The sequence below is a fragment of the Trachypithecus francoisi genome, unplaced genomic scaffold (assembly GCF_009764315.1).
Source record: "Trachypithecus francoisi isolate TF-2019V2 unplaced genomic scaffold, Tfra_2.0 Lachesis_group2, whole genome shotgun sequence".
Lineage (NCBI taxonomy): Eukaryota > Metazoa > Chordata > Mammalia > Primates > Cercopithecidae > Trachypithecus > Trachypithecus francoisi.
In genome coordinates, this window is record NW_022681465.1 from 42550930 (window position 1) to 42839287 (window position 288358).

Sequence of the window (288358 nt, forward strand, 5' to 3'; positions counted from 1 at the left end):
TTTGCCCAAATACTAAGATAAATACATGCTACTAGACAAACTCAGCCATGCCCTAAACTAAACTAGCAACACGACCCTCCCACGAAAACGGGGAACAACTCACGTTAGCTAACGCAGTTTGGCATCTGAAGTGTGCAGCGTAGCAAAGACCTGTTGAATAATAGTGACTTGAAGACTCGAATATTCTAGACTAGGATCCATCTCTCACTATCTAAACCTGCAACTGAAATATCTACCTAATGTTTGCATATCTTTGGCCAGTACCCTTTTGGGGAGCTTCCATGAGCTGAGTTTCCCTCCATCTTTGGATAAATTCGTTCTAGCCTTCCGGAGTTCAGGAGCAAGCAAAGGGAATCAGGTGCAGAGAAAGACATGAGGTTTTCCTCTGTCAGGGCTAGGGGAGTTGTGGAGATTTGGGGTGGAATGGACAGCCCTTATTGAACTCCTGAGTGCCTAAGGTTTACTCTCTCAGTCTGGGTTTTGGGAATCGCTTTCTTTCACGAGGGATTTCCTTTATGACTTGGAGGAAAGGAGTAGTTACGACCTGCATTTCATTAATCAAGAATGTCTTACGTTTTTTAAAGAAAGTATACTCCTAATCCAGTTTCAGAATGACTTTTCTGGATTATTGTAAGTACGTCAGGAACTCCCAGACTTGAGTAGAAATTTCAGAACCACTTTTGCCAGAGAAAAATGTGAAGAAAAGAAGCATGGGAAACTCATTTTCTTTATAATAAATCAGAACATTGAGGATACTGATCAGGTCCCCCTGAGAGGAGCATCTTCAGTGATGTTTGCTCGCCATCTGTGTGTGTTCAGTGAAACTTTAAACCATTTTACAGCATAGATGACTATTTTTTTCCTTATTATCCAAGCGTTTGTTTTAATTCCAACCCTTCTATTCCATAGGATTGCTGCTGTTAAATCCATTTTTTTCCCTCTTCAAAGTCTTTTAAAATAAGTTTCCTTATCTCTTGCCCATTTGTCAATGTCAAATATACACTGCCTATTTAGTTAAAGAAAATTGTGTATTTCATATGTTATAAAAGAACAGCTTCTTTATTTGGTTTCTTGGAAATCAATAATCTCTTAAACGTTTGCCAAGACCCCTTGGGGAAGGAGAGATGTAAACAATAACTACCAAACTTCAACATGACAATATCGGTTAAAATCTGCAGGATGATCATTCGAATGCAGAGAGGTAAAGGGGGATGACTTCAAACTCCCGCGATTAAGGAAGAAGGGACCCCAGGTGTCTGATGCCTGGCTCCATCCTCTGCAACTTGCAAGGGAGTTACCTTGGAAAGTGGGGAGTTAATTCTAAACTTGTTTACCAGGCATTTTAGTAGCCACGCTGGTCTTCAAATAATTTAATTGGGAGGTGGCTGGATGACCACAGAGAGGTTGCAAAAGATAGTTACCCCCATTAAAAGAAATACCATGATTTCAGTCTTTCCTGACATAATTAAAGGCTTTGGTAACACTCCTTTATTTTGCCTCATGCTGTGAAAAAAATCACTTACTTCTCCAGCAAGTGAAACTTTAAAATAAATCCTGCAGTTTAATTTTTGTTTTTAAAAGTTAGTAGGTATACGAGGAAACAGAGAAAGCATTAGAACAACTGAGTTACACTTCAGCTATTTAGCAGTGTAACATTAGAGGGAAGAATACAGCCAGTTTCCAACCTAGCCAACTTTTAAAACTACATGTGTTCCTGGAAAATAATACCCGACTAGAGTCAATTCGCATGAGATTCCAAGCTAGGATCTCAAGAAGGTAATAAAATACATGAAATTTATTGAATAAATGGTTGGGGAGGATTTGTAAGCGTTTGATGATCTAGTGATCTATTAGAAGCATAATGCACTCAAATTTGAATTTTCATGATCAACTTTCAACCTGAAAAAATGAGAGCCATTTGCTTAACTTAATCTGGAACATATGTTTGCACCAGTAGCAGGTTTTTTTGGTGTATGGCTGGGGCTGATCAAGTTGTAAATTTTCTGCTTTAGGTTTTCAGCGCCTGCTAGTTTCAGCCTAACACCTAGAGAGAGACTTTGCGGGGTTCTTCACCAAAGCAGCCAAGGTTTGACAAAAGGTTTCCAAACCACCCAGCTCTGTGTGTTGTTAATTTCCCCCAAAGGTAGAACATTTCTTACAATTAGTTTCCAAATCCTAAAAGCAAGTAACAAGTTAAACTCTCCCATGTCCAAGTGTTTAAAGTTATAAAGAGATATTTTTCTTTAATGTGCAACCATTGCCTTCCTCACCTGCAATCCTTTCTTTAAAAAACAGACAATGGTATGAGAGCAATGGGTGCTGTGAAAATGACATCTTCATTCGACAAAACAATATTCAAGTCTTTTTGGCTTATCTTAATTTTTTCCACCAGAAACTTAGAACTACTGATTTTCTATCTTCATGCTTCAACACAAAGGAATCCCCCCAAAAGTGTTTTGAATATCTGAGAAGAATCATTTAGTGATTGAAATAAATATACATTAGAATCCACAAGTCATGCTTCTTGTGAAACAAGCTGTGTAGTGACTTTCATTACTAATATTAACATATATCTCTTTGTAGACATAAATTTTTAGTACTTGGGCTATAAAAAATCATAATACTTTTTCAATCAATTAATGCTATCTCATAATGACAAATGAAAGTAATAAGTTCCCCAAATCAGCCTGATTCATCTTTGAGTGAGAATGGGGAGTAGTGGTGGGAGAGGGTGGTGCACTCTAGTGGGAAACTTTAAAGATTGTAAATCACCATCTGGACCTGCTGAGTTGTCCTCTTGAAAACCTCAATCAGACTCTTGGAGGAAAGTTACTAAGGTGCCTTTTTAAGTGTACCAGAACAGGTAATTAAACCACAAATGTGCCCTAAATTTAGGTGCAGAGTTTCCCTGAATTTCATTATTATATAGATTAAGACTGGCAGCTCCCACCTGGACAATACCTTAATCAAAAAGAGAACAAGTGTGAAGAAAACAAGGGCAATAATAACATTACCAGCACTGTACTAATCAAATGCCCACAAATAGCTCAGAACAACGGTGCTAAAAAGCCGCTTTAATTCTGAAACAGAAAGTCCTGAGACACCGAGCGCCATCTAGCAAGCAAAGTTAGAATCAAAGTACGCCTGAGTCAAGCACAGAGCACAGAGGGAGAGGGGATGGCGAGGTAAAGGGGGACTTCGAGATCACTTGCTGTGATTTAACCGTCTGCCAAGTCTCACCTGGGCCCAGAGCTACCTGCAAGTTTCTGCTCTTCGCCTCACCGACCAGCTCAAATAAACTTAACGACTGAGGTGAGACAGACCATTCTGCCTCCAGCCAAGGCTAAAGGACAGCTCCTCGCAGGATTGCTTATTGTCTTTAATTAGAACAGGCCGCCTCTCCAAACCCTCCTACCACCTCCTCAAAGCCAGCCCAGTGTCTAACTAGTTTTGCACCTTCTTATCCAAATGGGGACAAAGAGCAGTGCCTGAAAGGCTCACCTTGAGCTGAAATGATTCCCAGGGCTTCAGCGCAGAGGAAAGCGCATCGCTGGGAAAACATAGCACGATTTGAGAAGTCATTCTGAGTTTACAAGGCTGCCCAGATGCCTCCTGACAGGCGATCTGAGCTCTCTCCGAGTGGCATAAGACACAGATTTACTTAACAAGCCACTGATGGTCATGGAAATGGAATGCTGCCTCCTAAATATATAATGCTATAACTTTAGTCTTCTCCAGGCAACTGGGTCTTTGATATTTCCTTTGGCTGAAGAAAAGTCAAAGGTAGCTAGAAAGCTGCCAATACCCCTGTTAGTGTGTAGCCTGAAGGGGGTGGGGTTAAAGCACTTTTAAAAAATAATTTTAAAGTTTGAATAATATTACTTAATTATATGAAAATTCTTTGGAACTGGGCTAACAATGTAACTACCAAATAAAGCTTCTGGGATTTCAATGTGAAGAAAGTAAAGAATAATCTGCTGATTTCTGTAGAGGCAGGAACCCCATATTTTTCTTTTAAACCAGCCGGTCTGAATTGATAAGACTGGGAGAGTTCATCTCAATAATATGTCTGCTTTCTAAAGAGTCTTTCTGGAATTTCATTTTAAGGCTGGAAAAGAATCCGCGTATATACATGCTAGTCTTAAACTTCTCTTAATTTCCTGCTATTGAATATTGCCTCTATAATAGCTCATTGATTCACATTGTTCTTAGAATACAGAGCCAGAGCTAGGCTTTTCTATTGTTCTTTCCTCATCTCCACCACCCCACACACAATTTTCTCCCAATGAAGTGAAGCTTTGTAAAATAACGACAAAAACAAAAACAAAAAAATTAGAAAATGAAATATTAAAATATTCCTGTTGAATATCAAATGCTACTCCAATCTCAGGTTTGCTGAGATTATGTTCATTGCTCCTCAATGAACATAAGCACAATAGATATGAAGTAACAGTCCTCTTGATTTTTCTACTGTGCTATTTGCTGTGCAAAACAACCACGTTAAGAATAAAGGAAGCATGAGATAAGAATATGCTCAACACGCTCACAGGTCATAGTACTTACAGGAAAAAAAACTCAGAAAAATCACTATCCACCCAACAAACCTAAGCCAATAAAGAGAGACTTCATAGTTTAACCAACAATTTAGAACACATCTAAAACATTTCTACTAAACCTCCTTGTCTCCTTATGCCTGAAAATATGTGTAAAGATCTGAGGATGGACAGTAGACCCAATTCATGCTCTCTCTTATTTCCTTCTCCCTCTCCGAAGTTCAGAGGAAAAGTTCCCAGGGCAGTCTTGCCTCTGGATGTCAATAAAAATTTAACTTTGTGTGTGTGTGTGTGTGTGTGTGTGTGTTGTTAAATAGTACATTTCTCCCATCAAGGTCTTCTTAAACACGGAACCTTCTCCTAGACAGGGTACCCAGCTGTTTAATTTAACATTGATTTATTGCTTTTAAAAGTAAATTTACACACATGCCAGCAGCGCTTCGTTTTGTTTCCCCAGACTCTGAGATTTATTTTCTACTTAGCGCTTGTCTGACAAAACAATGTCCTTTAACTTTGTTACACATCGATGAGGAAATCTGTCTTATTTTTGTTCAGATTTATTGCTGTGTTACTTGTGGGGACTTTTGTGATCCAGAAAGGCTCAGGTCCGAAAATAAATAGAAAATTAAAGACTTGATCACAAAATAATGATCAAAACCTTAGAATATGGTCCAGCCTATACCAGCCTGCTGGGGGGGGGGCGGGGGTGAGGTGGGGTGGGATACAGGATGAGACTCCCCTAGTGAGCACAGTTTCTCTGGAAGAAAACAAAATGTCTTTAATGGGTAGGTAGCCTTTGAAGGTGGAGTAGCCAAATCTGGGTTCTGTAATATCTCCAAGTTATTGGTTGAAATGTATTTGGAATTACAGGGCAGGGAGGTACATCTGCGAGACTCCCCACCCCATGGCGGCCTTACCTCCGTGCAGAACTCCCAATTATCACACGTTCGTGATGACTGAGCCCAAGGGATTTAAGATGGACTTTGAAGCAGCTTTTACGGTACACTTCATCTACATTTGGGTTTTCTTTAGTTCTCATTAAAAGGGCCACTTTCTTCTTTTCATTGATATATGTCTTTGTGTCCTTCATTTCACACTCTTAAAAAAGTTCTCTCATCAGATCAAGTGTAAAAAGGAGGGGACGACATAATAACCATCATAATCATGATAACAACAACAACAAACAACTGGTACTGTGGGTTTAAATCTTTTTTAAAAGAAGGTTTTCTCCTGTATAAGACATGGCCCTCCAATTAAAAAAAAAAAAAAAAACTGGGGTTGAGAATGAGGATAATAAAAGTGTTTCTAAGGTTAAATTACATGAAGGCAGGCTTAAAAATAATCTCTGTATGTGATGAGCTTTCCTCTTCCATCCTGATTTCTCACAGAGACATTCAGTAATCACTTCAGAGCTGTTCACATGAGGAAATGAGGACGCTATCTTTTCTAGTAAGAAGTGAAGATGTGACAGGTTTTGTTATTGGAATGGGGGAGAACTTCGTAAGATATTCTCCTTTTTTCGCCCCTACAAACACAGCATCTCAAAAATCCCCTGTCTGAAAGCGTGACTCGTCTGTTGCCTTTACACTCTGGTCAGTGAGTCCTCGAAAACACTGTAACATGTTTCAACAATTCTGACCAACCCAAGAAGATTTTTCAAAGTTAATGGATCATTCTTTCTCCTGAAAACACATAAAAACACTTTTGTGCACGCAATTCCAATCTAATGAGAGGAAGGAAGGAAGGAAGGAAGGAAGGAAGGAAGGAAGGAAGGAAGGAAGGAAGGAAGGAAGGAAGGAGGGAAGGGAGGGAGGGAAGGGAGGGAGGGAAGGGAGGGAGAGAAGGAAGGAAAGAAAGGAAGGGAGTGTAAGGACAGAAAGGAAAGAAAGAAAAATAGGAAAAGGGGAAAGGAAAAAATATCCCTCTTTAAACGGGGGGAGGGGGAGTAACTGCGAAACATTGAAAATTCTCCTATTCATATTAGGAACTACTTCTTCTTATTCTGTTTTTTTTTTTTTTTTTCTGTTTGCCCTTTGAAAAGGGGTCCTGTCACTCAGAAAGGGGCTGTTTCTTCAACCTCCTCCCCATCCACCCACCAGCCGGCCCCCCTCAGCCTCGCAGCCTGGCCCCGGCCCACCCCGCGGCCCTCCCAGCGCACACACAGTTTCTTCCAAGTGCCTTTTCAAGTAAGAGCCGGAGAGATGAGAGGTGCGGCTTCTCCAGCGCGGAGCCAGACAAGTACTTCTCATCCCTGCGGAGCGCGGCCCGGCGCGGCCCGGCGCGGCCAGCCGGAGGCCCGGACGTTGTTTTTATGTCAAGAAGCCCCACGGCTCCTCGGGCTGGCCGCCCCTCCCCGCTGCGGGACCAAAACGCCGTGCTCAGACCCGTCACGTGGCCGCGCCCCCGAGCCCCCGCGGAGCCCTTTGTTAAGCCCCTGGGTCCCCACGCGCGGCCGCCGCGGCTGGGGAGGTGCCGCAGGGTATGCGCCCGGAAGACGATCGCAGTACCCTGGCTTTGCCTGGGCTCACCACACAGCCCCCAAACACCTTGGGCGGAGGCCCCAAGCACTTGGCAAATCAAGATTCTCAGTCCTCTGGGGAAAACGGCCCTGGGCCACCTCCTGTGTTTCAAACCAAAGGCACAAAGTGGGGCGAGGGGGCCAGTGGAGGGCGCGCCTCTGCACAGGGGTGTAACCACTGGGCTGACTTCCCTCCTGCTTTGCATTCCGCCTCACCAGTTCCTCGCCTTTTTTTTTTTTTTTTCCCTCTTCTCTTATCCTCTGCCACGCTCAGAGGCTCAGTGGGTGGGAGTGTGTGTGTAAATGTGTGTGTGGTGTGTGTGTGCGTGCATGTGCAGTTAGGTGGAAATTTCATAAGAATATGTCCTAGGCTTATCAACTTGCTAGGGTGAGGGAGGATGTTCTCCAGTAAATGGACTGGTGGGAGAGTTTAAGCGACTTATTTGGGAGGAAATAGGGGATCAGATTTGGTCTAAGTGGAACATCTGCAAAACATTCAAGCAGCTTATTCAACAAAGAATCTAGCCATTTATTGTAGAAATAATAAAAAGCCACTAATGATTATGGTTCCCACCCCTTCCCCCAAAAGGCCAAATCCTAATGAAATAATTCAAAGGTAGGCCTCATTTCCTAATAGTGGAATTAAACAACAACAAAAAAGAGCCCAACTAAACTTTCCAGCTCGGCCTTCTTAAGGGCCTGGGAACCTTGCTGAGAAATTAGGTAAATAAAAGGCGAGTTGGAATTTCTGTTGAGCTGAAGCTGCAGTGCCCTGACTTGCACATAGTTCTGCCTTGATACGCAATTAAATTACAGTAAATTCCTCTTTAAATAATAAAATTTGGAAGACTCCTCAGGATTCGAAGATGTCTGGGGTTAAGTAGCTTTTAAAACGTCAGTTTTTAAATGGCTTGTGCAATGAATAGCTACCTTTAAATTCTAAAACCATTATAAATATGCTATACATCTGGGTGCCAGTTTATCTCTCCATATTTCTTTTTAAAATGAGGAAAGCATTCATAAAAAGCTACTTGGCACACTTTATTTTAGGAAAGCAGATGTTAATTTTTTCACGTATCATTTTATGACCAAGTACATGTGTAACGTTGGAAAGCATCCAGAACGCCTCTATTATTTGCTAAATGACTGTTAGTTGAGGCATATTATTCTCAGCCTAACCACGGTATAGGTTATACCAATAAAGTAAACATCTGTGATTTTTTTTTTTTTTTTTTTTTTTTTTTAACCAGGGGAGGCGGGTAGAAAGAGTTACTAGAAGCGAGGCACCCGGAGGGCGGGGAGGGAGGGAGTTTGGGTAGGAAGAGCACACCTGCGTTGTAGCAAATAGGATATTTATATTGTTTGGTGCAAAAACAAAGTCCCTCAGTCAGGCACTCGGGGATATTTACATGGCGGGAGATAAAGTTGAAAGCCTTTTCCGGCGTGCCAAATGGGATTCTCCCAGTGGCCTTCTGCGTAGCAAGATAACAGGTACCGAGTGCTCCTGGCAGCGTCGGGCCTTCTACCGCCGGCTCCCCTTCCCTGCACGCCAGCCCCAGGCCCAGCCCGGGTTGAATCAGGCGCTCAGGCTCTAGGAATTCCCAGGCACCGCGGAAATTTCAGCGGGGTTCCCAGCCTAGAAATATGCTCAGGAAGCGTCCTCATTTGCCCTGCGTCGCTCGAGGACGCCGGCGCCCAGGAAAAGCCAGTGGGGTGATAATTAATGGAATACAATATTTATGGTCCGATGTATTGACTCTGAGGCAAGCGCGCCGTGTAGAGTCCGTGGGGGTCTGACAAACAGGGGTGAGTGAACAAACATAATGACCGGAGTACTTATGCCTATCCGGTTTACTCACTTAAACCCGAGGTATGTAACATCACGATAAATATTAATATCCACCTCGACAGACCCACAGCACCGCTGTCCTCCTAAGCTCTCCCTTCCTGAGCGCTGCCCTTTACAAAAAGGCCAGAGAGGAGGTTTTTAACATAAAATGCTGCAAATATGAAAAATAGGTCACCAATAAAATTGGTCTCAGCATGGAGCGTAATTGCAACAAAGTGCCGCCGAGTAAAATCGAGGAGTGAGCTGGCTGAGGCGGCACAGTCGCGAACCATCTGGTGTGTATTAAGAGTGGTGCTGTAAATATTGCTGAGAGCTAATGCATTATCGGCTTCTATAAGTGCACAGGGCCTGTAAGCTTTCCATATGTTAGAATATGTAGATCGGGTGAGAGCAGGGAAAGGTGTCTTATCAATCACAGGCTTCTAAAGCATTGTTTTGCCCATGCTTTGTGCATGTTTGGCCCCCCAAAAGTGTAGGATATTCATTCTCATTCTCTCCCCCCACCACCTTTCTCCTCTTCTCTCAATTCCTCTTTCTCTTTTTCTCTTGCTCTTTCTCCCAGCTCCTTCCTTCCATCCCCTCCTCCTCTCTTCCTTCTCTCCAAGGGGATAGGGCAGGCATTGCTGACGTCACTTCACATCAGTAAAAGAGAGTAACTGTTTCAGAGAGGAAGAAAAAATCATCTGTTTTTCATCAGTACTAAAGTTTTGCCTCTTTAATAGAAATAGGCTGCCCAGCCTAAGTACTCCTTGTGTTTTGAAGCTTATAACTACTACTGCCCCTTTAGGGGGTGGCCCAAGAGGTGGGGAGGTGTTCTTGATCCTGTGAGCTGATTCATTTTATAAGTGGTTCTAATGCCAGAATCAGCTCAAATAGATGAAACTAATTAAAATAAGGTGCAAAGATAATGTCTTCTAGAGAATATTTCACATCTACACCTCCTAGGCAACTTTTGTCAAGGAGTGTGGAGGGCTCCTGGTTCCATGACACTTCTGCTTTGAGTCCTGGAACTTCTTCCTTTCTCTGAAGCATCCCTCCATAATTCCACCCCCCACATACCTAACCGCCACACACAGCACAGCTAATAAATTTCCTGCTGTCACATTACTTTTCTGGGGAAAACAGAGTCCTCCTTTTCCTGATGATACCCTACATCTAAGAGTTTACTGTAATTACCCCCATCTCCTCTGAACCCCCCTCCACATATTCCTCAGCTACGAGTTTTTAGTCAAATCCAGTGCCAGGAAGTTTATTTACATTGTCCCACAGAGATCATTTTCTCTCTCTCAAAATTGGCCTGTTCTCTTATTCTTACTACTTTCCTTCTCCTTCCTTTTCTCCCCACCTCTCCCTCCTGTGCACATATAGTACAAACCTCCAGCACTTCTAATGTGGATAAACCTGCTGGTCGTGACAACCCAAGTTCAATCAGCAAATAAATAAAACTCTTACTTTTCTTTTTTGGCTGCCGGCTGCATTTCCCCTCTGGTCGTTGCCTCCTTTAATTATAGGAGCTATATTTCTTCCCTGGGAGACATTCGAGGGGATTTTTAGTTGGAAACTCGTTTCTGCTGAGTTATTTTGGAGCCAGGACCAGTGAGTGAGTGGCCCATACCCAGAGGCTTTGAGTGAAGTGCAGATTGAGACATATCGAGTTCCCTTTAAAAGGATCATTTCATGTGGGAGGTTGGACACAAAGTTTGCACTCGTGACTGGCATTCCAGTGAGAGACATGCATATTTTAAAACAACAAAGCAAGCTGGAAAGAAAGCTTAGGGGAGGGGGAAAAACTTGGAAAGAAGTTACTAAGTGACAAACATCTGTCAACATGGGATAATTTGTACACTCCAATGTAAAACTATCTGACTAGTTTGATGGAGTTCAAGGAACAGAATCTGGGAGAGCAAAGTGGATACATATTTATTCCTGTGAGATATGGCTAAAAGACACTTTTCCCCCAAATAGGTGTAAAGTTATTAAAACTGCATGTTTGAGAATAATTTTTAAATGCTTCTTACAATAATAGAAGTTTCTAAAATTGCATTTTTCTGATAGTTAATACAAAATTAGATCTATGTAATTTTAAGATGTATTTCATTTAAAAAACAATGGAGAGCAATAAAATAATAAGCAAGATCCTTATTACAGAAAACAAAATGAATTTTATCTCATAACAAAACATGACCAAGAGAAAGAAGGGGGGGGAGCTCAAACAACCTCTGATTGCTAGGTTCTAGAAAGCTTTAACTGAAAGTACCAGCTTTACATGTGTATGTGAATCAAATATGTAAACATCCACCTCTCTTCGTGTCAACAAGGAAAAATGGCAAAATATTCTCAGAGAATTTTTCTCTCCCATTTAAGCTTGAAGTTTCAACAAGTATATTATACTTTGACAGAGAAAAGCAAAAAAGTTCCCTCTTTAAGAGGAAAGTTTTTAAAAGCAGTGAAAGATCAGGCAAGATCCTGGTATGTCTTTTTTTAGGCACTGAATCTCCAAAAACCACATGGAAGTTCAGGCTCCAGCTTCCACCGAGAAATCTTTTTCTCCTCCAGATCTGAAGACAAAAGGAGAGGAGGCCTGGTGGTGAGCGGGATATCTCTGTTAGTTGTCAGCGCAGGTCCATGGGTTAGGAATGCTAATGAGCCTCTTGGCCAGCTGAAGACTTGGTTCTCTCTCTCGCACACCCTGACGCTCACACACACTCGGGCTCCTGCATGCCGACTGACAAGCACACAGACAGAGCCTCGTGCACGACCCTGTCTCTCTCCTCTTTCCTCTGAGCCCAGAGATCGATCGCTGACCCCACTGTTGGGCCAACGCTTTATTTATCTGTCTGCGCAATGATATTATCAGCCTTAAACGTTATATACAGCAAATGTCTTCCTAAATCAACACAATAGGATAGCTTGCAGAGACCAGCCTGGTCTTTCTTAAAGAAATCCCTCGCTATCTCTTTCTCTTTCTCCTCTCCCCTGCAGGCACCCCTTCTTCCTTCCTTCTTTTCAGCTGGAGGTATTTTATATGCTGAACTTGGGGATTTGATCCTTTGCTTTCAGCTTGGTTAGAGGAGGCCTTCGCAGACCAGGAGATGGAGAGACACCATTATCCAGCCATCACTGAGATCCCCATCAGGGGTTCCCTTGTCAGCCGGATCCAACTGCCTAAAGCCACTCTATTCACATGATCCGAATTTCTCAAAATTGGGGTAGAAGAGAAGGCGAGGGGTGGGGAATGGAGTGTGCAACCTTCCACTGTGTTAATTGTTTTCTTTCCTCTCAATTACATTCATAAACCTATTTTCTGCATTGCATGTTATTTCTTTGTGCTTCAAAATTGAAACCACGTGCAACTTTCTCCCCTCCGCATACACAATAAATGCGCTGCCCCCTCCCCCCAGACCATCACGCAACTGTGTACATCTTGGTTTACTCACTCCGCGCTCCGGCCCCCGGAGAAGATATTGGCCCCATGGGACTTGGTGAGGCTTTGTGAAAGCATCTCTCAAATCCGTATCTCGGGACCCCATTCTCGGAGAAAGGCTCCTGGATTCGCCTCCCGGGCCTCCCCACCACCCCCTCCTCGTACAGGTGGTTGAGGCTTACACAGGGAGAGATAGTAGAGAGGACATCCAGTGAGAAAGGTAGCTCCGCAGTGTCTAGCCAGGACCACTCACCACCCACCCCACACCCTGGCTCGCCTGCCAGCCGGGGTCAGCTGTGACCACGGGCGTGCCTCTGCCAGTCCCTGGTCCCCACATCCTGGGCATAGCAGATCCCGCGCAGGGAGAGGCTACTCCCTGGGGAGCATTCCTACCCCAGGTCCTCCCAGGCAAAGAAGTCCCACTATAAATAAATAAATAAATAAACTGCAAAGTGGGGGAGGGGGAGCTGGAAAATGGATTCGCTGACAAGGAGAGATAATAAATGAGAGGCGCTTTCAGATAGATATCTCAGACGTGAAATTGCGCCCAGCTGGTTGTGTAAGCAAACAAATAGTTTCATGTTAGGAACTCTCAACTTGTGGCTTGATGAATAGGACACGACAGAGGTAAATGGGTCTTTAACTCATTTAGGAATACAACTCTTTGGCTTCCCAAGTAAAAGGCCCAGTGATGCCAGGGACCCTGAGCAGGCCCTTTAACAAGAGTTTTATTAGTTCCCACTTGTGTCCCCCTCCACTACTCCTCACACTCCTCATGATCTGCTATTTGCAGAGACATTCAGGTGATTTGTTCTGAGGAATTGCGGAGCTCACAGGAGGAGTTATAAGGAGTGCCTAGGAGTGAAAGAAGAGGAGAAAGATTTTTAAAAATAAAATCTCCCCAACCCCCTACATGCTTCAAGCAGACAAGCTCAGGTGGGCTCAGATAGAGGGGACTCCAGATCCCCATCACCCCTGAATGCAAAGCTGGGTGGTTGGACCTCTTGGGAGCCAACCAAGACCCTGTGTGGCTGCCAGAGGCCAAGAGCCTGGACCAACTGGAAGGGTGGAGTCCCCAAAGCTCATGGTTCTCCTGGTGGGCAGGAGGGACCCACATTCCCACCATAGGCTTCCATTCAGCCTGGTCCCAGGTTGGGATGTGCGTGTGAAGACAAATGTCATACTTTTCCTCCCTAGCAACAGGCCTTGTCCCCGGGCTGCGGATAAGGTGCAGACTCCTTCCCTATCGATTCCCAGAGAAGAGCACGTCCTGAGATGGCCTGATGTTTTCCACAAAGCTTGTGGCTAAGGTAGTTTAAACAGATTTCAAAGCTCCTAAAGTTCTCAGTTGTCCAGCAAGCCTTTAGATTAGAATAGCGAACGTGTGACTCTCCTAAGTCACTGGTGATTTCGAGAGGGAAGTCACCTTATGTGGGCTGCCCTCCAACTGTTAAGAAAAATTTCCTCTTGCCCTGGGGAAGGAGTCGGCTCTACCCTGCCCAGTTAGCCCAGTCCTACTCCCCTGACTCTTTAGGGCCGCCACCGCCCCTGCAGGCGAGGTGTGGCTGAGAGCCCAGAGCGACTGCCCGGCCTACACCTGCTGGGAGCCCTGGTTCCACGGCTCCCCCTGGCGTCCCGCATGAAGGTGGGCTCACTGCTCAGGAACCTTCTGGAGGCCACCCAGGCAGAGGAGGCTCTCAACTACTCCACCTCGCCTCCTGCCCAGGTCCTGGGCCATAGCGGCAACCGGAGACTGGGGAGACACAGGACGCTGAACCCTCCTGGGGCCTGTCCCTCCGCACTGAGAGGAAACTTCGGACCGCTCCGAGCGCCCTCAGCCCGCAGGACCCGCCACTGTCAGCCCAGTCCGCGTGGGGTGGGGGAGCCTTCACATCGCCGGAACTGAGAGCAGAGGGTACTTTCCAATTATCAGAAGGCTCAACTCGTTGCACAGATAGCCGCGTCTCAGCTCCCAAACTTCCCTTAGCGCGTGCAGATTCCTGTCTGCTCTCTCTGTGAAGGAAAGTCAAGGGCTCCTGCAACCTGTTCGGCCGGCGGGGACGGCCACATGACCCCTGATTTCAGGGAGGCTCTGTCTCTCTCTGGATGAGATACACAGAGACCTCCGGTCCTGGGAAGACGACTGACTCTCTGTGGGTAATGCAGACAGGCGCCACCCCAGTCACAGAAGAGACAGAGGAGAAACCCACTGCGGGGAGATGGGGTGGGCAGGAAGGTCCTGCGGAGCACTGGAGAACCCCCGCCTCTCCCTTCCCTTCAGCCCTGGGGCCTCCTGCTCCTAGAGGAGTCCGGGAGGGAGGCTGGGTGGCCATAGGAGGGCCTGCACTTCTTTCTAGGCTGTGAAGATTAGCCCCAGGCTTGAGACCAGCCTTAGAAAGGTCGCTGGGATTCCCCAGGTCATGGGCAACGTTCCAGGCCTGCGGAGCAAGAGCCAAGTTAACCACTGTCACCTCTGGGCACTGAAGCAAGCGCGGGTACATCTCGGGCTACTGCAGCTGGCGGGCCAGTCTACACTGGGCGCCTTGCGCTTGGGCCTCCATATTGAGATTAATTGAAAAATACGTTTCCGACCTACGAAAATGTTTATCTGTTTTCATCAGAGGGATCACACTGTAATGAATATATTTACATCTCATTTCAGGAAAGGCAGGAAAGATCGCTGAGCTCCCCGAGGCAGCTCGTCTCCCCTCCCCCTCAGAGTCCTGGTTGCAGCCCACCCCGCCCCAATCCGGAACCCGCAGCCAGTGGCGCTCGCTGATACTTCTTGGGAAGCGGTCGGGGATTAACTGTGGGCTCTCCTCAACCCCTCCTGCCTTAGGTGTCCAACCTACAGGGAAGTCAACACAGGCCCAAAGACGTTGTTCCTGGGCGTGGTGCAGAGGATGCAGCCCGGGGAGGGATAAAACGGGCCCTAGTGGCTCCATATCCTACCTGCCTGGCCGCCCTAGCTCAGGCCGGTCCCCAGGCGGGCCAGGCTGCGGATCGTGGGCCTGCAGTGGCTTCTCCACAGAGAGTGCGGCACTGCCCATGCTGCGCTGCACCCAGAATATTAAAAACCACAAGCAGGTTGGAGTGTAGGAGCTTGTTAATGCATTTGGTGGCGGGGGGTACTGGGGGGACGTGGAGACTTCCAGATAGCACACTGAAAGCAAAACATTGCCAGTGACTTCTGAAAGTGAAGCTCTTCCCTCATCCGGGCCTGTCTGGGGCTGAGGGAAGGGGGAGGGGTGAGAGGTGTTATTTTAAAAGATCTGGCTTTATTAATACGTTAAGAAAGAGCTCCCTTGGCAGTATGTGTTCTCGCAGCGCCGGCTCTGATCCTATAAAACATTCATGCTTCGAAAGCTGTTACAGAGAGCTGCCCCCCAAGCATACCCACCGATAGGCCTCAGCGGGAGGCTTCTGCCCTCAGAGGGCCACTAGGGCCCAAATACCTCTTCTGTGAAGAACCCGCTCCAGCCCTCTGACTCCTAGGTTCCGGGTCCACGCCCCTAAGTGCCAGGAGCGGTGCGGGGCAGGGGTTCCCTTCACCCATCCGAGTTCCAGGACCCTTCTGGGAACCCATGTCACAGGGTTGGAGTGAAGGGCAAACCACAGCCACCTCTTCAGCGGACCATAACGGGAGCAAAGCCAGGACTCGCAGGGCTGAGGCCCCAACTCTCTCCCAGAGCTGGAAAGAGGCGGGATCTACTAGCGCCGGGCTCAGTGGCGTCTGAATGGCCCACTCCCGCCACCCGCAAGTCCCGCTCTCCATGCCCCTCTGTAGCTTCTCCAGCTCAGCAAGTTCCCACCTGCAGTAAAGCCCCGGTTGCCGCCGCCAGAAACTGAAGCAGGCTGCGCCCCCGGTGCTTGGTGCCTGGAGACTCAACCGGCGCGCGACCCTGCCTGCCCCACTCCCTGGCCCAGCTGAGCACGGGACCGCCCGCAGTCCACAAGGTCTCAACCACTGAAGTCAGCGACCAAGGCGCCCTGCCTCTCCGAGGACCCCAGCCCATGTAGAGCCTGGCCCTCTGCATTTACAAAACCAAAGTAGCAGCTTGGTTTTAGGAAATGAATCTAACCAACTTTGTAGTAGACTTTAAAAGTCTCCCCTTTCACACACCAAAACCTTCAATTCTAATAATAGTTGAGGTGGAAATTAACAAGGAGTTCTCTTGCACGGATAACATCCACCAAGTAACCAGACACATGAGTTTTGCTAAATTCTTTTATTTTTGTTTAAATTTTCACTTCAATTTTAATTCTTGAAGAACAGCCTCGACAACATATATCGCACTCATTATAAGAAGCAAAGGGTTATATCAAAAATTATTAGTATAGAATCACAGGAAATCTGGTTTGGAACCAGAAAAAAATACAAAACAGATATAGATACATAGACACAGGACAATTTTTTATAATTATTTGGAAAATGTTATTTTCCCCTAATTCTTGTTTCCTTTTTCTTTATGCGCATACGATGTTTAAATTTTACAAAAAATGAAAATAAAGACTAATATTTTACAAAATGAATAACAATGTTCAGTGTGTGTGTGTTTCTACATAGGTTTCAGTCCACTTCCATATGTGTTGTTTCTGTACAGAATATATCCACATCCGTCCACAATAAATCCTGGAAGGTCCATTAGTTTCCTTCTGTTTTATTAAAATTCTCATGGTCCTCTCTTCCAGATTTTTTTCTTTTTTTCACCAGACAGACACAAGGTTCTTTTTTTTTCTTTTTCTTTTTTCTTTTTTTTTTTTCCTCGCCAACGTGCTCACAGATCTGATCCTAAAAGAGTCTCTTTTTCCCATGCTTTGTAGCTCGGGTTGTATTTCTGCTGGGTGGGCTGCTCTTGTCTCGGCCCTCCTCCCTCCCGCCCGGCCAGCCTGGCCCGCTGCACCTCCCGGTGTCCCCGCGGCTTTGGAGTCCTTGGCCCAGGTGGGTCCACTGAGTCTCTAGGGGGACGGGGGGCAGGTGGGAAGCGCCCAAGGCCTAGGAACACTGGATGGACATGTAAGGCCAGTTGAAGCTGCTCCCAGACAGTAACATATCGCGGATGAGAGTTTCTATGGGGGTTTTACCTACCAAACGGACGAAGAAGAGCTGCTCGATGACAGAGGAGGACACGGTGCGCAGGGAGGGCAGTCGCAGCAGCAGTTTGCCGAAGCGGCTGGGCTGGTTGGGGTACTGGCTCCTCACATACTCCTCCAGTGCGCACTGCGACTTCTCCTGCAGGCTCTCGATGTGGGCCGCATCCGACAGGCCACAGGCGTCTGCCCGAGCAGCCACAGGAGGGAGAGACAGGGAAAGGTAGCACACGGTTAGGCTGACAAATAGCAAAGGCACAAATAAGTCATTATTTTTCTTTAAGGAGAAAACGGAAAATAAAAAAGAAGTAAAAGAGAAAAGAAAAATTCACCCTCCCATACCTCTCCATCCCCTTCTTCATTCCCTTCTCCCCAGCCCCCAATACAATCCAAATAAAAATAAATCAAACCCCCACCAAGCCTATGGGAGCTGGAGAGACAGGCACACACATGCAGAGGCAGGAACCTCTCTAGTCCCTTTGTTTTTCCTCTTTCACCTTTGGATTAAATAATGTACAATGCTGGAACCATGTTTGCTGTGTTTAACAACCTGTCCTCGGCCTGCAAGGGAGCATCTTTCTGGCCGTGCTCATTAACTTTCACCCCTTTTGCCTGTAATTTGGGGGAGTTCAGTACCCCTTAGGAAATATACAGCCTGAAGGGAGTTCTTAAAGGATTCCTGGGGTCCCCTCTCAAACCCAAAAACCCCAACCAGAAACCTCAAGGAGAACCTAAATTGTGTAGTGAACAAACACATGGGAGGGGGTAAGGAATCATGGGCTGGCAGTGCCTGGAATCAGATGAAGCCCATGCTTTAGCAATATAGAATTTGAGATCCACTATCTATGCAAGAAAGGACTCTGCAGCAAATCCTTGGTGAGGATGTACACTTCTATCTATATTTTAGATCAAGTAATTGAAAATTGGCCACATCTCTGTAAGCTGTATAATAATCAGGAAGAATATGACTCAGTTACTCCAGGCTGCAGAAAGGCGACATCTTCAGCGATCAGCCACAAAGCTAGGCTACAGGCAGCAGCTGCTGCTGCTTCAGAACTGGGGGGTGGCGGGGGGGACATGGGTGGTGGGGAATTGAGGGGGCACTTGGGGGAGATAAGCTTTTGATGGCAGGACCAAGGGAGAAAAAGGCACCTCCACACAATGATAGCACCTCAAAATCTGTGTGCTTAGTTCATGTCAACCAAGCTCTTGGTCCTCTAAAGTATTTCAGGGCAGCAGATTATACTATATCCACTAACTACAGGCAAGCATAGGGAGGGGAAGATGGAATAAGAGAAATGGAGTAAAGGCATCCTCTCCTAGTTCAAATACCCACTTGTTTCTTATATTAATAATAAATATTTTAAAATCTGGGAAGATCACAGAGGAGTCCTTAGCCAGTCAGGAGGTTGACTAGAGATCAAAGGCAGAGTTTGCTAATATATAGATCTGGGAAGAAATTCATGCATGGCAATGCCCCCAAAATGACATTGTATAATTGTGAATGGGCAAGTGTGACCCTAAGAAGACACAACAAATGATTCAAAGTGAAACCTGTGTCTGCTGAGTTTCTGAGCTTTATGTGCTTATATTTCAAGAACTGGGACTTACAAAGCCATTCTAACACCTTCATCTACAAGGCTATGGCCTCGAGCAAAAATACAAACAAAACCAGTGATAATTCAAGAACTTCTGAAGCAAGTCTCCTTTGACCTCAGATACAGACTAGGTTCCTCTCAGATGTCTAATTACTCCAGCTAGCCAGTTGGGTATATCCACACTGGTCTGATTTGGGAAGCCAAATGAGACTTTATGGCTATCAGGGCCAGGGCAGCAAGAGCTCTGTGGGGCTTTGCTGCTTAGGGAAGGGACCCTGAGTTTGGCCCTGCTTGCTAGCCTGGCCCTGTTGAATGACCCTCACTCAGACCCAGACCCATGTTTACATAGAGCTTGCTTTACATGCATTATCTGCCCTTATGCTATGGATCATTCTCAGCCCTAGACAATGCAATGTGAAAAGGACCCCTTGGTACCCCAGCAGATTTTTTTTTTTAAGATCCATATGGCATTCCCTCAGCTCAGTAAAATATCTATCTGACATTTACGATTAGGGCCCTTGGAGCACAAGGTCACTTCCCGACTCCCAAACAGGCCGCTCCAAGAAAGACAAGCCCAGGAAAGGCCTGCCTGGGTCCTGTGCTGGTTGCTTCCATTTCTTCCCTCCTTTGGAGGCGAATGCCTGTAGCTGGGCCTGCCTACCAGGTACCAGCCAGCTAGCTCTGTGGCTTCCCTCCGGCAGGAACCCTGGTTCTGGTATGGCTTCCCAGTCTGGAAACTCATTCAACCCTTTGCAACAGGATTCCCCCAACTGTGGACAGAAGGTATGAGCTCCCAGATCAATTAGGGGGTTGTGGTGACAAAGCTAAGTGACCAGGGGGTATAATGTAGTATATATTTATGCTCCATGAGTTATACCCCAAATAAGAAAATGAGGCATAATGTACAAAATCCATGTCACACTTTTTATACGGTAGTGTCAATGTGGGAACTCTCAATATTTCTTCTACAGTGTATGGAAAAGAAATTATGTAAATAAATAACCATTACTGCTCAGGCCCTCCTGGCTTAGCCTTTGTAGTACAGAGAATGTATTTCATGTTGTGCATTCAGAAGAGTTTAGTGTTCAGGAAATATAGATGTAATCAGCTGCCATAACTAGAAATCAAAGTTATTATTGTGCTGAAAATGGATTTATTGTATTTATGTTAACTAGATGGTTCCTTTCAGAGAAAGTCTCACTTATTTGAAGGAATATTTAGGTGTATGAATTAATGAATTTTTAAAAAAGTAAGTTCAGGTCATGACCTAGTCCTTGGATGCAGTCCAGAATATTAAGGATTAAACATACCATCCGGAGGCCAAATGTGAAAACCACCACGGGGGACCCCCATGCCAGCTTCAAATACTTAGCCAAAGCAAAGCACATTGGACAATATGTCTAAAACTGTCTTTTCCATCATTCAAAGTTTGCTTAAAAGTTGGATGACTTTGAGAAGGCTTCCCATGAATTCCCTTCTGGCTAGCAATCAAAACAAGTTTAGTCAAAAGTGGAAATGTGTTGCATGTGGGGGGGGGGGGGGCAGTGAATTACTACTGACAGCTCTATTTCCATTTTCAGATATTCTACCTGCAATTTTCCAACAAAATAATGTTATTGTTCATTTCTAGGCACTCCTTGCACCTTGAAGACTTGATTCAAGAAACTTCTTTGGAAAACTTTTTAAATGAACACGTTTCACAGGAATGTTTTAGTATAGAAAGTTAAAAGAAAAGCATGAATAATTCCACAATGCTTGCCCGAAGCCTGCACAGTCTTCACCTCTCTCTGGGAAAGGGCATGAGATTAGCAAAGTCAAGGGGGTTCAAAGAACCTTAGGGGGTGTAAGGAAAAGAGAGGAGAGATCTTTCCTGAGAAGACGTCTGTCCAGTTCCAAGTCGCATTTCTGCTTCAAGACACCTCGCTGGATGAGATTTTCAAACCCCAGCTTCCCTGACACTGGCTTGCTTCCTGATGAATTTGGCTAAAGAGCCCAGTAGTAGACAGCCAGCCAGGCCCCAGGCCTGCCAGAGCTGAGGCAGCCTGGTTGCTGCTTCCCAGGCTCTTTGTCACTTTTGAAAAACACGTTTCCATCAAGAAGACTTATTAAGATAAAATGCATTCAAACACAGAGGAGGCTATTCCATAAATCTTCCATTTGTTTTAAGGTTTGCACTTTATGCTCTTGCAAAGAATAACTCCCTCTCTCACTTGCAGACCTGCATTTGCACTGAAAGTAAAAGGGGGGCAGTCCAAGTCCATGGCTCTGGCCACCCTGCATACAAATGAGATGCTCTTGTCTAAATAAATTATCTGCTGTTCAGATCGATATTAATACTACATTTGCTACATTACAATATTGTGCAAATTTAAGAGTCATTTTAATACAATGTAAATACGATTCTTCACGTATGAAAGCCAAGAAATATTGATAGATTATACCATTGCTTACTGTTCAACAAGGCCTTAGGAAAGGGATTTTGGTATCTCTGTTCAAGAATGGTTTTAATTTGGCCATTGGAAAGCCTGGCTCTAGGATAGATTTATTGGGATGGTTTATTTGTTCTCCGAATGGAGGAATTAAAAACAATACTGCCATTAATGGTGGTAAAACTGCAGCTAACCTTACTCACAGTGGTCAGGGCCCAAGATCCAGTGTAAGCAGCACTACTTCCCACCAGCGTCCTCTCTGGCTTTGTTTCTATTTCTCCCCATTACCTGCTGTCCTGGGTGTTTATATGTTTCCCTCTTGCATGTTACAATAATAAAAAGCTGGCAATGTTCTCAGAGGCTCAGACCAGAGCCCTTCAAAGGAAACGTTAATGCACTTTCCTGGAAGTTAATTTGAACCATCTATCATAAGAGAAATTGTTAACATACATGTTACCACTGCCTACACATAATTTAATATTTTTAAAGGCACTCTGTTAAATTTCCAACGTTCATGTGTTTTGCATAGCTTTGGAATTCATCTCCAGGCGGGGAATCCTCCCATACTTGCGGGTTCTACAGTACTGCTTTTGTTTTTTATCTTTCGTGTTTAGATCGAATCCGTTTTTTACGACCCTCAATAACCTCAGCAACTGCAAACATGAATGGTTTCCGATAAGGGAAAATCAGGCAGCGATAAAGCGGGATTATTTATGATTTATTTGTGCGTATTCTTCTCTTTTCACCTCTCTCTGTGTCTCTCTGTGTCGGGAAACTCATCCAAGGAGCGTGCCACAAAGGGTAAGAAGCCACATTCCCACGTTCTCTTCCTTCCCTCGCCTCCCCCAGAAACGCTGAGCTCTGGCTCACACATAACACGCACCACACACACACACACACACACACACACGCAGCCAGACAGATCCACAGCACCGCCCCCCCGGCCCCCCCCCCCCCACCCCCCCCCCCCCCCCGCCTCAGACACACACCCGCGGCAGCCGCGGCCCCACGTAGGGGTCCGCGCGACCAGGCCCGGCCGCCCGCCGGCCGCACCCGCGCCGCCTCGGTTCCCGCACCGCCGCGCTCCCAAGATGGCAGCGGCGCGGCCGGCCGGTCCCCGCGCGGGGGTCACAGATCCCGGCCAGGCTCAGTGCCCAGCGAGGGCCCGGCCCGACACGCACCGGCTGCGCAGGAGGCTCCGAAGGCCAGGCCCGGGCGACGCTGGGCCTGCGCTCGCCGCCGGCGTGGCCTGCCCTCCCCGCGACCGCAGCCTCACCTGACGTGAACAGCACGATGGCTTTGAGGCAGCTGTACTCGGCCGAGTCGACGTGCAGCGCCTTGAGCTTCTCCACCTGCTCCTGGAAGATGCGGATGTGGTCCATGAAGGCCACGACGCGGTCGGCGGACATGGGCGAGGCGTGCAGGCCGGCGGCGGCCAGCAGCGGCGCCACGTGCAGCGGCATAGAGCACTGGGCCGCGTTGAGCACGAACAGCTCGCTCCAGGTGAGGCGTAGCAGGGACACCTGGTCGGTGATCTGCAGATCCGGGAAGAAGGGGATGTTGCGGGCCCACTCGACGGCGCTGAAGAGCAGGCGCGCCGCCAGCTCGCAGATGTTCTCGATGCCCATAATGTTATTGGGCTGCATGCACTGGCTGCCGTAGCGCGACGTGGGGTAGGGCTCGGCGCGCAGCAGCAGCGAGATGTAGCCGGACAGGTAGCAGTGGCCGTTGAGGGGGTCCCCGTTGGTGAGTGCGTACTGGCCTGGATTGGGCTGGGTTGGAGGCATTCTTCCTCGCTGAACCGCTGACAAAAAGAAAGAGAGAAAAGAGGCAATGTGCATCCAGGGGGCTTGCGAACATTGCCGCGCCGCAGCGTACCCAACACAATGCAGAAGCTCTTCCCGCAGCCACACGCACCCCGCGCATCTTCTCCGGCTCGCTCTCACAGTCCACACCGCTAGGAGATCTGGGGTGAGGCCCTCCAGCTCCACAGCTCGATGTGTCCAGCCATCGCCTGAGCCCTTGGCCACCTCAGCCCCGCCGGAGCTAGGCCTGACTACAGGGTCCCCACCCTGGCAAGGTCAAGAAAGTGTCACCCAACCCCTAAGCCACCAAGGGGGAACATACAGATAAATGAAACCCCACTCAACCCTCCAGAATGGGGGGAAAAAAAATCAAGGTTAAAAAAAGGCGAAACCGGAGAAAGGTTGTGGTTCTAGGCAAATACCTAGCGGCCTCCTCATTTGCAAGCAAGCAGCGTTTTGCTGATAAAATGTTTCCACATTCTCTTAAAATGCTATAGAATAATTCTTAAAATAGACACAAGTTACATATCCTACTAACCGCTTACAACTTTTGAGTAGAGAACAAGTATCCTGCGCCCCTCCCTTCTCCTCTCCTCCCCGTCGCCCCATACAAAGTTCTCACTATTAAAAGCAACAGAAAATTGAAAAATTTCAAGAAAAAAAGTTGAACTTACAGTAGCCAAACATTATTGAAAAAAGTAGGAAATATAATTAATGTCTGTCCTGCGCGGTGCCACTGCAACCTGCAGCCAGCTTTTGCCCAGTGAATGCACGAGCTTTCAACTGCAAAAACACTGGATTCATTAACCATCTGAATGCAAAACGTAAGCATGCTTTGAGTTCTTAAAGCTGACCAAAGTTTTTTTTTTTTTTTTTTTTTTTTTTTTTAATGTGTATGTTTTACTTCAACAGTGCCAGCGTTTTAAATTGCCATGTAAACAAAGACAACTTTAGGAAAAGTTAGGGCTACTGAACTTTTCCCCCCAACAAATTAATATAGATATGTTCATGTACATGTAGCTGTCTTATTTCAGGTTTTGCTCTATTTTCTGAAGTTTGCTTTGATTCTAATTTTAATGCAAGTTCCAGTGCAATTTAAGCTCTTGAAACATAATGGCTAGAATACTTTTTTCTAATTATAGTTTTGAACTTGGCAGTTATTTTTCAATTAAGTGAGAGTACAATTCAAAGTTGTTTTTTTTTTTTTTTTTTTTTTTTTTTTTTTTTCAGATGCCTGCAAAATCTCCCTGGAGCTAGAAATGAAGTAGTCATATTTGTCTGCTCCTTAAGATCTGAAGGAATTCAATTTCTTTTCTTGTGGCATATAAAACACAATTTTAAAGTCAATTACAAGAAGGAGTAATCTGCATTCTGCAAAATTGACTGGTTCGCTAATTTGACTATAAGACATCTTTAATGATTGTCAAGAGATAAACTTTAACTGTAAACGGCTAAATATATTTATAAGAAAAGTACTGCATCTCTTGCCACATGAACATGAAGCATATCCAAATACAACATCAAAAGTTGTGTTTTTTAAAAAAACAAAGCCATACAACACAGGGATTAAATGATGTGGAAGCTCATGCCAGCTGCAGTCTATGCATTATGGCCAAATCAGAAGGATCGGTAAATGCCGTTGTAAATTGTAATTTGTATGCAGTATTTAAGCAGAGGGTGGAGTTTGATGAAGAAATAAAACGAGTATCATGCTTTAAAAAAATGACACAACTATGAAAGCACGGTTCAGTCACAAACTTTCCTTTCAAAGTAGAGGGGTGAAAACAAGGCCACAGCTCTGGAGGAGGCGGCCCCAGCTCCGTGAAGAAGAGAGGGAACCAGTGAACGGGCCAGAAGCCCCCCTTCTCCCCTAATTAGACCTACAAGTGCAATAAATCTCACTCCTCTTTTTCCAAGCTAAGCTTCCAAAAGGATGATGGCAGCAATGAATCTATGGTTCAGGGTACTCCAGCCCCCAGCCCTCCCCCATTTTAAATAAAGGGTATGAAGAGGTGGAGGGAAAAGTGTAATGAAAAAAACACAGAAACAGAGTTTTCTGGGGGAAATAAGCACCCCTCCCCAAGTTCATGCCAGCACAGCCCCAAGCAGCCTCACGCACACGCGGGAAAGGGACACACCGAGCACATCCAAGACAGAGGGAAGAAGGGGATTTTAAGCCACAGCTCACGATCTCAGGGACACAATCCTGAGCAGGCAGCGGGCGGGGTGGGGGAGCCGGGGAGAGGAGCGCAGGCCGGGAGGGGGAGGCAGCGGCAGTGAGCTGGGGAGGGCGGGGGGAGACGCCGGGGGAGGAAGGCAGCGGGGAGAAGGGAAGCTGGGACAGGCCGGGACCACAGGAGCCCCAGCCCCACACAGCAACCATCCGGGCGAGAAAGAAAGAAAGGGCCAGGGAGACGGGCAAAGCGCGGGGAGAGAAGCAGAGAAGAAATATTCACCTTCCCGCCTCATGCCCACTTTGAGGCACTTCTTGAGGCGGCAGTATTGGCACTGGTTGCGGTGGTGCTGGTCGATGGGACAGTTCCTGTTGGCACGGCATGTGTAAGTTAAGTTCCTGCGGACGCTCCTCTTGAAGAAACTTTTGCAGCCCTCGCAGGTGAATTGGCCGTAGTGCTTGCCGCTCGACTTGTCCCCGCACACCACGCACTCGATGTGCTGCTGGCTCTGGCCCGAACCGGGCGGGCCCTGGCCCTTGTCCCCCGCCGTGCCGGGGGTGGCGGGCGCTCCGGGCTGGCCCGGGGTCTGCGGCGTGTGCGGCGCGCCCGAGCCCGCCTGCTGCTGCTGCTCGCCGGCGCCGCCGCCGCCGCCGCGGGCCGCCTGCGCTGCGGGGTTGGGGCCGCCGGGGTTGCCCCCGGCCACGTCGTCCTGCGGATCTCGCCAGCTGCTAACTACCATTGCCATATCTTTGGGCCCGGGGAGCGCTGGGGGGAGCCGAGCTGCTCGCCGAGGGCCGCGGGGCGCGCCGGCGCGCTGGGAGGGGAAGGGGAAGGGGAAGGGGGGAGGGGGAGGGGGCGGGGGGCCCGCCGGGCGCCCCGGGGTCGCAGGAGCCGAGCCCGAGCCGGGCACCGGCCGCTGCCTCCGCCGCCGCCGCCGCTGCCGCCGCTACTGCCTCGGCCGCCCCGCTGCTGCTGCGCGCCCGCCCGCCCTGCTGGCGTTTTGTTGTGGTTCCTGCTGTTTTCTTTCTCTCTTTTTGCAGCCCCCCCAGGCTCTCAGGCTCCCCCCCCAACACCCCTGCTCCCCTCGCCCGCTCCCCCCGCGCTCCGTTCCTGGGGGGGCCGCGCTCTCCTTCCCCCCTCCCCACCCCCCGGCGAGCAAGCTCCCTTCTCTCGCTTTTTTCTTCTTCCCCAAGTTGCAAAATCAGAAATGGCACAGGCGGCAGCCGGGAGCGGCGCGGGGCGCAGCGCCGGGGGCGGCGGGCATGGGCCACGGCGCGCGCACACACTCGCCCTCCGCCTCGCCCGCACCCCCGCGCACACACACACTCGCACACACACTCGCTCACCCGCGCCGGGCGCCCGCCCGCCCGCCCGCCGGCCGCTCGGGCTACGCGCAGCGCGCGGGCTGAGCCGACATAGAGGAAGCCGGCGAGGGCGGAGGCGGCGGCGGCGGCGGCGGAGGAGGTCGCGGCTGCAGGCGCCGCTGGAGCTGCCGCCGGAGCTGCTGCGGCGAGCGCCGCTGGAGGAGCCCAGGCCCGGGCCGGAGTCCGAGCAGGAGTCGGGGCCGCAGCCGGAGCGCGAGCGGAGGCCGGGGCCGCCCGCGCCGCCGCCGCTGTCCCGGCGGGAGCCCTCGCCGGGCTCGGGAGTGCGGGGAGCGCGGTGAGCCGAGCAGGGCGCTGGGCGAGGCTGCCGGCGGCGATCAGGGCGCGCGGGTGTCGGGGGGCCAGGTCCAGGGCCGGACGCAGCCAGCCATTCAGGAAGGCAGCGCTGGAGAGCGGGAGGCAGCCGGCGAGGAAGATCACACACTTTGCTCTTTTTGTTGTGCCGGTGGCGCCGGGCTCTAGCTGCCTTCTTCTTTCGGGAGGTGACGGAAGGGGGAAAAAAATACGGGATAATTCACGCCGGCGACGAATTCACAGCGAAATAGAAAAAATAAAAATCAGAAGAAAATAATTGCCAAAAAAAGGAAAAAGGAAAAGCGAGAGAGACATCCAAAGTAGGTCGAATAAATAATCCTCTTCTTTTCCTCTTTCTTGCTCCTTCTTCTGCTTCTTCTGCTATAACACACAGAGCTAGTTAAAAAAACCCTGGAGATCGCCCAAAAATGTTCTTTTTTTAGTATTTTAAATAAGTGCTCTTCAGCCGGGAACCAACACCCTCCCTCCAAAAAAAATCATATATGTATAAAATAACGATAAGAAGAATACGAAGGGGGTGCCTCCTCCTCCTCCTCCTCCTTTTTTTTTTCTTTAAGTTTAGCCCTCTCTCTTCTGCAGGAATGGAGTAAAAGAGACGAGGAGGGAGAAAAAGGAGAGAAAGAAGGAGAAGAAGGGGAAAACAACTAGTAGAATATGTAAGAAAAGAGAAAGGAGAGAGAAGAGAGGTTCAGAGAAGAGAGGAGAGAGAAGAGAGGAGGGAGAGAGGGGGGAGAAAGAGAGGAGAGAGAGAGAGAGACAGAGAGAGAGAGAGAAGAGAAGAGAGAGAGAGAGAGACCCAAAAATTGAATGCGTTTAAACGGGAGGACTTGCAGAGCAATGTTTCCGAAAGGGGGATCTGCGCGAATGTCTGTATATAGTGAACTTTGACACTACTATTGAAACTGACACGTTTCTATGGAGATCGCTGCCTTATATGGAACTCGTGTCAAGGAGCCAAGAGAAGGGCTGCTGGCAACTGATAATCAAAGGCGACTGACTGGTCAGAGCCCTGAATCGGGGGGAGAGAAAATGGGAGGCTAAGGTTAGCCAAGCCTCCTGCACGCCATTGGTTGGAGAGCCCCTCCCCCCTCCTCCTCTGCTTTCTTTCTTTTTTTCCCCCCTCCCTCTTAGCTACCTACAGACTGGGATGGTGCGGGGAGGAGGAGAGAAAGTGAGGGAGGGGGGTGTGTTTCTGACAAGCGCAATTTACATTGAGATCGCCCTGCGCTGCTATTTACTCTGAGACCTGATTAGTATGGGTCGTCTATGGTCACACACACACACACACACACACTTACGCACACACCCCAGAGGGGGAAGGGATGACGAGGGGGGAGAACGCCTAACGATGGGCAAAAGGAGAATTAGAAGGAAATTATTTTGATTTCTTCTGAAAAGTTTTTAAAATTAGATTTTATGAGCGTGAAGAAAGTGTCATTTAAAATGTTTAGAAAAAATTTTAACGGGAATGAAACCCCCACCATTTTAATGATTCGTGAAATATACTGGATTTGGATTGTTTTCTTCTCTCACATATAAGCACAATCCAAGTCTGGATTCTGCTCATTTTATATACTTGTTATAAACAAGGTAGGATCTCCCTATTTTTTGATCCAAAGTATACCTTGGTTTAAAAGGTTTAATGACAACAAAGCACACTCCTGGAATTTGCAGCTATTGCTACAAATTCGATCGGAATCAAGGGTTCCTATTTATCCCAAAGATGATTTTAAAAATAAACTTTCCAATCAATCCAGTTTTTCCTTCTTCTTCTTCTTTTTTTTTTAAATCACCTGGCTGTTCCAAACTCCAACAATGCTTCAATAACTATTAATAAAACAGTAGTAAGTCCCCATATTGTTGCGGGGTGGGGGGAGATTAGTGTGGCCAAATCAGTCCCGGGAAAAGAGCAAACAAACGAGAAGATGGGGGGGAGGCGGAGAGGGAGAGAGAAAAGGGGGAGGGGGAGGGAGAGAGAGGAGATGAAAGGAGAGGGAGAGGAGAGAGCGCGAGACATTGAGAGAGGAGAGAGAGAGGAGAGAGGAGAGGGGAGAGAGAGGAGAGAGAGAATGAGAGGAGAGAAGGAGAAACGGGGGGCAGAGGGGGAGAGGGGGAGAGGGGGAGAGAGGGAGAGAGAGGAGAGAGAGGAGAGAGAGGAGAGAGAGAGAAAGAGAGACCGAGACCCCGATTCCCGAAGGTGATTGGTCGCGGGAGGAGGGGCAGGCGGGAGGAGCGGGTCCCGCGGCGGGGCTTGCAAGAATCGCTGGCTCCGGCTGCCACCTAGCGGACGGGAGCCGCTCCCGGGCGGCACACAGCCGAGTCCCCCCTCCCCTCCCCGCAGGCAGCCTGTGCCTTTTCTCCAAACGAAGACAGCACTTTGAAAATTCTTTCAATGGATTTTTTTTTTCCTTGAAAGATCGTACTGGGGGAAAATGATACTTCTATTAGTTACATATTCTCCAATCGCATACTCGCACCCCCCTCGTTTTGAGATCGCTCCCCTAGGCAGGCTCAGGCGGGCGCGGAGCCGCGCGGAGTGACAAAGCCGCCGCTGCCGCCGCCGGGGGTGGGAGCAGCGCTCGCCCGCCCGCCCCTCGATTCGCGAGGGCGTAAAAGTTTGTCTCAGCTCGAGCATTCCTAGCGCCAACATGCCCTCAGGTAAAGGTGGAAGTAAATGGCCACGCTGTATTGACAGAGGTAGGGTTTGTTTTTTAATACTCGTTCTCACTTTAAGTCTCACCAGGGAGGGGTTTGGGAAGCACTGCGTGTTTGGGGGACGTTTTGCGCTTCCCGGTCTCTCCAGCCTACAAGTCGGGAGTCGGCGACCGCTTAGTGACGAGCGATGATTTTAAAGAGCAGAATAAAAGGCTTTCCCGTGTCTGACCCACAGCCCCTCCAGCTCGAATAATGGAGAACTGTCAATGCACTCCGCGAGCGGTGGCCCATTGTACGCAGCTGATGGCGAGGAGGCGACTGGGGGTGGCAGGGGCTCCTTGCCCTCGCCCCTATGTCCAAATAAACGCGCAAACGCGCTTCCGTCTTCTGGTCAGTTAAAAGGTGAAACGAACACGATTAAAGTAGACCAAAAGCAAAGAAAGAAAAGAAAATCTTTCTACGTACAGATTCTAAATCGTACTCCCCATACAGTCAGAGGCAGGGAGTCGAGGGCAGAGGCAGCAGGCGGAGAGAGGGAGATAGGGCGAGGGAAGGAGAACGCGGAGAGAGACGGAGGGAGTGGGAGACGAGCAACAGCGAGCGCCAGGGCACCGCAGGCACACTGGGTGCCAGGTCCGCCGGCCCAGCCGCGCTCGGACCCTGGACCGTGCGTCGTGGGCACCAGAAACGAGACTCGGCCAAATCCTGCCTCACCAGGCAAGTAACGCAATGGTTATCGTTTCTCTTGAACTTGGGGTTGGTAACGGGCAGGGCCGGAAGGCAGTCTTGGCTCGCACGGCCTCCGCAGGCCGAGAGCAGAGTCTAGGCAGCCAGGGCGGGACAAGGAGAACTTTCCGCGGAGCCTGCTCGGGAGTTGCCCTCGCTCGGCCTCTGCCTCGCCATGGCGCGAAGGCGAGGATCGCGGCCGCCGCGCCTCCTTGGAGGGGAGGATCGTGCCAGGCGAGCAGCAATCCACATTCAAAACAAGCTGCCCCCACCCCCACCCGCTATTCCCTCTCTCCCACGGCGGGAAACGCATGCCTGGGCGGGGGACGGGGACCCGCACGTTTAACACCGGCCGGGCTGTTCCTACTGGTGCCGAGCGCGACCCGCGGTGGAGCCGGCTGCGGAGTCCGGCCCGGCTGGCCCTTGTGCCCGCGCGTTGCCTGGTTGCGACCAGAACCTGGCGAGCTTGCCTGCAGCCGTCCACCTGCGGGCGCCGTTTGTAACGCCATCCCCTAATGTAACGCGATCGATGGCTGCCTGTCTGATGTGGGCGATAGTGTCAGCGGATTAAAAGGGACATCAAGCTGCTCTCCCGAGCAGACAACCTGAGGCGGCGGCGAGAGAGCACCGGGATTCGCAGCCTAGCAGCAGAGCCAGACTCCCTGCGCTGCTACCAGCGGACTGGGGGCGGGGAGGGGGTCGCCTCCCAGGGGTGGGGACAGAGCGGGTGTGTTGAAAGGAAGAAGCTCAATTAAAACCAACAAGAGCGCTTTCCTCAGTGCCGGGCAGGGGCGTGCGTTTGCGTCAGAGTGCGCGCGGGGGGCGGGAGCAGCCGACGCTAGGGACCGCACCAGGGGGCTGGGGGGGCTCGGAAGCGAGGCGGTCTTGCCTAGCTGTGCTGTCCAGGGGTCAGGCCCTGTAGGCGAGGGCCAAGGCGAGACAAGATGACAGCTGAGCCTGCCTGGGAGCAGCGGCGCCCACCCATCCTTACTGTGGGCTCTCAGTGCCCCCACTGAGCTTTCAAACTTGAAAGAGGCCCCTGGGACCCAGCGTGACCCTGGGGGTGGGGAGAAGTTGGGCCCGCGAGGCCTCAGGCGAAGCCGCAGGCTCCTCCGGAAGGAAGGGGGAGGGCGCAGTCCCCTGTCCTAGTCCCAGGGGTGGGAGTGGGAAGCTGTTGGTGGTGATGCCCGGAGCAGCGGAAGCCCGCGGCTTTTCGGAGGAGGGGAGCGACTCGCACTCCTACGGGGCATCCGTGCCAACTTTCTGTCACAAGAGGGGGCGGGGAGAAACCAAGTCTTTTCGAGGAGGGCGCTGTCCCCCTCTGGAACTCGTCCGGCCTGAGCGGCACTTAGAGCTGTTTCTCTTCGGAAGCCTGTGCTCCCCTGCCGCGGTGGCACACCCACAGGGCGCCCCACTTGTGCTCGTAGCCCTGCCTCCAGCAAAAATGTCTTCCCGAGAGGCACTGAGAGGTCAGCTCAGTTCCTGGGAAGCCCTTTCTTTCTATCTTCAAGGCTCTCGTTTGATACTGGTCCCACTTGACACACTTGTCCTGGGCCTAATGCAACCCATACTCAACCAGGAAATAATGGTATCTTTTGTTGTGGGATAGGGTACCTAACAGAAAACTGATCACAGTTTTCGAGAGTACTTAGATCCCCCAATTGGGAAATCCTACATACTTGTCCAGGCACTCTCAGCTGCAGGAGCAGAAAACGCAGTTGCAGTGCTCACTTTTCTTTCACCCACCCACTCTTCTTCAGATCTCCCTCCCTTCTAGGCCCGGCCCTTCACCTCGGAACCTTAAACTGAGTCTGGACGTGGTTCTTGGACTTAGACCGCTGTGGCTTTTGCCTCAGCATCCTACCTGAGGCCTGCAGCCAGGCCCACCCGGGCTCAGCCCTCTCCAGGGTCTCTCGGTTTGGCGGGTCTGGGAACTCTAAGGGCCTCGCCAGGGCCTGGGCTCCCGGGAGCCTCTCTTCCTTCCTCTGTCTTCCTGTACCCCACAGACCTGTTCAGTGCACACTAGATCTTTAGTGTAGTTCCCCCAAAAGGCGACGAGAAGGTACCGCTCCGCTTGGGGAAAGGAATTAGGCTGTAAGCCTGTAGTACCCCTTGCGGGCTGCTAGCATCAAGCTCAGCGTTAATCACGTTTTAAAAGACATACCAGACAAAGGTTGATCTCTCCCAGCTCGCCACCCAGTAAATTGTTGTGATCTGGTGAGAGAGGAAGAGAAGCACAGATCGGTTTGGCTGCACATTCAGGGATGACTTGCGTTCCAGGCCCCAGAGTCCGGATCTAAGCGGACTGTCTAGCCTATTAAGGTACTCCCTCCCTCCATATCTTTCTTACCACGAGGCTGAACCGTTCTTCGCTAATTCTATAGGGTTTTTTGATATTGATATCTTGGTCTCCCGAAAGTCATTCTTTTTGGCTTTTTGGTAAGTCACACTGAACAAAAGTGACCTTGTAAAAACATTTCCCAAATGTAGTTCAAGAGCCATGGGACCCTACAAATGATCAGATATGTGTAGGAAATTCTCTTTTTTACCTCTTCCCTACCTCAAATCGTTAAAAATGGTATTATTCTGTTTAGCAAGACCACAGAACAGAACTAAGCCCGTTTTATCGAGCCCATCTGGAGAGATGAACATGCCTGCAATCATTGAGAAAAAGGTCAGTGCCTCTGATCTTGCTGCAGACCTTTCCCAAAGAGCTTATTTGAAAGGTGCCGAATCAATTAGTCTCCCCTGGCATGAGATTAAAGCCAGGAAGGACATAGTTGAAGATGTATTTAAAATGGTCTCGCACAGATCTTTTGGAAGAAAGGGTGGAGAGAGGCGCAGGAATGCCCATCTAATGTTTTGTGATTACTAAAACACAAAACCAAAACAAACAAACTAAACCCCAGCCTATCTCAGAAATCTTTACCCCCAAGACCGAACCCAGCCTATATTGTGGCTGCCCAGTTGTAAAAAGTTCTGCCTTTATCAACAAAAAACCAAGCGGACAGGCCAAGTTAGGAGTCAGGCTTCTGCTGGACTGCCTCCCCTTAGCGTGTACATGTAGTCAAACCGTGAACCCAACAGACTCCAGTGTTTACTATCGCTCTGGTAGCCCAGGCATTTCTTCTTTGTCACCTTTGGGTTGAAATGCTCAGAGTTAAGTGCTATACCTTAGTTTAGTTTTCTATCTCAAACCGGTCATTTAAAGCACGTGTTTTGAAAAAGACAGATAAGGGAAGCACTTCCCCTTTTGGCCTAGGCCCCCAGTTAGAGGGCCCAGGAGAAGCAGCAGGATGAAGGATGGCAGGAGAGCAAGCACTGACCTTTGGATGCAAATCAAGCCTTTTTAGAGGAGGAAAAATGACAATCATTCTCAGCACACCAGTGAAACCAGAGCCAAATATTTACTTTTTATAAAAATCAAGTCTTAGTTATCGAAATGCATTTATGCAAAAAGAAAGAAAGGAAATAACTGGAGACTTTTATGTTACAAAATGTATTTGTTTTAAATACCGAGCTTGAGTGAAGAATAAAACTGCATGGCTATTCTTCCCTATGGGTTAGGTCTGGATGAACGTTGAAGTTTTGAAATGAGTTTGAAGGTTGTTGGAGTACCTTGACAATAAAATCAACTGCTCTATATAATCATTTCCCTTAATAGTTACCTGTCAGAGCACCTATTTCTTTTACTACAGGATTAGCCCATCAGGAGTAGATCTGAGTTGGATATTTCACTGACTAAAGACTGCTCTAATATGTTTAAGTCTTTAATGTCACTTTCTTTACTGCCTATGAGATAAACTAGTGGAAAAGTATTGGCTCAAAAAGCCAGCAGATCTGCTGGTGTTACCAGTCATGCTGCAATGGTATATACCTATCAGAAGGTTGATCTAAATAATAAACCTAACATTTCCTTCTAAACTGTCAGTGGAAAGATATGTTTATTACAATGTCCTCCATCATTGAGAGAGGGGTTTAGATAAAGTTTAAATGAAAAAAAAAAAAAACCAACAAAAGAAACCCCACAAGCATAGTACACCACTGATATAAGCAATAGAAGAGTAAACAATTATGCTATGTATATTTTATTTACCCATTTCAAAGGTGGAACATAAACCTAGCCCATCTTTGGGGGGAGTTAATAAAGTATTCCAAATGCATGATCCAACAAAACTCGGGGATCATTCTATGTTTTATTGTTACCCCCCTGCATAAAATCTTCTGAAGCTGAAAAGAGAAAGGAAAGGGCTTTTGTGTTAGTTGATCCTTGGCTATTCTAGAGCTCAGGTTGGTGTGAAAGGGACGAGGAGGTCACTTGAAATCTCCTTTTATCTACTCTTATTTTCTCTCTGGATCAGCAACTTTGAATAGACATCATCTAATCGCTCTTAATGGAAAGAAACTATGGGAGCAACAAAAATGCCTTTACTCCAGGAGTGAATACATGCATGCGGACAGCTAGCTGAGCTTTCATAGAACTGAATCTCTGCACACATGTACTTAAAGATTTTTCAGTTCATGGATATATACATAAATATTTCCCATACATGGGATTAGGTGATTAGGTGGGTTATTTTGCCCTTACGCATAAGTATGCACACATGTCTACCTTATAATTCTCTAACAAGCAAGTCTAGGTGATACTTTCAGCTGACTCTTCATTCAGCTTTTTCATGCACTCACTCTCTGGGCATATTTAAGTACTGAAAAAAAAAATAATTAAGAACACAATGGACAGCTTTTTCCAGAAGTCATCTTACTTCCTTTCTGTTTTCAACTGGAAGTCACAGTGACAGGAGGATTTCTCTTCGGGGGAGGAGATTGTGTGACAGGTGGGAGATAATGGGGCAAGACAAGACCTTTACTTTCAATTTCTCCCCACAATTTTTTTCTTTTTGTTTGGAGTTAAATTGGTTAAAATACAATACATAGTGGAAAATAAGAGCCTGACATTAGGCAGTTTAAAAGTTTTACATGCTGTAGACACATGTCCCCAAATTCTTGGAGCTGAGGAATTAATCATAATTTTTTGAAATAGGAATTAGTAAGTCTCATATGCTGGTTAAAATGTCCAAGTTGTCTTCCTTAGGCATTGTTATAGTATTTACTTCAAAAAGAAAAACATCTCCCAGGACATTTAATATGAATGATAATCCAGAAAAGGACATTGGATTTCTAGGACTGAAAGCACTGGGCTTTACCTCCTAAGAGGTGGACGCTTCCCCTACCCCATGTTCTTCTAAGTAAAATTCTCATCGCTCCCAGAGCTTGGGACACTTTAATGTAAAATTCCATCAGGGGAATACACGGTTACCAGGGCTACAAGTTCCCATCTCAACCTGCCAACCTCTCTTCCTCTGGCTCCAGATCGCAGAGACCCTGGGCTGTCAGGGCTGGACTTGGGGGACACCCACCCCCCCAGGCTGCAGGCGATTGCAGTTCTAAAGTTTGAAGTTGGGTGGGGGAGGATTAATCCCTCTTTAACTCCTCTCCTTCCCACCCTCAATTCTGAACCCCAACGGATACGTTTCCCCGGGTTTCCTAGTGAATAGGAGCATAGGAGCCGCCCTGTCCAATAAAGATTAAATTAAGTAGAAGAATCCCAGCCGCTGGATATTTGGAAGCTCCGGTGGGGCGTCAAACCGACGTTTAACACATTTTTTCCACTCACTGTGCACAAATCCTGGACCTGTTGGGCTTAACTTTTAGAAAGAAAGGAAGAAAAAATATAAGAAAGGAAGGGGAAAAAATCAAAGAAAGTCACAGAGAAACCCCACTTTCAAGGGGGAAGTGGTTTTAAACTCAGAGAGGCTGAGGCAGAGGTTGGGCTTCCTGACCTTTCCTGTCTTTTCTTTCCACGAATCACTCCCAGAGTTGGAGCCTGTCCCCCACTCCCTCAGGGCTCAGAACTTTTCTGTTTTGGTGGTCTGACTCTATGTTTATTCCTTAGGGATGGTGTGGTGGCCCAGGGTCATGACTGGATGTGTGGGCAAGGGGCGAACTGAGAACACAGTGGCTTTCTCTGTGGTGACAATTTCTATTTTTTTTAAATAAAGGTTTTGGTAGCATGAACTGAGCAGTTTTCTCCGGTTACTGTCTAGCAGAAGAAACAATGGTTTTCTCTGTAGGCTTTCAGCCACTGGACAACTAACCTTGAAGCTGAGGCCCAGTCGGGTGCCTCCTCCCCCGCGGGCCATCCTGGCCCCCAAATATTGGCTGCTCACTCCCACCTGCTCTTCTAGCCCCTGGGCGCAGTCCAGAGGGGCAAAAGGCAAGTCCCTTCATGGCAAAGGCTTGTCCATGCAAACACAACTTTGAATAAATTAACCTCAAACCAGCTAGTTGGGGTGTAGTAGTTTAGCGGGACTAATTGCAGACAATGGAGCTGAAATGACTTTTCCAATTAGCTGCTGGTTGGAGTTTAGTTGGAGGAACTGTCAGCTCCAACGATGGGTAATTGCTTTATTGCTCACAAAACTATCATCTATTTAGAACATATGTGCTAATTACTCTGGATGGGCATCGAAAAGGAGACCATAAATCTAATAGCACTTAAAAAAGTCTATGGTGCTTGTAAGCCGCCCCAGCCCCTTGCACATTCTCTCCTGCCCAGGTTGGCGTGATAGATGGCTATCTTTCAGGAAGGGAAGGTTTGGACAGGAGGCGATGACGGGATGCTCTGGTCAAATCACGTGGAGAGAGACCATCCCGTGCGTGCTGTGCTGAGGCGATAAATCACTGTCATCAAAACAGGTCCCCTCTTTAGTCGCGCACTTTTCATTTTCTCAAAAGATTACTTTAGAAATCTTTTAATTGGATTATGCTGGGAAATTAATCTCCTTTAGCCTTGGCTAAATTTATTGTGGCCACTGACTGAAGGAAAACCCTGTCACTGCAGTGAGGGCCATCTCCCCTTGTTCGTTTTTCCGCCGTCTTCCAGGATCTCCCAGTTGCGTGTGACAGTCGTGCCCCAAGTCCTCGGGAGTGACTGGAGTGAGAAAGGGTGGAAAGACACATCTGGGCAAAGGCCGCGGAAGTCCCCAGTGAATCCCCTTTGTCCTAAATGCTACGTTTCTGTCCCGGATTCAGTAATTCCATATCCTGCATCCCCACACGACCTTGCCTTTACCAACAAGGGGTTCTGGAAGCCTGCTGCCGGAAGGAGTCTGGAGTGGCAGGAAGAGAAAGTGAGGTGTGTCGGGGGAGCACTGCCAGCCAAACTCACTAGTTTGCCCTCTCCCCCTCACTCCCTTTCTGGGCCTTCGGCAGGAAGCTGCGGTCTTGCGAAGACTACTTCTCTGCGCAAAAACGCACAGCTCGTTCTTGGTGTTCTTCCTGGCACAACTCCGGAGACACTTCCCCTTGAAGTGCATGGCGCTTGAGGCCACGGGTCTAGGGCTCTTCTCACTCCTTCTGGCTCCTCTGGCACCCGCTCATTGTCGGGCGGCGACCTCCCTTCCAGCCTCGCCGCCCTGCGCGGTCAGCCTAGTCCAGCGCGACTCCGGCAGTCGCGGGAAGCGGAGGATCCGGCCCCGCCGGCCGCGCCTCTCAGCGGGAGATAACAACATCTGCCTGAAACGGGATACCTACTTTTGCAGCTCATTTGAGCTCTTAATAGCAGCCCTCTGAGGTGTGGTTAATTGATGGGGATAAAGGCGTAATGACTTAACGGGGAGACGCCAATGATCCTTTAATATACTTTTAAAAGAACAACAACCACCCCCAAACACCAGCCTGTCTTTGCTCGGTGGGGGGAAAAGGCAGGGATCTGGAGGCTGGAATAAGGATCTGGCGCTGGTGGTGACTGTACCTGGAAGCGTCAGTGTGGGGTGAGCCCTGGCTCGCAGGGCTGGGGCACCAGAAAGCGGCCAAGGCGCCCAGCTCGGGCTGACAGCGCGTTGTTGCGTGGCTGCGGGGAGCGAGGAGGGACTGCGAGGCAGCTGAGAGACCACCAACTGACAGGTGACCCGGCCTATAGCCGGGGAGGAGCACGGAGCCGGGGTCATGTCGCTTCTCCCTGGGCTCTGCCCCTCTGTAAGCCCTTCCCCTACGTGGGGCTGGATACCCACAAGCCGGGTGCCTCTGTCTGCCCGCCCTCCTTGACTAGAGAGACCCCGTATCCAGTATGAGCGACATCGTCAAGTGGCCAGCAGGAACATGGGGATTCCGCTGTCTGGATAACCTCAGACCCCAGCTCCAGGACAGAGGCACGCGCCCGTGTGTGTGTGCACGTGCGCGTGCGCGCAAACCGCCCCCGAAACGCACAGCTGGAGCGCAGCAGCCCTGAGCACGTGGCCATATTTAGACCAAGTCTGTCCAGAACCCCAGTGCCAGGCATATTGGGATTTACCTGCGCGGCAGCTGGGTCCCGCCGCGGGGTCAGAGGAGTCCCCGCGCACTATCCCATCCAGACCTCCGCTTACCGTTTTCTCCTCCGTACCTTCCTTTTCGTTTGCCTGATTTCCCTTTGCTCAGTCAGTTCTAGCTGAGTCTCTAGAGGGTCAAATAGGTGTTTTACTCTTCGCAGGTACCGAACGTAGGTTCAAACACTAAAATGGAAAAAAAAAAAAAATCAGATTGCCTTTTCTGTTTGCAAAGGGGAACCCCCTCTAGATGTGGGCTGTGGTGTCCCTAGCAGGTTTTGCAAATCTCTTGTTTTACCTTTGGAAAAAGATAACCTTGATGCTTCAGGTTTGAGCTCCCTCTGGAAGCAAAAAGAGAAACGATTCCAATCACCGTCTGTATTTTATTGCATTGAGAGATAGCAGGTGTTTAGGCTGCAGCTATTGTCTGCCTTCCTCCCTGAGCTCACATAACAAGGATGAAAGAGTCTAAGGAACTTAGTTTCCCCAAACGCTCTTGCATAGGAGGGCGGGGAAACTTCGGAATCAAGGATTCGAAGAAATGCAATTGAGTCCCAACTCGCAAAGTGTGTCAGTCTCCGTGTGGTTCCGTCCTTCCGCCGTCACTGTCTAATCTCATCTAGTGTCGTGCTTCTGCCTCCTGTAGATCTCTAGGAAGTCAGAATTCTCTGTCGCTTGGCCGTCGAGCTCCCGACCCCTCCGCATCCCTAGCTGAGAAGGACTGCGAGTTGGGCTCCAAGGTCGTGGTCTGGTCCTCAGGGACAAGGTCCCGCGTCCAGACTCTTTCCTTGGCCAGCAACCCCTGCTGGCAAGGTCTCGCCCCGATTGGAATCGTGACCTGGCGCTAGGTCCCCCGCTGGGAGTGCCCGAGGCTTTCCAGAAGGCCCTATGCCTTCGGGCCGCCAGAGTCCTAAGGTGCCTGTGGCGGCCCCCTCGTCCGCCTGAGCCCTGAGATCCTCTCGGCCATCGGTGCTGCAGGGCCCCAGGGCGGCAGGGAACACCTGCCTCAAGTCCAGGCCCGGTCCCACCGCAGTCCAGGACCCTAATTCTCGAGTGTCTCTTCACGACCCTAACCCCGCAAGGGCGCTCCCTTGCGAACGAATTTTTCACTCTGCGGACTAGGATCCCTTGTAGTGACCCCTCCCACCCTGTTCCCCAGGCCTGGCGAACTCCAACCCTAAGAGCGGCTCAGCCGGGAGCGGCTCCCGGAAGCTAGGCCCATATCCGGCCGCGAAGCCTCCCGCGCCGGGTTGGCTGCCCGGCGCTCGACGCAAGTGCGGTGCCCGGCGCGGCGGAGGGACCCGGGCCGTGTTATCTGCGCACTGAGACGTCGGCGGAAGGCTAGAGACCGTGCTGTCGCCCGCGGAGAAGGCCAGCACTCCTCGAGCAGGCCGGAGGGACAAAGCCCCTGGCCTGTGCCTGGGGCATTCAAGAAGGAAGCCAGGCCTGACCGGGGGGTGGCGCACGCTTCCCGAACCCCAGGCTCAACGCCCCGGTTCCGCGCGGGCAGTTGGCGCCCCCTCGGGTCGCCGCCCCCTCGGGTCGGCGCAGCAAGCCTCTTAGGAATGGGCCCCAGGGAGTGTGACCGGGTCCCTGACAATCTTTTAAAGTTCAGAGATCCACCGTCGAACGAAGCCGCTTTTTGCAACTTCCCCATTTCGCCTCTTTCCTTAACCCCCGCTGGCTAAAGCGCTGAGCCTTGCCATCCTCCTGGAGTGCCTAACGATTTGCCCTGCCTTGGACAGCCAGTCCTCTTCAGGTGGTGGGCTGCTGGTAGGGGTAGAAGGCAAGGCCTGGGGCACCGTTGGGGACCCTCACACTTGATTTTCTATTTTAAGGAGCAACTGGGTTTCACGAAGTTGGAGGGTCAGTGGGAGTTTTGTGGCCCTTGGCACTTTTTAAAACACCCATCTGCAAGGCGGGAACAGCGGAGAAAGTGCTATGTAGTTCATAAAAAAAATATTGGCAGACTGTATCTTACGAGTTTTTCCAGAGATAGTTTGGTAATCTCTCAATTTAGAGAGTTGATATGTCCCGCACCATCAGGCCGCTGAATGGGATCTTCCTTCCGACAGGGACTGAGAAACGGAAATACCACCCTCCAGGCAGTCTGTTGGGAGGACTGCTTGCAGGGGACTCGAGCCCCAGATGTTGCACTAGAGGCGCTGCAAGTGTGAGCAGGTAATGTGGAGAAGAGTGACATTGTTAACAGAAAGCATCTAATTAAAAATGACTTCATTTGATTGGAAGAATGAAAAAACCTTTTTAAATAAATCCAGATTCACTGGCCTAAGCTCAGTCAATTTATGAATGTGGAGCCCGACTGGGGTCTGCTTTCTTTCAAAGATGTCATCTTAGAGGTAATAGCATAGGTGAAGTCATTTGGTTACACTGTGGAAACTTTTATAGTGCCTTCCTTGGGAATTTAATTCAGTGGTTCTTCATTTTATTAGGAACAGACTGACTCCATCAACTGTGCTCTCTCCATGTTTAGAGGCAGGACTGCTTGAAGCAATTAGGTTCACCAATTAGCATAGTTTTACTGACCTCTGCAGCAGCACCACCAGCGCTCCATTTCTTCAAAGTCAGGGAAACGCTGAAGCACAGCATGCTTCCCAGGTGTCCAGGTTGGGGAGATAAGCCCAGGAGCAGGGTTGTGCAGCAGTGCAAAAGCTTTCTAATAGTCCCCAAGTGTTTGTTTCAGCAACTTTTGTGGATTTTTTTAACCCCCTTTCTGATTCTGGATCTTGTAATACCTCCTTACTTTGACATAGCCCTTCAAGCCTCTCTTGTCCGAATTGCTTTTAAGAAAGTTGATTTTCTATTTTCTCCCTTCTCTTCTGTCTTCCTGTGTACTAATGATGCTGTAGGAAATTTTAGGGTCCAGAGAGAGGAAATCATTGACAGGCTCGTTGAAACCTTGTTAGGTGACAAGGTAAGGGTTGAGTGTGTGGGTGTGTGTGTACCTCAAACCTATGAGGAGAAGCCAGAGTGGATACCGGGAGACAGTCATTGCTTTTCCTACTTTTTAAGGTGTACCTGCAAAGCTGTCCTGCAACCTTTTCACCATAAGCTCAATCAGCTGGTACATCTTTAATCAAAGAAAATGTTTGGAGCCCAAAGGAGTCTAGAAAAGAAGGGTTTTGCTCTTGTCACTGTCAAGAGTAGTAAGGAATTAAATTTATTTACATGGCTGTTGTTCCTCTCTTGTTCTCCCCTAAAATAAACATTTCTCTGTAAGATTTCACTAGATTAAATTGCTGACAGTTCATCAGTAGCAGCAACAATGTAATTCTTCTAACCTTATTAAATCAATAAATACTAGATCCAAGCATTGAATTAAAAATGCGTCAGCATGGCCAGGAATTGCGATCATACGACCACGGACCTCAGAATCGAACATGCCACTCAAAAATTGACTAGTTAGCATTTTTTAAATCTTCTTTTTCTGTTTTGAATCTGTGACTAGGTATTCTGGAGTTTTAACATTTCAGGGACTGTTGTGTCAAGTTTTCTTTGGTTTATAATCTTGAAAATTCTTTTCTTTTACTAACTTCTCACATTTAACCATGAATATGATGCATGCATTTACAGTAGTAATGCACTGTGACTTTGTAATTCTTGCCATTAGTTTTCATCACGGATATATACTTCTACTTAGAATACATTACTCTAGTAAGACATAGGTAAAAGTGCATAACTTTCTACAAAAGCACAAATAAATTTAAATATATAGGCTTTTGTATAAGTATAAATAAATATACTCAGTTTGAATATACTGCTGTACATGTATATGTTTATTTGTAAAAGAAAACCACATTTATCTTCCAACACTGTCAACTACATTATGAACAAAATAATTACTTATCATTTTAAAATAAGTCATTTATTTATAATCTGACTTGCTTGCTGGAATTTACACAAGAGCTTGAATTAAAAATTTTAAGTCTTTAAACTTAACACAGCATTAGGAAGTAACATATATCTTAAATGGTTACATTTTATGTGTGAAGAAGTACCTCAAATATGGTTTACCAGGAATTCGTTAAGTTGTAGATTAGTAGGTAAATTTACACTTAGTTTCTGGTGAAAACAAGGACCGTGTATAACACTTGGTAGTTGGATGGACAAAGTAATATTTATTTTACCCATATATTTGAGCATACTGATTAACGATGCTAATTATTTAAAAACATTCATCTCCTATTGATGTCAGCCAGCATAGATGGTACAGAATTCTGAAGATACAGTCATTGGCCCTTGGGTTCACCACACTGTGGAAGAAAAATCTTTATTTGACGAAATAGGCAATCAACTGAAATCTATCCTCTTTAAATAAACTGATTCCTCAGTATTTTCCCAGTGTTGGTGTAAGTTGTTGCCTGTGATATCCCCCAGGGCTCTTTTCTTCTGCTCTCTGATTTGGTATATAAAAGCAGCTCTGAATGATGGATTACTGTGTCATTGCAGCCTGCAAAGGATTAATTTGTTTCATTGATTTCTCTTTAGGCAGATTGCCAGAATTTGCTGCTTCCCACCTTTGCTCAAGACTTCTAGAAGTAATAGACAGTAATAGCATAAGACAAATCAGCTTCTTCTTGTAAAAATAAAATCAGGAAACTAAGAGTCTTAGGAAAGCTATGGCAAACTTTTTTACTGGCATACGGAAACAGCAATTAATAGGCTACTTCATTTGCTTTAGAAATATTTTTAATTGAAAGTTTCCTTGAATTTGCAACATACTACATGTTAGTAGATCTTAAGGAAGCATTTGTAATGTTTGTTCCATAAAAATTTTCCCTAATTTGTAAGAATTCTGTTTAACTCAGAAAAAAACAAGGTGTTGTCTATGTGATTGACAAATACTTCTTTTTCTGTGCCAGATTTCAGGATCAAGTAACATAACATGTCAACATAACTTTAAGTCAATTTACCTGTAAATATTTATAGGACTCTTTTGCCCAAAGAATTTTAGAAACTTTGGACTGAGAATATCAGATCACAGAAATAGAACTGTTTAAAGAAAAAATAACTTTTTCTGACAAAAGTAGTAGTATATGCCCATAAGACAGAATTTATAAAAATTAGAAATGCCATTTTGTATGTCTTCTCTAAACTTTATCTCTCTAAGCATTTAATGTAATACGATTAAAATTATTAAAGTCGTTTATATTGACTCTATAATGTTTTAATTGTTTAAATTAATTACTTTAATTGTTGCTCTATTAGACAACTCAGTTTTTAATGTTCCATTAGTATAAAGTAAGTTGTAATGAATAGCATTTTAAATAAATCTTTAGCCATCCCTAAGGTTATTTCCTTACAATATGTTATTAAAAGAGAAATTACTTAGACTGAGAATATAGACTGTTTTTTAAGGTTCTTGATATTGATTGCCCAGTTGTTTTCCAGAAAGGTTCTACCCATTTATACTGGTACTTAAAAAACATTCCTCTGTAGTGGCAGCATTCTAATTCATGTTACATGAGCAAAGAAAACAGAACAACACTCTTTTCCTTGTGTTCTAAAAGCAGTGGTAACGTTTTGCATATATTTAATCTGTCAGAAGTATTTTCCCAACTGCAGATGTGAAATAGGCTGCTTATACAAATCTATTTGTTTCTCTTCTGTAGTGCTGCAAATTATATTGATTCAGTGATCTCAAGTTATACTTTTTATGCAATTAGTTGTGTAGTAAAAACTAATATTGTCATGTGCTAATGTCTTTTTTTCCTCTATTGTGCTATGGTAGTAGTCTATGCAATATCAGCAAGTTTATGCTTTTCCTTTGCTTTGCTGAAAGCAAAAAGGAACATCTGTTTCCGTTATATATCTGCATCATAATGATAACAATTAAATAGCTATTATGGTAGTATACAGTAAATATATTTTGCTGAATGACCTGTACTTTCTTGTTGGAAAATTTCAGATATTTTGGAGGCATGGTTCTATATAGATATTTAGATAGACCTTTGCTTACTTTAGGTAAATTTTTGCAGTTCTTATTTGTTTCAATAAAAACAGCTAGCCAATCTGACGATGAAACACTAGGCTAGTAGATGTGACTCTTGAGTATGTTTAAAGTACAAATTGTTAAGTATGTCTCTCAATATACTTAAATGGGTTTATCATGCTATTAGTAATAAAATTTATTTTGTATTTTGTGCTATTTGTGTAGTACTTTTTTATTTTCCTAAGTTAGATTAGAAACAGTTGTATATGTATTTTTAGCACAGTACACGTTTTTTTCTTCTATTGGGGGACATAGTGATATTTACCTTTTAAACTCAGCAGAACATTTGAAACCATACACAACTATTTTCATTGACCTTTAAAGTTCCAGAGAAGTGTTTTCATTTATTTTAGCTTTTGATTAAAGATGTTTTGGTGGTTACATAAAAAAAGATTAGAAAGTATTTCATACAAAATGCTATATGAAGAAAAATAAGCATCCATGTACACCAAACCCAGTTCGAGAGATAAAATATTACCAGTACAATTGAAGCCTTCCAGAATCTATTTCTTTATGGCTTCTTGAAGAGATAATTACCCTAAATTTGGCAGTTATCCTTTTTGCTACTTAGTTACTTCTTTTACATGTTCTAAAAATTTGACATAAATAACTTGTCTTTTTAAATAAGTAATTTTTAAAATGTTGGAGCTGTGACTGTTGTTAGAACTGTTTTAATCTAATCACCTATGGCTGGGCATGTTTCTCTGTTTCAGTGTCCTCACCTGTGAAGTTGGGGGTAGGTCTCTATGGTCTCTGCTCTCTTTCTCGGTGTAATTAAAACATTTTTTTCAGTGCTGCTTGTGTTCCATATGAAACAAAATGAAACAAAAGACAGAGGCCAAGAAAGGCTAAGTAACTTGCCTAAGACTGTGTAGTAAGTCACAGGTGGGGAATAAAACTCAGTTTTCCTGACTTCCGTTCAGGTAGTCTTTTCCTCACTCTGCATTGCCTGTCATTTTTTTCTGATTATTCTTAAGGAGTGGGGAGAGAGAATAGAGAAACAGAGATTTTTTTTCCTCAGACTATCTTTTCTGTAGGGAAAAACCACTGAAGCCCTATCAGCCTGGAAGCTACTTACAGGGTTAGCATACTGTGTGTCCTGCAGAGCTTGTGAATCTCTTCTGTATTTTCTGGACTTTCCTGGAAAGTCATTTAGATACAATGTAATAAATATAATAAAGGAGTTTAGATATAATGAGGTTTTCACTAGGCTTCTTACTCTACAGTTAATTTTTTGATAATACCGGGAAAATAAGATGGGCATAAACAAAAGTGTCTTTTTACATGTATATGTCTCTAAAATTCAATGTTTTAGCAAGCAGATCTTTAATAAATTACTTTTCCTTTTTTATGTAGTTTATACTATGTTCAAATGATAAATGACCTTCTATTGGAAAATGGGTGTTTCTTGTTTCTATTTAGTAACCAGTATACCAGAGTACTAAAGTGAAAATAGCACAAATAATGTGGAAGTACATTTTTAAAATCTCTTTGGAGAAAAACCCCATTCTAAAAATAGCAACTTAGAATTACATGCATGTACTTTCCCTTTCAGGTTTTTACTCTAACAAATTTAATTCATTCGTAGTTGAGATGACTAAGCTTGAGTCATAATATTCACACAGTGCCATGTCTGTCCTATGAAAAAATAGCAATGTAACTGGAGGTTGGAGTTATATATTTTATTGTAAAACCATCTTTTCCCAAATCTGTTGCTTCAAGATCAAAAGTTGGTTTAATAAACTGCTGCTTCCTTCTACAAATGCATACTTGGGAACTTATAGTAGTAACCATTCTCTTTAGGGTGGATGAGGCTGCTAATAGTAGCTTTGTTTGTGCTATAAATATTCTCAAGGTAGTTGTGTTGTTGTTTTTTTTTTTTTTTTTTGAGATGGAGTCTCGCTCTGTCGCCCAGGCTGGAGTACAGTGGGGTGATCTCCGCTCACTGCAAGCTCCGCCTCCCGAGTTCATGCCTTTCTCCTGCCTCAGCCTCCTGAGTAGCTGGGACTACAGGCGCCCGCCACTGCGCCTGGCCAGTACAGCCGGCTAATTTTTTGTATTTTTAGTGGAGACAGGGTTTCATCGTGTTAGCCAGGCTAGTCTCAAAACTCTTGACTTCGTGATCTGCCCACATCGGCCTCCCAGAATGCTGGGATTACAGGCGTGAGCCACTGCACCTGGCCTGGTAGTTGTGTTTTAAAAAGCAAACCAGGTAACACATTTATTTGTCTGTATTTTAGGTCAAATTATCTTACATGTTCAACAGCTTCTAATAGGAAAATTTCCCTAGTATATTAAGTTGGGGAAGAGAGATCTAACGTAATCGAGATACCAATATTCAGTACACCTTTTATTTAGGCATTGCTTTATTTGCTCACACTTACTAAATGTGTTTTTTTTTTTCATTTCTGTCTGGGAAAGCTTCTTTGGGGTGTGTGTGAGAATATTTCAAAAGACAACTCTTTGTCTAATAGGAATTTCTGGCAAATATCTGTAATATAAGGAATTTTCTACACTGATTAAATTTCCCTGTGTTTCTCCAACAGGTAGATGAAAGTCAAGAGAAAAGGTGTGGATAAATGAAACTAGCCCATGATGAACCTGTTTTCTCTGTGACCACAATATGAACCAGGATAATGGTGGTAAGAATATCGAGACTTAACCACTAAACCAGCAGTGCTAAAATCAGAGACCCTAGTGAAACACAAGAATATATAGTCATCGTGCAGTTCATATATGTTACCTCACTTTCTTATTTATTATAGCTCTCCACAGAGATGTGGTGTGGTGTTTACAGAAATAATACAGAATGTGGTAAATTTTCTTTCTTGGCCATATATAATCACAGGATTATAGGAGCTTAAATATATGCACCGTTTCTACTCAGTTCTTAATGACTTCACTTTAGACCAAGTTGAGATTATTTCAAAACCAGCATTGGCTATATATTTTCCATTGACACAGTCAATACATAATTTGTAGCTGTGACTTACAATTTGTGGATACAAGGGGTAGAATTTTCTCTTACCAATGTTAGATTTGCATGATGTAAAAATTTGTTCATGTCCTGTTTTGAATTCCCAGTTCTTTAGGATTTTTCCATATTTGATTCTCAGGAGAATTATGTGACCATTGTGCTTATTGTTCTTGAAGTATAGATATTCAACACATATTTATTGAGTTTTTATCATGCTTAAGGCATGTGGAGTAGATAAAGGCATACTCCCTGCCCCAATTACTATCCATAATAATTGATATGGTTTTTTGCCAATAATTTAACACATTTTATTTTCTTAATATAATGTATTCATGTGATTTTTATTAATATTACTATATCGGGACTTTAAGATAAAAATAAAATATATTTAATTTTTCCTTGCTGTTCACTTTTTGAAAAAATGCTTGGAATTGAGGCCAGGTGTGGTGGCTCACGCCTGTAATCCCAGCACTTTGGGAGGCTGAGGTGGATGGATGCTTGAGCTCAGGAGTTTGAGACCAGCCTGGACAACATGTTGAAACCCTGTCTCTACAAAAAAAAAAAAAAAAAAAAACCACACAATAATTAGCCCAGCGTGGTGGCACTGCCTGTGGACCCATCTCCTTTGGAGGTTGAGGTGGGAGGATCACTTGAGCCGGGAGGTCAAGGCTGCAGTGAGCTGAGTTTGCGCCACTGCACTCCAGCCTGGGAAGCCTGGGAGATAGGAATTGTAATTTGGGGACAGCCGAAATTATAGTATTATTTAGTATGTATCTTGAATAAATAGAATATAGCATTTGCTAACTTTATCTTATTTTTATTTTCTTTCTTTTTTTTTTTTTTGTAGAGACGGGTTTCATTATGTTGCCCAGGTTGGCCTTATACTCCTGGCCAGAAGCAGTTCTCCCACCTTGGCCTCCCAAAGTGCTAGGATTACAGGTGTGAGCTATAAAACCCAGCCATGTTTGCTAACTTTAAATCAGTACTTAAAAAAAGTCTTAGAGTTTTTCTTAATACTTCAAAATATTTTGTTTAAATTAAATGTGTCCATTTAGTTATCTTCTTGCAAATAACATTGTTTTCTGAAAAGTGACCTTTATGTTGTTTAACTGAGCAAAAAGCACATTCATATTTCGAAAACTCAGCTAACAAAGTCTGTTTTAAAGTTAGGAACTACACTAAGAATAAAGGCAAAACATGTTTTCATAAATATGTGTATATTTATATTTATATATATTTATACATATATATTTATAAATTTGTATATATGTATATCTATGCACATATATATTTATACAATTTTTTTTTTTTTTTTTTTTTTTTGAGACAGGGTCTCTGTTGCCTAGGCTGGAGTGCAGTGGTGTGAACACAGCTCACTGCAGCCTTGACCGCTTGGGCTCATGTGATCCTTCTGCCTCAGTCTCATATGGAACTGGGACCACAGGCTTACGCCATCATGCCCAGTTAATTTTTAAATTTTTTGTAGAGACGGGGTCTCACTTTATTGCCTGGACTGGTCTTGGAACTCCTGGGCTCAAGTGAACCTCCCGCTTTGGCATCCCAAAGTGCTGGGATTACAGGTGTGAGCCACTGCACATGGCCTGTTTTCATAAATATTAAAAAAAAAAACCTATGTTTGGTCTTGACCGTACATTAGCTTTGATGCTGATGCTAATATTGTTGAACTTATTATAGTATTGAACATGTTTTTATAGCTCCCTAAAATTTTTAAAAAGATGCTAAGAATAATTATCTCTCTCACAAGAAGTGGGTTGTTGATATATTTTCCAACAAGTTTGACCAGTGCAGATAGCTCTGTTTTTTTTTTTTTTTTTTTTTTTTGAGATGGAGTTTTGTTCTTGTTGCCCAGGCTGGAGTGCAATGGCACAATCTCAACTCCCCACAACCTCTGCCCCCCATGTTCGAGCCATTCTCCTGCCTCAGCCTCCCTAGTAGCTGGGATTACAGGCATGTGCCAGCACGCCCAGCTAATTTTGTATTTTTAGTAGAGACGAGGTTTCTCTATGTTGGTCAGGCTGGTCTCGAACTCCCTATCTCAGGTGAACCGCCCGCCTTGGCGTCCCAAAGTGCTGGGATTACAGGCGTGAGCCACCACGCCTGGCCATCAGATAGCTCTTTTAGACAAAGAGGTTGACAAAAATACCACTATTCTTTCCATAATAATTGGAGTCTTTCTGGACTTAATTGTGCAATTTCTTCTGCTTCTTTATATGTAGATATAGGAGCAAATTTCAGTTTACAGATACAGAAATTCATATGGGAATATAATTTGTATCTTGTGTAGATTGTTTGCATGATATAACAAGGTCCTTTTGAATTTGGTGATTTGTTAGGTTTTGCATTATTTAAATATTTCTCAAAATAAGTATGTTAATTCAAAATGTATATTTTCTTCAATTAGCTGATTTTTGAGATGTATATTTTACAAGATTTATATTTAAAAGAGATAAGCAAACACATCGCTAGTTCCTGATAGAAGGTTCAGTGGATTATACCATCCTATTTGAGTTAAATTGATATGACTCTAAATTGTAAAGGTAAGTTTTCTGGACTGGCTAAAGCTTACAGATTTGAGGGAATAAAGGAGTTGTGTTGTGGATCTTTGAAAGCTGCGTACCAACTGATGTCAATGACAAAGTCAGAAGTCACTGAGATCCTGTTTGTATTTTAGTTCCAAGATTAGGTTTTGAATGTGTTTTGAGTTTTGACAAATAGTTTTAAGATTCGGAAAGTCCTACATTTTATAGTCAGGAACTAGCGAAAGGCAATAGTGTACAGTATACGTGATCAAGACTTTTGTTCTTACATGAGCTTGCTTAATTATTTTTCCTACCAAGAGAAGTGTAAAAAAATCCTTAATTTATAAACATTCCTTTTAATAAAAATAGTAAAGCCCTATTATTATTATTAATATATGTTAAGCACATTTCATATATCATCTAATTTCTTCAGTTTTTATAAAATGTAAAACTACCATTTTATTGATGAAGAGTTTGGGGCTCAAACATGGTTAAGTAATTTGCTCAAGTCATATACAGGCATATTTTGTTTTATTGTGTTACATTTTATTGTGCTTCACAGATACTATGATTTTTACAAATTGAAGGTTTGTGGCAACCCTGTATAGAGTATGTGTTTTGGTGCCATTTTTTCAACAGTATATGTCACTTAGTGTCTCTGTGTCATAATTTGCAAATCTCACACTATTTTAAACTTTTTCATTGTTACAGTATCTGTTAGAGTGATCTGTGATCTTTGATGTTACTAATGTAATTGTTTTGAGGTGCCACAAATTAAGCCCATTGAAGACAGAAAAGCTAATTGATAAATGTGTGTATTCTGATTGCTCCACTGATCAGCCATTCCTCTTTCTCTCCTTGGGCCACCCTATTCCCTGAGACACAGCAAGATTGAAAGTGTGCCAATTAATAATGCTAAAATGGGCTTCAAGTGTTCAAGTGAAAGGAAGAGTCATACCTCCTTTACTTTAAGTCAAAAGCTTTTAGAAATGATTTAGCTTAGTGAGGAAGGCATGTCAAAAGTCAAGACAGGCGAAAAGCTGGGTGTCTTGTGTCCAACATCCAAGTTGTGGAAGCAAAAGAAGTTTTTGAAGGAAATTGAAAGTGTTATTCCAAGGAAAACACAAACAATAAAAAAGTAAAACAGTCTTATTGTAGAGAAAGTGTGAGTGGTCTGGATAGAAGATCAAACCAGCCACAGTATTAGGTGAAAGCCTAATCTAGAACAAAGCCCTAACTCTCTTCGATTATGTGAAGGCTGAGGAAGTTACAGAGAAAATGATTGAAGCTAGCAGAAGTTGGTTCATGAGGCCTAAGGAAAGAAGTAGTCTCCAGAACATAAAAGTATAAGTTGAAGCAGCAAATGTTGCTGTAGAAGCTATAGCAAGATACCCAGAAGATCTAGCTAAGATGATTGACAAAAGTGGCTACAGCAAACAATGTATGTTCAATGTAGATGAAATGGCCTTCTATTGGAAGAAGATGCTATCTAGGACTTTCATAGCTAGAGCAGAGAAGTCCAATGCCTGATTTCAAAGCCTCAAAGAATAGACTGACTCTTGTTAGACGCTAAACCAGCTGGTGACTTTAAGTTGAAGCCAATGCCCATTTGCCATTCCAAAAATCCTAGGGCTTCTAAAAATTATGCTGAATCTTCCATGCCTTTGCTTTTTAAACAGAGTAACAAAGTCAGGACGACAGCACATGTGTTTATCACACGGTTTATTGAATATTTAAAACCCACTGTTTTAGACTTGCTGCTTAGAAAAAAAAGATTCCTTTCAAACTATTACAGCTCCTTGACAATGCACCTGGCCACCCAAGAGCTCTGATGGAGATATACAAGGAGATTCATATTGTTTTCATGTCTGCTAATACAACATGTATTCTATAGCCCATAGATCAAGGAGTAATTTCAACTTTCAAGTTTTATTAATTAAGAAATACATTTTGAGTCTAGGAGCGGTGGCTCCTGCCTGTAATCCCAGCACTTTGGGAGACCAAGGCAGTTGGATCACCTGAGGTCAGGAGTTCGAGACCAGCCTGGCCCACATGGTGAAACCCTGTCTGTACTAAAAATACAAAACATTAACTGGGCGTGGTGGCACATGCCTGTAATCCTAGTTACTAGGGAGGCTGAGGCAGGAGAATTGCTTGAACCTGGGGAGTGGAGGTTGCAGTGAGCCGAGATCATGCCACTGCACTCCAACTTGGGCGACAGAGCAAGACTCCATCTCAGAAAAAAAAAAAAAAGAAATACATTTTATGAGGCTATAGCTGCCATACCTAGTGATTCCTCTGATGCATCTGGGCAAAATCAGTTGGAAGTCTTCTAGAAAAGATTAATCCTTCTAGCTGCCATTAAGAACATTTGTGATCCATGGGAGGAGCTCAGAATATCAACATGGACAAGATATTGGAAGAAGTTGATTCCAGCACTCATGGATGACTTTGAGGGGTTCAGGACTTTGGAGGAGGAAGTAACTGCAGATGTGGTAGAAATAGCGAGAACTATAATTAGACTTGGGGCCTGAAGATGTGACCGAATTGCTGCAATTACATGATTAAACTTGAACGGATGCGTTGTTTCTTATGGATGAGCAAAAAAAAAAAAAAAAAAAAAAAACTGGTTTCTTGAGATGGAATGTACTCCTGGTAAAGATGCTGTGAACACTGTTGAAGTAATAACAGATTTGGAACATTATATAAACTTAGTTGATAAAGCAACAGCAGGGTTTGAAGGGATTGACTCCAGTTTCGAAAGAAGCTGTACTGTGGGTAAAATGCTATCAAACAGCATTGCATGCCACAGAGAAATCTTTCATTAAAGGAAGATTCAATCAGTGGGGCAAACTTTATTGTTGTCTTATTTTAAGAAATTGCCACAGCTACCCAAACTTCAGCAATCACCACCTTGATCAGTCAGCAGTCATCAACTTCAAGGCAAGACCCTCCACCAGCAAAAAGATTACATCTCACTGAAGGCTCAGATGATCATTCACATTTTTTTTAGCAATGTTTTTAAATTAAGGTGTGTACATAGTTTTTTAGACATAATGTAATTACATATTTGATAGACTGCATTATAGTGTAGACATAACTTTTATGTGCACTGGGAAACAAAATTTGTGTGACTTGCTTTGTGCAATATTTGCTTTATTGCTGTGATCTGGAATTAAACTTGCAGTATCTTCAAGATATGCCTGTAACTAGTGAGTGACAGAGCAAGGATTTGAATTGAAGTATGTGTTACTTCAGAGCCCATTCTTAGTCTGTACCAAGATTATTGCTCATCAAGTAACTCATTATACTATGTTTTGGTTGTATTATGGGTCAGATCACATTTTTACAGCATGAAAATTCACAAAGCAACTCTACCCATTACCAAGAAAAATTTATATAACTTCATTTTACTCTCTTACCCTAATATCTATAGAATGATTACATTCTCTAATGTTTGATTATGTGATGCTGTCTGTGTAAATGATACTATATAGGATGAAGGATGAATCATGTTTATTCTTAGAAATTTTTGGCACTAGATTGGCTTAGCTATTAAATAGCACATTTGCTACCAGAGTGAGAAATGAATAGCAAGATATTTTTTTGATTTGTAATCTTCCAAATGTTTTTGTTTTTAGTGACTTTCAGCAAAAGAAATCATGGTTTCCCTTAGTAGTTGTGTTATTTTTCTATGGAGGCTATAGCAAAATACCACAAACTGGGTGGCTGACTCAACAGAAATCTGTTGTCTCTCAGTTCTGGAGGATAGAAGTCTGAGATCAAGGTGTTGGTTGTTTCTAAGGGGTATGAGGGAGAATCTGTTCCGTGCTTCTTTCCTAGCTGCTGGTGGTTTGCTGGCAATCTTTGACATTCCTTGGCTTATAGATCTATCACCTTGATCTCTGCCTTCACATGGAGTTCTTCCTGTGTGCATGTCTGTCTTTGTGTCCAAATGTACCTCTTTATAAGGATATCAGTCACATTGGATTAGGGCCCACCCTAATGATTTTGTCTTAACTTGATTATTTGCAAAGATCCTATCTCCAAATAACGTCACATTCACAGGAGTTGGAGGTTAAGGCTACAACATATTTTGGGAGGAAACAATTCAACCCATAACAGTAGGCAACTTTTCTGAAGATAGATTAGCCGGGCGAGGTGGCGGGCGCCTGTAGTCCCAGCTACTCGGGAGGCTGAGCCAGGAGAATGGCGTAAACCCGGGAGGCGGAGCTTGCAGTGAGCTGAGATCCGGCCACTGCACTACAGCCTGGGCGACAGAGCCAGACTCCATCTCAAAAAAAAAAAAAAAAAAGATTAAAAAAAAAAAAGAAAACTCTTTAATAGTGGTTATATACATAAGTTTGTTTATCAAAACATTGGAATAATTATATGTGCATACGTCCATAAATGAGTCATGTATGAATATTTGCTTTGGAATAGGACTGACTTGCACTAGTCTGTTCTTATATAAAAACTGTAGGAAGAACAAATAGGAGAACTACTGAAGATGGTTTTCAATAAATTGCATATGATTGGATGTGAAAATGTATGGAGCAGGTAATACATGTATGAGATCATTGTAACTGGTGGTATGATGAAGTTGAGATTTAGATGGGCATTCGAGGCCAGAGGGTGCTACAGAAGCAGAAAGAACATGGGGTAAAGTCCTGATGTAGGAATAAATATTTTAGGCATAGTGAGCTGTGGTGGTGAAGAAGGCTTTGGGCCCAATTATATTGTCAGGTGATCCTGGGTGAGGCTTTTTAGGGTTAATGCAAGTTTTAGCTATCACAGCTTCAAGAAATTGTTGTAGAATTTATTTTTAATTTTATTATGTAGAACATTTGGAATATATCAATGACAAGAAAAACATAACCTCTAATCCTACTACTCATTATTAATATTTTCACGTTGATATTCCTGTGTCGAATTCCTGCCATTTTTTTCATTGAGATTATATTACGTAAACAGTTTTCTAAAATAAATCAGTGTCTGTAGTATTGTCTAAATATGTACCTGGATTTGTGACTTAGTGGGTAACAGACCTAATGGTCATTGGTGGTGAGTTGGGTCACCATAACTCCATATACCATTAGGTCAAACCAGCTTTGTCTTGTGTGATTTAGTCCATTGCCTTCAGTCATGTTCTTCCTCTCATCTTTCATATGGCTGTCAAGATCTTTTTAATGGTCACTTCACTTTCCTGTCTTCACTCCTTTAGTCAGGATACAGGTTCAGCTTTTTAGCATATAAGTCATCTCCGTTATCTTTCTCATGCCTTTGTCTTCTTATTTGCTGCTTTCCCCAAAACAATACTTGAAATTCTCAGAATATTGTGTGCCCTTTTGTACCTCCCTAACTTTTTACCTCTTTCTCCCACTAAGAATGCTTTTTCTCTGCTTGTCTCTCTATTCAGCAGCTACTCATTCTTTAAAGCCAGTTTTTCTTTCATTTTAGTGTCTGTAGTACTTTCTATAAAACTTATTATAGAACTGGTTACAGAGTATTTTAGTAGCCGGTCTTAATCTTAATTTCTTACTAGACTGAGTTATTTGTGCTGCTAGGCATTGTAGAAATTGGAAACCAAAATGAAGAGGAACTTTAGGAGTTCGCAATCTAGTGGAAGACATCCAATTTTGGTGAGTTGGTGGGGTATGATAATGGAAAGTTGTTGAGAATATACTTGCTTCATGACCCATTAAAACAGAATTGTGACTGGAAATGTTTATATGGTATCTTAAAATTAATGAATTTTATTTGTTTGCAGGTGGCAGTGGGCCTGCATCACAGGTTGCAGCAGATGTTCTCAATATTTCTATTAAAATTTCCTTATTTCCATATGCAAGAGGAGCCCCAGAGCCGCATCCTTATGGTAGCTACCATGCCATGGTAGGTGATGCTGTACTTTTCCGCATCATCCTTCCTGTCCTAACAGAAGATCTAGGTTAGAATCTAGCTGTTGTTTTTGTAAACAACCTATGGAGAACTGAAAGAAGAATGTTTCAGTAATATCTAAATTGTGATTTCTTTGAGGTTATGTTCTATGTCTTGTTATTTTTATACTTGTTCACAGAACCTCTAAATACTGCCTTGCTCATCATAGGCACTTAGCATTGTGATTTTGTTTGACTTGTATCTAGTTTTAATGGCTTCTTATTAATTTTTAAGTTGTTAATCTAGTTTCTTATTCTTTCAAATAATAAAGAAGCATGTAACATTAATTTTACTTACAAACAATGTCTTCCAGTAATATTTTATCAGCTTCTCAATTTTATGAAGGAGATTCAACTAGAAACTGATAAAATTCCATATCAGGAGTCAGTGGAACTATTTTATTGTAAAACCTCTGTATTAACAAGAATGAACACTATAACTAGTAACTAAAGTATTTTTTCTTCATAAAAAAAGGAAGTATTTTTCAGAATTCTAGGAAATATCAAAGTAATTTTGGCTGTAGTCGTATTACATTTAATGCTATAGAGAATATTTCGAAAATTAACAAAAATATTCTGTAATTTCCTCAGTTATTGCTACTGGTGATGAGGGATGTAAAGTTGGCATGCTTTCATGTTTTGAGCATCATCGTTATGCAATTCTGATTTTGCAAGTCAGAAACAATCTTTGTTTTAGTTAAGATAGCTGAGAACATTCTTAGGGGATCAGGCTTTCATCATTTGTGTATTTATGTAAGTAATATATACAATACAACGAATTGATCAGAGTAACTACATGTATAATTTTTAATAAAAGAATCATACAGTATTTATACATTTCTGTGACTTTTAAAAAGTTTATCAGAATATGGTAGTTTGGGACCAAAAACATAGGTTTTATTTCTGTATAGATCATTTTATTTTGTTATTTTCTGTGACCACTGGTAACAATCATCTTACAGATGTAAGCTGCCATTCACCGGGAGCTTTGGCAAGAGAATTGGCTAGATCAGCAAGCCCATCTCCACTATGGAACAACAACTTGCAGCTCATCTCTATTGATGGTGAGTCAGTGTCATGTTCATACATGAAAGATCATGTTAATGTTATCTTTGCAGTGTTATCAAACAACAATTTGTCTTAAACTTTGTTTTATGAGACGTTATTGGGATCTTGAACCATGATGCTTCATTACTTGAGCCAAAAGGACAATAAAGAAATCAACACATTGGTGGAAAATAATGCAAGTTATAATTTGTTGTCTATGAATATACTTAAAATTTGTTTGATTAACTTCTATCTGTCATCTCCATTCTCACTCCTTATAACACATGCCAGCTAACTTATAATTCATGACTCTTATTTGAGTACATACACTAGAAAAGAGTCCTATTAATCACATATGTTATATACTTATTTTAAAACTGTATTACTAGGCCAGGTGCAGTAGCTTATGCCTGTAATCCCAGCACTTTGGGAGGCCAAGGCGGGAAGATCACTTGAGGCCAGGAGTTTCAAACCAGCCTGGCCAACATGTTGAAATCCTGTCTGTACTAAAAACACTTCACTTGGGAGGCTGAGGCACGAGAATCGCTTGAACCTGGGAGGCGGAGGCTGCAGTGAGGTGAGATCGCACCACTGCACTCCAGCCTGGGTGACAGAGCAAGACTGTGTCTCAAAAAAAAAAAAAAGTGTATGTTACTGATACCAGGAAATTTCAGCCAAGATTCTCTTCCATTTTCTTTTTTTCTTTTTCTTTTTTTGAGACCGAGTCTCACTCTGTCACCGAGGCTGGAGTGCAGTGGCGCAGTCTGGCTCACTGCAAGCTTCACTTCCTGGGTTCACACCATTCTCCTGCCTCAGCCTCCCGAGTAGCCGGGACTACAGGCGCCCACCACCACGCCTGGCTAATTTTTTGTACTTGTAGTAGAGACGGGGTTTCACGGTGTTAGCCAGGATGGTCTTGATCTCCTGACCTCATGATCCGCCTGCCTTGGCCTCCCAAAGTGCTGGGATTACAGGTGTGAGCCACTGCACCCGGCCTCTCTTCCATTTTCAAATAGGTTATTTAGTTGGTCAACAGGTGGCCATTTTTTTTTTTTTTTTTTTTTTTTTTGAGACGGAGTCTCACTCTGTCACCCGGGCTGGAGTGCAGTGGCGGGATCTCAGCTCACTGCAAGCTCCGCCTCCTGGGTTGACGCCATTCTCCTGCCTCAGCCTCCCGAGTAGCTGGGACTACAGGCACCCGCCACCTCGCCTGGCTAGTTTTTTGTATTTTTTAGTAGAGACGGGGTTTCACAGTGTTAGCCAGGATGGTCTTGATCTCCTGACCTCATGATCCGCCCGTCTTGGCCTCCAAAGTGCTGGGATTACAGGCTTGAGCCACCGCGCCTGGCCCAGGTGGCCATTGTTAATGCTTGTTGCAAGTTTGCTATTGCAGAGATACACTGCTTGACTTTTTTTTTTTTTTTTTTTTGAGACAGAGTCTCGCTTTGTTGCCCAGGCTGGAGTGCAGTGGCGTGATCTTGGCTCACTACAATCTTAGCCTCCTAGGTTCATGCCATTCTCCTGCCTCAGCCTCCTGAGTGGCTGGGACTACAGGCGCCCACCACCACACCTGGCTAATATTTTGTGTTTTTAGTAGAGACGGGGTTTCACTGTGTTAGCCAGGATGGGCTTGACTTCTATATATTTGATATCATTACAAGAGTCAGTAGTATATCTACATAGCTATCTGCAGTTCAGGGTCAATATCATTTAATAGTATTTAGTAATCATAACTTCATTTTACTGTACTAATTACATTTATAATTTGACCAAATCTTATATAATCATGAAGTATGTATATATATGTGTGAGTATATATAAGTAACTTGCTGCAGTCACTTATGTTGCTTTGACCCTCTTTATTCTAGTTGCTTTCACTTGAGTTATCACCATTGTCAGGTTGTCAAAGTAAATTTTCTTTACAGTCTTGCTTTGCTAGTGTCCTGCCTGTTTTTTTTTTTTTTTTTTTTTTTTGTAATTGTTATTATCTTTCAACTTTTCTTCTTTACAGTATAAACAAATCCCAAGGTCAAAAATTTGTAGCACTGATGCTCACTGAGGTCGAAACTACTTTTAGATATGAGGGAAGAGGATCCTTATCCTACAAGTACATGACCTCACATGATTGTAACTAGCCTAACCATCAATATGAATTGTTTTTGAAAGAGGCTTCTGGCAGCCTTTTCCGTTACCACCCAACATCGTATGTACTTCTTTCATGTTAAACCCCAGTTAAACTGACTAGCTTGTATTCATCCTACCATGATAAGCTATTTTGCACTTTTGTCTTCATTCATATTCTCCTTCTTACCATTATAGGCTTTCCTCTTTGCTCCCTGATAGGTACCAACTTTCATTCAAGATTGAACTTAGTGAACACTTTGAAGTCCTTCTTGACTACTGACCTCTGTCACTGAAATTTCCAAGATATAGATCTCTTCTAGAGCCTATATTTCATTGTTTTTATTTACTTATGTCTTCTTCTTACTAGACTGTAGATTTCTTAAGGGCAAGTACAAAGACTATGTTTTAAATTCATTTTCATGTCCCCAATTTCTAGCGTAATACCTGGCAAGAGTAGTTACTTAATGAGCATTTGTGGAATGAATGAATGAATAAGTTAAACAGGAAAGAAAAGGTGATTCTAGCAGTTGGTGTGATAATGGTGATAATGTGAATTCCCAAGTGGAGTGCTGCTACACTTTTCCGGGAATATTCAGTGTGGAAAACAGTATCTTTCCCAAGGTCTCACCATAATTATACTAGTTTCTTGGAGTAAATGTATTATGTGTGTCTGGAATTTTGTTATTTTGAAAAACCAAACATTTATTATTGGAAATTTACCCACAAAATTTATACAGCTGAATTTAAAAAATTAATACTAAATTTCAGTAATGAGTATAATGGAGTTTAAGAACTCTGTTACTGTCTCTATGGAGATCTTGTGTTATAATCAGTCTAAAGCTGAAAAAGGACCCTTCTGCTTGAAAATTATGAAGAGTAAATCAAAGGAGGAGCACATTTGTTACCATATTTAAAGTTCCATTTACTTTAATGCTGTGTAATTCTGTGTCGTGCAATGCTGATGAAAAAGCTTATAATGGCCAGTATTGTCAGAATGGCACATTCTTACATGGTTCAGTAGTTTACACTTCAAAAAACACTCATTTATCACATTATCCCTTTAGTAATATATCAGGCTATAAGTTGATTTTATATTTTGTCTAGTTACTGAGATTGTATTAATTAGAAGTTAAATGTTCTTTGACTATCATTATATTATAGTTTTAACTGAGGAATTACAATAAAGATATTAAAAGGAAGCTTAAGGTTTCTGATATTAACTAGGTTCTGTTAAATGATTTCACTTATTTTAGAATATATAGAAATACACCATGTTAGAATGAGTGGCATATTTACTAAGTAAGTCAAATAAAGTGGGGAGAGGGTGGAGGAGATTGGAAGGAATGAAATTTTCCTTGTTCAAACTGTAAACACTAAAACCTTTAATTTTGTAGGAAGACATTCTATACTCTGGTCATTCAACTTGTATATCCTTAGTCTATTTAGTAGTCAAAAACTTCTAAGTAAGTATGTGTGATTTAATTTGTGCTGCTGAAAAACAGTGATCAAAAATGGCAATAAAAGCCACATAATGAAATAAGAATATTAAAAAAAAAACACTAAGAATTTTACTGTGTCCCATTCTTCATTCAATTTCTGGCAGCCTTCATAATTACAAATCACTTGATTGACTAACTAGACATTCTCAAAGTGAATTATGTATCAGGTTCATTTTTCCTGGTTGATAGTTGACACATGCTGTAACTCTTTCACTTTGTGATACATCAAATTCTTGTAACAGTAATAAGAGATATAATCAGCTCTTTATTTCAGGAAAACTAAATTGCCTTTTCAAAAAATGAAATGCACTTGCTAACATTTTAACAACACAATATAATTCCTGCCTTCGGATTTCAGGGTGGAATCCACAGTGATGATGTTATTTTTCAAATTAAAAAAGTCTTTCGAATGATTTTCTGACAGGCATAAAACTGTTGATATCAGTTCTATAAGCTGCCTGGGCAGTTGCCTGAGCCTAGTTGCAAAACAGATTTTCTGTTCTTATTATTTAAAAAATGCATGATAGAGAAATTGTGCATTTAAAAAACATTTTCCTTGGAAGGAAATGTAGTTTTCCCTAAATATCCAATTTGCAATGAGGCCATTATGTTGCAAACTTAAAAATGTCGAGCATTCTAATGGTTATTAATAGGGAGGGTCTCTTTTTGAGTAGGGAAAAGGGTCCATAGTGACCTGAATCTTGAGTATTTCCATTCGTTAAACCGAATCAAGGGGGTCAACTCTGCTTTCAAATATATTCTCTTCTCTTTTGACTTAATATGAATTCTTCATGCATAACTCTACTGGCAACTGAGTGGTAGAAAATTCCCTTAGCATAACTGTATTTTCTTTAATCCCATTTATCTAAACAATTGAAAATAAAATGGGCACTCTTTTTTTTTTTATTGTACTTTAAGTTCTGGGATACATGTGCAGCACATGCAGGTTTGTTACATACGTATGCACGTGCCATGGTGGTTTGCTGCACCTGTTAACCAGTCATCTACATTAGGCATTTCTCCTCCCTAGCCCCCCACTGCTCGATAGGGCCCTGGTGTGTGATGTTCCTCTCCCTATGTCCATGTGTTCTCATTGTTCATCTCCCACTTATGAGTGAGAACATGCAGTGTTTGGTTTTCTGTTCCTGTGTTAGTTTGCTGAGAATGATGGTTTCTAGCTTCATCCATGTCCCTGCAAAGGACATGAACTCATCCTTTTTTGTGGCTGCATAGTATTCTATGGTGTATATGTGAAAATGGGCACTCTTTAATGTTATTGATATATTAAGAATTGAGAATCCTGCACAAAATTCGGTCATTCCCTTAGTAAAAGTGAAGTCACTTCACTGAGAATTCTCATGCATGGGAATGTAGGGCCTGTGTAAGTGTCATTATGAGATCCTCTTACTAATAAAAAAATTGTATATGAGAAAGTAATTCTGTGTTTCTCATGAAGGCAGACTTATCAGAAGTTAACGGAAGCTTTGTGTATATAAGGACCATAGAATTGTACTGCTGTACCTACCCCTATGTAAAAGCAGAGTAATTAATACCTCAGAGTTTCAGTGCCTTTCCCCTTACTTTCTTTGTTTTTATGAATAAAGTTTTTTCTATTAGAACTAAAAATTGTTTTCTTGCTATTTCATTGTCTTTATAAGGATATGTTTTATAAAAAAAATCCTTATTACCTTTCTGAGTAATATTACCCTTCTGAGTAATATTCTACTGAATTTATGTGAACCTATAGGGTAGCAATGTATTATTATACATAGTTGTATATACATGGCAATTTTTTTCCCTTAGTATTTTGTTCTCTTTAAAATGATCTAAAGTTCTTGAATTTATGCTTTGGCTACCTTGAAATTTAATTTTCAATCCCCTAACACTATTAATTTTGTGCTTAGTAGTTAAAATTGCTACTAAACATCTTTTATGGGATTAAAGTCTTATTCCTGATTAGGCAATGAATTATATAAATAATCAGTTATTACATTCATTTACAAATTATGACTAAAATGTTAATCCTCCAAATATGTTTTTAACAATATAGACCACCCTGGTATAATTGAATTTAAGGAATTAGAAATGGAAAGATAAAGCATCAGTTTAATTAATTAATTAATTAATTAATTTTTCTTTAGGCAGAGTCTCACTCTGTCACCCAGACTGGAGTTCAGTGGCACGGTCTTGATTCACTGCAACCTTTGCTTCCCGGGTTCAAGTGATTCTCCTACCTCAGCCTCCTGAGTAGCTGAAATTATAGGCATGTGCCACCATGCCCAACTAAGTTTTTTTCTTTCTTTTTTTCTTTTTTTGTAGTTTTAGTAGAGACAGGGTCTCACCAAGTTGGCCAAGCTGGTCTTGAACTCCTGATCTCAAGTGATCCACCCACCTTGGCCTTGCAAAGTGCTGGAATTACAGGCGTGAGCCACCATGCCTGATCCAGTTTATTAATTATAGAAAAAACTTTAAGTCTTTTTTTAACTTTAGTAGGTTTTGTGAGAAGACCATAAACTGAACTGGAGCCGTAAAATAATGCCATTCTCCAGTCTAACTTGATACATTCTGCGTTTTGACATAGCTGGACATTTGGAATCTAGAGGCATTGTTGTATTTCTTTAGACATACTGAGGTAAACCATGTATGGTAAAATGGGCTTTTGTTGCTGTGACCAGACCATAAGACGTGGGAATGAAAGAACAGCAGAGGAAGGGGGGAGACAGAAAATATTTTTTTGACCACATAAATTGATTGAATTAGTTTGATTGTTTATGTTGATTAAACAGATTGCTAGGTTGTCTCCATTTGTGATATACAACTTGATGCTTAATTGCTCCCATTGAGCAATTTAGTAATAGGACAGTCATTGAGAGAGGAAATGAAATATCTGGAGATTTCCTTCAGGAAAACTGAAGGAAAATATTTAAGAAGGAATTTCTGGTTTTTGCTTTTCTAAGTAAGTGTGTAAAGGGGTCAGGATGTCCAGTATAAATAAAATCTGCCAGCCTTAACATTCCACAATTTTTACTTTAATCCTTGACACTGATTCTCTCTCCCTTTTTCTGATTGACATGTGCAAGACAATAACATTTGCATTTTTGTAACATGGTCCAAGTGTCTCATATTACATAAATTTATATTGTATTGGTCAATATCAACATTACATTGGTATGCCTATTTTAGTTTCGTATGTTAACACTGACATTTTCTATTCTGATGATATAAGCAGATTTTAAATAGTGTCTGTATATTAATATTTATGACCCTTTTGAATATTTCTGGTTAAATCCTTCCTTGGCCTGGATTTGGTTAGTTCTTTATTTCTCTTATTTAGGCATATGCTAAAAGTTGGAACTACAGATTAACAGGTATGGAGTACAGAATTATGATATCTTTTTATTACATAAACGGTAAAATGGCATAAGTGTATTTTGTATGATTCTAGGCCTCCTTGCTGTTGATATTATAGATAATATGTAAAATAATTCTTTTAGATCCCCTTTTAATTGGATTCAATGATATTTAGTTTTGATTCTGAGAAATGTGTACATTATTTTGCAAAGAGATTCAAGGGACATGGATGTTAACGGTGATAGATGCTGGCTGGAATCAGTAATTTTGGATTGATATCAAAGAAGAACATAAAGAAGGCATTGTTTTAGTTAAAACTAATGGTCTACAGCAACATGTAATAGCATTTAGTACATTCTACTTTTGATGTCTACCTAGTACTTTAAAGCCTCAAATAATATACACTTTTGTTGGTGTATCAGTCAGTATTCTCCAGAGAAACAGAACCAATAAAATACATATATATGCATATACATATGCATATGCATATACATACACATACTCACACACACACATATATGATTTATTTTAAGAAATTGGCTCACACAGTTGTGGGGACTGGCAAGTCTGAAATCTGTAGGGCAGGCTGGCAGGCTGGAAACTCACACAGCAGGTGATGCTGCAGTCTTAAGGCAGAATTTCTTCTCATCCAGGACCCTCAGTTTTTGCTCTTAAGGCCTTCAACTCATGGGGTAAGATCCACTCACATTATTAAAAGTTAATCTCTTTTACTTAAAGTTAGCTGATTGTAGACGTTAACAACATCTACAGAACACTTCACAGTACATCTAGGTTAGTGTTTGATTAAATAAGTGGGTACTGTAACATAGCCAAATTGAGCCGTAAAACTAACCATCACAGTTGGTCATTCTCTCCCATCCCCCATTATTTATGTCACAAATCACAGAAATGCCTAATGTCAAACTATGAAACTATCATCAAAGAACATATTAGGCAACTTCCTTGAAATGAAAGCGATCAATTCCAGAGATAATAGCTGGCATCCGTTTGTTCATTAACAAATATTTATTGAATGCTCTGTATATGCCAGTACTGAAAAAGAATGACATGCAAAACTACTTATGGACCCTATTATTTTGTAGTTTGCTGATTAGAGTTGAGGCCTAGGAAAGAGGCAAAATGTGGTTGTTAACCCAATGAAAAAACCGTTTCCCTCTGACTTGCTTCATGTAAATTTTTATTACATAAATCTTATGATAATTGCAATGTATAAAATAGTCAACCTCCTCTTTAAATAATTTATATTTCTTTGATATTGGTATCTAGAGATTTTTGAGAACAGTTTTGGAAAATTTCGAGAGGTTAATTAACTTGCCCACAGTTATACAACCACTAAGTGAAAGAGCAGGAATTCAAACTCAATCTGTCTGAATCTGAAGACCATGATTTTTTCCTATCCCACTCAGATTGTCTCTATATAAAACTTCTTAGCAAGGCTCCTGGATCCCTTGGGACAGCCTCTTGTCTGTGTAAAGAGATTCCTAGACTTCTGTGGATGAAATTTCCTATGATCCCTTTTGGTAACTACAAGTGAGTTTATTTGACTGACTTTGTCTCCCTAGTAGAATGAAAATTATTATGTGAATTATGTGGGTAGAATGAAATGTTTAAAAACTGAGGTTAAGGTAAAATTAATGAAATTAACAACAAAAGAAGAGTAGGTTAAGTAGGTGCTAGGAAAGTATTATAGTATATTCAGGCTTGGGCCAAAAAATGACTAACGTTTAAAGAAGTGTACAGTAGTAAAAGTGTGAGAGAAGGAAGAGAAAAAGAGCAATCTGCATAAGAGGCAAAAGTGTGGATTAATGCCCACCTACTGCCTTTTATTCCTTAATAGAAGTTTAGCATAGAGTGAAATGAATTTGGCCTTAGAGATAGTGGATGTTTCTATTTTGTGGCTGTTCCAAAACATTAAGTCCTTTTGTAATATAGAAACACTAATAGCTGGGAATAGTTACAGAGATACTTAATGCTTGTCAAATAACAAGTACTCCTCTAATTTTCTAGCCACTTTGTAGCTGGTGATGGGGTTGTGGGGAACTGGGGGTAGGTTACCAGTACTTTATGGTGTATCCACAAAATAGCAGAACCTCTGTCAGCCTTGGTTCTTAAGTGAATATGAAGTAGAAACCCTCATTGATGAATTTTGTGCATGTAGCATAAGTGAGAAATACGTTTTTGTTGTACTAAGCCATGGAGATTATGGGATGTTTGTTATCAAACTGTGTAACCCATCTTAACTCTATAGGGACTTAAGTGTTCCTCCCTACCCCTGGCCCTGCTAAACTGTCCTCACACTGCTCATACTAAGTCTTTAATATCCAATCCATCTCTGCATACTTTTTCTTATCAAAAGCCCCCCAGTAGGTGTAAACTCTTTGTAGTCATTCTTATAATTTCTGATATCATTGATGTTATTAGATTAGATATACCTACAGAATAACTTTTTTTGTTTTTTAGACGGAATCTTGCTGTGTCGCCAGGCTGGAGTGCAGCGGTGCGATCTCAGCTCACAGCAACATCCACCTCCTGAGTTCAAGTGATTCTCCTACCTCAGCCTCCCGAGTAGCTGGGATTACAGGTGCGCCACCACGCCCAGCTAATTTTTGTATTTTTAGTAGAGATGGGGGTTGCACCATGTTGGCCAGGACGGTCTCGATCTCTTGACTTCATGATCCGCCCACCTCGGCCTCCCAAAGTGCTGGGATTACAGGCGTGAGCCACTGTGCCCCGCTGAGTAACTCATTTTTTTGCATGGCTATTACAAATTGTTAACAGTTATTCTAATTTTATATTTAAGATTGAGACTTTAAGATTAGGATTTCATATAATTTATTAGGATTATTTGGAAATTCTTCAGAGTATGCTGCCTGGGGACTCGAAAATAATAGCAGGCAATGTAAAGTCAACTATTTCGAGATGTCTGTTTCTTCTCCAAGATTAAATTATATAATGTGCCAACCCATATAATTATATATTCTACAGCATATTAGAATCCATGCTAGTTTTTATAATAATTTAGGGCTAATGAAAGTTTCTGTCTTCTAATGAATATGCAACTTTTGACAAATGACCGTAATGTACCATTTGCCTTTTTGTCTTGGCTACCTGTGAGCTCATAGTGAAAATTAGTTTTCACTTTTATTAATTTCCTGATCTATGGTTCCTCATATAATCATGTCCTATATTTGTTCATTTAATTACTGAGTTCCCACTTATCTTTAGTTTTAAATTAACTTTGTATAAAAATATTTTATTTTTTGAGCTAGAGTCTCAAGTATTTTTATTTCTTAGGTCCTGTTAAGTACTTAGTCCCTCCTTTCCCATTTCTCTTTTCTTGCTTTGCAGGAATCTAATGACCATTGAACTGTAGCCATTACTTCAATTACAAATATTTTCTTCACTAATGTCAGACTGTGGGCCTTTGTATATACACTTTTAACAAACTTTTTGGAAGTGCAATACACCTCACAATAACTTCTCAATGCCGAATCATAGTATTTGAAGACATTTTAAACAACAATTAAACTCAACTTATTTACTACCAATAATGCACATAAGTCAGCTGAAGTGAGGATAACATGAATAGCACAATACATTATGATTGCTGTCTGGTCAACAGTAATAATAAAAAACTTTCAGTTTTGAGATGTGTCTTGATTTCAGAGATGTTTAAAAAGTTTGTAAGTTACCATTGATAAAATATGAGTTTGCTTCTGCAAATATTCCTTCTTCTCTCCTTCTGGAACTCAAGAGTAAACATATATTAGATTTTCTCACCATTTTATGCATGCTGGTTCCTAGGCTACTCTCTGAGTCATTTTTTTTTTTTTTCTGATCTGCCTTTCAGTTCACTAGTTCTATCATTTTCTGGATCTGATCTGCTGCAAATGCAATACATTGAGTTTTAAATTTCAATCATTGTGTTTTCATTTCTAGAAATTTCATTTGACTCTTTTTCAAATTACTTTTCCATTTTTTTGTAGTTTCCTATCCCTGCAGATGTTTTCAATTATGCCATTTAATTTTTTAAATACAGCAAGTGTAGTTTTATAATTTGTATCTGATAATTCTAATATCTGAAGTCTTAATAGGTCTGTTTCAGTTGTCCTGTAATTATGTATATTTTTGCCCATGTTGCTTTGCTTCCTTGTATGCGTGGTTATCTTTGTTACTGCCCTTGCAAAATTATTTGGACAGTCCTGGAGGCTTAGAATGAACATACCTTTTAGGAATAATTTGCATTTGCTTTTGCCAAGGATCTTGGGATCATAACCTGGTCAGTAAATCCTAATGAGGGCCAGGCTGTGGCCAAAGATTTTTAGACAGACTTTTCCCTCCTTTGCCATTTCTCTTTTCTTTCCTCCTCTGCTCCTCTTAGTGTCCAGACAACCTTCATTGAAGTCCTTGGTGTGGGTGGGAAATGAGGACGGCAGGTTTCATTCTAGGTATAGCCCTTTGAGGTCTAACTTAATGCAGAGAGAGTTTTCTATTCTATGTGCCACCTTATGTGGGATCTTGAGCCTTGATTTCTAAATGCCTTGCCTTTGATATTTCAGAATTGAAGCTTAAATTTACCAACTGGCAAATGTCCTCAAGGCAAATTGGCTTAGGTGTTCGATATTCTTCTTACCAGAAAGGTAAACGCTGGATTTTTTTTAACTTCACCCAGAATTTGGCATGACAGTTCCCCATTGTCAGCTTAGTGCTTTGAGAGATTGCATTTAAAAAAATTCTGCATTTTCAGTTTTCAGCAGGAGGGATGGCCTCAACTAGTGGTTTTCAACTGGGGGTGATTTTTTTCCCCTAGGGAACATTTGATACTGTTTGGAGATATTTTAGTTGTTAGAACTGGGGTTGGGGGAACTACTGTCACCTGTTGGGAAGAGACCAGCAATGCTGTTGATTGTACTATAATGCACGGGCCACCCCCAACGACAAACAAATTACATAGCCCCAAATATCAATAATGCCAAGGTTCAAATAACCTAACCTTCCATTACTGAAAATAGAAGTTCAAGAAGATAGTTTATAATTTTGAAATTTTTAGGTCTTAATAAATTGTCATACTTTCACAGATTTTATTTCATACTAAGTAATTTATTTCAAATTTTACATTCCAACTAGAGAAAATTTTCTAAGCCAGTTTTTGTTCTTCATGAGTATTACTATCAAGGTCACATTTTTCATGTACTATGTTTTACCCTGGTACTTGTTGGCAGGGTCAGGACTAAGGTGAGATGAGCAAGGCATTTGCCTCACACAAAATACACAATGAATAAAATGTCAAAACTTTAAATAAAGACAGAATCACTAAAAGTACTTTGCCATATTGGAACCTGAGGCAAAAAGAAAAATAAGTAAAACTATTTAAAATTTTGATATTTTGTTCATCGTAGATTTTTACATTAATTTTGATTGTTTAAAACATTGCATTAAAATATTGTTTAATGTGTTTGCCGAGTTTTTTTTTTTTTTGACACCCCCTTAAATTCGCACCAATGTGAGTGTCTTGCTTCCTTATTTGATTCTTGCCCTGCTCGTTATTGAGTCATTCTGGTTGGGTAGCTCATACAGGATGGAAAGGCCAGGACTGACACTAGGTTTCATTTCTCAAACAGGACACGTGGAAAGGTTGCTGTTCTAATAAAGGGGTAATGGAAGGTTTGAGGGACAGTGGTGCTGATGTTCAAATTTTTTATTATATCCAGTTATACTTTGAGTAAAAACTGTTCAGGGGATCCAGGGTAAAGTTGCAAAGGCCCCATAGGTATATCAACCAAGCAGTAAGAAACTGAGTTGGTAATTCCAATTTAAGAGAACAGTCATATAGGAAGAAGTCCACTGATACATTTAGGGAGGAGGCAAAGCCACTAGGTTTAAGGCCATAGCTATCAGGATTAGGATAATGATTTCCATTAAGGAAGACTGAAAGACCATGGCTTAACATACTGTTCCTAGGAGGAAAAAATGTAATGTGAACTCATTTACTGACTGGAATACAGGAGAGGCAAAGGAAGCCTCAGAAACTTTATGGTGGGCCTGCTTATCACAGGGGAGGAGTGAGACTTGGTAGACACCATGGAAACCAATTGACTGTATTTACCATTCTTGCCTCCTTCCAATTTATCTCTCCTACCTCAATGTGGTGAATGACCAAATGGTAAGATGTACATGAAGTGTGCTTTAAAGCAGTTTAGGTATTTCTTACCTCAGTCAAAATTAACTCAGATACAATGGTAGGACAGAATCTGCAGGTGGAAGGTGGGTACATTGGTGACACTTAGAGGTGGTTGGGGAAACCTGAGGCAGGAGAAAAGAAAAAGTGAGGCTAATGTCGGAAAGTGTTTTGAAGCATTAATTTTTAAACTGCTAAAGAAAAAAGTCATTTTCTTCTATTAAACCAGTAATATGTGTGTCGTCATAAGCACGCATATACTTGCACAGTAGAACAGAGTGACTATTTTTTTGTATTGGTGTTCCCATGCTTTTTATCCCTCAGAGTCTGTCAATTTCAGTTGTACCAAAATTTTATTGTATTTTCCAGTGGCAAAGTGTACACTTGTGTGTGTGTTTTTGTGTGTGTTTAAACTGTTTTTGAAAGGAAAAATTCTTCTTTATCTTGGCATGCACATTTCTAGAATATGTTCCTGTGTTAGATTTTTAGCCCAACTCCACTAAAACCATAACAGGTCACTTTTGAGTTAAGTGTCAAAAATCATGTTAAAACTACCTCTATCTATTTGCATTATAGAGGAAACACTGAAGGCTTCAAAGCAATTGTTAGTGTTGGAATGTCAGAAAAGTAAATGGATGCTGGCAAGCAGATAAGATTCCATGAGAACAGCCCCTTGAGCCTATTTGGTAAAATACTAGAGCTGCAAAGAATGATGGACTTTGCAAGCAGAGCGAGCTACAGCCCTTGAAATACAAAGAAAGAAAAGGAAATAGAAACCAGAAACATCTTTATGGAGACTAGATCTCAGGACTACTCTGAAAGATCTTACTTTTTTCTTTTTAAACAGGTGACAGATACTCATCAGACATATTCCTTCCATTCAAAGAGAATATTCAACATTAATGATTCTCCATTTTCTTTTTCATGACACATTTATCCCCAGATACCCAAACATCATTTTTGCATATTTATAAAACCAATGACAACTGTAGTATAAAATTTTTGAAATGATGCTGGTGATGATTTTAAGACATTCAGAGTAAACTGATCACATAGAAATGTATTAAGTTAATCAATATTCCTGAGTTGTACTTATGGTCATGAGGCATATTCTAGGAGCCAAGTGATTTGCCTTTTTGATTGTGTGTAGTGGGCTTATCTTGGGCTAATTCACATAGATTGTCTTAGTATCATAAGACACTGACACTGCTTTATTTTTTATTCCTTTCTGTCTCTTATTTAGTTAAAATTTAATTGACATATGTATTTATAATATGTACATTATACAAGTATATGTATATATGTATATATGATATACTTGTATAATGATCCAATCAGGTTACTTAGTGTATCCATCATCTCATAATCATTTCTTTGTGCTGAGAACTGTCAAAAGCTCTCTTCTGGCTGTTTGTAATAGAGAATACTTTAATGTTAACCATAGTCCCCTTACTGTGTAATAGAACACAAGAACTTACTCCTCTTGTCTAATTGTAACTTTGAACCCATTGACCAACCTCTTCCCATCCTCCATTCACTCCTTCCCCAGATCCCTCTCCAGTTGCTGGTAACCACTGTTCTCTCTGCCTCTATAATTTTTTTGAAGATCCTACATATGAGTGAGATCGTGTGGTATTTGCTTTCTGTATCTGGCTTATTTCACTTAACATGTTTTCCTCCAGGTTCATCCATGTTGTCACAAATGACAGGATTTCATTTTTTTTTCAATAGATGAATGGTATTCCATTATGTATATATGCCATGTTATCTTTATCCATTCATCTGTTGTTGAATACTTAGGTTGATTCTCTATCTTGGCTATTGTAAGTAGTGCTGAAATAAACATGGGAGCAAAGGTATCTGTTTTTTTGTTTTGTTTTTGAGATGGAGTCTTGCTCTTTCACCCAGGCTGGAGTGCAGTGGCGCAATCTCAGCTCACTGCAACCTCCACCTCTCAGGTTCAAGTGATTCTCTTACCTCAGCCTCCTGAGTAGCTGGGATTACAGGCTCACACCACCACTTCTGCCTCATTTTTGTATTTTTTGTAGAGATGGGGTTTTGCCACATTGGCCTGGTTGGTCTCGAATTCCTGACCTCAAGTGATCCGCCTGCCTTGGCCTCCCAAAGTGTTGGGATTACAGGCATGAACCACTACACCTGGCCCAGATGTCTTTTTGATATACTGATTTCCTTTCCTTTGGATATACAGTAATCCTCCCTTAACATTGTCTATAAGTTCTTGAAAACTGACTTTAAGTGAAGTGATGTATAATGAAACCAATTTTTACAATGGCTAATTGATATAAACAAGGGACAGTTCCTATGGTATATTTCTGATTATAAAAACATCACTAAACTTCTAAAGACCCACAACACTTCTAATACTAAACATTGAAATAAATGTGAATTATATGTATATTTAAGAAAGATTAATAAAAACAAGACAATTACTTACTTTTTTTTGTGAATCAGTGAGTGACAGTGGTTGTAGTGGCAGTGCATTACATCAAGGAATAAATGTTTGTGAAGAAAATTTATAAGAAGCATTTTCTACAACTGCTTAGTTCAAAAACAGTTACAAATATGGTGGGCATGCTCAACACTTTCATGCAGCATTTGTTTGTTGTACATTTGTGTGATTATTGTATATTTTGTGAATATTTATTTATTTAATTTTTCAATTTTGAAACAGGGTCACACTCCCATCACCCAGGCTGGAGTGCAGTGGCGCAGTTATGACTCACTGCAGCCTCAGCTTCCTGGGTTCAGGTGATCCTCCCATCTGAGCCTCCCGAGTAGCGGGGGACTATAGGCCCATGCCACCATGCATGGCTAATTTTTTGTATTTTTAGTAGAGATGGAGTTTTACCATATTGTCTAGGCAGGTCTTGAACTCCTGAACTCAAGAGATCTGCCTGCCTCAGCCTCCTAAAGTGCTGGGATTATAGGTGTGAGCCATTGTGCCCAGCCGTGACTTTTTATTTAAAATAATTTGTATTCATTCATTCATTCATTCATTTTCCAACCCATTATGCCAGTTCAGGGTTGTATGTGGCTGGAGTCCATCCCTGCAGCTCAGGGCACAAGGAAGGAACTAGCCTTGGACAGTACACCATCCCATTGCAAGGCTCACTGACACCCACACTCACTCAGGCTGGACCATGTAGATATGCCAATTTACCTGCCATGGACATTTTTGAGATGTGTGGGGAAACTGGAATACCCAGAGAAAACCCACGCAGACATGAGGAAAATGTGCAAATTCCAGACAGACAGTGGCGTAGCTGAGAGTCCATTTTTTTTCTTATGTGCCTTTTAATGAAAGGACATTGAATGAAACAATGTTATTAGAGTACCTGCTGTATATCCATTAGTGGGATTGCTGGATCATATGGTAGTTCTATTTTAAGATTTTTAAAGAACCACCATACTGTTTTTTTATAATGACTACTAATTTACAATCCTATCAACAGTGTGTTTCTTTTTTTCCACATCCTTGCCAATACTTGTTTTCTTTTGTCTTTTTGAAAATAGTCACTCTAACTGGAGTGAGGTGGTATCTCATAGTGGTTTTGATTTGCATTTCCCTGCTGATGAGTGATGTTGAGCATGTTTTCATATACCTATTGACCATTTGTATGTTGTCTGTTGAGAAATTTCTATTAAGGTCTTTTGCCCATTTTAAAATTGAGTTTTGTTGTTGTTGTTAAGTTCCTTATATATTCTGGATATTAACCCCTTGTCAGATGTACAATATGCAAATATTTCCTCCTCTTCTGTAGGAGAATAGGAGAATATTTGTTTCTTCACTCTGTCAATTGTTTCCTTTGCTGTGTAAAAGCATCTTAGTTTGATGTAATCTCATTTGTGTATTTTTGTTTTTGTTGTCTATACGTTTAAGGTCTTATTTAAAAAATTCCTGTCTAGCCCAATGCCATACACATCTCCTCTATATTTTTTTTCTAATAATTTCATGATTTGGATTTTATAGTTAAGTCTAATCCATTTTGAGCTGATTTTTGTACATGGCGAGTGTATTTGTACATGATGAGTGTATTAGTCCATTTTCATGCTGTTGATAAAGAAATACCTGAGACTGGGCAATTTACAAAATAAAGAGGTTTATTGGACTTAGAGTTCCACATGGCTGGGGAGGCCTCACAATCATAGCAGAAGGCAAGGAGGAGCAAGACACATCTTACCTGGATGGCAGCAGGCAAAAAGAGAGCTTGTGCAGAGAAACTCCCATTTTAAAAACCATCAGATCTCATGAGACCCATTCACTATCATGAAAACAGCACAGGAAAGACCCACTCCCATGATTCAATCATCTCCCACCGGGTCCCTCCCACAACACATGGGACTTATGGGAGCTACAAGATGAGATTTGGGTGAGGACACAGAGCCAAACCATATCAATGAGAGGTAGGGATCTATTCTCATTCTTTTACATATGGATATTCAGTTTTCTCATCGTCACTTATTGAAGACATTGTCTTTTTTGTAATGTTTGTTCTTTGCACCTTTGTTGAAAATCAGTTGACTGTAGGTACATAAATTTATTTCTCGACTCTATTCTGTTCCATTGGTTTATTTGTCTGTTTTTATGCCAGTACCATGCTGTTTTGGTTATTATAGCTTTGTAGTATATTTTGAAGTCAGGTAGTGTGATGCTTCCAGCTTTGTTCTTTAAGCTTAGGATTGCTTTTGCTATTTGGCGTTTTTGGGATTCTATATTAATTTTAGGATTTTTTTCTATTTCCATGAAGAATGTCATTGGTATTTTGATAGATATTGCATTAAACCTGCAGATCACTTTGGGTAGTATGACAATTTTAACAATATTCTTCCAGTCTATGAACATGGGATATCTTTCCATTTATTTGTGCCCTCTTCAATTTCTTTCATCAGTGCTTTATAGTTTTCAGTGTAGAGATCTTTCACCTCCTTGGTTAAAGTTATTCTTAGGTATCTTACTTTTTGGTAGCTATTTGAAATGGAATTGTTTTCTATTTTTTTTTCCACATAGTTCACTATTAGCATATAGAAATTAGGCTGATTTTTGTATATGGATTTTGTATCCTGCAACTTTACTGAATTCATTTATTCTAACAGTTTTTTTTGGTGGAGTCTTTAGGGTTTTCTATATATAAGATCATGTCATATGCAAAAAGATAGTTTTACTTCCTCCTTTCTGGTTTGCATGCCTTTTATTTCTTTCTCTTGTCTAATTGCTCTACCTGGAACTTCCAGTATTATGTTGAATAGAAGTGGTGAAAGTAGGCATCCTTGTCTTCTTCCTGATATTTTGCATGATGTTAGCCATAGGTTTGTCATATGTGACCTTTATTATGTTTAAGTGTCTTGTATATTTAATTTGTTGAGAGTTTTTAATCATGGAGAGAAGTTGAATTTTGTCAAATGCCTTTCTGCATCTATTGAAAAGATTATATAGTTTTTGTCTGTCTGTTAATGTGGTATATCACATTTATTGTTTTGTATCTTTAAGATGAATCCCACCTGATCATAATGAATGATCTTTTTAATGTGCTGTTGAATTTAGTTTGCTTGTATCTTTTTGAGAATTTTTGCATCTATGCTTATGAGGGATATTGGGCTATAGTTTTCTGTTTTTATTGTGTTTTTCAGTATCTTTTTATTTCTTGCTTCTTACAGACTTATTCTGTTGTATATATCAACATGTTAACACTGTTTTAAAGTTTCATGTTGTCATGTATATGCTGATTGTTTAAAACTTTTGCCTTTATTGTAGAAGGAAATCTCTCTCTAAGGACTTCTGTTTCTATTTTAATTTTTAAATTTTTTGTATTTATTATTTTAAAAGACTTAAGTTTTTTCCTCAAATATTTATTTTCACATTGTTTTTTATTTTTTTCTTTTTACCTTCTCTAATGCATTTTTTAACTTATTATTTTATAGTGGCTATAGTTATGCCACAGACATGACCAAAGAGAGAGCTTTGTCACAGATGAGCAAAGGTACGAACTTTATTCCTTCCATTTTTGTTGTCTGAACCTCTCATTCTGTTAAATCTCTTGCTCTAGTAACACATGAGTTAACTTTCCTTAACATACTTTCTGCTTTGCAGATATCATATTTATCATATTTTGGAAAAGATATTGCTTCCTAAAATTACATACCATCCAATTCCTATAGATGCCTGTTTTAAAGTCTGTGTTTTCTGAAACATAGTTTTTGGCTTTTGGACAAGCAGTGACAATGGAGAACCAAGAGTTAGGAGCATCCCACTTTGGTAATGATCTTCCATGTGATATGCCTAGCCTAATATTGCTAATAACGTAGATGGTGGTGAACCTCTTTAAAAATGTTCACAGGAGGTGGACCAATAGAGGTTCTTAAATCAGATTTTTGGTATCGCTTTTACACCAGCTGGATCGTAATTTACTTGTTTCCTGGATGATCTACTTCTCTGCCTGGCAGGGTCATAGGATAATCCTTTGGGTATAGGCCTTCCTACATCATTTTTCTCATTATTTGAATTAAGAATGTATTTATGGATACCAAGTAAGGAAAATGAAAATCTTACTACTAGGAATCATATGATTTTAAGTATGGAAAATGGGATTTATTTTCATTAAATTGTTTCATGATAACTTGTTTAATGTTAAATTAAGGATGCCTTTATTTTGTTATTTCTTACCTAATTCTTTTTTTTTTTTTTTTTTGAGACGGAGTCTGGCTCTGTCGCCCAGGCTGGAGTGCAGTGGCGTGATCTCGGCTCACTGCAAGCTCCGCCTGCCAGGTTCATGCCATTCTCCTGCCTCAGCCTCCCGAGTACCTGGGACTACAGGCGCCCGCCACCAAGCCTGGCTAATTTTTCTATTTTTAGTAGAGACAGGGTTTCACCGTGTTAGCCAGGATGGTCTCAATCTCCTGACCTTGTGATCTGCCCGCCTCGGCCTCCCAAGGTGCTGGGATTACAGGCTTGAGCCACTGCGCCTGGCTTCTTATCTAATTCTTATTAGGAATTCTTCATTTTAATTGTTGTTGAGTGAATAATATTTCGTCTTAGAAAAGATTTGAGTGTGAAATAAAAATACTTATTATAGTAAGAAAAATACAAGGTATGGTCTTAGAACACCTGGATTGGCATCTTCACTTTATTATTTACTAGCCAAGTAACCTTGGATAAGTCAAATCTTTCTTAGCTTTACTTTCTTCATCTGTAAAATAGGAATGATAGTATTACTTCACAGGGTAATTGTGAGACTCAAATGAGATAATTTTTGTGAGGGTGCTTTATAAAGCAGTATATGATATTATAATTCTAAGTAATAACATGTTATTTTACTTGAATACTTGTATACTTTGTTTTCTAAAGGCGATGTGATTTTGTTGTTGTTGCTGCGACACTCGCTCTGTTCCCCAGGCTGGAGTTCAGTGGCGCAATGTCGGCTCATTGCAGCTCTGCCTCCTGGGTTCAAGGGATTCTCGTGCCTCAGCCTCCCAAGTAGCTGGGATTTCAGACAGTTTCACTGTGTTGACCAGGCTGGTCTTGAACTCCTGGCCTCACGTGATCTGCCTACCTTGACCTCGCAAAGTGCTGGGACTACAGGCATGAGCCACTGCGCCTGGCCTAAAGGCTATGTTTTGAGAGGCAGTAAAGTTAAACGACATTGCTTAAGGCCAAATTTTAAGCCTTCCTCTTACTAAAAGTATATCCTAACCTCTTTAAGTCTTACCCTCCTCTTCTGTAAAATGAAAATGATAGTAATATCTATCTCACAGAGTGGTTTGAAGATTAAATCAGCTAATCGATGTAAAGTGCTTACAGTAGTGCTGGGTACATCCAATAAATGTTACCTGTCATCATCATTCTTAGATTAAAAAAGAGAACTCTTTTCCTCAATTAAAATCCATTATTTACCATTTATCTACTAGCTTCCCTGCTGTGAAGTATCAAGGCAATTAATTTAATTTTCCTTAGTGGTGAATATATGTAAATACAATGATATAGTTTTCTTGACTTAAGAAAACTCATTCATGCTGTACTTATTTCAGAGAGTAGTTATTCCTGATAAATTGTGTGCATACAGCATTTTTGTAAGTTTGATTATGTTTTGAGTACAGCTAGGAAATTCAGAAAATAACTCGTGAAAATAAATCCATTGAATAATAAATGACCCTTTGAAATGTGATCACTCACTAATTTTTTCATTCTTAAAATCAATTTTCACAGTTTAAAAAAGAAATCTGGCTACATTTGTACTCATTAATAATTTGTGAGAATTAATTAATTTATTTTAAAGGAATCACCAAAATGATCAAAGCGTCAGCCTTGAGGGATTAGTTCAAACAAGCTGGAGATAACGGATTTAATCAAGTAATTTCTTCAGGTAAAAGCCTAATGTAAGGTAAAGTCTGACTAAGACAAAGACTAGAGTTTTGAAAACACATGCATAACTAAAAGATTGTGTGATTTTTGTTGTGTACTGATAAATTTAGCAAGATCTAGGACAGTGTAATGGTTGAGATTAACTTGTAATATTCAGGTTAAAAATTTATGCTTTTTCTCTTTTCTGTGGAAGCCATGAGTTATACCTTACCATTTGTGGTTCTAGTATGATTGCTTTCACATTTTGTGTATTAATAATTTGGTGACGTGTACACATAAAAGTAATTAAATAATTGATGATTGCTGCATAATCCAATACTGATTTCAGCCAAAATGTTTCAGTTTTCACTTAACCACGAGTCTGAGGCTTATGGTTTCTGTGGCAACCCGAGGTCAGGTGACCTGGATATGTCCTGCCAAACTGTTCCGGTGGAATAAGTAAGCAGTTTGTAAACAGGATGGCAAAGAATTCTCTCATAAGACTTCAAATTCGAAAAGTATATGAGGTAACAGGGCAATAGGTCACAGGTCAAAGGTAATAAGCAATTTTGGGCCTGTTCTTTTGTGAAGGCTTTGGCTGCCTTTCAGATTGAGGTCTTGGAAATAGTTCACACACAGGCCTTCTGCCAACAGACTACTGAGAGTTGGCTGAGGCAGGATTCTATTGCACAATCCCCTCCCTCTCTTTCTCTCTCTCTGTCTTGATATCTGAAAGTTACAAAAATGCAAGGAATTTTATAAAAACTAAGTGTACAAAAGATGCAATGAAATAATATATGTTTTAATAAATTTAGAACAACTTTTTTTCTGAGGGACAGTAGTCCAAAATTTGAATTTACAGTAATAAATTCTTGCAAAATTGGTTGCAAAGTATGTTTTAGAAAAGCAGTAAGTATATTAAAATAACGAAGAAGATTAAAAATATTGGCAGAAAAACTTGGGACAATTGTAGGCTTTTTGAGGAGGCGATGTATCTCTGTTCCACCTAAGCCACCAGAGGTAGTCTTTAAACAACCTAATAAGATAGTTTAATTAATGAGCTTATCTATAAGTATATGTTATGATATTTAACTATGTGTGTTGAAGAATACACACAGTTATGAAGAAAAAAGGTAGAGTTAGGCTTCTTCAAAATTTCTTGCCTTACTTTAGATTTATTGCTGCTGTTATTCTTGATTAGAGTAGGAATTCATTACAGGAGTAGAAATAAATAAAGTGAATGTTAGATTTACCTTCTCTGACATTAGAACTTGGCTTGAAGAACTTTCTTCAGTTCCTTGGTTATTATATTAGTCTGCCTTACTAGTTTGTTTTCTCTTTCCTGTTTGTATGCTACTATGGAGTTACTTCGATCTTGGTCAGTTTTGGCGTCTTTTCACTCCTGAATTGTAATACTTTGTTAATAAAGATGTGAGGCACTGGAAATTCTTAAAGTAGATGATGGAAAGTTGAGAGACAATGAAAAGATGATAAGGGAACCATTCTCAAAAACAAAGTATGAGTCATTAGCCACTTTAACTGTAAATACACTTCTTTGGGATGGTATCAATCATTTACAAAGAAATCACCCAGTTCATTGGGAAAAGAAAAACATTCCTAGTGAAAACCAAACCATGCAGTTGGGATCATAACCAGTGAGACCTTGGCTTTCGTTATTTTATCTGTACTAATGAGGATAGGCATAGGTGGGAAGGATGGGACTTTCCAATGTGTTTCATAAAGTCCGATTTCTTCCTTCCTTTTAGAATAGTCAAACTTTTTTTTCTTTCAAACAGAATTTTCTGGGAATATCTTACTTCATAGGCGGTCTTGTCTTTATCTATTTTCTTCGGTAAACTCTGAGAGAAAAAAACTTCCTGGAAGTTTGGGCAATCATTTGCCATTATTTTCCTTTCCTTGAATTTCTTGATATCATGAGTACTGCTGCAGTATGGGATATTATGTATATTGGTAAGCAGGCTTCTCTTGTATATTTGTTTTTTATTAAACAGAATGACAAGTTCCTTTTCCCTTATTTATTAACTTCCAGCCAGGATGTTGAAAAATTGAAAAATGGCAGCTCTTAAAATAATATATCTAAAAAGTTTGGGCAGATCTTCATTTATTTTCACCATGTAAAAGTTGTCAAAGACAAATTTGAAAAATATTTACTCCTTTTTAAAAAAAAAAAAAAATTAAACTTAAAAGTAACCTTAGACAAATCACTGAGCCTTTCTAAACCTGTTTTCTTATATAGTAAATGAAGGATATAACCCAGTATTTAAGGTTTCTTCCAGCTCCAAACTATCATGCGTTTGAGCAAATGTTGTTTCTAGGACTGAAGAACTCTCTGCCTTGCTATCAAATTAGGCATTTTCATCATTTTTTCTCAGTGAATGAAATATTAAAAAGCAAATCAAGACCTTGATGTATGAAATATGCCACAAATCCATTTTAAGAGGGGGCAGTTAGAATTGTATTCCCTTGTTTATCTGTTTCTCTTTGCCACTCAACTACTAGTAACGTTGTTACCATTGATCCTTCTGCTGCTGCCTCCAACGAGAGGCAAAGACTAGACTGATGAAACTGGCAAGTGAGAAATCTCTAGGGCCTAAAGGCGAGGAACCAGGTATTCCTTGGTGGAACCGGAGATTCATATTACTGGTACAGAAATCTCCACTTAAGAGCCATGACTAGTATGAATATATAAAAGCCTTCAAATCGCCTGCAATCCTAGCACTTTGGGAGGCTGAGGCGGGTGGATCACGAGGTCAGGAGATCGAGAGACTATCCTGGCTAAAATGGTGAAACCGTGTCTCTACCAAAAATACAAAAAATTAGCCAGGTGTGGTGGCACGTACCTGTAGTCCCAGCTACTGGGGAGGCTGAGGCAGGAGAATTGATTGAACCCAGGAGGTGGAGGCTGTGGTGAGCTAAGATCGCACCAGTGCACTCCAGCCTGGGCAACAGAGCGAGACTTCGTCTCAAAAAACAAAACAAAACAAAACAAAACAAAACCCCCAAAACAGAAAAAAGGCTTCAAATTGTAGGTGGGAGGCAGGCCCTTAATCTAAATTTGAAATAATGATATTAAAATCTGAGCTTGAGTCTGTCATTTATGACTTCTGTGATTTATTTTTGGACAAACCATTCAACATGTTTGAGCCATAGTTTTAATTTGTAAAATGGGATACAGAGGTGATGTAAGGGTACAATGAGTCAATTAATGTGAAAAACCTTTGTAAACTCTGAGGCTTATCACACAGGTTATCTCCTGTTTTTGCTAAGTGGAAAAAGTTGTGACTCTTGTACAAAGTAGTTACAGAAAATAACGTTTCCTTTTTTCTGCAACCTAGCAATTTATTTTATATATATATATATTTTTTTTTTTTTTGAGGCGGAGTCTCGCTCTGTCGCCTGGACTGGAGTGCAGTGGTCAGATCTCAGCTCACTGCAAGCTCCGCCTCCCGGGTTTATACCATTCTCCTGCCTCAGCCTCCCGAGTAGCTGGGACAACAGGTGTCCGCCACCTCGCCCGGCTAGTTTTTGTATTTTTAGTAGAGACGGGGTTTCACCGTGTTAGCCAGGATGGTCTTGATCTCCTGACCTCGTGATCCGCCCATCTTATTATTTATATTTTATATTAACTGACCTACATGTGTAAAAATGAGGTTAGAGTTTTGCTATAATATCGTAATGTGTTTGAATTGAGAACAAGGAAACCTGTATCCACAACATTTCCTTGATATGAATTAATTTCTTTTATTAAAAATGAGGCACCATATGATTAAATAATTCACCTATGGTCACCTTGGCCTTGACTCCCCAGGAAAAGAGATGAAGAGAGTTGCAGGTACTTTCTAGTGAATAATGTATTAATGGGGGGAGAAAAAGAGAAGATTTTTAATTTTTTGGTCAAATTTCTGCTTCAATTAAGATGATTACCAAAATTTTCACTATGTCTGTAATCCAGGTGTTACTCAGACAGTGGTGGGTCCTACTATGTTTGAAACTTGACTTCTTTATCCGTCTTCTGGCATATATGAATTGACATTTGACTCCTTTCAGTCTCAGCACAATTGCCAGTAATTTTGGTGCACCCCATACCTTTAAAACAGGGTTGTTTCAGGAAATTTATTTCCTTCTTTTCTTCTCCAAGAGTAATAACAGCAGCTTTACTAACTGTCATTTGCATTATGTGAGAAATAATCTTTAGTGTCACTAATCAAGACTTGTCAGCATAAGAAGTTTAAGAAGTCTATGCATTCTATATGCAAATATGTAATTTTCTTCTTCACTACTTAACATTCTATTTTTTAAAATTATACTTTAAGTTCCGGGATATATGTGCAGAATGTGCAGGCTTGTTACATAGGTATACATGTGCCATGGTGGTTTGCTGCAGCCATCAACCTGTCATCTACGTTAGGTATTTCTCCTAATGCTATCCCTCCCCTTGCCCCCAACCCCCAACAGACCCTGGTGTGTGATGTTCCCCTCCATGTGTCCATGTGTTCTCATTGTTCAACTCCCACTTATGAGTGAGAACATGCAGCATTTGGTTTTCTGTTCCTGTGTTAGTTTGCTGAGAATGATGGTTTCCAGCTTCACCCATGTCCCTGCAAAGGGAATGAACACATCGTTTTTTGTGGCTGCATAGTATTCCATGGTGTATATGTGCCACATTTTCTTTATCCAGTCTATCATTGATGGGCATTTGGGTTGGTTCCAAGTCTTTGCTATTGTGAATACTGCTGCAGTAAACATATGTGTGCATGTGTCTTTATAGTAGAATGATTTATAATCTTTTAGGTGTACACCCAGTAGTGGATTGCTGGGTCAAATTGTATTTCTAGTTCTAGATCCTTGAGGAATCACCACACTCTCTTCCACAATGGTTGAACTAATTTATATTCTACCAACAGTGTAATAGCATTCCTATTTTTTCACATCCTCTCCAGCATCTATTGTCTCCTGACTTTTTAATGACTGCCATCCTAACTGGCATGAGATGGTATCCCATTGTGGTTTTGATTTGCATTTTTCTTTTTTTAGTATACGTGCTGCCGGAGCACTGATTTGTACTTCTCTAATGACCAGTGATGATGAGCTTTTTTTCATAGGTTGGTTGGCTGCATAAATGTCTTCTTTTGAGAAGTGTCTGTTCATATCCTTTGCCCACTTTTTGATGGGGTTGTTTGTTTTTTTCTTGTAAATTTGTTTAAGTTCCTTGTAGATTCTGGATATTAGCCCTTTGTCAGATGGATAGATTGCAAAAATTTTCTCCCATTCTGTAGGTTGCCTGTTAACTCTGATGATAGTTTCTTTTGTTGTGCAGAAGCTCTTTAGTTTAATTAGATTCCATTTGTCAAATTTGGCTTTTGTTGCCATTGCTTTTGGTTTTAGTCATGAAGTCTTTGCCCATGCCTATGTCCTGAATGGTATTGCCTAGGTTTTATTCTAGGTTTTTTATGGTTTTAGGACTTAGGTTTAAGTCTTTAATCCATGTTGAGTTAATTTTTGTATAAGGTGTAAGGAAGGGGTCCAGTTTCAGTTTTCTGCATTTGGCTAGCCAGTTTTCCCAACACCATTTATTCAATAGGGAATCCTTTCCCCATTGCTTGTTTTTGTCAGGTTTGTCAGAGATCAGATGGTTGTAGATGTGCGGCATTATATCTGAGGCCTGTGTTTTGTTCCATTGGTCTACATATGTTTTGATACCAGTACCATGCTCTTTTGGTTACTGTAGTATAGTTTGAAGTTAGGTAGCATGATGCCTCCAGCTTTTTTCTTTGTGCTTAGAATTGTCTTGGCTATACAGGCTCTTTTTTGGTTCCATATGAAGTTTAAAGTAGCTTTTTCTAATTCTGTGAAGAAAGTCAGTGGTAGCTTGATGGAGATAGCATTGAATGTATAAATTACTTTGGGCATTATGGCCATTTTCACAACATTGATTCTTCCTATCCCTGAGCATGGAATGTTTTTCCATTTGTTTCTGTCCTCTCTTATTTCCTTGAGCAGTGGTTTGTAGTTCTCCTTGAAGAGGTTCTTCACATCTCTTGTCAGTTGTATTCCTAGGTATTTTATTCTCTTAGTAGCAATCGTGAATGGGAGTTCACTCGTGATTTGGCTGTTTGTCTGTTATTGGCGTATAGGAATGCTTGTGATTTTTGCACATTAATTTTGTATCCTGAGACTTTGCTGAAGTTGCTTATCAGCTTAAGGAGATTTTGGGCTGAGACGATGGGGTTTTCTAAATATACAATCATGTCATCTGCAAACAGAGACAATTTGACTTCCTCTCTTTCTATTTGAATACTCTTTATTTCTTTCTCTTGCCTGATTGCCCTGACCACAACTTCCAATACTATGTTGAATAGAACTGGTGAGAGAGGGCATTCTTGTCTTGTGCCAATTTTCCAAGGGAATACTTCCAGCTTTTGCCGATTCAGTATGATATTGGCTGTGGGTTTGTCATAAACAGCTCTTATTGTTTTGAGATATGTTCCATCAATACCTAGTTTATTGAGAGTTTTTAGCGTGAAGGGGTGGTAAATTTTATCGAAGGCCTTTTCGGCATCTATTGAGGTATTCATGTGTTTTTTTTTTGTCATTGGATCTGTTTGTGTGACATATTACATTTATTGATTTGCATATGTTGAACCAGCCTTGCATCCCAGGGATGAAGCCGACTTGATTGTGGTGGATGAGCTTTTTGATGTGCTGCTGGATTCGGTTTGCCAGTATTTTATTGAGGATTTTCGCATCTATGTTCATCAGGGATATTGGCCTGAAATTTTCTTTTTTGTGTTATATCTCTGCCAGGTTTTAGTATCAGGATGATTCTGGTCTCATAAAATGAGTTAGAGAGGAGTCCCTCTTTTTCTATTGTTTGGAATAGTCTCAGAAGGAATGGTACCAGCTCCTCTTTGTACCTCTGGTAGAATTCATCTGTGAATCTGTTTGGTCCTGGGCTTTTGTTGGTAGGCTGTTAATTACTGCCTCAGTTTCAGAACTTGTTATTGTTCTGTTCGGGGATTCCACTTCTTCATCTTGGGAGGGTGTGTGTGTCCCAGAATTTATCCATTTCTTCTAGATTTTCTAGTTTATTTGCATAGAGGTGTTTATAGCATTCTTTGATGGTAGTTTGTATTTCTGTGGGATCAGTGGTGATATTGCCTTTTCATTTTTTATTGTGTCTATTTGATTCTTCTCTCTTTTCTCCTTTGTTAGTCTGGCTAGCAGTCTATCTATTTTGTTGATAATCATTGCAGAAAACCAGCTTGTGGATTCATTGATTTTTTTGAAGGGCTTTGTGTGTGTGTGTGTGTGTGTGTGTGTGTGTCTCTATCTCCTTCAGTTCTGCTCTGATCTTAGTTTTCTTGTCTTCTGGTAGCTTTTGAATGTGTTTGCTCTTGCTTCTCTAGTTCTTCTAATTGTGATGTTAAGGTGTTGATTTTAGATCTTTGTTGCTTTCTCCTGTGGCCATTTAGTGCTATAAATTTCCCTCTAAATACTGCTTTAGCTGTGTCCCAGAGACTTTGGTCTGTTATCTCTTTGTTCTCATTGGATTCTAACAAATTATTTATTTCTACCTTAATTTTGTTACCTAGTAGTCATTCAGGAGCAGGTTGTTCAGTTTCCATGTAGTTGTGCAGTTTTGAGTGAGTTTCTTAATCCTGAGTTCTAATTTGATTGCACTGTAGTCTGAGAGACTGTTTGTTATGATTTCTGTTCTTTTGCATTTGTTGAGGAGTGTTGTACTTCTAATTATGCAGTCCCAATTTTAGAATAAGTGTGATGTAGTGCTGAGAAGAATGTATATTCTGTTGATTTGGGGTGGAGAGTTCTGTAGATGTCTATTAGGTCCACTTGGTCCAGAGCTGAGTTCAAGTCCTCAACATCCTTGTTAATTTTCTGTCTTGTTGATCTGTCTGATATCGATAGTGGATTGTTAAAGTCCCCCGTTATTATTGTGTGGGAGTCTATGTCTCTTTGTAGGTCTGTAAGAACTTTGTTTATGAATCTGGGTGCTCCTGTATTGGGCATATATATTTAGGATAGTTAGCTCTTCTTGTTGCAGTGATCCCTTTACCATTATGTAATGCCCTTCTTTGTCTTTTTTGATCTTTGTTGGTTTAAAGTCTGTTTTATTAGAGACTAGGTTTGCAACCCCTGCTTTTTCTTGCTTTCCATTTGCTTGGTAAATATTCCTACATCCCTTTATTTTAAGCCTGTATGTGTCTTTTCACGTGAAATGGGTCTCCTGAATATAGCACACTAATGGGTCCTGACTATCTAATTTGCCAGTTTGTGTCTTTTAATTGGGGCAATTAGCCCATTTATATTTAAGGTTAATATTGTTATTTGTGAATTTGATCCTGTCATGATGCTAGCTGGTTATTTTGCCTGTTAGTTGATGCAGTTTGTTCATAGTATCACTGGTCTTACAATTTGGTATGTTTTTGCAGTGGCTGATACCAGTTTTTCCTTTCCATGTTTAGTGCTTCCTTCAGGAGCTCTTGTCAGGCAGGCCTGGTGGTGACAAAATCTCTCAGCATTTGCTTGTCTGTAAAAGATTTTATTTCTCCTTTGCTTATGAAGCTTAATTTGGCTGGATGTGAAATTCTGGGTTGAAAATTCTTTTCTTTAAGAATGTTGAATCTTGGCCCCCACTCTCTTCTGGCTTGTAGGGTTTCTGCAGAGAGATCTGCTGTTAGTCTGATGGGTTTCCCTTTGTGGGTAACCCGACCTTTCTCTCTGGCTGCCCTTAACATTGTTTCCTTCATTTCAACTTTGGTGAATCTGAGGATTATGTGTCTTGGGGTTGCTCTTCTCAAGGAATATCTTTGTGGTGTTCTCTGTATTTCCTAAATTTGAATGTTGGCCTGTCTTGCTAGGTTGGGAAAGTTCTCCTGGATAATATCCTGAAGTGTGTTTTCTAACTTGGTTCCATTCTCCCTGTCACTTTCAGGTAAACCAATCAAACATAGGTTTGGTCTCTTCACATCGTCCCATATTTCTTGGAGGCTTTGTTCGTTCCTTTTCATTCTTTTTTCTCTAATCGTGTCTTATGCTTTCTTTCATTAAGCTGATCTTCAATCTCTGATATCCTTTCTTCTGCTTGATTGATTTGGCTATCGATACTTGTGTATGCTTCACAAAGTTCTTATGCTGTTTTTTTGATCTCCATCAGGTCATTTATGTTCTTCTCTAAACTGGTTATTCTAGTTATCGTTTCATCTAACCTTTTATCAAGGTTCTTAGCTTCCTTGCATTGGGTTAGAAGATGCTCCTTTAGCTTGGTGGAGTTTGTTATTACCCATCTTCTGAAGCCTACTTCTGTCAATTTGTCAAACTCATTCTCCGTCCCATTTTGTTCCCTTGCTGACGAGGAGTTGTGATCCTTTGGAGGAGAAGAGGCATTCTGTTTTTTGGAATTTTCAGCCTTTTGCGCTGTCTTTTCCTTATCTTCATGGATTTATCTACCTTTTATCTTGGATTTTAGTGACCTTCAGATGGGGTTTTTGTGTGGTTGTCCTTTTTGTTGATGGTCATGCTATTTCTTTCTGCTTGTTAATTTTCCTTCAACAGTCAGGCTCCTCTGCTGCAGGTTCTTCTGGAGTTTGCTGGATGTCGACACCAGATCCTGTTTGCCTGAGTGTCACCAGCGGAGTCTGCAGAACAGTAAAGATTGCTACCTGTTCTTTCCTCTGGAAGCTTCGTCCCAGAGGGGCACCTGCCAGATCCCAGCCGGAGCTCTTCTTTATGAGTTGTCTGTCCAACCCTGCTGTCCAACTGTGTCTCCCAGTCAGGAGGCATGGGGTTCAGGGACCCACTTGAGGAGGCAGTGTTTCCCTTAGCAGAGCTCTAGGGCTGTGCTCGGAGATGCGCTGCTCTCTTCAGAGCTGGCAGGCAGGAAGTCTGCTGAAGTTGCACCCACAGCTGCTGCTTCTCCCAAGTACTCTGTCCCAGGGAGATGTGAGTTTGATGTATAAGCCCCTGACTGGGGCTGCTACCTTTCTTTCAGAGATGCCCTACCCAGAGAGAAGGAATCTCAAGAGGCAATCTGGCTACAGTGGCTTTGCCACACTGCCTTGGGCTCCATCCAGTTGGAACTTCCTATAGGCTTTGTTTACACTGTGAAGGGAATACTGCCTACTCAATCCTCAGTAATGGCAGACGCCCTCCCCGCACCAAGCTCAAGCATACCAGGTCGACTTCAGACTGCTGTGTTGGCAGCGACAATTTCAAGTCAGGGGATCTTAGCTTGCTGGGCCATTGGGGTGGGATCCACTATAGATCACTTGGGCCATGACTTTAGCCCCCTTTCCAGGGGAGTGAATGGTTCTCTCTGGCTGGTGTTCCAGGCACCACTGGGGTATGAAAAAGAAAACCACTTAAGAACAGGCTATACTTCTCTTGAAAAATTTCTTGGAGTTTATAGGATGAAAATCTGGTCCTAGATTAAATACTTTGTAATTCAGATCAAGTCATTCTTCATTCAGTAGAGCCTGTATACTTCCTCTTGTTGAGTAAAAAGGACACTATTAATAAAATAAAATTATGTATTTTTTGTTTGAGCTTTTTAAAATTTCAATGATTAGTCTACTTTTAAAGGAACGTTTCTTTGAGTAATTGAGCATTGTCAATATGTGAAAATGGGACTGTGGGTTTAACAGCTTTTTCAAGTGGATTTGGTGTTCTTCAAAAAGAGCACAATGTGGAAGTGTTCATTAACAAAAAAGTGGAGAGTTACCAAAACAAAATCTATTTCCAGGCTTCAAAGATGTAAAAGTAAACAACTAATCCTGACTATTAAAAACTAAAATTGTAAACAAACTTTAGTTTTGAGCATGTGGAAACTATTATAGTAATACAAATATGTGTAGTTCAGTTTTTAAATAGGTAGATCACATTTTTCTGTTTGATTTATGTGATTTACATGGAATTTAATAGGATCTATATATTACTGAAAATAATAGTGAATGTGAATTTGTCTTTTTAAAGTTCTCTGATTTGTAACGTTGAGACCTCAGATACAGTAATGCTTAATTGTCTTTCCATAAATAGAGCGGATTTTTTAAAACCTCTGCTAGGAGAAATGTCAGTTTATACTGAGTCATCATAGATGAGTAATATTCTAGAATTTCTTTCTTTTAGTTTAGACTTCTTAAATGTTATTTTGTCTAATTTTTCAAACACAGTATATTATATTTTAAGTGTTATGTTGAAGATATATAGTAGCAGTTGTTGCAGAATTTTTTTTCTATAGAAGATCACACATTTCTTGGAATCAAGTTGGATATTTTTCTTTTTGTTAAACATTAAGAATTACTGGGCAGTAACAGCAGACATGGAGATTCTAACATGTATGTCTAAATAGAAGCATTGTTTTAGAGGTCCTTTGGAAATTTCCTTTGGAAAATTTAATATACACTTATATATACTTTCACATTCTTTGATGGAGTTATGTATAAACTGACAACTAACCAAGTTATTACCAAAACATACAATGTAGAAATAGAATTCAGGGTCCTTTCAGCATCATGCAGTGTGGGCAATTATTTGATATATATTCCCACACATGTGAATATTAGTGTGACTATATATCTTTATGTTTTCTATTTTAATGATTTACACAGTGGAGTCATATCATACATTTGCTTTACTTAAATACATATGCATATAAAGATTTGGCCAAAAAGAAAGAGAAATTAAAATATTTCGCTCAATGAATGTGTGCCGTGGAGTGAATGTGAGATGTAAATCTGCTATTCCTGTCAGTCTCAGTTCTTTTATGTGTGCTAGGCTGAGTGTGTTTCTTGGGTTTAAAGTTATGTATTTTTTTTTTTGATATACAGTATGAAATACAAGCCAACTAATTCATCTAGTACACAACCAAAGTAAAAAGATAACTGATATGAGAGAAAGTATGTCAGTCTTCAACATGCCATTGCCTTAAGGGATTTTGACCACATGCAAATTTTTCTTATGTGCTGACTTTAGATCCTGATCTCTAAGAGGCCACTTAAGTGTAGCGAGTTTTTTGGGTTTAATTAAAAATTTTTAATAGTCTGGTAGACTGTGTTAATCTACTTTAAGTCTACTTTAATAAATTTCTTCACCAGTCTGTACCATGATAATCTCTTAGATGTACATCTTAGGAAGTCTGAGGAAGCGTAATACTGTGGATGAAATTATCAGCTTTGACATCAGTTCCCTTTCAGCCCTGACCAGTTTCTTTACTGCTACCACCCTACATTATGTGGGAATTTTTTTTTTTTTTGAGGCGGAGTCTTGCTCTGTTGCCCAGGCTGGAGTGCGGTGGCGCAATCTCAGCTCACTGCAAGCTCCGCCTCCCGGGTTCACACCATTCTCCTACCTCAGCCTCCTGAGTAGCTGGGACTACAGGCACCCGCCACCACGCCTGGCTAATTTTTTTGTATTTTTAGTAGAGATGGAGTTTCACTGTGTTAGCCAGGATGGTCTTGATCTCCTGACCTCGTGATCCACCCACCTCGGCCTCCCAAAGTGCTGGGATTACAGCCATGAGTCACTGCACCTGGCCGGTTGTTTTGTTTTTATATACTTAAATACCAAAATGCTTTCAAAATGCATATTATTTAGTATTATCTGTCATAATTGTTACTCACTAAATAGTTGAGAATTAAATGAGCAATGTAATTATATCTGTGTCACATAGATATAATTGCCACCATTTTAAATATAAAGAAACTGAAGTACAGATGAAGGCAAATGTATCATCTTGGAAATAAAAAATCTGGGTTCATATTATATTTCTGAAATTGTATGATCTTTGGAAAATCCCTTAGTCTCCTTGAGCCTCTGCTTTCTCATCTGTAAAATGGGGATCTTATCTCCCTGAAAGGGTTATTGGGAGAATGGAGTGAAATCATCATTGTGGAAATATGTTGAAACTGTAAGTTTCCGTACAAAGATGAAGCCAGAATTATAGTATTCTAATACACTACCAATTGTAAGACCATCAGTCTAATAACTTTGGAAAAGAGCAATTCAGTGGTCTTTCTACTGTTTCTACACAGTCTCAGGTCTGGAGACACTAGGTCTACTTACCACTATGTCTGTATCACATTACTAACATTTATCGTAAAAGCAATTTTGAAAAACTCTTGTTCTCATGAGCCTAAATTTCAAAGATAATTTTAGACCTGTAATATATTATAGATGTCTTTTGAATAATAATTCAAAAAATCTCAGAGAGGGCGGACACAGTGGCACATGCCTCTAGTCCTAGTTACTCAAGAGGCTGAGGAGTGGGGATCGCTTAAGCCCCAAGTTCAAGAACAGCTTGGGCAACATGTCAAGACCTTGTCGCTTTGAATAAAGAAATGCAGATAACGAATTTTTTTTTCTTATTTTTCCTTCTATTTGAAACTTATTCAAGTTTGTAAACTACAAAAAGTGGTATGTAATAGGTCACCCACATAGTCTCATTCTTCCTACTTTAACCCAGTTTTCCCCAGAATATGGCATGAAAGTCCTGGTGGCCAATTTGTTTATATCATTCAACTCTTCTGATAAGAAGAATATAAATAAATGTGATTACATTTAAGTTTTATGGCATACATGTATGACTGATGATGTTACCTGATTATTATTGCTCAGTAACATTGTAAATTTGTAAGAAAAGTACCTACTTCATTCTTTTAAAATTTGCTTCCCTTTCTAATGAGATCTTTGAGGATATTCTGCAATTACATAGTTACATTTTTTGTCTTAAATATCTAATACAATGTATGTTGACATAATGGGATTACACTGAGACATACAACAAACAAAACTAACAAAAATTAAACCATCACAGGAGAAAATGTCAAAAGAAAAGTATATAATGAAGTAAAATTTTAAAAAAAGTTTTGATTAGGATTGTAAAGAACTAACAGGAGGTATCACCAGTGTGTTTCTTACTTGGTGCTTTTCTTTCAGGAAGAGTCTTATCAGCTGAAGAAAGTGGCTCTTTTATTTGAACTAAAAGCTGATTTCTCTGAAATCAGATTTTGTATTCCCAAGGCTCTACTCTACAATGCCAGCACAAACATACATCAGCAGCTGTATAATATCTTTAAAGACTTAGCAAGAAAGTATCAAATAATTACTTATTCCATTTAGAACCTGAGGATGACTACAAAAATCTTACTGGAGTTTTAGGGAGGATGATAATAAGACAAACATACTTTATGAGAAGTATATATAAAACAATAATGTGAATCGATTGATAAGATTGCATTTTATCAGTGAGAGATTCAGGAAAATATCTTCATTATATTCTTCAATAAAAAACTATATAATAGTTTGTATTAACTGTGTAATTGAGTGAATCTGCTGTTAGATTTATCTTTGAGTCTGGCTTATAGGTGCCATTCTAGTAAATTTATTGTTAACTAGTGCATTGCGTGGTGGAAGAAGAAATGTAATATTCCAAATTAAATAGTGATATTTCTTTTCTGGTAATACAAAAGACTCAGATTATTCTGTCCTAGTTTCTAAACTCACAGAAATACACTGCTAGTTTAATATTTGGTATTTCCACTATGTATTTTAAATACCTCTAACTTTACATTACTGTTTGTGGTACAATGAAAAGATGAAGAGTCAGAACATCTGGGTTATGGTCTTGGATTTTCTGCTTATTAGTTTTGTATCTCTGATAGTTCACTTAACTTCTTTGGCCCTTAGTGTTCTCGTTTGTAAAATAGGGCTAATAGTATTATACTTACTTCTATAACTCATAGGGTTGTTGTGTAGCTTAAATGAGAATTTATGTGGAAATGCCTTGTGAATTATAAAGTACTGTTTAGTATACCATCTAAAATACTTTATTTAGAATGAGAAGGGATATAAAGAAAAACAGTACAAATATAAGTTTTTTATTATTATTTCTTTTTACATTAATATGAGAGATATCAACCATACTCTTTATTAGAAAGGGTGAGAACACTCCAGAAAGGTCAACTGTTTTGTCTGTTGTCAGAGGATTAGAGAGAAGTTTAATATGGGTCATATATTTCAGGTCATGTATGTCCTTATATTTAAAATTCCCTTCAGATTATAGTCTTGTAATCTTACCTTTTGACCTTGTTTACTTCCTCTGAAAACACTGTGTGTGAGTGTGTTTGTGTGGAGTATATATAAAATGCACATATACATTTTGTCTGGATGTAGAAAAATACTGCAGTAGGCATAGCAAGAGCTAGTTCCTTTTGAGAAGACTTCATTCATTCATTTTTTGTGCAGTTATTTGTGCCAGACACAAGTTGTCTTTGCTCCAGTATTTGACCATATTAACTGAAAACTTGGCCATCAGTTTGTTGGTTGTATGGTTATTAATTTCTGTTCTTATTATGTACCTTTTCAGCAGATCCTTGAAGTCTTCATTGGATGTAGATATTGATAAGGGATGTACTCTGTTTTCAGTTTATTACCTTATGTTTAACCATAAATAAGTAAAAAAGGTATAAAAAAGAGACAAAAGTGGTATGTTTCTTGGATGTTCAGCTGCATGTGAGGAAGATCTTCTGGCATTATCTCTATTCAGTCATCTATTTAGTAAGGCCCAATTTATACTGCAGATAGGAAAGATTTTCTAAAAGTGAAGGGAAAAAATCACCATTTATTGTTAATATTATCCATCAATTAGCACATATTTATTGATCATATACTCTAAGCCAGACACTATGCTAGATGTTGAGGATAAAATGATTTCTGTCCTTGCTTACAGTCTAGTATAAGAGATAGTTGTTAATCAAATAATTTCACAATTAAGTTTAAAATTAAAACAGCCATAAACACTAAGGAGAGGTATGTGGTCTTAAGAGAACTCACAACATTTGAGAGAAATAGAAAAAGTAATGATGGTACATATTTGAATGATGAAAAGAAGTGGGGAACTACAATTAATAATCTGTAACATTATTACATGTATCTTATATATCACAGGATTCTAGTGGTAAGAGTTTTGATACAATTATGATCGGGAGTAACTATCCCACCCATAATTAGCTAGGTAAACTTAAACAATTTTGATATAATAAAGAATGATTTGAAATCAATTTAAAAAATAATGTTAAACATTAGAGAATAAAACACACAATTTTACTTCATACACTTAAAATCAGTGGAATAAGTCCATATGCTAAATTATCTCTTTACACATGTCACTTTATTATATATAGTGTTTCTTTGCCTTGAAAAGTAAGAAAATAAGACTTTGGGAACTAAGAAGCTTGCTAAATAAAATTCTTCCCCTAAGATATTAATGGAAGCATTAAAGCATTAAAAATTTATATTATTTCTTATCGATGTTTTTACTTTTGTTGAAATTTAACCTTATAGAGGGAACCCATTAATTTCACTTTAAATTTTGCTTTGTTACATGGACTATTTATACAGTATTTTTATTCTTATAAGCAGAGCTTATTCTGTTTATTCTTATAAGCAGAGCTTATAAGAAATTTAAAACATTTTTAAAAAGGATATTTTGGTTTCATGAAACAAAAGTATTTTCCTTTTCTTCATTTCTTTCTTTTTTTCTTATTTATTTATTTATTTATTTTTTATTATACTTTAAGTTCTAGGGTACATGTGCATAACGTGCAGGTTTGTTACATATGTATACTTGTGCCATGTTGGTGTGCTGCACCCATCAACTCGTCAGCACCTATCAATTCATCATTTATATCATGTATAACTCCTAATGCAATCCTCCCCCCTCCCTCCTCCCCATGATAGGCCCCAGTGTGATGTTCCCCTTCACGAGTCCAAGTGATCTCATTGTTCAGTTCCCACCTATGAGTGAGAACATGCGGTTTGGTTTTCTGTTCTTGTGATAGTTTGCTAAGAATGATGGTTTCCAGCTGCATCCATGTCCCTACAAAGGACGCAAACTCATCCTTTTTTATGGCTGTATATTATTCCATGGTGTATATGTGCCACATTTTCTTAATCCAGTCTGTCACAGATGGACATTTGGGTTGAGCAAAGCTTAAATCTCAGCTTGAAGTTCTTTAAAATTAAATGGTTAGCCTTTTTGATTATTAATTATACTGTTGTATAATATTAGATCTGTTTCCTCAAGCATTTAATTCAGTGCATCAGCAAGAATGCTCCAACTAAAATGTTTTTCTTAAGTGAAATAAAAGAGATATGTTAATAATACTTAAGTTCTTATTGATTGCTGAATAGCAAGTAATTTTTAAATAATGTCAACACTTACATACTCTCAGCCTTTCTCCTAGATTTGCAGAGGAAACTGGCCAGACTTTATGACAGCAGCTTTACTTTATCACTCATAGAGCTCCCTGAATGAATTTCATGTTTAATGGGTGCTGGAGGTAAAAATCCTTTGGCTGATTGGAAGCTGGAGGAATAAAAATGTACGACTTTGAGCTGTATGCTTTAATCATGAGGATAGTGTTTCCTTTTTATTTTGATTTAGATTTATCAAAGAGTAACAATTCATTGCATGTTTAGTATTTGGAATGGAATATGCAGCACTGGGTGTTACTAGAAATACCAGTTGAAAATATTTTTTCTCCTTTTCCTCTCAATTCTTTGACTTAAAACAAGTGTTCCTATAAGTAGTCCTGTATTTAACATCCAGCAGTGTTATGTTGACTTTGAATATATAATAGAACATGAAAGGTAAGTTGTGTTTCAAACTGCATTGTAATTATATACTGAACTACACTGTAATCCTATCTATCAAATCCTGGTTTATGGTGTTCTCATGAGGGTCAACTATTGTAACTAGAATTAATGAAACATAAAATGCTTTTTCGTTTTTGGATGGGGGGATTCTGTTCCCTTGTACTTTACAAGCTTGAATCTCCCCCTACGCTAAAAATAGTACTTATGTTTAGTAAGAAAAATATTGCCTTATTAAGGTTGGGAAGCTAATTAATTCCAGGAGACATTAAAAAATAATTTTATCTTTTATTTTAGATTCAGGGTTACATGTGCAGGTTTGTTACCTGGGTTTATTGCATGATGCTGAGGTTTGGGATATGGTTGATCCTGTCACCCAGGTAATGAGCATAGTACCCAGTAGTTAGCTTTTCAGCTTTTGTCCCCTGCTTTCCCTCTCCCCTCTGGTAGTCCTCAGTGTCTATTGTTACTATCTTTATGTCTATGAGTACCCATTGTTTAGCTCCCACTTATAAGTGAGAATATATAGTGTTTGTTTTTCTGTTCCTGCCTTAATTCACGTAGGATAATGGCCTCCTTCTTGTTACAAAGGACTTGATTTTCTTCTTTTTTATGGCTGCATAGTATTACATGGTATGTATATGCCATATTTTCTTTATCCAGATTCACTGTTGGTAGGTAACTAGGTTGATTCCATGTCTTTGATATTGTGGGTGGTGCTGCAATGAACATACAAGTGCATGTGTCTTTTTGGTAGAACAGTTTATTTTCTTTTGGATATATACCCAGTAATGGGATTGCTAGGTTCAATGGTAATTCTGTTTTAAGATCTTTGAGAAGTCTCCAAACTGCTTTCCACAGTGGCTGAAGTAATTTACATTTTCTCTAACAACGTATAAAAATACCCTTTTCTCGGCAGCCTCACCAGCATCTGTTGTTGTTTTTTTGCTCTTCAATAATTGCCATTCTGACTTGTATGAGATGGCATCTCACTGTGGTTTTGATTTGCCTTTCTCTGATGATTAGTGATGTTGAGAATTTTTCATATGTTTGTTGGCTGCTTGTATGTCTACAGGAAACATTTGTTAACTGTGTTAGGGAAAGTTCTCAAGAGAAACAGAGCCAATAGGATATACAGTCATGTGTTGCTTAATGATGGGGATACTTCCTGAAAAATGTGTCATTAGGTGACCTTGTCCTTGTGTGAACAGAATAGAATATACTTACACAAACCTACATGGTATAGCCTACTACATACCTGAGCTATACGGTTTAGCCTATTGCTCCTAGGCCACAAACCTGTACAGCATGTTAATGTACTTAGTACTGTTGACACTTGTAACACAGTGGTAATTATTTGTGTATCTAAATATAGAAAAACTACAATAAAAATACAGCATAAAAGATAAAAAATGGTACACCTATATAGGGCACTTACCGTAAGTGGAGTTTTCGGGACTGGAAGTTGCTCTGGCTGAATGAGTGGTGAGTGAATATGAAAACTTAGGACATTACTGTGTAGTACTATAGACTTTATAAGCACTGTGCACTTAGGCTATACTAAATTTATAAAGAAATATTTTTCTTCCTTCAAAAATAAATTAACCTTTTTAATAAATATTTTAAATAAAGTTGATAAATTAACTTTTTTACTTTATAAATTTTAAAAAAACTTTTTGACTCGTTTGTAATAACACTTAGCTTAAAACACATAACACTTAGCTTAAAACATAAACACATTATACAGCTGCACAAAAGTCCTTTATTTCCTTATTCTATGAGCTTTTTCCCTATTTGTAATTTTTCACTGTTAAAACTATTTTTTATTAAAAACTAAGATACAAACACACATTAGCCTAGTCCTAATCAAGGTTAGGGTCATCAATATCATTATCTTCCATCCCACATCTTGTCCCACTGGCAGGTCTTCAAGGGCAATAACATGTATGGAGCTATCATCTTCTATGATAATGCCTTCTTTTGGAATATCTCCTGAAGGACTTGCCTGAGGCTCCTGAAGGAGCTCACTGTAAAATAACAATAAAAAGTCTAGTATTAGTTGATACATAAGCCAGTAACATAGTCATTTATTATCATTATCAAGTATTATGTACTATATATCAGTGGTCCCCAACCTTTTTGGCACCAGGGACCGGTTTTGTGGAAGACAATTACTCTGTGGACCAGGGATGATGGGGCATGGTTTTGAGATAAAACTGTTCCACCTCAGATCATCAGGCATTAGATTCTCATAAGGAGTGTGCAGCCTATATCCCTTGCATGCATAGTTCACAATAGGGTTTGTGCTTCTGTAAGAATCTAATGCCACCGCTGATATGACAGGAGGTGGGGCTCAGGTGATAATGCTTGCTGACTAACCGCTAACCTCCTGCTTTGCAGCCCAGTTCCTAACAGGCCACCGACTGGTACTGCTCCATGGCTCGGGGTTTGGGGACCCCTGCTGTACATATTTGTATGTAGTACATTATGATGGCTACAGTGTCACTAGGCAATTGGGATTTTTCAGTTCCATATAATCTTTTGAGACCGCAGTCATATATGAGATCCATCATTACCTGAATATTGTTAAGTAGCACCTGACTGTAAGGGACGTTTATTCTGAGGAATTAGCAGAGAAGTCCTATGATCTACTCCTTGCAAGATGGAGACCTAGGAAAGCTGGTAGTGTAATGTGATTCTGAATCTGAAGGACTGAGAACCAGGTGAGCTGATGGTGTAAATCCCAGTCCAGCGGCAGGAGAAGACTCATATTCTAGCTCAAACAGGCAGGCAGGAAGCAAAAAGGTGTCAATTCTTCCTTCCTTCACCTTTTGTTTTATTCAGGCCTTCAATTAATTGGATGATGGCCAACCACATTGGGGAGGGCAATGTACTTTACTGAGTCTACTGATTCAAATGCTAAACTCATCCAGAAATGCCCTCACAGACACACTCAGAAACAATGTTTAATCTTAGCACCCTGTGGCCCCATTCAAATTGACACATAAAATTGAGCATCACATGAATTTAAGTTGTATGTATATTTTATGAAAGGTGATAGAGGTCAGGAGTGTCTCAATAATTTTGCCAAAAAATAAAAAGAAGAGAATTACTGCCATTTCCTGTCATTTGTACCACCATCCGAAATAATTTAACCCAAAACCTTATTATGTAATAACAGTTGTGCAGGTCAGTTAGAACAATAATAAACAATCAGACTTCTCTAATCTGGGCATTTCTGTCATGAACGGAGTGATATAACTAAGAGTTGTATGGATGAATAGCACAGAGAGACCTAATTCTTCCACATTCTTTGACTGCATGATAACTTGGAGAGAACACTGAATGAATTGATATTTCTGGCTAATATATAAGTTTTAGATTTTTGTGAATTAAAAACATTAATGTGAACAAAGCTGCAACTTATATAGAGAATCAGTTTTCTGTTCAGAGTCTTGGCATATCTAAAATAAAATAGCTGGAGGATTTTATGTGTTGATTATAAGACCCATTAAAAGTCACAACCACCTAGTAGAAAAGCTTCCATTTTTGAAAAATGAGGTTCTTTGAGAACCATGGATCATTGACTAGCTGATCATGTATTTACTTTATTCTTTCTTTTTCTGTCTTTTCTATGGGCAAGGAGGAGGAGTTAGATGACACTAAGGGAATATGGATTTCAGATGTGTAGAGTTTTGACACTTTGATACAAAGAAATGATTATTCTAAATAACTTATTACACATGCATTTGAAAGAAGAAATGAAACTTGATTAAAAGTTCTAAACTTAAAAGAATTGCAGTGAAATCAGAGACTCTTTAGTTCAGCCTGTACGAATGAGGAAACCTAGATAAACAGAACACATAAAGTTAATATAAACTGGTTCTAGAAAGTTAATAAAAACTGCCATGACCCTGGGTAATGCTATTTTCAGTATTTTATTTAATGTATTTTTAATCGTTCTAACTTACCTATAAGATAAACTCATGTTTGTCTCAATTCATTCTATTTAGAATCTAAGTAAAATAACACATTTTTGAGATATTTTGGTTAGATCTTTGAAAATTAATTGTAAAACATCTCGTAAATTAGGAACTCTACAAGCATATGGTATCTTTTTTTGCTCTAGTTTCTTATTTTCTCAATGTTTTACATATTCATCAAGACTATACATAAGATAGTTGATCCCTTGGGTTTAGCTCTACAGGTATAAAGATTTAAATACAGTTTAATTTCAAAAAGTTATTTAAAAATTTTAAAAAGGAAATACTTCAAAGAAATGAAAATGAAACGTTTAAAATAGGAAATATTAAAAATTTTAAATAGGGAAAAATTGCAAACATATTAAAAAAGCAGACTAACCAATATTAACAATATTTTAACCAGATTTAAAATGTTAAGTATTTTAACGTTTGCTTTATATTTATTTTTGTTGTAAAGAAATAAAAATTCATAAGGATTCTTGAGTTCCTTCACTTCCCATTCTGTCTCATTTTACTTCTTCAGCGATAACCACTTTCCTGAAGTTGGTATGTATTCTTCCTCCAGCTTTATTTATTTGATTGTATATATTTATATTTATGTATTCATAAATTTATATACCTGCTCTACCAGTATGGTATCTGCTAGCCACATGTGGCTAATTAAATTAATTAAAAGAAAACACATTCAGTTTCTTTGGAGTACTAGCCATATTATAAGTGTTTAATATTCTTTAATATCCACATATCGCTAGAGGCCGCTGTATTAGACAATGCAGATACTGAACATTTTCATTATTGCAGAGTGTTCTGGTGTATACTATTGTTTGCATGTTCCTAAACTTATATAAATTGTATCATAGTGTACATATTCTGGAGCTTGTTTTTTTTACTCAGCATTATGTTTTTGAGATTTATCTATAGTGATACACATAGTGTTTCATTATATAAATGTGCTGCATTTTATTTATTCACTTATTTACGGATGTTTAGTCTATTTCTAGGTATTAAATGTTAAAACAATGCTGTAAGGAACACTTTTGTGCTTGTTCTTTTGCCAGGTATGTGTAAAGGTTTCTTTAGGGTGTGTGCTTGTTGGTTGTAATCATTATCAACTTTGCATGATGTAGTCAGTCATTCCCCAAAGTAGCAATACCAATTTATGTTTCACTAGCAGTGGGTAAGATTTCCTTTTCCTCATATACTTGCTTATACTTAATATTATTAAAATATAGTGTGAAATGTTGTTTTGCTTTCATTTGCATTTCCCTAATAGTGAGGATGAGCAACCTTTCATATGTTTATTGTCCATTTACATTTCATTTCTTTTGTTTTTACCTATTTATGAACATGTGCCCTCACAGATACGTAGGCAATAGATCATAAAGATGTTGATGTGACTATAAAATTAAAAAACTGAAAGGTCAGAAGGCACATTCTAAAGAATATGAAAATATATTAATAAAGTAAAATTATCTAGAAACTACTATTTGAGGCTTTAAAAACAAACAAAAATACACATTTAAATCTTCTTATTCTAAATCAAAAATATTTTCTTACAAAGTTTAAAGGGCTTTTTTATTATTATTTAGGTCCAAAAAAGGTTTTTAAATTTCACAGCAGAAATAACAGAAAATAAAATGTTCTTCCAATTTCAATATTCTATACAGCACCTCGCTTTCTCCTAATTTTTCCTTAAACTAAAAGGAAACCAGGTAACATTAGTGTGGCAGAGAGTTCACTGTAGATTCAGTGTGATTTTCCTTATCCTGCTTTTCTTCACGTGGTGAATCTAGTTCATTTCTGCTATCTTCCTCCTCACTGGAATCACTGTCCGATCCACATTCCTCCATCCTGACAGACTGATTGTCATGAGAAGCACTTTCACAGGTTTTGTCTGTGGGAACAGCTCCTTTCCGTTGGAGCAAGATAGTAAAAAATGCTTCTTGCCAGTCTCTTGTTTCCAGGTATTCCAGAATAATCTCAAACACATGATTAACTGCCGAAACTTTTCGACTATTCATCTTCACAAAATTTCCAAGCGGGAGCTGTGCATGATTGATTCCATAATCTGATGCTTGTTTATATGTGAGTCCCTTGTGATGGTTGTGATCTTCTAATCCTCCAATCACATAAGCCTTTGATTCATCTAATTCCTTCAGTATATTAGGTGAATCTGATGTAAGATAAATCAGGTCTTCTTTATGAGTTCACTATAGTGCTCTGGTTTGATATGGATATCCTTCCAGTTGACCCATCCTTTGTCATTTTCATCCATGTTGTTTTTCAGCTAACCTCCATGGCTTGTCAAGTAAAACTGCACAGGATGCAATGCCTGTCGGTTTTCTGCGTAACATCGTTGAATCTGCTTATGAAGTTTCTTAATGTCCTTTAATACCATCAAGTCATCAAAACTACCGTCAATAATGAGGCGAAGGGTGCTATGAACAACATCTCTTCGAACACGTTTTCTGTCATTTCCGTCTGAGTTTGATTCCATTTGACATTGTCGCTCCAATTTTTTCCTCTACTGTTTTTCTTTCTGCTTTTGTTTGCAGAGTTCCTGTTGCTCTTCCCGTTGTTTCTGTTTTATTAGTTTTTTCATTTGTCTTAATTTAGATACTGGTTCACACCCTTCACCTAATCTTGGCTTCTGGCTTTCTTCTTGATGTTCATTTATGCCTTGCTTTTTGTCAACATTAGAAGTTTCAATAAATGCTGGCAACATTTCAGATGACATTATTTGGTGCCTCGAGCTGAGGAGTTGATAGGGAAGTGAAATCTCAGAAAGCAAGCCTTTCTAGGTTGGCCTGGTTACCGCTCATGCTTCCTTCCACAGAAATTTCAATTCCCAGAGGCAGGGGCAGTAGTTACACCGGCTTATCTTTTTACTTTGTGATGTATGGATGTATAGAGGTTTCAAAACTTACTGTGTAAATATTTTTGGCCTTTCCCTTTAAGGCTTCTACTTTTTTGGGTCTTAAGAAAGTTTTTCCTATTTTGATGTCATAGGGTTAATTTTCAGTTTTTCTTCTAAAAATGTTACAATTTTGCTTTCTAGCCTTAAGTTTTAAAAATCCACCTGGAGTTTATTTCGCGAGATGGTCTAAATTTTTTTCCATATGTAACTAATTTTCTCAGTATCATTATGAAAATAATTTATCATTTCCTCAATGATTTGTATTGCCAACTTTCTAGTATAGAGTACCAACAATATTCAGTACCAAATTGCCATATATATGTGGTTCTGTTTCTGGGTTCCCTATTCTGTGTGGTTGATTTGTTTATCTCTATGCCAACATTATGCTGTCTAAATTATCATAGCTTTATAATAGGATGATGGCTGTTAGGATAAATCATTCCACATTGTTCATCTTCTTCAAAAGTATCTTATTTTCAATCTTTTCTTTTACATGTGAATTATAGGGGTCATATTGTCAAGTTCTGTTAACAACCTTCATGGGATTTCTAGTGGAATTGAATTTATTGAAATAATTTAGTGAGAACAGACATTTTTATGAAACTGAATTTTTTTCATCTACCAACATGGTATATCTTCCCATTCATTTAAATTTCCATTTATGCCTGATGGTAAAGTTTTAGAATTTCCTCTGTAAAAGTTTTACTCAGATTTTGTTAGATATATTCTAGATACATTATGATTTTGTTTCTATTGGAATGAGATGTTTTATTACATTTGTGCTTGGGTATTGCCTCTGTGTAGGAATGCTATTAATTTTTTGCATGTTGATCTTATTCCCAGTAACCTTGTTGAATTGTCTCATTAGTTTTGACAGTTTGTAGATTCTCTTGGATCTTCTGTATAATCATATTATTTGTAAATAATAATTTTTATTTTTTCAATTCTTAGACTTTTAAAACTTGTTAGGGGCTGGGCATGATGTTTCATGCCTGTAATCCCAGCACTTTGGAAGGCTGAGGCAGGCGGATCACCTGAGGTTAGGAGTTTGAGACCAGCCTGGCCAACATGGTAAACCCCGTGTCTACTAAAAATACAAATTCAGCTGGACATGGTGGCAGGCACCGGTAATCCCAGCTACTTGGGAGGCTGAGGAGGGAGAGTCGCTTGAACCTGGGAGGCAGAGGTTGCAGTGAGCCGAGATTGTACCTTTGCACTCCAGCCTGGGCAACAAGAGCGAGACTTCGTCTCAAAAAAGAACCCGAAAAGTCCCAAAAAACTGGTTAGGATTTCCTGTATAGGCCTAACTTGAAGCAGTACTAACAAACATTTTTATATTGTTTCTAATTTTAAAGAGAATGCTTTAAAATTCTACTATTAAATATCAGGTTAAGAGAATTTTCTTGTATTCTTAGTTTGCTAAAAGTTTCTTAATGTAATACATAGATGTTGAATTTTTTTTCCTGTATCTTTTGAAATGATCTTACGGTTTTTCTCCTAAATGTGTTAATATGGCAGCTTACATTACTAGATTTAGCAATGTCAGTCTATCCTTGAATTCCTGGGATAAATCTTACTTGATTATGACACAGTTAAGTAGATATATGTATATAGACATAGACATTTAGATGATATAGATGGACACACTTTGCTTAACTAAATTGATTAAATTCATTAATTTATGTTGGACATTTTCATCTCTGTTAGTAAATAAGCCTGCCTATAGTGTTTTCTTATCCATTTTTGCCATTTTGGGCATTGAGATTATACTAGTTGATACGGTTTAGCTGTGTCCCCACCCAAATCTCAACATGAATTGTATTTCCCAGAATCCCTATGTGTTGTGGGAGGGACCCAGGGGGAGCTAACTGAAACATGGGGGTCGGTCCTTCCCATGCTATTATCATGATAGTGACTAAGTCTCATGAAATATGATGGGTTTATCAGGGGTTTCCATTTTTGCTTCCTCCTCATTTTGTCTTGCTACTGCCATGTAAGAAATGCCTTTCACCACCTGCTATGATTCTGAGAACTCCCCAGTCATGTGGAACTGTAAGTCCAATTAAACCTCTTTTGCTTCGCAGTCTCGGGTATGTGTTTATCAGCAGCATGAAAACAGATTAGTACAGTCAGTTTGTACCAGTAGAGTGGGGTGTTGCTGAAAAGATACCTGAAAATATGGAAGCGACTTTGGAAATGGGTAACAGGCAGAGATTGGAACAGTTTGGAGGGCTCAGAAGAAGACAGGTTTAAAATGTGGGAAAGTTTGGAACCTCCTAGAAATTTGTTGAATGGCTTTGACAAAAATGCTGATAGTGATATGAACAATAAGGTCCAAGCTGAGATGATCTCAGATGGAGATGAGGAACTTGTTGGGAACTGGAGCAAAGGTGACTCTTGTTATGTTTTAGCAAAGAGACTGGCAGCATTTCGCCCTTGCCCTAGAGATATGTGGAACTCTGAACTTGAGAGAGATGATTTGTGGTGTCTGGAAGAAGAAATTTATAAGCAGCAAAGCATTTAAAAGGTGACTTGGGTGCTGTTGAAAGGGAAACAGAGCATAAAAGTTCAGAAAATTTGTAGCCTGATGATGCAGTAGTAAAGAAAAACCCATTTTTCTGAGGAGAAATTCAAGCCAGCTGCAGAAATATGCATATTTAGCAAGGAGCCTAATGTTAATCCCCAAGACTGTGGGGAAAATGTTTCTAGACCATGTCTCCAGGCCATGTCAGAGACCTTCACAGCAGGCCCTCCCATCACAAACCGGGAGGCCTGAAAGAAAAATGTGGTTTTGGGGCCAGGCCCAGGGTCCCCATGCTATGTGCAGCCTAGGGACTTGGTGCCTTGTGTCCCAGCCACTCCAGTCAAGGCTGAAAGGGGCTGACGTAAAGCTTGGGTTGTGGCTTCAGAGGATGGAAGCCCCAACCTTGGCAGCTTCCTAGTGGTAATGAGCCCTCAAGGGCACAGAAGAATTGAGGTTTGGAAACCTCTGCCTAGATTTCAGAAGATGTATGGAAACGCCAGGATATACAGACAAAAGTTTGCTGCAGGGGCGGGGTCCTCATGGAGAACCTCTGCTAGGGCAGTGTGGAAGGGAAATGTGGAGTTGGAGTCTCCACAGAGAGTTCATACTGGGACATTTCCTAGTGGAGCTGTGAGAAGAGGGGCACCGTCTTCCAGACCCTAGAATGGTAGACCAGTGACAGCTTGCACCATGCATCTGGAAAAGCTGCAGACATGCAATGTTAGCCTGTGAAAGCAGCTGGGAGGGAGGCTGTACCCTGCAAAGCCACAGGGGTGGAGCTGCCCAAGACCATGGGAACACATCTCTTGCATCAGCATGACCTGAATGTGAGACCTGGAGTCAAAGGAGATCATTTAATTTGACTGCCCTACTGGATTTCAGACTTGCATGGACCCTGTAACTGCTTTGTTTTGGCCAGTTTCTTTCATTTGGAACAGCTGTATTTACCCAATACCTGTACCCCCATTGTATTTAGGAAGTAACTAGATTGCTCTTGATTTTACAGGCTCGTAGGCAGAAGGGACTTGCCTTGTCTCAGATGAGACTTTGGACTGTGGACTTTTAGGTTAATGCTGAAATGAGTTAAGACTTTGGGGGACTGTTGGGAAGGCATGATTGGTTTTGAGATATAAGAACATGAGATTTGGAGGAGCCAGGGGCAGAATGATATAGTTTGGCTCTGTCCCTACCGAAATATCAACTTGAATTGTATCTCCCAGAATTCCCGTGTGTTGTGGGAGAGACCCGGGGGAGGTAATTGAATCATGGGGGCTGGTCTTTCCTGTGCTATTCTCATGACAATGATTAAGTTTCACGAGATCTGATGGGTTTATCAGGAGTTTCCGCTTTTGCTTCTTCCTCATTTTCTCTTGCTGCTTCCATGTAAGAAGTGCCTTTTGCCTCCCACCATGATTCTGAGGCCTCCCTAGCCATTTGGAACTGTAAGTTCAATTAATCCTCTTCTTCTTCTCAATCTTGAGTATGCTTTTATCAGCAGCATGAAAATGGACTAATACGCTAGTCCTATAAGATAAGCTGGATAGCTTTTCCTATTTTTTATTCTTGGAATATCTTGCTTAAAATAGGGGTTACCTGTTTCTTTAAGATTTGGTGATACTTGTCTATAAACAACTTTTGACTGATGTTTTCTTGTGGACATATTTTTGACTGCTGAATTAATTTCTTTGATATCATGAATATGTTCAGGTTTTCTATATTCTTCTTTAGTCAAATTTAGTTTGTTTATACAGAGTATTCCAAAAGTCTTAGTGCAGTTTTAAGCTTAAATGACTTCAAGAGTATAAATGACATGGACTTATACAAAAATGATCTGCAATCAATTTAACTTTTTTTGAGTTTTATGGCTTCTGAATAACAAATTTTAATTTTTTGTTCCAATCAGTATTTGCCATAGAGGAACTGAAACAAAAAATTAAAATTAAAAATTTATTATTAAATTTCTTTATAAGATTTTTTCCTCCTTCTTGTCTTGTGCGATTTATTGGTTGAGGAAACCAGCTTATTAGTCTGTAAAGTTTCCCACTGTCTTAGGAATTCCTAGACAACCCCCAGATTCAGTGACTCACTAGGAGGACTCACAGGACTCAGCATATAGTCATGCTCATGGCTGTGATTTATTATAGCGAAGGATGCAAAGCAATACCAGTAAAGGGAAAAGGCAAATGGAGCAAAGTCTGGAGGAAACCAGCCATAAGCCTTGAAAAGTCCTCTGCTGATGGAGTCACAGGATGAACCTAATTCAATCCTCAGGAACAAGTTGTAACAACACATGTGAAATGTCTACCAGGGAAGCTCACTAGAGACTTTGTGCCCAGGGTGTTTATTAGAGGCTGCTTATCTAGGCATTCTCTGCATGGCATATACAAAATTCCAGACTCTCAAAAAGAGAGGAGGTGTTTAACTTAAACCACATTGTACAAACTGTTTAGGCACAGTGACCTCTCTTAGTAGTTCTGGGACTGGTGGCAACACTTCGAAATCCAAGTTCACAGGGTCAACCTTGCAAACAGTTTGTTCTAAAAAACTTTTCTATTTCAAATTTGGGATTATAGGAATTTTACTTAACATTTTGATTTTATGTTTGTGCTTTTTTCCCTCTTATGCTAAAACTGTTGGTTTCTAGTATAATAACATTAATGAAATTAATCTCTATTTTAATATCAGTATAACAATACCAATGCTATTGCTAACAATATGGTTACTGGGAAAAAGTTTACAATTTTTTTTTTATAGTTCTTTTTGTTCTTGCTGTATATCTCTTTTTTTTTTTTTTTTTTTGTATTTTTTAGTAGAGACGGGGTTTCACCGTGTTAGCCAGGATGGTCTCGATCTCCTGACCTCGTGATCCGCCCGTCTCGGCCTCCCAAAGTGCTGGGATTACAGGCTTGAGCCACCGCGTCCGGCCCTTGCTGTATATCTCACTTAGAATTTATAATCTAATTACTCTGTTTAATGTCACTTGAAATAATTGTTCTTTGTGTTTAAGCTAGCAAGTTGATACATAAGTTAGTTTATTTCATTTTACTTTCAAATTTTGGGAATAGTTTTTAACATTCTTGATTCAGCTTTGCTTTATAATTATGTTAGAAATTTATATAGTTTCAGAGCCAAAACTAGAAAATAAGGTAAATTTGGCGAAGTCTACTTTCTATCCTTCTCTCTTTGCCCTTTTCTCTGCTTTCCCATAGGTAAACAATGTAATTAGCTTTGATTTATCTTTCTTTTCTGTCTGCTTTTAAAATGGAATTAAATTTGTATTGTTTTCCTAGATAAACGCAGGCTTACTATTGACACTGTCCAGCCCCTAGTTTTGTTCATTTAATAATATTTCTTATAATACACTATAATTTCTTATAATTACACTATAACATTACATATAATTCCTTACTAGCAGCTATTTCTTATCTGTCATGGGATTACCATCATACCATGGGCCCCAAACCTATCTTTAGGTTTTGATTGGTTATAGAAAACTTTTTCCTAACCAGAGCTTTTGGCAGAGAACTGGAAAAAAAAAGAAAAAAACAAAACAAAACAAAAAAACTGCTCTCCTGGGCTAGTGAGTAAATATTTTGTTTTTGCTTTTAATATCCCTTTTAAATGGAATAAGCCATCTTTTGAATATCTGAACTTTTTATTCAGGTACCTCAGTTATTTCATTCTAACTTCACTACTTACATGGGCCCCAAACCACATATCCTGTCCTGACAGATGGACCTTAAAACCTTAGCTACTGACCCCTAGGTTTAGTTTCTACTTTGTATGTTCTTAAGTTGTTATGCTGTCTGCATATACTCTTGTAACTTTGGCTTTGGGTTACCTCTTTGTTTTTTGAACTCTGGGTATTTCTAAGCTATATACCTTTTCTGGGGTTTATATGTTTTCTAGCATTTCTGTGTGTTTGGAGAAAGATCAGTTCACTGTCATGTTGCAAGTAGATCAAATGTATTCACAGGTATACTTCAGAGATATTGCAAGTTCAGCTCCAGACCACTGTAATATTAAATAAAGTGAATATTGTAATAAAGGGAGTCTCACACATTTTTTGGTTTCCCAGTGCATATAAAAGTTTTGTTTACACTGCACTGCAGCCTATTTATATATGTGCAGTAGAATAACATTATGTCTAAAAAAAGCAGTGTACATACTTTAATTTAAAAATACATTATTCCTAAAAAATGCTAAAGATCATCTGAGCCTTCAGTGAGTTGTAGTCTTTTTGCTGGTAGAGAGTCTTGCCTCAATGTTGATGGCTGCTGACTGATCAAGGTTGTGATTGCTGAAGGTTGGGGTTACTGTGGCAATTTTGAAAAAATAAGACAACAATGAAGTTTACCCCATTGACTGACTCTCCCTTTCAAGAAAAATTTCTCTGTGGCATATGACGCTGTTTGAGAGCATTTTACCCACAAGAGAACTTCTTTCAAAATTGGAGTCAGTTCTCCCAAACCTTGCTGCTGCTTTATCAACTAAGTTTATGAAATATTTCAAATCCGTTGTTGCTCACAACAATGATGCAATGTATATATAATAGCATCTTCACCAGAAGTAGATTCTATTTCAGAAAACCACTTTTGGCAGGGTATGGTGGCTCATGCCTGTAATCTCAGCACTTTGGGAGGCAGAGTTAGGTGGATCACTTGAGGTCGGGAGTTTGAGACCAACCTGGACAACATGGTGAAACCCAGTCTCTACTAAAAATGCAAAAATTAGCTGGTCGTGGTGGTGGACACTTGTAATCCCAGCTACTCAGGAGGCTGAAGCAGGAGAATCACTTGAACCCAGGACACGGAGGTTGCAGTGAGCCCAGATTGCGCCACTGCACTCCAGCCTGGGTGACAGAGCAGGACCCTGTCTAAAAACAAAAACCAAACAACAACAACAAAAAACCTTATTTTAAAAAAACTCAGTTTCTTTGCTCATTCATGAGAAGCAGCTCCTCATTTTTTAAAGTTTTATCATAAGATTGCAGCAATTCAGTCACATCTTTTAGACTCTACTTCTAATTATAATTCTTTTGCTATTTCTGTCATACATGCAGTTATTTCTTCCACTGACGTCTTGAACCCCTCAAAGTCATACACGAGGCTTGGAATCAACTTCTTCCAAACTCCTGCTCCTGTTGATATTTTGATCTCCTTTTATGAAACATGGATGTTCTTAATAGCATCTAGAATGGGAAATCCTTTCCAGAAGGCTTTCAATTGACTTTGCCCAGATCCATCAGAGGAATTGGTATCTATGACAGGTATGGCCTTACAAAATGTATTTTTTAATTAATAAGACGAGGTAGGGTGTGGGTGGCTCACACCTGTAATCCTAGCACTTTGGGAGGCTGAGGCAGGCAGATTGCCTGAGCTTAGGAGTTCAGGACCAGCCTGACCAACATGGTGAAACCCTGTCTCTACAAACAATACAAAAATTTTCTGGGCATGGTGGCACACACCTGTAGTCCCAGCTACTCAGGAGGCTTTGAGGTCCTCGAATCTCTTGAACCTGGGAGGCAGAGGTTGCAGTGAGCCAAGATTGTGCCAGTGTACTGCAGCCTGGGCAACAGAGCAAGACTCTGTTTACAGAAAAAAAAAACATTAATAAGACTTGAAAGTCAAAATTACTCCTTGATCTATGGGCTGCAGAATGGATGTTGTATTAGCAGTCAAGAAAACAATGTGAATCTTTTTGTCATCTCCATCAGAGCTCTTGGATGATCAGGTGCATTGTTAATGAGCAGTACTATTTTGAGAGGAATCTTTTTTTTTTTTTTTTATTATACTTTAAGTTCTAGGGTACATGTGCATGACGTTTATATCATGTATAACTCCCCAATGCAATCCCTCCCTCCTCCCCCCTCCCATGATAGGCCCCAGTGTGTGATGTTCCCCTTCCCGAGTCCAAGTGATCTCATTGTTCAGTTCCCACCTATGAGTGAGAACATGCGGTGTTTGGTTTTCTCTTCTTGTGATAGTTTGCTAAGAATGATGGTTTCCAGCTGCATCCATGTCCCTACAAAGGACGCAAACTCATCCTTTTTGATGGCTGCATAGTATTCCATGGTGTATATGTGCCACATTTTCTTAATCCAGTCTGTCACAGATGGACATTTGGGTTGATTCCAAGTCTTTGCTATTGTGAATAGTGCCGCAATAAACAAACGTGTGCATGTGTCTTTGTAGTAGAGTAATTTATAATCCTTGGGTATATACCCAGTAGTGGGATGGCTGGGTCATATGGTACATCTAGTTCTAGATCCTTGAGGAATCGCCATACTGTTTTCCATAATGGTTGAACTAGTTTACAATCCCACCAACAGTGTAAAAGTGTTCCTATTTCCACATCATCTCCAACACCTGTTGTTTCCTGACTTCTTAATGATTGCCATTCTAACTGGTGTGAGATGGTATCTCATTGTGGTTTTGATTTGCATTTCTCTGATGGCCAGTGATGATGAGCATTTTTTCATGTGTCTGTTGGCTGTATGGATGTCTTCTTTTGAGAAATGTCTGTTCATATCCTTTCCCACTTTTTGATGGGGTTGTTTGCTTTTTTCTTGTATATTTGTTTGAGTTCTTGGTAGATTCTGGATATTAGCCCTTTGTCAGATGAGTAGGTTGCAAAATTTTTTCCCATTCTGTAGGTTGCCTGTTCACTCTGATGGTAGTTTTTTGGCTGTGCAAAAGCTCTTTAGTTTAATTAGATCCCATGTGTCAATTTTTGCTTTTGCTGCCGTTGCTTTTGGTGTTTTAGACATGAAGTCCTTGCCCATGCCTATGTCCTGAATGGTACTACCTAGATTTTCTTCTAGGGTTTTTATGGTATTTTTTTTTATTTTCTGAGCAATAAGTCTAATTGAAAGGCTTAAAATATTCAGTAAAACATGCAGTAAACAGATGTACTGTCATCTAAGTGTTGTTGTTCCATTTATAGAGCACAAGCACAAAAGATTTAGCATAATTCTTAAGGGCCCTAGGGTTTTGGAATAGCAAATGAGCATTGGCTCCAACATAAAGTCACCAGCTGCGTTAGCCCCTAACAAGAGTCAGTCTGTCCTTTGAAGCTTTAAAGTCAGACACTGACGTCTCCTCTCTAGCTGTGAAAGACCTAGGTGTTATCTTCTTCCAATAGAAGACTGTTTCATCTACACTGAAAATAGGTTGTTTGGTGTAGCCATCTTTGTCAGTGATCTTAGCTAGATCTTCTGGATAACTTGCTGCAGCTTCTACATCAGCACTTGCTGCTTCACCTTGTGCTTTCCTGAAACCTCATGAACCAACCTCTGCTAGCTTCCAATCTTTCTTTCACAGCTTCTTCACCTCTCTTAACCTTCATAGAATTGAAGAAAATTGGGTTCTTGCTATAGATTAGATTTTGGCTTAAGGGAATGCTGTAGCTGGTTTGATCTTCTATCCAGGCCTCTAAAGCTTTCTCTGAATCAGCAATAAGGCTGTTTTACTTTCTTATCATTCATGCGTTCACAGAAGTAGCACTTTTAATTTCCTTCAAAAACTTTTACTTTACATTTGTAACTTGGCTGTTTGGCACAAGAGGCCTAGCTTTTGGCCTGTCTTAGCTTTCGATGTATTTTCCTCACTAAGCTTAATCATTTCTTGCTTTTGATTGCAAGTGAGAGATGTGAGATTCTTCCTTTCATTGCAGTATTTAGAGGCCGTTGTAGGGTTATTCATTGGCCCAATTTCAATATGTTGTGTCTGGGAATAAGGAGGCCCAAGGAGAGAAACAAAGGAACTGCTGGTTGGTGGAGCAGTCAGAATGTGTACATTTATTAAGTTTGCCTATGGGCATGGTTCGTGATGCCTCAAAACAATGACAATAGTAACACCATAGATCGCTGATCACAGATCACCATACCAGATACAATAACAATGAAAAAGTTGGAAATATTGTGAGAATTACTAAATTGTGACCCAGAGACACAAAGTGAGCACATGCTATTCGAAAAATGGTGCTGATAGACTTGTTCGATGCAGGGTTGCCACAAATCTTCAGTTTGTAAAAGCGATATCTACGAAGCTCAGTAAAGTGAAGCACGGTAAAATGAGATATATCTATACTTCTATCACCCATGTGTCATCTGTTTTCTGTAATTGATTGGCTGAAGGAACACACACACATTCATATATTTGAAACAATTTTAAAGGATGTATCTTATAATTAAAATTATAACATTTCTTAACAAATCTTTTCCCTTTCTTTCACTTGAAAAGATGACTGATTTTCTGTAATAGTTATTTTAAGGTATATTTCAGCATATTCTCATCCTTTTTTTCTCCTCTCCGCCTTGCTTTTCCTTTTTATTTTTTCTCTAAATCAAAGAAAAATTTACGTAGAGGAACCTAGGTCAACTGATCTTAGTGCTTCTTTCATAAGGGTAATACATATAATCACAAGGCTTTTAGACAACATTATAGTGAATATAAATTCTTTTTAATAAAATAGAAAAAATTACCTAAGTACAATTTGTGGGTACTGGTACAGATTCGTGGGTCAGGGTAGTTTTTCAGCCTGTGAAGAGCCTTTTCCCAATTACATTTATTCCTATTTGATTTTGTGTGTTTCTTTTACTTGTGCTCTCTTCTAACTTGTCTCTTCCCTGTTGCTTTCCTTTATGCGCCTCCTCTATTTGCAGTGGAGATGTTTCATTGAAACTGCATCTAGTATTGGGATGCCATAGAGGAACCTTGGTATTTTGTAAATTTCAACTAGATTTTTTTCTTTGTGCTCTTCTGCGAGTTTGAATATAGAAGCAATATTGATATGAAGTAAATAGCTTGGAAGTGTATAAGTCGTAGTTTAATCTTCAGATCTCTTGAAGAGATCTGTAGTTTTCAGAAAAATTATTCTTTGAGGAGGACACATTTACTTGCAACTTTGCGCCAGAATTAAGAATTTTGTAAAAGTGTGAGAAAAATTGGCCACTTTTAAGTTTCCTTAGGTAAAACTGATAGTAATTTTATTCCTATTTGTTTTTGCTAGCTTTATCATATAAGATGTTTTAGTTAGAGGAAAAAACAAGGCAAGAAAGACTATTAAATCTTTCTTTAGACTAAGTAGTTACAAGGAAAGTTAATTTTCAGAATCTCCCAAAATATATTATTGTTGTTATTATCTTTTGGTTAAAAGAGTTATTCTGTTTTAAAATTTATTTATTTATTTTATTTATTTATTTTCCTTTCTTTTTATTTTATTTTTTATTATACTTTAAGTTCTAGGGTACATGTACACAACATGCAGGTCTGTTACATATGTATACATGTGCCATGTTGGTGTGCTGCACCCATTAACTCATCATTTACGTTAGATATATCTCCTGATGTTATCCCTCTCCCCTCCCCACACCACACAACAGGTCCCAGTGTGTGATGTTCCCTACCCTACGTCCAGGTGTTCTCATTGTTCAGTTCCCACCTATGAGTGAGAACATGTGGTGTTTGGTTTTCTGTCCTTGCAATAGTTTGCTTGGAATGATGGTTTCTAGCTTCATCCATGTCCCTACAAAGGACATGAACGCATCCTTTTTTGTGGCTGCATAATATTCCATGGTGTATATGTGCCACATTTTTTTAATCCAGTCTATCATTGATGGACATTTGGATTGGTTCCAAGTCTTTGCTATTGTGAATATTGCTGCAGTAAACATACGTATGCATGTGTCTTTATAGCAGCATGATTTATAATCCTTTGGGTATATACCCAGTAATGGGATGACTGGGTCAAATGGTATTTCTAGTTCTAGATCCTTGAGGAATCGCCACACTGTCTTCCACAATGGTTGAACTAGTTTACACCCCCACCAGCAGTGTGGGACTTATGAGACTTATTCTGTTTTAAAATTAATTAATTAATTGATTAATTTATTATTTCTTTTGTAGGGACTGAGTCTCACTGTGTTGCCCAGGCTGGTCTCAAATTCCTGGCTTCAAGTAATCCTCTTTCCTTGGCCTCTTATAATGCTGGGATTACAGGCATGAGTCATTGTGCCTGGCCATAAGACTTATTCTCTAAGAAGCTTTGAGGCATAATACTTCTTCACTTATTTTATAAAAGAGCCTGGAGAAAACCCAGTGCCAAAACAGTATATGTGCTATTTAAAGGTGTGCATTGATTGGCAAACTTGAAAATGAGATGTTTTATAATTGACCTTCGATTCAGATGATGAGTTCATGCAGTTCTAGGCATTTATGGACATGTTTAATGAAAACATGAGGAATGCATGAAAGCTAGTGAGAATCTCAACTTTTACTTCTCCTGATATTTCAGACTATGGCATTTGCCATCATTTTTCTTTATACCTTTATTATATCATTTGTGTCAAAAGTTACATCAACCTGGATTTATGCATATTTATTACATTAAGTATACTTTGAGTATAGTATATAAACTTAAACATGAATTTATAGGTAGCAACAATAAAATATACATCAACTAATAAGAAAAAACAGGGTTCAACAAGATAATTCCAGGTCCTATAGTTGTCACTGTTCCATGATGAGTTGAAATTAAGAGAGAAAGCTCAATTTTCCATCTAATTGAATTTACCAAAGCAGGACCTTTCATCCACATGTTGAAAACAGGAGCATGTCAGCCGGGCGCGGTGGCTCAAGCCTGTAATCCCAGCACTTTGGGAGGCTGAGACGGGCGGATCACGAGGTCAGGAGATCGAGACCATCCTGGCGAACACGGTGAAACCCCGTCTCTACTAAAAATACAAAAAAACTAGCCGGGCGAGGCGGCGGGCGCCTGTAGTCCCAGCTACTCGGGAGGCTGAGGCAGGAGAATGGCATAAACCCGGGAGGCGGAGCTTGCAGTGAGCTGAGATCCGGCCACTGCACTCCAGTCCGGGCGACAGAGCGAGACTCCGCCTCAAAAAAAAAAAAAAAAAAAAAAAAGAAAACAGGAGCATGTCTTTTCTCACAACCTGTAAACCAACTAATGGAAAGATTGACAGCTGGGTGAAGAGAACACAACCTTATATTTGGTTTCAGCCAGCCAGAGTTTTAATCACAGCTGTGGTGATGAGGGGAGTGGGAAGATTTGCCTTTCACACAGCAACTTAAACAAACACAGCATAATATCTCCATTGCTCTCCAAGTCATTTCCTGCTTCCGCATTCTTCATGCACGTCCTTCACGTTGCATTTATGGAAACTCAATCAGAAAGCTAGCTTTTGGGTTATTTTGTTTCTATCATAGTCTATGGGAATGACAAGATAAAGTTACTACTAATCACTGAAGCATGTGGGGAATTAACCGAAAAAAAAGGCCTCTACTGAATATATTACAAAAATTTGAGAAAGGGTTATATTTTAGAAGTCCACTCATTTGGACAGTATTTCAGTCTTTGGGTTTCTTCTCATTCAGCTTTCTCTGTATGCAGGCTGCCTTACTGAAAAACGGAACCATTGAATGCAGATGTTTTCTGTATTCACAGTAAAAAGGAGGCTAAAGCTAATAAATAGAAAGTGACCTGTGTAGCTGCATGTATTCTTTCTTTTGCTGGCAAAGATGTGACTGTCTCTTTATTATACATCCAAGAATGCTGAATCCTATAAAATGATTAGATTCAGGAGAAAAGTTGTTAGGCTTTGAGATACCAAATATGAATATCAATTAACAAGAGCAACAAGAGAAAAAAAATCACAAAAATCGTGGTATGTAAATTAAGAATGGCTGGGAGCAATTACTTTATATGGCAAAGCCAGGAAGACATTAGAAACACCTATATTTCTTTGTTTTCAACTCATGAACAAATGTAGAAAACATGTTATAATGCATAAATTAAAAAGGATACCTATTTCATAATATCCAAGGTAAGGAGACATGGTAGAGGGAGAAGGAAATGATGACAGAAGTCCTTGAATAAAAGCAATTCTGACAAAAAGAGGGTGTGTCCTTCTACAAGGGCCAAGCTATGCCATGTCTCACATGCTGATTTTTTGAGTAGACTTCTTGCAATATATATTTTCCCTGTACTCTAGAGTTTATAGGATGTGGTTCGCTAACATTAACAAAACAGCAGTTTCTTTCCCTCACAGAGAAGCCTGCTTAAGCAAAGCAAGACATAAGCAGCTAGAATACTTTGCTAATTATTTACATACAGACAAAGATAGATGAAATGTGCGTTTTGTGTTTATTTTATATTACTGTCTGATCTATGAATGAATAAAGGAATAGAAAGTTTCTTACACATTTCACTTTGATTTTATTTACTTGTAGGACATCTAACAATGATACTTGAAAAACAGACACTAAGTCTTAGTTAATTCATTTTTTCCTTCTAATATTACATCATAGTGGTATTGAGTTATCTCTTTATGTTCAAATCATAGGTATGTATGGTAATAATGCCATCTATCTTCTATAGCCCGGTCAAGGCTAAAACCTGGTTGTTTGTCTTTTGATGAAAAATCTGTAAACATTTAAGTTTCATTATGGAAACTGCACACTTTTATGGCTTGCAGCTTAATTAGAATTTTGGAGAGGTTCTCTCTCTATTTGCATTTTCTCCATGCGCTTGGTCTTATTTTCTCAGTAAAAGAATTGTAATTTAATGCTAGATTTGGACATATAGTTCGACTTTCTTTTTCTTAATGAGAAAAGACAAAAATCAAGCATCAGACAAGAGACTAAAATATAACAGAATAAAGTACTGAAAAGAACAGCCACATGTATGTAAACCCTATGGAGATTTTAGCTTAAATCCATGTAAGTATAATATCATTATTTGCAAAATGCATGATGTTTGAAAGAATCAAAGAAAACCACACCAAATTGTTTAAGTAGTTATTTATGTAATAAATGCTGATTCTATCTTGGATTTTTTGCCATGTAGAAGGAATTTTTCTTGTTTGTTATCTACTAATCTGCTGTCTATTGCTATGGATTTGCTTATTCTGGATATATCACATAAATGGAACCATACAATATGTGACCTTTGTGTCTACCTTCTTTCACTGAGCATATTTTTGACACACACACACACACACACACACACACACACCACACCCATTACCACAATTTGTTTATCTGATTATCCACTGATGGGCATTTGAGCTGTTTTCACTTTTTTTGCTGTTATCAATAATATTGCTATAAACATTCATGTGCAAGTTTTTGTGTGGACATCTTTTCATTTGTTAGTCAGATGGTAATTCTGTGTTTAACATTTTGAGGAACAGCCCAACTGTTTTCCACAGCAGCTGCACCATTTTACGTGCCTACCAGGAAGGTACCAGGTTCTTTTTTTTTTTTTAATTATACTTTAAGTTCTAGGGTACATGTGCATAACGTGCAGGTTTGTTACATATGTATACTTGTGCCATGTTGGTGTGCTGCACCCATCAACTCATCAGCACCCATCAATTCATCATTTATATCATGTATAACTCCCAATGCAATCCCTCCCCCCTCCCCCCTCCCCATGATAGGCCCCAGTGTGTGATGTTCCCCTTCCCGAGTCCAAGTGATCTCATTGTTCAGTTCCCACCTATGAGTGAGAACATGCAGTGTTTGGTTTTCTGTTCTTGTGATAGTTTGCTAAGAATGATGGTTTCCAGCTGCATCCATGTCCCTACAAAGGACACAAACTCATCCTTTTTTATGGCTGTATAGTATTCCATGGTGTATATGTGCCACATTTTCTTAATCCAGTCTGTCACAGATGGACATTTGGGTTGATTCCAAGTCTTTGCTATTGTGAATAGTGCCGCAATAAACATACATGTGCATGTGTCTTTGTAGTAGAATAATTTATAATCCTTTGGTATATACCCAGTAGTGGGATGGCTGAGTCATATGGTACATCTAGTTCTAGATCCTTGAGGAATTGCCATACTGTTTTCCATAATGGTTGAACTAGTTTACAATCCCACCAACAGTGTAAAAGTGTTCCTATTTCTCCACATCCTCTCCAACACCTGTTGTTTCCTGACTTTTTAATGATTGCCATTCTAACTGGTGTGAGATGGTATCTCATTGTGGTTTTGATTTGCATTTCTCTGATGGCGAGTGATGATGAGCATTTTTTCATGTGTCTGTTGGCTGTATGAATGTTTTCTTTTGAGAAATGTCTGTTCATATCCTTTGCCCACTTTTTGATGGGGTTGTTTTTTTCTTGTATATTTGTTTGAGTTCTTTGTAGATTCTGGATATTAGCCCTTTGTCAGATGAGTAGATTGCAAAAATTTTCTCCCATTCTGTAGGTTGCCTGTTCACTCTGGTGGTAGTTTCTTTTGCTGTGCAAAAGCTCTTTAGTTTAATGAGATCCCATTTGTCAATTTTGGCTTTTACTGCCGTTGCTTTTGGTGTTTTAGACATGAAGTCCTTGCCCATGCCTATGTTCTGAATGGTACTACCTAGATTTTCTTCTAGGGTTTTTATGGTATTAGGTCTAACATTTAAGTCTCTAATCCACCTTGAATTAATCTTCGTATAAGGAGTAAGGAAAGGATCCAGTTTCAGCTTTCTACTTATGGCTAGCCAATTTTCCCAGCACCATTTATTAAATAGGGAATCCTTTCCCCATTTCTTGTTTTTCTCAGGTTTGTCAAAGATCAGATGGCTGTAGATGTGTGGTATTATTTCTGAGGACTCTGTTCTGTTCCATTGGTCTATATCTCTGTTTTGGTACCAGTACCATGCTGTTTTGCTTACTGTGGGCTTGTAGTATAGTTTGAAGTCAGGTAGCGTGACGCCTCCAGCTTTGTCCTTTTGACTTAGGATTGTTTTGGCAATGCGGGCTCTTTTTTGGTTCCATATGAACTTTAAAGCAGTTTTTTCCAATTCTGTGAAGAAACTCATTGGTAGCTTGAAGGGGATGGCATTGAATCTATGAATAACCTTGGGCAGTATGGCCATTTTCACGATATTGATTCTTCCTATCCATGAGCATGGTACGTTCTTCCATTTGTTTGTGTCTTCTTTGATTTCACTGAGCAGTGGTTTGTAGTTCTCCTTGAAGAGGTCCTTTACATCCCTTGTAAGTTGGATTCCTAGGTATTTGATTCTCTTTGAAGCAATTGTGAATGGAAGTTCATTCATGATTTGGCTCTCTGTTTGTCTGTTACTGGTGTATAAGAATGCTTGTGATTTTTGCACATTTGATTTTGTATCCTGAGACTTTGCTGAAGTTGCTTATCAGCTTAAGGAGATTTTGGGCAGAGACAATGGGGTTTTCTAAATATACAATCATGTCATCTGCAAACAGGGACAATTTGACTTCTTCTTTTCCTACCTGGATACCCTTAATTTCTTTCTCTTGCCTGATTGCCCTAGCCAGAACTTCCAACACTATGTTGAATAGGAGTGGTGAGAGAGGGCATCCCTGTCTTGTGCCAGTTTTCAAAGGGAATTTTTCCAGTTTTTGCCCATTCAGTATGATATTAGCTGTGGGTTTGTCATAAATAGCTCTTATTATTTTGAGGTACGTTCCATCAATACCGAATTTATTGAGCGTTTTTAGCATGAAGGGCTGTTGAATTTTGTCAAAAGCCTTTTCTGCATCTATTGAGATAATCATGTGGTTCTTGTCTTTGGTTCTGTTTATATGCTGGATTACGTTTATTGATTTGCGAATGTTGAACCAGCCTTGCATCCCAGGGATGAAGCCCACTTGATCATGGTGGATAAGCTTTTTGATGTGCTGCTGAATCCGGTTTGCCAGTATTTTATTGAGGATTTTTGCATTGATGTTCATCAGGGATATTGGTCTAAAATTCTCTTTTTTTGTTGTGTCTCTGCCAGGCTTTGGTATCAGGATGATGTTGGCCTCATAAAATGAGTTAGGGAGGATTCCCTCTTTTTCTATTGATTGGAATAGTTTCAGAAGGAATGGTACCAGCTCCTCCTTGTACCTCTGGTAGAATTCAGCTGTGAATCCATCTGGTCCTGGACTTTTTTTGGTTGGTAGGCTATTAATTATTGCCTCAATTTCAGAGCCTGCTATTGGGCTATTCAGGGATTCAACTTCTTCCTGGTTTAGTCTTGGGAGAGTGTAAGTGTCCAGGAATTATCCATTTCTTCTAGATTTTCTAGTTGATTTGTGTAGAGGTGTTCATAGTATTCTCTGATGGTAGTTTGTATTTCTGTGGGGTCGGTGGTGATATCCCCTTTATCATTTTTTATTGCGTCTATTTGATTCTTCTCTCTTTTCTTCTTTATTAGTCTTGCTAGCGGTCTGTCAATTTTGTTGATCTTTTCATAAAACCAACTCCTGGATTCATTGATTTTTTGGAGGATTTTTGTGTCTCTATCTCCTTCAGTTCTGCTCTGATCTTAGTTATTTCTTGCCTTCTGCTAGCTTTTGAATGTGTTTGCTCTTGCCTCTCTAGTTCTTTTAGTTGTGATGTTAGAGTGTCAATTTTAGATCTTTCCTGCTTTCTCTTGTGGGCATTTAGTGCTATAATTTCCCTCTACACACTGCTTTAAATGTGTCCCAGAGATTCTGGTATGTTGTATCTTTGTTCTCATTGGTTTCAAAGAACATCTTTATTTCTGCTTTCATTTCGTTATGTACCCAGTAGTCATTCAGGAGCAGGTTGTTCAGTTTCCATGTAGTTGAGCGGTTTTGATTGAGTTTCTTAGTCCTGAGTTCTAGTTTGATTGCACTGTGGTCTGAGAGACAGTTTGTTATAATTTCTGTTCTTTTACATTTGCTGAGGAGTGCTTTACTTCCATTATGTGGTCAATTTTGAATAAGTGCGATGTGGTGCTGAGAAGAATGTATATTCTGTTGATTTGGGGTGGAGAGTTCTATAGATGTCTATTAGGTCTGCTTGCCGCAGAGATGAGTTCAATTCCTGGATATCCTTGTTAACTTTCTGTCTCGTCGATCTGTCTAATGTTGACAGTGGAGTGTTGAAGTCTCCCATTATTATTGTATGGGAGTCTAAGTCTCTTTGTAAGTCTCTAAGGAATTGCTTTATGAATCTGGGTGCTCCTGTATTGAGTGCATATATATTTAGGAGAGTTAGCTCTTCCTGTTGAATTGATCCCTTTACCATTATGTAATAGCTTTCTTTGTCTCTTTTGATCTTTGATGGTTTAAAGTCTGTTTTATCAGAGACTAGGATTGCAACCCCTGGTTTTTTTTGTTCTCCATTTGCTTGGTAGATCTTCCTCCATCCCTTTATTTTGAGCCTATGTATGTCTCTGCATGTGAGATGGGTCTCCTGAATACAGCAGACTGATGGGTCTTGACTCTTGATCCAGTTTGCCAGTCTGTGTCTTTTAATTGGAGCATTTAGTCCATTTACATTTAAGGTTAATATTGTTATGTGTGAACTTGATCCTGCCATTATGATATTAACTGGTTATTTTGCTCATTAGTTGATGCAGTTTCTTCCTAGCCTCGATGGTCTTTACATTTTGGCATGTTTTTGCAATGGCTGGTACCGGTTGTTCCTTTCCATGTTTAGGGCTTCCTTCAGGGTCTCTTGTAAGGCAGGCCTGGTGGTGACAAAATCTCTAAGCATTTGCTTATCTGTAAAGGATTTTATTTCTCCTTCACTTATGAAACTTAGTTTGGCTGGATATGAAATTCTGGGTTGAAAATTCTTTTCTTTAAGAACGTTGAATATTGGCCCCCACTCTCTTCTGGCTTGTAGAGTTTCTGCCAAGAGATCTGCTCTTAGTCTGATGAGTTTCCCTTTGTGGGTAACCCGACCTTTCTCTCTGGCTGCTCTTAAGGTTTTTTCCTTCATTTCAACTTTGGTGAATCTGGCAATTATGTGTCTTGGAGTTGCTCTTCTCGAGGAGTATCTTTGTGGTGTTCTCTGTATTTCCTGAATTTGAATGTTGGCCTGCCCTACTAGGTTGGGGAAGTTCTCCTGGATGATATCCTGAAGAGTGTTTTCCAACTTGGTTCCATTTTCCCCCTCACTTTCAGGCACCCCAATCAGACGTAGATTTGGTCTTTTTACATAATCCCATACTTCTTGCAGGCTTTGTTCATTTCTTTTTCTTCTTTTTTCTTTTGATTTCTCTTCTCGCTTCATTTCATTCATTTGATCCTCAATTGCTGATACTCTTTCTTCCAGTTGATCGAGTCGGTTACTGAAGCTTGTGCATTTGTCACGTATTTCTCGTGTCATGGTTTTCATCTCTGTCATTTCGTTTATGACCTTCTCTGCATTAATTAGTCTAGCTGTCAATTCTTCCACTCTTTTTTCAAGATTTTTAGTTTCTTTGCGCTGGGTACGTAATTCCTCCTTTAGCTCTGAGAAGTTTGATGGACTGAAGCCTTCTTCTCTCATCTCGTCAAAGTCATTCTCTGACCAGCTTTGATCCATTGCTGGCGATGAGCTGCGCTCCTTTGCAGGGGGAGATGCGCTCTTATTTTTTGAATTTCCAGCTTTTCTGCCTTGCTTTTTCCCCATCTTTGTGGTTTTATCTGTCTCTGGTCTTTGATGATGGTGACGTACTGATCGGGTTTTTGTATAGGTGTCCTTCCTGTTTGATAGTTTTCCTTCTGACAGTCAGGACCCTCAGCTGTAGGTCTGTTGGAGATTGCTTGAGGTCCACTCCAGACCCTGTTTGCCTGGGTATCAGCAGCAGAGGTTGCAGAAGATAGAATATTGCTGAACAGCGAGTGTACCTGTCTGATTCTTCCTTTGGAAGCTTCCTCTCAGGGGTGTACTCTACCCTGTGAGGTGTGGGGTGTCAGACTGCCCCTAGTGGGGGATGTCTCCCAGTTAGGCTACTCAGGGGTCAGGGACCCACTTGAGCAGGCAGTCTGTCCATTCTCCGGTCTCAACCTCTGTGTTGGGAGATCCACTGCTGTCTTCAAAGCTGTCAGACAGAGCTGTTTGTGTCTGCAGAGGTTCTGCTTCCTTTTTGTTGTTGTTTTTTTTTTTCAGCTGTGCCCTGTCCCCAGAGGTGGAGTCTACAGAGACAGGCAGGTTTCCTTGAGCTGCTGTGAGCTCCACCCAGTTCGAGCTTCCCAGCGGCTTTGTTTACCTACTTAAGTCTCAGCAATGGCGGGCGCCCCTCCCCCAGCCTCGCTGCTGCCTTGCGGTTAGATTGCCGCAGACTGCTGTGTTAGCAATGAGGGAGGCTCCGTGGGCGTAGGACCCTCCCGGTCAGGTGTGGGATATATTCTCCTGGTGTGCCCGTTTGCTTAAAGCGCAATATTGGGGTGGGAGTTACCCGATTTTCCAGGTGTTATGTGTCTCAGTTCCCCTGGCTAGGAAAAGGGATTCCCTTCCCCCTTGTGCTTCCCAGGTGAGGCAATGCCTCGCCCTGCTTCAGCTCTTGCTGGGCGGGCTGCAGCAGCTGACCAGCACTGATTGTCCGGCACACCCTAGTAAGATGACCCCAGTACCTCAGTTGAAAATGCAGAAATCACCGGTCTTCTGTGTCGCTGGCGCTGGGAGTTGGAGACTGGAGCTGTTCCTATTCGGCCATCTTGCTCCGCCTCCAGAGTTCTTATTTCTATACATCCTTGCCAACTTTTTCTTTTTTTGAGATGGAGTCTCGCTCTGTCGCCCAGGCTGGAGTGCAGTGGCCGGATCTCAGCTCACTGCAAGCTCCGCCTCCCGGGTTTCCGCCATTCTCCTGCCTCAGCCTCCCGAGTAGCTGGGACTACAGGCGCCCGCCACCTCGCCCGGCTAGTTTTTTTTTGTATTTTTTAGTAGAGACGGGGTTTCACCATGTTAGCCAGGATGGTCTCGATCTCCTGACCTCGTGATCCGCCCGTCTCGGCCTCCCAAAGTGCTGGGATCCTGAGTATTTTATTCTTTTGGGTGCTATTGTAAATGAAATTGTTTTAAATTTCCTTTTCAGTTTGTTAATTGCTGCTGTATAAAACACAACTGATTTTTGTATGTTGATCTTATACCCTGCAAGTTTGCTGAATTTGCTTATTAGCACTGGTAGGTTTTTTTTGTGGATTCTATGCGATTTTGTCATTTGCAAATAGAAGTAGTTTTACTTATTTGTACTTCTAAAGGTGTCGTAAATTTGGATGCCTTTTATTTCTTTTTCTTGAATCATTCCTTTGATTAGAACTTCCAGTACAGTGTCAAATAGCAGTGGTCAAAGCAGGCATCATGTTTTCTTCCTGATCTTAGGGGAAAGCTTTCATTCTTTCACCATTCGTATGATGTTAGCCATGGGTTTTTCATAAATGCCCTTTATCATATTAAAGAAATTCTTTTCTCTCCTAGTTTGTGAGTGCTTTTTGTTTTAATCATGAAAGGATATAGAATTTGGTCAAATACTCTTTCTGCATGTATTGAGATAATCATGTAATATATTACTCCATCCCCTTAATGTGGTGCATTATATTAATTGATTTTCATATGTTCAATCACACTTGCATTCCTGAGTTACACTTCATTTGGTTGTGGTGAATATGTTTTTAAAATGTGCTGTTGGATTTGGTGTGCCAGTATTTTGTTGCAGAATTTTACATCTGTATTAATAAGGGATATTAAGTTATAGTTTTCTTTTGATGTCTTTGTTTGGCTTTAGTATCAGAGTAATGCTGACCTCACAAAATGTGTTAGGAAGTGTTCCCTCTCCTGCTTTATTGGAAAAGTTTGAGAAGGAATGGTGTTAATTCTTATTTTAGTGTTTGGTAGAATTAACCAGTGAAGCCATGTAGCACAGACTTTTCTTTGTTGGGAGGTTTTTGAATACTGAGTCTGTTAAGGTTTTTTCTTTAGATCTGTTAAGATTTTTTACTTCTTAAATCAGTTTTGATAATTTATGTGTTTCTAGGAATTTGTCCATACATCTAGATTACCTAATTTGTTGCTGTACATAGTTCCAAGTAATCTCTTATAATTCTTTTAGTTTCTATAAAGGTCAATACTAATGTCTCTGCATTCTTGTCAGACTTTAGTTATTTTCATCTTTCTTTTTTTATAGTCAGTGTGGCTAAAAGTTTGTTGGTTTAGTTGATGTATTAGTCAGGGTTCTCCAGAGAAACAGAACCAATAGGATATATAGAGATGGATAAGAGGAGATTTATTATGGGAACTGGCTTATGTGATTATGGAAGCCAAGAGGTCCCATGATATACTGTCTGCATGCTGGATAACCAAGAAAGCCAATTGTATAATTCAGTCAAGAGTCTGAATGCTGGAGAACCAGGGAGCTGATGGTATAATTCCAAGTCTGAAACTGAAGTCCTAAGAACTGGGGAGGCTACTAGTGTAAGTCTCGGAGTTTGAAGGCCCCAAAACCAGGAGACTTGATGTCCAAGGGTAGGAGAAGATGAATGTCCTAGCTTGAGAAGAGAGAGGACATTTGCTCTCCCACCTTTTTCTTCAATTTGGATCTTTAGTAGAATGGAAGATACCTGCCCACATTGAGTAGGGCAGATCTTCTTTACTTTGTTACCTGATTAAAATGCTAATGTCTTCTGGATACACAAAAGTTGACATAAAAAATTAATCATTACAGTTCATTTAAAAAAAATATTTTGGTCTCTAGAACTTCGTTCTGTTATCACTTTAGCTAGGACCATGGCTATCACCACCACCACCACCACCACCACCATCACTACTAACCCCATAACCACAACCTCCATCAACACCACCATTACCAGGACAACCACCACCACTGCCACTACCACCACCAACACCACCGCTCTTATCACCACCATGACCACCACCAACACCACCACTACCACCATAAGCAAACCTCCATCAATACCACCATTACCAGGAACAACTGCCACCACTGCCACCACCACCACCACTACCATAACCACAACCACCATAACACCACCATTACTGGGACTATCACCACCACCACTGTCATCACCAGCATGACTACAACCACCATCAACGCCACCATTACCAGGAACAGCCACCACCGCCACCACCACCACCACCACCGCTATCACTACCACCACCACCATTCCCATCACCACCATGACTACAACCACTATCAATACCACCATTACCAGGAATCACCACCACCACCCCCACCACCACTATCACCACCACCACCACCACTACCACCACCACCACCACTACCACCATAACCACAACCACCACCAACACCACCATTACCAAGACAACCACCACCACTGCCACCACCACCATCCCTATCACCGCTACTACCACCACCACTCCCATCACCACCATGACCACCACCACTCTTTTCTTCTCATCCATATGGATTTCTGGCTTGTTTCTAAATGTTTTTGTGACAGTTTACACATAGTAGATAGCCCAAATATTTTTATACTGAACTTCTTGATGAAAACTGTGAATCTGTCTAATTAGGAAAAGCTCAAAAAACAAGAGAAGGAGAGATGGGGCATTTGACATTTAAAGGGAAGTAACTTATTTATACATGTACAGTTTACATTGTCTAGTTTTCTATAACCATTTGGTTCATTTTTTTTTAACAAACAAGAGTCATCTTTATGGCAGCAATTGCACAAAGTAATACATATGCTCAAATTGGATCTGAAGGGAGTGGTGGCAGGGCCAGTTCTGGGAAATCCAGTTTTCTCCATTTCATAGGTCCTCATCCAGAAGTCACATGGATTGACTGAGAGTCACCCATCCTCTTTCATTTTCCTTTTTCAGAAAAGTACAGATTATATTTGCAGGAACATGAAATCATCAGCAACTGGGAATATCTAGACCAAACATCTGACTGTCCCACCATTTTAAGAATTGTATGTTATTCTAACTGGTGTGAGATGGTATCTCATTGTGGTTTTGATTTGCATTTCTGTGATGTCAAGTGATGATGAGCATTTTTTCATGTGTCTGTTGGCTGTGTAAATGTCTTCTTTTGAGAATGTAACAAACCTGCATGTTGTGCACATGTACCCTAGAACTTAAAGTATAATAATAATAAAAAAAGAATTGTATGTTAATGAATACAAATTGGAATGCAAGAGGTGATCTCTTACTGTGGTTAAACTGCCCTTAGAGAACTTCAACACAAGCTCCAAACTTGTACTTGAGACAGGATTTGGTCTTTGTCAGAACTCACGCTAGCAAACAGATAGTTTTTCTGAGCAAAGGCATAATGCTTTTTAGAGTTTTTTTTTCTTTTTTCTTTTAATTTTATTAAATTAGGCTGTCTCACTTCTATTGTGGCTTTGTGTTTCTACGAAACTTTTCTCTAGTCAGCTCTTCAAATACAGGCTTTCCTCAGAGATACTGCAGATTCAGTACCGAACCTCCACGATAAAGAAGTCACTTAAATCTTTAGACTTCCCAGTGCATATAAAAGTTATGTTTTCACTATATTGTAGTCTATTTTGTGCAATAGCGTTATGCCAAAAAAACAGTATATATATACCTTAACTAAAAATACGTTACTCCTAAAAAATGCTAATGATCATGTGAGCCTTCAGCAAATTGTAATCTTTTTGCTGGTGGAGGGTCTTTCCTAGATTTTGATGGCTGCTGACTGATCAGGGTGATGGTGGTTGTAGGTTAAGTGTGGCTGTGGTAATTTATTTTATTTTTTATTATATTTTAAGTTCTGGGATACGTGTGCAGAACATGCAGGTTTGTTACATACACTTGCCATGGTGGTTTGCTGCACTCATTAACCCGTCATCTACATTAGGTATTTCTCCTAAAGCTATCCCTTCCCTAGTCCTCCAACCTCTGACAGGCCCCAGTGTGTGATGTTCCCCTCCCTGTGTCCATGTGTTGTCATTGTTCAACTCCCACTTATGAGTGAGAATATGTGGTGTTTGGTTTTCTGTTCCTGTGTTAGTTTGCTGAGGATGGTGGTTTCCGGCTTCATCCATGTCGCTGCAAAGGACATGAACTCATCCTTTTTTATGGCTGCAGAGTATTCCATGGTGTATATGTACCACATTTTCTTTATGCAGTCTATCATTGATGGACATTTATGTTGGTTCTAAGTCTGCTATTGTGAACAATGCTGCAGTAAACATACATATGCATGTGTCTTTGTAGTAGAATAATTTATAATCCTTTGGGTATATACCCAGTAATGGAATTGCTGGGTCAAATGATATTTCTGGTTCTAGATCCTTGAGGAACTGCCACACCGTCTTCCACAATGGTTGAACTAATTTACACTCCCACCAGCAGTGTAAAAGTGTTCCTATTTCTCCACATTCTCTCCAGCATGTTGTTTCCTGACTTTTTAATGATTATCATTCTAACTGGCATGAGATGGTATCTCATTGTGGTTTTGATTTGCATTTCTCTGATGAACAGTGATAATGAGTTTTTCTTCATGTGTTTGTTGGCTGCATAAATGTCTTCTTTTGAGAAGTGTCTGTTCATATCCTTTGCCCACTTTTTGATGGGGTTGTTTTTTTCTTGTAAAATTGTTTAAGTTCCTTGTAGATTCTGGATATTAGCCCTTTATCAGATGGATAGATTGCAAAAATTTTCTCCCATTCTATAGGTTGTCTGTTCACTCTGATGATAGTTTCTTTTGCTATGCAGAAGCTCTTTAGTTTAATTAGACTCCATTTGTCAAATTTGGCTTTTGTTGTCATTGCTTTTGGTTTTAGTAATGAAGTGTTTCCCCATGCCTATGTCCTGAATGGTATTGCCTAGGTTTTCTTCTAGGGTTTTTATGGTTTTAGGTCTTAGTTTAAGTCTTTAATCCATGTTGAGTTAATTTTTGTATAAGGTGTAAGGAAGGGGTCCAGTTTCAGTTTTCTGCATTTGGCTAGCCAGTTTTCCCAACACCATTTATTCAATAGGGAATCCTTTCCCCATTGCTTATTTTTGTCAGGCTTGTCAAAGATCAGATGGTTGTAGATGTGTGGTGTTATTTCTGAGGCCTCTGTTCTGTTCCATTGGTCTGTATATCTCTTTTGGTACCAGTACCATGCTGTTTTAGTTACTGTAGCCTTGTAGTATAGTTTGAAGTCAGGTAGCATGACGCCTCCAGCTTTTTTCTTTGTGCTTAGAATTGTTTTGGCTATACAGGCTCCTTTTTGGTTCCATATGAAGTTTGAAGTAGTTTTTTCTAGTTCTGTGAAGAAACTAGAACCTCTGCGATAAAAGAAGTCACTTAAATCTTTATAGACTACCCAGTGCATATAAAATTATGTTTTCACTATATTATAGTCTATTTTGTGCAATAGCATTATGCATAAAAAACAATATATATATATACCTTAACTAAAAATACGTTACTCCTAAAAAATGCTAATGATCATCTGAGCCTTCAGCAAATTGTAATCTTTTTGCTGGTGGAGGGTTTTTCCTAGATTTTGATGGCTGCTGACTGATCAGGGTGGTGATTGTTGAAGGTTTAGTGTGGCTGTGGTAATTTCTTTTTACCCCATCAATGGTAGCTTGATGGGGATAGCATTGAATCTATAAATTACTTTGGGCATTATGACCATTTTCATGATATTGAGTCTTCCTATCCATGAGCATGGAATGTTTTCCAATTTGTTTCTGTCCTCTCTTACTTCACTGAGCAGTGGTTTGTAGTTCTCCTTGAAGAGTTCTTTCACATCCCTTGTCAGTTGTATTCCTAGGTACTTTATTCTCTTAGTAGCAATTGTGAATGGGAGTTCACTCATGATTTGGCTGTTTGTCTATTGTTGGTGTATAGGAATGCTTGTGATTTTTGCACATTGATTTTGTATCCTGAGACTTTGCTGAAATTACTTGTCAGCTTAAGATTTTGGGCTGAGACGATGGGGTTTTCTAAATATACAATCATGTCATCTGCAAACAGAGACAATTTGACTTCCTCTCTTCCTATTTCAATACGCTTTATTTGTTTCTCTTGCCAGATTGCCCTGGCCAGAACTTCTAATACTATGTTGAATAGGAGTGGTGAGAGAGGGCATCCTTGTCTTGTGCCGATTTTCCAAGGGAATATGATATTGGCTGTGGGTTTGTCATAAATAGCTCTTATTATTTTGAGATATGTTCCATCAGTACCTAGTTTATTGAGAGTTTTTAGTGTGAAGGGGTGTTGAATTTTTTTAAATTTTTGTTATTATTATTATAATTTAAGTTCTAGGGTACATGTGCATAATGTGCAGGTTTGTTACATATGTATACTTGTGCCATATTGGTGTGCTGCACCCATCAACTCGTCAGCACCCATCAACTCGTCATTTACATCAGGTATAACTCCCAATGCAATCCCTCCCCCCTCCCCCCTCCCCATGATAGGCCCTGGTGTGTGATGTTCCCCTTCCCGAGTCCAAGTGATCTCATTGTTCAGTTCCCACCTATGAGTGAGAACATGCAGTGTTTGGTTTTCTGTTCTTGCGATAGTTTGCTGAGAATGATGGTTTCCAGCTGCATCCATGTCCCTACAAAGGGGGTGTTGAATTTTATCGAAGCCCTTTTTGGCATTTGTTGAGATAATCATGTGGTTTTTGCCATTGGTTCTGTTTACGTGATGGATTACATTTACTGATTTGCATATGTTGAATGAGTCTTGCATCCCAGGGGTGAAGCTGACTTGATTATAGTGGATAAGCTTTTTGATGTGCTGCTGGATTTGGTTTGCCAGCATTTTATTGAGGATTTTTACATGGATGTTCATCAGGGATATTGGCCTGAAAGTTTCTTTTATGTGTTGTGTCTCTGCCAGGTTTTAGTATCAGGATGATGCTGGCCTCATAAAATGAGTTAGGGAGGATACTCTCTTTTTCTATTGATTGGAATAGTTTCAGAAGGAATAGTACCAGCTCCTCTTCGTACCTCTGGTAGAATTCGGTTGTGAATCTGTTTTTGGTCCTGGGCTTATTTTTTTGGTTGGTAGGCTATTAATTATTGCTGTAATTTCAGAACTTGTTATTTGTCTGTTCGGGGATTCAACATCTTCTTGGTTTAGTCTTAGGAGGATGTATGTGTCCAGGAATTTATCCGTTTCTTCTAGATTTTCTAGTTTATTTGTGTAGAGGTGTTTATAGTATTCTCTGATGGTGGTTTGTATTTCTGTGGGACCAGTGGTGGTATCACCTTTATCTTTTTTTATTGTATCTATTTGATTCTTCTCTTTTCTTCTTTTATTAATCTGGCTAGCAGTCTATCTGTTTTGTTGTTATTAAAAAAAAAAACAGCTCCTGGATTCATTGATTTTTTGAAGGGTGTGTGTCTTATCTCCTTCACTTCTGCTCTGATCTTAGTTATTTATTGTCTTCTGCTAGCTTTTGAATGTGTTTGCTCTTGCTTCTCTAGTTCTTTGAACTGTGATGGTAAAGTGTCGATTTTAGATCTTTCCTGCTTTCTCCTGAGGGCATTAGTGCTATAAATTTCCCTCTAAACAGTGCTTTAGTTGTGTCTCAGAGATTTTGGTACGTTGTATCTTTGTTCTCATTGGTTTCAAAGAATTTAATTATTTCTGCCTTAATTTCATTATTTACCGAATAGTCATTCAGGAGCAGGTTGTTCAGTTTTCATGTAGTTGAGCGGTTTTGAGTGAGTTTCTTAATCCTGAGTTCTAATTGATTGCACTGTGGTCTGGGGGACTGTTATGATTTCTGTTTTTTTTGCATTTTGCTGTGGAGTGTTTTACTTCCAATTACGTGGTCAATTTTAGAATAAGTACAATGTGGTGTTGAGATGAATGTATATTCTGTTGATTTGGGATGAAGAGTTCTGTAGGTGTCTGTTAGCTCTGCCTGGTCCAGAGCTGAGTTCAAGTCCTGAATATGCTTGTTAATTTTCTGTCTTGTTGATCTGTCTAATATTGACAGTGGGGTGTTAAAGTCTCCCAGTATTATTGTGTGGGATTCTAAGTCTCTTTGTAGCTCTCTAAGAACTTGCTTTATGAATCTGGGTGCCTATATGTTTAAGATAGTTAGCTCTTCTTGTTGCATTGATTCCTTTACCAATATGTAATGCCCTTCTTTGTCTCTTTTGATCTTTGTTGGTTTAACGTCTGTTTTATCAGCGACTAGGATTGCAACCCCTGCTTTTTTTTTTTTTTGCTTTCTGTTTGCTTGGTAAATGTTCCTCCATCCCTTTATTTTGAACCTATGTGTGTCTTTGCTTATGAGATGGGTCTCCTGAATACAGCACACTGATGGGTCTTGACTCTTTATTCAATTTGCCAGTCTGTGTCTTTTAATAGGGGCATTTAGCCTGCTTACATTTAAGATTAATATTGTTATGTGTAAATTTGATCCTGTCATTATGATGCTAGTTGGTTATTTTGCTCGTTAGTTGATGCAATTTCTTCGTAGTGTCAATGGTCTTTACCATTTGGTAAGTTTTTATAGTGGTTGGTACCAGTTTTTCCTTTCCATGTTTAGCGCTTCCTTCAGGAGCTCTTGTAAGGCATGCCTGCTGGTAACAGAATCTCTCAGCATTTGCTTGTCTGTAAAGGAGTTTATTTCTCCTTCACTTATGAAGCCTAGTTTGACTGGATGTGAAATTCTGGGTTGAAAATTCTTTTCTTTAAGAATGTTGAATCTTGGCCCCCACTCTCTTCTGGCTTGCAGGGTTTCTGCAGAGAAATCTGCTGTTAGTCTGATGGGTTTCCCTTTGTGGGTTACCTGACCTTTCTCTCTGGCTGCCCTTAACATTGTTTCCTTCATTTCAACCTTGGTGAATCTGAGGATTATGTGTCTTGGGGTTGCTCTTCTTGAGGAGTATCTTTGTGATATTCTCTGTATTTCTTGAATTTGAATGTTGGCCTGTCTTGCTAGGTTAGGGAAGTTCTCCTGGGTAATATCCTGAAGTGTGTTTTCTAACTTGGTTCCATTTTTCTCATCACTTTCAGGTAAACCAATCAAACATAGGTTTGGTCTTTTCACATAGTCCCATATTTCTGGGGGTTTTGTTCATTTCTTTTTATTCTTTTTTCTCGAATCATGTCTTCACACTTTATTTCAATGAGTTAATCTTCAATCTCTGATATCCTTTCTTCTGCTTAATTGACTCAGCTATTGATAATTGTGTAAGCATCATGAAGTTCTTACGCTGTGTTTTTGAGCTCCATCAGGTCATTTATTTTCTTCTCTAAACTGGTTATTCTAGTTAGCAATTTGTCTAACCTGAGATGCCCTGCCCAGAGATGGGGAATCTAGCGAGGCAGTCTGGCTACAGCAGCTTTGCCAAGCTGCAGTGGGCTCTGCCCAGCTGGAACTTCCCAGAGGCTTTGTTTACACTGTGAGGGGAAAAGTACCTACTTAAGCCTCAGTAATGGTGGACACCTCTCCCTTTACCAAGCTAGAGCATCCCAGGTTGACTTCAGACTACTGTGCTTGCAGTGAGAATTTCAAGCCAGTTGATCTTAGATTGCTTGGCTCTGTGGGGGTGGGATCTGAGCTAGACCACTTGGTTTTCTGGCTTTAGCCCCCTTTACAAGGGAGCAAATGGTTCTGTCTTGCTGTAATTCCAGGCTCCTCTGGGGTATGAAAAAAAACTCTTGCAGTTAGCTCAATGTCTGCCCAAATGGCCATCCAGTTTTGTGCTTAAAATCCAGGGCCCTGGTGATGTAGGCGCTGGAGGGAATATCCTGGTCTGTGGGTTGCAAAGACCGTGGGAAAAGTGTAGTATCTGGGTTGGAGTGCACTATTCCTCATGCCACAGTCCCTCATGGCTTCCCTTGGCTAGGTGAGGGAGTTCACTGACCCCTTGTGCTTCCTGGGTGAGGTGATGCCCCACCCTGCTTCGGCTCATCCTCTGTGGGCTGCACCTACCGTCTAACCTGTCCCAGTGAGATGAGCCAGGTACCTCAGTTGAAAATGCAGAAATCACCTGCCTCCTGTGTTGATCTTGCTGGAAGCTGCAGACCAGAGCTGTTCCTATTTGGCCATCTTGACAGCCACCCCGGTAATTTCTACAGTTGATTTTTATCAACAAACCATTTTTTGTTCCTGTTGATTTTTCTCTATTGTTTTTCTCCTTTCTATTTTGTTTATCTTTTCTCTAATCTTTATTATTTCTTTGGCTTGCTTTGGGTTTAATTTGCACTTATTTTTCTAGTTTCTTAAGGTGTAAAGTTAGGTTGTTAATTTGAGATTTTTAAAAAAATGTAGATGTTTACAGCTATAAAAATTTCCCCTGAATACTACTTTTGCTGCCTCGTATACATTTTGGTATGTTGTGCTTTGATTTGCATTTTATCTGAAAGTATTTTCCTGTTTTTCTAGTGATTTCTTTCTTAACCTGTTGTTTAAGAATATGTTATGTAATTTCTGTGAACTTGAAAATTTTCTAGTTTTCCTTCTTTTATTGATTTCTAGCCTCATTTCATTGTTGTTGTAGAAGATACGTGGTGTGATTTATATATTTTAAAGTTGATTGAAAATTGTGTTATGACCTAAATTATGGTTTATTCTGGAGAATGTTTCATGTGAACTTGAGAAGAATACATATTCTTCCATTTTTGGTAGAGTGTTCTATATATGTCTGTTAGGCCTTGTTGCTTTATAGTGTTGTTCAAGTCATCTGTTTCTTTATTTATTTTCTACGTGTTCTATCCATTACTAAAAGTGGGCTATTGAAGTTTCCAACTATTATTCTAGAGTTTCCAATTATTATCCTAATTATATAATTGTCCTGTATTCTAACCTATTTTCTCTCTTCAGTTTTGTCACTGTTTGCTTTATACATTCTCAGGCGCTCTAGCTTGATGTGTATACGTTTATAATTGTTATATCATATTGATGAATGGATCCTTTTATCCTTATAAAATGTATTTCTTTGTCTTTTGCAATAGTTTTTGATGTAAAATCCTTTTTTTTCTGATATTAGTATAGCCAGCCTGGCTCTCTTTTGGTTGTTGTTTGCATGGAATAATTTTTTCTGTCCTTTCATTGTTAACCTATTGTATCTTTGGGTCTAAAATTGGTCTCTTATAAGCAGCAACTAACTGGATCATGTTTTTAAAAAATTTGCTCTACCATCTCTGTTTTTTAATTGGTTTAATTCATTTACAGTTATAGTGCCAACTGATAATGAAGAACTTATTTTTGCCATTGTGCTATTTATTTTCTATATATCATGTCTTTTTTGTTTCTCAGTTTCTCCAATATTGCCTCCTCTGTGTTTGATTGGATTTTTTAGTATAATATTTTGATATCCTCTTCATTTCCTTTTCAATATATTTTAAATTATTTTTTTAGTGGTTACCATGGGGGATTACAGTTAATATTCTAAATTTATAACAATCTAGTTCTTAACTTCAGCAGCATACTTTAATTCTGCTCCTACTCAGCTCCATTCTTCCCTTTATGTTGTTACTGTCACAAATTGTATCTTTATGCATATGTGCCCGTTAACATAGATTTATAATTGTTTTATGCATTTGTGTTTTAAATCATACAGGAAATGAAAAGAGAAATTACATGCCCAACATACATTAATACTAGGTTTTACATTTACCTAAGTAGTTACCTTATCAGTGACTTTTATTTTGTTGTGTGGCTTTAAGTTAATGTTTAGTATCATTTGATTTCAGCCTGAAGAATTCCTTTAATATTTCTTGTAGGGCAAGTCTGTCAGTGAACTTTTATCTGTCAATGTCTTAATTTCTTCTTCATTTTTGAAGTATTTTGCTGTATATAAATTCCTGGTTGGCGTTTTTTTTCCCTTTCTGTATTTTAAATATTTTATTCCACTCCCTTTTGACCTCCATAGTTTCTCATAAAAATAGGTTGTCAATCTTACTGAGGATGCCTTGTATGTGATAAATCCCTTCTCTCTTGCTGATTTCAAGATTTTTTTCTTTGTCTTTGTCTATCGGCAGTTTGATTATAATGTGTCTTTGTGTGGATCTCGTTGAGTTTGTCTTGCTTGGAGTTTGTTGAGATTCCTGGATGTGTAGCATCACATCTTTCATCAAATTTTGGAAGTTTTTGGATAATGTTTCTTCCTTTCTTTCTTTTCTGTTTCTGTAACCCATAACGTGTATGTTGGTGTACTTGATGATGTCCCATAGGTCCTGTAGACTCTGTTTATTTTGCTTCATTCATTTTTTTTTTGTCTGTTCATAAGACTGGATAAGTATAATTGTCCTGTCTTCAAGTTTGATAAATATTTCTTTTGCCTGAGCAAATTGGCTGTTGAACCCCTCTTGTGAATTTTTAATTTAATCTCTCATATTTTTCATCTCTTATTATTTCTATTGGGTTCTTTTTAAAAAATAATCTTTTTTTATTGATATTTCTTACTCTTTTATAAATAGTTTGCCTAATATCATTTAGTTACTTACTCATGGTTTCCTTTAATTCTTTAAGCATCTTTAAGCCAGTTAATTTTAAAGTCTTTGCTTAGTAAATTCAACATCTGGGCTTCCTCAGGAATGGTCTCTATCATTTTTTTCCCCACGAATGGGTCATACTTTTCTGTTTTTTGTGTGCTTCATAATTTTTTTGTTGAGAACTGGACATTTTGAATACTGTAATGTGGCAATTTTGGAAATCAAATTTTGCCTTCTACATGAATGGTTATTGTTGTTGCTTGATGAAGGCAGCAGTTGTTCATTTGTTTAGGGACTTTTCCCAATTTTTTTGAAAAAACTATATTCCTTGTTATGTGTGGTTTCTGAAGCCTATGTTTTCTTATCTTCATGGTCAGCCAACACACTGACAGAGATTTTCTTAAATGCCTGGATTTTGTAAGAGAAGAAAAGTAAAGTATATTTTTTTAACTTCCTTCAGCTGATGCCTGGGAAGTTGCTTCAGCCCATCATGGTTGAACCACCTGTGTACTGGTCCCTCAGTGAACTTCCAAACAGATCAAAATACAGAAACCCAATTTTTTTCAAGAGAAGGTTCCTGTTGTTCACTCTGGCACCAGCAAATTGCACCAGACATACAGGCCATTCTCCCCATGCTGCTTTCCATAGGGCTTAAGGATAGTAGTTGCTATACATAACACTGATATTCACCAAAATTTACTAGTTTCTTTCTTCATCAAGCACTCCTCTAGACACTGCAAATGTTCAGCTAGACTTGAGTTCTCAAGTAGTTAGTTACGACAGTTTGTGTCAACTCAAGTCGTTTTGGTAAAGGGATTGATCCTACTCCACTGTTTTCCATGACATCACTTTCCTCCATGTTTATTCTTAAAAGCTTTCCAGTTTGAATGAGTTATATAGTCACTCATTGGTAATTGAATGGGAGGAGTAAGAGAAAGAAATGAAAATAAGTTTCTATAAGAAAATATAAACCATGAAGATCATCAATAAATATTTATAAACTGTTCAAATAGTATAAATCCTCAGATGAATGCTACAGGGTTTTCCTATTTTCAATTCAGTATATAAAACTGCCCTTTGGCTGGGCGTGGTGGCTCACACCTATAATTCCAGCACTTTGGGAGGCCGAGGTGAGCAGATCACAAGGTCAGGAGTTTGAGACCAGCCTGACCAACATGGTGAAACCCTATCTCTACTAAAAATACAAGAATTAACCAGGCGTGGTGGCACACACCTGTAATCTCAGCTACTCAGGTGGCTGAAGCAGGATAATTGCTTGAACCCGGGAGGTGGAAGTTGCAGTGAGCAGAGATCACACCACCGCACTCCAGCCTAGGTGACAGAGCAAGACTCCATCTCAAAAAAACAAAAAATAAAAAACAACCAAAACAACAACAACAAAACCTGCCCTTTAGTAAGTTTTTATACAAGTGCAGCATTGGTAGAGTGGATGTCTTCCTTGGGAGGATTGACAGATCACGTTGACTGCCATCCTGAGATTAGCATTGTCATTGTAACGTGAACTGAGAGATGGAGTCTGTGGAACAGTCTTTTCTCTTATTGCTGACATATATGCCATATTGTATGTCTTTCTACTTAGTCCCCCTTCCCAAATCTGTGGGTGGGTCATGAACAATTGCTTCATGGCTGTGTGCAGTCTGCAGGCCTTATGTTGTGTAGGCCTGCTATAGACAATGCTCTTTAATTGGGCAGAAAAGTTGCTGCATTGGCTTCTTTCCCATTTAAAAAAGCTGAGTACATGCTGTTATTGCAGCATTTCCAGTCTATGCCAGCTTGAGGAGCAAGTCCCAGGATTGGAAATCAAACTAGGGGCTCCACATGGTAATACATAGCACTGCATTTTGACTGTTGAGTCTGATTATATTTATAATTATGAGAAGGCACTTTATTGAAAGTAGATTAATATGTGTTTACTCATTTAGAAATTCACTAGACTTCACATGCTTTTTGAGTTTCACTTAAGATGATTTTCGTTAAAGTTTTTGGTAACTACTCAGAAAGAATAATAGAGTACATTTGGGGAAAAATGCTTTCAATGAGAGATTGTGTTGGCTGACTGGCTAGCTGCCTCTCTTATCGCTACTCAGAATACTACAGGTGAATGCTACAAATTTCATCTTTTAAAGATGTGAGTGGATGAAAGTGGCAAAGTGGAAGAGACTTGTTTACCTTTTTTCTTGGTCTAAATTAAACATGAATTTTGGTGAAAATAAGTAAAATAATTTCCTATTGATTTAAGTTGCTACATTTCATGTTGAATTCTAAACTCTGCAGAAAGGGGGTTTTGATGGAATGCTTATCAAAATATTAGCTGTATCAGGAAAAATTGCATATAATATCTTGATAGTGTCAAAACTTTCCTTAAAAAACCCTTTTATTGTAATTAAAATGTCTAAATTATAATCATCTACTAAGAAACAAATAGTTTTAATCTTTTTCATTGTTCTCCATGTAATGTTAATGTCGTGTACATTAGTATTGATGTTTCAGTTTAATATTACTTTCTCTGGAACTGAAATTGCTAACATCATAGCTTTGGTAATGTACATTTGAATATTTAATCATGTTGCTATAAACAACTTCTCTAATGCTACATTTTCATTGTATACATGGGCCTTCTGTTAGTGCAGGCGTTTAAGCAAACTTGCTTTCTATTTCCTGTTATATATGCAATGCAGAGTATTCCCACCTGATATTTACCCGAAGTTTCACCTGGGAAACAACATGATTTGAAAAATGTTTTTGTTATATGTTGCTTAAATCAAGCTTTGGTTTGAATCAAACCAAATGATGAAAACTTAGTCCAGCCTTCTTTACAGCAGAATGCAATTACCTCTAAGGCCTATAGTAAAAAGACCAACTAATTGAGAACACTTGTCTTTGTTTTCATTTAGGAAAGATTCTTATTAAGAAATGTCCACTTTTTTTCAATTCAAAAAGGTGGTTTATAGTTAATGAACTAAGAGTTAGGAGTTCTGAAAAATCAAAGCATGTGCAGGTTATCTTCTTCCTCAAGGGGATATCTACTACTGCTGTGCTCGTGTGAAGTAATAATGAGATACCATAAGCAAACAGTAGATGATTCATGTCAGATGGTTCTCCAATAATGTTAGGAAGGAAAAGCAGCTGATGTATGGGATATTGAAGGCAGATTAAGTTGTTAATGTATATTAGTATATTCTTAATTTCCTTTTAATTGAAAAAGACATATTGACTTTAATTAGAACCATTTCACAGGAACTGTCAATTAGCACATGTCAAACTAGTTAATTCAGAACAGAATTCTTTTAATTAGGGTCTGCTTTCCTTTAACTATGGGGCCAATGAATTCAGCCTTTCCTTATCTAGATTTTAAATGTCTCTAAGACATATAATACAAATGTAGACTCTTATCTATTATTAGAAGCCCATATGGATAACATTAAAATGATGATGCTGGCATTGTTCATGCAGCACAAATCAGAGTCCCTTTATGACTGTTACAAAAAAAAAAATGGCTTTGAACAAAGGCTACTTTAAGTACCAGATTTATCCTACTTTAAAGAGACTACAAAATTTATGACATGCATGTTCACATTTAAAGTATTATTTAATATGTCTGCTCAAATAAATGGGCCTATTCAAACGTTTTGTGTGTTCTATCAGCCGAAGACACATAAAACATTGTCAAACCATACAGCAACATTTTTCCCTTAAATGAACTGTAATCAAAAAGAGAAAACAGACTGAATGATTTTTTGGCACAACATAAAAATAGCATTGTTAACTTTCATTGCATTCAAAGATTTAATACCAATAGTTGATACAGTGACTAAACTCTAGTAGTGAACTAATGTGATTTTAGTAATCAGATAGTGTAAAATCTGGAACTTGGCTGTTGCTTAATATAATGATTTGGAATTACAGCATTTTAGTTACTGGCATGAAGTACATACAGTGAACATGGGGAGTCAGGGCTGTATGGTGATCACCTACAAAACAGGTGTGCTCAATATTAAAGGAAGACAATTAAGTGATACTGAAAGGGGCAATTAATATGAAATCTAGCTTTCTTTTATCATATGAGATTTAGCAACTGTTTTACTGAGTTGTAGCAAATGATGATTACAAAAATTAATGACAGGAATATTTAATAAGCTAAACTCTAGCTTCGAAAGGAATTATCTAGTAAGATACTTATTCATCCTGCTATAGGTACATTTAACTTAATGAAAGCAGTCGTGTTCCCTTCTAGGGTGTGCTGTCCTGTGATTGTATCAGTGGCTGCATTTGTTCCACTGAAATCAAGTGAAAAATTGTGGTAATCTGCTAATTCTGGTTAATTAGGCAGAATAACAAAGGCAACAAACAAACAGGTGAAAAAAAGCAACAAAATTCCTTTGTTTTTCTTCTAGAATTGACTTTCCTTCCTCTTCTCAACTATTTCTAGAGGTGCTTTCTGCTGTGTGTTTAAAAGACATGGTCTGTGTTCAGCCATCTATATTTTGTGCAGGTCCATAGCTTTTAACTTTTTAGAGTCATATAGTCCTTTTAGTCCCTGATGACAGATATGGATCTTTGTCTCAGAAAAATCCACATAGGTATACACACACTAAAATTTTCAGGATGGGAAATTATCTTTGCTATAGACTGAATGTTTATGTTCTCCCCAAATTCATATGTTGAAACCTAATCTCCAATGTGTTGGCTTGGCCTTTAGTAGGTAATTAGGTCATGAGAGTCATGATTAGGGTAGAGAGATTAGGTCATAGGAGCTCTCATGAATGGTATTAGTGCCATTATAAAAAGATACCTCCAGAGAACTGCTTTGCCCCTTCTGCCATGTGAAGACAATGAATGACTAGACACCCATCTATGAGTTAGGAAGCAGGCTCTCACCAGCCACTGAATCTGTTAGTTCCTTGATTTTAGACTTCCCAGCCTCCAGAGCTGTAAGAAGTAAGTTTCTGTTGCTTATAGCCATCTAGACTATGGTATTCTGTTATAGCAGCCTGAATGGACTAAGACATTCTTAAAAAATAATTTTAGTACAGCCTGCTGAAAGATGTAACTTCAGTTTAATATTACTGAGTACTTGTACTGTTATAGGCAGTATACTTGGTTCTGGGAATCTAACAGTGAGTAATACAAGGATCCTGAGCAAGTAACTGTGACAAGTTATTGACATGTTGTTAGAATTACTATACAATTGTTTTTCTTAAGCATGTTTTACTTTCTAAATCAGTTAAAATTTGGTCTATCTTAACAAATCTTGTACAAGTGATACATGTGATAAGATTGACAATTTTATATACAAATTGCCTGAAAAATATAATTATTGAAACATTAGAGGAGATAAATTTTGTATTATAAGTTTAACTCAGCTGATTTAGTTAACCCTTCCCACTTTATTTATAATTATGTTCTGGTTAATATATCAAGTAATATTAATATTATAGTTTTAATTTATCTTTTAGCTCTGTTTATTAATCTAAATTCTATAATTTATAATTATTTACAAAGAAGACATAAAGGACACTGATATTTTCATAAGCTAGTTTCATTTGAACTCAAAGCTAATTATATAAATGATCTTGGAGAGTTGCTAATTAATTTCTCAAGTATCCATGAGTAGGTAATCTATGCTGTGCCAGGGTTTAAATTTGAATGGTGGCTAAGCAAGGTCTACTTGCCAGAATATCAACCAGAGTCTGTTGTTCTATGGGATAGTCTCAATTCCTTTGTATCTTAAAAAGGGATTTGAGTGTGTGTGTGTGTGTGTGTGTGTGTGTGTGTGTGTTTGGTCTTTAAGAATATACTATAGCATTCTTCAATATATATATAGAAGCTTATATATATATATATATATATATTTAAGGGTTTATTAAAACCTCAAATAAGCCTGGCAGATGGGAAAGGGGATACCAACTTCAGTTAACTTGATTGTTAATAATAATTGAAATCTTGGAGTAGGAAAAAGTGTGTGGGGAATGTAACTAATTATATACTTGTGATGCAATGGGAGGCTTCCAAAGAAACCTCTGTATATTTAATATTTTCCCTTGGGCTGACAATACTGATTAAATAGGTAAGAATGAACTGTAAGTATTTTTAGGTAAAATATTTTAGAATTAATTTATTCTATCTGCTAAAGATCAACAGAACATATTGGCAGAAAAGAATAATTCATTTCTTTATTTCTCAGAAAGAAACTGGTTTACTTTATATATGGCAAATTTTAGAACATTTATCTGACGGTATCCATATCTGTTCATTTTTATTGGTGCATCAGTAATGTATTGTTTTTATTCCCAATTTGTTCCTTGATTGTCTGTAGCAATTTAAAGTTTAAACTAAGTAATAGCAAGGAAAAGCCACCCTTGGTGCATTTGGCAGCAATAAAAATATTTGAACTTTGGAAATTTACGTGACACATAGCCTTAACTTGGTTTAATCATCTTAATGGTATAGGTGGTGTATGTTTTATATATATATTGGTAAAAATAGGCAAAAATTGTTCAGGTCATGTTTGAATCAAAGCTATAGGCATTTAATTTTGACTTAGCAGCATTTTAACAGGGTATTTAAATGATTAGGAGCTATTATTTCAAATATCCAAAATAGGAAATTTTTAGAAATTACTGGAATGCTTTGTTTAAAGGGAAGGTAATGTTCAGATTAAAAATTTTAATTATTAGATTTTCAGAGTTAAAATGGAAACATTCTTAATTATTTTATCCATTCTAGATTTTTATTCAGTTTACTGTTGGTTTGCTTAGATACTAAATACACCACTCTGTGTGTGTGATTTCTGTTTTTTTTTTGTATATATGTGAATATCTTCCTGCTCCCCAAAACAAACCACAGATTTTTCTATCTAATGATCAGTTATCTGAAATGTCAATTAAATATTTTACATATATGTATAATCATTTAGCAAATTTAATTTTTTATATCTAGAGTGAGTATATTCATGTAGCTTATGGAGAGTAGCTAAGAGATATTTACTTATTTGTTTCTATTTTTATTTTAGTTAGTATCAAGTTAATTTGGTTCAATAACACAAGTATTTATTGCACACCTACTATGTCCTGGCACAAGATATTAGGCATTGTCTTGTTGAACATTAGTTAAAACATTTGTCTTTCTTTTAACTTAATTATGTGGACTCTGTCAAAAACTATTAATGATCAGCAAATGCATGATTGTCTTTCTCAAAATTCTCTGGTGCTTTACAGTTGAAATATTTTCAAGTCCATTATCTTATGCAAGCCAAACAATCTCATCATTACAGTGTAATTTCCTTCATTGATATCATTAAGGATTCTGCATATGAAAAGGCTGGGTTCAAATTACAGCAACCCTATTTACCAGCTTTGTGAACTTAGATAAGTTATCTAACCTCTCTGAGCTTCAGTTCCTTCCTCTGAAAATGGGTAATAGTACATACTGTATAGTATTGTAAGGATTAAATGAAATAAATAAAGGGTTTAGATGGTACTTGTTACATACTCAATGAATGAATATTGGTTCTATACCTTTTTCTTTTTTTTTTCTTTTTTCTTTTTATTATACTTTTAAGTTCTAGGGTACATATGCACAACGTGCAGGTTTGTTACATATGTATACATGTGCCATGTTGGTGTGCTGCACTCACTAACTCGTCATTTACATTAGGTATATCTCCTAATGCTATCCCTCCCCCTACCCCCTCCCCACAGTAGAACCTGGTGTGTGATGTTCCCCTTCCTGTGTCCAAGTGATCTCACTGTTCAATTCCCACCTATGAGTGAGAACTTGCAGTATTTAATTTTCTGTTCTTGCGATAGTTTGCTGAGAATGATGGTTTCCAGCTGCATCCATGTCCCTACAAAGGACACGAACTCATCTTTTTATTGCCACATAGTATTTCATGGTGTATATGTGCCACATTTTCTTAATCCAGTCTGTCACTGATGGACATTTGGGTTGATTCCAAGTCTTTGCTATTGTGAATAGTGCCGCAATAAACATACGTGTGCTTGTGTCTTTATAGCAGCATGATTTATAATCCTTTGGGTATATACCAAGTAATGGGATGGCTGGGTCAAATGGTATTTCTAGTTCTAGATCCTTGAGGAATCACCACACTGTTTTCCACAATGGTTGAACTAATTTACAATCCCACCAACAGTGTAAAAGTGTTCCTGTTTCTCCACATCCTCTCCAGCACCTGTTGTTTCCTGATTTTTTAATGATCACCATTCTGACTGGTGGGAGATGGTTTCTCATTGTGGTTTTGATTTGCATTTCTCTGATGGCCAGTGATGATGAGCATTTTTTCATGTGTCTGTTGGCTATATGAATGTCTTCTTTTGAGAAATGTCTATTCATATCCTTTGCCCACTTTTTGATGGGGTTGTTTGTTTTTTTCTTGTAAATTTGTTTGAGTTCTTTATAGGTTCTGGATATTAGCTCTTTGTCAGATGAGTAGATTGCAAAAATTTTCTCCCATTCTGTAGGTTGCCTGTTCACTCTGATGGTAGTTTCTTTTGCTGTGCAGAAGCTCTTTAGTTTAATGAGATCCCATTTGTCAGTTTTGGCTTTTGTTGCCATTGCTTTTGGTGTTTTAGACATGAAGTCCTTGCCCATGCCTATGTCCTGAATGGTATTACCTAGGTTTTCTTCTAGGATTTTTATGGTTTTAGGTCTAACATTTAAGTCTCTAATCCATCTTGAATTAATTTTCGTATGAGTAAGGAAAGGATCCAGTTTCAACTTTCTACTTATGGCTAGCCAGTTTTCCCAGCACCATTTATTAAATAGGGAATCCTTTCCCCATTTCTTGTTTTTCTCAGGTTTGTCAAAGATCAGATGGCTGTAGATGTGTGGTATTATTTCTGAGGGCTCTGTTCTGTTCTAGTGGTCTATATCTCTGTTTTGGTACCAGTACCACGCTGTTTTGGTTACTGTAGCCTTGTAGTATAGTTTGAAGTCAGGTAGCGTGATGCCTCCATCTTTGTTCTTTTGGCTTAGGATTGTTTTGGCAATGTGGGGTCTTTTTTGGTTCCATATGAACTTTGAAGTAGTTTTTGCCAATTCTGTGAAGAAAGTCATTGGTAGCTTAATGGGGATGGCATTGAATCTATAAATTACCTTGGGCAATATGGCCATTTTCACAATATTGATTCTTCCTGTCCATGAGCATGGTATATTCTTCCATTTGTTTGTGTTCTCTTTTATTTCACTGAGCAGTGGTTTGTAGTTCTCCTTGAAGAGGTCCTTTACATCCCTTGTAAGTTGGATTCCTAGGTATTTTATTCTCTTTGAAGCTGTTGTGAATGGGAGTTCATTCATGATTTGGCTCTCTGTTTGTCTGTTACTGGTGTATAAGAATGCTTGTGATTTTTGCACATTGATTTTGTATCCTGAGACTTTGCTGAAGTTGCTTATCAGCTTAAGGAGATTTTGGGCAGAGACAATGGGGTTTTCTAAATATACAATCATGTCATCTGCAAACAGGGACAATTTGACTTCTTCTTTTCCTAACTGAATACCCTTGATTTCTTTCTCTTGCCTGATTGCCCTAGCCAGAACTTCCAACACTGTGTTGAATAGGAGTGGTGAGAGAGAGCATCCCTGACTTGTGCCAGTTTTCAAAGGGAATACTTCCAGTTTTTGACCATTCAGTATGATATTGGCTGTGGGTTTGTCATAAAGAGCTCTTATGATTTTGAGATACGTTCCATCATACCTAGTTTATTGAGAGTTTTTAGCATGAAGGGCTGTTGAATTTTGTCAAAGGCTTTTTCTGCATCTATTGAGATAATCATGTGATTTTTGTCTTTGGTTCTGTTTATATGCTGGATTATGTTTGTTGATTTGCGTATGTTGCACCAGCCTTGCATCCCAGGGATGAAGCCCATTTGATCATGGTGGATAAGGTTTTTGATGTGCTGCTGGATTTGGCTTGCCGGTATTTTATTGAGGATTTTTGCATTGATGTTCATCAGGGATATTGGTATAAAATTCTCTTTTTTTATTGTATCTCTGTCAGGCTTTGGTATCAGGATGATGTTGGCCTCATAATATGAGTTAGGGAGGATTCCCTCTTTTTTATTGATTGGAATAGTTTCAGAAGGAATAGTACCAACTCCTCCTTGTACCTCTCGTAGAATTCAGCTGTGAATCTGTCTGGTCCTGGAATATTTTTGGTTGGTAGGCTATTAATTATTGCCTCAATTTCAGAGTCTGCTATTGATCTATTCAGGGATTCAGCTTCTTCCTGGTTTAGTCTTGGGAGAGTGTAAGTGTCCAGGACATTATCCATTTCCTCTGGGTTTTCTAGTTTATTATTGTAGAGGTGTTTGTAGTATTCTCTGATGGTAGTTTGTGTTTCTTTGGGGTTGGTGGTGATATCCCCTTCATCATTTTTTATTGCATCTATTTGATTCTTCTCTCTTTTCTTCTTTATTACTCTTGCTAGCAGTCTATCAATTTTGTTGATCTTTCAAAAAACCAGCTCCTTGATTCATTGATTTTTTGGAGGGTTTTTTGTGTCTCTATCTCCTTCAGTTCTGCTCTGATCTTAGTTATTTCTTGCCTTCTGCTAGCTTTTGAATGTGTTTGCTCTTGCTTCTCTAGTTCTTTTAATTGTGACGTTAGGGTGTCGATTTTAGATCTTTCCTGCTTTCTCTTGTGGGCATTTAGTGCTATAAATTTCCCTCTACACACTGCTTTAAATATGTCCCAGAGATTCTGGTATGTTGTATCTTTGTTCTCATTGGTTTCAAAGAACATCTTTATTTCTGCCTTCATTTCGTTATGTACCCAGTAGTCATTCAGGAGCAGGTTGTTCAGTTTCCATGTAGTTGAGCGGTTTTGATTGAGTTTCTTAGTCCTGAGTTCTAGTTTGATTGCACTGTGGTCTGAGAGACAGTTTGTTATAATTTCTGTTCTTTTACATTTGCTGAGGAGTGCGTTACTTCCAACTATGTGGTCAATTTTGGAATAAGTGTGATGTGGTGCTGAGAAGAATGTATATTCTGTTGATTTGGGGTGGAGAGTTCTGTAGATGTCTATTAGGTCCGCTTGGTGCAGAGTTGAGTTCAATTCCTGGATATCCTTGTTAACTTTCTGTCTCATCGATCTGTCTACTGTTGACAGTGAGGTGTTAAAGTCTCCCATTATTATTGTATGGTAGTCTAGGTCTGTTTGTAAGTCTCTAAGGAGTTGCTTTGTGAAATTGGGTGCTCCTGTATTGGGTGCATATATATTTAGGATTGTTAGCTCTTCCTGATGAATTGATCCCTTTACCATTATGTAATGGCCTTCTTTGTCTCTTTTGATCTTTGATGGTTTAAAGTCTATTTTATCAGAGACTAGAATTGCATCCCCTGCTTTTTTTTGTTTTCCATTTACTTCGTATATCTTCCTCCATCCCTTTATTTTGAGCTTATGTGTGTCTCTGCATGTGAGATGGGTCTCCTGAATATGGCAGGCTGGTGGGTCTTCACTCTTTATCCAATTTGCCAGTCTGTATCTTTTAGTTGGACCATTTAGTCCATTTACATTTAAGGTTAATATGTTTTTTTTTTTTTTTTTTTTTTTTTGAGACGGAGTCTCGCTCTGTCGCCCAGGCTGGAGTGCAGTGGCTGGATCTCAGCTCACTGCAAGCTCCGCCTCCCGGGTTTACGCCATTCTCCTGCCTCAGCCTCCCGAGTAGCTGGGACTACAGGCGCCCGCCACCTAGCCCGGCTAGTTTTTTGTATTTTTTTTAGTAGAGACGGGGTTTCACCGTGTTCGCCAGGATGGTCTCGATCTCCTGACCTTGTGATCTGCCCGTCTCGGCCTCCCAAAGTGCTGGGATTACAGGCTTGAGCCACCGCGCCCGGCCAAGGTTAATATTGTTATGTGTGAACTTGATCCTGTCATTATGATATTAACTGGTTATTTTGCTCGTTAGTTGATGCATTTTCTTCCTAGCATTGATGGACTTTACATTTTGACATGTTTTTGCAATGGCTGGTGCCTGTTGTTCCTTTCCATGTTTAGTGCTTCCTTCAGGATCTCTTGTAGGGCAGGCCTGGTAGTGACAAAATCTCTCAGCATTTGCTTGTCTGTAAAGGATTTTATTTCTCCTTCACTGATGAAACTTAGTTTGGCTGGATATGAAATTCTGGGTTGAATATTCTTTTCTTTAAGAATGTTGAATACTGGCCCCCACTTTCTTCTGGCTGGAGAGTTTCTGCCAAGAGATCTGTTAGTCTGATGGGCTTCCCTTTGTGTGTAACCCGACTTTTCTCTCTGGCTGCCCTTAACATTTTTTCCTTCATTTCAACTTTGGTGAATCTGACAATTACGTGTCTTGGAGTTGCTCTTCTCGAGGAGTATCTTTGTGGCATTCTCTGTATTTCCTGAATTTGAATGTTGGCCTACCTTACTAGGTTGGGGAAGTTCCCCTGGATGATATCCTGCAGAGTGTTTTGCAACTTGGTTCCATTTTCCCCATCACTTTCAGGCACCCCAGTCAGGTATAGATTTAGTCTTTTCACATAGTCCCATATTTCTTGGAGGTTTTGTTCATTTCTTTTTACTCTTTTTTGTCTACACTTCTCTTCTTGCTTCATTTCATTCATTTGATCTTCAGTTGCTGATACTCTTTCTTCCAGTTGATCGAGTCGGTTACTGAAGCTTGTGTATTTGTCACGTAGTTCTCAGGTTATGGTTTTCATCTCTATCAGTTCTTTTAAGGTCTTCTGCATTGATTATTCTAGTTATCCATTCATCCATTCTTTTTTCAAGGTTTTTAGTTTCTTTGTGCTGGTTACGTAGTTCCTCCTTTAGCTCTGAGAAGTTTGATCGACTGAAGCCTTCTTCTCTCAACTCATCAAAGTCATTCTCCATCCAGCTTTGTTCCGTTGCTGGCGATGAGCTGCGTTACTTTGGAGGGGAAGATGCGCTCTGATTTTTTGAATTTCCAACTTTTCTGCACTGCTTTTTCCCCATCTTTGTGGTTTTATCTGCCTTTGGTCTTTGATGATGGTGACGTACTGATGGAGTTTTGGTGTGGGTGGCCTTTCTGTTTGTTAGTTTTCCTTCTAACAGTCAGGACCCGCAGCTGTAGGTCTGTTGGAGTTTGCTCGAGGTCCACTCCAGACCTTGTTTGCCTGGGTATCAGCAGCAGAGGCTGCAGAAGATAGAATATTGCTGAACAGCGAGTGTTGCTGTCTGATTCTTGCTCTGGAATCTTCGTCTCAGGGGTGTACCCCACCGTGTGAGGTGTGAGGTTCAGGCTGCACTTAGTGAGGGATGTCTCCCAGTTAGGCTACTCAGGGGTCAGGGACCCACTTGAGCAGGCAGTCTGTCTGTTCTCAGATCTCAGCCTCCGTGTTGGGAGATCCACTGCTCTCTTCAAAGCTGTCAGACAGGGCCATTTACCTCTGCCAATGTTTCTGCTGCTTTTTGTTTAGTTATGTCCTGTCCCCAGAGGAGGAGTCTACAGAGGCAGACCGGCCTCCTTGAGCTGTGGTGGGCTCCATCCAATTCGAGCTTCCCCGTGGCTTTGTTAACGTACTTAAGCCTCAGCAATGGCGGGTGCCCCTCCCCCAGCCTGGCTGCTGCCTCGCAGTTAGATCTCAGATTGCTGTGCTAGGAATGAGGGAGGCTCTGTGGGTGTGGGACCCTTTGGGCCAGGTGTGGGATATAATCTTTTGGTGTGCCATTTGCTAAGACCCTTGGTAAAGCACAGTATTAGGGTGGGAGTTACTGATTTTCCAGGTGTTGTGTGTCTCATTTTCCTTTGGCTAGGAAAAGGAATTCCCTTCCCCCATGCATTTCCCAGGTGAGGTGATGCCTCGCCCTGCTTCAGCTCTTGCTGGTTGGGCTGCACCCGCGGACTAGCGCCAACTGTCCGACATGTCCCAGTGAGATGAACCTGGTACCTCAGTTGAAAATGCAGAAATCACCCGTCTTCTATGTCGTTCACGCTAGGAGCTGGAGGCTGGAGCTGTTCCTATTCGGCCATCTTGGGCGCGCGCCTCTCTGGTTCTATACCTTTTTCAACAGTTTTATTGTATTAACTGTCCCTAGTGAGATACGCAGCTATTTGTTAAATAAATTCACCTTTGATGGAAATATAAATTTTCAACATAAATGCTCTACTAATTTGATTATTGATAGTTATTAACATGGGAACCATTACCGTTGTCCATGGTGCTTCAGAAGGAGCCAGCTGATTACAGTCATCAACTTATGACCAACAGTTCTTTCTTCACTGTGCATGTGAAATATAATATGACTATCACTCATTAAAATGGCTTCTAACAAGCAATCTTTGTTTATAGTAGTTCAGTGTAAAAAATTCAATTATTCTTGAATAGCAGTCTTATAAACTTCTAAAAATATGAAAAATATAACTATCACCTGTAACCAAAGGTGTAATTATTATAGACATTTTTGGTATATTTTATATACATTTTCTGAAAATTTTATTAGGTTATTATATTCATAGTGTGATTTAAATAACTGCATTGCATTCATTTTTTTAAAAATTAAGCTGTTTTTGATGTTTAGATTTTTTCCTTCTCCAGTAAACAATGTTGGAATGCACATTTTTATACATAAAACTTTATTGCATTTCTAAATATTTCCTTAGGATAATTCTTAGGAGTAGAATTACTGGTCAAAGAAAATGAGCATTAACACAGCATATCTTACCAAACTGCTTTCCAGAAAAGTGCCAATGTGTACTTCCACCCACCCCAAATGAGACTTTTGGACAGAAGAGTGGATGGCTTTTTGAATATACAGTTTGGCTAGTTGTTAAGTCGGTTTATCAGTATATAGGTTTTTGCTAATTGATTTTTGTCTGATTGATTCATTTTGGCACTAATTTAGAAAGAGGCCAGATAACATTCTAATGACTATGTGATCTAGCCTTGGATTTTCAAAAACATATCTTTAACTTTTAAAGTAATGTTTAAAAGTAAAATTTGGTGTAAATGGAAACTAGTATACCAGTTTGACATAGTCATATCTTGATTTTTGTGTATGTTATGAGTTCTCTTCAGGGCTAATTTCTATGGCAATTTTTAGAGTAAAATGAGATTTTTCTAATGTGCAATTAAAGTATTTTGTATTATTGGCAATATACATTACAGAAAAACTTAAGGGTAAAAGTAAACTCATTTTATTTTGTAGTAAAATCAGAAATAGGAAAAATATGCTCACATGATAATATCTAAGAAGGGAAATGTTCCATGCAGATGTCTGTTTTTCTATTAATCCCTAAAATGACTGTGTGCTTTCATCTGTATGAGTAGTATCAGACACAGACATATTAGTAGGAGTGATATATCCACTTACAGGAAAAGTAAACATGATAGGAAATTAGAATTTTCATAAATACTGTTTTAAAGGTGATTCAAATCTTTAGATAATATAAGATTTGAGATTTCAACAAAGATGTAATATATATGTATGCTACTTCTGAGAGTTGTTTAGATATTTTTCTCTTGGTTAGCTGCATTTAGCACAGCTTCCAACATAGAGAAATGAGAACTGGGTCCTGTGCAATGGGTCTTTTATTGGTCACAGAGAAATATAATTTTGTTTAGTTATTTTTAATGCTTCCATCTAGGCAATTCCAACACTAGCAACCAATTTGTTATTATAGTATGTAGATAACAAGGTCATATGCTCTCAAACTAACACAAAGCCATGTGAAAGGAAAAGTAAAAACATGATTTTTGTTTTTGCTGTCATTATTTGGGATTTCCATAATTTCTAAATATATTAGGCACCCTTTCATGTTTATGCTGATAGCAATGCCATATTTCATTAACGTCAAGTTGGTAAAAATAAACAGCAGAAAAATTTTCTGCTATTACTATTGTTCTAGATTTCTGTCCTGTAAATATTTACCTTTTGTGGCTATGAGTTATTTTCAGAATGTGAATGGAACAAATTGTATCTTCTTTTAAGTCAGATTAGACTGCTAACCAAAATTTGGACTGATTCCTTTACTTTTGATAAATATGTTGTGGTACTAATACAACTATAAACAGTTGTTATATTTTGCACTTGTCACATTTTCTATTAAATATATATCAGTGAAGGCATAGCTTTAATGAGGGTTAAGGAGAGTCAAATATCTATAGTCACCCTTTTGCACTGATATTAACAGCCTTCGGTCTTGGAACTGCTACTGTGCTAACTATATCCAGAATAACAGACAGGGAGTGTGGATGTAGGGAACAGGGAAAAGTCTAGAGATTTATGCATCAGATAGAGGTTCAAGTATCTATTGATTCAACATGTATTTCTTGAGTATTTACTGTGTGCAAGGAAGGCATGGTGCAAGCTGTTGTGGAAGATAAATAATCTGGTTTCTAGCCTAAGAAAACTTACAAACTAGATAAACTTCAAGGCCTTTTCCTACACAGAGGTTCTGTTAATACTGTGATTGTTTACTGAGCTTTAGTTGGTTTTTTCCTATGACCAAATTCTCTGTATACACAGCATATAATTTGCTTTTGTGAAGTAAGGTCATGCATGATGTTTCAGTCAATGATGGACCACATAGAGGATGGTGGTCCCATAAGATTATAATACTTTAGTTTTAATGAACCTTTTCTATGTTTAGATATATTTAGATACACAGATATCACTGTGTTACAATTTCTTACAGTATTAAGTACAGTTACATGTTCTATGGGTTTGTAGCCTAGGAGCAGTAGGCCATACCATATAGGTTTGTAGTAGGCTGTACCCTCTAGGTTCATGTAAGTACAGTCCATGATGGTCACACAATGACAAAATCACCTAATGATGCATTTCACAACACATATCCCCATCATTAAGCAACCCATGGCTGTAATTCAGAGAGTACCAAAAATAACCTTTTCCACAAATATCTTTACCAATGAGCCAAAATAGCCCTGTTAATCATTCCTTTGGGTTAAAGAATTATCTGTTGGTGATATAAACACCAGTGGAACAGAACAAAGGCCTCAGAAATAACACCGTACATCTACAATCATCTGATCTTTGACAAACCTGACAAAAACAAGCAATGGGAAAAGGATTCCCTATTTAATAGATGGTGCTGGGAAAACTGACTAGCCGTATGTAGAAAGCTGAAACTGGATCCTTTCTTTACACCTTATACAAAAATTAACTCAAGATGGATTAAAGACTTAACTGTAAGACCTAACACCATAAAAACCCTAGAAGAAAACCTAGGCAATAACCATTCAGGCCATAGGCATGGGCAAAGACTTCCTGACTAAAACACCAAAAGCAATTGCAACAAAAGCCAGAATAGACAAATGGGATCTGATTAAACTAAGGAGCTTCTGCACAGCAAAAGAAACTACCATCAGAGTGAACAGACAACCTACAGAATGGGAGAAAATTTTTGCAATCTACTCATCTGACAAAGGGCTAATATCCAGAATCTACAAAGAACTTAAACAACTTTACAAGAAAAAAAAAAAAAAAACCCTTCAAAAAGTGGGCAAAGGATATGAACAGACATTTCTCAAAAGAAGACATTTATGCAGCCAACAGATACATGAAAAAATGCTCCTCATCACTGGTCATCAGAGAAATGCAAATCAAAACCACAATGAGATACCATCTCACGTCAGTTAGAATGACGATCATTAAAAAGTCAGGAAACAAGAGATGCTGGAGAGGATGTGGAGAAATAGGGGTGGTTTTACACTGTTGGTGGGAGTGCAAATTAGTTCAGCCGTTGTGGAAGACAGTGTAGTGATTCCTCAGGGATCTAGAACTAGAAATACCATTTGACCCAGCCATCCCATTACTTGGTATATACCCAAAGGATTATAAATCATGCTGCTATAAAGACACATGCACACAAATGTTTATTATGGCACTATTCACAATAGCCAAGACTTGGAACCAACCCACATGTCCATCAATGATAGACTGGATTAAGAAAATGTAACACATATACACCATGGAATACTATGCAGCCATAAAAAAGGATGAGTTCATGTCCTTTGCAGGGACATGGATGCAGCTGGATACATCATTCTCAGCAAACTACCGCAAGGACAGAAAACCGAACACTGCATGTTCTCACTCATAGGTGGGAACTGAACAATGAGAACACATGGACACAGGATGGGGAACATCACATGCCAGGGCCTGTCGGGGTCTGGGGGTCTGGGTGAGGGATAGCATTAGGAGAAATACCTAATGTAAATGACGAGTTGATGGGTGCAGCAGACCAACATGGCACATGTATACCTATGTAACAAACCACGTTGTGCACATGTACCCTAGAACTTAAAAGTATAATAATAAAAAAGAATTAGCTGTTGGCTGATCCTTAAATTGTTATCTAACAAAGGATTCTAAGAATATTGAATTTGTTTAGCAGAATAGTTATTTGAGATGAGGAAACTGAAATAGTAGAACACAAAACAGATAACATTTTGATAGCAGTAGTTGGGACTTAAGAGTCAAATCAACTGAATGGAGCACTTGCCTGATGAGGGCAAGGCTTAGAGAGACAAATTTAGGTGTGGGGTGGTTCCTGGGAAGCTAAGAAGTATGAGGGCCTTAGAAAAGGGTGCTAAAAATGAAGAGCGGATGGCATAGTTCAATGATGCAAGTCTTCTCTGGGATGAACTTGGCCATAAAAAACCGCAAGGGGTGATGGGGAAAACCCCTGTGTTATATGAGCTGAATGATCCACATGAGGGACCCCATTTGATTATCTGCCCTAGACTTTTTTTTTTTTTTTTTTTTTTTGAGGCGGAGTCTCGCTCTGTCGCCCGGACTGGAGTGCATTGGCCGGATCTCAGCTCACTGCAAGCTCCACCTCCTGGGTTTACGCCATTCTCCTGCCTCAGCCTCCCGAGTAGCTGGGACTACAGGCGCCCGCCACCTCGCCCGGCTAGTTTTTGTATTTTTAGTAGAGACGGGGTTTCACCGTGTTAGCCAGGATGGTCTCGATCTCCTGACCTCGTGATCCGCCCGTCTCGGCCTCCCAAAGTGCTGGGATTACAGGCTTGAGCCACCGCGCCCGGCCTGCCCTAGACTTTTGATTGTTAATTTGCAGTGTTAATTTCTGGTCTTCTTTTAAGGCTTGAATTTATGATTGTAATTGGAATTAATTTAAGTGTAGTTACCAAAATAATTGAATAAATTTAATAAATAATGGAATAAATTATTTAAGAATATTTAAACTGGCTTATAAGTCATACAGTTTAATAAGTATTAATACATTGTCACTTGTAAATATGCCCTATATTTTTAAAAAACCCTATTTCTTCTTGCTTTAATTTTTCTTTGCTCTCTAGGACTAATGGACAAAACCGTGAACTTTACTATGAATTTCTACTAACATCTTGTACTATAGTTTACTTTCCCAGAACTCATTTTGAATTAAAGAGATCATATTCTACCTGTAACCTCATATGGAGTGCTTTAAAAATGAATAATTTGACTTTCTGGGTTGTGGGATTTTGAGAAGTACTTGACTGAAATTAACAGTCATTATGTTGGCTACAGCTAATATATTACAAATTATTCTTGAAAGAACCCAGTTGAATGCCCAGCCCAGTGTCATTTGATGAGAGGTGGAGAGAGGAATATATATGTAAACAATAATTTATAAACCTGATGGGATTGCTTGCCAGTTTTCATTTATTTTAAATTGAGTAAGCACTGGGATCAACTTACTAAAAAAAAAAAGGTAATATCAGGCTTAGGATTTTAGCAAATAGACTTTTGTAGATGTGTTAATTTTTTTAGTATATAGAAAGATGTTTAATGTCACTAAAAATTATGCAAATGCAAATTAAAACTATAATATGCCACTTTCATCCACTACAGTGACAAAGATTGTTAGTATGCTTTTGTTAGGAAGTGGAAAAAAAAACCCTTTCATAAACTTTTATTTATTTATTTATTTGTTTTTTTTAAGTTCCAGGATACATGTGCAGGATGTTCAGGTTTGTTACAGAGGTAAATGTGTGCCATGGTGGTTTGCTGCACCTATCAACCCATCACCTAGGTATTAAGCCTAGCATGCATTAGCTATTTTTCCTAATGCTCTCCCTCCCCTGAAGTCACCCTTCAGGGTGTTGTTCCCTCCCTGTGTCCATGTGTTCTCATTGTTCAGCTACCACTTAAAAGTGAGAACATGTGGTGTTTGGTTTTCTGTTCCTGCATTAATTTGCTGAGGATAATGGCTTCCAGCTCCATCCATGTACCTGCAAATGACATGATCTCATTCATTTTTATGGCTGCATAGTAATCCATGGCATATATGTACCACATTTTCTTTATCTCATCTATCATTGATGGGCATTTGGGTTGATTCCAAGTCTTTGCTATTGTGAATAGTGCTGCAGTGGACATACACATGCATGTATCTTTGTAATAGAATGATTTATATTCCCTTGGGTTTATTTTCACTAATGGAATTCCTGGGTTACATGGTATTTCTGGTTCTAGATCTTTTAGGAATCACCACACTGTCTTCCATAATGATTGAACAAATTTATGCTCCCACCAACAGTGTAAAAGCGCTCCTGTTTCTGTGCAACCATGCCAGCATCTGTTGTTTCTAGAATTTTTAACAATCACCATTCTGACTGGCATGAGATGATATTTCATTGTGGTTTTGATTTGCATTTCTCTAATGATCAGTGATATTGAGCTTTTTTCATATGTTTGTTGGTCATATGAATGTCTTCTTTTGAGAAGTGTCTGCTCATGTCCTTTGCCCACTTTTTAATGGGATTTTTTTTTCCTGTAAATTTGTTAAGTTCCTTGTAGATTCTGGATATTAGACCTTTGTCAGATGAATAGATTGCAAACATTTTCTCCCACTCTGTAGGTTGCCTTGTTTGCTCTAATGATAGCTTTTTTTTTTTTTTGTGCAGAAACTCTTCAGTTTAATTAGATCCCATTTGTCAATTTTTGCTTTGGTTGCAATTTCTTTTGACAATTTCGTCATGAAATCTGCCCTTGCATATGTCCTGAATGGTATTGCCTAGATTTTCTTCTAGGGTTTTTGTAGTTTGGGGTTTTACATTTTAGTCATTAATCTATCTTAAGTTAATTTTTGTATAAGGTATAAGGAAGGGGTCCAGTTTCAATTTTCTGCATATGGCTAAACAGTTCTCCCAGAACCACTTATTAAATAGGGAATCATTTCCCCATTGCTTGTTTTTGTCAGGTTTGTTGAAGATTAGATGATTGTAGAGGTGTGGTCTTATTTCTGAGTTCCCTATTCTGTTCCACTGGTGTATGTGTCTGCTTTTTACCAGTACCATGCTGTTTTGGTTACTGTAGCCTTGTAGTATAATTTGAAGTTAGGTAACGTGATGCCTCCAACTTTGTTCTTTTTGTTTAGGATTGTCTTTGGTATATGGGCTCTCTTTTGGTTCCATAGGAATTTTAAAATAGTTTTTTCTAATTCTGTGAAGAATGTCATTGGTAGTTTCATGGGAATAACATTGAATTTATAAATTACTTTGGGCAATATGGACATTTTCATGATATTGATATATTCTGGAGCACTTTGGGAGGCCAAGGTAGGTGGATCACTTGAGGTCAGGAGTTTGAGACCAGCCTGGCCAACGTGGTGAAACCCCATCTCTACTAAAACTACAGAAAATTATCCAGGTGTGGTGGCAGGTGCCTGTAATCCCAGCTGCTTGGAAGACTGAGGCAGGAGAATCTCTTGAACCTGTAAGGTGGAGTTTGCAGAGAGCTGAGATTGTGCCACTACACTCTGGCCTGGGCGCCAGAGTGAGACTCCATCCCCCACTCCCCCCCAAAAAAGATATATTCTGGAGAAGGAAGAGAAGAAACTTTAATCAGATGAAGCCCCAAAGCATTCAGTATTCCTGATGTAGGAGGTGAAAGGGAATGGCTTTATGATTGTTTGTTTCATTCTGTTGCCTTCATGGTGAGTACTTGATACTGTGGATGATGCCAGTGTTCTTTTTGACATATAAAGGAATGTCAGATCTACTCTTAACAGTTTCTTAATAGAGAATTTGTCTTTTACTGAGGCTACTGATTAATAGCAAAAGAATTCTAGGTTGGGTGTGGTGAGTCACACCTGTAATCCCAGCACTTTGGGAGGCTGAGGTGGGCAGGTCACTTCAGGTCAGGAGTTTGGGACCAGCCTGACCAACATGGTGAAACCCTGTCTCTACTAAAAATATTAAAAACTAGCAAGGCGTGGTGGTAGGTGCCTGTAATCCCAGTGATGTGGAAGGCTGAGGCAGGACAATCGCTTGAATCCAGGAGGTGGAGGTTGCAGTGAGACGAGATTGAGTGTGCCACTGCACTCCAGTGCCTGGGAAACAGAGTGAGACCCTGTCTGAAGAAAAAGAAAAGAAGAATTCTTTGAGGACAGTATGCAAGTAAAAAAATGATGACAGTGGAAGCAAAAAGGAGGAGGAAAAGAGATGGCAAAAATGGGTGGATATTATTGGAGGAGACCTGAGAGGAAGGAAGATGAGAAAAAAGAATGGGTGGAATGAAAAAAGATTGGTCTTCATTCTGTTACAAAGGCCTCAACCATCTGAGGGTTGACCTCTCTTTTGCTTCCATCCATCCTAGCTTCCGCCAACTAGTTAAAATCTTTTTTTTTTTTTTTTAATTATACTTTTAAGTTCTAGGGTACATGTGAACAACGTGCAGGTTTGTTACATAGGTATACATGTGCCATATTGGTTTGCTGCACCCATCAACTCATCATTCACATTAGGTATTTCTCCTAATGCTATCCCTCACCCAACCCCCACCCCGCAACAGTCCCCAGTGTGTGATGTTCGCCACCCTGTGTCCAAGTGTTCTCATTGTTCAGTTCCTACCTATGAGTGAGAACATGCAGTGTTTGGTTTTCTGTCCTTGTGGTAGTTTGCTGAGAATAAATGGTTTCCAGCTTCATCCATGTCCCTACAAAGAACATGAACTCACCCTTTTTTATGGCTGCATAGTATTCTGTGGTGTATACGTATTACATTTTCTTAATCCAGTCTATCATTGATGGACATGTGGGTTGGTTCCAAGTCTTGGCTATTGTGAATAGTGCCATAATAAACATTTGTGTGCATGTGTCTTTATAGCAGCATGATTTATAATCCTTTGGGTATATACCAAGTAATGGGATGGCTGGGTCAAATGGTATTTCTAGTTCTAGATCCTTGAGGAATCGCTACACTGTCTTCCACAACGGCTGAACTAATTTGCACTCCCACCAACAGTGTAAAAGCACCCCTATTTCTCCACATCCTCTCCAGCATCTGTTGTTTCCTGACTTTTTAATGATCGCCATTCTAATTGGCGTGAGGTGGCATCTCATTGTGGTTTTGATTTGCATTTCTCTGATGGCCAGTGGTGATGAGCATTTTTTCATGTGTCTGTTGGCTGCATAAATGTCTTCTTTTGAGAAGTGTCTGTTCATATCCTTTGCCCACTTTTCGATGGGGTTGTTTGTTTTTTTTTCTTGTAAAGTTGTTTAAGTTCTTTGTAGATTCTGGATATTAGCCCTTTGTCAGATTGTAGATTGTAAAAATTTTCTCCCATTCTGTAGGTTGTCTGTTCACTCTGATGATAATTTATTTTGCTGTGCAGAAATTCTTTAGTTTAATTATATCCCATTTGTCTTATTTTTGCTTTTGCAGCAAAGCTGCAAGGTATCAGGAGAATTCTTAGGCACTTATGCAGTTGCATTTATCAGTATAAATACCACAATAGGAATGGGAGATGGTTGTTCAGAAACAGCTTACACTGGATGATACTACTGAAGGTCTGTTTTACCTTTGGAAGAGTACTGCAGAACCATGATGGAATAGGTGACTCTTTTCCTAGCAATTTCTTATTGATTTGTTCTTTCAGAGGCCAACATCAGTGATGTTGAGTGGAAAGTAAATGGTGGCCAATTCAGTAAATATTGTTTTGTGGGCTTATGTATCAGATTATGCTAGATGCTTTTCAAACGTTAGGCTGCATGAATATTTGCTTCCATTTTCAGCAGAAAAAACCTGAAGCTCAGAGGCTCTGTTGGGCTACAGCTACTTCAAGTATTTGGCTATTTAATTATTCATACTAAAATGGTTCTTTGCCTGAATTCTTAGGTAATTGCACCATTGTAGATATGGTTCTTAATCATATTTAATCAGGCCATGTGCTGTTAAATTTCTAAGACTATATTAGAAGGGTAATTAAAAAACATCTATTTTAAAACACATTTTCTAATTTTCTAGTAAATGGCTTTGTGGTTTTATTAGTCCATTTTCATGCTGCCGGTAAAGACATACACAAGACTGGGCAATTTAGAAAAGAAAGACATTTGATGGACTCACAGTTAATCATGGCCGAAGGTAAAAGGCACATCTTACATGGCAGCAGACAAGAGAAGAGAGCTTGTGCAGGGAAACTCCCCTTTTTAGAACCATCAGATCTCTTGAGACTTATTCACTACCATGAGAACAGCATGGGAAAGACCTGCCCCCATGATTCAATCACCCGCTACCAGGTTCCTCTCACAACATGTCGGAATTGTGGGAGTTACAATTCAAGATGAGATATGGTTGGGGACACAGTCAAACCATATCATTCCACCTCTGGCCCCTCTGAGATCTCTTGTCTTCACTTTTCAAAACCAATCATGCCTTCCCAACATTCACCCAAAGTCTTAACTCATTTCAATACTAACTCAGAAGTCCACCATTCAAAGTCTCATCTGAGACAAGGCAAGTCCCTTCTGTCTATGAGCCTGTAAAATCAAAAGCAAGTTAGTTACTCCCTAGATACAATGGAGATACCAGCACTGGGAAAATAGACCCATTCCGAATGGGAGAAATTGGCCAAAACAAAGGGGCTACAGGCCACATGCAAGTCTGAAATCCAGCAGGGCAGTCAAATCTTAAAGCTCCAAAATTATCTCCTTTGACTCCATGTCTTGCATTCAGGTAACGCTGATGGCAAGAGGTGTGTTCCCATGGTCTTGGGTAGTTCCACCCCTGTGGCTTTGCAGGGTACAGGCCCCCTCCTGGCTGCTTTGATGGGCTGGCATTCAGTGTCTGTGGCTTTTCCAGACACATGGTGCAAGCTGTTGGTGGATATACCACTCTGGAGCCTGGAGGATGATGGCCTCTTCTCACAGCTCCTCTAGGCAGTGCCCCAGTGGGGACTCTCTGTGGGTGCTTCAACCCCATATTTCCCTTCCATACTGGACTAGCAGAGGTTCTCCATGAGGGCCGCACCTCACAGCAAACTTCTGCCTGGACATCCAGGCATTTCCATACATCCTCTGAAATCTAGGTGAAGGTTTCCAAACCTCAATTCTGTATACCCACAGGTTAAACATCATGTGGAAGTTGCCAAGGCTTGGGGCTTTCACCCTCTGAAGCCATGGCCTGAGCTATACCATGGCCCCTTTTAACCATCGCTAGAGTGGCTGAGACACGGCACCAATTCCCTAGGTGGCATACAGTAGGGGGCCCCTGTGCATGGCCCAGGAAAACACTTTTTCCTCCCAGGTCTCTGGGTCTGTGATGGGTGGGGCTGCCACAAAGGTCTCTGACATGGCCTGGAGACATTTTCCCCATTGTCCTGGCAATTAACATTTGGCTCCTCATTATTTATTCTAATTTCTGCAGGTGGCTTGAATTTCTCCTCAGAAAATGGGGTTTCCTTTTCTATTGCATCATCAGGTTGCAAATTTTCTGAACTTTTATGCTGTTTCCCTTTTAAAACTGAATGCTTTTAACAGCACCGAAGTCACCTTTTGAATGCTTTGCTGCTTAGAAATTTCTTCTGCCAGATACCCTAAATCATCCCCCTCAAGTTCAAAGTTCTACACATCTCTGGGACAGGGACTAAATGCCACCCATCTCTTTGTAAAATATAGCAAGAGTCACCTTTACTCCAGTTGCCAACAAGTTCCTCATCTCCATCTGTGACCATGTCTGGATTTCATTGTCCATATCATTATCAGCATTTTTTGTCAAAGCCATTCAACAAATCTCTAGGAAGTTTCAAACTTTTCCACATTTTTTTGTCTTCTCTTGAACCCTCCAAAGTATCTCAACCTCTGCCTATTACCCAGTTCCAAAGTTGCCTTCACATTTTAGGGTATCTTTACAGCAGCACGCCACTCTACTGGTACCAGTTTACTGTATTATTCTATTTTCATGCTGATGATAAAGACATAGATAAGACTGCATGATTTATAAAGAAAAACAGGTTTAATGGACTCACCATTCCACGTGGCTGTGGAGGCCTCACAATCATGGTGGAAGGTAAAAGGCACATCTCACATGGTGGTGGACAAGAGAAGAGATCTTGTGCAGGGAAACTCTCCTTTTTAAAAACCATCAGATCTCATGAGACTTACTATCACAAGAACAGCTTGGGAAAGACCTGCCCCCATAACTTAGTCACTTCCCACCAGGTTTGGAAATTGTGGGAGTTACAATTCAAGATGAGATTTGGGCAGGGACACAGCCAGACCATATCACTGGTCATTTTAGAAAAATTAGAAAATGTAATTTTTCACATATACATATACATACATATTTCATGCTAATCTCTTTGCTTTCTCTATTAATGCCTCAGACCAACACTTTCCCCAATGCAAACCAGTGGATTTTGTTGGTATTGTTATTGAACTTGTTTAAATAGTTGCAGAATGAGTAAGTTTTACTCATTTTGGCCAGTGTTGCCAATCATCTAGACTTGTCATAGATAATTTATTACCTGCAGATGTGTTTGGGAAACTGAAAAACTGTGTTTAATAACTCAGCTTGTCTAGTAAAATTATTATAGATGTCATCAGAAGAACCTACTTGTATAGTCCATATAGTAGTAATTATTCAAAGTATTGTACTTTGATGGCCCATCTGTAGGGCATATTTAAAAATCCAGTATTTATTTGGCACAATTGATCTAAAAAATAAATAAAATAAAATGCTTCCACATTCCTTTGAAAACCTCTTTGCTTTGAGGGTAATACTGCAGTCTGTAGAACTACATCTCAGTGTACAACGTCCAATGTTCAATGATTATACTTTTTCTTATTTTTTTTGTAACTCAGTCTCTATTTTGAGCCCCTATTCTGCCCAGGTGACTTAAGTTTTTTATATTTCCCACTTTTGTTTTAAGTTCAGGGGTATATGTGCAAAATATGTAGGTTTGTTACATGGGTAAACATGTGCTATGTTGGTTTGCTGCACAGATCATCCCATCATCTAGGTATTAAGCCCAGTATCCATTAGCTGTTCTTCCTGATGCTCTCCCTCCTCCCATATCCCACCCTCTGACAATCTCCAGTGTGTGTTGTTCTCGTCAATGTGTCCACGTGTTCTCATCATTCAGCTCCCACTTATAAGTGAAAACATGTGGTATTTGTATTTGGGTTCCTGTGTTAGTTTGTGGAGGATTATGGCTTCCATCTCCATCCGTGTCCTGCAAAGGTCATGATCTCGTTCCTTTTTATGGCTACATAGTATTCCATGGTGTATATGTACCACATTTTGTTTATCCAGTCTATCATTGATGGGCATTTCGGTTGATTCCATTTCTTTGCTGTTGTGAATAGTGCTGTAATGAACATATGCATACATGAATCTTTATAATAGAGTGAGTTATATTCTTTTGGGTATATACCCAGTAATGGGACTGCTGGGTCAAATGGTAGTTCTGCCTCTGGGTCTTTGAGGAATTGCCACACTGTCTTCCACAGTGGTCAAACTAATTTACACTCCTACCAATAGTGTAAAAGTGTTCCTTTTCCTCCACAACCTTGCCAGCATCTGTTGTTTTCGACTTTTTAATAATAGTTATTCTGACTGGTGTGAGATGGTATCTCACTGTGGTTTTGATTTGCATTTCTCTAATGATCAGTGATGTTGAACATTTTTTTCCATATGTTTGTTGGCTGCATGTATGTCTCCTGAGAAGTGTCTGTTCATGTCCTTTGGGTAGCTGAAGTTTTAATGTCAATTAGGTGCCCCACTTTCCTGGTGCTCTGATAATTCTTGGGTGAGGGTAGTGGGTTATACTAGTTGTCTTCAACTTTTCATAGTGGTGAGTGGTGGCGTCTGTAGAAATGTTTGTCCTTCATTGTATTTCTGTAGTTAGTTGATCATCACAGGTTGCCGCTGACTCATCATTCTCATTCACAAGTTTATCTGGTACAAGTTTATCTGGTATCTCATTTATCTGGTAAAGCAACTCTTTCTGTAACGTTCACGCTATTAATTGCATTATATTCTTTCTGTGGTCCCCAGACTACTCTAAAATGTAGAGAACTCCCTGAGACTGCCATTTGTTTAAGCCTTTCTGGTACTGTGTGGGGTCTGGGAAACTCTATAAGGCTAATGCTTTGCTCCATATATTATCCATCCATTTCTTCTGTGGTGTCTTTCTGCCTTCCTGAGTCTATACGTAAGAAATGGGACACAGATTGCTCTGTTCTCTTGCAAGAATAATGTCTATATCTGTTGTTTCTTTGCATCTTCTTATCCTCATTCCAGGGTATTTTCATCAAGTCTGGGGTGAGAAATTTTTTTAAAAAGATATTTGCCAAAATCTGTCTTCCATGCCAGATATTGTAAATCGATGGACTGAATTTGACCCACAGAAGTGATTTTCTTTGGACAGTATTTTAAAATTTGGGAAAATTCACATAGAAATTTGAATTTTCAGGATACTTTTTGGGTGAAAAACAATCTTGCAGCATTTCCATATGGTGGAATCAGCTGGAGCTTCATAGTGGCTCCTCATAGGGTTTGCTCACTCTAGTTCCCACATTCCCTTTTCACCTGCCTGGCTGTTATAAGTGTAGTTCTGAGTCCTTTCCACTCAGAAAATAGGCCCAGGATTTTGAAATTCATAGGTCAAGAAAAAGACTCCTTACTTCTGCTTTCTGCTGTCACTCCTTTTCTGAGACAGTGTGAGCCTATCTGCTGGTGGAATGGATGATGAATCTAAGGACAATTAGGGGAAAAGATTGGCTAGTATTTAAAAAATGTTAAACTATTACAAGGTATTATCAGGATTTTATTTTAGTAATTTAGAAATGTTTTGTCAAGTCGACTTCTAAAACTCAGCTTTACCGAGGTATAAATTACATAAAATAAAGTTCATCAATTTTAAATAAACAATTCAAACTATTTTCTAAGTGATTGTATATGCCACATTTCTACCAGCGATGTATGAAAGTTCAGTTGCCCCAAAGTCTTATCATTTGGTATTGTTAATGTTTTAATTGTAGTCTCTTTAGTGGATATATTATAACTAGTTATATCTCATTGTCGTTTTAATGGACATTTTTCTAATGAATGATGATATTGAGCTTGTTTTCATGTGCTTGTTTTCTTGTATATCTCTTTTTTGAAGAAATATCTGTTTAAAGCTTGTCTATTTTAAAAACTGAGTTATTGTCTTATTTTTGAGTTGTAAGCACTCATATATTATGGATACAAGTCCCAAGTCGTTTATCAGATACATCTTTTGCAAATATTTTCTCCCACTCTGTGATGTGCCTTTTTGTTTTCTTTTTTTTTTCTTTTTTGAGATGAAGTCTCACTCTGTCGATCAGGCTGGAGTGCAATGGCATGATCTCGACTCACTGCAACCTTTGCTTCCTGGATTCAAGCGATTCTCCTGTCTCAGCCTCCCAAGTAGCTGGGATTACAGGCATGCGCCACCATGCCCAGTTAATTTTTTTGTATTTTTAGTAGAGATGGGGTTTCACTCTGTTGGCCAGGCTGGTCTCGAACTCCTGACCTCAAATGATCCACTTGCCTTGGCTTCCCAAAATGTTGGGATTAAAGGCATGAGCCACCGCACCCGGCCTGCCCCTTTGTTTTCATAACAGTTTTTTGAAAAGCAAAAGTTTTTACTTTAGTGGAAGGCAGTTTTCTTATTTTTGGTTCTTTGTTTTATAGCTTTTGTGTCTTATCATTAGAATTTAACTCTAGGTCACAAATATTTTCTCATATATTTTTTTCTGGGAGTTTTATACTTTCTACTCTTATATTTAAATCTATGATACATATTGAGTGAATTTTTATATATAATTTCATTATACGCTTATCTTACACTATAAAAGGTGGATATCTAGTTCTTCTTGTTCTCTTTGTTAAAGACACCACTCTTTCCCTACTAAATTCATTTGTGCATTTGTACATTTGTTGAAAATCAGTTGATCATAAGTGTATTTTCAATTCTATTCTGTATCATTAATTTAGGTATTTCCTTAAGCCAGTATCACACCATATTGGTTATGATAGTTTAAGTACTGAAATCAGATAGCTTAAGCCCTCCAATTTTTTTCTCAAAATTTATTTTGAAATTTTGAAAATTCCTTTAAAAATTAAAAATGTAAAAATTATTTGAGTTGTACTAGTTATTTTGAATTTCCATATAAATTTTAGAATAAGCATGCCAGTTTCTATAAAAAGACTTACTAGGATTTTTACTGGAATGGTATCACATCTATAGATTAACTTGAGGATAATTAACATCTTTAAGAAGTATCGGATCTTCTGATCCATAAACATGGTACATCTCTTCATGTATGTAGGATATCTTTAATGTTTATCAGCAGTGTTTTATAGTTTTCATTGTACAGATCTTGCACATAGTTTGCTAAATTTATTCCCAATTATTTCCAGTCTTTTTGTTGCTATTGTAAATTGCATTGAGTTTTGAATTACAATTTCCAACTATTTGTTTTTAGAACATACAAATACAATTGATTTTTGTAAATTGACTTTGAATCATATGACCTTGCCAAACTCATTTATTAGTTTGGTAGGTGGTGGTTGTTTTCTCTTTTACTTTTTTGTGTATTCCTTACGTTGAAATAATTATAATCGTGCCAGCTATCAAAAAGACAGTTTTATTATTTCCTTTCCAATCTGTGTGCCTGCTATTATTTTTTTCTCTAGGATTTCCAGTGCAATGTTGAATAGAAGTAGTTAGAGGATATGTCCTTGCTTTGTTCCTAGTCTTAGGGCAATAGCATGCAGTCTTTTTTCCATATGTAGGACATCTGCTCCTCAATATTAGTTTGAGGAAGTTCCTTTATATTCCTAGTTTGTTGAGGGTTTATTATGAATAGGTGTTGGATTTTGTCAAATGCTTTCTCTGCATCTTTTCAGGTGTGTGTGTGTGTCTGTGTGTGTGTATAGTTAACATGGTAAATTACATTGATATTTTTTCAAAAGTTAAACTACATTTCTGGAAAAAATGCTTTTTCTATGTCTTTTGGGATGATCCTTTGTGTTTGTGTATGTGTATGTTACTTAATATGATCCCTAGTACTATTCTTTGATCTGAAGTCTACCTCACCTGATATTAATATATTCTCTCCAACTTTCTTCTAATTTGTGTTTATATGGTGTATCTATTTGCACTTTTTACTTTTAACCTATTTGTGTCTCTGTGTTTAAAGTAAGTTTCTCCATTCCCTTTTGTTTTTCCTTCATTTTAAATCCAATCTGTCAGTCTCTAATGTTGTTATTGATATGGTTGAGTTTAAATTTATTATCTTGCTTTGTTTTCCTATTTGTCCCATCTTCTCTTCTGTTGACTTATTAACCATATACCTCTTTGTTTTAATTTACTAGTGATTGTTCGGGGGATTAAAACACACGTCTTTAACTTATCACAGTCTATCTTTACATAATATCATACAACTGTACATATGGGGAAGAACCTTACAATAGTGCTAGTATCATACATTTTACTTCTTCATATTTTGTGAACCTGTAAAAGAAAAAGATAAACTTTTTTTTCTCCTCTCATATATTTAACAGAATACTGGATACTTCACTTGTGGTCATCAAACTGTGTGTGGGGATTGTCACAGGTTAAGGGTTCAGAGCCACAAGACCTCACTTCACTTCAGATGCCAGCCCCAAGTCCAGGTTGTTACTTACACTTTTGACTAACAAGCTGTAAATCAGTGGTTCTCATGACCCCATCCTTGGGTTCATTAATTTGTTGAAGTGCCTTACAAAACTCAGGGAAACACTGTACTTTAGTAAATGGGCACATTTGTTATAGAGAATAATACAAAGGATATAGATAAACAGCCAGTTGGAAGAGATGTGTAGGACAAGGTGTGTGGGAAGAGGCATAGAGCTTCCATGGCCTCTCAGGGTGCACCACCCTCCAGGCACTTCCGTGTTCAGCAGTGCAGAAGCTCTCTGAACCCTGTAGTTGAGGGATTGTTATGGAGGTTTCATAATGTAGGCATGATTGATTAAGTCACTGGCCACTGGTGATCAACTCAACTTTTAACCCCTTTCCCCATCCCCGGAGGTCTGAGGGTAGGGCTAAAAGTTCCAACCTTCTACTCACATGGTTGGCTCCCCCTGGCAACCAGTCCCTGAATAGTTCTGAGGCTATTCAGGAGTCCACCAAGAGTTACCTCGTTAGAGCAAAAGATACTACTAACACTTAGGAAATTACAAAGGTTTTAGGAGGTCTATGGCAGAAACTGGGGTAAAAGACCAAATATTAGAACAAAAGATTCTTCTAGTACTCCTAACTACAAAGGTTTTAGGAGTTCTGTCTCAGAAACTGAGGGCAGAGACTAAATGTATTTTTATTATATCACAAAAGCTTACTAAATATATTTTCATTAAATCGCAAAAGCTTACAATACATTGTAATTGCTTTTGCCTTGGGTAATCTCCTTTATCTTTTTCTTTTATCTTCTTTTTATGAGACAGGGTTTGCCTCTGTTGCCAGGCTGGAGTGGAGTGGAGTGCAGTGGTGCAGTCATGTCTCACTACAACCTCTACCTCCTGGGTTTAAGGGATCCTCCTGCCTCAGGCTCCTGAGTAGCTGGAACTACAGTCACGTGCCACAATGCCTAGCTAATTTTTTAAATATTGATTTTCAGTAGGGATGAGGTCTTGTCATATTGCCCAGGCTTGTCTCAAACTCCTGGGCTCAAGCAATCCTGCCTCGACCTCTCAAAGTGCTGAGATTACAGGTATAAGCCACTGCACCCAGCTCCTTTATCTTTTAAAAAGATTAAAATATGAGGAAAACATTTATTATTTTTACTCACATATTTACCATTTATGGTACTTTTTTCTTTTTTGTGTAGAGTTATATTTCTTTCTGGTTTAATTTTTACCCTTTCTGATGAAGAACTTTAACATTTCTTGTAGTGCCAGTCTGATAGCATCAATTTCTCTCAGTATTTGTCTGTCTGGAGAAGGTCTGTATTTTGCCCTCATTTTTAAAAATATATATATTTTTCCAGTATAGAACGTGTGTTTTTTTCATTTGATTTTTGTTTCAGTACTTTAAAGATGTCACTCCATTGTCTTTTGACTTACCTAGTTTTTGATGAGAATTTTTCTATCATTCTTGATTTTATTCTTCTGCACAAAATGTATCTTTTTTTCCTGCTGTCTGGCTGCTTTTAAGATATTCTCTTTATTTCTCATTTCCAGCAGTTTGATTATGTTGTGGTTTGGTATGATGTTATGATATTATTATTATGTTATGATGTTATTATGTGTGGATTTTTTTCAGGTTTATTCTGCTCAGAATTTCTTGAGCTGATTTGCATCTGTTATTTATTTTTACAGAATTCAGAAAATCCATGGTAATTTTTTTCAAATTTTTTTCTTTGTCCTTTTCTTTCTGGGACTCCAGTTACATATATATTAGTCTGCATGATATGGTCGTACAGGTACCCGAAACTCAATTTTGGGGGGTCTTTTTCTACTTGTGTTTTGTTCTGGGTAGCTTCTTTTGTGATGTATTCCAAGTTCACTGATCTTGTCTTCTACCACTTTTATTCTGTTGTTTATATGATGCAATGTAATTTTCATTTTATATTCTGTAATTCAGACTTCTAGTGGATCTTTTAAAATATCTTCATTATTTCTTCAACATGTTCATGTTTTCTACTGCATTCTTGAACATATTTATGATAGTTGTTTTAGTGTCCTTTTCTGCCAATTCTACTTCTCCTGTCGTTCTATTTATTTCTTTTTCTCCAGGTTTCTATTGATTGTGTTTTCTTTGGATTATGGGTAACCTTTCTTGCTTTGTAATTTTTTTTTGAACAGATGCTGGATATTATGAATTTTATGTTGTTGGGTACTGGGTTTTGTTTTATTCCTTTAAGGTGGTTGGACTTTGTTTTGGCATGCATTTAAATTACTTGGGATCAGTTTTTTCCTTTCATTGTTTGCCTTGTTAAAGGGTTCCAGAAGAGCCTTTAGCCTGTGGCTAAGTTAGCTTTACTGCTAACTCTACAAATACCTCCTGTACTATATGGCCTCTCCACTCTGGCAAATGAGAATTAATTCTTAGCTCTGCATGAACTGTGGAAATTATTTAGTATACTGCTTCCTGATGTTTCTTTCCTCAGCCTTGAGGAGTTTCACTTCATGCATATGCAGATGAATAGTCAGCCATAGATTACAGAAGACCTTCTGTAAGATCTTTAGAGTTCTCTTTCCATTTAGCTACCTCCTGTCTGATAATCTCCACAAATTCTAGTTGTATCAACTTATCCAGATCCCTGTCTCTGTCTCCTGAGCTCACTGTGACTGCTGGGCTCTGTGTGGATTCTGCTCTACAGCCTGGAAAATGCTTCTGGGTGATAAGCTGGGGCAATCAGAGGGCTCAGCTAGTTTGTTTTCCTTCTGTTATCCAGTGTCTGAAAACTCTTGTTTCATATATATTATTCAGTTTTCTGGTATTTATGATTGGAAGGCAGTTCTCATAGTTAATCCTTTACAGGTGAAAATGAAAGTTCTTGTCAAATTGTTTAAGATTTTTTTATTAATGTTCCATAAGAGTAACAGCATTATTATGTATTTTTGTACTTCTGCTAAAAATATGAATTTTAAGACCAGGTGCGGTGGCTCACGCCTGTAATCCCAGCACTTTGGGAGGCCGGGGTGGGTGGATCACCTGAGGTCAGGAGTTCGAGACCAGCCTCAATGTGGAGAAACACCGTCTCTACTAAAAATACAAAATTAGCCAGGCGTGGTGCTGCATGCCTGTAATCCCAGCTACTTGGGAGGCTGAGGCAGGAGAATTGCTTGAACCTGGGAGGCAGAGGTTGTGGTGAGCCGTGATCACGCCATTGCACCCCAGCCTAGGCAACAAGAGCGAAACTCTGTCTCAAAAAAAAAAAAAAAATATATATATATATATATATATATATGAATTTTAACAAAATTATAGTATTTCACATTATAGTATAATTTATTGTTTTGAAACATAGTATATTTCTTAATAGAGACTGTTCTCAGTTATCTTTATAATTGAAGGCAGGAAATAGTATGCATTGTATGAAACATTAGATAATTCTAAATTAATTTCCAGTGGTCTTTGGAATGTATTGTGTGACTTTACAATAGTAGAATGACCTTATAATTATGTAGATGTGTGGTATTATTTCTGAGGGCTCTGTTCTGTTCCATTGGTCTATATCTCTGTTTTGGTACCAGTACCGTGCTGTTTTGGTTACTGTAGCCTTGTAGTATAGTTTGAAGTCGGGTAGCATGATGCATCCAGCTTTGTTCTTTTGGCTTAGGATTGTCTTGGCAATGAGGGCTCTTTTTTGGTTCCATATGAACTTTAAAGTAGTTTTTGCCAATTCTGTGAAGAAAGTCATTGGTAGCTTGATGGGGATGGTATTGAATCTATAAATTACCTTGGGCAGTATGGCCATTTTCATGATATTGATTCTTCCCAACTATGAGCATGGAATGTTCTTCCATTTGTTTGTGTCCTCTTTTATTTTACTGAGTAGTGGTTTGTAGTCAAACCTTAAAGAGGTCCTTCACATCCCTTATAAGCTGGATTCCTAGGTATTTTATTCTCTTTGAAGCAATTGTGAATGGGAGTTCACTCATGATTTGGCTCTCTGTTTCTCTGTTATTGGTGTATAGGAATGCTTGTGATTTTTGCACATTGATTTTGTACCCTGAGACTTTGCTGAAGTTGCTTATCAGCCTCAGGAGATTTTGGGCTGAAACGATGGGGTTTTCTAAATATACAAGCTTGTCATCTGCAAACAGGGACGATTTGTTTTCCTCTTTTCCTAATCGAATACCCTTTATTTCTTTCTCTTCCCTGATTGCCCTGGCTAGAACTTCCAACACTATGTTGAATAGGAGTGGTGAGAGAGGGCATCCCTGTCTTGTGCCAGTTTTCCAAGGGAATGCTTCCAGCTTTTGCCTATTCAGTTTGATACTGGCTGTGGGTTTGTCATAAATAGCTCTTACTATTTTGATGTATGTCCCATCAATACCTAGTTTATTGAGAGTTTTTAGCATGAAGGGCTGTTGAATTTTGTGAAAGGCCTTTTCTGCATCTACTGAGATAATCATGTGGTTTTCGTCTTTGGTTCCATTTATATGATAGATGACATTTATTGATTTGCATATGTTGAACCAGCCTTGCATCCCAGGGATGAAGCGAACTTGATTGTGGTGGATAAGCTTTTTAATGTGCTGCTGGATTTGGTTTGCCAGTATTTTATTGAGGATTTTTGCATCGATGTTCATCAGGGATACTGGTCTAAAATTTTCTTTTTTGTGTGTGTCTCTGCCAGGCTTTGGTATCAGAATGATGCTGGCCTCATAAAATGAGTTAGGGAGGATTCCCTCTTTTTCTATTGATTGGAATAGTTTCAGAAGAAATGGTACCAGCTCCTCTTTGTACCTCTGGTAGAATTTGACTGCGAATCTGTCTGGTCCTGGACTCCTTTTGGTTGGTAGGCTATTAATTATTGCCTCAATTTCAGAGCCTGTTATAGGTCTGAATAGACATTCAACTTTTTCCTGGTTTAGTCTTGGGAGGGTGTATGTGTCCAGGAATTTATCCATTTCTTCTAGATTTTCTAGTTTATTTGCATAGAGGTGTTTATAGTATTCTCTGATGGTAGTTTGTATTTCTGTGGGATCAGTGGTGATATCCCCTTTATCATCTTTATTGCATTTGTTTGATTCTTCTCTCTTTTCTTCCTTATTAGTCTTGCTAGCGGTCTATCAATTTTGTTGATCTTTTCAAAAAATCAGCTCCTGGATTCATTGATTTTTTGAAGGTTTTTTTGTGTCTTTATCTCCTTCAGTTCTGCTCTGATCTTAGTTATTTCTTACCTTCTGCTAGCTTTTGAATGCATTTACTCTTGCTTCTCTAGTTCTTTTAATTGTAATGTTAGGGTGTCGATTTTAGATCGTTTCTGCTTTCTCTTGTGAGCATTTAGTGCTATAAATTTCCCTCTACACACTGCTTTAAATGTGTCCCAGAGATTCTGGTATGTTGTGTCTTTGTTCTCATTGGTTTCAAAGAACATCTTTATTTCTGCCTTCATTTCGTTAAGTACCCAGTAGTCATTCAGGAGCAGATTGTTCACTTTCCAGTAGTTGAGCAGTTTTGAGTGAGTTTCTTAATCTGGAGTTCTAGTTTGATTGCACTGTGGTCTGAGAGACAATTTGTTATAATTTCTGTTCTTGTACATTTGCTGAGGAGTGCTTCACTTCCAACTATGTGGCCGATTTTGGAATAAGTGTGATGTGGTGCTGGGAAGGATGTATATTCTGTTGATCTGGGGTGGGGAGTTCTGTAGATGTCTATTAGGTCCACTTGGTGCAAAGCTGAGTTCAATTCCTGGATATCCTTGTTAACTTTCTGTCTCATTGATCTGTCTAATGTTGACAGTGGGGTGTTAAAGTCTCCCATTATTAATGTCTGGGAGTCTAAGTCTCTTTCTAGGTTTCTAAGGACTTGCTTTGTGAATCTGAGTTTTCCTGTATTAGGTGCATATATATTTAGGGTAGTTAGCACTTCTTGTTGAATTGATCCCTTTACCATTATGTAATGGCCTTGTTTGTCACTTTTGATCTTTGTTGGTTTAAAGTCTGTTTTATCAGAGACTAGGATTGCACCCCCTGCTTTTTTTGTTTTCCATTTACTTGGTAGATCTTCTTCCATCCCTTTATTTTGGGCCTATGTGTGTTTCTGCACATGAGATGGGTCTCCTAAGTACAGGACACTGATGGGTCTTGACTCTTTATCCAATTTGCCAGTCTGTGTCTTTTAATTGGAGAATTTAGTCCATTTACATTTAGGTTAATATTGTTATGTGTGAATTTGATCCTCTCATTATGATGTTAGCTGGTTATTTTGCTCGCTAGTTGATGCAGTTTCTTCCTAGCATCGATGGTCTTTACAATTTGGCATGTTTTTGCAGTGGCTGCTTCCGGTTGTTCCTTTCCGTGTTAAACAGTGCTTCCTTCAGGAGGTCTTGTAAAGCAGGCCTGGTGGTGACATAATCTCTCAGCATTTGCTTGTCTGTAAATGATTTTATTTCCCTTTCACTTATGAAACTTAGTTTGGCTGATATGAAATTCTGGGTTGAAAATTCTTTTCTTTAAGAATGTTGAATATTGGTCCCCATTCTTTTCTGGCTTGTAGAGTTTCTGCTGAGAGATCTGCTGTTAGTCTGATGGGCTTCCCTTTGTGTGTAACCCGACCTTTTTCTCTGGCTGCCCTTAATATTTTTTCCTTCATTTCAACTTTGGTGAATCTGACAATTATGTGTCTTGGAGTTGCTCTTATCGAGGAGTATCTTTGTGGTGCTCTCTGTATTTCCTGAATTTGAATGTTGGCCTGTCTTGCTAGGTTGGGGAAGTTCTCCTGGATAATATCCTGAAGAATGTTTTCCAACTTGGTTCCATTCTCCCCGTCACTTTCAGGTATACCAGTTGGACGTAGATTTGGTCTCTTCACTTAGTCCCATATTTCTTGGAGGCTTTGTTCATTTATTTTTACTCTTTTTCCTCTAAACTTCTCTTCTTGCTTCATTTCATTCATTTGATCTTCAATCACTGATACTTTTTCTTCCACTTGATCAAATCGGCTACTGAAGCTTGTGCATTTGTCACATAGTTCTCATGCCATGGTTTTCAGCTCCATCAGGTCATTTATGGTCTTCTCTACACTGTTTATAGCCATCTGTCTAATCTTTTCTCAAGGTTTTTTGCTTCTTTGCAATGGGTTCGAACATCCTACTTTAACTTGGAGAAGTTTGTTATTACCGATCTTCTGAAGCCTTCTTCTCACAACTTGTCAAAGTCATTCTCCATCCAGCTTTGTTCTGTTGCTAACGAGGAGCTGCATTCCTCTAGAGGAGAAGAGGTGCTCTGATTTTTAGAATTTTCAGCTCTTCCTCTCTGGTTTCTCCCCATCTTTGTGGTTTTATCTACCTTTGATCTTTGATGATGGTAATGTACAGATGGGGTTTTGGTGTGGATGTCCTTTCTATTTGTTAGTTTTCCTTCTAACAGTCAGGACCCTTAGCTGCAGGTCTGTGGGAGTTTGCTGGAGGTCCACTCCAGACCCTGTTTTCCTGGGTATCACCAGCAGAGGCTGCAGAAGAGCAAATATTGCAGAACTGTAAATGTTGCTGCCTGATGCTTCCTCTGGAAGCTTTGTCTCAGAGGGGCATCTGGCTGCATGAAGTGTCAATTGGCCCCTACTTGGAGGTGTCTCCCAGTTAGGCTACTTGGGGGTCAGGGACCCACTTGAGGAGGCAGTCTGTCCATTCTCAGATCTCAAACTCCATGCTGGGAGAACCACTACTCTCTTCAAAGCTGTCAGACAGGGACATTTAAGTCTGCAGAAATTTCTGCTGCCTTTTGTTCAGCTGTGCCCTGCCCCGAGAGGTGGAGTCTACAGAGGCAGGCAGGCCTCCTTGAGCTGCGGTGGGCTCCACCCAGTTTGAGCTTCCCAGCCGCTTTGTTTATCTACTCAAGCCTCAACAATGGTGGACACCCCTCCCCCAGCCTTGCTGCCATCTTGCAGTTTGATCTCAGATTGCTGTGCTCGCAGTGAACGAGGCTCTGTGGGCATGGGACTATCCAAGCTAGGCACAGGATATAATCTCCTGGTGTGCTGTTTGCTAAGACCATTGGAAATGCGCATATTAGGGTGGAGGGATCCCGATTTTCCAGGTACTATCTGACATGGCTTCCCTTGGCTAGGAAAGGGGATTCTCTGACCCCTTGTGCTTCCCCGGTGAGACAATGCCCCGCCCTGCTTCAGCTCACACTCCGTGGGCTGCGCCCACTGTCTGACAAGCCCCAATGAGATGAACCTGGTACCTCAGTTGGAAATGCAGAAATCACCCATCTGCATTGCTCATGCTGGGAGCTGTAGATTGGAGCTGTTCCTATTCGGCCATCTTGGCACCCCCAGCTAGCAAGCATTTTCTATAAAGGGCCAGATAGTAAATATTTTTTGTTTTATTGGTCATATGGTCTCTGTTACAACTGTCATTACTCTTTCTACTACTCACCTCTGTCATTGTAGCCCAGAAGTAGTCATAAGAGTGCTGTATTCCAGTGAAACTTTATTTACAAAAACAGGCATTGGGTAGTTTGCCCTGCAGGCTGTACTTTGCTAACTTCTTATGGAGAATCTTACAAAATTATAACTGCCTTCTGTTGAGCATCTACACATGTTATGTAATGTTATAGGCACATTGGATTGTTTTTTAGCTAATTCTTATGACAAAGAGGAAGCCAAGGCTCAGGAGACTTTAAAGCTGCAGAGTCATTCCTAGAACATAAATTTATCTCCACAGTGATGTTACACTTATTCTTACTCTGAAGTAGAATGCTCTACAAGTTTAAGAACTTTGCTTTCTGTATTCTAAAAGAACTTGGTTATAAAGTTGAGCTACCTTGATCTTTCTGAAATCATTTCATTTCAGATAGTGACCAAAGAAAACTCTGACAATTTAAATTGGGGGCAACTGACTAATGACCTCCAGGCCACCAGAATTTCCCTCAGCTGTTTGCACTGTTGAGATCACAGACATCCTTGAAACCTGCCATAGTACATCAGTTGACTTGAAGATCTCTCTTTGACTTTTTTGAGGGGCTATGTTGGTCACTCTAGGTAAGATCTTGGAAGAAACCTTAGCGGCATTCTAAACTTCTCTTTCCAAAATTCAGAACCAGAGGCCAGCAGTACCTCAGGTCTTTGGAAAGGATAGTGGGCAAAGTTAAAGATCTTTGATGATAAAAAGTTAATGAGCAAGTTGTCCAGTTTAGCTGTCATCCTATCTTCACCATCTTAGTTCTCCTGGCCTGGAAACAAACTTAATTTATGTAGAGATTACATTCAACTCTGCCTTACATGAACAAGATGATTGATTTCTATAATCACAATATTTTATGTTATCTCTAAAGTTTTCAAAGGTGAAGAAATATTAGGTTTAGTAAAAATGTAAGAAAGTGAATATTAGGAGCATATAGTTAATAAATGGTCTAGTATTTGTATTTTAGAAATTTAAAACACATTTTCCTGTTGGGTTTTTGGAGTAAAGTAAGATGATCTACATTGTTGCTATATCCAGGCCTTTACAGTTGTAAGAAATGTTTGGAGGCTTAGTTGAGAGAAAAAGAATGTATTTGAAAAAATGCATTTATCTTTCCTCGTGAAAGTTGGTAGTGCCGAAACTGCAAACCTAGGACTGGGAAGGCTGTTGAAATTAGGGAAAACATTAGTGACATGGCATGTCAATGTGTGTATGAAAGTGCTTCAGAAAAACAGAACCAGTAAGATGTAGGTATCTTCAGAGACAGAGTGAGTGAGTGAGAGATTTACTATAAAAAACTGGCTTACTTGATTGTGGAGTCTGAGAAACCCAGACCAGGGAGAGTTCATGGTATAGTTCCAGCTGGAGTCTGAAGGCCTGAGAACCAAGAGAGCCAATAGTGTAAGTTCCAGTCTGTGTACAAGTCTGAAGGCAGGAGAAACCAGTGTCCTAGTTTGAAGATAGGTAGAGAGAAAGAATTCCTTCTTACTCAGTCTTTTTATTCTATTCAGGCCTTCAATGGGTTGCCCGATGCCCATCCACATTGGAGAGACCAATCTGCTTTACTCTACTGATTCAAAAGTTAATCTCATCTAGAAATATCCTTGGAGACATACCCAGAAACAATGTTGAATCAAGTATCTGGGTCCCCATGGCCCTGTCAAGTTGATACATAAAATTAACTTTCTGTGTATGTGTATGTGTGTGTGTGTGTATGTGTGTGTGTGTGTGTGTGTGTGTGTGTATGTGAGAGAGAGAGAGAGAGAAAGAGAGAGAGAGAGAGAATTGAGGGAAGAAGAGAGAGAATGTGGGTAGAGATAAGAAAAACTCCACAGCCTAACCCCTCCTTCTCCTCCTTTTAAAAAAGATTTTAATTCCCTTTTTTATTTTCCAAAGACTTATCTGATTATCTGTTTATAATGAATAATTACTGATTGGGTGTCTATTATGTGCTAGGCATGATGCTACCACTGGGGATAAAATAATGAGTTAGACACATTGTCTTCAAGGAGGTTACTGTCTAGTAGGGGAGATAAGCAAATATATCATTTAAATACTGTGTACTAAATGCTGAAACATGAGCAAGTATTAAATGCTAAGAGAATTCATAGGAAAGACATCTAATGCTACTTTGAGAGTCAGGAAAGTCTTCCTGGAGGAGATAAAATTTAAGCTAAGTAATGAAGAAGAGGGGCTTAATCAGACAAAAAGCCAGGAAAATCTATTCAAGGCAGAGGAAACATCATGGATGAGAGATGAGGATGGAGGCTTGTTCCGAACTTTCCCCATTCCATCTACACGATTCAACTGATTTCAGCATTTTTTAACATCAGGCATTTTAAAAGAAAAGCCTTTATATTGGGTGCCATGAACTAAAAGGAAAAGATGTGGCCTTAGTGGTCCATTCAAAAATTTAATAACAAGAAAGTAATATTGCTTACAGATGGCACATTCTCTTCATCAGAATAAATGTGGCTGGCAGTGAGTAAAGTAATAATGGTCCTTCTTGGCTATGTTGGGTCAATTTTTGGTTACCAGTTCTAACAGAGGAAGTCATTGAGTTTAGTCGGATTCAAATCTTTTTTCCCTGCTTTACTGAGGTATAATTGACGAATAAAAATTGTATATATTTTAGATATACAACATGATGCTTTGATATATGTTTACATTGTGGAATGATTATTACAATTAAGGTAGTTTACATATTCATTACCTTACATAGTAACCATCAAATCTTTATATGAATAAGGAAGAAAGGAACTCTGGCAGTTCCACTAAGGTTCAGCTCTCTTAAAGTGCTCCTTCTAGGCCATAGCACCCAGTTTATCCTTTGCTCCCAAGTCCTTTATGTTAGAAGTGGGACTCATCTCTTGTTTTCTCCTTCTCTTCCACCCTCTTTCCCCCTCAGGTGAAACAGTCACAAATGGAATTTCAAGAAACATTCTATGTAAGTCCTGACTTTGAAATACTTTGTCATCCTAAGAAGCTTGGACTTTATCCTGAGGTCAAAGAAATGACAAATCAGATCATTCCAGCTGCAGTATGGAGAATAGAGTGAAGTGGGGTAACACTGGTGTAGTGGCACAACTTAAGCATATACGTAAGAGAGGATAATGACCTGAACTAGGGTTAAAGTAGTGGGAATGGAGATAAATAGATAGTTTGAGAGAAATTAAGAGGATAGAATGACTAGGACTTGGCAATTGACTGGATATGGTGGGCCTGGTGAATGAGAGGCAGGAGTCAAGATTGATGGTCAGGTTTCTGACTTGGGCAGTGGGTACATAGTGATGTTTGTATAAAGATTGAGAAAGTAAAAGGGAAAGTGAGTGTCAAGCAGTTTGAAGCAGCAGTCAGCTGCTAGGCTGGCTCACCACACTTCTGTAGATTCGGTTGAGAAGGAAGCAATGGGCCTAGATAGATTTAGACAGTTTATTACTCAAAGCAAAATAGGCAGCATGATCTTCATGCTTTTATGAATTCCCCAAGTCCCATGATACAGAGTGAGGCCCAGATAGATGCTGTGTACACAGTGGACCTGTGTCCTCCCAATCTTATAAGAGGCTACTTGCAAACTTGCCCAAAATCATTATCCTGGAGGATGACACTATCTTTGTTATGCTGGCCAGGAAACAAATGTACTCTCCAACCCAGAAGCATATCCTGTCTTTACTCAGAGACAAATAAAAACACCATGGACAATTACCTCTCAACAGTAAGAGAATGCTTTCCGTTTTGGACATAATGAATTTGAAATGCCCATGATATCTAAATAAAGATATTCAGTAGATAATAATCTGTTTTTAAGGAATATTTGGTATAGTGTTTATAGAAATGAGATAATAAAACAATAAAATATATAAACTTTGGATATGTTAATAACATGATAGTTGCTTGTAAGATAGTTACAACAGGTGGTTACTGTGTTGCCTAATTAAACATCATGATAGCATCTTAATATGTGTAAGATTTATAATTTTATTCATCACAAACTGAATTCACCTAGGCTTAGTCCTCTGCTGCTTATGAGGTTTGATGATCTGCTAATAATCTCAGAAAATGAGAGAGTTGTGTGGTGGCAGTATATTTATAACACACTATGGAACTGGCCTTATAACTGTGACTTTTGCCTGCTTTTAGTCTAGACCAGCCCTCTTCAATAGAAATAAGATAAATGCAAGCCTCAAATATGAGCCACATACATAATTTAAAAATTTCCTAGTAGCCACATTAAAAAACCTTAAAAGAAGCAGTGAAATTAATTTTTGTAATATACTTTTTAACCCAGTTTATCAAAATACTATTTCAACATGTAATCAACATAAAATTATTAGTCAGATATTTTACATTTTTTTCACATTAAATCTTTGAAATCCAGTGAGTATCTTACATTTACGGCTTATCTCAATTTGGACTTGACAGATTGCAAGTGCTCAATAGCTATGTGTAGCTATCGACCATTATATTGGACAGTGCAGTTCTAGACCTCAAGAACAAGAAGTTATATTTTATCACATATGATGAATATAGTTTTTCTTTGTATGTTAGAGGACTAAATACTGTAGTATGCTTTTTATCTTAAACAGTTGAATACCAAGAATAGCTAACATTATAATGAAGAAACAAATGACCAGTGAATTTACATGGTATTTAATTTTTTTTTTGGAGATCATGAGTTTCACTTAAAATCAACTAGATATTACTGTGTCTAAAATAGGCGTCTTGGAAGGTAACTTAGGCCTGTAGGTTGTATCATTAGGTCCTTGAGTGTAAACCACTCCAGGATTTCACTAAGTGGACCAGGTAACCATGGAATTTAAAGTATAGTTAATGTTCATCCTTTACGTTTGGGAATATATTACATGTTGGTAGAATTTGTTCCATTATTTTATACAGTGAGGTGCCTCATCATTTTGTGGTTTGTGAACATTTACTTATTTACTATGTTGACAAGTGTATTGGCTTTGCAATACAGAAGCATGAAGCATCTCAAAAACCTAAAAGATTTCTGTTAAGTAATTTAATGAAAAACAGACATTGAGGGCAAAAGTCAGCTATCCTATGTGCCCTCAATACAGCAGTTGGAAATAATATACTTTTGAATGTCTGAAATATGTTAGTGGTTTTAGAAAAAGACTAGGTAAGTCATTTGAGAAACTTAAGAAGACCTACTAAGACATTGGCAATACATGGTAATAACTTGCTGAGTTTGCTTTGGGTAAACTCGGTAAGTCATGGAACTTGCTATGCATTTTAGTGAGGTTACCTTTAATCCTAATTGATGAAATGCAGTCACTTTGAATTGTATGTTGAGGGAATGTTCTCAGGGAAAAGTGAGTTTCTGTGCTGAATGACTGAGTTAAAGCACTTGACTAGTTGTAAAGGCTGTGGGTATCTCTTTGATGTTGATTATTATCTGTGATTGTTGAGGGTTTTCTGTTTGTTTTTTAAAACACTTTGGAAAAGCAAATGGTGAGTGTTAAAATTTAAACAGATTTTCTTTTAGAGAATGTTCCATAGGAAAAGACAAATAGTTCTGCTTTATCCTTGTTCGCTGATGCTTTATTTGATTTCATATTTATTGATACTAACAGCTTTAAACATTAGATTAATTCTATAACAAAGTGATACAGAATTGGGTGTGCTATGGGGAATAGTATTGAATAAGGAAGTCAGAAGCAGTAGGGTAGGTAGCATCTACTTTGTTTTCATGACCCAGAAGGACTATGTGTATACCATTTGGCATTTTATGGAGTTTGTCAATCCACTATGGTAAAACAATCCAACAAGGGCTAATGCCATGTTTGTGACTTAACCATTGATGGGTTAAACCAATTATATTACTTTAGAATGAAACCTTGGGAATGAAGGGGTTATCATCAAAGGAGCTTTACTATAATAAAGTAGTCAGAGAAGGCCTCCCTGAGAAGAGGATTATAGTACTATGACTTGAAGGAAATGGGGGAGCGAGCCCTGATGGGGCCTCAGGAGGGACATTCCAGGTAGAGGGTATGGTGGGTACCAAGCCCTACTGCAGGAGCATACCCAGTAGTTTGCAGGAACAGTATGGTGACCAAGTGGTCATAGAAACAAAGGGGCTACTATCATTTATTGTCTTCTCTATTTTCTAGGTACTATTTATACAAACTTGACTTGAAATGAGGCAAATGGGGGAAAAGTGTTATAGTGGAGCAATCTATTTTAAACTTTTAAAAGCATTGCTTGGAAATAAATCAGGAAACACATAAAGTGATAGTACAGCTCCAATTATGATGGAACATGTCAGAAAACCATGGGAGTCAGATCCAAGGGCTTCTCACTGGCCAAACTCAGACAATTTGAGTTTCAAAATAATGAAAGTAATAGATTTCAATCCATCAAATAAAAGTAAAAAAATCATGAATTCACACTTAAACAAATAAGGGAGTAGGATACTAACTGATAAATGTAGGAGGAATGATAATGTTAGAAAATCACCATTTTGCAACCACTATAACCATTAAACAGATTATCAGTGGATGCTAAACCAGTGGATGAGAATCTGATGAAGACCAGCATATTTACAAGGTTTTAAAAAGCATCTACCTATAAATTTCTTTTTAATTGCAAAGCATAAAATAGGTTTTAATTACAAAGAACTTTATAGTGGAGTAACCAGGTCGATACCACCTTGACAACTTAAGTAATCAGAGTTAACATTGCCAATAATTGGACAAACCAACATCACATACTTCCTGATGTGATTCACTGAGAAGAACACAACGTCATTTATATAATATTGCTGTCAAAATTATGTAACCTAAATCTAATTATAAAAAAAATTAGACAAGCCCAAATTGAGGGATTTTTACAAAGGAAATTGCATGTACTATTTACAAAGGTCAATGTTGTGAAAGACAAGGAAAGGATGATTCTGGACCAGAAAAACAAAAATTGCCATACAGCACATTTTGGGGACAATTGGAAAAATTCAAATAAGTTCTACATATTACATTAGATAATAGCATTATATCAATATTAAATTTCCTGATTTTGATTATTGTATTTGACCCTGTAAGTGAGTATCTTTTTTTTTTTTTGGGGAAAGGCACACAGAACTGCTTACAGGTAATGAAACATGGTATCTGCAATTTACTCTCAAACAATTTAGAGAAAAAAGTTATACATACAGAGAGAAGAGAAGGGGAAGGGGAAGGGCAAGAAAGAATGATATAGCAGTTGTGTCAAAATGTTAACAATGTGGGTCAAACACATACAGGAGTTCTTTATATGATGCCTGAAACTTTTCTGTAAGTTTAAAATTATTTGAAAATAGAAAGTTGGAAACAATGTGATAGTGGGCTGGATGAATTGGGCCAGGAACTCTCCTTCTGTTTGGTGCCCCTCTTCGTCCGTTTTCTTTTGAGAAGGACCCTGGGGCACCCCTGAAAATAATTTGAAGATCATTGCACTAAACTGATCATCCCTTCCAGCAACAAAAAAAGGCAAAAGCCAATAGTTTTATAGGTAATAAGAAAGGACACGCTAATATTTCATTAGCTGTAAGAAGAGACTACTTGTCCTTTTAATTTTAAATATTGCTAATGTGCAGATATTATTGGTAAATATTGATAGACACCAAAAAAAGAGCATATGGGAAAAAAAGAGCATATGGAAAAAAATAAGGCAAAGTCTATACTTGGCCCGAGGGCTCTGGGAATTGTGAGGGAGTCTGCGTGTGGGTCATTAGGAAGATTTTTAAGTAGCGGCAATAAATTTTACTTTTGGTAAAAGTAAATACATGCAACTGAAATGAGGCATAGGAAGGAGTGAAGTGTGGAAACTCTGATCAACATAATTTAAGTTTATAATCATAGTAAGGATGGCTCCTCTCACTAAATGACAAGGTCATAGTGACCTTTAAAAGCGAGAGAACAGATGAGAAATGATTCAGAACAGACAAGGAAGCAGTCAAAAGTATTGAGCAATGTCAAAAGCATCCTACTTCAGGCCACTTCAACACTTGTACTGAGTCAGTACCATCTATTTACAGTCATGTGCTACATAATGTCATAGGTTTGTATATAAGTCCATCCTATGATGTTCACATAATGATGAAATCGCCTAACAATGCATTTCTCAGAACATGTCCCTGTTGTTAAGCAATGTATGACTGTACTTGGAGATAGCATTCATTACGTCAAAAGAGAGGAACTCTGCCTGAACCAGGTATCATTCCTTTGTTTCTTAGAGTTAACAATATAATCCCCAGTCAGTATAGTACTTTGAGAAGAACATAATTTGAAGGTCTAGAAAACAATGTGTAACTACTGGAATTATGGAATTATCATAGGCATGTAATTAGCATATAGATTGTTTTAGGTTGACTATAAGGGAATTCTAATTTCCTTAAAGGAAAAAACCCAACAAAGGAGAAGAAAATAAATTATCTTTTGACCTAATTCATGTGCTAAATACTAAAACTTTATATCTCACTAAGAGATAAGATATAACAAAAGTGGGGAAATTAGTCTATAAGATATGAGGGAACTTTGTTTTCAAAACTGCTACAATATATCAGAAATTATAAGGGGTGGTCATGGCATAGGTGAAACATGAAAATACACTTTATTAAAAGTCGAATAATGCATATATCAAAATGAACAAGAAAAGTAGTAATGCTCACAATGTACCAGTGATCTCATGTACAAAACCTGTGGTTTCTTGGCTATTTGGAAAATAATAAAATGAAAAATGACTTTTAATGGACAAATGTGATATACTATTATAAAATGAGCCTTTCTTTTCTTTTCTTTTTTTTTTTTTTTTGAGACGGAGTCTCACTCTGTCGCCCAGGCTGGAGTGCAGTGGCCGGATCTCAGCTCACTGCAAGCTCCGCCCCCCGGGTTTACGCCATTCTCCTGCCTCAGCCTCCGGAGTAGCTGGGACTACAGGCGCCCGCCACCTCGCCCGGCTAGTTTTTTGTATTTTTTTTAGTAGAGACGGGGTTTCACCGTGTTAGCCAGGATGGTCTCGATCTCCTGACCTCGTGATCCGCCCGTCTCGGCCTCCCAAAGTGCTGGGATTACAGGCTTGAGCCACCGCGCCCGGCCGAGCCTTTCTTAAAGATGAGGAAAAAATAGAAATTACACAAAAAGATACGAGAAAATCTGTAATTTAAACCTTTGTGGGCATGGTATGAGAGCAGGTAGTACCAAATTAAGGAGGAAAACAATGCTGACAAAAGAAGCTGTAATTGTAGGCAGCATACAGGCAGGGTGCTTTGTGAAGTTCTGCCAGGGAACAGCTATGAAGCATCAGCAGTAGTTGGAATGAAGAATTAGGGGAATGGATAATTTAATGACCATTTAAAATAGTTACTTTACTTTCTAAGATACGATAAGAAGGGTAACCAAACCCAATGCTCCAGAACACAAGTGGTTGGCTAAAGGCATCAGGAAGAAGCGTTTGTTGTTCTAGTTGGTGTAGCCTTGCTCAGCTACTTAGGTACGGTCTATGTGTTCCTTTCCTAGCACCAGGTATTATCTACTGCTGTCTGCAGAATTCAGATATGGAGGGCTCAGTGGTGTCCCCTGGTCTTTGGACCATTCTGCATTTTAATGATCACGGTAAATGCTTGGAAAATATGCAGCAAATACAGAGATGTTGGTGTTTCAGTAGAATTAATGACCATGTCTGTTTTTTGACGGGAGGACTCAGTGGTGTCCCCTGGTCTTTGGACCATTCTGTATTTTAATGATTGTAGTAAGTCCTTGGAAAATATGCAGCAAATACAGAGATGTTGGTGTTTCAGTAGAATTAATGACCATGTCTGTTTTTTCACTGGTGTTTTCATTGAAATCATCAGGTCTAGTTATGAGTTCCTAGTCAAATTTTACTAAAAGAATTGACTATATATAACATCTGACATTTTTTATTCTTATAATGGACTAGGTCTTAAACACTGAACCACAGTTCTGCCCAATGAAAAGCACAGGTGTTCTAACAAGAAATAATAATAAATAAGATGTGGTATTTTTATTTTGTCAAGTAGTATACACGCATATAGTGCATGCAGGGATTCAGAATACGAGATTGCTTTAACAGCAATCAAATTTTGGTAGAATTTACTTGATTTTAACATCTTCCTTTTAGGCTGGTAATTTAAAGAAGATCAGAAAAATTACTCATTCTGGGAACAAAGACTTTTGAAAGCTGTCAGCTTACTGACAGTTATGATGAGCATTTATTTCAGGCTTATAAAACATATTAATCAAACTCATTTACAGTGTGATGGTCCAAAGAGGGTTATTTTATTTTTGAGAGATACTTTAAGTAAGTGAAGAGCACTGGTAACATATACTTCATTGATACAAAGAAAAATGTGTTTTTCATCTTCAAAATGAGTAAATACTTTTCTTGGGTTTACAGAATGAAGCATACTGCAGGATTCTGTTTATTACAAGACTATTTGCAAAAGACCTATGCACCATTCATTGCACCTTTAAAAACACTTGAAAATATGGGTTGCATTTGCAAACTTCAATGTATGACATGGAAATCTGGCAAGCTGCCTGGCATCTACTTAAAGGATTGTCATTCTGGGAAAAATAAATTTCTCTAACTAGACAAAAGTCAATGTTTTCATGTTTTACTGCAATCAAACTGATAGAGCTGACAATTTAATGTCTCAACACTTAAAATATCTGTGGATAATCAGTTACCTCAATCAATCATAAACACAAATCCATCTATTTTCAAAGCTTGTGTCTGTGACTAAGATATAAAACAGTTTGGTGAGACCCATCCCCCACAACACCTCATCATCTCCCCCCACCATCATCTCAGTAGTCCTGATTTGTCTTTAGCTATGCAGATATTTATACACATTATGCATCTGAAAATAACTTTTAACAACTCAAGTGTGATCAAATTTAGAAAGTTTTCTTTCACTGTCCTGTTTTATTTAATTTTTATGGGTAGTTTATAGCCTGTATGCCTGTCAGAAAAATGTGTAACTGTGCTGGCATTCCAGCTGAAGACATCATTACGAGTGAAAAAATGCTCAAGGCTTTTTCAAAGTGGGTGCTGAAACATACATTTCCCTTCTCTGACTCCAGGGGATGCTGGTAGCTACCCCAAACAGAGGTATTTTGGGGTCAAATGGTATAGTGCTGGCCCTTTAGGATTTCCTGGCAGGCACACCGGATGGCTCATTTCTGGACACTCATGATGATGATGATGATGATGATGATGATGATGATGGTGATGATGATGATAAAGCAAGGGAGACAGTGACAACACAAAAAGGTGCCTGAGGAATTGGATTCCAGGTAGGTCTAGATTTGGCAGAACTGACAGGTTCAGTTCACTAAGCTTTGGTATTGATAATGACGGGAAACTTCAGACAGTTTTAGAAATCTGTTTCTATTAAGATATGCCATGGCATTTCTGCAACATGAGAACAAGTTTACTGGGGCACACCATCCTTTCAGCATAATAAGAATTGATGTCAGAATTTTACATTCCTAACAGATAATTACTCTGAATACCGAATAAGCCAAATTTCTTGTTTGGAGTATTTTTTGATATATTTTTAATGTAATGGTGTATATGTGTGTATATGTATATATCGACACACACATTCACCACCAATGCCTCCTTTTTGTTTCTTTGATTATTTGGAGCTTTGCAATCAAACTAAGCAGTTTTAGAACCCTTGGGGCAGCATCTTTTAGTTCCCCGTCAGGCAGCGTTGCAAAACAATCAATCTTGCTCTCACTCTCACTTGGCGGAAGTGCCACGACACGAAGAGTGCAGTGCTTTGCTCTTGCCATGAAGCCTGGGTGACAAAAGTTTTTACAAGAAGCTGACTGTATTTGGGGTTATGAATATGCAATGACTCTCATTAGTATTGAAGCACCAGAGCAGGGGCTGACATCCCCCGCCACTCTGAGTTGCTGCAGAATCGGCTAATGAATTGTCTCGCTCCCTCACTCACACAGTCTGCTGTTGTGGCTCCTGAGTTCCAAGGGGAGTTGCCCATTTTGAGAAGACCATTGACTGCAAAAATTAATTGTCAAGGACTCTCTTGATTTCGTGAAACAATGTTTAGACAGTGCTTAGATTGTCAAAACAGAAAAGCACTAAACTCTGTATAAGATAATATCATGAATTGAAAAATTTAGAGAGAGACACAAGAAGGTATATATTATGTACTTATATTCATCAGTGTGTACAGATATGCTTCCATCCTGGATCATTGTACAATATGTGTGACTGTATATAGATGAAACCAAGTCACAGAAACCTGACATTCTGTTGGTTTTTCTATTATCCTTCCAAATGGAACAAAAAGAGATGATAGAAAATTCCCAGAATGAATAGAGTTGAAACACAAAGATATTCCATCAATTCTTTACCATATTCTTTCTTTTGTATTCTTGGGTCTCTGCCAAACATTTTGCAGCTCATACACATACCATCTTTCATGAATATGTTACTGATAAGGATATGTTTATAGCCACTGATTAAGATATCTGAGCTGATTTGCAGTGTGTAAGAAGATGCAAAAGAGCTCAGAAACCATTTAGAATGTCCCCTTTCAATAGAATAAATTAAATGTGTTTTTCCACATCCCTCCTCCCTTGAAATTTCCTTTCAACTAGAAGAGCACTTCTGTGACTTGCTGCAGATTGTAAAGGATGGATTGAATTGAAATTGATAATATATGCTAAAAGGTAAGGGATATTTTGTAAGCTGTGCAAATATGGCAGTGAACAAAGAGTTAAACTCTTATATTAGGATGCTTGCTTCGGTGGTCATTTATTTAATCTGCAATGGAAACCCATCCCTTGCAAGGAAGTAGATATTTGTTATTTTATAGAGTTTTAGAGGTTACTGTTATTATAATTGCTGTATCTGTTTGACCCATCACTGGAAACAAGAAAAAAATAAAGTAAAAGAACCATGTAAATATAAGAGTACCAAGAATGAGTATAGCATAAAAATAAATGCAGCTCTGACAAAAGTGGCTCAAGTATCATACATCAAGCACTTGTTACCTCTGCCGCCTTTAGTGACTGCACATGACTAAGAACAAATCAGTGATAAAATCTTAAGAAAGATGAAACCAGTCTGGGCCGTTGCAAAGACCATTAGTCATTCTACAAAGCCATAATATTATTTGTTCAAGTAATCTTTGGCTTCCTATTTAATGGACATAATATGTACTCCATTCCTAGTTCAAAGCCACAAAAGGAATTTTAAAAAATTGGATACGTCTTAGGGAGGACCAGTCAGACCTGATCACAAAACAAGCTACTAAATTATTCAGTTTTATTACTAAATTTGCATTCTAGCTGTACTTCAATGCAAGTATAGGGTTTAAAATTTTTACTGTTTTAAAAGTAATCAGAAATAATCAGAAATGAAGTACCTATACAGAAATGAAGTACCTATACAATCACAAGCATTTCCTGATTTTTCTGATGCCATTTCCCTACATATCCAAACATTTTCTATTACAAGACAAAAGTCTACCTGGGTACATCAGGATAAACTAACTCTTATGGAGCACACTTGCATTTTAAAATACAAGAGTGGAAACAGATCCATTGGAACAATTATGGCTAAGCACAACCCATTCAGGTTTGATAGAAATATTAATATCTGTTACTATGAATAAGATAATCACATTACAAGTGAAAATAGTTTTAATTGAAATATGGTAGTTTTGATTTGGCACTGTAATTAGCATCTGTATTTAAAACTTTGTGACTGCTGTGAACATTATTTATGGAAGGTTTATATTAATATAATTTGGTGCTTGTTGCTTTTATCAAATATTGGTGTCTAATGAAATAAAATGCAAAGAACTTGGGCTTCTCACATTTTTATGAGTGATTTGCTGACAATCATTTGCTGTACCTCCTTTTCTACACACAACCATAATACAATTGTAAGAGCAGGTGAAACAATATATTACATTGCTTCTATTTATATTATCTTAAGCTGTCTTACTACAAACCTGAAATAGAATTTGGATACTTAACAAGAGAAAAGCAAATATGCATATGGATTTAGGCAATTATTTGATTTCTCATTCTATACTGTATAGCATCCATAACCATATTTAGTATTTTTATATAGTTTATGAAGTGGACCCAGAATTGGAGTACCCTATAGCAGACAAAGTGCTGGAAGTCACAGACACATTCATCCTCCCTCGCTCCCTCTCCCCCGACCTCTCTCTCTCTCTCTTTTTCTCTCTCTTTCACATACACATGTATGCTCTCACAATGGGGAGGGAAAAGAATGAAGAAGAGTTCAGCCTTTGATGAACTTACCTAGAATTTTGCCATTAGAAACTATTTTAATTTAAAAACATACATGTAAATTTTGTCCTTTATAGTTTAGTATTTTTTAAATTTACATGTGAATGTGGGGCACCATAGTCATTTCAGTCTTTAGGATCTTTAGAGGTCTTGGTCTGAACTTGGACAGACCAAAGAATTTACTGTCAGCAAGTGCTATTTATACATTTCCTTGTCAGCCATGAATTAACAATTATTGAGTACAAATCTGGGTGCTGAGGGTAGGGAGAGGTGGACTAGGAAAATACAGAAAACAGAATCTTGGATACCAGGAAGTTTACAATGTAGCTGGGGTGAAAGATCATGGGTAACAGTGGAGTCTCATTTACAGGGCTAGATGTGAACAGTAGATTGGTTTAGTGCTCCCAAAATGCAGAAGTGTTTCAGGGTTGTCACTGAGATGTGAGAACAGCCTCAGGAGGGACAAGTATAGGGACTTCTCATAGGAGTTCCTGCTTGAATTTTGGAAAATTAAACATTTATTAAAACTTGGCGTTACTTTGAAACGATATAAGTGTATCTAAAACTCATTTTATTTTGATCTCAGTGGCAACATTACCTTTAGAAGTGATATAATTTACAGTTTATAATTGTGTGTTTTGTAGTGTTCTTTAAATTTTTCTCATTTAAAAAAATTGTATCCTTAGGGAGGAAAAAATTTGTTTACTACAATTACAGCTGCCCCTTTTAAATGAAGGACAAGGGCAAAGGATTATACATGAAAAAGATCAGAGTAACATTTAAATAACTCCGTTTCTTCCTTAACTAACTCTTCAGTAGTCTTGCCTAGGTATACTTATAAATGATGATTCCATATCAATGCCCAGAAAAATTATGCAAGTATGGGCATATTGATGCCCAGCAAAAATTATGCAAGTCTCAGAGTCCTAAATTATGCAGTTCCCAAGTCCTGTATTACCAGAAATGGTCATTATATGCCCTAGGTGGGGAGCCTTTAATTACTTGGTAGGGTCTCTGAAAACTGATGTAACTGTTTAATTACTAGCCACAAGTCCAGCTCTCAGTAAAACTGCAAAGTTGTTTATCTGCCACTCTTTACTTTGACACTCTTCTTCCTTTTACCTTTTTCCCACTCTCCTCAGATGGCAATAAAAAGGGCTTGCGGTTACCCCCTGCCAGAGGCATTTGCTTTTTAAACAGGAGACTTTGTGATTTGATATAAGTGTTGGGTGTATGGCAGGTACTGTGCTAGCTGCTTTACATGGGTTACTGCAACACAGATAATTGTATGGATGAAAAAAGTAGTGCAGAGACATGCACAAGATGAATTGTCAGTATCACACAGGTAGTTAGGTTTTGAGTCCTAGTAGTATTTTTGACTCCAGAACCTATGTTGTTTATATTACATCAAAACATGTTCAGACCTTGAATAAATTATGCTGGAAGTTCAGGCTTTGTGCCAGTCCCACAGGAAAAAATGCTTTTGGCTAGGAGCATTGCCCTGCCTGGTGCTCTTCAAATGAGATGAGGTGGGCCAGGTGTGGTGGCTGACGCCTGTAATTCCAGCACTTTCGGAGGTCAAGGTGGAAGGGTCACTTGAGATCAGGAGTTTGAGACCAGCCTGGCCAACATGGTGAAACCCCGTGTCTACTAAAAATACAAAAATTAGCCAGGCATGGTGATATGTGCGTGTAATCCCAGCTACTTGGGAGGCTGAGGCACAAGCATACCTTGAACCCGGGAGGCAGAGGTTGCAGTGAACCAAGATGGCACCACTGCACTCCAGCCTGGATGACAGAGTGAGATTCTATCAAAAAAAAAAAAAAAATAGGTGAGATGGATCTAATTAGTTCTGCTAACTCATGAGGCCAGTTTTGTATTTGCACCTGAAATCTGTTTTAATGTAGGCATATTCCAGGGAGACTTTAATCTTTGTTTTAAATTAATTTAATTTAATTTCTTGAACGTATATTGAATGCCTGTTCTTTGCCAGACATTGTGCTAGATGCTGGTGGTACAAAGACAGTCTATTTAAGGAGAAAGACTGTATAAGACGTTATAAATAACTATAATACAATTCACTAAATGATATAATAGAGGCAATGCAAGGGATCATGGGAACATATGAGGGAATAATTAATTATGCCTTGAGGGAAGGTGTCAGGGAATGCTATATTTGATCAGAGCCTTGAAGGACAAGCAATAAGGATTTTCCAGAAGGACAGGAGGAAGTTGAGAGTTCATTTTAAGTGATGGGAACAGCAGGAGCGTGTGTGTGAATATGCCTGGCATATTTGGTGGATGGGAAGGGTTGTTTGATTTTAAAAACAGTCACCAATTTCCCTTTCCTGCTTCTAACTCCTGGCAAAGTGACATTGCAGATCCGTCCATTAAGGAGTGGAGTCTCTTTCTCCATACTGAATCTGGTTTGATCATATGACTTGCTTTGACCAGTGGATTATTAGCAAACAGCGCAGAGACTCATGCACTGGGGCTTCTGCACTTGGAACCCTGTGACCGTATTGTCAGTGAGCCCAGGTTACTGTGCTGCAGGATGAGTGGTCACCCGGAAAAGAACTGAGGCTCTTGCCAACAGTCATCGAACTGCTAAACATGCGAGTGAGATCATCTAGTTACCAGCTGATCCACCATTTGATCACAAACACATGGGAGAGTCCAGGGGAAATCAGTTGTCAGCCCAGATTTCCCCTGATCTCTCTGGGGTGTCAGCTCATACAGAATTAACTGCCCAGCCCATTCACAGACTTATGAACTAAATACAATGTTGTTTTAGCTAGTAAATTTGGGGTGTTTTGTTTTTCAGCAAAGCTGATACACAGAACTTACATGTAGAGTACAGGAAATGTAGGAGAGGGAGAAGCTAAAAATGAAGAGAATGTTAAGGAGTTTCAGATATCTGATACCATATTAAGGAGTTTAGACCTACTTTCTAGTACCAAGCTTCCCAACGTCATTGATTCATGTACTGCTTTTATCTTTTTTAAAACATCTCACACTACCTGAATAGATTAATTTTTCTTTAAATTGCGCGAGTTTTATACTGAAATTTATTTTTAAAGCAAACTTAAGTTGACACCCAGTTTGATGTGTTAATTCTGTTTTTTGAAACATATTAAAATATGAATATTTAAGAAGTTGGTCTGTTTGCTGTCAGAAATCATCTTGTATATTATGAGGAGTGCATTTAAGGATTTCCTGCTTTAATCAGTACGAATCAGAAGCACGTGGAGAATAATTTGAAGTGCAGAGGCTGCTGGTAGAGGGGAGTGAGGAGGCTAATGCAGAGGTCCAAGCGGAATATAGTAAATGGTAGGTAGATACACTTGAAATGTGTTCTTGAGGAAGAAGAGAAAGGACCTGGTGACAGATGTAATCTATGTGGGGTGAGAATGGGAAGTGTGAAGGAGGAGGAGTGTAAATATGACTAGTTACCTTGGATCGTATAGTAAATACTAATACTATTAAGAAAAAGGAGAGAAAAATATAAATTATATAATTTATGATTTAATTTGATATAAATTATAAAATATATATTAGAAAATATAATGTACTTGTAGAGTTTGCGATGGTAGGTCATTTGAAAACAGGTGTGCTAGGCATTTGGACATGTGGGTCTGGGCTTAAAATACTATTTTTGAAATCATCAGTGTGTAGTTGGCACATAGTTGAAGTCATGAGAGTAGATGATATCATCCAGGGAAAGTATTTGGTACAGAGATCTCCAGCTTTTGTTTTTTTCATCCCCAGACTCTTAAGAGAAATAACTTACTCCAGCTAGAAATAGTGAGGGGTTCACATATGTAATGATTCTCAAATGGGAGTGGAGGGGATCTGTGCAGTGTGAAAAATATGTCCCCCAGGTGATTTTGCTATACTACTGCTCTCTCCTTGTGGGTTTAATGAAATGAAGACCGTGGAAGAGGAATTAGTAAAGATGTGAGCCACAGTGCTAAATTTTGCAGAGGAATCTAGTAGTATTAAGATTATTATTTAACCAATGCTGATTCATGAAAGTATAGTACTTGGCATATAATAGGAGAACAGTAAAGGTTTGAGTGAATGATTTGTGTAGAACTGTTTTGTATTTGAAACACTCCACAAGCCTTCAGTATTAAAGTTAGACAAGATTTGTAATTGTACTACTTTGGACTTGGAAATCAGTGTGGATTTTTAAAATTTTCTCTGTCCATGGTCAGTAGCTTACAACAGTGCCTACTTGGGCATCATAATCCTGATTTCAGTGCAAAGCAATGTTTGAGCCTGTATTCAGGAAATAATGCTGGGGTAAGGCTGCTGACTGATGTCTGTTTTATGGCCACTCCACGTGTGGGCCTCCTGCATCTGCCACCTATGGTTCCCAGAGGCAAGTTACTTGCCTTATGCTGATTTGAATTGAGAGAATGAATAGACTTTACTGGCAGAACTGGAATGCCATCAGCCCATCTAGTTCTTGGGTAATTTTATGCCCACACTAGCAGCTTCTTTATTATTATTATTATAAAATGAAAGGATTTCTACCTGCCTTTGCCTGCAGCTAAGGAGAAGCCCCAGATCAGGACAGTAGAGTTTTCTCAGATGTGATGTGGTGCCCCTTGCATCCTGCTCAGAGAATTCTCAGCACCACAGGTTTGTTTGACATCTGGCATTCACAATTCCTGTGAGAGTGGCTTCCCCCTAAATGTGCCCTGAAAGCATTCCTGCTGTGCCCCTTCTGTCCAAGTATAAACACATCATAAGAAATGAACAAGTAAAGACCCAGCTTTTCCGGAAGGAATGAAGGAACCCCTCACCCAGCTGGCCCGGGTTTTGATGTCCAGCTTCAGGAAATTTTGCCAGCCGCTGGGGTAGGGGCTGTTGTCTTGACCACTTGGCACCTTAGTCCCTTTCCCATTCTAAACTCCCCAGGTGCTGTCCACAGCCTCTGTTCTAAGTCATCCAGCTGAGGAAAATTGTTCCAGGACTTTTGAAATGTGAAAGAAGGGTTGTCTTTCATTGTAGATTAACCAAAGTGCAACTGAATTAGTTATTTACAGTTGTAAATGTGGTGCTGTGTTTACTGAGGTAGGGGACATGTTTAAAAATAGTTGAAGCAGTCTAAAGCTAGACCTATAGAGAAAAAGATTCCTTTCCATTTGTTTTAATATGAAGAAACAAATATTAAAAATGATAACATGGATATATAACAAGGAAGTTGACACCAAAATAAAAGGAAAAGCAAAGCCTTTTCCCTTTCCCCTGGCTACTGTCTTTCCAATTCCATTTTTTGCTCCAGCCTAATGAATGTATTGTAAGTAAAACCTGCATGCTGTCTTTGCTCTCTGCCTTCCTACTACTGCAAATATCAGCTCAGCCACTCTTTCAGATCCACTTCAAGGAAACACCGACTTGAAAACTCTCCCCCATGGTTTTGTCTGAACTGGCTGCCATTCTGCAGCACACACCAGATCCAATTGCTGGAGTCGGGAACTGAGAGGTGAGCAAGAGCAAGCACTTAGCTGAGTGAGTCAGGCGGGCCTGCGTGAAAGGATGTAGGTGAGCCAGAAGCTAATGGGAAAAATAGGGGGTCGTTGCTAATTTTGATGTAGGGAAATCTGAAAGGCTCTTCTGCATGTCAGAGCATTTGAATATTTGGCAAACAGCTGGCTGGGCTCCGGGAGAGCGCCTCTTGATTCGCCTCGTCAGATGTTCAAAGATAAAATGAGGCAGCATGCACGCCAGCACATAGCTCATAGCCTTGCAGTCAGTTTTGAATTTAGATTTGAATTGTGATATCAATGTCATGGTGGCACATGCTTTGAGAAAGTACTTACAGAGAATAATTGAAAGATTCAGTGTGAAGCTTCTGAAAGTCATAATTTAAAGTTCCAGAAGCCTCCATATTACTCTCACCATTAAAATTTAAAGTGACAGAAGCCCAATTATGTATGGTTATTTTCTTAAATAAAATCATATTTCTACCCCAAGTGAAAGATTCATTGCTGCCCACTAATCTATGTCAGGAGAACCAATCTCAGCGGTGTCCAGTGTCAGCCAAGATGGTTAGCTTTATGCTGGGGACAATGGAGCGGCCCTGGGGGAAGCAGAGCTGGAAGGCCTCCGCGGAGGAGCTTGACTTGCAGGAGGCTGATTTGCATGATAATCACCATCATGGATCCTCCCTGGTGCCAGCCTCCACACTTAACCAAATGCAGTATAACTTTCATAGCAGCTGAGAAGCCTGAGTAGGGGCTGTAGCACACATTTTGCAAAGCCTGGATGACGTCAAGAACTGCTAGTGAAGAGGGGGCAGCTGGTTGTAAAGCTAAACCACACCGAAGAATGGAGACTTAGAACATAACCTTAAAACCTGATAAAGGATATAACTTTGGGGACTGTTGAAAAATACGAAGCTTTTCCTCTTTTTTTTTTTTTTTTTTTTTAACTTAGAGGAAAGAGGAATCTGTTTACCAGAAGAAGCCTTTTCTTACTGGAACTTCTGAAGCGTTGAAACCATGGCATGAAAATAGATCAGTGGAAATACAGAAACATTTCCAGTGCAGACATTTCAGTCTCTATCAGTTAGAAGTATGGAGCCAGACTTGTAGACTAGGAATCTTCCCACCAATACTTGGTCTGTTTGATTTTACTTTATACTGCATTGTGATTTGGGGCATATGGTAGAATGGTAGCCAGAATTGCAATGAAAAATTGCACAGAGCCAGTCAAGTTTAAATCACTCAAAGTTTCTTACGAAAACCTTTATTCCTTAGGGCTCCCAGGGACAAAGGAGTATGTAAATCAACTGATGTTATGAAGCATGATTTTGGATAATATGGAGAGTATGTACATATCAATACTAATCTAAGCAGTCTTAGAAATAATAAATCACATATTTCTTGTAATTTTCCCAGTTTGATAAAACATTTACAAGTAGGTCTTGGTTCTGCCGAGTTTTGTCATGACTGTAGCACAGCCAGCTCTTTGGCAGTCTGCAAGTTTATTTTTTGTTTTCTGGATTTAGCTTTGGATCTATCCTTCTTTTTACAGAATTGGTCCTGCGATAAGAACTCAACTTCTCTTCCTTCCCTTTTGTTCATGTCTCAGTAAGAGGTGGCCACATTCACTTATGTCCATGATTCCATCACTATGTTTAGACTCTCCCTGTAAATTATTTTCTCTCTTCCAGTTTCCACCTTTGACATTTTGTTGGCCTCTTCCTTTAAAAAAATCATTTTTTAAATTCCCTGCTCCCAGCCTCCTTTCTTTCAATTCTTCTTGTCTTGTCTACTCTGTAGTCTCTGCCTTTTCACCATTTACTCTTTAACCCTTTGCAGTCTGGATTCAGCCACCCCAGATGTGCTGAAACTACCTTCTCAGACAAAGATAATACTCTTACTTGACAGACCCTCTTTCTCACTCTACTCTATGGGGGAGTGACTTACCTAATTGGTAGATGTGGGTTGAGTAAGTAGGCTAGCTCAGCTTACTGCCATGCTCGTTCTATCTGGAGAAGGGCCTGCCTATCAAGAGCACACATTTTCCCAAAGGCTGGGGGCTCACCCCAGCTTTTGCTGTCCTGGCCTGCCAAGATGACATAATTATTATTATTATTTTTTAGGTAGTCTCATTCTGTTGCCCAGGCTGGAGTGCAGTGGTGCAATCTCGGCTCACTACAACCTCCACCTCTTCGGTTCAAGTGATCCGTGCCTCTGCCTTCCGAATAGCAGGGATTATGGGTATGCACCACCATGCCTGGCTAATTTTCATATTTTTAGTAGAGACGGGGTTTCACCTGTTGGTCAGGCTGGTCTCGAACTCATGATCTCAAGTGATCCACTCACTTTTGCCTCCCAAATTGCTGGGATTACAGGCATGAGCCACCATGCCCAGCCCCAAGATGATATAATTCTATAGCTTAGCCATGTATGTTTTGGATTTCAGACTAAGCTACCTCCTCCACCTTGGCTTCAATCAGTAATAAAGGTTATATTCTGGTCCCTCATCTGTTTTTATTTTTGTATTATTTCTGTATTTGCTCAGAACCTAGGAAAGGAAAGGGGTGTCAATTTTGCAGAATCCTTTAGAAACCTCAGCACATATATGCACAAGTAAAAACTTAAAGTTCTATCTTTCCAAACTCACTTTCCAGAAGTGACCACTATTAATGTATATCCTTTCTGATTTTTCTATGCATATGCAAATATATATTTATATAAGTATATAATAGAAACCTTTTTAAAGGTAGAGTCTAGCTGTGTTGCCTAGGCTGGAGTGCAGTGGTTATTCACGGGCACTGTTTCACACACTATAGCTTCAAATTCCTGGGCTCAAGCGATTCTCTTGACTTAGCCTCCTAAGTAACTGGGACTGCAGGTACATGCCACTGTGCCCAGCAATAGAAATGTTTTTACCTGAATATCACATAGCAGAAATATACATAACTACATATTTATACTTACAACTCTCTAAGATATATTTTTTCACATAATTTCTCTTTGTACACATATGTTTCTGTATATACACAGTTGTATTTTTTCCAAATATGGTATCACTCTATACATTTTGTCCATCATCCTTTTTTCACTGAACATAGCTTCATGCCAGTAAATAGAGGCATACTATGTTATTTTTAATGGCTGTGCAGTGTTCCCGAGTGTGGATGGTCCATAATTAATCTTCCTTCAACTGTTGGCCATTTAGATCACTTAACACTTTTGCTATTGCAAATAACACTGTAGTAAACATGGTAATGTTTTTGTTTTTGTGAACTTGTGCGGCTATTACTGTAAGATAGATTCGGAGAAGTAGTATTTCTAGGTATTTGATTAATAATGAGGAACTCATAGGTTGGGAAGGATTCTGAGAGTGCTCAGTTTATCCAGCACATCCAGGAAGATTTTTTTCTTGCTATGACATTGAATAGTCCAGAGAGTGAAACTCCATATTATTTTTCAGTAATGCTTTCCAGTGACTTGAAATCAAAATTGATTATAAAAGAAATGGTAGCAATTATGATGCTGTGGCCAAGGGAGTTGGAAGTGAAAGTGAAAGGCTGAATCCTAACGTAATACTGTGCTGAGCCTGGTGGACAAACCAATCAGGTAACACAGATAAGGGGTTAGCAAATTATGGGAGTCCCAGATATTTGGATAAATTTACATTCATATAGTAGGGAAGTTTTTATTTATTTATTTATTTATTTTTGTGAGACGGAGTCTCACTCTTTTGCCAGGCTGGACTGCAGGGGTGCAATCTCGGCTCACTGCAACCTCTGCTTCCTGGGTTCAAGCGATTCTCTGCTTCAGCCTCCCAAGTAGCTGAGACTACAGGTGTGTGCCACCACATCCAGCTAATTTTTGTATTTTTAGTAGAGACGGGTTTTCACCATGTTGGCCAGCATGGTTTCGATCTCCTGACCTTGTGATCTGCCTGCCTTGGCCTCCCAAAGTGCTGGGATTACAGATGGGAAGTTTATTCTTTTGTACTTTATAGAGAATAGCTACGAGAGATTAGTTCACTCTGGGTGACCAAGACTGCAAACCTCAAGATAGTCCTTGGCAAGCTGGCCCCCTTTAGGCCTTGGCTGTCAGTCACCAGTAAGTAGGTGACCTATTGAGAGTCTGGCCAGACTACAAGGGACCTGAAATCTGCTTCTGCCACCTATTCCACAGTGCATCAGGCCTAAAGAATAGTTGGTTATCCTTTACCTGGATTGTTTTGCTTATGTCCCAAGGCTGTTTCCCTTGCAGAGAGGGATGTGGCAGCTCTTTCACAAGCTGGCCTAAAGAAAAGAAAATAAAAGAAAAAAAACATGATGCAACTTGACAGAGTTGTGGGATTCTAAGTGCTTCAGGTGGCCCCCTCTGAAGCCTATAGGATTTATTTAGAATATTTTCAGTATGGTGATGACCTACAAGGGGAAAAAAAAAATCCTCTGTATATTATGGAACTGGCTGTAGGCGTGGTGGGAACAGTGCTGCAGACATGTGCTTTATTCACTGTCTTATCTTGTACATGTTTCTCACTCAGTGTGTACACAGAAGCATATCTGCATCAGAAACAAGTGCAGCACGAGTAGCAAAGATGAACATGTTCAACAGCTAGGAATGACCACATACTGTGCACATTTACACAACACCGTGAAAAGAACCAGGCAGCCTCACTGTTAGATCATTTCACTGCACACCAAAGAGATTTGAAATGAACTTTTAATTATGATTGCTGAATTGCTATGGCTATATTCCTTAATATGAGCATCTGATGAAGTTAGTTTTCTTTAATTGATGAATGAGCATTTAAACTTGTAAGATTGAATTTGTTATGTATTGCCAGTTTTATATTCTGACTTTTTTTTTGCTAGAGTACAAATTATAGGCGCTCTTTATCTGTTTTAGTTTTGAGGTCACTGTTCTTCCTTCACCTTTGTGTGGCTTTTTAGATTTATTAATGGATAGAGCAGTGCTAAGTGACTATTAAACTCTTTTCCATATACAGTAAAACCCATTAACATGGACCTCACTAAATTTGGAATTTATGAAAATGAAGTCAAGGCCTGGGTTAAAGTTTACCTTTGCATTGTCTCTGAACTAAAACTTTGCTGAGCTAATAAATAGTATAAATAAAATTGCAGGGGATGGCACTATTCCTTTAAAAAGCAGACTTCTTCAGCACTTTAAAGAAAGACCTTATAAGACAGATAACGAAGTAGTGTGGCATAGTGCAAAGACTAGGCCACTTACTAGCTATGTGACCTTAGCTTCACTGAGTATTTTCCTCCATCTGTAAAATGGAGATAGTTATCTACTTCAGGAGGTTGTTGTAAGGGTCAGTTTTAATGTATAGAAATGCCTTGTGTGAAGTAGTTACTTCATAAATGGCAGGTAAATATTACCTAAAATAAGTGGTGAGCTAATTTTAAATACTTTTTTTTTTTTTAACTAAACCAGGGTTCCTTGGCACTTTAGAGTTTTGTTACCCTCCTCTGAGATATTACTTTTATTATTATTATTATTGATTGGAGAAAAACTCCTAGCAGTTTGGTGTGGCTGTAAAGAGCACGAGCTTTGGAGTCAGACAACTGCAACTTTGGAAGGAGTTCTACCACTTAGTAGCTGTGTGGTCCTAGGAAAGTTAACATCTCTTAAAGTCTGTTTTCCAATTTATAAAAATGGTATGATAATACCTGCTCCAGGACTGTTTTGAGGACTAAATGAGATAATGTAAGGTAAAAAGCCCAGTGATTTTCACGTAATAAACTCTCAAATGTCAGCTGTTGCTGTTATCATGCTGTTTTTGATAACTGTCCATACTTTGGACTTTTCATTCATTCAGGCTTGTCTTTTTCAGTTCACCCAAATTAATGAATTTTACTCTAGATATAATCTCTGTACTATATGAGAATTTTAAGCAGGTAAGTTAAAATTATAGAGAAGCAAAATGGCTGTATAAATAGGGTGAAAAAAGAAAGAGTATTATTTTAAAAGTAGAGGCACAAAGGCAAGTTAGACTTAAATTACTGTGTAATGAATTTTGTGCATAGTCTGTGTCCTTTATCAAAGCTTTTTATATTAACTAGAAGGAAATGGAACTTTATATATAAGTAGTAAAAAGTGTGGACTAGTGACCAGCTCATTCCATTCATTGGGAGAGAAAGGCATTAAGTCCATGTTTAACTTTATTTTCATCTTCTTGTTTCCCCTGTGTTTCATAAGCTATGTGGGTGAGAAATGTAAGTACTGTAATGTCCTGCATAGAGACGATAATCTATCCTCTCCTTAATGACAGCCTTACACAGTTTGTAGAATCCATCACTTCAACAGAGCAGACTGAATTACTTTGATGACTGGCAAATGGGCACCACTTGTGGTGAAATGAAAGCAGTCAGGTGTGTGTTTATTAAGTGCTCTTCAATAAGAGAAATGTGTTTTCCTGAAAACTCTCATCCGTGCTATTTTTGTAGAAGCAAAAAATGGGCCCATCTTCCTTTGAGAAAACAGAAGAATTATTCTTTTTGAGATTCTGTACTATTACAAGTTCACAATCATAAACGTGTTATAAAAATCAGGCTTTTCTGCAGTATATGCATGAACAGTGGAAGCTTGCAATAATAACTGGCAGGGACAGAACCAGTATTCTTGGGACAATGTGCCTTTGACTTTCCAGGACTGCCCAATTCAAGTGGATCCATTTTAAAAAGTTAAGTCAGTTCATTAATTTGATGATCAGTGGTTCTACATATAAGAGTTTTCATAAAAATAAATTTACAAGTCAGAAAATATCTTTTGTCAAACCATGTTTTCTAAGATTTGGGTCAGAAAGTGATCATTCTAATGCACACCATGTTGATTATTTGTATTATATCAGATCTTTATTGGAAATACTGAATGGTGAGTTGTTAAGGTCTGGCATTATTTGTTTAGATCTGGCGTATGAGTAAGATCAGCAATAATAGTGTAGTATTTATTGAATGCTTACTATATTCAGGTACTGTGCTAGAAGCCAGGGATATGAGACCCCCAGCCCACATCCCCCCAAAAAGACATAGTCTAATGTTGCTGACAACAACTCTGTGAAGTAGATACAGATAAAATAATATAGAGTTTAAGTAATTTGTCTAAGATAGGTCAGCTATAAGGTGGCAGAGCTGTATTTGTTACAGCAACCTAACCTATATTCTTGTTGAGAGGTACCAAAGTATAGTGGCTTAAACAAGAAAGAAGGAGCTCCTTGACACAGCAAGGCTGGTGTAGCAGTGCTGGATCGCTTATGTTTAGACTGCTGGGTCAGGGAGATGTACACTTCTATCTGATACCTCTGCTACCCCTGGATATCGGCCTCATTAATATGTCTGAAGATGCATAAGTGTTCTCTTTAAGGGCACTCCTTGGAGTTGGTACTCTTAAGTTTTTTTCTGTTGTTTTAACTGCAACAGTTTATTTTTCCTTACACAGTAGCATGTTGCTGGGGCCTAATGTTCTCACATAGCAAAAGAAAACCAAAATTTGTTGTCATTACTTAAATAATTGAGAATTGTATATTAAAAAACCTTATATAAGTTAAAAGGATGAATAAATTTACAAGTGTACATGCAAACTGCTTCCAACTCAAGGCAAGTTACAGCCCATGGTATTCTGGCAGGAAAACACCAGGTAGAAAGGAAACTGGGTCCTAAGGCTTGGACTTCTCCAACCCTGATATACTGGCAAGACAGAAATGATAACTGGTTCAGGAGCCCGTGACAGCCTCTAGAGAAATCCTGGAACACTCAGCCCTGACACATTAATACCTACACAGATCGGAGACTGCTGGCCATGCACACTCACCAAGCCACAGACTTCTCTTCTACAAGCATGTTCTCACCTCAGCCACAGAAGTGACTGAGCCACATATATTAGTACTAAGGGTTTAAATCAAAGATATTCCTAGTTTCTACTCACATCACATCAACCATACCTAGCTACCAGGAGGGCCTGAAAATATAGTTTTTGTGGCCATTCATCCCTTAAAATTCAAGGATTCTATCAATAAAAAGAAGTGGACAGTGGGTATTAGGGGACAGTTGTCATTCTGAGTCACATACTAACAAAAACATTGTTTCAAAGTGGAGTTTTCACCACAGACTTTTCCAAGTGATGAAAGATCATAGGACTTTGGGATATGCCTAAATTCATTATGCAATTCTTTTCAAGTAAGCTTATGTGTATATGTATATAGTGTGCATATGATATATTTAAATATTCAAAATATGTGAAGTGTCATGAAGATTAAATGATTCTATGGCAGACTGTGGTCATCTGCAAGAGCCAGTGAAACATTTTATAGTAAAAGTCCACTGGCTTTTACTTCTTTGGCAGGAAGGCTTACAAAATCCCCAGGATTTGTCGTGCTTGCACCCTAACTCAAAAAGATCTCAGACTCAGAGATCTATGTTGTAAGAAGTGTGTTCTTAGAGAAATGCCTTTATAAAAATACAATTAAAGTTTTGAATGAGAGATGTACTCAATATATGAATCATAAATAACACTGACTCAGAACTTCAAAGTTTCTCAGAATTCTTGGTCTCTTCTGATGCAGTTTAGACATTTACTTTAGAAAAATCAGTAAGTTTTTATTAAGAAGACACTTAGATTCTAATTGCATTCAGATCCTTGCTCAAGTGTTTCTTGTGGCCACAGGTACTTGGAGGAGATGAGCACAGGCTGCACCTCAAGTATTTAATACATACACATATATTCTTAGCCTACTTGGGCCCTGGCCGCCCTACCCCAAACCTAATGCAGTCTCTGATGAGCTCAGCTCAGAGGCAGTGTCAGTCCAGTTTTATCACACCAGCGATGTGGAAGTAGAAAGAAGCAATCCAAAGAGAGTGAGAACCTTAAAGAGATGAACCCTGGAGAGATGAGAGAGCCAACAGAAGTTAAAGCTTTAACTTTTTCTCCCAGTACACTGAAAACTTCTCCCACTTACAAAAGTTTAACTGAGTTGGGTAACTTGATTCAGTCACTTTGTGTCTTTTCCTCCTTGGGGATGGGCTTGGGTAGGGGTAAGGAGAAGATGGGATGGAACTTTCCTCTTCTTTTCCTTCTAGAGATCAGCACCAGGCACTTTGGAGAAAGCATAACAAGTACAAGACATGACCTTTATCCCAGTTCCCAAAGGACTAGCAGTCTTTTGGGGAAGGCAATGTATTCCAAACATTTAATGAAAATCAAGTACTAAATTGTATGATATTGATTATTCTGAAGGAGTACAGATAAGGGATAAATTCATGTAGATTTGTTTCTTGGGGAAGACTTTTTAGATTGTGTCGTAAGTGCCAGGCCAAGGGATGAAAAGGAGCCAATTAAGAAGGCAGAAAAGAGGATGTGAATAAAGATTCAGAATGAGCTTAGAGGTCAGTAGACCTGTGTGCTTGAAGCAGAAACTTCATGTTGGAGACTAGGAAATAAAGTGAAATAAGAAAGTGGAAGATGTCAAAAATCAGGCAGGGGTTAGGCCATAGGAGAGGCCATTTTTAATGGAATGAGGTAAGAATACATTAATAAATGACTGAATGATGATATGTATGTGTGTGTGTATATGTAAGTGTGTGTATATATATACATATATATAAATATAAATATATACATCTATATATACATATACACATATACACATATATACACACACATACATATGATCATTCATATATATATACACATACACACACACACACACACCATAGTGCTATAATTTGTCTAGGCTGGGCGAGGAAGTTCCTATGAAGGGTCTCAGCAGCATAGGTTTCCAGGGAACAGGAGGAAGCCAAGACTAGGTGTATTAGGAACTGGGAACCTGGTTTCACTAGGATGAGCCAGCAGTCCAATCCTTAGTGACCAAGTGGATGTGGTGATTTGGGGATTGGTTCAGGGAAGGTGTTGGTACCTGAGGAGATTTAATTTAGCAGGAGGTTTGGGCCACTAGAATTGTAGATAACAGGTGAGATTTAGAGTCACGAGTGGTGGTATCATGGAAGGAGGCAATCTAATCACACCTGGATCCCAGCCCACAGCTGGGGGCCTAGAATGGAATCTAGGGAAGGGTTTTATCAGGGCCCTAGTCAAGTAGATTTAGGTTCAGGGCAAGGCATAAGGCATTGTAGGAAACAGAAAATCCAGTCAGGGTAGACACCAGCTCTGAGGATTGAGCCAACATGTTTGGAGCTAGGAAAACAGGGAGAAATGAAGAAGCGATGTAGAGTAAAGTCAGTGCAACTGAATGCATTCATGATCAAATATAGAATTCCAGTCTCACTATCTTCTGGGCTGAAGTTTTTCTCTATGGCCTGCTCTGATGAGGATGGGTTGAAGGTCACAGTAGTGCTGAGCCTTTTAAGTGGAGACGTCAGGGGCCCAAGCTCAGAGGTAGCCTGGAATGAACGGCTGAGGTGGAGGACCAGAGGAGATAGCATTGCTTGGAAGGAGTTGAGACTATGGCAGAGGAGACCTAGGCCTAGCTAGGAGGCTATCTTATTCCAGGCTGAGGAGAAGAGGACCTGAGTAAGGAGGGGTGGTGGAGGCAGGGTCTGCAGTAAGACAGTTCAGAGAGACAGCAGCCCTTGAGCATGTGAATGAATGGAAATGTTTCTTGTAAAGATGCCTGTCTTTTCTGGTCCATGATGGTGTAACAAATACACAAGGTGTGACTGGATCCTTCCATGCTGCCCTCATGGGGTCTTTGCTACCTAGCTGATATTTGAAGTGTTCGTGTGTGCCTCTGTCTTTGACTCACCTGGCTAGTTCAGAGCCTTTGCTGAAGAAAATGTGCTTCTGCCTGTCCGATTGCTTCACAGCACACTTCTCTATCTGCAACTGTTATTTCCCAGCCATCCGTATGGTGCCACAGGATGGGACACAGGCAAGGACTTTACTATTCACAAAGGGACCTCGAATGGGGCTTTTCCTGCTTATAAGGGCAAGGCATGAAAATGCAGAATCCTTTCCTGGTAGGGAAACTTTCTTTTCCAAATATGCAGGTATGTGATATTTCTGATTTCCTTAGGCTTGGATCTGTGCCTGGGGGTGAGATGGATTTCAATGTCATTATTTAAAGTAGGGAGATAAAGCTTTAGACAACCACCATAAGAGATCCTGGTTGTATTTTTGAAATGTTGAGTGAAATAACATTTTAGTCATCAGTGAAAGGCTAACCTTTGTACTTCTGAAAAGTGTTCTTAGAAAGGCCTGGATTAATAATTGGTTTCAATTTGTCCACAGATACACTGCCTCTAGGACTGGGACAGATAGCCACTGAGTACCAGCTTCAAATCACCCTGCATGTTTTCTTGTTGGAAAGATAACCACTGGAGAACCATCTCGTTACCTTCACAAAAATGGAAACAAATCAAGACATTAAGAATGCCACAGTGGACAGCAGTTACGCAAGGTTCAGCAGAGAAAGTTTTCAAGATGGTGTGCCTCGCTAGCCAGAAATCAGAAAAGATTGAAGCTAGCCTTTTCATCTTAGCTGCTCCTTAAATCAGTCCAACCCCTCCAAATTAATGTGAATTGAAACATGCATTACTTTTCAACTTAATTGAGTACTTACTATGTGTGAACCACTGCACAAAATAGGGGAAGAAAATGAGGGAGACAAAGCCTGCCTTCAGTAAATTTATAGTTAGTTTCAGGGTACATTGTTTTTCTTCTGCTGTTAATTAGGTGTATCCCCAAGAAAATAAATAAATAAATGGAAAAGTATATGCTGTGTTTTATAAATTTAATAAAAAACAAAACAAAACTCAAAAAACTCCTAACATGGCAACTCAGTACATTTTATTTTATTTATTTATTTATTTATTATTATTATTATACTTTAAGTTCTAGGATACATGTGCATAACGTGCAGGTTTGTTACATATGTGTACTTGTGCCATGTTGGTGTGCTGCACCCATCAACTCGTCAGCACCCATCAACTCGTCATTTACATCAGATACAACTCCCAACGCAATTCCTCCCCCTTCCCCCCTCCCCATGATAGGCTCCAGTGTGTGATGTTCCCCTTCCCGAGTCCAAGTGATCTCATTGTTCCGTTCCCACCTATGAGTGAGAACATGCGGTGTTTGGTTTTCTGTTCTTGCGATAGTTTGCTGAGAATGATGGTTTCCAGCTGCATCCATGTCCCTACAAAGGACACAAACTCATCCTTTTCTATGGCTGCATAGTATTCCATGGTGTATATGTGCCACATTTTCTTAATCCAGTCTGTCACTGATGGACATTTGGGTTGATTCCAAGTCTTTGCTATTGTGAATAGTGCCGCAATAAACATATGTGTGCATGTGTCTTTATAGCAGCATGATTTATAATCCTTTGGGTATATACCCAGTAATGGGATGGCTGGGCCATATGGTACTTCTAGTTCTAGATCCTTGAGGAATTGCCAAACTGTTTTCCAAAATGGTTGAACTAGTTTACAATCCCACCAACAATGTAAAAGTGTTCCTATTTCTCCACATCCTCTCCAGCACCTGTTGTTTCCTGACTTTTTAATGATCGCCATTCTAACTGGTGTGAGATGGTATCTCATTGTGGTTTTGATTTGCATTTCTCTGATGGCCAGTGATGATGAGCATTTTTTCATGTGTCTGTTGGCTGTATGAATGTCTTCTTTTGAGAAATGTCTGTTCATATACTTTGCCCACTTTTGGATGGGGTTGTTTGTCTTTTTCTTGTAAATTTGTTTGAGTTCTTTGTAGGTTCTGGATATTAGCCCTTTGTCAGATGAGTAGATTGCAAAAATTTTCTCCCATTCTGTAGGTTGCCTGTTCACTCTGATGGTAGTTTCTTTTGCTGTGCAGAAGCTCTTTAGTTTAATTAGATCCCATTGGTCAATTTTGGCTTTTGTCGCCGTTGCTTTTGGTGTTTGAGACATGAAGTCCTTGCCCGTGCCTATGTCCTGAATGGTATTACCTAGGTTTTCTTCTAGGATTTTTATGGTTTTAGGTCTAACATTTAAGTCTCTAATCCATCTTGAATTAATTTTCGTATAAGGAGTAGGGAAAGGATCCAGTTTCAGCTTTCTACTTATGGGTAGCCAATTTTCCCAGCACCATTTATTAAATAGGGAATCCTTTCCCCATTTCTTGTTTTTCTCAGGTTTGTCAAAGATCAGATGGCTGTAGATGTGTGGTATTATTTCTGAGGACTCTGTTCTGTTCCATTGGTCTATATCTCTGTTTTGGTACCAGTACCATGCTGTTTTGGTTACTGTAGCCTTGTGGTATAGTTTGAAGTCAGGTAGTGTGATGCCTCCAGCTTTGTTCTTTTGACTTAGGATTGTCTTGGCAATGCGGGCTCTTTTTTGGTTCTATATGAACTTTAAAGCAGTTTTTGCCAATTCTCTGAGGAAACTCATTGGTAGCTTGATGGGGATGGCATCGAATCTATAAATTACCTTGGGCAGTATGGCCATTTTCACGATATTGATTCTTCCTATCCATGAGCATGGTATGTTCTTCCATTTGCTTGTGTCCTCTTTTATTGCACTGAGCAGTGGCTTGTAGTTTTCTTGAAGAGGTCCTTTACATCCCTTGTAAGTTGGATTCCTAGGTATTTTATTCTCTTTGAAGCAATTGTGAATGGAAGTTCATTCATGATTTGGCTCTCTGTCTGTTACTGGTGTATAAGAATACTTGTGATTTTTGCACATTAATTTTGTATCCTGAGACTTTGCTGAAGTTGCTTATCAGCTTAAGGAGATTTTGGGCTGAGACAATGGGGTTTTCTAAATATACAATCATGTCATCTGCAAACAAGGACAATTTGACTTCTTGTTTCCCTAACTGAATACCTTTTATTTCTTTCTCTTACCTGATTGCCCTAGCCAGAACTTCCGACACTATGTTGAATAGGAGTGGTGAGAGAGGGCATCCCTGTCTTGTGCCAGTTTTCAAAGGGAATTTTTCCAGTTTTTGCCCATTCCATATGATATTGGCTGTGGGTTTGTCATAAAGAGCTCTTATTATTTTGAGATACGTTCCATCAATACCGAATTTATTGAGTGTTTTTAGCATGAAGGGCTGTTGAATTTTGTCAAAGGCCTTTTCTGCATCTATTGAGATAATCATGTGGTTTTTGTCTTTGGTTCTGTTTATATGCTGGATTACGTTTATTGATATGTATATGTTGAACCAGCCTTGATTCCCAGGGATGAAGCCCATTTGATCATGGTGGATAAGCTTTTTGATGTGCTGCTGGATCTGGTTTGCCCGTATTTTATTGAGGATTTTTGCATTGATGTTCATCAGGGATATTGGTCTAAAATTCTCTTTTTTTTTTGTTGTGTCTCTGCCAGGCTTTGGTATCAGGATGATGTTGGCCTCATAAAATGAGTTAGGGAGGATTCCCTCTTTTTCTATAGATTGGAATAGTTTCACAAGGAATGGTACCAGCTCCTCCTTGTACCTCTGGTAGAATTCAGCTGTGAATCCATCTGGTCCTGGACTTTTTTTGGTTGGTAGGCTATTAATTATTGCCTCAATTTCAGAGCCTGCTATTGGTCTATTCAGGGATTCAGCTTCTTCCTGGTTTATAGTCTTGGGAGAGTGTAAGTGTCCAGGACATTATCCATTTCTTCTAGGTTTTCTAGTTTATTTGCATAGAGGTGCTTATAGTATTCTCTGATGGTAGTTTGTATTTCTGTGGGGTCGGTGGTGATATCCCCTTTATCATTTTTTATTGCGTCTATTTGATTCTTCTCTCTTTTCTTCTTTATTAGTCTTGCTAGCAGTCTATCAATGTTGTTGATCTTTTCCAAAAACCAACTCCTGGATTCATTGATTTTTTGGAGGGATTTTTGTGTCTCTGTCTCCTTCAGTTTTGCTCTGATCTTAGTTATTTCTTGCCTTCCGCTAGCTTTTGAATGTGTTTGCTCTTGCTTCTCTAGTTATTTTAATTGTGATGTTAGAGTGTCAATTTTAGATCTTTCCAGCTTTCTCTTGTGGGCATTTAGTGCTATAAATTTCCCTCTACACACTGCTTTAAATGTGTCCCAGAGATTCTGGTATGTTGTGTCTTTGTTCTCATTGGTTTCAAAGATCATCTTTATTTCTGCCTTCATTTCGTTATGTACCCAGTAGTCATTCAGGAGCAGGTTTTTCAATTTCCATGTAGTTGAGTGTTTTTGATTGAGTTTCTTAATCCTGAATTCTAGTCTGATTGCACTGTGGTCTGAGAGACAGTTTGTTGTAATTTCTGTTCTTGTACATTTGCTGAGGAGTGCTTTACTTCCAATTATGTGGTCAATTTTGGAGTAAGTGTGATATGGTGCTGAGAATAATGTATATTCTGTTGATTTGGGGTGGAGAGTTCTGTAGATGTCTATTAGGTCTGCTTGCTGCAGAGATGAGTTCAGTTCCTGGATATCCTTGTTAACTTTCTGTCTTGTTGATCTGTCTAATGTTGACAGTGGGGTGTTGAAGTCTCCCATTATTATTGTATGGGAGTCTAAGTCTCTTTGTAAGTCTCTAAGGACTTGCTTTATGAATCTGGGTGCTCCTGTATTGGGTGCATATATATTTAGGATTGTTAGCTCTTGCTGTTGAGTTGATCCCTTTACCATTATGTAATGGCCCTCTTTGTCTCTTTTGATCTTTGATGGTTTATAGTCTGTTTTATTAGAGACTAGGATTGCAACCCCTGCTTTTTTTTTTGTTCTCCATTTGCTTGGTAGATCTTCCTCCATCCCTTTATTTTGAGCCTATGTATGTCTCTGCATGTGAGATGGGTCTCCTGAATACAGCAAACTGATGGGTCTTGACTCTTTTTCCAGTTTGCCAGTCTGTGTCTTTTAATTGGAGCATTTAGTCCATTTACATTTAAGGTTAATATTGTAATGTGTGAACTTGATCCTGCCATTATGATATTAACTGGTTATTTTGCTCGTTAGTTGATGCAGTTTCTTCCTAGCCTCGATGGTCTTTACATTTTGGCATGTTTTTGCAATGGCTGGTACCGGTTGTTCCTTTCCATGTTTAGGGCTTCCTTCAGGTTCTCTTGTAAGGCAGGCCTGGTGGTGACAAAATCTCTCAGCATTTGCTTATCTGTAAAGGCTTTTATTTCTCCTTCACTTATGAAATTTGGTTTGGCTGGGTATGAAATTCTGGGTTTAAAATTCTTTTCTTTAAGAATGTTGAATATTGGCCCCCACTGTCTTCTGGCTTGTAGAGCTTCTGCCGAGAGATCTGCTGTTAGTCTGATGGGCTTCCCTTTGTGTGTAACCCGACCTTTCTCTCTGGCTGCCGTTAAGATTTTTTCCTTCATTTCAACTTTGGTGAATCTGGCAATTATGTGTCTTGGAGTTGCCCTTCTCGAGGAGTATCTTTGTGGCGTTCTCTGTATTTTCTGAATTTGAATGTTGGCCTGCCCTACTAGGTTGGGGAAGTTCTCCTGGATGATATCCTGCAGAGTGTTTTCCAACTTGGTTCCATTTTCCCCCTCACTTTCAGGCACCCCAATCAGATGTAGATTTGGTCTTTTTACATAATCCCATACTTCTTGGAGACTTTGTTCATTTCTTTTTCTTCTTTTTTCTTTAGATTTCTCTTCTCACTTCATTTCATTCATTTGATCCTCAGTCGCTGATGCTGTTTCTTCCAGTTCATCGAGTCAGTCACTGAAGCTTGTGCATTTGTCACGTATTTCTCGTGTCATAGTTTTCATCTCTGTCAGTTCGTTTATGGCCTTCTCTGCATTAGTTATTCTAGTTGTCAATTCTTCCACTCTTTTTTCAAGATTTTTAGTTTCTTTGCACTGGGTGCGTAATTCCTCCTTTAGCTCTGAGAAGTTTGATGGACTGAAGCCTTCTTCTCTCATCTCGTCAAAGTCTTTCTCCATCCAGGTTTGATCCATTGCTGGCGATGAGCTGCGTTCCTCAGTTGAAAATGCAGAAATCACCTGTCTTCTGTGTCGCTCGCGCTGGGAGCTGGAGACTGACGCTGTTCCTATTCGGCCATCTTGCTCCCGGAAGCAACTCAGTACATTTTAATCCTTTTTGTTGTTGTTGTTGGACTTCTGATAGGATCCATTTTATTGATTCCATAAATATTTAGTAGACTTTAGAGATATTAATACATTGTAGTTTGAGTTAATATGCACTAAATTCTGTTTTTTTTCCCCTTAGGTATAGATTGTCTGTTGTAAAAGTATATTGTTTGTGGATTTCTTGGGGAGTGGGAAGGTGAATTATACCTGTTGTCTCTACAGTTCACTACCTTCCATGCCCTAGGGCAGCGGTCCCCAACCTTCTTGGCACCAGGGACCAGTTTCCTGGAAGACAATGTTTCCGTGGACAGTGTGGGGATGGTTTCAGGATGAAGCTATTCCACTTCAGATCATCAGACATTAGTTAGGCTCTCATAAGGAGTGTGCAGCCTAGATCCCTCACATGCGCAGTTCACAGTAGGGTTTGCGCTGTTATGAGAATCTAAGGCTGCCGCTGATCTGACAGGAGGCAGAGCTCAGGTGGCAATGCTTACTGGCCCACTGCTTGCCTCTTGCTGTGTGGCCCGGTTCCTAATAGGCCATGGACCCCCACAGACTGGTACCAGTCTGCAGCTTGTGGACCCCTGCCCTAGGGACCTGCCATTCTGAGTGAGTTACTAACATGAAGAAGAAGAAGGTTTGGATCAAATGTGGGTGGTGGTACTCAGAGACCCAAGATAGGATAGGGATGGAACAAAACCCATCTGGGCAATGGCTGTATGAAAATTTGGCTAAGTAATTATTTCAGTATTCATTGTATTCATTGTCCTTTGTGTTCCATAAGTTAAATGACTGTCTAATTTTTCCAAAAATTTATTTCTGACTTGAGAATAAGTGTGTCATGATTTTCCCAGTGTAAAGACACTGATATAACTGTAGACACCAGACATTTTATGTAGTGTCTGTGACACATTTTAGTATGTATGAGCCAACAATAGACATGTCTTTGTCTTCAGGAGTGTCCATCTGAATTGAAAATGTGTCAGTTTTTTTTTAAAACATCATTAACAGACTTCTTAATTAAGCTGCCAATACATACTGCCAATAGCACTGTGTGCTGTCTGAGAAATGCATTGTGTAAGTGCTATTTCCATCTTATTAAATAAACAATGTTGCTCTGTATAAACTGGATTTAAAGTGTCCTTTGAATGAGGCATTATATTGCTCCATAAATAATGTGATGAGAATTCTCATATGATCCCTTTTCATTTAATTTCTAAAAAAATATTATTTGTTCCTCAGTAAGGAATAGCTCTAATTGGATGGGTAACTTTAGTGATATGATTTGTCCATAACAGACTGAAGAGCCCCACTCCCAAACTCCTGGTCGTGATACTGGGTATTTGTTATGCCACTTTTAGTTTGCATGAAGTTTCTTCCAGGAAGTCTTAGTTATTCACTTGTGTTGTACTAAACTGTAGATATTTATTTCCTGTTCTGAAAGATTTCTTGGAGGGTACATCTCTGTATTCCTGGTACCTAGTATAGTCTTGCTAATGGAATAGCACCTTTATTGGTGCTACTTGGGGGTTGGTAGCTTACAATCAATCTACTTAGAATTAATCCAAATAAACTGGATATTTTTATATAGTCTAGTCCCCTGGGTCTCTTACTTGGTATCTTGGATTTGCCAGTTCAGCCCTGTTATTTGTACCAACATCCACTCTGCTGCCCTGGGCCCTGCCCCACTCTCTGTGCATGGACAGGGCTTTCAGAGGGGCTGCTCCACTTGTCATGTGCTGCCCCATCTGTCGGTAGGATAGCAATCTCTCTATTCACAGGGTACTCACGGTGTGTCAGGCACTGAGCTACTTTACACATATTCTCTTAATTATCTCCTTTAAACCTCACAATAACCATTTGAAGTAGGCACTATGCGCTGTAGAGGTATGTTATCTTGCTTAAGTTGTGGGACTCCAAATCCAGACCTCTTAGACTCCAAAGCCTGAACTATTCACCCCTACACTATGCCATATCCTAGGAGAAAGTCCCAGTGCCTGGTGTGTGTGTGTGTGTGTGTGTGCAGGGTAGATAGAATCTGGACATAGTCCAGATTTACTGCATTTAATATTCCTGAGCAGCAAACTGTCTAACAGCTAAAACCCAGCAAATCACAGTTGTTTCAAGAATGGAGGAAGGGCAGAGCAATTGGGAGAAAGCAAAGTTGGAAACAAACCAATTTGAGTCAAACCACTGTCCTTTACTTCATACAGCTTTTTTTTTTTCAACTTCCTTTTTTTAACATGGTCTGACACCATGTGATAAATCAAAGCCTGATGTAATTGACCCAGAATTGATCCCCAAATGTCTTTTGGGGGAACATGCTTTAACTCTGGTTGTTGATTCTGAGGAATAATTGCCACCCTAGAAAGGTAATTACATATGCCATTGTTTATACACATAATAGGCTCAGAATGCATATTCTGCACAGAGCGGGAGAGAATCCTGCTCGCACATTTGGGGTGTGGGCTATGTATTATGTTAGGATGCCACAAATAGCATTTGAACTGCTCCCTGTTACTGCTGCTTTTCCCAGCGTGTGTGTGTGTATAAGGGAGAGGTTAGGAGTGAGGTAGGTTATGGGCCGTGGAAGGCTGTTTGTTGAGCTGAATGGTAGTGATTTGCTTTTCCTTAATTTTTTTCATTTACCAAAACATTTTTTGGATCTAATTCATTTAGCTTGGTCTGGTAAAAAGACTGTTTTCTCTGTGCTTGACATACACTTATTAATGAGTTATCATATTTCTTTCCAATCAAGGGCTGTTTACTTTGTGGAAATATATAGTGAGAATCCTTCTCCACAACACCCTCCTAAATGCCCTGGTTTTGAACACCACTTTAAGTATTAAGGTGGTAGCTAGTGCCTTTCTTCTGCTGTGCTTTCTGGTCAAACATAAATGGAATTAAGCCACAAATGACCAATTAAAGCACTTCATGCCTTTTTCCTTTAGCCGTAAGACAGTAGTTATCTTAAGTAAATACAACAAACAGGCTATTCTGGGGTAGTCTAACACAAGGAACCTACTTTTTTTAAAAAAAAAAAAAAGCCTTAAAAAAAACAAAATGTCATGACTTTTTGTAGTGCAGCACAATGAAAGAAATATGTATGTACTCCAACATGGAACTGAGCATTGTCTGAGGCCGAAGCAATCCATCGTGGGCTATTCTCTGCCACAGTGTCCAGCAAATTGCATGACCTGCTTGTTAGGCTTGACAACAGTGTTTTACCTAACAAAGGCGTCTGTAGCGCCGAGCAGCAGTGGAATGTCAGAATGAGCACATTTCACACACAGATGTGCAGCCATAATGGCCCATAAGAAGATGCATGTGGCAGAGGGCTGAGGGTGGGGGGTGGGGTGAAGAGGGGTGCTTGCAGTGGTGTGGTGTGTGAGTGTGTAGGTTGGGGGCCGAAAGGAGGGGGAGGCTAACAGTTAGCAGTAGAGACATGGCCCCACTGACCACATTTAATCAGCCCTTTGTAAACAATTCCACATTTTCATTGTTCTCTAAAAACTAATAAAGAGAAACAAGCACTTTTCATTCATCTTGAAGTAATTTTCTGTCAGGTTGGAGCCCCTCGTGGCCTCCAGCTTGTGCAGTGCTAGCTGTGTGATACAACAACTATTGCAATTTATTTTACAAACTCTGGTCATTCACATGTCAGTTAGTGTTCACCAAGCCGGCATCTGAAATTGTGCAGTTAACGAGTTTTACAACATTTCTATCAAGAGAAACTGTTTAGCATAACTGACTCTTAAGGAGTTATTATACCTCTAAAAATCCATTTTAAGGGGCATTATTTAAATAAAATAGAAAAACGGTTCACTGCCTTTTAAAGGGGCTACAAAAAAAGTCCATCAGCTCCAGCGCAGTAATCCTCAGCTTAAAGCACTCTTGAGAGTACTTCTGGGAATTGTCAGCATAATGAAATGTTTTGTGAAATGTCCAGATAGATTCCTCTACTCAACAATTTTACTGCACCATATTTATTTTCCTTCTAGTTTTTAAAGAAGTGAATTACTTTTGGAGAGGATGACTCTACATTGTGTAGATTAACTGAGCACATTATTATCGAGGTTGTAGCAGGAGCGATGGTTCCGTTTGTGGTGTCATCTATATGCATCTGCAGAGTGGAGGAAAGAAGAGAAAGGCAGCTTTTTCCTCTGTTAGTGCTTTGGCTCCAAAAGAGTTAAATCACACTGAGGCTCATAGAATTTTGCGTTTTCCTTGTGCCACATTTTTCTCAAACTTTTCAAAAACTTTGGTACATGATGGCACCTGTAAATACTTTCTTTAAACTTTACAAAATGAACTGTTTTCTTACCCTAAATGAATAAATGCAGGAAAACCCATACACGTGTACATTGACACATGCATAATGATGCCTATCATTTGAAACTGGCCCATTTCAATAGGAGATGCCATTGTACATTTTACTTAAAGAAGAATAGATTCCTCACATTAACTGAGATGGCCAATGACCCCAAACCAATTAATGACTAGAGTCCGTAATGGTGGTGCTATATAGCATAGCAGCAAGTTCATTTAGCATATTCTATTACCTAACAGGAGTAGAAGCCACCACTTACTTAATGGTTCTTTCTACAATGAGGACCAGTAGAAAATTTATGTTCTGCTGTAACAAGAGATATTCCTTTTCCTTAGGAGGTATATCTAAAACACTGCACATTTTCATTTTGCCACAAACAGTCCTCTAATTTCTCAGATGGATGTTTGTGCACACGACTTTAATTTTCTGAGGGAGATGGGCAGGTGTTCTTGTGCCTGTTAGCTGTATCTGCCCATAAGAAGCATAGTAACATCTATGAACCAAATACAATTTGACATAATTCATACCTTTATTACCTCCTACAGAATGATATTATTTCATGCTGGCACATTAATGTTTCCAGCACGATACTGTTATTCCTGGAAATTTTACCTTCTGAAGTTCGGGTGTTGAGGAATGAGTTTTAAAATTCTCTAAGTGCCTTAGATTTGGGGCAAATGCAACATATCCCAAGTTCAGATTTTTTACTGTTTTTAAAAATATTTGCTGGCATTGCAAATAATGTTCAGGTAATGGGTAGAGATCATGTCTGTAAACTCTCACCTCTTCTTGAACAAAGAGCTTGTTCCTATTCTATTTCCAATTTTGTAAATACAATATAGTCAACTTATGTCATATATTTGCTGCTGTTTGTTCCTCTAATGATGTGAAATCAGGAGGTGTTGACCAAAAATGTTTCAATGATTGCAACTTGAGTCTCTTTGGTATTGTACTTAAATTTTTCCTAATACTCCAGCACTCAGAATTCGAGTAGATGGAATGTATTCATTTCCTATGGCTTCCATAGCAAATTAGCACAAATTTAGTGGCTTAAAACAACACAAATTTATTTTCCTACAGTTCTGTAGGTCAGAGTTCTCACTGGGCTAGATCACTTGTCAACAGAGCTGCATTCCTTCTGGAGGCTCCAGGGCAGAACCCGTTTCCTTGTCTTTCCTAGCTTCTAGAGGCCGCCTGCCTTCCTTGGTTTGTGGCCCCTTCCTCCATCTTCAAAACTAACAATGGCAGGTCAAATTCTTCTCACATGGCATGTGTCTGACCCTCTTCTATTATCACATCTGTCACTCTCTGAGTCCAACTGGAAAATGTTTTTTGCTTTTAAGGACTCAAGTAGTTAGATTGAGACCACCTGAAAAAAATCCAGGATAATCACCCCATCTCAAGGTCCATGCCCTAAATTACATCTGCAAAGTCCCTTTTGCTGTGCCAGATATCATATTCACTGGAGAATAGGACGTGAACATTTTGGGGGGCCCATTAGTCTGTTTACCACTCAGAGTCTCTGAAAATTCTCTTCTATACCAATATTTGGAGGGTTAATAGCAGTCATCAAGCCAATTGTCTTCAAACTATAAAAATTATGCACAAAATTGCTTAAAAAATTTAGAGTATGCACCTCCAAATATGTACATTTTCTTCTAAGTTACACTACCATTAAGCTCTATATTTTACCGCTAGTAAAGCTTCCTTTCTTTTTAGTGTATAAATGAATAAAAGATCTAATCTAATGGTTTTTACCACTCAGTTTAGCCCAGTGAGAACTCTGACCCACAGACCTGTAGGAAAATAAATTTGTGTTGTTTTAAGCCACTAAATTTGTGGTAATTTGCTATGGAAGTCATAGGAAATGAATACATTCCATCTGCCCGAATTCTGAGTGCTGGAGTATTAGGAAAAATTTAAGTACAATACCAAAGAGATTCAAGTTGCAATCATTGAAACATTTTTGATCAACACCTCCTGATTTTACCCCAATGCATCATCTTGGGCACCCCTCTGTGCTCCTCGTTTTTGATTAAATGTGTAAATGTGGCTCCTGATTCTTCTTCGAGACCCATAAGGCTTCCAGGTGAGGAAGGGACTACAGGAACTTTCTGACAGTTCCTGACAGTTTTTGGAAGTGAGGAGGAAACTTACTTATTTTCTTTGCGTGCACTATTACTGCCATTTGTAGTTACAGAATGTAAAAGACAGAGTGTAACATGCCCAGAACTTTCCTGAAAGTCGAGAGCTGCAAGTTATGGAGTTACAAGACAAATGCCATTTTATGAAAGACTAGAAAGAGATTGTTTATCAGAGAGCCCCAAAACGCGAGTTAGTTTCTTGTCTAGAAAAGGGCCATGTCTCATCAGAATGACTACTCATGTCAGTGCACTTGGAAATTCCAAGAAACAAATTGCTCAATGACCATTTTAAACACTAGTAGCAAGGTCCTTGTGAAACTGGGCTGAGAGCAAAAGTGATTTTGCTAAGTTCGCTTTAAATCATATGTTTCAATTGTTAAAAACATCTGTATTTTACCAGCCATTCTTCATTGCCGTGGCCTGTAGGCTTATTACAGCATAGGAAAACCAGAAATTGTAACACAAGCCTACTGTAAAGTCCCCTTGTGTTAAAATTTGAGATGTTTTCAGAGCAGTCACCCTCAAAAATGGGTACTTGCTAAGCCACGCTGACACACCTCTGAAATAAAAAAGCTTCTGCTGGGCAAATGAAAATAGGTTGCCACAAAAATGTGTATCAATTATGAAACAAGTCAATCAGTGTTTGCCAACTGCCATAAGTGTCCTGGAGGCAGTCTGGGCAGTATATTTTTATTTGATTTGCCCCAGGGCACTTCCGTTTTCCTCCTGAAAGGTGGACAGGTAGTCTAAATTCTTTGTTGAGAGTTTTCATCAATGATCTCAAAATGCAACTGATAACATGTCAATGATTGCTGTACAAAGAAGTTAAACATTACAGCTAAATTTCCCCACTGAAACCCAATCCAGGGATTAGCAACAATAGGGAATCTGTTTTATTTGCATTTAATTTGTACCTTCACACTATTATCTCCCATGTTTTAGTTTCAGGAAATGTGGTCCCAGGCTATTATAACCACATTTCATGCTGCTGTTGCACTGTTATTTGATCTCTATGGTTGGAAATGACTTACTGAAAAAATAAAGCCAGCATACTTTATTTTAATTATACCAGTGCAGTGTCTAAATAAAAAATGTACTTTATATTTAATGTGGAGCACAGATTAACAGTTTTATGGGACATAAAATCTATCTATATCATTTTCTAGTTACACATCAGTTATATATCTTTCTCTCAGCAAAACAAATGCCTATGGTGTGAAAACGAGGAAGGAGAGCATCGAAGTTACAATCACATGGGCAGTAAATAACATCTTAATTGGTCTGGAATGCCGGAGTTTGATTTTTTTTTTTCTGCCTGGCTTTTATTTATTGATCTCTATAGCTTATTTATCTTTCCAGTGATTTGTACAAGTCTATCTCCTTTCCTCAATAAGCCAATCTATGGTGGTTTTATATTGCAAATCCCATCTGGGGAAATGGTCTAGTGAGAGAAGTGCAGTTGCTCCTGGAAAAAACCATTATTTAAAAGCTTTTGTAGAAGTAAGGGTAACTTCTCAGTTTTTATACTTTGTCTTCTGGAGAAAAGAAGGAAAGAAGAAATGCCGCTATTATGAAGTTGACACCCAACCTATATTTCAACAATTCTTTACTCTCCACTTGTTTGGCAGCAATAAGAAAACAAACAAGGATTTAGTGTACACTGGGAAATGTCTCTTAAATGTTCCTGTACATGATTTAGTTCCTAGCGACAGAAGCAGACAGGAATGGATTGTGTATATCTAATACATCATATGTAAACCCTGGCTTTTCTTCTATATGCATTTCTACAGCTCCATTCCTAATATCTTTTTAAAATAGCACTTTAGGATAAACTACTCTTCAAATGACACATTATACTCCATAGTGCAGTTGAGAACCAGCAATTGTAACCATTCTCAGGAAAGCTGCTTGGCAGAAAATACCACACTTTTTCTGGTATGTAGATATCCATAACTGAGGTCAATCCTGGGAAATTAGTGACTTTTTTCCCCTTTGAATGAATGATCCCCTTGTTATTTGTCAAATTGGCAGTTCCAGTATTTGTCATGATTCTATTTGATCTCACAGAATATTAGAGGAGTGCTCCAAAGGATTTCCTCTGGTGATAGCTGAGGGAAAAACAAGTTTACAGATGGCATCGCTATACCTATGTAAGTGATGTTTTGCAAAGTGATTCTATAAACATGTTCCAAAGAAGAGACTCTGATATTCCATCATCACCCTAATGTAACCTTAACCACCTTGAAATGAGCTCACGAAAATTTTGGGCAGGGCTTTTAGAGAATGCATTTATCTTTGACATAATTAGCGGTACACAGATCTCACTACATCCAGGCAGAATCTCAAGACAACTGCTTTGTCGACTACTAGTGCCTAATTTCTGAATGTCAAACCCTGCACATCTTAATTTCTAGAGAATAAGCTCAATTGAACTTGTTCCCCAGTTATGCAAAAACCGCTCAGATAAAACCAAGTGGACACCAATGTAATGAATGTGGTTATTAAATTGTTTCAATTGAAAGAACCCTATTCTTACACCATCATAATGGGAACAATTTATCCCCACTGATCGGCCTGTCTCTCTCTCTCTCTCTCTCTCTCTCTCTCTCTCTTTTTCTGAGCTCTCTTTGATCTTGAAGCATATTGCGGTGGTGTGTCCTATTGAAAAGCGAAACTGGGGCAATTTTAATGCTTTTGTACCTTACCAGTGCTCTATTTTTTCACTGTTTAAAAATAGCTGTTAATTATAAGTGCAGTTTAAATGTCTCAAGTGACCCAGAAATGCAGGTTGGAATGAGACAGATTGTGTGTCTCATATAAAACAGATGTACTTTCACAGAGCATTCTGAATTCAGCCTTCACTCTGTATCCTCCTCTTGGGTTATTTCAATCAGGTATTGAGCTGGTCTAGCACTGTGCTATAAAATCCCACACATTTGAACAGGGGGAAAAAAGCAGATTTTTTCCCCCCAACACAAAGAAAAGCCTCTTTTGTATATCAGTCACTACTATGTGGTGAATATGGTGCCGTTGATGTTAGATAATGGGACAAAGATTAGTTTCCTGGCCAGGAAGACCATATGATTTTCTAGAGCTCCATCCTGCCAGTCTCTTGGGTCAGGGGGCTCCGTGTTAAAAGAGCACTGTAATAGTGATAAACATATCCCCTGGGGTCCTTCTTCAGCTTCGTTCAATAGTGCCCAAGGACAAATTTACCTCCTGCTAGATCTCAAAGATCTTTGACTCTTGATTGGTTTCAGAAACTTGCGGTTTTAGCTCCTTGATCACACTAGGCCCCAGAGATGGTGACATTGCTGGTTATGTGTCAGGAACCAGACTTTAGTAAGCTATGTGCTAACTCAGTAAAATCACTCTACCAATCTATTCTGCTATTGTCTGAACAAAACTAGTACTTACTCAATTATATGTGTTTGTATACAGTAGGTTTGAAGGTATACCTATTTAATGTAGTTCCAAGAACTTTGATTTCAAAGTTGAGTTTAGAATAGAGTGCATTCCAGTGATTTGATGATCTTATCCAAGCCCCTTAAGATCTTTGATACACATCCCAAAGCCTCCTGAATCCGAAAAGTTGAACAGTCAGAGAATTCGAGACTCATCCCCCTTCCTCCACTTGGATTCAGATCTTGTGGTTTGATCTCCTTGCTAGCAAAATGGAAACATGTCTTAGAAGTGGGAGGGCAGTATATGTGCACTGGCTTCCTATCTGCTTCTAGCTAGTAATGCCCAACAGGAGTTCTTCATTGCACAGCAATGACATTGAACACAGAAAGGTGTGGGCTTAGGAAAACTAATTTTCAAGTTCTTCCTAGAAAATCTTGACATTTTAGTCAAGTTCTAAGGGCAGACACTGATTTGAATACTTTTTAAAGCTCTTTTTTTTTCCCATTTAAATCAATATTTTAATGTAATTAATTGATTTTATTTAACCATTTGAATTTGTCCAATAAGATTTATTCCATTTAGTGCTTGTAATCTTGTAAGTAACAGTCCAAGGCAGTTGGATTATGGTCTCATTCCAAGTTGATGGTTTATTTTTAGGAAGAGGAACAAGTATGGCATCAGAAAATTTTAATGGAATATATATCATAGAGAGTTGAAAACAAATTTAAAAACAGTTCTTTAAATTAATACCTTGTAAATATATTCTATTCACTGAGATACATTTCTATTGTTATCAGAGAAGTGATGATAAACACACTAATTGACAAGATATAAATAATACTAAGCAGAGTAACTATGAAAGTAGAACAAATTACTGTATAAGACATATGGGGTTGGAAATGTCTTAGAACCTTGTTGACTAATCAGACTATTGGTAGAAGTGGAAAAGACTAATGTCACCCTGCAGACACAGATGGCCACTGGTTGTGCATGTTGTGTGGGCACTGGGCCTGTGAAATCCAGGCCTGGATAAGAGTCTGGATAGATGTTAGGTGTGAGGATGGGCTAGACTCTGGGTAAAATGTGGCTTTAAGCAGGTCAGCATACTAGAGCAGGAATGGCCTTGTTCTGAAAGCCAGGTGATAGAATTATCTGTGGAAGCAACAAAAGAACGAAGATCTGAGAAAGCAGTGAGCTGGAAGCCAGGTAGACATTTAAGAAAGAGGGAACCTCAAATTCCAGATGTATAAATGAGGAAGTCATTCAAAACCAGGCAACTGCCAGTAACCAGGTGCTCTGGAAACTGAAAAGGAATGACCAAACAAGAAAAAGCATAGGTATGAGACCTTGGAAACAAGAAAGGACTGTGATATATGAGGCAGCTTTCCTGCTTTGGGTGCCAGAGGAAGGGAGGGCCTTCAGTCAGAAACCCAGGAGGAGGGAACAGGTGAGGGAATTGGATGCGGGCATTGCCGAGATGAGAACTGGCAGGCAGATGTTGAAGACTGCTGGGCCTCAGGAGTTTGCAGAAACTACTTCTTAGCTCCATTTTCTGGGCCCCGGGCCCTGTCTCTATGATGCTCCTTGTCCTGCAACCCCCTCAGAAATTTCCCAGTCATAATCTACTTTGAGCTTTTTCTCAGACGGGCTATCTAACATAAAAGAGGAAGGCTCTATATCAAGATAAACACAAAGGCTATGGGTAATTCTAGGCATTCTCAGTTCTCTTTTCTAATTTGTACTTTCTACAGTGATCCTTTGTTATTTTGGTAAGAATTTAAAAAATTGATAAGTTAACTTAAGTGACATGGTGGAAAGAATTAGGACTTCTGGGTCAGACTGACCTGAATTCAAATCCCAAACTCTCTTTTATCTTATAGGTCTACAACTTGGTCAAGTTACTTACACTTCAGAACTATAGTTGACTTGTCTGTGAAAATGGATATAAGATCAAAATTGTTATTTATCTCAATTCTTCCATATACTCTTTCACACAAAGAGGGGAATTTGCCCTCTGCTTCTTAAGGAGAAAGTGACAGAGGAACTTTTCCATCTTTTCCATTTTTTTTTTACTCATTGGAACAAGAAGTCACTTACTGATTGGGTAGTTTGCTTGTTTGGTCTCTCTTCCTTTCCCTCGCTATCTCTCCTGAAGAATGTGGACTTTTTTGTTGTTGTTGTTGTTGCTGTAAACTAAGCTTATAGGAGTAGGTCTTATTATTGTGGGGAAAGTTTTCCTTTTTGGAGAGGTACATTAGGAAGCCCATTTGACAACAAATCCAAGTCACATTTTCTAGTTCTGTTTTTTAGGCTTAAAACTGACATTTTAATTTAAACTGGTGTGATCCTTGGGACTTATTTTTCAACTGGGTCTGCACTCAGGGTAAACAGTAAACAATAGCAATAAAGAACACCACCCACCAGCCCTTCTCCTGTCCCCATGGGTATCAGACTGGGAAATCAAGTGAAGTGCCTAGCTCTGTGCCTGGAAAATAAGGGTAATTCAATAAATGGAAGTTAATACTAATGGTCATTATAATGGTAGGTTTCTTACGATCATTACTAGCAATGATCTCAGGGGCATCATTATTCCTCTGGGCTGGCAAGCCTTTTCCTTTCCTTAGCTTTCATCTATTATGGACCAGCAGAACTCTTTTTAAGGATCCATCTGTCCTGCTATATTCACTATTGCAGCTGTTTCCTTCCTGTAGTGTCAAATATTATTTTTCATTAGTGGATGCAGAGCACTTTTTCTGTTTTTCCTAGGGCCCCATGACTGTTTTAGGGCTATTTAGCTACACAGAAGAGCAAAATATTAAGCAACTCTACCCTTAAACTTAGAAACAGGAAGAGAGTTTTATGATAATCCCCAAATTCCCAACCTCCCCACAGTTACCTTCTGCTCCAGCTAGGGGGACTGATTCCAGCTTTAGTTAGAAGGAAATTAAGTATTTAGTTAACTTAGAATGAATTTCTCCCAGGGTGCCAGACCTGTTCTGTCCCAAAGCTCACCTCTGGACAAACCGATTCTCCCTGTCATACAGCCAACACTTCACCTCATTTCACAGTCCCACAATGCTATAGCTCTTTCTCTGCTATGTCCTTCTCAGGACAGCAGTTTTGCCCTCTGTGGCCTGTGCTGCTCCTGCCCTCCTAGATCGCTCCACTGTACTTGTTTTGAGACTCCACCAGGCCTTCCTGTCAGCATGGTGGCCCCTTGCGACCTGAGTCTACTCCTTGCCTGACTCGTACCTCTCAGCCATCATTGTCTGGCTGTCTTCCTCCTATCACTCACAGCCAACAACGGCTTCGGTTACCTGGTCCATTCTATCGCAGTGAGATTTTAAGAGCCATGCTTAAATTCCATACCTTTCTTCTGACCTCTCTTCCCCTATCTCTTCTGATTCCTTAGAGTCCTCCACCACACTGGCTTCCTCAAGCAGCACTCCTGCCCCAACATTGCACTTGCTGTTCCCTCAGAAATGCAAGCAGGGGAAATGCCAGACCCTTATAAAACCATCAGATTTCCTGAGACTCACTTATTATTACAAGAGCTGTGTGGGGGAAACTGCCTTCATGATTCAATTGCATCCACCTGGTCTTGCCCTTGACCTGTGGGGATTATGGGCATTACAATTCAAGGTGAGATTTGGGTGGGGACACAGAGCCAAACCATATCACCTTCTGAAGAGAGTAATGAAGGGGATAGAGAAGTAAAGAGGTAAAGAGAATTAGTATGGGGTGCAATTAGGAGGTAGCATGGAAGAATTTATGGAGAGAAAGGAGGGGAGAGGACAATTGCCTTTATCAATGACTTTGAGATATGTTAAGATTTTTAAGGAAGTGAGCCTGGCTGCATGTTATGCAATGCAATTGCCCTATACTACTAACTCCAGAGACCTTCAGTAAAAACTAACATTATTTTTTAATAGTTCACATACTTAGATTTTTATTTTGGATGCAGCACTGTGCTGATGTTACCAGAGCAGCCCTGATGAAATAACTGAGAAAGTTCTCTTTCTTACTGTTTTTCTTTAGTCCTTTTATTTATAGGCATAGCTGCTTAAAGAAGCCAGATGGCCTGGGATGGTGCCAGAGTTTCTTGACTCCTGATCAGATACCAGAGGAGATAAGACCCCCAAACTGGCACAAACTGGAACAGATGACCCCTAGTAGCCTTTAGATCATTAACATATCATTATAACATGAAAATTCCCTTACCTTAAAGAAAATTTCCGCCATTTTGTGTACCGGGGTTGTATGAAGACATACATTTATGAATTGAGCCTGCATGTCTGGAGTCCCATCCTGCACATGCTAACATTCCTCTTCCTCATGGTACTCAATCCTTAAAAACCCCAAACCCTCTATTGTTCAGGGAGAAGGGCTATTTAGAGCAAGAGTCTCTCCTTTTCCATTCCAGGCCAGTGAATAAAACCTGATTGTCTTTTTTCTTTGTGACCGACAGAGTGGGGAATGAAGTCAGTTTGCTGGTGACACTGAGATTGAGTTTAATGCGCCCAGTACATTTCTGGCTTCATGAACATTCATAAGAAATAGCATATCTGTTACTGGTTTATATTGAAATGTGAAAAGTTCAATGTATTCCTGCTCTGAGAGTTCTTTTCTTTTCAGAGTAAAAGAATATGGAATTTCAGCTCCAGATCAATTTCAGAACAAACTAGGAATCCCGAGAGGATCCACAGACCCTCTGAAGGAAGCAGACTGCTCCTGTAGAACCCAGGATACACCTCAAATACTGGGAGTGCACCAATTGCAGAATTGGGAAAGGCAGAGCCTTCTGTCCTGAACACACAGCCCTGTTGGAGAAACTGAAGGTCTGTTTGTGGGAGAAGTGTCTGACTTTACCTGAAGTTGAGTCAATTTAGAGAGCTGAGCAAAATGCAGGGGTAGAGGAAGCAGTGGAAAGGCCTTGGGAGCTCACTCGGTCCCCTAGCAGGCCATTTCTGCCTGGCACCACAGGGGTCCATTGGGAGGGTGGCCAGAAGAGTGGGAGGTGGTGGGAAACACCACAGGAAAAAAGCAATCTTGTAACAATTTGAACAGGGTGAGAAGCTTCCTGGCCAGAACTCAGGGAAGGGCACGGATCTGTTGTGCAGACTCCACTGGCAGAGGAAGAACCAAGTCCTTTTCTTTTGCAGCTGGGAGGCGAGTAGCCTGGGGCAAGTTCTCAAGCCTGCCTCACCCACTGCCTGGAAACAGACTCAGGGTCTGTTGTGAGGGGCATGGTGGGAGTGAGACCAACCCTTCAGTTTGCATGGAAGTTGAGTGAGGCCTGTGACTGCCAGCTTTCCCTCACTTCTCTGACAACCTGCATGACTCAGCAGAGGCAGCCATTATCCTCTTAGGTACACACCTTTAGTGACCTGTGACTTTCACCCCCATTCCCCTCAGCAACTGCAGCAAGACCCAACCAAGGAGATTCTGAGCTCAGACATACCTAACCCTGTCCCCACATGATGGCCCTCCTCTACCCACTCTGGTAGTTGAAGACAAAGGGCATATAATCTTGGGAGTTCTAGGGCCCTGCCCACTGCTGTTTCCTCTCCATACTACCACAGCTGATGCTCTCTGGAAAGCGCTACCTCACAGCAGGAGGCCAACCAGCACAAAAATAAAACATTAAATCTAAGAACACTCATAGAGTCCATTGCACACCCCTGCCACCTCCACTGGAGCAGGTGCTGGTATCCATGGCTGAGAGGCCCACAGATGGTTCACACCACAGGGCTCTGTGCAGACAACCCTCAGTAGCAGCCTGGAGCTGGGTAGACTTGCTGGGTGGCTAGACCCAGAAGAGAGACAACAGTCACTGCAGTTTGGCTCACAGGAAACCACATCTATAGGAAAAGGGGGAGAGTACTACATCAAGGGAACACCCCATGGGACAAAAGAATCTGAACAACAGTCTTCAGTCCTAGACCTTCCCTCTGAGAGAGCCTACCCAAATGAGAAGGAATCAGAAAACCAACTCTGGTAATATGACAAAACAAGACTCCTTAACACTCCCAAAAAATCACACTAGTTCACCAGCAGTGGACCCAAACCAAGAAGAAATCCCTGATTTACCTGAAAAAGAATTCAGGAGGTTAGTTACAAAGCTAATCAGAGAGGCACCAGAGAAAGGCGAAGCCCAATGCAAGGAAATCCAAAAAATGATACCAGAAGTGAAGGAAGAAATATTCAAGGAAATTGAAATTAAAGAAAAAAACAATAAAACATTCAGGAAACACTGGACACACTTATAGAAATGCAAACTGCTCTGGAAAGTCTCAGCAATAGAATTAACAAGCAGAAGAAAGAAATTCAGAGCTCAAAGACAAAGTCTTCAAATTAACCCAATCTAACAAAGACAAAGAAAAAAGAATAAGAAAATATGAACAAAGCCTCCAAGAAGTCTGAGGTTATGTTAAACAATCAAACTGAAGAATTATCAGTGTTCCTGAGGAATACGAGAATTCTAAATTTAAGAATAATCGAGGAAAACTTCCCCAGCCTCACTAAAGACCTACACATCCAAATACAAGAAGCACAAAGAATACCTGGGAAATTCATCCCATAAAGATCATTGCCTAGGCACATTGTCGTCAGGTTATCCAAAGTTAAGATGAAGGAAAGAATCTTAAGAGCTGTGAGACAAAAGCACCAGGTAATCTATAAAAGAAAACCTATCAGATTAACAGCAGTTTTCTCAACAGAAACCCTACAAGCTAGAAGGGATCAGGGCACTATCTTCAGACTCCTCAAACAATACAATTATCAGCTAACAATTTTATATCCAGTGAAACTAAGCATCATATGTGAAGGAAAGATACAGTCTTTTTCAGACCAATACTGAAAGAATTCACCACTACCAAGCCACCACTACAAGAACTGCTAAAAGGAGGTCTAAATCTTGAAATAAATCCTGGAAAAACATCAAAACAGAACCTTTTTAAAGCATAAATCACACAGGACCTTTAAAATAAAATACAAGTTAAAAAACAAAAACAAGAAACAAAAAACAAAACAAAGTACGCAGGCAACAAAGAGCACAATGAATGCAATGGTACCTCACATTTCAATGCTAATAGCATTGAATGTAAATGGCCTAAACACTCCACTTAAAAGATACAGAACTGCAGAATGGATAAGAACTTACCAACCTATTATCTGCTGCCTTCAGGAGACCCACCAAACACATAGTGACTCACATAAACTTAAAATAAAGGGGTGGAAAAAGGCATTTCATGCAGATGGACACCAAAAGCAAGCAGAGGTAGCTATTCTTATATCAGACAAAACAAACTTTAAAGCAACAGCAGTTAAAATAGACAAAGAGAGACATTATATAATGGTAAAAGACCTTGTCCAACAGGAAAATATCACAATCCTAAGCATATATGCACCTAACACTGGAGCTCTCAGATTTAGAAAACAATTACTAATAGACCTAGGAAATGAGATAGACAGCAACACAATAATAGTGGGGAACTTCAATACTCCACTGACAGTACTAGACAGGTTATCAAGACAGAAGTCAGCAAAGAAACAATGGATTTAAACTATACCTTGGCACAAATGGACTTAACAGATATATGCAGAACATTTCATTCAACAACTGCATAAATCAAAAACAATAGATTTAAACTATACCTTGGCACAAATGGACTTAACAGATATATACAGAACATTTCATTCAACAACTGCAGAATACACATTCTATTAAACAGTGCATGGAATTTTCTCCAAGATAGACCATATAATAGGCCATAAAATGAGCCTCAATAAATTTAAGAAAATTGAAATTATATCAAGCACTCCCTCAGACCACAGTGGAATAAGACTGGAAATCAACTCCAAAAGAAACCTTCAAAACCATGCAAACACATGGAAATTAAATAACCTGCTCCTGAATGAGCATTGGGTCAAAAACGAAATCAAGATGGAAATTTAAAAATTCTTTGAACTGAATGACAATAAAGACAAAATCTATCAAAACCTCTGGGATACGGCAAACGTGGTGCTAAGAGCAAAGTTCATAGCCCTAAATGCCTACATCAAAAAGACTGAAAGAGCACAAACTGACACTTTAAGGTCACACCTCAAGGAACTAGAGAAACAAGAACAAACCAAACCCAAACCCAGTAGAAGAAAGGAAACAACCAAGATCAGAGCAGAACTAAATGAAATTGAAACAAAAAAATTACAAAAGAGAAATGAAACAAAAATCTGGTTCTTTGAAAACATAAATAAAATTGATAGACCATTAGCAAGATTAATCAAGAAAAGAAGAGAGAAAAATCCAAATAACCTCATAAGAAACAAAACAGGAGATATTCCAACTGACACAACTGAAATACAAATGATCATTCAAGGCTACTGTGAATAACTTCACGCACATAAACTAGAAAACCTGGAAGAGATGGACAAATTCCTGGAAAAATATGACCCTCTTAGCTTAAATCAGGAAGAATTAGATACCCTGAACAGATCAGCAACAAGCAGTGAGATTTAAATGGTAATTTTAAAAAATTACAAACAAAAAAACTCCAGGACCAGATGGATTTACAGCAGAATTCTACCAGACATTCAAAGAAGAATTGATATCAATCCTTTTGACACTATTCCACAAGATAAAGAAGGAATCCTCCCTACTTCATTCTATAAAGCCGCCATCACCCTAATACCAAAACCAGGAAAAGACATAACCAAAAAAGAAAACTACAGACTGATATCTTTGATGAACATAGATGCTAAAATCCTTAACAAAATACTAGGTAACTGAATCCAGCAACATATCAAAAAGAGAATCCACCATGATCAGCTGGGGTTCATACCAGGGATGCAGGGATGGTTTAACATACACAAGCCAATAAATGTGATATACCACATAAACAGAATTAAAAACAAAAATCACATGATCATCTCAATAGATACAGAAATAGCATTTGACATTTGACAAAATCCAGCATCGCTTTATGATTAAAGTGCTCAGCAAAATCAGCATACAAGGGACATACCTCAATGTAATAAAAAACATCTATGACAAACTCACTGCCAACATAATACTGAATGGGGAAAAGTGGAAAGCATTTCCGCTGAGAACTGGAACAAGATAAGGATGCCCACTCTCACCACTCCTCTTCACCATAGTACTGGAAGTCCTAGCCAAAACAATCAGATAAGAGAAAGAAATAAAGGGCATTCAAATTGGTAAAAAGGAAGTCAAACTGTCACTGTTTGCTGACGATATGATTGTTTACCTTGAAAACCCTGAATACTGCTCCAGAAAGCTCTTAGAACTGATAAAAGAATTCAGCAAAGTTTCTGGATACAAGATTAATGTGCACAAATTGGTAGCTCTTCTATACACCAACAGTGACTGAGAGGAGAATCAAATCAAGAACTCAACCCCTTTTACAATAGCTGCAATAAATAAATAAATAAATAAATAAAATACTTAGGAATATATCTAGCCAACGAGTCGAAAGACCTCTACAAGGAAAACTACAAACTACTGCTGAAAGGAATCAGATGACACAAACAAACAGAAACACATCCCATGCTCATGGATGGGTCGAATCAATATTGTGAAAATGACCATACTGCCAAAAGCGATCTACAAATTCAATGCAATCGCCATCAAAATACCACCATCATTATTCACAGAATTAGAAAAGAACAGTTCTAAAATTCATGTGAAACCAAAAAAGAGCCTGCCTAGACAAAGCGAGATTAAGCAAAAAGAACAAATCTGGAGGCATCATGCTACCTGATTTCAAACTATACTATAAGACCATACTCACCAAAAATGTATGGTACTGGTATAAAAATAGGCACATAGACCAATGGAACAGAATAGAGAACACAGAAATAAACCCAAATACTTACAGCCAACTGATCTTCGACAAAGCAAAAAAATAAAAATAAAAAAATAAAGTGGGGAAAGGACACCCTTTTCAACAAAAGGTGCTGGGATAATTGACTAGCCACATGTAGGAGAATGAAACTGGATCCTTATCTCTCACCTTATACAAAAATCAACTCAAGATGGATTAAGGACTTAAACCTAAGACCTGAAACTGTAAAAATTCTAGAAGATAACATTGGAAAAACCCTTCCAGACATTGGCTTAGGCAAGGATTTCATCACCAAGAACCCAAAAGCAAATGCAATAAAAACAAAGATAAACAGTTGGGATTTAATTAAACTAAAGAGCTTTTGCACAGCAAAAGCAACAGTCAGAAGAGTAAACAGACAACCCGGAGAGTGGGAGAAAATCTTCACAATCTATACATTTGACAAGGGACTAATATCCAGAATCTATAACAAACTCAAATCAGTAAGAAAAAAAACAAACAATCCCATCAAAAAGTGGGCTAAGGACACGATAGACAATTCTCAAAAGAAGATATACAAATGGCCAATAAACATATGAAAAAATGCTCAACATCACTAACGATCAGGGGAATACAAATCCAAACCACAAGGCGATACCACCTTACTCCTGCAAGAATAGCCATAATCAAAAAATCAAAAAATAGTAGATGTTGGTGTGGATGCAGTGATAAGGGAATACTTCTACACTGCTGGTGAGAATGTACAGCCGCTATGGAAAATAGTGTGGAGGTTCCTTAAAAAACTAAAAATAGTCCTATCATTTGATCCAGCAATCCCACTCCTGGGTATCTACCCAGAGGAAAAGAAGTCACCCTTTGAAAAAAGATACTTGCACATGCATGTTTAAGTAGCACAATTCACAATTGCAAATTGTGGAACCAACCCAAATGCCCATCAATCAACGAGTGGATAAAGAAACCGTATATACATATGATGGAATACTACTCAGCCGTATAAAGGAATGAATTAACAGCATTTGCAGTGACCTGGATGAGACTGGAGACTATTATTCTAAGTGAAGTAACTCAGGAATGGAAAACCAAACATCATATGTTCTCACTGATACATGTGAGCTAAGCTATGAGGATGGAAAGGCGTAAGAATGATACAAGGGACTTTGGGGACTTGGGGGAAGAGTGAGGGGGTAAGATATAAAATACTGCAAATAGGGTGCAGCATATACTGCTCAGGTGATGGGTGCACCAAAATCTCACAAATCATCACTAAAGAACTTACTCATGTAACCAAATATCACGTGTACCCCGATAACTTATGGAAAAAAAACTATTAAAAAATAAAAGAATATACATAGATGCTTACCAGAATATTAACTATTTAGATAGCTATGAGATCAATCAATCAAATAAATGAATACATTGAATATAGGATAACAAGTTGAAGATAAATTTAGGTTGGTATTCAAATATTACCTATTAAGCAATTATTTGAGTAGGCATTGTGCTTGGAACTTTCATGTACGTAATATTTGGATACTTTAATTAATTAATTATTATTATTATTATTTTTTGAGACAGAGCCTCGTTCTGCTGCCCAGGCTAGAGTGGAGTGGTGTGATCACAGCTCACTGCAGCCTCATCCTCCTAGGCTCAGTTGATCCTTTCACTTCAGCCTCCTGAGCAGCTGGTACTACAAGAATGTGCCACCACACCTGGATAATTTTTAGTGGAGGTGGAGTTTTGCCACGTTGTCCAGCCTAGTCTTGAACTCCTGGGCCCAAGTGATCCACCCCCACTTGGCCTCCCAAAGTGCTGAAATTTCAGGTGTGAGCCACTGCACCCAGCCTATTCTGAATTCTAAGGGAAATTGGGTTGATTTTTATTTCTCTGTAATGTTTTTTGTCTTCAATTAAAAAAGTTATGATAAAATGCTTATAACACAAAATTTACTATCTCAATCCTTTTAAGTGTAGTTTGGTGGTGTTAATTATGCTCATATTGTTATGCAACCATCACCACTATTTGTCTCCCAAACTCTTTTTCATCTTGCAGCATTGAAACTCTATATTAAACAAATACCTCCCCTTTCCTTTCTTCCCCTAACCTCTGGCAACCACCTCCTTTCTGTTTCTATGGTTTTAACTAAGTACCTCATAGAAGTGGACACATCAAGTGTCTTTTTGTGGCTGGCTTATTTCACTTTGCATAATGTCCCCAAGGTTCATCCCTGTTGTTCAGCATATGTCTGAATTTTCCCATAGTGTTTTAATCAAATGTTAGCATATTTTCCCATCCCTCACATGGTTTTATCTCTTGGCATGCAATAGAATAAAAATTTTTTTGGTTTTTGTAATACAATCGTTTTCCTGTAGTAAAATATCGAGATGATTGAAGTTGTCATTTTTCTTCTGGACATTTTGGTTATATGTTAACATGGGCTTAATAGCAGTTTATCTTGGTTGATGGGAACATGTTTCAACGTTATCACTAAAATTTTTCTCACTGGTTAAAATGATTGGATCCCACATTTGTAATGCTTCGTGTGTCTCTAGTACTTTATGGAGTGGTGAGAGGGAATTCCAGAGCCTTGCTCCCTCAGGGGGTGTTTCCTTGCTCTAGAGCAGGATGTGACTGCCTGTGGGTGACAGGATGAAAAAAAGAATTCACGCTGAATTAGGCTCCACCACTCCCAACAAGAGACCAAACCATGTGTGTAGAGGAGCTAAAATGGAAAAAATCAGACTTCCTGAAGCTGGTGGTGTCGTGATAATGTTAGATAACTGTTCTAAATTAACTTTAGTTGATATATTGGAAAATGCAAAGATTCGATACACCAGTGGCAGGCATAGTATCATTAATTTATATAATGTGACAAGAAAACTAGCATTTGGAAACAAATTGGTAATTATCAAAGTAATTTTTGCATCTCCTTTCACTCCGTCTTGGGGGATTAGCTTTTGGGTATTGCCTAGGTAACAATATTTCAATTTCATTCAAAATGATCACTATTATGATAGTAGAGATCAAATTTCATTAAATCTAGACACATAGTACTTTTCATTTTAAAAACTCAAAATCTCTTCTCTTTCTTAAAGGAATACCCAATATTGTGTGTACTAAAAACTGTAACGTTAATAACAAAATATTTCCCACTCTTGGTATATATATAAGAATTTCACTAAGTACCTACTACATGCCAGGCCTTGTGTAAGGGGCTATACTTGCATTCTTTTAATTTGCACAACAGTGTCAAAGGAGGGAATTGTGAAGCTAATTTTACAGATGGGGAAATTAAAGTTCAGAAAAGGTAAGGACGTGATCAAGGTCACCTAGATAGCAGCAGATTCAGGATTTGAACATGGGTTTATCTGACTGCCAAAACCTTTGGAACCTTCCACAATACCATGTTGATTTCTCACCTCAAGCAAACAAATGATGATAGCTCAAAAGAGGCATAAATGTGTTGAGTGTGTTCCAGGGGAAAAAAGTTTAAATCCAGATGATGACAGAAAATGACAACCTATAAAATGTTCCAACAGCTTGTAAAACATGAGTGATGTTAGAAAAGCTTCACAAGAGTTAAAATGACTAGCAGACATCTTGTAAAATTTGCAGATGCAAATCCTAAGATTTAATTATTTTTGAGCTAAAAGAGTTACATATTTCTCTTTGTACGTTCATTTGCCTTCTTTTTAAGATCCTAGGTATTCTGTGAGAGCAAATGGGATTGGAACTCTGAAGTGTAGTCAGAGAGTATTTCTTTCATGTGAAAACCAGAGTATTTCAGAATAAGTACTTGAGCAGGGATTCTTTTTTTTTTTTTTTTTTTTTTTGAGATGGAGTCTTGCTCTGCCGCCCAGGCTGGAGTGCAGTGGCCGGCTCTCAGCTCACTGCAAGCTCTGCCTCCCGGGTTCACACCATTCTCCTGTCTCAGCCTCCCGAGTAGCTGGGACTACAGGCGCCCGCCTCGTCGCCCGGCTAATTTTTTGTATTTTTTAGTAGAGACGGGGTTTCACCGTATTAGCCAGGATGGTCTCGATCTCCTGACCTCGTGATCCGCCCGTCTCGGCCTCCCAAAGTGCTGGGATTACAGGCTTGAGCCACCGCGCCCGGCCTGAGCAGGGATTCTTTAAGTGGAAGTTAGCAGAGGTGTTACCCCTGCCCCCGCCCTTTATTGTCGCTACCCATGTCGTCATGGGGGCAGAGACTGTGCAGTGTGAAAACCAAGCAGCACTTTGTTCCATTGCTCTGATTCAATGTTAAGAACAATATTTAGTTTGTTCTAAGTTTTAATATTAAAAGAAGGCATAAGCTTTTGATACATATGAAAGGAGGACATGAATTTCACATTGAAAACACTTCACTAGAGAGAACTCATTCCTTACAGATTTCTGCCTTCTACTGATTTACTAGTGCACTGAAACATCAATGTTAGACTTGCTTCTTGAATGGATAGCTGAGAAAAACAAGGCATCTCACTTATTCCAGGAACACTTTATAAGAGAATATAATTAAGAAATAATTCATAAATTAATTAATAATTTCGCCCATAATCAAAGAATCCCCTTTGAAACTTCTAAATGCGAGTAATATATCTTTCAACTAAGATAAAATGTTTTACAAATCTGCTTTAATCATTTCACTTTAATTGTTTTAACCTTCCTGTGAACAGTTCTGGGTCATTATCATGGCTTTTGGTCAGTTTGGTATTTTCTGTTTATAATAATTTACTGGTTATAGTCTGGTCAAGCCCAGGCATTAAGTGTCTTCCAGTGGTTCATGTGTCTTCCAGCAAAAGGCAGTTTCATAACAGGTATCAAATTTCTGTGCTAGCTCTCAGATCTTTTCTGTAATCTTGTGTTAAGTATTACTGTGTACTCACTTTCCTTTTCTCTTGTGGAATTGACCTGCCTTTTATAAAGTGAAGACGCTTTATAAATATCTCCATTGTTGTCCTGTCATTCCCAGTTCCAATGTCTCCTTCACAATGGGATACACCCTGGACCAAGCCTTTTCACTTTCCAAAGTAAAATAAAATATGTGAGGATTATGTGATTAAGGAGGGGGCAAAGGAAAGAACCAGTATTTGCCTGGTATTTCTGGGGTACTGCACACTGGCCAGGCCTTCCATATGTTGTCCTGTTTTATCTAGGTGGAAACCGGAAACATTCAATCCACTACATTTATGTTATAGTAATCCTAGCATCAGCTCAGTTCCAGGCTCTTCTATTGATACTTTCTGATGAACAATTTTGTGATCTGGTTTGTGCGTAATTGGGAGAGGGAGGATATGTTTGTTGTTCCAGTCATGCTACATGTTGACAGATCACAGTTGGTTAGTGCAACAGAAAGTGAGGGTCAGAATGTCTCCAGAATGAAATTGTTGCTGGTGTTGCTATGGCTGGGGCCATGTGGATGGCATATGGAAGCCCCAAGGCAGCCTACATTGGCTCTCAAGTTGGTGGGCTGTGCCTGGTGACTGATGACACATTGAGCAGACAAGGAGCAAATTAGATGTTTCAACTACCTGGCTAACTGGATGTTATCTTCATATTCTTTAATGCCTTTCCCAATATTTACTACAGTCTCCCTTTAAGTCTGTTTGCCACAGCAAGCCAAGTTAACCCAGTGTTGGGGTCCCAGTCTGGTTTGTCATGATGTACATCTACCAAGAGGCAGTAGAGTATGGCATAGTTCAGTGTGCTGATTCTGGAGGGAAGTTGCCTGTGTATAAATTCCTGGTCCAACTACAGTCTGCCTTTGTGACCTTGGGTAGGTCACTTAACCTCTCAGAGACTCAGTTCTTTCTGACTATAAAATGAGTATAATAATAGCGCCCTGAATGCAGGTAAAGGGCAAAGCACAGAGCCTGCTACACTCTTATTGTTCAACTGTCATTACTGATATAACAACAACAACAACAACAATTATTACTATTGTGAAAACAAGCTCCCCAACAAGAATTTAACTCCATGACTGCAAGGACACAAGCTCTATCAACATTATGTCATCTTAATTTACCATATAATGCTAATTTATGCATTTAATAATCTTAATTGCCAGGAAACTTTTCCTCATTTTTAACCTAAATCCAGAATGCTATAGATAGGTTCTCATTCCTCTTGAACTACCCATAGAAATTGTTTTCCTCAGAGTCCTCATTTTCTTTAAAATGTTCTGTATTCTTCTTAGAAGGCCCAAATTTCATGAGATTTTTGGAGAACATGAAATATAAGTTTAACCCTTACAATAGCCCCATTTTAACCTATTTTGTCACCTCCAATAAGTTCTGTAGAATAAATCTGTTTGCTCTTTCCCCTTATTTTTCATAGTCATTTCATAATAAGGATGAGCCACATGGATTCCAGCATATCACAAAACCATTCTTTAGCAAGGGCAGCTTGCCTGAAAGACAAAATTAAATCTCTTTAATGAAATATTTTGGAAAAGAGAAAAAGAATGTCACATTGGCCCAAGATTTTGTTTTGGGCACAGCTGGGGGACAGAGTCATTTTATAGGGGCTGGTTTTATTTTTCTTATTCTTTCCTTAATATGGTTGCATACTTTGTGTGCACACTGAGTGTTTGTTGTTAAAGTAAGTGTAACTATTTAAAATTTGATAAACATATAAGTTATTTTCTTTCAGTGGATGCATATATGGTGTGAAAATTTTACTGTTGGACAATTTGTATCAGTAGAGACAGATGTCATAAGATGTCTTCTTATTTCAGTCACAAATCAGAAAAGCTTCATGCTGCACTGCAGGCAAGACACATCCATGCATTATCAATTCTCCCTTTCACTGGTCTCAAAATTACAACTAGGACCTCAGGTAGCTTTGAAAGTTCTTTTAAATGATCAAATACTATAGACCAGAACTTTTCAAGCTTTAATGTATGGAGAACATGGCCCAGTGCATTTTGTTAGAATGCAGATTCTGATTTGGTAGGTCTGAGATGGGGCCTGGTGTTCTGCATTTCTGACAGGTCTCAGGTGATGCTGATGCTACTGGCTTGGGACCACACTTTGAGTACCAAAACTGTAGACTTCCTCTCCTCTTTGTGATGTTCACCCATCTCAGAAACTCCGTAGGGTTTTCTGTATCCAAAAAGCAGAGAGTAACAGAGGTTAGTTAAAAGGAGTGGTGAAATAAAAGACCTCATAGGTAAATGTGAGTATCAGAGTAAACAGTGGGGGAAATATGATTCCTGGTTTCTGCAGACAGCAAGTGGGTTTGAGTCAGCTGTTCTGCACTGTGGTTCCTTTCTCCCATGGCTCATTATTCACCATTATTATTACTGTTATTTTGTCCTTGCCATTTCTATATCTTGTTTCTTTTACAAAGGATGGGAAGATAATGCAGTCTGCCGAAGCTGGTGATCCAAAGAGGTTCTGTGCACAGAGAAAGAAAAAGAGGTGGTCTGTATAGGGAAAATAAATGTCATCCTGAAATGTGGTAGGATCACTGTAATGTTTACAAGCAAAAATTACTTTCTACTCTTTTTATATGTATCAGGATGTCCAAAGTAGTGTCAAACATCCAGGAGGTGTTTACTGTGGAATTTGCTGAATTTCAAATTGGTGTAAGAATGATTGTTTGCACTAGGGAATAATTCTGAATGAGTGTCTGAGGTCTGTTCATTAAGATGGATAGCATTTACACCTGTCAATAAAGAAGTAGGTTAACATGGCTCCCCACTTCTTTCTACCCAGCATGGTGTGGGGTTTGTTGTTGTTGTTTAAAAATTAAGTTAAATACTGGCCCACACTGCCATTGATGTTGAAGACAGAAATCAAGCTGAGGGTTATTAAATATCAGAATTAGTTACCAAAGGCAGTAACCTTGGGAAATGTGAGAAAACCACTGAATAACCTTCTTAAAAACAGCAACAACTTTTGCTCGGTTCAATGTTGTTTAAAGTTCAGAAGAAAGGTGTAGCCCCTTTAAAAGGTTTAAAAGAAGTTTCTAGAAAAGTTAGTCATCTTTGTTATTACGGAAATAATATGACTTTTACAGCTTCCAAGGGAGCTGGAATGAATGATTAAAAACGTATTGTGGAGGAAGCCTCTTGCTGTTTGAAGGAGAGGCTGCTCTGGTGTTTCACAGCACACCGAGCTGCTCACAGACGGCTGGTGGACGAAGATCATCTTGCTGTGTTCTTGCATCAATAGAAAGGCAGCTGCTGGCAAAATCTAGTTACGTGAAAGAAATGAAGAAGCGTGTCTGTGTAAAAGGAGGCACAGAGGGACATCTGTCCAGAAAGTGAAGACCAGAGTCAGGGGACCTTCAGAGCCTGTCTTTCCTTCACATGAGTTAATACAAGTTAAAAAACTGTGTGGCAATTCCGCAGCTCAGAATGGTTGGCCAAGGTGCTGCAAACCACAAATCTCTGGACAAGTGGTGTTTTCTGTTGTTGCCATTATTTTTTATTCGTTTGTTTCAATGTGGAGAGAGCTGCAAGTGGTTTTTTAAATGAAGCATAATGTTAGATTATGAAATATTTGGTAGCATTTAAGGACCAGAAAGTGACAAACTTTACTTTTAAGTATTGATTTTAAATTATATCATAATTTAAATTTATTAAACAAAAGTTAGCATTTGTGTTATATTTTCTTTTATATGTATTTATGACCCTAGGGATTCACTTCCTGTTTCTAATTTCCATGCCTGGCTGGCCTCTGAAGTGGATGCTTAATGAACTTTTCTTGGTGATGCTGCTCCTAATTGAGACCATGAACTCAGGAAGAAGTAGTCACAAAAGGACTATCCCATCACCTCAGACAGTTTTATGTAGGGTGTAGGCTGAAAGCAGGGTGAGGTGGCCTGTGAGCTAAGGTTCTTTGGTTGCAGCAGAACAGACTCTAGCTGATTCGAGTAATTATACATAAAATGTGGGAAATTTATACATAAAATGTGGGAGAGTGCACAGGCCCAACAAGAAACCTGGAAATCAAAGACTGGAAAAGATCAGGCACCAGGGAGCTCCAGGGGTTAGGGCAGCAGTGCTATGGCATCACTGCTGGAACCAGTGGGACCAGCTGACTTCTTTCCTTGTACCACCCTGCTGAAGATTAAATTCCTACAAATGAGAGCATCTGAGGGTGCTTAGCTAAAGATGGGGGGAGGTGGTTTGTTCACTAATGGCTTCATGACTTGGGGGAGCAGTAGTTCCCCAAGGCAAAATTGAGGTGTTCCCATCAAAAGATGGGGAGAGAGTTCAAGCCGGCAAGAAATATGGATGTACAAAGTTGGGAAGAATAAGCAGAGACTGAGAATATGATTTTTCCTAAATTCCTTCCATCACAGAATAGATTTGCATGTGTGATTCCACTGCTGGGCTTGTGCTGACTCGGCACTTCCTTACCTGTGTCACTCCTGTGTGCATTTTAACAGTGTTACTTTTCCCAGCGGGTGGCTTAGTCAGTTCCAGCTGTGATAACTGAATATCATAGACCGGGTGGCTTTAACCAGTAGACATTTATTTCTCACAGTGCTAGATTCTGGGAAGTCTGAGATCAAGGCACCAGCAGACCAGGTTTCTGGTGAGGGCCCTCTCCTGGCTTGCAGATAGCTGTCTTCTTGCTGTATCCTCCATGGTCTAGAGCAGAAGGAGGAAGCAAGCTCTTTAGTCTCTTCTAATAAGTGCACTAATCCCATGTATGAGGGCCCCATTCTCATGACCTAATCACCTCCTAAGGATACCTTCTCCTAATTCCATCATACTGAGGGGTAGGATTTCATCATAAATATTGGGGGGACAACTATAGCTCATAAAAGTGAGTCCATTTGCCAAGGAGATGCTAATTGTTTATTTGACTTTGTTTTGTTTTGTACCTGGAAGATTCACTGCACTTGCACTGGAAACTAAGAAAAACTGTCAATATCCTGTTCAATGCTTCTATAAGTAATATCCTATTCATTCATTTCAAAACCATTTGTTTCTCCTTGGCCCCATCCTTTGTATACACAGACAGATGTACACACACACACAAACACACACACACACACACACACACACCACACGCTTTCTGGGACTGGTTCCAGATACACAATGGAAATGATGGAAGGTGATAAGATATGATGTCTTCCTGGGTGCCACGGGCATACTAATCATCAAAAGGTAAGAGGGAAAAATTAGACTTTTTGTGATTCTTGACCCCTCACTTTCAATCCATTAGTTCACATGGAGGTAGCAAGATTGGCCCTGCTGGCAGGCTTCTAAATATTTTACTCTATTGTTAACACTTTCTAAAATTCATGTGCTTCATTACCCCTGTCCTAGACCACAGGATGCATGCAGTGTGAAATCACATAGAGTCCTTTTGAAAAAGCAGCAAATCCTCTTCCTTTCATTTTGTGTGAAGAGAATTCTAAGCAAGGTTTGGTTCTTTAACTTAAAACAAAATTATAGGACAATTGTCCCTTGCAAACCTTGTGGCAATCACAACACTGACTGAGAATAAATGGCATAATTCTAAGGTATTTTGCGGATATGTAACCTCAAAATTATGAGTTTCCATCATCCACTGGTGGCTGTTTCTCTTAATAACAAGGGTTAACATTTATTGAGCAGTTACTATTTGCTGGGCTCTATGCTAAATGCTTTCTTTTTCATGAAAAAGTTTATTTAATCTCCACAAAAACTGTAGGAGGTTTGTACCATTATTATCTCAGTGTTACAGGTGATGAAACTGAGACTCAAAGACATGAAATAGTATTTTCAAGGCCAAGTAGCTATTTAGAGGTGGAGCCTGAATTAAAATTCAAGAAGCAGATAGATTCATAGTCACCACACCACACTGTTTCTTTTTTTCTTCCTGTGGGATGAAATATAGAAAACACATTAGTTTTGTGTTTTCTTTTACTTCTTTTTGGAACTTCTTCCATTCACCTTGGGGTCTTGCAGCATTTGCTGTTTGGGAAGGGGTCATTATAGTAGAACCTCTTTTGTAGCCATGGGAAATGAGTCAAATTCTTGGCTTTTGAGTTTCAGAAAGATCCAGGTATAAGGTGATTTGGAAGAGTGCTAAGGATGCTTCATTATCAGAACCAGTATCCCCCGACCCCTACTCTCATAGGTTTTGCTGGAAAGGGAGGGACACTGTATAAGAAAGGAAGGAATCAGGCTGAAGCTAGAGGGTTGCTGGTGTGTCCTGAGAAGGTGCGTCTCAGATTGCATCCGAGCATAGGGGTAGGGGACAATGATAGACTACTCAGATTGGTTTAGAAAATCAAGAAGAAACTTATGCCCCTTCCCATGAAAAGTTCAGAAAGACTAGGTAAACTTTGGAAGACAAAGGCAGGAAGACTGCTTGAGCCCATGAGTTTGAGACCAGCCTGAGCAACATGGCCAGACCCTCGTCTTTAAAAGGTATATATTAGCAGGGTATGGTGGTGTGTGCTCGTAGTCCCAGATGCTCAGGAGCCTGAGGCGGGAGATTGCTTGAGCCTAGGAAATCAAGGATGCAGTGAGTTATGTTTATGCCACTGCACTCAAACCTGGGCAACAGAGTGAGACCTGTCTCAAAAAGAGAAAAGTTCAGAAAAGTCACAAGATGTTGCTTGTTTGTTTCATGATACAGGGAGAGACTTTTTCCATGCTAGGGAGAAAGTGGAAAGACTTCTTGAATGGGATGCCTGAACCTGATACTCCTGTAGAGACCCTGAACCTTCCTTCCTGACTTGGAGATCCACAAAATGTTTTTCTAGGGTCAGAGAAAGTTGCTAGACCTGCCCAAAGAATCAGGGCACCTGAAGAACCATGCAGTCAAGACGAGGAGTAAAAGACACAATTTCCCTGACCAGCAAAGTCCAGGTAAGCAGACTATAGCTCATCGTATGCTGGCTGAGAGATGATGACTGAAGATCAGAAATCCCACTTACCCCGACCATGTTACACATGTCCTGACATTAGATAGCCTCTTGAATTCAGACACAAGCCCCAGGCAGGTGTACTTTAAGGGGAATACTGAACTGACTGATACTAAATTTGCCACTTGGTAGAACAGGGTTTGAAGTAGAAATTAAGTTCTGTAAAAAGTGGAACAGTTCTATCTCGTCTACACCTGAGTTTTACCTGAGATTTGTACTCTCTAGATTCCAAATAGCCCATCAAGTCCTTTGCTTAGAAATTTTATAAAATCCAATAAAGCAGAAAGAAAATACCTAATTATTAAATTTAGGCCAAATCAAGTCAATGGGATAACCAATTCTCTAAACACAGGCAGTCCTCCCTTTGCATGGTTCCCATCTGCAGGAATGTCAGTTACCACGGTTTAATTAAATAACCCAGTCCCCCAGCAACAGGGTTCACATTTCAGCTACCAGGGTGTACTAACCATGAGTAATTGTCTAGAGTACACACGTCACTGCTCTTCATTATGTAAAGAACAGATGCACATCACAATCAGTGACCAGTCTTATCACTTTATTCAAACTCCATCAGTGATTGGTCACTCACACCTACTCTTCAGTCCATGCCCAGACAGCAAAGTGCATCCCTGTGTTGTTTCTCTGTCTCCCAGTGATCAGCCCACATGACATTTTACAAAAATACATAATTAAAGTGGGAATGGTGAATAAAGATGAAAGTAGAGAAAATAAACACAAAATGATGACTCTGGAAATGAAATTCAAATGTGATTGTGGTAAAAAGATGAAGCTGTCCCAGAGGAAGCAATAGTGGGGAAAAAAATCCCAAAACCCCAAACACAGAAAACCTCTACATATTAATGGAATGCTTAGAGACATTACATGACATTTAGATCATAAAAGATAAAATGTTGGAAGCTCACCCAAACTTACAACAGAGTATAATAAATCAGAAGACATGAAAAGACATTTGCTTCACATCCTGTTATACAATGATAAAAAGGCAAACATTGTTTAAATTACTCTTGATAATATTTTTACAAAACGAAACCCTTTCATTTTCCATGTTTCTAATGTTTCAAATCATACAGAACAAAATGAATCTTAATTTTTCTATTGTTTTCTTTTCTTAAAATAATTCAACTTTTATTTTAGATTCAGGGGTACATGTGTAGGTTTGCCACATATTGCATGATGGTGAGATTTGGGGTATGAATGATCCCATCACCTGGGTAGTGAGCATAGTACCCAGTGGGTTTTTCAGTCCTTTCCCCCTCAATCTCTCCCCTGTCTAGTAGTCTCCAGTCTATTGCTCCCATCTTTTTCTTGATTATTTTCATTTTCATTTTTAATTTTTGTGGGTACATAATAGGTGTATATATTTACAGTGTAAATGAGATACCTTGATACAGCTGTACAATGTGTAATACCCACATCAGGGTAAATGGGATATCCATCATCTCAAGCATTTATCTTTTCTTTGTGTTACAAACAATCCAAGTATACTCTTTTAGTTATTTTTAAATGTACAATAAAGTATTGTTGACTGTAGTTATCCCGTTGAGCTGCCAATTACTAGATCTTATTCATTCCATCAAACTCTATTTTTATATACATCAACCATTTCCACTCCCCCCCACTCCCCATCCACTACCCTTTCCAGCCTCCAGTAACTACTTTTTATTTCCATGAGTTCAATTGTTTTAATTTTTAGCTTCCACCAATAAGTGAGAATATGTGATGTTTGTCTTTCTGTGCCTGGTTGATTCCACTTAACATAATGACCTCCAGTTCCATCTACGTCATTGTGAATGATAGGATCTCATTCTTTTTTATGACTGAATAGTAATCCCTCATGTATACATATCACATTTTCTTTATCCATTCATCTGTTGACGGACACTTAGGTTGCTTTCAAATCTTGGCTATTGTGAATAGTGCTACAACCAACATGGGAGTGCAGATATCTCTTTGATATACTGATTTCCTTTCTTTTGGGTATATATCTAGCAGTGGGATTGCTGATTCATATGGTAGTTCTATTTTTAATTTCTGAGGAACCTCCAAACCACTCTCCATAGTGGTGTCCTAATTTACATTTCCACCAAGAGTGTACAAGGGTTCACTTTTCTTCACATCCTTACCAGTATTTGTTATTGCCTGTCTTTTGCATAAAAGCCATTTTAACTGGGATGAGATATCTCACTGTAGTTTCGATGTGCGTTTCTCTAATGATCAATGATGTTGAGAACCTTTTCATATACCTGTTTGCCATTTGTGTGTCTTCTTTTGAAAAACATCTGTTCAGATCTTTTGCCAATTTTTTTGGTGCAGATTATTATATTTGTCCTATTGAGTTATTTGAGCTCCTTATATATTCTGGTTATCAATCCCTTATCATATGAATAGTTTGTAAGTATTTTCTCTGATTCTGTGAGTTGCATCTTCATTTTGTTGACTGTTTCCTTTGCTACACAAAAGCTTTTTATCTTAATGTAATCCCATTTCTTCATTTTTGCCTTGCTTGTGGTGTGTTACTCAAGAAATCTTTGCCTGGTCCAATGTCCTGAAGGGTTTTCCCAATATTTTCTTTTCTTTTTTTATGTTTTTGAAACAGAATCTTACTCTGTTGCCCAGGCAGGAGTGCTGTGGTGCAATCTCAGCTCACTGCAAACTCCACCTCCTGGGTTCAAGCGATTCTCATGCCTCAGCCTCCTGAGTAACTGGAATTATAGGTGTGTGCCACCACGCCTAGCTAATTTTTGTATTTTTAGTAGAGATGGCCATGTTGGCCAGGCTGGTCTCGAAATCTTGGCCTCAAGTGATCCACCTGCCTCAGCCTCCCAAAATGCTGGGCCAATGTTTTCTTTTAGTAGTTTCATAGTTTGATGTTTTAGATTTAAGTTTTTAATCTATTTTGATTTGATTTTTGTGTACAGTGAGAGGTAAGGGTCTGGTTTCATTCTTCTGCATATGGATATCCAATTTTTCCAGCACCATTTATTGAAGAGACTGTCTTTTCCTCAGTGTATGTTCTTGGTGCTTTTGTTGAAAGTAAGTTCACTGTAGATGTAACGATTTGTTTCTGGATTCTCTATTCTGTTCCATTGGTCTACTTGTCTGTTTCTATGCCACTACCATGCTGTTTTGGTTACTATAGGTCTGTAGTATAATTTGAAGTCAGGTAATGTGATTCCACTAGTTTGGTTCTTTTTGGTCAGGATACCTTTGGCTATTCTGGGTCTTTTGTGGTTCCACACACATTTTAGGATTGTTCTTTCTATTTCTGTGAAGAATGTCATTGGTATTTTTATAGGAATTACATTAAGTCTGTAAATTACTTTGGGTACTATGGACACTTTAACAATATTGAGTCTTCCAATTCAAAAACATGGAATATCTTTCCTTTTTGTGTGTGTTCTCTTCAATTTCTTTCATCAATGTTTTCATCGTTTTCATTGTAGAGATCTTTCATGTCTTGGTTAAGTTAATTTCTAGGTATTTTATTTTATTTGTAGCTATTGTAAATGGGAGTACTTTCTTGATTTCTTTTTCAAATTGTTCACTGTTGGCATATAGAAATGCTACTGATTTTTGTATGTTGATTTTGTATCCTGAAACTTTACTGAATTTGCTTATTAGTTCTAACAGCTTTTTGGTGAAGTCTTTAGGTTTTTCCCAATAAAAGATCATACCATCTGCAAACAAGGATAATTTGAATTCTTCCTTTCCAATTTGGACGTCCTTTATTTCTTTCTCTTGTCTGATTGCTCTAGCTAAGACTTCCTATTGTGAGCATCTTTATGTCCATGTGTACTCAATGTTTAGCCCCCACTTAAAAGTGAGAACATGCAGTATTTGGTTTTCTGTTCCTGTGTTAATTCACTTAGGATAATGGCCTCCAGTGACATTCATGTTTTGCCAAGGACATGATTTCGTTCTTTTTTATGGCTGCATGGTATTCCATAGTGGGTATATACCATATTTTCTTTATACAATCCACTGTTGATGGCCATCTAGGTTGATTTCATGCCTTGCTACTGTGAATAATACTTTGATGAACATGGGAGTGGATGTGTCTTTTTGATAAAACAATTTATTTTCTTTAGGGCATATTCCCATGTGTTAGTCAATTTTTGTGTTGCTATAAAGAAAGCTTGGTAATTTATAAATAAAAGAGGTTTCATTGGCTTACAATTCTACAGGCTACACATAAAGTATGGCACTAGCATCTGCTCAGCTTCTGGCGAGGCCTCAGGAAGTTTTACTCATGGTGGAAGGCAAAGAGGGAGCAGCCATGTCAACATTGGAAAAGAGGGAGTAAGAGAGAGAAGGAGGAGGTTCCAAACTCTTTTACACAATCGTATTTCATGTGAATGAACTGAATAAGAACTCATTCATTATTGCAAGGAGAACACCACACATCATTCATGACCCAAACACTTCCCACCAGGCCCCACTTCCAACATTGGGGATTATATTTCAACATGAGATTTTGAGGGCATTAATATCCAAAGTATATGAATCCAGTAATGGGACTGTGGGGTCTAATGGTAGTTCTGCTTTAAGTTCTTCAAGACATCTCCAAACTGCTTTCCACAGCGGCCAAACCAATTTGCGTTCCCACCAACGGCGTGTAAACATTCCCTTTTCTGTGCAGTCTCACCAGCATCTGTTATTTTTTGACTTTTTCATAATAGCCATTCTGACTGGTATGCAATGGCATTTCATGGTTTTGATTTGCATTTCTCTGATGATTTTTTTTCATATGCTTGTTTTCTTCTTTTGAGAAGTGTCTATTCATGTCCTTTGCCCACTTTTTAATGGGGTTGTTTTTTGCTTGTTGAATTGTTTAAGCTCCTTATAGATTGTGGATATTAGACATTTATCAAATGCATAGTTTGTAAATATTTTCTCCCATTCTGTAGGTTGTCTGTTTAGTTCGTTGATGGTTTCTTTTACTGTGAAGAAGCTCTTTAGTTTAATTAGGTCCTTTGTCATTTTTGTTTTGGTTACAATTGCTTTTGAGGATTTAGTCATAAATTATTTGCCAAGGCTGATGTCTGAAATGATATTTCCAAGGTTTTCTTCTAGGATTTTTGTAGTTTGAGGTCTTATATTTAAGTCTTTAATTACTCGCGAGTTAATTTTTGAATATGGTGAAAAATAGGGGTCTAGTTTCATTCTTCTGCATGTGGCTAACCAGCTATCCCAGCACCATGTATTGAATAGGAAGTCCTTTCCCCATTCCTTATTTTTGTTGACTTTGTCAAAGATCAGATGGTTGTAGGTGTGATTTGATTTGAGGTGTTATATAGGATTGTGATGTAGGTGTGATTTAGGATTGTGGGTGTGATGGTTGTAGGTGTGATTTGTAGGTGTGCAGCTTTATTTCTGGGTTCTCTATGCTGTCTCAGTGCTCTATGCATCTGTTTTTGTACAAGTATCATGCTGTTTTGGTTACTGTAGCCTTATAATATAACTTGAACTCAGGCAATGTGATGCGTCTGCCTTATTCTTTTTGCTTAGGATTGCTTTGGCTATTTCAGCTCTTTTTTGGTTCCATATGCATTTTAGAATTTTTTTCTAATTTCGTGAAAAATGATGTTGGTAATTTGATAGGAATACTGTTGAATCTATCGATTGCTTTGGGTAGTATAGACATTTCAGTGATACTGAGTTTTCCAAGCTGTGAGCATGGAAAGTGTTTCCATTTGTTTGTGTTATCTATGATTCCTTTTAGTAGTTCTTCTTATAGAGATCCCTCACCTGCTTGGTTGGAAGGACAGGTTCTTTTTATTATTTTCATTTATCTCTGTATTTACACTTGACAGTAAGAGACAGTTTTTTCATTTTGACAAAAATCTTAAAGGTCACAGAACAATAATAATTTTCCCCATTAGTTATTAACATGACATGTGTGATTTCAGCTTGCATGGTCATTTTTATGGTTCCACACCATTGAGCAGTGCAAGCACTGCGTGTATACAGAGATGTTCCTTTACCTGCATATTTATAAGCAACCTCAAAACATCTCCATCTCAAAAACATGCACACCTAAAAATTCTCATGCTTCTCTCAAGGTCAAAAGTTGCCCTGAAACTGGTTTTCTCACCCTACAGAGAAAGAAACATAAAAAGTGTTGTGAACTGTGCCCTGAGGCCTTGCAAGTCCTAGGAGCAGGGTTGGTAAATTCCTTCTCTCCATCAAGCCTTCAGTGTCTAATGCCCATCTCTGTGGTTTAATAGTCCTGTGTGGTTGTCACTGCTCATTTGTGGTATTGTTAGCAGATCATCTCATAAGTGGACCGATGGTCATTGTGTGGGATGTTCACAAACCCAGACATTGCACTCCAGTCATCACTACTCATTTTCCCTGTCATGTTTTATGTGGAAATATGCCTTGAGGGATGTGAAACAATCAGACACTTATATTAACAGAGAGGATAACAGATGTGCTCTTCTTTTATTGTCTCTGGGGTTCTTTTAGATCATCTGAAATGACTACATGAAGTTTAAAAATATTTCACCAAAAATGCTTAATGCAAGAAAAAGTTGTGTTTTCCACACATGATGTTTATCAAGACAACCTTCAACTGCTCTTAGACAAAAGAAAGGTTAAAGCTTTTAAGTAAAGGATTTTATAAGTGCAAAAGCTTTCTTGCCCCCAAGCCCTTTATATAGACATTTATATTTGAGTCTATAAGGGAAGGAAGAAAAGACAAAAAGGTAAATAAGGGAAATGGGTATTTGTTAAGTAGCTTATCAATCCTAGTCTTTTGCAAGACTGGCAAGTTTATTTTATCATTTTGTGAAAGGCATGCACAGTAATTGGTATTTGTGTGTGTGTGTGTGCGTGTGCATGTGCACGTGTGTGTGTGTTCCCGGCATATTTTAATGTATACCAGGTGATTAACTGTTTTTTTTTTTTTTCTTTTCATTCTACCTCACAACACATATACACAGTATTATAATATTTGCTTATGGAAAATTATCTTTTACCTTTATAGGAAGGACCTTCTCATTCAAGAAACTTCAGGTACATTGCCAATATTCTAGTCATTAACCTATACAACCCTCGATTAAATTGGTGCTAACCTTTCAATTTAAATGAGAAAAATTGGGGTGATTTTTATTTCTACCCCAGTGCAATGATGTAGTAGATTTGTAAGAATGTTGTTACATATGACGCCTTTAAGGAACCCCAGAATATACATTTGTTTATTTTTTTCAAAAATCATACCACACCTGTGCTGACTAGGAAAGGTCAAAGTGTCACAGCAAATACTGGCACTTAATAAATCCATGTATGCATTTAAAGGAAATGAGACTGTGACCCCAGACACCCTTAAACCTCTGTGGCAAAAGATTACTGAATCTTGGGATCTTAGAGGAGGTAAACCCCTTACAGAAAATCTGTAATTTTGATAAAATGGGGAAACTGAAGAAGAAGGAGCGAACTCTGGCACAAGAACATAAAGTGATCAGTTATCCGTTGATTGAATATCTATTTCTAGACATATTAGAGTCACTGGTGTTAGAGTTAACTTCCTGCTGCAAACAATTATAAAACTAGACAAACTATATGAGTATTTTTTTTTTAGGCACTGTAAATAGGCAGCAGAAGGCTGTGATCCTTGGAAGCAAAGACATGAGCTGAACTTCATTTTCACCCCAGCTTTCTAACTGGTGACCCTTTCCAGACTGTGGTTTAGGGAGGTGAGGCCCACAAGGAGAGTTTCAGTCTTGCTAATAAGGCAGAGAGGTCAGAATTTAAGTCTGCTAAGGTGGCTGGAATGTGTAGACCAGGGTTCTAGAGAGGAGAACACTGCAAGGGTTGAGTCCCAGCGTCCTCTGAGGTCTTTGGCCAAGGGTTGAGCTATGCATGTGTAGGGTAATATACTGAAAGACCTAGCAGAGTGGAACTCTGGGTACAAAAACCAAATGAAATTCCCTCATAGGTCATGAAGTGCTGGGAGACATTGAAGTTCTATTCCAACCAAAGTGGATGAACTACATTGTACATCTGAGTATTTAGCTGAGACCCCCCAAAAGACCATATTTAGGAGCAAGGACCACATTTTAGAGCAAAGGCCACACTCTCAATTAGAGAATACACTGAGATAGAACCATGCTAAAAAAAAACCAAAATCATCTGACTAGATCAAGAGGATCTGTCAATAAATTATCTGACTGCCAGAACTACACTCACATCCACCATTTAAAAGAAGACCATATAATCCAAACTCCCTACAATGTATTATTGATAATATCTAACATATAAAAATATGATAAAATATGTGAAGAAACATTACATTGTAACCATAACCAAAAGAAAAGCCATCAACTGAAACGAATTCTGAACTGGCCAAGATTTTGGAATTAGCAGACAAGGATTTTATAACAGCTATTGTAAATGTGTTCAAGGACTTAAAGGAAATGGTGGTCAAAATGAATGAACATATGGGGAATCTCAGCACGAAATGGAAAACATGCAAAAGAACCAATGGAAATTCTTGCACTGCAAAACACAATATCTGAATTAAAACTGCACTGAGTAGTCCTAACAGCATATTGAACAGTACAGTAGAGTCTGTGAACTTCAAGAAAAGTGAACAGAATTTACCCAAATTGAAGAACAGAGAGACAAAATGATGGGAGAACAGAGCCTCAGTGATCTCTGGAAAAGTGGCAGGTAGTCTCAGATATATGGAAGTAAACTTCCTGAAGGAAAGGAGAAAAAGAGTGGGACAGGAAAAACATTATTTGAAGAAATATTGGCCCCAAATTTATTTATTTATTTATTTATTTATTTTTTCTTTCTTTCTTTCTTTTCTTTTTTTCTTTCCTTCCTTCCTTCCTTCCTTCCTTCCTTCCTTCCTTCCTTCCTTCTTTCTTTCTCTCTCTCTCTCTCTCTCTCTCTCTTTCTTTCTTTGAGATGGAGTCTTGCTCTGTCACCCAGGCTGCGATCTCAGCTCACTGCAAGCTGCACCTCCCAGGTTCACGCTGTTCTCCTGCCTCAGCCTCCTGAGTAGCTGGGACTACAGGTGCCCGCCACCATGCCTGGCTAATTTTTTGTATTTCTAGTAGAGATGGGGTTTCACCGTGTTAGCCAGGATGGTCTCAATCTCCTGACCTCGTGATCCGTCCACCTCGGCCTCTCAAAGTGCTGGGATTACAGGCGTGAGCCATGGCACCGAGCCCCAAATTTCTTAAAATTAGGTGGAAACCATTCATCTATAGATTCAATTCAAGTAGGATAAAAACAAAAAGGAAATACAGGTCTATAATAATCAACTTGCTGAAAAATAGAGATAAAGAAAAAATGCAAATGGTGGCCAGAGTGGGAGATTTTAAAAGAATGAAATAAAAAGACAGAAAGGAAGAAAAAAAGGAAAGCATTGCATGATGAGGAACAATGATAAGATTGATGACTGATTTCTCATCAGAAAAAGTGTGATCAGAAGACAATGAAATAATATCTTTAAATTTAGAAAGAAAAAAATAATGTCTGTTAACCTTGAATTCAATCTGAGGGGAAATATTCTTTACAAATAGAGTGAAATGATAATTTTTTAGATAAATGAAACTCGAGAGACTTCATTATCAACAGACCTACATTAAAAGACATGCAATGAGAACAGAAAAAACTTCCTGAGTGTGATAAATAGCATCCTGCAAAAAAAACCCCTACAGCTTACATCACACTTAATGGTAAAATACTGAACAGGGTTACCCTAAAATGAGGGTCTACTCTCATAGATGGAAAGAATGTCTACTCTCACAGATGTCCACTGTCAGCAGTTCTATTCTACATTTTATTGTAGGGCCTAGCAGTGTAATAAGGCTAAAACAAATAAACAAACAAACAAGCAAACAAGCATGATAGGCATAAGGATTGAAAAGAAAAATCCTAATTATTTTTATTTGCAGATGCTATAATGTGGGTAGAAAATGTTCAGAAAATTATATAAAAACTATTATAACTAATTAAAAGTGATTTAGTAAAGTCATGAACACAAGGTCAATATTTAAAGTTATTTGTGTTTCTATATTATAGCAATCAATAATTTGGAAATAAAATTTAAGAAAACAATAGCAAGGTAACAAAGTCCATAAAATGAATAGAAATAGACATTGCAAAAGATGTTCAAGATCTCTGTTTCCGCACACTTTTAACAATGCTGATGCCAGTTACATAAAACCTAAATAAAGGCAGGAATGAGGACTGAGATGCCATGTCTGCCCGAATTGATCTATAGATGGACTCAATACAATTCAAATAAAAATTTGCATCATTTTCTCTTCTTGTTTGGAGAAAATGGCTGATTCTATAATTTGTACAGAAGTGAAAATGGCCTAGAACAGCCAAAATAATTTTGAGAAAGAGCAAGGTGGAAGAAGTAAACTACCTGATTTTAAGACTTACAATAAAACTACAGTAATTAAGATAATATATTATGGCATAAGGACAGAAAACTATGTTAATATCAATGTTACAGAATAGAAAGCCTAGAAACAAATCAAAATATATACAGTAAATTGATTTTCTACCAAGATACCACTGCATTTCAATGGGGGAATGGTACATATTTTCAACAAATCATGTGGGAACAAATGGGTGAATGCATAAAGAAAAAAAATGAATCTCAGCCCCTTCCTCACACTAGGCACAAATTAATTTGAGATGAAGTAGAAATTTAAAGATAAAAGTATAAAGCTTCTAGAAGAAAACTGAATATCATTGTGAACTTGGGACAGGCAAATATTTCTTAGAATGCGAAAAGCATAAACTATAAGATTAAAAAATATATTAAACTAAACCATCACAATTAAAAATTCCTGATAATAAAAAAAATCACCACTAAGAAAATAACAGACAAACAACATGCTGGAATAAAATGTTTGTAAAAAAAATGTATCTGCCAAACAATTCTATCAAGAAGATGTAAAGAATTCCTACATATCAATAACAAAAGGACAACTCTATAAAAATGGGCAAAAGACTAGATTAAGCACTTAAAAAAGAAAGAAGACAGGAAAATGGCTTGTGTAAATGGGGTCAAAATTATTTGTCATCAGGGAAATGCAAATTAAAACCACAATGAGATAGCCTTTCAGAAGAACTAGAATGACTTTTGTTAAAAAAGACACACACCACTAAATATTTGTGCAGATATGTAGAAATTGGATCTCCCACCCATTACTAGTGGGAGTGTAAAATGGCATAAGTTTGGGAAATGGGTACTTATAAAGTTAAACGTAAATAACCTCTGTAACTGCACAGTTCCACTCTTATGATTTTTACCTAGGAAAAATTTAAGCACGTGTCTACAAAAGACTTGTACAAGAATGTTCACAGCAACTTATTCATAAGCCCCAAATTGAAAATGACCCAGTGTCCATCAGCAGGACAATGAAGAAACAAACTGTGGTATATATTCATACAATAAAATACTACTTGTCTGTAAAAATGAATGAACTAATGATGTGCTGAATAAAATGAATGAATCTCAGAAACATTATGTTGAGCAAAAGAAATCACATTCAAAAGATTACGTACTATATGATTCCATTGATACGAAATTTGAGATATGATAAACTAATCTATGGTGAGATTTTGAAATCAAAGCAATGGCTGTCTTGGGGTTACAAGGGATTGACCAGAAGTGTATGTGAGGAACCTTGATGGGGGGATAAAAATTTCCTGTATCTTTATTTGGTTGTTGGTTACATAGCTGTTTATATTTACTTAAGGTCTGGAATTTCACTGTATGAATTACCTAAATAAAACAGTTAAAAAATTTCATTGATTCAAAGATTTCAGATTTCTTATAAATCACAATTGTTAAGAGCAAAGATTTTAAAGGTTATTAATTGCTCAGTTACTAAAATCGGCCTTTATCTTAATATGAAGTTTCCCTCTCAAATTTAATTTTTGTGGTTTTGTTTCAAATATGAGTGAGGTTCTTAATTGGAGAATATGTTCAAACAAATTGGGACTTTGATATCAAATTGTGAATTGAAAATAGAAATAAACCAAAATAATCTAAGTTCTAAGCCCAAACTTGGCATTTATTTGAAATGTTTGCAAAACATGTGGAAAAAACCATTTCAACAAAATGAACTTTACTACCCATAAGCATTATGTGGGGGGTGAGATGAAGTCATGGAAGTTGTCATGCAAAGATGCTTACATGCTCAGAGCAGCCACTGAATGTAAGCATCCTTCTTCCCCCACTCCACTCCGATCTTCTAGTCTGTTAGACTCAGTGATCTTGTTCAAAGGTTTAGGGAGTTTTCCATATTAGTAATTATTCTGTTTTATCTGTGGTTCTGTTTTATTGTAGAAAAAGGAATGCAAAGAAGGTGGAAGGGTCTGTGGGCACCACAGAGTAGACTTACTCTCTTTGGATGTAAAGAGCAGGCTTGCTGGAGACTGGCTGTAAGATCTGTCCCATTACTTGGCCCAGGCCAGTGGAAGAGGTTGGGTGGGTAGCAATGCAAAGAAAATCAACCACTAGATAATGTTTCCCCTACCAAGTAAAAGCCTGTGGTTTAGGAGACTCTGCATAATCTGGCTGTCTCTCACCTTTCTGACCTCTTCTTCTCTTCCCTTTGCTCACTCTGCTCAACCACATTGGCCTCACTGCAGTTCTTCAACAAACAAGGCACACTCTGACCTAGGACTTCTTCACGCTCTGTACTTTGCCTTGAATTCCCTTCCACCAGATGACCAAAGCTTACTCTCATCTCTTTTAAGTCTTTGCTGAAATGTCATCTTCTCAGCGAGGCTTCTTCTGACCACTGTGGTTGAAATCGAACATCTCCCACTTACCTATCTTTCCTTTATTCCCCTTCTCTCTTTAATGGTTTTTTTCCATAACACTATCCCTCTCTCATAGTCTATACTGTTTATTTATTTATTTTGTTTATTGTTTGTCTTCTCACACTAGAACTCAAGCTTCCCAAGGGTGAACACTACTGCAGTACCTGGAACAGTGGATTCATAAGACGTGCTCAGTGCTTATTGAATGATAGAGGAAATGAATACAGAGGTCAGATAACCTGTGATCCAGGCTGTCTAGATTTGAAAGCTGGCTCTGCTAGTTTCTAGCTGTGTAATTTTGAGGAAATCACCTAAGTAAAATGGGTATTTAGCTCATATGGTTGTTGGGAGGATTAAATGCGGTAACACCATAAAGCATTTAGAACAGTGCCGAGTATGTTTAAATGCTCAGTAAATATTAGTTATTGTTGGTATTCAGTAATCTATGGTGAATTTTTCTTGTTCAGGCACTGCTCAAGTCCCTGTGTACTATCAGAAGATCATTTAAAACTAGGGTCCCAACTCTCAAGGAATTTATAGTTGAGTTTGTATAAAGTTCCCTTCTCCCGGAACACCTTTTTGCACTCTACCTATTCAACTTCAATTTATTCTTTAAGACCCAGTTCAATGTTGATCTCCTTGGTGAAGCCACCTCATTTTATCCAGGTGAAGTAAGCTCTCTTTGTCCTGAATGCAAAGCATGCATTTTTTTATCTGTTTAACTGCAAACATTTGTTGAGTACCTAACACCATGGGCCAGATGAAGCAGCAGTGATACAGAGAAGATTCAGATGTGGGCCTTGACTTTGAAGGGCTTATGGTCTGGTGCTGAGAGCAGACAGAAATAGAAACAAGGACAAAATAGTGTCATGTGCCTGCCCAGAGGTAGAGTGCTTATGTGTTTATATCTGTCCCATCTTCTGGATTGTGAGCTACGGAGTGTTGCCAGGATCTCAATGTTTCAGTCATTCTTTGTATCACAAATGCCTCTTACAGTGCTTGTCTGGCATATGGTATGTACAAATGCATTTATTGAAATGATTAAAGTAATGGGAGGAAACAAGAAATGCATAATAGAGACAAGTAGAAGTGATGATGATGATGATATTAACAGCTAACACGAGTCAATTACCTTTCTAAGAACCACACATTTCATCTTAATCTGCATAGCAATAGAAATAGCAAGGTATTATCATCCACGTTTTATAGATTGGTAAACAGGCTCAGAGAAGCTAAGCAACTTGTCCAGGGACCAAGCTGTGATTACAACTCAGGACTGTTTGCTTCCAAAGACTATTTTTGCTCCCTACTTTTGCTCACTAGTCTACACATCAGGATGATACTAGCTGGTATTGTTCTGGAAACATTTTGTGGTCAGCTATTTATATCTGAGTATTGGGTACTTGCTCTACTATTTTTCTTTCTCTAAACTCTTCAGACATAGTTACAGACATATACATTATGGACCAATGACTCCGGGGAGTCGTGCTTCAATTAGCAAATCTGAAGCCAGTGTGATCTGCTCGCTGGATTCTGACATACTGACTCTCTCCTTTTCCTTTTTTTTCAGTGTAGTTTAAAATGTGCTGATAGAAAATTGGACTGCTGACGGTAGCACCAACCTACCCATCAAAAAGAAGGAGGCAGTGGGGAATAGTTAGGAGGAACATAAAGATATTCCATTCCATTTTTTTCAAAATCTTTACTGGCAGAGAGAGAGTGAGAAAGATAGGAGATGGTCCAAGGGGGCCTTGCATTTCATGACTTTAAAGGTACTTAGTGTGGGGCAAGAAGTTATTTTTCTTTTTTGGCTTCTTAAATAAGGCTAGACAGATCTTTCTTAGAAAACAAAGGAAGATTCTATTTCAGCATCTGATGCAATGTAAGTCTTGGTTATATACTCTGATATGTTTCAACGGATATCTATTCAGTCAGAACGCTTTTGGGGGATGTAAAATCATGTAGTTTCAATGTTTGACTAGGTGAAACCTTCAAGTTTCCTATCAAATGAACTAGTCAGGATGAAAACCTGGGTTTATTTTAGTAGACTTTTCTCAAGAATACTTTGATTGCAAGATACAAGTATACTTTATAAGGATGGCGATTTGCTTGAGAAGTCAGTATACACAGAACAAAATAAGCATCTTCAAATATTTTTTTTTTTTTGAGACGGAGTCTGGCTCTGTCACCCAGGCTGGAGTGCAGTGGCCAGATCTCAGCTCACTGCAAGCTCCGCCTCCCAGGTTTCCGCCATTCTCCTGCCTCAGCCTCACCAGTAGCTGGGACTACAGGCGCCCGCCACCTCACCCGGCTAGTTTTTTGTATTTTTTAGTAGAGACGGGGTTTCACCATATTAGCCAGGATGGTCTCGATCTCCTGACCTCGTGATCCGCCCGTCTCGGCCTCCCAAAGTGCTGGGATTACAGGCTTGAGCCACCGCGCCCGGCCTTCAAATATTTTTAAGAAAAATATCAGCTAGTTTGTTAAATTAATTGGGAACAGGACTGGCAGCATATAACATTTCAAGCAACCTCAAGAATGGATTTACTTTGAGGCAAATGCATGTCATCTTAGGTAGAAGAGCTTATTTCTTCAGTCCTGACACAGGCCCAAAAAAATCAACTTGAACCACACCTCAAAAATCCATTTAAAAATTGCATTCTTATTATTATTTACCCCAAGAAAATCAATATGTATCAATATTAGCAGAATTATTATAAAAGAACAATCCTTAAAAATTCCTTTTTTTTTTTTTTTGAGACGGAGTCTTGCTCTGCCACCCAGGCTGGAGTGCGGTGGCCGGATCTCAGCTCACTGCAAGCTCCGCCTCCCGGGTTTACGCCATTCTCCTGCCTCAGCCTCCCCTGTAGCTGGGACTACAGGCGCCCGCCTCGTCGCCCGGCTAGGTTTTTGTATTTTTTTAAAGTAGAGACAGGGTTTCACCGTATTAGCCAGGATGGTCTCGATCTCCTGACCTCGTGATCCGCCTGTCTCGGCCTCCCAAAGTGCTGGGATTACAGGCTTGAGCCACCGCGCCCGGCCTATAAATTCTTTTTAAAAAACTTCTATTTTAGGTTTGAGAGTACATGTGAAGGTTTGTTACATAGGTAAACTCGCATCATGGGATTTGGTTGTACAGATTATTTTATCACCCAGATATTAAGCTTAGTACCCAATAGTTATCTTTTCTGCACCCCTCCCTCCTCCCACCCCTACCCCACCCCCGTGTCTGTTGTTCCTTCTTTGTGTTTATAAGTTCTCATCATTTAGCTCCCACTTATAAGTGAGAATATGTAGTATTTGGTTTTCTGCTCCTGCATTAGTTTGCTAAGGGTAATAGCCTCCAGCTCTATCCATGTTCCCACAAAAGACATGATCTCATTTTTTTTATGGCTGCATAGTATTCCACGGTGTATATGTACCATATTTTCTTTACCGATCTGTCATTGATGGGCATTTAGGTTGATTCCATGTCTTTGCTATTGTGAATAGTGCTGCAATGAACATTCACATGTATGTGTCTTTATGGCAGAATTATTTATATTCCTCTGGGTATATACCCAGTAATGGGATTGCTGGGTCGAATGGTATTTCTGCTTTCAGCTCTTTGAGGAATCACCACACTGCTTTCCAGAATGGCTGAACTAATTTACACTTCCACTAACAGTGTATAAGTGTTCCCTTTTCTCCACAACTTCTCCAGCATCTGTTATTTTTTTGATTTTTTAATAGCCATGCTGACTGGTGTGAGATGGTATCTCATTGTGGTTTTGATTTGCATTTTTCTAATGATCAGTGATACTGAGCTTTTTTCATATGCTTATTGGCCACATGTGTGTCTTCGTTTGAGAAGTGTCTGTTCATGAAAAGGACAAATTTGATAACATTAAATGAAAGGATGAAGACCTTATCTAATAGTAAAATTAAAGTTATGTGTGAGAGAAGATAGGTAAAACAATCTCATATAATCTACTACTAGAACATAAGGATTGTTATTAACTTAGAATTGATGTTACTGTATTGACGCTCTACCTTTTTTATAGCAAATCGTAATAAATTAAATTCCTTCAATTTTCTGTATTCCACATTAGGCAATTTCTGTATTAGCTGTTTTCAGAGACTCTTGCATTTAATACTATTTTTGCATGCATAGTTATTATGTTCTTAAATATTGGATGTAAAAGTCTAATTACATAAGGTCATATTAAATCCAGTTTGTAACATAGTTTAAGTAGTTTTGACTCTGATTTTGAGATTTCCTTGACCTTTTCTCCCAGAACCCAGTCGATAATATTATATTGCTTTACATTGTGTTTATCATTCCCGGAACAGAACTATTTTAATTATTAGTTATTGTACTATATATAAGCAGCATGATAATAGGAAAGGGAACATGTATGTCTTTTTAAATGTCAGAATAGGATAGGCATTTGATAATATTTGTGGGATGAATGAGAGTTTGACAGTGCATCTTAATATCTAGAAATCACAATAATTATACTAACCAACATTTACTGTATCATATCTTAGGCACATAATTTTTGCTTTTTATATATTATTTAATTTTCATAAAGACTGCAGATTGGAGAGTTTTAGTTCCTTGTCTAAGTTCAAGTGACCAGCAAGTGAAAACTCAAGCCTATTTTGCTCTCTCCCTGAGTCTTCCAGAAGCTGCTCCCTTTCCCTTCGTCTGCAGTACTTTTTCCAACCGTTTTTGTTTAATCTCAAACAAGGAGCATGTTCTCCAGACTGGACATTGTTAGTGGAGAAGGTGGGCGTATTGTCCTTGGTCCATCTTCTCTGCCCTCTGTGCGGTGTTTGATCTCTAGCTCTGGAGCTGTGAGGTGGGTGGATGGGCACTGAGTTGATCCTTGTTTCTAACAAGTGCTCACAACTTTACCTCTGCTCCACAGATACTCTCTCTTCCTCCTGAGGGGCTGCTCGTGTGCTGAACTGACGCCTTCCAAGCATTCGGATGGAAAGTTTACCCTTTCTGATCCCTTATCAATATTTTCATCATATCAAAGGGAGAAGCTACGTTGGAGCTGTGAGGCAAATATCATTTTGAATTGGAAGTCACTTTGACTTTGCATTTTTAATTATATTAACAACAGTGTACTGGAGTAACTTAGAAAATGTTTACAACTTGGCCCAGTCAATAGACTTATTTACTGAATAATTTTCAAATATTAGGTTAAAATGTACAGCATTTTCTCTGCTATCTCTGCCCGTTGCTCTTTGAGCCAAGCCAAACCAAACCAACAAAACTACACAAAAAACACCAGGTTTGCATGTTGAATCTGGAATGTTTTGAATCTAAGGAAATAACTTACTTATTCATGTTTAGTTGGAGTAACATGTTTATGGGTACTAGATTTTAATGCCATTAGTTGGAACATGTGCTTTCAAGCATATTTACTTACTTGGTTGATAGAGCACTGAATATCAAATGTGGAATAGACTGTTTAGGGTTACATGACTCAGAACATGGGCTTGACTTCTTGTCTTTGGGTCTTGATGAGCAAACACTTTATCTCAAGACAGTATCCTCTAGCTCATAAATATATTTTATTAATGATGCATAAATATTAAAAATAAATATGGAAGTGTACTATGAAACTGTTCACTTTAATAAACTATGAAACAGTGAAAGGTAAAGTTTTTAGTCTGTTTTATAAATCATCATGAATAATAACACCCCCATCCCCATCAAAGGGCAAATTATTGTTATGCCTTGCTTAATGACAGGAAACACTTTAAGAGATGTGTCCTTAGGTGATTTTGTCACGTGAACATCATAGAGTGTACTTACACCGACTTAGATGCTACACAGCCTGCCACATACCTGCGCTATACAGTATAGCCTATTTCTCCCAGGTTACAAATCTGTACAGCATTTTATTATACTAAATACTCTAGGCAATTGTAACACAATGGTGTTTGTGTACTAAACACACTTAAACATAGAAAAGGTACAGTAAAAAACATGGTATTATAATCTTATGGAACCTAAATGCTATTATGTGGCATATCACTGTAACATGACTACTCCCTCAATTTTTTTTTTAACCCTAAAGTAGAAACCATTTAACTTTAGTCAGTTTTGTTTGTTGTTTAACACATTTTTCCTCCAGTTTGGATGCAACTGTCAAACTTACTTCTGGATGACCTATAAAGAATGAAAAGTAATTGGATAATACAGGTATTCCATAAATTGAGAAACATGTCTCAGCTGGACAAATATTGCTGACTCAGACTTCCTTCCTGCCATCTAATCCTTTTTACTTGCAATAAAACAAGTTCCGATTTTCATACCTCAAATAGACTTCTTGAAACAGATTTGAAAAGAAGAGCCTGTTGCCAGTGGGAGCAGGACTCCCTAGTTGCATCTCCGTCATCTTGGCTCACCTGGAACGCTGGTCGGGTGGTGACGGTGGCTGACAGGGCCAGGCTCACCTTGGTGTGAGGGCTGAGGGCTCCAGGCTGATGAAACATCTTTGGAAATGTGCCCAATGGAAACACAGAGCGGCGTGGGTACACTTACATGCCAAAGATTTTCGGGAAAGGGTCCAAAAACATCTTCTGTAACAGGAAATGAAAGAGGAAATAATTTGTTATTCCAAAGGGGTGAGAGGATTGGGGTGAGAGTTGAAAGACAGGCTGAAAAGAGAAAAAAAGAACTGAGCTGTGAAGGTGAGGCGATGCCGAAGAGGGGAAGTGAGTAGTTGGAGCTGGAAATGTTAATGAACTCACAAAGATAAGGAGGAAGTAGGGACTGTCTGGAAGGTAAATACACCATCATGGAAAGGGCAGCTTTACCAAGAATAACAACATCAAGATAATTAAAGGAAAAGGCTAACGTAAATGTGAGGAAAAGGAGAAAACGCTGACAGGTCTTAAATACCAGAACATTCCAGCTCAGCGTTTCGTAATTGACAGCATAAACAGGAAAAGGAAAGGAAGACATTCTATAGCCACACAGACATTCCATCCTATGATATTTGTGTTATCACTCAGTTTTCTGTTGACTCAGGATGCATTGGGTGGGATGAGAATTATAACTTTTATTGTTTATCTTTCTGGGTCTGGTACGTTCTGTATATTTGTCAGAAGGCCATGATACTAGGATACTTAATTAATTTCCTGAATCGTGTTATTTAGTAGTGTAATTTTGTAGTGTAAGCTGTAGAACCAAATCATGTATCTCTATTATAGATTAAGATTTTCTTGAGCTCTTTTCATGCTAACTAATGGAGTGCCTGCAAAACAATTTTAAAAGTTGATAAAACTAAGTAAGTAGTATACTGACCACACACAACCTCACACTGCATGACACCCCACCTATTCTGTTCTGTAAGCAATTCACGTCAAGCTCTAATTTGTGTTCTCTTTCTGTTACTGAGTATTCCACAATCTTCTTTCTAGAATAAAATTGTTTGGAAGGCTGAAATCTTTTCCAGGGAGAAGGGAATTATAAAGTCCACAAGCAAATAAAAATAACATGTCCTTTTTAGTACAGAGATCCAAATTAGACTTCTAATTTGGTATATAAAAAAAAAAGCAATGTTGGGATCTCTTCCCTAAATTATTACCCAAAAGAATGTTTATATATAACCTCATTTATTGTAAAAGAGTACAAAAAAGACCAGTAAATATATTTCCCTATGTGATGGAATTCACCAATCTAATTTTTCTTTAATGCTTCTCTTTAACAAAATTCTCCTGAAGGTAGTTTTGTGTGCATCTAAATTTATAACACTAGGTATATACCACTCCAAAAATGTGTATCAATACATAAAACCCTAGGAACAGTATGTGACTAACCAAACTCACTATTGCTTTATTTCCTCTCTCTGGTTAACTTTATGATAAGTTTAATCTCATTCAACCCTTTAAAAATATTTTCATAAGTTGTTTCTTTACTGGTACATAGCATTACTTACATAACAGTTCATAAAATCATAAAATCTTGACATATCTTTCCTCTTTTGCCAGGAGCAGTTGGTGACAAATAATATAAAATAAAAACTTTAACCTTGGCTTTTTCACCACCATAGGAGCCTGAGGATTTGTCGGTGTTCTCTATGTGTTCTCAAAATGTAGAGAACCAAGAAAGACTACATTTAAATAGAAAACCTATTTTAAAGGCAGGAGATCGATTTGGCTATCAGATAGGCAGGTGCATGGAGCCCTGGAGACACAATCTAGACCTGGCTTTGTCACAAACTACCTATGTAACACAAGCAACAAGTCAAGTAAGAAGGGGATGAAAGCGGTGCTGCCTTCTAATGAGGCTAGGGAGAGGAGCAAAGGGGGTGGGGAAAGAAAGAGAACAAGGCCTGAGAGAAGACTTGGAGTTGAGGAACAGGTTATTCAGACTCATCAGAAGGAAAGAATACTGAAAATACCTGGTATCCAGTTTAAGGCAAACAGAAGAAAAGATAGTGGCATTTCTATGTCAAAGTGTCCAAAGAGGATAGTCTAGCTGAAACTTTTTAAAGACTTAATGGGATTGTGGTTGGATTTTGAAATTGAGGATGTGGTTTTCAACCACTGGACAAGACTAATGAACCACAAAAAATGCACTCACCTGGCTATGGGCACCCACTGGAAAGGGATGTATGCTCTATAATTTCTCTTTTTGAAATTTAAAGCAGAATATTGGTTGGGATTATTCTTATTGCATTTGAAGAAAAATATATGTATTTGATTTTTATTTCTTGTTATATATAACTTTTGAACCATGATCTCAAAAATTTAAAACCTCTTGTCAACAGATCTCAAAAATATAGCCCTCAATTATTTTTGATACTAAAACAGAGTGAGTCTGGAACAATTAAAATATGGGAATACCTAGAACCTTGAATCTAGAAAGAACCTGAAAAACTGAATCTCCTACATCATAAGTTTTACTAGGAGAAGGAGAAATAAAGGCTAAAGATGGGTAAAACAACAAATGTACAAAACAGCCTCATAATGCATGCATGAAAAAATTAAAGTTTGAATTGAACATTCTGGACTACATACTTCTTCCTACATTTTAGAAAAGATTGCTTTTAAGCTCACTCAAGGCAGGTGCTATGACACATTCATCACCAAGCTTCAGCCCCAAAGTTCACCATGTAGCTTCCTTTTGTTTTTGCACACAGTAGAGGCTCAATCTTGTTGTATCAAATTGAAAATAAGATTCAAATGTTTCTTAGAGTTAAGTCTCCCTTTCATTGTTAATTTTCAATTATAAGAGAATTACATAATTAGTGTATAAAAAGAATTTCCACTAAAAGTCTCTGGGATGCTGAAGTAAGGATACATCAAATCCAAGTTGTATTTTTCTTCCAGGTAGAGTCAGGGACAGACAGACATAGGCATTTATCTGGGTACATGAACCATGCTTTATGGCAACTCAGAAAGTGCCATTTACTTACTGCCCACGAAGAACGTGTATTGTAAAAGACAGAAATCACCAGTATTTTTTGTTCAGGCCCCATCTTCAAGGCATCCAGAGAGACTCCTGGAAGAAGGATATTTTTTCTGCAGTTGCCTTAGGACCACATGAAAAAATTTAAATCGTTATTTTTTCTTTCCAAGAACAGACTTTTTTGGGGGGGTAGTATCATCTCTTAGTGTACACCAAATCATAAGAAAAAAATTCATAAAACAATTTCTTCCTTTTGCTTTAGAGTGTAATCAGCTGCCAGGATGCATGAGGGGAAGTCTGTGGGCAGGGCAATTCTCTAATAACAGCACTTTAAATACATCCTTATTTTATGGGTTGTGTTTGGAACCCACTTCCTTACACTGCAGGTTTTATTAGTACTTAAGGCTAAGCTTGAATTTTCCTGCTTCTTGGGCAAATAAAAAGTGAAGTCATAACTTAGTCTGATTACCTTTTCATCCCATGTAAAATGTGAAATGATTATTTTAATTTCTTTTGATTAAAAAACCCCATAAACCCATTCTTCCTTGCAGATGTGACTCTCCTCTTTGGCTCTCATTTAGAGAAGGATGGACAACCCTCCATCTCAGAATTAGAGATGCCCTGGGTTGGGGGTAAACCACTGGCAAATCCTCTCAGCAGACCCTTTTCTGTGGTTCAGAAATGAAAGAGGAGCAGTAGCTGGATTTCTGCCTCTTCCCCTCCCATGTAGAGGGCATGATAACTTATCTTCCCGGTATCAGAACGAAGAAAAACAATTGTATTAGTTCCTTTTGCCACTGTCACAAATTAACACAAATTTGGTGACTAGCAACAACACAGACATATTCTTTTACAGTTCTGGAGGTCAGAAGTCCGAATCAGTTTCAGTGGGCTAAAGTTAAGGTGTTAGCAGAGCCATGCTCCCTGGGAATGCTCTAGGGGGAAACCCGTGTTCGTTTCCTTGGCTTTTTCCGCGTCTGGAACTGCATTTTTTGTATTCCTTGGCTCACGGCCTGTTGCGCGCCTTCAAAGCCAGCGACATAATATCTTCTTTCTTGACTGTGCTGCGCTCTGCTTCTGTCTGCTTCTGTGACATGGTCCTCTTCTCTTCTGTGGCCAAGTCTCCCTCTTCCTTCCTTCCTTAGGTAGATACTTGTGATTACATTTTGTGCTCATTGGGATGATCCAGAATCATCTCCCCATCTCAAGATCCTTAATGGTATCTGCCAAGTCCCTTTTTGCCAAATAAGGTAACATTCAAAGATTCCAGAGATTAGTATGCGGATATGTTTGGGACCCCTGTTCGGCATAACAATATTGCAGCCTTTTTTCAGAAAGATAGGGTGTGAGTCATATTGTTTCTAGAAGAGACTCCTCACTACTTTTTGCTTTTATGAAAATTTGCAATATAAAAATGACTGTTTCAGCTCAATTAGCTTATTTATCAGGAGAGATCTGACTATTGACATAAGGGAATATATGTGTGTGTGTGTGTGTGTGTGTGTGTGTACACACACATTATCTCTAGCAAATAAACATATCTGTGGAATATCTTTGGGGAAATAACTTTTCTTAAAATATATACTTGCTATCAAATGTTTTCAGTCTACATAATTATAATATTTAATTATACATAAAACAAAAATTATAAAATTACATTTTATTCTTATGCAAATAATATTTCAATCTCTGTCAGGTGCCTGCCTTTTAAAAACAGTTTACATCAGATATTTTGTCCTCTATTTTAGTCCAATCTACTCATTTGTTCATGAAAGTCTGATCCTAAGTTACAGGATAAATATGTGTTAGAACTTAATAATTATTTCAGCTAATCTTATGTATTTCTTCTTGCAATGTGAATAATAATTATTTCAGCTTATGGGAAACATTGACAATTCACAAGTATTTTCCCTGTTAAGAGTAAGATCTTATTTTTAGTTTTATCATGAAGTTTATTAGGACACTTTAGATTTGAAAATCCAATAAGTAGGAGGCCGAGGCAGGCAGATCATGAGGTCAGGAGTTCGAGACCAGCCTGGCCAACACAGTGAAATCCCGTCTGTACTAAAAATACAAAAATTAGTTGCGTGTGGTGGCACACGCTGTAGTCCCAGCTACTCAGGTGACTGAGGCAGGAGAATTGCTTGAACTCGGGAGGCGGAGGTTGCAGTGAGCTGAGACCATGCCATTGCACTCCACCCTGGGTGACAGAGGGAGAGTCTGTCTCAAAACAAACAAACAAACAAAAAAACAATAAATTCAGGGTCTGAAGAAGTTCTATTACCTTGATAAGGCCAATCATAAGATCCAGAACTCAGAGAAGACTTTCCCTAGAAAAGAGCTGAATAAATTTTTCAGGAAGTAGGTTTTGTTATTATCATTATTTTAATAAGATTTTCTTTCTTTCTTTTTTTTTTGAGATGGAGTCTCGCTCTGTCACCCAGGCTGGAGTGCAGTGGCCAGATTTCAGCTCACTGCAAGTTGCGCCTCCCGGGTTCACGCCATTGTCCTGCCTCAGCCTCCCCAGTAGCTGGGACTACAGGCGTCTGACGCCACACCCGGCTAGTTTTTTGTATTTTTTAGTAGAGATGGGGTTTCACCGTGTTAGCCAGGATGGTCTCGATCTCCTGACCTCGTGATCTGCCCGTCTCGGCCTCCTAAAGTGCTGGGATTACAGGCTTAAGCCACCGCGCCCGGCCAACAAGATTTTCAATGGATAACTTTTCTACCAAATCAATGGAATTAGGTTTGCTTTTAGTCTTTAAAAAAATCCTTCTCAATGAAAAATAAATACTTTGTTCTATTCTTAAAGAAAACCCAAGTTGTTTCAACAGAAGAAACAGAATTTTTGAATCACAAAAGAGTTGTTTCTCCTGCAGGGATTTAGGAAATAAAGGTGTTTTATAGTTGTAATTGAATTGCTATAAAAACAGAATCCCGCTTCAAAGCATGAAAGCGCCTCTGTCCTACAGATGAGGAAACAGAGGCACTGTGGGATTACATGATTTGCCCATAATCACACAAGGAGTAAATGATGAAATTTGGGTTCAAACTCAGAGTCTGTGTTTACCTACCATACTAGAAGGAAGAGTGGAGGGTAAAGCGCAATTCTAAGGTGATATATGATGCTAAGAAGAGATAAGCTTAGACAGATGTAGGAAATAGTGTTGGCTTGAAAAGTCAGGGTCATAACTTCAGAGTTAGAAGGTGGCAAAAGTTTCTAGATTTCCTGGGGTGGTACTTTTTAACCTGGTATGTTCAACACCTTAGACTTTCATCTAGGTTAGTTTTAGTTATTATTGTTATGAGTGAAAGTTAGCCCAAAGAAAAATTTTGGAACACAAGGCTGGTGCCTGCTAAAGGATAAAGATGGATGTCAAGTGAGAGCCCCCTGATCATCCATTCTTACCTGCTCCAGATCTTTTTATAACAGTTAGTTTCTTCTTGCATTGTCAGTCGCTCACTCTGCCCTGGTTCTTGGTGCTCAGCCTACAAACTTCTTTAAATCTTCTCTATCTTTAATATTATGTTCCTTGGACACAACCTCTTCATCGTGCTATCACTCAATTTCCCTTCTTCTCACATCTAATTAGCCATTAAGTTCTGTCTTTAGCACCCACATGACCACCTCTTCAACCCAGGCCCTTATTCTTGCCTTGATTTTAATAGTTTTCTAATATATTTTTCTGTCCCCAGCCTCTTCAATATCCATGCTATAAGTGATCTGTAATTGATCACTGTCAGGAATGCCTCTTGTCCTTCACGAAGTCCTTCCAAGTCTTCCAGACCCAGCAGGAATGTTGTTCCCTTCCTTAGGGAGGAGGAATTGGCTGCCCCTCATCCTACCTCTGTTGCACTCAGTTCCTGTTTCCGGTCTGACTCCCCAATCCATCCCCAACCCGGCCGCCCAAGAGAATGAAATTCTTCAAGGGCAAGGGCTTTGTCATGTTATCCTCAGAGCCTGGTACAAGGGCCTGGGTCCCAGGAACTGATCACGAATGTTTGTTGGGTGAATCAAGGGAGTCCTCATGAGAAGGCCAATGGATGAATCAATGAAGTTACAGCAAGATGGTTTTCAAAATGAATGAAAGGAAATTTTCTATGTTATATTTTCTTTCCTTTCATTTCAGGTTGGATTTTAGGGCTTGCTGATCCAGACTATTCCTTTCTTACATTATAGGAAGAAACTTTTTAAAATGTATTTTTATTTATTCTATTTTTGTTCTGAGATGGAGTCTTGCTCTGTCCCCCAGGCTGGAGTGCAGTGGCGCAATCTTGGCTCACTGCAAGCTCCACCTCCTGGGTTCATGCCATTCTCCCGCCTCAGCCTCCTGAGTAGCTGGGATTACAGGCGCCTGCCACCATGCCCTGCTAATTTTTTGTATTTTTAGTAGAGACGGAGTTTCACCGTGTTAGCCAGGATGGTCTCTATCTCCTGACCTCGTGATCGGCCCACCTCGGCCTCCCAAAGTGCTGGGATTACAGGTGTGAGCCACCGCACCCAGCCTATAAGAAGAAACGTTTGAGAATAATGTAAGATAACTAAATTAAGAGTCTCCAATGAGCACTTTTCTTTCCTAGCATGGGATTAATTTTCCACCAATTAGTCTCCAAACAAAAATTTCAGGAAGCCTCATGTATACTTTGTTAATTGGGGAAAATATTTTTACTTGGCCTCCCAGTAATTCACAGGTGATTTGAGCTGTGTTTCTCTCTTTTATAAGATAGGCATTTATAGACAGGGAATTTTCAAAGCAATTTTGAATACTGACTAAGGTCCTCTATTGGAAATTTCACAGGAGGAGGCAACTGTTAAGAAGAAAGGAAGCTAGCATTTACTGAACCTTAAATACTTGCCAAGCCCTCTCCTAAATGCCTTCACAAACATCTCACATCTCAAAACAACTTTGCCTGGAAGGCAAGACAAGACTGAGATGTGTACTCAGGGCCTCTACCTTCAAGTCCACATCTCCAAATATCTAGTTACATTTATATAAAGAATAGTCTGGGCATTGCCTGTGGGAAGAGCTGAGAAGGAAGATGTTGCAGGGGCTTAGCCATCTCTTTATTGTTTGTGCAATTCAGCTCTGGTTGAAAAGAGCTAAGCAAAACCTTGTATTACCTAGACTTTCCCTGTTTAGAAGGTAGTTTATGCCCAGTTACTATAACTTAAAAATACCTCTTACAATCTCACTCCACCTCTGTACCCCAAAAATAACTGTGTTAGAAATTAGGTGAAGGTAGTGCCACAGAGATCCCAATAGCAAGATGGAAGTGTATTTTTCACAGTTCAGTTCGTAAGCATTCCAGGACTGGTATGGTCTCCATGGTATTAGGGATTCAGACTGCATAGTTTGCTGCTATACCATTCCTAATGCCGGGCTTTCCCTCATGGTCCACAATGGCTTCCTACCATGTCCACATTCCATCGAGTAGGAAGGAGAAAAGGGAAAGTGGGAAGAAGATGCCACTCCCCTTCTTTTTATGGGCATGACTTGGAAGCTGCAGGTGTCATGTCTACTCACATCCCATTGGCTAAAACCTAGTCAGATGACTACATTGAGAAAGTGTAGCCTTCCCAGCCTGGCCACATGGAAGGAAGGAGAATGGATGTCAGATATCAATTATTCTCTGCCACAGGTTTATCAAATGTATTTCAATTAAATGTGATACTCTTCAAGAAAGGAGTTATGTGTCTATGTTTCTCCTCCCATTTTATTTTCAGAGATTGGCAAATATCAGGGAGATTTTGTCTCCCTTTTAGATTGGAATCTTTGGCCACTGCCCAGATAGCTCATCTCTTTAGCAGAATTAGGTATTGGTGCTGTATTCCCTTCTCACAGATGAGATCAGAGAGCATCAGCAAGATGGGGGTGCCTTGTGTTTCTCTGGGTTTTCCCTGGTTCTCCCTTTAAAATTTAGCGAGATAGAGGATTTTAGCCATTTAAGAGGAGGTGTCAGACTCTGAGCCTTAATAGCTCATATGGTCACACACTAATATACCATTTATATCCCCTGATTATTTCCTCAGTTGTTCTTATTAGTGAACTTTCTGGCAGCTAATAAAAATTAGGATATTCTTTGTGATGCTATGATTAATCTTAAAATTATTATTTTTTAAAGCACTCAATCTCAGCCGGTTCTCTCTCCTCCGTTTCTCCAGATCAGTGTCTACAGAAAAGTTCTTCATCTGGGGTTCTCAAATAGTTGTGAGTGAAGCAATTGCAGAAACACTGTAACTGAAGCAGTTGTCAAGTACTGGGAACCCAGTTGTTCTAACTGGCAGGTCTCATTCAGGGGCAACAGGCTTGAACTCTGCAGAAGCCACTTACGTCCAAACATTTTCAAGGCTTAGGGCATCAGTGTTTGCTCAGTGTTTCCCCTCTTTGTCCCACTTCTGTTCTTTCTAGTCTCTCTTTGTCTTGTCCTAGAAGATATTCTCCAGCTTCAATTTTCTAAACAGTTGGAAACACCTTTTTTTACATGCCAGCACTAAGAGCTTTAGCTTTCTTAACCGTTTTCCTCCCCTGTAAGATTAGAACTGTGAAGACTCCTATGTTATAGGATAGGATATTAAAATAAGGAGAGGCTAAGAAACTTGTCCAAGATTATATAACTGGTAAGTGGTAAAGTCAGGATTCAAAACTGCCATTATCCCCATTCTATAACTTAGGAAAACTATAGCTACTTGAATGTAAGTAACCTGTCTTAGGCTTCACAGGTAGTAGGTAGCAGAACTGGGGTTCAAGTTCAATTTGCTAATTCCAGACCTCCTGCTCTTTTTGTCCACCATGCTTAATGTGCAGTATGGCCACCTAACAGGGATGTGGGCTCCTTGTGTATTACCTGTGATTCTTCTGGAAGCGTCCCCAGGCCCCACCCCCAGGTAGGAAAAACTGATTGAATCTCAGCAGAGAAGAAAGGCAGCTGTTGCACATATGCTGCACCATAAGGCACTATGGAAGTATTACCTATATTTCATATCCTTGTTCAAATCTCCACTCTCCCATTCACCTGCCACCATAAGTACTGTGGTTTTCTTTTGCAGGAGGATAACCTGAAATGCTACTTTTACATCAGAAAGCTAAGAGGTTCATATATCCTGCCTGGATGAGAATGTTTTTCAGCCTCAGAGCCTATAAAAATATTGTGGCATGAATGCTACAGCTGAAACAACAGAATGCTGGGAAAATGAGTCTGCAAAATGTACTTGAAATATTAGTCATCAACACGGTATAAAACACCCTTTTTCCCATAGAGGGAAGACTGTGCTTGAGAGCTAAGTACACTTTCGCCTGCAGGACCAGGTGGGGAGTGTAGGTTTATGTTCTACAAACTCTTAACTACCCAAACCCACCTACTAATATGAAGATTAAAGAGTAGGGGATATATCCAATTCCTCTGGGCTTTCCTGACTTTTCTTCAGAGGTGATAGAAAACATATGTGTCTTCATACTATAAAGACATTGGAATACATATATATATTCCTATATATGTATAGTTATATATATATACACACACACAATTTAAACAATTTAAATATAAATATATTTTATATAAACCTATACTGCATAATATATTTTATATTTGTAATCCTGTTGTTCAAAAGTTTGTTTGTAAATTAACCTGGAAACAAACGGTTCTCTGACTACTCTTTGTTTCAATAAAAACATTGAAACTAAAAGTGCAAATGAAAGGAGAAATACAAAATGTTATTAAAATGGGATAAGGGCATTACTTTGGCTGTCTTCTGGTGCGGTGAATGTGGGGGGCGGGGGACGTGGCTTTCATTAAAAATGATTAAAATCTTTAAAAGAATCTCCTTAAGAGTTTCCGCAGAATTTTAGCCCAGATTGCCAAAGATTTTTGTTATTAAGGAGACTTTTCATCCTAATCTGTCTAGGTGATGGCTTTAAAATCTCCATCTGCATTTTTGCCAGAGTTCATTTTTTATAAATACAATCTGATACTTGGTGAACTGTCCCCCTCTCGGATTTCAGGACAGGTGGTGTTACTGCATCAGTGCCAGGGTCGATGAGGTGTAGGGCCATGACAACCCTTGTGGCCAATGCCTTGGTAAATGCCTGTCCCCTGTGCAGCTCCCAGCAGCGGTGCAGGGGGCCGAGTCAGCTGACGTCCACAGCAGCCTTGAACCCTTTTTATAATAATGGATTCAGAGAGTTTGAGTGAGCTCACAGTGTTGGATTTTCAAATGCATTCTAAACACAGGGGATTGATGTTCTGCTTTACTTAGCAGCCTCATCGATCCTCGCACTTCCCCACGTGTCTCTGCCGTGGTGAGTGCATGCCTCATCTAAGTAAACAGCTCCTTTGCAAGTCACTGGTCAGCACAGGGCATTTCCTGGATGCCGGCAGTTTGACCATTCGTCAAGGCGCCAGCATTTGGTGACTGCTGGTAATGGATTTTCATGTTTGTTTTATGAAGAGTTTCATTCAAATACTTTGAAGAACTTTGGCAGCACTTGAGTGAACACAACTCATCGTGGGACATGAACCTCGGAGCAGTGGACAGTGCGTTGTGCCAGCAGCCTGTTCACGCACTCCTGGGGTTGGTGGTTCCTGAAATTCCAAGAGAGCTGGTTGGCCTGGTGGAGCAAGAAGCCAGCAGTTGTCACCAGGGCAGGGCTGGCTCCCATAGGTATTCTGGCCATGGGGGGTTGGCACTAATTCAGGAGTCTGTGGCTGAGTCCTGTTGGAGTTGCAGAGTGAAGGATACTTGCACAGAACTCTTAGAGATTCTGGGGTCAAAAGATTTCCAACTCTCCGAAGTTTTTCAGGATTTTGACATAAGACTTATCTGCTGAAAGTCAGTGCCAAGGCATTCTCTCTGGTGCATCTTGATGCAAGCCTGGTTGCGTGGAGTGGGCACTGGACTAGGAGTCCTCAGGAGAGGAGTCTGGTGCTTGCTCTGCTTCTACCTGACCGCACGACCTTGGCCACGTCCCTCCCTAGGTAGCTACAATGTGCAGCAGGTGGACGGAAATTTCTTGGAGTAGCCAGTTTGGGAGACTGGAAGTGGAGTCGAGGGGTGAGGCAGATTTGTCCGCAGGCAGCAGCACACCATCTGAAGCACTGTTAGCCATGGTCTCCCCGCACTGCCGCCATCACAGGGAGGGACCTGCAGCAGCATGGAAGGCAGGAGACACCTCACAGAGTGTGACAAATGAAAAATTTTAAAATGACATTTACTTTTACAAGTCAGACATTTAAGTGGATCCTTTTTATGGAGCATTTTCAATTTTTATATCACCTAAGAGACTTCTGCATTTCTCTCAATTCTTCTTCACATTAAAAATGAATTATAGTCTCATCCATTTTTGAAAAGAATTTGGGGGAATTTGTAAAACAAAGGCCACATGTGCCCTGAGACAGTCCAGTAGCTGGAGCTAGTTTCTCCCTTTGATTGATACACTGGTACTGGTGACTGAGAAAAAGAAATAATATGTCAACCTTTTAGTGTGAACTTAGTGCTTGGGACCATTTGTAAATATTTTTACTGTCCCTCCCACCATTTAATGTGTTTCTTAATGCTTGTTTGGGGAAAGTCATGTGGACAGGAATGAGGAAACAGTGGCTTCCTCGGGGCCAACCTCCTGAGTCTAGAGTGCCCAGGCAGCTGTGTGATGTATCCCAGGACTCACAGCCACCATTTCATGAGGGCTTTGTGCCAGACACAGTGCCTGTTCTCATTCATTTGACTCTCACACAGCCTCATGAGAAAAGCCATCCCATTACCGGGCATATACCCAAAGTATTATAAATCATGCTGCTATAAAGACACATGCACACGTATATTTATTGCGGCACTATTCACAATAGCAGAGACTTGGAACCAACCCAAATGTCCACCAATGATAGACTGGATTAAGAAAATGTGGCGGATCTGCACCAAGATGGCTGAATAGGAACAGCTCCAGCCTCCAGCTCCCAGCGTGAGCGACACAGAAGACGGGTGATTTCTGCATTTCCAACTGAGGTACCAGGTTCATCTCACTGGGGTGTATCAGATAGTGGGTGCAGGACAGTGGGTGCAGCCCAACAAGTGAGAGCCAAAGCAGGGCAAGGCATCACCTCACCTGGGAAGCACAAGGGGGAAGGGAATTCCCTTTCCTATCCAAGGGAAACCCTGACACACAACACCTGGAAAATCGGGTCACTCTCATCCTAATACTGCACTTTACCAAGGGTCTTAGCAAACGGCACACCAGGAGGTGTCCATGCCCATGCCCACGGAGCCTCCCTCATTGCTAGCACAAGAGTCTGAGATCTAACTGCAAGGTGGCAGCAAGGCTGGAGTAGGGGCACCCACCATTGCAGAGGCTTAAGTAGGTCAACAAAGCAGCTGGGAAGCTCAAACTCGGTGGAGCCCACAGCAGCTCAGGGAGGCATGCCTGCCTCTGTAGACTCCACCTCTGGGGACAGGGCATAGCCAAACAAAAGGCAACAGAAACCTCTGCAGATGTAAATGTCCCTGTCTGACAGCTTTGAAGAGAGTAGTGGTTTTCCCAGAAGGAGTTTGAGATCTGAGAATGGACAGACTGTCTGCTCAAGTGGGTCCCTTACCCCCAAGTAACCTAACTGGAACACATCCCCCACTAGGGGTAGACTGACACCTCACACCTCACATGGCTGGGTACACCTCTCAGATGAAGCTTCCAGAGGAACGATCAGGCAGCAACATTTGCTGTTCAGCAATATCCACTCTTCTGCAGCCTCCGCTGCTGATACCCAGGCAAACAGGGTCTGGAGTGGACCTCGAGCAAACTTCAACAGACCTGCAGTTGAAGGTCCTGACTATTAGAAGGAAAAATAACAAACAGAAAGGACATCCACACCAAAACCCTATTTGTACATCACCATCATCAAAGACCAAAGGCAGATAAAACCACAAAGATGGGGAAAAACCAGTACAGAAAAGCTGGAATTTCTAAAAATCAGAGCACCTCTCCTCCTCCAAAGGAACACAGCTCCTTGCCAGCAATGGAACAAAGCTGGATGGAGAATGACTTTGACGAGTTGAGAGAAGAAGACTTCAGACAATCAAACTTCTCTGAGCTAAAGGAGGAATTACAAACCCAGAGCAAAGAAACTAAAAACCTTGAAAAAAGCTTTGATGAATGGCTAACTAGAATAACCAATGCAGAGAAATCCTTAAATGACCTGATAGAGATGAAAACCTTGAAAGTGAGAACTACGTGACAAATGCCCAGCTTCAGTAACTGACTCAATCAACTGGAAGAAAAGGTATCAGTGATTGAAGATCAAATGAATGAAATGAAGCGAGAAGAGAAGTTTAGAGAAAAAAGAGTAAAAAGAAATGAACAAAGCCTCCAAGAAATATGGGACTATGTGAAAAGACCAAATCTTCATCTGATCTGTATACCTGAAAGTGACAGGGAGAATGGAACCAAGTTGGAAAACACTCTGCAGGATATCATCCAGGAGAACTTCCCCAACCTAGCAAGTCAGGCCAACATTCAAATTCAGGAAATACAGAGAATGCCACAAAGATATTCTTTGAGAAGAGCAACTCCAAGACACATAATTGTCAGATTCACCAAAGTTGAAATGAAGGAAACAGTGTTAAGGGCAGCCAGAGAGAAAGCTCAGGTTATCCACAAAGGGAAGCCCACCAGACTAACAGTGGATCTCTTGGCAGAAACACTACAAGCCAAAAGAGAGTGGGGGCCAATATTCAACATTCTTAAAGAAAAGAATTTTCAACCAAGAATTTCATATCCGATCAAACCAAGTTTCATAAGTGAAGTAGAAATAAAATCCTTTACAGACAAGCAGATGCTGAGAGATTTTGTCACCACCAGTCCTGCCCTACAAGAGCTCCTGAAGGAAGCACTAAACATGGAAAGGAACAATTGGTACCAGCCACTGCAAAAACATGCCAAGATATAAAGACCATTGATGCTAGGAAGAAACTGCATCAACTAACGAGCAAAATAACCAGCTAATGTTATAATGACAGGATCAAATTCACATATAACAATATTAACCTTAAATATAAATGGGCTAAATGCTCCAATTAAAACACTCAAACTGGCAGATTGGATAAAGAGTCAAGATCCATCAGTTTGCTATATCCAGGAGATCCATCTCACGTGCAGAGACACACATAGGCTCAAAATGAAAGGATGGAGGAAGATCTACCAAGCAAATGGAAAGCAAAAAAAGGCAGGGGTTGCAATCCTAGTCTCTGATAAAACAGACTTTAAACCAACAAAGATCAAAAGAGACAAAGAAGGCCATTACATAATGCTAAAGGGATCACTTCAACAAGAAGCGCCAACTATCCTAACTATATATGCACCCAATACAGGAGCACCTAGATTCATAAAGCGAGTCCTTAGAGACTTACAAAGAGACTTAGACTCCCAGACATTAATAATGGGAGACTTTAACACCCCACTGTCAACATTAGACAGATCAACGAGCAGAAAGTTAACAAGGATATCCAGGAATTGAATTCGACTCTGCACCAAGCAGATCTAATAGACATCTATGAAACTCTCCACTCCAAATCAACAGAATATACATTGTTCTCAGCACCACATCACACTTATTCCAAAATTGACCACATAGTCGGAAGTAAAGCACTCCTCGGCAAATATAAAAGAACAGAAATTACAACAAACTGTCTCTCAGACCACAGTGCAATCAAACTAGAACTCAGGATTAAGAAACTCAATCAAAACCACTCAACTACATGGAAACCGAACAACCTGCTTCTGAATGACTACTGGGTACACAATGAAGTGAAGGCAGAAATAAAGATGTTCTTTGAAACCAATGAGAGCAAAGACACAACATACCAGAATCTCTGGGACACATTTAAAGCAGTGTGTAGAGGGAAATTTATAGCACTAAATGCCCACAAGAGAAAGCTGGAAAGATCTAAAATTGACACTCTAACATCACAATTAAAAGAACTAGAGAAGCAAGAGCAAACACATTCAAAAGCTAGCAGAAGGCAAGAAATAACTAAGATCAGAGCAGAACTGAAGGAGATAGACACACAAAAAACCCTTCAAAAAATCAATGACTCCAGGAGCTGGTTTTTTGAAAAGATCAACAAAATTGATAGACCCCTAGCAAGACTAATAAAGAAGAAAAGAGAAAAGAATCAAATAGATGCAATGAAAAACGATAAAGGGGATATCATCACCAACCCTGCAGAAATACAAACTACCATCAGAGAATACTGTAAACACCTCTATGCAAATAAGCTAGGAAACCTAGAACAAATGGATAAATTCCTGGACACATACATTCTCCGAAGACTAAACCAGGAAGAAGTTGAATCCCTGAATAGACCAATAACAGGCTCTGAAATTGAAGCAATAATTAATAGCCTATCAACCAAAAAAAGTCCAGGACCAAATGGAATCACAGCCGAATTCTACCAGAGGCACAAGGAAGAGCTGGTACCATTCCTTCTGAAATTATTCCAATCAGTAGAAAAAGAGGGAATCATCCCTAACTCGTTTTATCAGGCCAACATCATCCTGATACCAAAGCCTGGTGGAGACGCAACAAAAAGAATTTTAGATCAATATCCCTGATGAACATCGATGCAAAAATCCTCAATAAAATACTGGCAAACCGGATCCAGCAGCACATCAAAAAGCTTATCCACCATGATCAAGTGGGCTTCATCCCTGGGATGCAAAGCTGGTTCAACATACGCAAATCAATAAATGTAATCCAGCATATAAACAGAACCAAAGACCAAAACGAAATGATTATCTCTATAGATGCAGAAAAGGCCTTTGACAAAATTCAACAGCCCTTCATGATAAAAACTCTCAATAAACTCGGTATTGATGGAACGTATCTCAAAATAATAAGAACTGTTTATGACAAACCCACAGCCAATATCATACTGAATGGGCAAAAACTGGAAGCATTCTCCTTGAAAACTGGCACAAGACAGGGATGCCCTCTCTCACTACTCCTATTCAACATAGGTTGGAAGTTCTGGCCAGGGCAATCAGGCAAGAGAAAGAAATAAAGGGTATTCAATTAGGAAAAGAGGAAGTCAAATTGTTCCTGTTTGCTGATGACATGATTGTATATATAGAAAACCCCATTGTCTCAGCCCAAAATCTCCTTAAGCTGATAAGCAACTTCAGCAAAGTCTCAGGATATAAAATCAATGTGCAAAAATCACAAGCATGCTTATACACCAATAACAGAGAAACAGAGGGCCAAATCACGAGTGAACTCCCATTCACAATAGCTTCAAAGAGAATAAAATACCTAGGAATCCAACTTACATGGGATGTGAAGGACCTCTTTAAAATTTGACTACACACCACTACTCAATGAAATAAAAGAGGACACAAACAAATGGAAGAACATTCCATGCTCATAGATAGGAAGAATCAATATCATGAAAATGGCCATACTGCCCAAAGTAATTTATAGATTCACTACCATCCCCATCAAGCTACCAATGACTTTCTTCACAGAATTGGAAAAAACTGCTTTAAAGTTCATATGGAACCAAAAAAGAGCCCACATTGCCAAGACAGTCCTAAGTCAAAAGAACAAAACTGGAGGCATCAAACTATACTACAAACTATACTACAAGCCTTCAGTAACCAAAACAGCGTGGTACTGGTGCCAAAACAGAGATATAGACCAATGGAACAGAACAGAGCCCTCGGAAATAATACCACACATCTACAACCATCTGATCTTTGACAAACCTGACGAAAACAAGAAATGGGGAAAAGATTCCCTATTTAATAAATGGTGCGGGGAAAACTGGCTAGCCATATGTAGAAAGCTGAAACTGGGTCCCTTCCTTACACCTTATATAAAAATTAATTCAAGATGGATTAGAGACTTAAATGTTAGACCTAAAACCATAAAAATCCTAGAAGAAAACCTAGGTGATACTATTCAGGACTTAGGCATGCGCAAGGACTTCATGTCTAAAACACCAAAAGCAATGGCAACAAAAGCCAAAACTGACCAATGGGATCTAATTAAACTAAAGAGCTTCTGCACAGCAAAAGAAACTACCATCAGAGTGAACAGGCCACCTACAGAATGGGAGAAAATTTTTGCAATCTACTCATCTGACAAAGGGCTAATATCCAGAACCTACAAAGAACTCAAACAAATTTACAAGAAAAAACAAACAACCCCATCAAAAAGTGGGCAAAGGATATGAACAGACACTTCTCAACAGAAGACATTCATACAGCCAACAGACACATGAAAAAATGCTCATCATCACTTGCCATCAAAGAAATGCAAATCAAAACCGCAATGAGATACCACCTCATACCAGTTAGAATGGCAAGCATTAAAAAGTCAGGAAACAATAGGTGTTGGAGAGGATGTGGAGAAATAGGAACACTTTTACATTGTTGGTGGGACTGTAAACTAGTTCAACCATTGTGGAAGACAGTGTGGTGATTCCTCAAGGATATAGAACTAGAAATACCATTTGACCCAGCCATCCCATTACTGGGTATATACCCAAAGGATTATAAGTCATGCTGCTATAAAGACAAATGCACATGTATGTTTATTGTGGCACTATTCACAATAGCAAAGACTTGGAACCAACCCAGATGTCCATCAATGACAGACTGGATTAAGAAAATGTGGCACATATACACCATGGAATACTATGCAGCCATAAAAAAGGATGGGTTCATGTCCTTTATAGGGACATGGGTGCAGCTGGAAACCATCATTGTAAGCAAACTATCGCAAGAACAGAAAACCAAACATCGCATGTTCTCACTCATAGGTGGGAATTGAACAATGAGAACACTTGGACACAGGATGGGGAACATCATATACCAGGGCCTGTTGTGGGGTGGGGAGAGGGGGCAGGGATTGTGTTAGGAGAGACACCTAATGTAAATGACAAGTTAATGGGTGTAGCACACCAACATGGCAAATGTATACATAGGTAACAAACCTGCACGTTGTGTACATCTACCCTAGAACTTAAAGTGTAATAAAGAAAATAAAAATAGAAATAAAAGAAAATGTGGCACATATACACCATGGAATACTATGCAGCCATAAAAAAGGATGAGTTCATGTCCTTTGTAGGGACATAGACGAAACTGGAAACCATCATTCTGAGCAAACTATCACAATGACAGAAAACCAAACACTGCATGCTCTCACTCATAAGTGGGAATTGAACAATGAGAACACTTGGACACAGGATGGGGAACATCATATACTGGGGCCTGTCATGGGGTCGGGGGAGAGGGTAGGGATAGCATTAGGAGATATACCTAATGCAAATGACGAGTTAATGGGTACAGCACACCAACATGGCACATGTATACATATGTAACAAACCTGTACGTTGTGCACACATACCCTAGAACTTAAAGTGTAATAAAGAAAATAAAAATAGAAATAAAAGAAAATGTGGCACATATACACCATGGAATACTATGCAGCCATAAAAAAGGATGAGTTCATGTCCTTTGTAGGGACATAGACGAAACTGGAAACCATCATTCTGAGCAAACTATCACAATGACAGAAAACCAAACACTGCATGCTCTCACTCATAAGTGGGAATTGAACAATGAGAACACTTGGACACAGGGTGGGGAACATCATATACTGGGGCCTGTCATGGGGTCGGGGGAGAGGGTAGGGATAGCATTAGGAGATATACCTAATGCAAATGACGAGTTAATGGGTACAGCACACCAACATGGCACATGTATACATATGTAACAAACCTGTACGTTGTGCACACATACCCTAGAACTTAAAGTATAATAAACAAACAAAAATAAATAAAAAGAAAAAAAGAAAAGCACTGTTTTGTCGTCTGGATTTTTCACATGAGGTATCAGAGGCTCTGACAGGTTAAACAACTCCCCCTGCACACAGCTTGAAACCCAGGCCTCTGGTCCAGGGTCCTTGCTAGAGACTGGTCTTCTATCCTGTTTCCTCAAGGCACTGGGGTGACCCCTGACCTTTCTGTCTGGTTTTTATTATATAGGTTCATGACTAAGATCTCAGTAGGCTCTGTAAACTATGCTACTACATGTAAGTTTCTTAAGAACAGGATCCAGGCTCCAGTTCATATCTAAGAGGTATTAAGGTTATATTAACATTATATTTGCTGGGTGACTGGATCGAATGGTATAGTTAGGCCTCTGTTCATTCTGCACTTCAGAGAAGAGTGAAAAAAGGCTAACTTTCTTCCATGGTCTGCAGCACCAATCGGGCAATGTCATTCTCCCTTGGCCAGTCAGAGAACATTAGATTCCAGAATTTTGTCATCATGTGACTCATCCGGCCAATAGCAATGGACAGGATAAGGAAAAAAGCCATTGTTCTGGATTTATCTGGATTGAGATATAGTTGCTTGTGGCTCCTGCGATAATTGCTTAAACTAGTTCTGGAGTTTTTCCCCCAGTACTGTCACCATCTTACAAAAGGCCGTAAACAAACCAGAAAGCACCAGGAAGATGGAAACAAGCCTGTGAGGCGCCTGGAAACTAGATTTTGTGAAGAATGGGGGAAGGGACTGGGAACATTTACCTTAGCAAGAGAAGCTTTCATCTGCATGAGTCATATTATAATTCATGTGGTCTTTTATGAATGAGTAAATTAATTTGTGGAAAATTTCAGTTCACAGAGTTCATTTTCTCAGTATTCCCAGGCACACTGAAATGTGGGACAAAACATTATTTTTTTGAAGTTATTTTAAGAAGTTAGAAAGCAAATACTGTGTAACCTACATCAATTCTCCAGAACACAGTCAGGAATTTGATTCTCTTATTCACAGTTATTTTCCCAGCATTTAGAGCTGCACCAGGCATTGTTTAGGTGCTGGAAAATATTTGTTGAATGACTATAAATAAATGAAATGTGTGGATTGCTTAAAAACACTGTGAGTTCCTGAGAGAGATCTCATTGCCTTCACTATTGATGGTTTATCCTAGCGGTTTAATTTTTTTTTTATTTTTATTTTTAACAAAAGTGATGTTAAAAAAATAAAATCTTCAACAATACTTGAATATACAGCTAAAAATATTTAAATTAATGTTTTCCTTATTTTACAGCTAGTCAGTGATAACAATAAAGCTGTTATGTGACAAACCAAAAATCTGAAAGCCAGGGCTCTGAGTGACAGTGGCAGCCGTATAGCAAAATCCAATTTATTTCTGCCTTTTTATTTTGCTTGCTGCATACTGTATCAAGAAAATATTGGTTTACACAGAAGTAGTTTGTTTTGCCATCTCCGAATACTCTTCACTGAAACTGACTGGGGAGCTTGAGAGAACTAATAGAAAATGTTTGTTTCCAAGTTATATCATTAATAGTACAATATCTATTTGCTCACAAACATCATCATCCATTTGTCAGTTCTGAAGTGCTGCAAGCTTTACACAGTGGTAAGAGTATTTACAAAAGGGATCCAAGCTAGGCATTCATTTGTTACTGACCACTAATTAGTCAACATGCCAAGAATAAGGGTGAAGGAGGGTGCCCTGCAGGTTTACCTGATCCTTGCCTAGATCCCTGCTCTGGAGTGAACTTGGATGTCTGCACAAACACATTCTTCCAGGCTTGCAGAAACTTGGAATTCCAAAGAACATTGTTGGTAGGAGGGAAGGAGGTAGGTAGGAGCAAGAAAGTCCTTAAAAATGGGACTTTGTCTGAATTAGGCATTTGTTCACTTGTGCATTCCCAAGCGTCTGTTGAGTATCTACTGTAAAGAAATGGCTCCTCTTTAAGGGGCTTAAAATCCAGCTCTCTATACAAAACTTATGTTAGGGAAAATGGAGCAGCTAATACAAATAGGATAATGTAGTTCAAATCACTTTGAAGGAACACAAAGAGAGTAATTGGTGTGGGGTGGAGATGGTTAGTGAAGGTTTCTCTAGTTGCCAGTTTTTTCAATTGTTTTAAAATAGGAATATTCTTGGCACTCATCACATGCCTGTACATACATACACATCATGCAGAGTCACTGTTTTTTAAGGGAGGATTTAGTTATACAAACTCTTGAGAAGTCAAGAGCAACGTCAAAGAAGAACATTCTTTGACTCAGATCTTTTGGGTTGGCCTTAGCCGCATGTCAT

General features: G+C 39.3%; 1 protein-coding gene, 3 long non-coding RNA genes and 1 pseudogene across 8 annotated transcripts; 2 read left to right on the forward strand and 3 right to left on the reverse strand.

The window, feature by feature from the left end:
* Positions 1–16893: 16893 nt before the first annotated feature.
* On the reverse strand, positions 16894–28326 carry NR2F1 (nuclear receptor subfamily 2 group F member 1). The gene is made up of 3 exons (XM_033179143.1): positions 25724–28326; positions 22739–23266; positions 16894–17621 (listed from the first exon to the last, which is right to left on the reverse strand). The coding sequence occupies exons 1-3, from the start codon at positions 26184–26186 to the stop codon at positions 17341–17343; spliced, it is 1272 nt and encodes a 423-aa protein (XP_033035034.1). The 5' UTR covers positions 26187–28326; the 3' UTR covers positions 16894–17340.
* A 1158-nt stretch (positions 28327–29484) lies between these two features.
* LOC117064918 lies at positions 29485–210092 on the forward strand. Of its 5 annotated transcripts, none has more exons than XR_004429736.1 (7): positions 40554–40644; positions 40961–41066; positions 47445–47540; positions 56186–56307; positions 57314–57415; positions 181449–181487; positions 209610–210092. It is a non-coding gene; the product is annotated as an uncharacterized LOC117064918 (long non-coding RNA). The 5 variants fall into 5 exon arrangements; XR_004429739.1 differs by lacking the exon at positions 209610–210092 and adding an exon at positions 188951–189223; XR_004429738.1 differs by lacking the exon at positions 209610–210092 and adding an exon at positions 188053–188244.
* On the reverse strand, positions 34647–39260 carry LOC117064919. The gene is made up of 5 exons (XR_004429741.1): positions 39184–39260; positions 38963–39071; positions 38333–38494; positions 37748–38094; positions 34647–37510 (listed from the first exon to the last, which is right to left on the reverse strand). It is a non-coding gene; the product is annotated as an uncharacterized LOC117064919 (long non-coding RNA).
* Positions 101941–103416, reverse strand: LOC117064917 (annotated as a pseudogene).
* On the forward strand, positions 197414–207904 carry LOC117064920. Its single transcript, XR_004429742.1, has 3 exons — positions 197414–197502; positions 198239–198349; positions 207443–207904. It is a non-coding gene; the product is annotated as an uncharacterized LOC117064920 (long non-coding RNA).
* Positions 210093–288358: the final 78266 nt, after the last annotated feature.

Bases quoted from the DNA above. Each gene is read 5' to 3' on its own strand.
- NR2F1 (XM_033179143.1), bottom strand. From the start codon at position 26,186: ATGGCAATGGTAGTTAGCAGCTGGCGAGATCCGCAGGACGACGTGGCC. The intron at 23,267-25,723 runs GTGAATATTTCT...TCTTTTTGTCAG, and splicing joins AGTGGGCATGAGGCGGGAAG to CGGTTCAGCGAGGAAGAATG. The intron at 17,622-22,738 runs GTGAGGCTGCGG...CTGCTCGGGCAG, and splicing joins CATCGTGCTGTTCACGTCAG to ACGCCTGTGGCCTGTCGGAT.